The following is a 288,358-nucleotide window of genomic DNA, read 5'->3' on the forward strand; positions in this document are numbered from 1 at the left end:
TCAAATATTAATTCACTTCAAACAATCCAACATAATGTCATGTGCTAAAAAAGCACAATTGGTTCAAATATCATAGATAATAATGCAGTCCAAATTAATTTGCTATAGTATCCAGTGCTCCAAAACGAAATCCACAGTGACTTGTGACAGTACTTCACAGATGGAAATTTTCTGTGACTTTCAGTGATTCCACACATGTGCTCCCCCCTCCCCTGTGTGTCTGCGCACATCTCAAAGATTTTGACCGCACACCTAAGTTTGGTCAAAATATGAAGTAGAACCTACACTGGGTTCAGGGTTAGTGGATTCTGTGCAACATCAATCCCTTCACTGTGGTTGTCCTCGGCGAGTATATGCAAAGAAAGGCTCAATAGTGTGATAACGTTTTAAACTCAAGTTTATTAAAATAATATATATATTGTACTCACATCTTAGAGGTGCTACCAGCGCACCACTCTATACATAGCATGGAAAAACCAAGCAATCCCAATCTGATAGCTATTGGACGGCTGAAATTACAAGAATATATAGTGGCCTGGCGGCCCTTTTCTTGTAATTCAATATGTGCCGATACGCGCCATTTTGTTTTGGGTCTGTAATTCACCTATACTTAATCTCCACCAGTAATTACGCTGCACTGAATAGTGTTATAATACAAGTAGATATTATTTCCAGGACAGGGAGAGACATAAATGATACCCATCGGGTATGGGGTCATGGTTTTGCACATCTTAATTCATCCATCTAAAAAAACCACTTAAATAGTTTAATACAAACAATTTACATGCTAATTAGTTGTTACAAAGGTTAATTAAAAAACTTTCCTTATCCCAAATGCATATGGCATCCCAACCAAAAATGTAGGACCATAATAAATATGGGATTGGAGCCACGAAAATTAAAAAATTCCACCCCTGCAAGTAATACCCCAGACAGGGATGGTCCTAACACAGGGGATAGAAATGTAGGTTTTAAGACTCCTAATGCATCCACACCCCGACAATATGCACATCCACAACAGGATCTCCCACCTAGTAGGAACAATAGGAACCCATCTCAATATCAGAATAAAGAAATGGAAGCCCAGTATGGACAACCACTTAACGATAGGAGACCAAATCAATATTATCAATATGATAATAGAGGAAATTACAATAATGGGGGAAGAACCATCTTTCATCAAGGACACCCACAGAACAGAGGGTATTAGAATAGGGGCAACCAATATCAGACAAGGGGTAATCCCCAAGGGGCACCCCCGCATATAAGGGACACTCGCAAAATAACTATCACCAACAAGGATATCAGTATAGAACCCCCCCATCGGGGAGAACCCCCTCCATATAGTGGCCATCCATATGGTCCCTACAGAGGCCCCCCCGCATTGGTGACTATGACACATGGGGGGACCACCTTATCGAGGTCCACCACAGGGCGAGTATTTCTCATCCAAACCCCAAAGACCTAGGTCCAATAAACCACCACCTGAGGCATATGAAGTACCAACACATAATAGATACCAACCATTGTATGAAGAAAATCAGGAGAATATGTATGGAACCCCCTCTTTTTTTAGAGAAACGATGGGAGGACCCTAGACAGGAAGGAACCATCTGAGAAAGAGAGAAGGTAGAGGAGGGAGAAGGGTACAACAAAAAGTGAAGGCGAGAAAATTAGGTGATGGGATATATCATTTAAGCAGAAAACATCTAACTAGGGAAGAATTACTCACACTGGATAAAGGTATTAAATGCGCACCCATAAAGGGTTTGAATTAGTTTGAAACCTATATAGGTATTTAAAAATTCATATGTAAATTAAATGTTAAAAAATACTATGAGAAAAATCCAGTGGAAAGAGTGGCAACAGAAGGCAACCACACTGGATTAAAAAATAACTCAGTATTCAACCCCAAAATAGTTAACAACAAATATGTGGACATGTTTAAGAGATTAGTCACAGTTGATTTGGAAAAACTACCGATAAAAAAAGTGTTTGAGCACAAGAATATCAAAAAGAGTATTGAATTATTAGAAAAAATAAAAAATATTGTTATTAGGCCAGCTGACAAAAGTGGGGGGCTTGTCATATTATCTACAGAACAGTACAAGCATGAAATGAACAATATTCTTGATGATAGGAAGACATATAAATTATTAAACTCAAATCCCATTAAACAATATATGCAGGAATTAGAGTCATTAATACAGTATGGGATAAGAAAGGGTATTCTTAATATACATGAGGAAAAGTATCTAGTTCTCACATTCTGTAGAACCCCTGTCATATACTATATTCCAAAGATCCACAAGGATAAAATCAATCCCCCAGGCAGGCCCATAGTTACTGGGATCAAATCTCTAACGGCCAGATTGGGGGAGTATATAGATATCCAGTTGCAACTTTAGTACGTGATACGGCAGCATTCCTCGAAGATACAAAACACATTTTACAACTGCTGAGCACCTATGAATTGGGTGCCAATATGGTGTTAGCTACGGTAGATGTCTCTTTGCTTTACAACAACATTGACCACCGGGGGCTATCAAGGCAGTAAGATGGGCTATTAAAAAGAGCCACAATTTTGAACGTATACACCGTAGATTTGTTTTAAAATGTTTGATTTCTGTTTACATTGCAATTATTTTTGGTACAATAATTAATATTATTTACAGATAAAAGGCGTCGCAATGGGTCAAAAGTTTAAGCATAAGGGTTATCAGGATGAGTTTTTGGAAAAAGAAAGAACAAAGATTCGGATATGGACAGAGAAAGTTTATTAGATAATACTAGGAATCGAGAGAATAATGTGGATACAGCTACATGCATAGTATTGGATTATAATTTACAGACCATAGATGTGGAAAAAAATATTTCCTAATACTGGCAGGCAGGGCCGGACTAGCCTACTGGGGACAGGACTGTGTTACAGCCAGCTCTGTGATCTGGAGGAGGAGATGCCGCCCGTACAGCCCCGTGTGCCTGGATAGGAGGATCAGCGGGGGGAGGGGGGGGGGCGCATATAGAGGAAATGATCTTTCTATATTCCTCCATGCAGCCACTGAATCCTTGCAGGAGCGAGAGGAGGAGAATCAAGCATTCAGCGGCTGCATGGAGGAATATAGAAAGCCCTTTTCCCCTATATTCAACCCTCCTGCTGATCACCTTGTGTTCCCTGCCCCCCTTCCAGTTCACCTTGTGCTCCCTGCCCCCCCTCCAGTTCACCTTGTGCTCCCTGCCCCCCCAGTTCACCTTGTGTTTCCTGCCCCCCCTTCAGTTCACCTTGTGCTCCCTGCCCCCCCTCAGTTCACCTTGTCCTCCCTGCCCCTCCAGTTCACCTTGTGCTCCCTGCCCCCCTAGTGCTCTCCTCCCCCACCACACTCTCCAGCGCCCCCCCCCCACAGTTATCTCCACCCCTGTTCTTTCTCCCCCCAGTGTTCTCCAGCTCTCCCCATCACTCTCCAGCCCCTCCCCAGTTCTCTCCAGCCCCCATTCTCCCCACCTCTGTTCTTTCTGGCCCCCCAGTGCTTTCAAGCTCTACCCATCACTCTCCATCCCCCCACATGCTTTCTACCCCTGTTCTCTCCACCCCTGTTCTTTTTGGCTCCCCCCAAGCACTCTCCACTCCCCCCTCCATTTTGCCCCCACCCATGTGCTCTCCAACCCCGCCAGTGCTCTCCGCCCCCCATAGTGCGCTCCAGTCCCCCGTGCTTTCCACCCCTGTTTTTCTGCCCCCCCCCCCCCCCAGTGCTCTTCATCACACCACACTCTTCACCACCCCACACTCTTAGCCCCCCCGGTGCTCTCAGCCTGCCGTGCTCTCCACCACTGTTCTTTTTTGCCCCCCCCCCCCAGTGCTCTCAAACCCCCCCAGCGCTCTCCACTCCCCACCCCTGTGATCTCCACTCCACCCTGCTCTTTTCCCCCACCTATGTGTTCTCCAACCCCACCGGTACTCTTTGCTCCCCCTTCTCTCCAGCTCCCACCCAGTGCTCTCCACTTTGCCAGGACCAGAGGACAGGCTGACTGGGGCTGGAAAATGAGGATGGCTGAAGGTACAGGTGGCCACGGACCACTTCATCTCACAGCAAACAGATCCTCTGGAAGGAGCACCGTCCCCATCCAAAACGAGAACAGACCCTGCCTGCTGCTGGCCATCATGGATATCCTGCTGGCATGCAAGGTACCGTACCGAGCATCAACAACACACCCTCCCACAGACAGGGACTGCAGACTGGGACATGGGGCACAAGAGGGGCTGCAATGATGGGCACAGTGAGGCTGCATTCACCACACAGTAAAGCTGCATTTGATGGGCACTGTGAGGCTGTATTGATGGGCACAGTGAGGCTGCAATGGTGGGCACAGTGAGGCCGCATTTGTGGGCACAGTGAGACTGCATTCACGGGCAGAGTAAAGCTGCATTTGGTGGGCACAATGAGGCTGCATTGAGCTCTTGCATCAAGTCTGCAGTCTCTGACCATCTCCTGTTTAATGTCTGTAGTCTCCGACCATCTCCTGTATCATGTATGTAGTCTCTGTCCATGTAGTCTCTGAGGGAGTCTGGAGACGAGTCAAGAGTGGGAGCGCCGCCGGGGATGGTGGTCATGGGAGGAGTCAGACATGTGTGCACTGTGGAGAGGAGACTATAGATTAAAACCAGAGCCACCAAGCTGGAGCCAACTGACTGAGCCCTGCACGGTGCACCTGAGAGGAGGTCAATGACAGCACCGCCAGGCCAGTCTGAAGAGGGAGGGAGGTCAGGGGGGAGTGAATACGATAATGTAAGGGGGTACTGATATAAAGGGATTCCCCCTTATATTAGTAACCCACCCCCCTTACCTTAGTGTATTCTTTCTGCTAAAGGTGGATAAACCACAAATAATTAGCAAAAGAGCTCCCAATATAAGGGATAAACTAGTAAATAATGTGGTAGAACCATCGGAACCCAGACCACGGATGTTTTGGGACATCAAGGGTTTCCATGGATGTGGGTGATGCTACAGTTGTGTAAGAATTCCAAAAAACACCAGGAAGTTAAAATCTTTCACCAATCCCAAAAATGCCCATGTATACATCTCTTGTGACACTATAGGGGTTGTCTACGCCATGTTCATGTAATTTAATTTATATAAGAAGAACAAAGAGAGCGCTTAAGGTGAGGATGGAGGAACATGTAAGAAATATTAGGAAAGGCTTTGACAAACATCATTTATCCATCCATTTTAGGGACAAACATAATAAAAACCCAGAAAGTTTACAATTATGGGGAATAGAGGCACTTAAGCATCACTGGAGAGGATCCAGTTTATGGTATTAATTTATGTCTATTTTTTAATTTTCATGGCTCCAATCCCATATTTATTATGGTCCTACATTTTGGTTGGGATTCCATATGCATTTGGGATAAGGAAAGTTTTTTAATTAACATTTGTATGTAAATTGTTTGTATTAAAGCGGGAGTCCACCGGGACTCCGCGTTTTTTTTTTTTTTAAAAGCCAGCAGCTACAAATACTGCAGCTGCTGACTTTTAAAATAGTGACACTTACCTGTCCAGCGCGCCCGCGATGTCGGCACCCGAAGCCGATCTCTAGATCGTCTCTCGGGTGCTGCCGCCGCCATCTTGGGTATGGGAAGCAGGAAATGGAGCCTTTCGGCTTCATTTCCCGGTTCCCTACTGCGCATGCGCGAGTCGCGCTGCGCAATAAGGACGGTCCCCGCTGCCTCTGGGATCTGTGTGTTTCCCAGCAGGCAGCGGGGCACTTGCGGAAAGGGGCGGGCACTTGCAGAAAGGGGCGTAATCTACACCCCTTTCCGCAGAGAGCTATCCCGGAAGTGGGTGCAGATACCTGTACTGGAGGGTTCCGATGAGAGGAAGGTCCACTTTAGGGTGGACCTCCGCTTTAAATTGTTTAAATAGTGTTCTTTAGATAGATTAATTAAAATGTGTAAAACCATGACCCCATCCCTGATGGGTAGCATTTATGTCTCTCCCCATTCTGGAAATAATATCTACTTATATTATAACTCTATTCAGTACAGCGTAATTGCCGGTGGAGAGGAAGGATAGGATGTAATTACATCAAGGAGATTAGCAAAAGGGAATAGTGGTGGATTCATCAGATGGGGTCACTTGCCCTGGGAGGGTTGAATAAGGCATTTGACTTCCAATGTTTTTTAAGTAACCGCTAAGGGATTTATGTTACTCCCCATTGGGGTATTCATTTATTGTTCTCTTGGTTATGTAGGGGTGCAGTATGCATACTGATGTTACATTGATTAGTTATTTGCATTCAATACACCCTATCATGTACAATTTTTTATTTAAGTTGGATTATATATTTCAGCTAGTAGAATTTATTCAGGAGGTTGCCAATAGGGATGAGCCGAACACCCCCCGGTTTGGTTCGCATCAGAACCTGCGAACAGACCTAAACTTCGCATGAACTTTAGAACCCTATTAAAGTCTATGGGACTCGAACGTTCATAATCAAAACTGCTAATGTTAAAGGCTAATATGCAAGTTATTGTCCTAAAAAGGGTTTGGGGACCTGGGTCCTGCCCCAGGGGACATGTATCAATGCAAAAAACTTTTAAAAATGGCAATTTTTTCAGGAACGGTGATTTTAATAATGCTTAAAGTAAAACAATAAAAGTGTAATATTCCTTTAAATTTTGTACATGGGGGGTGTTTATAGTATGCCTGTAAAGGGGCGCGTGTTTCCTGTGCTTAGAACTGTCCCTGCACAAAGTGTCATTTCTGCAGGAAAAAAAGTAATTTAAAAGCACTTCGCAGCTATAATGAATTGTTGGCTCCTCGTAATACAGAGAACAGTTATTGAAAGTCATTGATAAAAAATAAAAAAATACATGGGGTTCCCCCAAATTCAATTGCCAGGCCCTTCAGGTTTAGTATGGATATTAAGGAGAACCCCACATCAAATTTAAAAAAATGACGTGGGGTTCCCCTCAAATATCCATACCAGACCCTTCAGGTCTGGTATGGATTTTAAGGGGAACTCCACGTCAATTATTTTTTTTAAATGGCGTGGAGTTCCCCCCAAAAATCCATACCAGACCCTTTATCCGAGCACGCAACCCTTGAAGGCCGTAGGAAAAGAAGGGGGATGAGAGAGTGCCCCCCCTGAACTGTACCAGGCCACATGCCCTCAACATTGGGAGGATGCTTTGGGGGTGTGTGACCCCTCAAACCACCATGTCCCCATGTTGATGGGGACAAGGGCCTCATCCCCACAACCATGGCCGGTGGTTGTGGGGGTCTGCGGGCAGGGGGCTTATCAGAATCTGGAAGCCCCCTTTGACAAGGGGACCCCCAGATCCCGCCCCCCCTGTTTGAAATGGTAACGGGTACATTGTATAAACAATATTGTGTAAACATTTTTTAAAAAACACACAGACAACATTGGGAAAAGTCCTTTATTAAAAATATATATTTTTCTAAAAACAGTGGTAATCCACTCTTGGTATCCAGCGATGGGGGATCATCTCTCCGGGGTCCAGCGATGGGTGATTTCTTCTCCGGGGTCCAGCGATGGGTGATCTCTCCCGATGACGTCCAGCGCAGCGCATCCTGTCTCCACTGGAGACACCGTGGGAATCCCGGCAGCCTGACAGGTCTTAGCTGAGGAGGACGGGGCCACCCGTCACCTGACCCTGCTGACACAAGGGGATACCCGGGCTTCCCCAGTGATGCACGGGTGACCCTGTCCCCCTCTGATGTAACGGAAACCTACGTTACATCTGAGGGGGCGGGGTCACCGTACGTCACTGGGGATGGCTTTACGAATTTGCAGCGAACACCCCAAATTGTTCGCTGTTCGGTGGACAGGCGAACAGGCAATGTTTGAGTCGAACATGAGTTTGACTCGAACTCGAAGCTCATCCCTGGTTGCCAACATATGTATGACATTCAGGATGGGAGTCCTTGATGTCAATACTGTGGTGTCATATACATCCAGTGGGTGTATATCCATGTATATGGATGACTAATAGGAGGCAGCAATAGGAACCTCTCCGATACATAAATATCCAGCATACCCACTGTGCGGGAGGATGCGGTTCGTCCGGAATTAAGATATATAAGTGGAGTTTTTGGAAAGGACCGGCAGAATGTATATATCCCCGATAGAGGAATGTATGAGGCCAGTATAGTGTCTATCCAAAGAGGAGGGTTCAGATACTTTTTATAGGTGTTGGTTATATCTGATTCTAGATCTATTTAATTTATTGAAATTAAAGCTGTGTACTTTGTGCTTATCGCAAATTTAGGTTATATGATTTATTGTGTTTACCAGTTTATCCCTCATTAAAGATTGATATATGGGATTAAAGATGGTTTATTAGGTTTTTGGTATTAATTTATATCTACTGTTTAATTTACGTGGCTCCAATCCCATATTTATTATGGTCCTACTTTTTGGTTGGGATGCCATACGCATTTGGTATAAGGAAAGTTTTTTAATTAACATTTGTATGTAAATTATTTGTATTAAGTTGTTTAAGTAGTGTTAAGTATCATTTATGTCTCTCTCCCCATCCTGGAAATAATATCTACTTATATTATAACACTAATCAGTACAGTGTAATTGCCGGTGGAGAGGAAGGATAGGTGAATTATAGGTCCACAACAAAATGATGCGCATCGGCACATATTGAACTACAGGAAAATGGCCACGGGCCACTATATATTCTAGTAATTTCAGCCAATATAGTAAATAATGAACTCCACACCAAAAAGTATATATAACTAAAGTGAAAATTACATATACAGTGGTGTGAAAAAGTGTTTGCCCCCTTCCTCATTTCCTGTTCCTTTGCATGTTTGTCACACTTAAGTGTTTCGGAACATCAAAGCAATTTAAACAATAGTCAAGGACAACACAAGTAAACACAAAATGCAATTTGTAAATGAAGGTGTTTATTATTAAAGGTGAAAAAAAATCCAAACCATCATGGCCCTGTGTGAAAAAGTGATTGCCCGCTAAACCTAATAACTGGTTGGGCCACCCTTAGCAGCAACAACTGCAACCAAGCGTTTGCGATAACGCGCAATGAGGCTTTTACAGCGTCCTGGAGGAATTTTGGCCCACCCATCTTTGCAGAATTGTCCTAATTCAGTTACATTAGAGGGTTTTCGAGCATGAACGGCCTTTTTAAGGTCATACCACAACATCTCAATAGGATTCAGGTCAGGACTTTGGCTAGACCACTCCAACGTCTTAATTTTGTTTTTCTTCAGCCATTCGGTGGTGGACTTGCTGGTGTGTTTAGGATCATTGTCCTGCTGCAGAACCCAAGTTCGTTTCAGCTTGAGTACACGAACAGATGGTCGGACATTCTCCTTCAGGATCTCTTGGTAGACAGCAGAATTCATAGTTCCTTTTATCACGGCAAGTCTTCCAGGTCCTGAAGCAGCAAAACAGCCCCAGACCATCACACTACCACCACCATATTTTACTGTTGGTATAATGTTCTTTTTATGAAATGCAGTGTTCCTTCTACGCCAGATATACTTGGACACACACCTTCCAAAGAGTTCCACTTTTGTCTCATCGGTCCACAGAATGTTGTCCCAAAAGTCTTGGGGATCATCAAGATGTGTTGTGGAGAAATTGAGACGAGCTTTGATGTTCTTTTTGCTCAGCAGTGGTTTTCTCCTTGGAACTCTGCCATGCAGGCCATTTTTGCCCAGTCTTTTCCTGATGGTGGAGGCATGAACGCTGACCTTAACTGAGGCAAGTGAGGCCTGCAGTTCCTTGGACGTTGTTGTGGGGTCTTTTGTGACCTCTTGGATGAGTCGTTGCTGCGCTCTTGGGGTAATTTTGGGCGGCCGGCCACTCCTGGGAAGGTTCACCACTGTTCCATGTCTTCGCCATTTGTGGATAATGGCTCTCACTGTGGTTCGCTGGATTCCCAAAGCTTTGGAAATGGCTTTATAACCCTTTCCAGACTGATAGATCTCAATTACTTTCTTTCTCAATTGTTCCTGAATTTCTTTGGGTCTCGGCATGATGTGTAGCTTTTAAGGATCTTCTGGTGGACCTTACTGTGTCAAGCAGCTCCTATTTAAGTGATGCCTTGATTGTGAACAGGTGTGGCAATAATCAGGCCTGGGTGTGGCTAGAGAAATTGAACTCAGGTGTGGACAACCACAGTTATAGTATGTTTTAACAAGGGGGGCAATCACTTTTTCACACAGGGCCATGATGGTTTGGATTTTTTTTTCACCTTTAATAATAAACACCTTCATTTACAAATTGCATTTTGTGTTTACTTGTGTTGTCCTTGACTATTGTTTAAATTGGTTTGATGTTCCGAAACACTTAAGTGTGACAAACATGCAAAGGAACAGGAAATGAGGAAGGGGGCAAACACTTTTTCACACCACTGTATAAATAAGTGAAAACAATTCAATATACTAGATCAAAAACTACTAGAACCAGCTGCTCACCTGATTGAACACAATGATCAATAAATATGGAAATAGATATAGAGGGTGCTAGATATAAAAAAAAACTAGTGAATACATTTAAATTGATATCATCATAACATAAGTGCACACACATGCATGTGATAAAATAAATTATTACACCAAAATAACGTGGAGTAATAGTGGTGACAAGAAAAATCCACACAAAAACAAAAAACTAATATATAAAACAAGTCCCAATTAAGTAGCCACAACAGTGGTAAATGCCTTCAAATCTTCCACTTAAACTGTGCAATCCTTCTATGTAAAAGAAGTCCTTCACCAGAAAGAAGAACCCAAACCCTACCGTGATGAATAATATATCTGCTTACCAGAGATATATGACTTCTTTAATGAAAAAGAAAGTCATAAGCGCTTGTACAGGAATGTGCCTGTTCACATAGGATAGCTGGATCAGACTGGCAAAAAAACGTCCTCCCCGTTTTGTCAGATGTAGAATATATAAAAAACAATAGATGCTTCCATAGCGCATTAAAGTTTATTAAAAATAGTATAAAATCAAAAGGAAAAAGCCAAATGGCCCCTTACATGTGTTGGTGCCCACCCGGCACTGAGGCTGCTCGCATGTCTGGGGTTCGCTGAAGCCTGAAGCTGTGTATCACCGACCAGCAATAGCGGCAACCAGAGATACTGGAAATCCGGAAGTTCCGAAGGGATCACGTGACCGAGGTGACGCTCCTACATACGTTTCGTAAACAACGTCTTCAGGGATGCGCTTTTCTCTCTATGGAGTCATTCGTGGTCATGGCAATCCCCTCTCCCCCCCAGTGGGGTGTGGGGAAACGGGGGAGGGACCGGGCGATAATTATAATTATTTCCCAGACCACGGAATTGTTAATTGGTAATTTTAGTGTTTAGTCTTTTCCGGAAATGCACAATACAATGACAGATGTGCTGGCCGGTAGTTAATAAGACGCTTTTCCGTGAAGAATTTGTTGTAAACTTATAATGAGATATAGCAAAGAGTTTATGTTAAAATGTCAAACATGTTTTGCAACTTTCAATAAAAACCATTGAAATACAAATTCATTTGGACTGCATTATTATCTTTGATATTTGCACCAATTGTGTTTTTTAGCACATGGCATTATATTGGATTGTTTGAAGTGAATTAATATTTGAAATATTTGCAATATATTTAATATACCGTTTTGATTCAGCGTTTGCACTTTGGTATCACATTGGCTGTTTAAGATCTCCAATAGAGATATTTATACATACTGGTCACACACTATTCAGTACATACAGGGCCAGACTTACCATTGGGCTTGACTGGGCCCCCCGACGGCCCCGCCTGCTTACGTTTTAAACACTAGGCGTCCACGCTATAGACAAAAGATGGTTGCATTGCGGACTACAATTGTCGGGAGGACGTCCCTGGACATCGTCTTGTTTACTTCCCCAATGCACACAGCCAATCAAAGATTGTACTAAATGGCCAATCACAGTGGCCATTTAGCACTCGATTGCAGTGTCCAATGGGAGATGATTTCATATGTAAACATATGAGATCCACTCTCATCACTGACTCTCCCTCCTCACACAGAGACAGCGTGTGAGGAGGGAGAGCGAACGGCTGCAGCGTCAAGTTAAAAAAAAGGGGGAAATAAAGTGCTCACAGTGCCATCTGTCAGTGCCATCTGTCCCCAGTGCCACCTCTCAATGCCATCTGTCCCCAGTGCCACCTGTCAGTGCCATCTGTCCCCAGTGCCACGTATAAGTGCCATCTGTCATCAGTGCCACGTATAAGTGCCAACTGTCATCAGTGTCATGTGTCATCAGTGCCACCTATTAGTGTCATCTGTCAGTGTCATGTATTAGTGCCATCTGTCATCAGTGCCATGTATTAGTGCCACGTGTCATTAGTGCCACATATCAGTGTCATCTGTCATCAGTTTCACGTGTCAACAGCGCCACGTATTAGTGCCATCTGTCATCCGTGCCACGTATTAGTGCCACGTGTCATCAGTGCCACATATAAGTGTCATCTGTCATCAGTGTCACATGTCATCAGTGCCACGTATTAGTGCCATCTGTCATCAGTGCCACATCAGTGTCACATGTCATTGTCCTGGTTCTCCAGGGCCTTCAAAAGTGTAATAGGTAGTCAACAAGTTAGATGTGTAATTTATGATCCAAGAATGCCCGATGGCGCTCCCTGCATGTTGGGCCTCTCTATGTGGCTAGGCTGTGAAAAAGTCCCACATATGTGGTATCATATTACTCAGGAGGAGTAGCAGAATGTATTTTGTAAGGGGGAAATAAAGTGCTCACAGTGCCTTCTGTCAGTGCCATCTGTCCCCAGTGCCATCTGTCCCCAGTGCCATCTGTCCCCAGTGCCACCTGTCAGTGCCATCTGTCCCCAGTGCCACCTGTCAATGCCATCTGTCCCCAGTGGCATCTGTCAGTGCCATCTGTCCCCAGTGCCACGTATAAGTGCCAACTGTCATCAGTGTCATGTGTCATCAGTCCCACCTATTCGTGTCATCTGTCAGTGTCACGTATTAGTGCCATCTGTCATCAGTGTCAGGTATTAGTGCCATCTGTCATCAGTGCCACGTATTAGTGCCACGTGTCATCAGTGTCACATATCAGTGTCATCTGTCATCAGTTTCACATGTCATCAGTGCCACGTATTAGTGCATCTGCCATCAGTGCCACGTCAGTGTCACATATCATTGTCCTGGTGCTCCAGGGCCTTATACTCCAAGAATGCCGGATGGAGCTCCCTGCATGTTGGGCCTCTCTATGTGGCTAGGCTGTGAAAAAGTCCCACATATGTGGTATCATAATACTCATGTGTGTTCAGTGTCAGGTATTAGTGAATCTGTCATCAGTGCCACGTATTAGTGCCATGTGTCATCAGTGCCACATATTAGTGTCATCTGTCATCAGTGTCACATGTCATCAGTGCCACGTATTAGTGCCATCTGTTATCAGTGCCATCTGTCATCAGTGCCGCGCCAGTGTCACATGTCATTGTCCTGGTGCTCCAGGGCCTTCAAAAGTGTAATAGGTAGTCAACAAGTTAGACATGTACAGTAATTTATGCTCCAAGAATGCCTGATGGCGCTCCCTGCATTTTGGGCCTCTCTATGTGGCTAGGCTGTGAAAAAGTCCCACATATGTGGTATCGTCATACTCAGGAGGAGTAGAAGAATGTATTTTGGGGTGTCATTTGTGGTATACACATGCCACGTGAGAAAAATAACCTATTACAATTACAATTTTGTGAAAAAAAATCTTCATTTTCAGTTTAATTTAATTTTTTTTAATAGACTTCAGCAATTAACATAAATTATGTAATTTTGTTTAGTTGTTTGTTCATAATCATGATCTCTATTTTTATTCTCAGTTTATCCTGAATTGTGTATCTCTAACACATAGCTCGTGTATGTATAATTTTTTCTATTTAAAGTAATGTATAGAAGGTAGGGCCCAAAAGTGACTCAAGCCCATGGGCCCCCACCACACTAAGGCTGGATTCACACCTATGCATTTTGCATGTTGCAGATTTGCACTACAGATCATGTTCCATAGGAATCAATGTTAAATTGACTCTAGTGCAAATCTGCAAAATGCAAAAAGCACTAAAACTGCATAGGTGTGAATCCAGCCTTGTCACTTTATTTTTTATCACTGGCATTAGCAGTACATTTATTGTCACGTTATTATTTATTTATTTTTTATCATTACCATTTGCACTTTACAAATTGGCACATCTGCGAATAATATTTACACAGAGGTAGACACAGCCCGCCACAAGTTTATTAATTTTTATTTAGTTTAACACAGTGTGTTGCACGCCCGCGCAATTGTCAGTTAAAGTAACGCAGTGCCGTATCGTGAAAAATGGCCTGGTCATTAAGTGGGTAAAACCTTCTGGGGCTGAAGTGGTTAAAGTTTATCTCAGCCATATTGGAGGATAGTGAAGAGACTTGAGCCAGATGTAATATTTTATCACATTGGGCACCTGTAAGCAATTGTTGTAGGTCAGTCTCCCACGAGAATAGATAAGTGGGATATTCAGTGTACTCCATATCTTGAAGGGCCAGATAGAACTGTGATATTCATCTTGGTATACCCTTTAAATAAGATTAAAACGGTGTTCCAACCGTGATTTTGTTTTTTTTAAAGTCAGCACAGCAGCTACAAACACCGTAGCTGCTGACATTTTAATAAGGATACTTACCTGTCCAGGGAGCCCGCGATGTCGACCCCCCCCCCCCCCCAGGCCGATCTGCCCAGCCCATCGGATTAGGTGCCGGCGCTGCCACATTAACGAAGTTGCGCAGCGCTTTGTCAATGGGCGGCTGACACACACAGGTCCCAGAAGACAGCGCTTCCCATGAGCCCAGGTGAGTCAGGAAGAGAACTAGGAAGTAGGCAGATTACCACGACTGCCTAGCAACAGGGTCTTTCAAGTAAGTATTTTATTTATTTTTTTATCAAAATGATTTTTATTACATTTAACCACTTGAGACCCGCGCTATAGTCAATTGACGGCTACAGCGCGGATCTCCTTTTCCGGGACTACGTCTATTGACCTCGTCCCGTGTACGAGCGGCCTGCGCGCGCCCTGAGGGGCGCGCGCGGCACGCTCTGTGATCGGCGAGTCCATGAGACTCGCCTGATCACCGATCCGTGCAAGGGGTCGATCCCGACCCCTTATCACGTGATCAGCTGTCAGCCAATGACAGCTGATCAGGTGACATAACGGAGCCGGTAATCGGCTAGTATTCCTCCTCGCGCTGACAGCTAAAAGCCGATCACCGGCGGCCGTGATCGGGACATCAGTCCCGATCACGGCCAGCAATGCAAGCGCCCACCTGCCCCCTGCCAGTGCCCACCTGCCCCCTGCAGTGCCACCCTAATAAAAAGTAAGTGCCCCCCGTCAGTGCCACCCAGCAGTGCCCATAGTGCCACCCAGCAGTGCCCACAGTGCCACCCAGCAGTGCCCACAGTGCCACCCAGCAGTGCCACCCACAGTGCCACCCACAGTGCCACCCACAGTGCCACCCACAGTGCCCACAATCTGCCTCAAAGATGCTGCACCCCAGTGCCGCCCATCAGTGCCCAGCAGTGCCGCCCATCAGTGCCCAGCAGTGCTACCTATCAGAGCCACCTATCAGTGCCACCTATCAGTGCCCATCAGTCCCATCTATCAGTGGTACCTATCAGTGCCCATCCGTGCCACCCATCCGTGTCACCCATCCGTGCCACCCATCCGTGCCATCTTATCTGTGCCCATCTTTGCCCATCAGTGCCGCCTTATCTATGCCCATCGGTGCCGCCTTATCTGTGCCTATTAGTGCCGCCTTAACTATGCCTATCAGTGCCCACCAGTGCAGCCTATCAGTGCCCACCAATGCAGCCTATCAGTGCCCACCAATGCAGCCCATCAGTGCCCACCAATGCAGCCTATCAGTGCCGCCTAATCAGCGCACTTCAATGAAGGAGAAAAATGACCCGTTTGCAAAATTTTATAACAAACTATTAAAACATGATTTTTTTTTTTTTCCATCTTTTTTTGTTTGTTTAGCAAAAAATAAAACTCCGAGGTGTAACTAAATACCACCAAAAGAAAGCTCTATTTGTGGGAAAAAAATGATAAAAATTTCATTTGGGTACATGTTGTATGCCCACGCAATTGTCATTCAAAGTGCATCAGCGCTGAAAGCTGAAAATTGGTCTGGGACTGAGGGGGGTTTAAGTGCCCAGTAAGCAAGTGGTTAAAGGAGACTACTAATGTAACATTTTTTTTTATTTTTTTTTGGGTGGACATCTGCTTTAACAGGAAATACATTTCAATAAATGAAAGAGCTGGAGGCAGAGGCTGAAATGAAACTATCAAACAATGTACTTTTTGCCTTGGGTGCCCAATCCAGATGCCTACTACTGCAGTAACATCTGTGTTACATAGGTAGCAAGAAATCAGCAGCCACACCTATGAGGGAAACTACTCATATGGGACTGCTAATTGCTGGAATGGTTAAAAAGCAACATTCCTGACAAATCTCTTCTCATATATACATTTCCTTTAAATAGCATAATAATGATTGGCCACAAACGAATGTATTTAAGATCTATCAAGTCACTAAAAGAGACTTTACCATTAGCCTGAAGGCATTTGACCAACACATAAAAAGTTTGTAAAGGTGTAAAGGCAATATATATATATATATATATATATATATATATATATATATATATATATACACACATATACATATATATATATATATATATATATATATATACGGATATATATATATATATATATATATATATATATATATATATATATATATATATGTGTGTGTATATATATATATATATATATATATATATATATATATGTGTATATATATATATGTATATACAGTGGTGTGAAAAAGTGTTTGCCCCCTTCCTCATTTCCTGTTCCTTTGCATGTTTGTCACACTTAAGTGTTTTGGAACATCAAACCAATTTAAACAATAGTCAAGGACAACACAAGAAAACACAAAATGCAATTTGTAAATGAAGGTGTTTATTATTAAAGGTGAAAAAAAATCCAAACCATCATGGCCCTGTGTGAAAAAGTGATTGCCCCCTAAACCTAATAACTGGTTGGGCCACCCTTAGCAGCAACAACTGCAACCAAGCGTTTGCGATAACGTGCAATGAGGCTTTTACAGCGTCCTGGAGGAATTTTGGCCCACTCATCTTTGCAGAATTGTCCTAATTCAGTTACATTAGAGGGTTTTCGAGCATGAACGGCCTTTTTAAGGTCATACCACAACATCTCAATAGGATTCAGGTCAGAACTTTAGCTAGGCCACTCCAAAGTCTTCATTTTGTTTTTCTTCAGCCATTCGGTGGTGGACTTGCTGGTGTGTTTAGGATCATTGTCCTGCTGCAGAACCCAAGTTCGTTTCAGCTTGAGTACACGAACAGATGGTCGGACATTCTCCTTCAGGATCTCTTGGTAGACAGCAGAATTCATAGTTCCTTTTATCACGGCAAGTCTTCCAGGTCCTGAAGCAGCAAAACAGCCCCAGACCGTCACACTACCACCACCATATTTTACTGTTGGTATAATGTTCTTTTTCTGAAATGCAGTGTTCCTTCTATGCCAGATATACTTGGACACACACCTTCCAAAGAGTTCCACTTTTGTCTCATCGGTCCACAGAATGTTGTCCCAAAAGTCTTGGGGATCATCAAGATGTGTTGTGGAGAAATTGAGACGAGCTTTGATGTTCTTTTTGCTCAGCAGTGGTTTTCTCCTTGGAACTCTGCCATGCAGGCCATTTTTGCCCAGTCTTTTCCTGATGGTGGAGGCATGAACGCTGACCTTAACTGAGGCAAGTGAGGCCTGCAGTTCCTTGGACGTTGTTGTGGGGTCTTTTGTGACCTCTTGGATGAGTCGTCGCTGCGCTCTTGGGGTAATTTTGGGCGGCCGGCCACTCCTGGGAAGGTTCACCACTGTTCCATGTCTTCGCCATTTGTGGATAATGGCTCTCACTGTGGTTCGCTGGATTCCCAAAGCTTTGGAAATGGCTTTATAACCCTTTCCAGACTGATAGATCTCAATTACTTTCTTTCTCAATTGTTCCTGAATTTCTTTGGGTCTCGGCATGATGTGTAGCTTTTAAGGATCTTCTGGTGGACCTTACTGTGTCAGGCAGCTCCTATTTAAGTGATGCCTTGATTGTGAACAGGTGTGGCAATAATCAGGCCTGGGTGTGGCTAGAGAAATTGAACTCAGGTGTGGACAACCACAGTTATAGTATGTTTTAACAAGGGGGGCAATCACTTTTTCACACAGGGCCATGATGGTTTGGATTTTTTTTCACCTTTAATAATAAACACCTTCATTTACAAATTGCATTTTGTGCTTACTTGTGTTGTCCTTGACTATTGTTTAAATTGGTTTGATGTTCCGAAAAAACTTAAGTGTGACAAACATGCAAAGGAACAGGAAATGAGGAAGGGGGCAAACACTTTTTCACACCACTGTATATATGTATATATATATATATATATATATATAAAATCTGTGCAATACATGCAATTTTCCCAGTGTTTTATCTCCTTAACCGCTTGCCGACACGCAGATATACTGCGGCAGAAGGGCACGTACCGGCAGAATCACATACCTAATCAAATACCTAATGTAAACAAGCATCTCACCATTCTGCCTAGTGACAGTGTTACTGATCTCTGCTCCCTGTGATCGGGAGTAGAGATCAGTGACGTGTCACACGTAGCCACACACCCCACAGTTAGAAACACTCCCCAGGACACACTTAACCCCTACACTGCCCCCTAGTGGTTAACCCCTTCATGCCAGTGTCATTTACACAGGAATCAGTGCATTTGTATAGCACTGATTGCTGTATAAATGACAATGGTCCCCAAAATTTGTCAAAAATGTATGAAGTGTCCGCCATAATGTCGCAGTCATGTTACAAATCGCTGATCGCCGCCATTACTAGTAGAATAAAAAAATTATTAATAAAAATGCTATAAAACTATCCCCTATATTGTAAACACTATAACTTTTGCGCAAACCAATTAATAATCGCTTATTGTGATTTTTTTTACCGAAAATCTGTAGAAGAATATGTATCGGCCTAAACTGAGGAAAAAAAAGTTTTTTTATATATTTTTGGGGAATATTTATTATAGCAAAATGTAAAAAAGAATGCGTTTTTTCAAAATTGTCACTCTTTTTTTGTTTATAGCGCAAAAAGTAAAAACCGCAGAGGTGATCAAATACCACCAAAAGAAAGCTCTATTTGTGGAAAAAAAAGGACGTCAATTTTGTTTGGGAGACACGTCGCACAACCGCGCAATTGTCAGTTAAAGCGTCGCAGTGCCGAATCGCAAAAAGGTGCTGCAAATTGGCCCAGGGCTTAAGTGGTAAAGATAAGCATCATTAGTAAAAAATATAGAAAAATATGGTATATGGTATGGTGTAGACCAGGGATATGCAATTAGCGGACCTCCAGCTGTTGCAAAACTACAAGTCCAATCATGCCTCTGCCTTTGGGTGTCATGCTTGTGGCTGTCAGAGTCTTGCTATGCCCCATGGGAAAATTGTCAGTTAAAGCGACGCTGTGCCGAATCGCAAAAAGTGCTCTGGTCAGGAAGGGGGTAAATTCTTCTGGGGCTGAAGTGGTTAAAGAACGTCCAAGTACAGAAGAATACCTATTGATCTGCCAGAAATGCACTTAACTATTGCAGTGTTAAATCCAAAAGCAAACGTTTTCATATTGCAGCTTACCAATTCTTATATGTGGTGGCTATGATCATTTTTTTTTTTTCAGAATTTCTATCTCTTATTTTCACCTGGTGATCTGGCCAGTAAGTCTGTTATTTTTCAAAAGAACAGGCTGTCCTGCAGATGAAGTAGTTAGAGGGATGAGACAAACCATTTATCACTGACAGGGGTGCTTACAGTGATCAGCTTTTATTTATGTAAAACCTTTATCCCAAAAGGAAAAAAAAATACTGTGTTAGCTGTTTCTAAGGTTTTAGCTGGAGTTTGGCTGCAATTTGTTAGTGTATTTAAATCTGCTTGTATATCTAGTGAAGTGGAAGCCCATCCCGCCCCTAAGATTAACAGTGCTCCAAAGGTACCCCCTTTGCTCTTTCATCATAGAAAATGCAACCACTACATCTAATGATGTCTATGCTGCAATATATTACCTTTTTATTTTGGGTTCAATTCTGTTTTAACTACTTCCTGACCTTTGCACGCCGATATACATGGGCACAATGGCAGCGGTGGGCAAATGGGTGTACCTATTAATTGGTGTTGCATACAGGTACTGTTGTGTACCTTTAATTGGCGGGGCTAGCGGGTGCGCGCTGCGTACAGAGTGACCGTGCCTACGGGACTGCCAGACTCTATTTCCGCCGGTCTCCCGGCGATCGTGTCACGGAGCCACAGAACGGGGAAGTGCTTATGTAAACAAGGCATTTCCCCATTCTACCTTGAGACATGACAGATAGCTGTCATGTGAGTGGAAGCCTATCCCCCCCCTACAGTTAGAATCACTCCCTAGGACACACTTAACCCCTTGATTGCCCCCTAGTGTTTAATCCCCTTCCCTGCCAGTGTCATTTCCACAGTAATCAGTGCATTTTTATAGCACTGATTGCTGTATAAATAACAATGGTCCCAAAATAGTGTCAAAAGTGTCTGATGTGTCCGCTATAATGTTGCAGTCACGATAAAAAGCGCAGATCGCTGCCATTACTAAAAAAAAAAAAAAAAAATGCCATAAAACGATCCCCTATTTTGTAGATGCTATAACTTTTGTGCAAACCAATCAATATACGCTTATTGCGATTTTTTACCAAAAATATGTAGAAGAATACATATCGCCTAAACTGAGAAAAAAACATTTTTTTAATATATTTTTGTGGGATATTTATTATAACAAAAAGTAAAAAATATTGCTTTTCTTTCAAAATTGTTGCTCTTTTTTTGTTTATAGCCGAAAAAATTAAAACCGCAGAGGTGATAAAATACCAGTTAAAGTGACGCAGTGCCGAATCGCAAAAAGTGCGCTGGTCAAGCAGGGGGTAAAATCTTCTGGGCCTGAAGCAGTTAAAGGAGTTTTTTTTTTTTTGGGATAAAGGTTTTACATAAATAAATAAAAGCTGATCATTGTACGCACCCCTGCCAGTGGTAAATTATTTGGCTCAACACACTAACTGATACATTTTGCAGCAGAAATTGTTCTGTGGACAGACATACTGGCTGGATCACCAGATGAAAATAGAAGAAAGAAAGCCTAAAAAAAATAAATTCAGTCATCACATCTAAGAGGGAGCTCTAATCAGCTCTCATTGAGCTCTGCAAAGTGTAACTTCAGCTCTCACCCCCTGTTTCCTAAAAGCCCCGAAAAGCTGTATGACTACAGGCATACCCCACTTTTAAGTACACAGTGGGGCTTATTTACCAAAGCTGCAAAGTGCACAATCAGGCTCATTTCTGCATAGAAACCAATGAGCTTCCAGGTTTTATAACCAAAGCTTAATTGAACAAGCTGGGGTTAGAAGCTCATTGGTTTTCATGCAGAAGGGAGCCTGATTTTGCACTTTCCAGCTTTAGTAAATAAACCCCATTGTGTATTTAAAAGTGGGGTATGCCTGTACTGTACTTTGAATTGACATAGAAGAGAGAAGACTGCAGATAAACAGGTGCATCTTATGTAGGAGGATTTATTACATCTCTGTGCATCACATGAGGCTAGACCCTTCGCTGGGTATATGTAAGGGTTTACAACTAATTTAATTACTCAGCCACACCCACTCTTAAAATCAGTACAACACAAAGAGTAATCATTCTGTAGCCCAAGAAAATACCTGGGTGTTCTTTAACCACTTTGTACCCCAGCCATTTCTGACACTTTGCTCCTACAGACAACATTTTTTGCTAGAAAATTACTTAGAACCCCCAAATATTATACAGGAATACCCCACTTTTAAGTACACAATGGGATTTATTTACTAAAGCTGGAAAGTGCAAAATCAGGCTCACTTCTGCATAGAAACCAACAAGCTTCTAACCCCAGCTTGTTTAATTAAGTTTTGGTAATAAAACCTGGAAGCTCATTGGTTTCTATGCAGTAGTGAGCCTGATTTTGCACTTTCCAGCTTTCGTAAATGAACCCCATTGTGTACTTAAAAGCAGGGTATGCCTGTATATATATATTTTTTTTAAGCAGAGACTCTGTAGAATAAAATGGTGGGTGTTGCAATTTTGTATGTCACACGGTATTTGCTTAGTGGTTTTTCAAATGCAATTGTTTGGGGAAAAAAACACTTTCATGAATAAAAAAATAAAAAACATTAAAGTTAGCTCAATTTTTTGTACAATGTGAAAGATGATGTTATGCTGCGTAAATAGACATCGAACATGTCACGCTTTAAAATTGCGTCTGCCTGTGGAATGGCAGCAAACTGCGGTGCTTAAAATTTGTGAAAAATTAGTGGTGCAGGCGACGGCGGTAAAGCGGCGCTATGTTTAGCACCATTTTACCATCGTTCTAGCGGTGCTATTCAGCCTCTAGCGGGGTGGCTTTAACCCCTGCTAGCGCCTGAAAAAGGGTTAAACCCGCCCGCAAAGCGCCGTTGCAGCAGCGCTATGCCGGTGATACAGTCGCGTTGGCCCATTGATTTCAATGGGCAGGAGCGGTGTAGGAGAGGTGTATACACCGCTCCTTCACCGCTCCAAAGATGCTGCTAGCGGGACTTTTTTTGGAATCCTGCCAGCGCACCGCTGCAGTGTGAAAGCTGTAGCGCCTGCAAAGCCCCCCTGTGTAAAAGGGGTCTTAAGGTTTTCATACACATTAACAAAGATTTTAGGGCAATACATTTAAAATACCTATTTAATTTTATTTTTTGGGATGACAGATTTCACAGATTATACATTTGAAAAGGATACACAAATTCTACCTTGCTCTTTGCTAAATTCAATCACAACAGTCTCACAGTGTGCTATTTAACCATTTTTAACCAGTTTTCTTACTTGTGTGTCACTGATAGATAACACTGCTGCCCATCTGCACATGTCTTCATTGTGTATACGAAACCAGAGGCGTAATCTTCACAGCCATAAATGAGTAAAAGAGTAACAAGGATGGAATCAAAGGTTAATTGTAACTATTAGCAGGAATAACGTCCATGCTCAGTCACTTACCAGGAAGGATCTAGCTCAGTCCAACATTCCAAACACAGAGGGACCTGGGCTATCTTGTATGACATGGGGCCCACCTTGGCCCTGATATTCCTGTTCTTGATGCCAATAGGATGTTCATCTCAAGGTACGTGTAACAGAAAATAAGAAGTACTGCTTCTGGCTAAGCAAATACTCTTCATATTAAAATGGCAGTGCTTCGTTTTCTAAATGTAATGTACAGTATACTGAGTGGTAAGAGGAAATGTTAGATTAAAAGGATTAGACTACAAATATAGATTACTACTTGGGCACAAAACAAGCTAATACATGTAATCAGATTTGGCTCCATAATTAATTTCTTTTTTTTTTTTTAAACAAAATGACTTTATTGAATGAAAAATGAAGACAGATAAAGTACGGGGAAACAGGCACCATCATCAGAATGAAAGTACGAGAGTATGAGAATACATACAAAGTGCGAGTATTAAAGTCCATAATACATAAACTGTTAGCACTAGTTGCAGATACGTATACAATGCAAATTGGTATGAAAATGTACATGAAGTATACTTTAGTTAGGTTAATTAACCCAGAGAGTAGACATTTGCAGACTGATTTATTAATCCACATCACAAGTGGAGGCAGTTTCCGTCCATCTATCCCAAATTTTGTGGTATTTTTTTGGTCAACCCCTGGGAATATAAAATTTGGTTGGAGGCGACTCTCTTAGCCAAACCCGCGCTATTAATAATCTGGCCACAAAAAGTGATTCTTTTAAAAAAATATGGAGATAGTTATGCTCTTCAGAGGTGGGTAGAAGGTCAATCAAACACTCTTTGGGGCATAGAGTTAAGCTGGCTTTCCTACTCAATTTCCTTTAGATTTACCTTCAACTGTGTAGTACAAGGGCCTGCCTGATTGCAAACAAACTGAAAGTGTTCAGATTTGACCTCATATTATATGGTTTTGGTAAATCTAAAGGAAATCTATAGAACAAAATTGCATAATGTATGGCCAGCCTTAGTGGAGATCCCATGTTGTTGTGCAAGAATCTTACCACCTGAGACCAGTATCCCTGGATAACTGGACAGGACCACAGGAGGTGGTAGAAGATGCTACCAAGGTTTCCACATCTAGAGTATGTCGAGTCATAGTTAGGATTATATTTGGATAATCTAATAGGGGTCAGATAAGACCGATGCAGAATGTACAAATGAGTGAGATGATCGGAAATTTTGGGGGACACTAATTTGCAGGACTCTAACACTTTGTCCCATTCCCCATCCTCCAATGCTCCAACATCCGGTATCCACTGTGACTTTAACAGGTAGGCCAAAGTAATGGCGGCCTAAAGTGGGGAGATGATTATACAATACAGATATCTATTTCTTGGGGTTCAGGCCAACAGCCACTTCTACCAAGTACAGGGACTCAAGATTGCGAATGGAGGCCCCAAATTGAGTTTAAAGGGCATGACAGAGTTTGAGATGCCAGAAAAAAATTTGGTTATGTATACCAAATCCCATCTTAAGTTCCTGAAATTATTCCACCCTGCCACTGACGAGAACATGTGAGAGGTATATAACCCCCGAAGCAACCCATATCTTGTAATCAGGTAGCAACAGCAACTAAGGTAAACATACATGTATAATCAATCACATTTGACATATTAATAAGTTCTAAACAAAAGTCCAATCATGAAAAGTTCATATGTGAATCTGGATAAACGTTAGTGACACCACAGTGATTCAACACGATCCAAAAGCGCATAAAAGTGCCCGTCACCGTATATTAGATGCGCTTACCAGAAAATAGGCAAGTTAGGGCGTTTATATATACTCAATGGGTCCCATCAGAAGATATCCTCCTCTTTAGTGGGTCAACTCTTCATCTCATAATAGTGCCCTCCAGATAATAATGATACTTCGTGATCCCAAATGGGGAGCTCAGTAATGCCCAAAAAAGAAAGGAGCTGTCTCCAATCACTCCAGCAGCTCATTCCTGCCTGCAAGCCTCTTCTGATCCCTTCTCTGTCACGCCCAGCACATCACCGTGACAGAGAAGGGATCAGAAGAGGCTTGCAGGCAGGAATGAGCTGCTGGAGTGATTGGAGACAGCTCCTTTCTTTTTTGGGCATTACTGAGCTCCCCATTTGGGATCACGAAGTATCATTATTATCTGGAGGGCACTATTATGAGATGAAGAGTTGACCCACTAAAGAGGAGGATATCTTCTGATGGGACCCATTGAGTATATATAAACGCCCTAACTTGCCTATTTTCTGGTAAGCGCATCTAATATACGGTGACGGGCACTTTTATGCGCTTTTGGATCGTGTTGAATCACTGTGGTGTCACTAACGTTTATCCAGATTCACATATGAACTTTTCATGATTGGACTTTTGTTTATGACATTATTTCTTGATGCATTTCTGTGTTTTATTTTGCACTTAAGGTGTTCTTATTGTTATAATCATTTGTGATAATCACCTACATATTTTGATAATATATTTCATATTTTTTATTTTTATTTTTATTTATAATTTTTTATTATAAATTTTTTATTATATATTTTTTTCATTATTATTATTTTCATTAGTATAGGGTTGGCGCAGTTTTCTATTTTTGCATATCTGTTGGGTGTTATATCACATCTATTGCTGCAGCCTGTTTCACATATAGTTTATTTGTATTTATGTTTTTTTCTTAGCGCGGTATATTTTTTCCATATTAATAAGTTGAGTCCAAGTAAATCGGATGGAACAGAGATGTGTTCTTTACCAGCATACTTAGTACTAAAAGGAATCCCTCTTTCTCATCTAAGAACAGATGAGAACTCAGAACATCAGAACAGAGAGAAGGAAAAGGAGTATGGTATTAGGATTAGTACATTCTGAGGCTCAGTGCAGCCTCCTCTGCCATTTCAGTAAAAATAAGTCTGCCATTGCCATATGTTATGACAGTGCTGTAGATACTGATCTATGAGTGCCTTTTGTTAAATATGGCTCGGCTCCTTAGGTAGACCTCTTTCGGCATTTGAGGTCTGTCTAGATATTTTAGAGTTAGAAGGGTACTGTCATAGACATCATGATGAATAACAATGATTGATTAAATGTGTCTTATTTTTTTAAATACATTATTGTTTGTATAAGTGGACTTCCTGGTGGATCTGTCTGCCTGCTGTATCTGATCCCTTATGTAACTCCACATGCTTCTCCAAAAAAGGAGGAAAAAGAGCTTCTTAATTCTGGATGCTGGCCCTACACTGTGTATCTTAAATATTGAACCATCTTTGTGAAGGGTCACACCTGCTAAACAACAGGTTAAGAGGAAAGAATGCCAGGAAGTCGACTGTTACTTTCAACAATGTAGATGTTTATAGATACAAAGTCACTATACAGTGGGTGGGATGCAGCATGGATGCACGTAGAGGTGTCTTCTCTTTATAATAAGTCAGGCTTTAAACAAGTTTCCAGTAAATTTGCTTTAACCTTTCATTGCTACACAACATGACTGACTGTCCCTCCATTTAGTAAGCAAAGAAGGCAATAAAAAGGTTTTAAAAAAAATTGCACAATCATTTATATGCACAAATATTTGGGCCCTCCCCTCCACTGACGTATTTAGCTCCTTACATTGTAGGTGAGGTTGAAAAAAGACACAAGTCCATCAAGTCCAACCTATATGTGTGATTATATGTCAGTATTACATTATATATCCATGTATGTTGCGGTCGTTCAGGTGCTTATCTAATAGTTTTATTGAAACTGTCGATGCCCCCCACTGAGACCACCGCATGTGGAAGGGAATTCCACATCTTTGACGCTCTTACAGTAAAGAACCCTCTATGTAGTTTAATGTAGTTTAAGGTTAAACCTCTTTTCTTCTAGTTTTAATTAGTGGCCACGATTCTTGTTAAACTCCCTTCTGCGAAAAAGTTTTATCCCTATTGTGGGATCACCAGTACGGTATTTATAAATTGAAATCATATCCCCTCTCAAGCGTCTCTTCTCCAGAGAAAATAAGTTCAGTGCTCACAACCTTTCCTCTAACTAATATCCTTCTGTTCTTCTGACTGCGAGGCTGGTTCCAATCTTCTTCTAATGCCGCGTGCACACGACTGTTTTTTTCACGTTGGAATAAACGCTGAAGATCTTTCCGATGGAGTTCCGCTGAAACTGTCTTGCGTACACATGATCACACCAAAGTCCACCACCAAAGGCGGTTTTCCCGATAGGAATTGGTTCCGTTGGAAATATTTCAAAAATTTTCTATTTCTAGGTCTGTCAGAAATTTCGAGAAAAAAAAAAGTCAGATGGGGCATACACACGATTGGAATATACATTGAAAAGCTTCCTTCTGACTTTTTCTGTCGGAAATTCCGCTCGTGTGTACACGGCATTAGAGATTCTTCAGGATGGTGAATGAGAAATCAGTGATCATGGATCTAATTTTTACTGATTTCCTTTCAGCTATGAATTACTCCACTAGTGTTCAGTCCTGGTCACTTGCAGATTCACTGTCAGAGCTGCATCAGATGTTAGAGACTCCAAATCCTCAGTATCCCTTTGCAGGACACTGGTCTGTTTAAATCCTTGATCTATAAAGCTGTCACATAGGAGCCTATCAGCACCCTTGTAATAATAAAGTTACATTGGAAAAACGTTTTAAAAAATATGAACTTTAAGGACCTTGTTGCATTACACATATTAGGTATCCCTTCATGGATGGATAAAGTACTAAAGTTCTTTTTATGCAAATTGTTTTGAAGATTTGTTTTGCACTGGGTACACATTTCTTTAGCACAAGCTGTGCTTTAAGTGTTCGTGTTAATAATGATTTTTATCATCTAAAATATTAATTTGATAAACATTTGCCCTATTGTCACAGAGCATACAAAGTCAGCAACACTGCCTTTCAGTTCTGTAGGTCCTGTGCTGCAATTTGCATATGAAATATATTCAAACTGATTATTATTATAATATAGGATTTATATAGCGCCGACAGTTTACGCAGCGTTTACAACATTGGGGCAGACAAAACAATTAAAATACAATTCAATACAGGGGGGAATCAGAGAGCCCTGCTGGTGAGAGCTTACAATCTAGGAGGGAGGGTCAGGTTATACAAAAGGGTAATAGCTGTGGGGGATGAGCTAATGGAGAAATTAGTGCAGTTGTTAGACGGAGGCAGGATAGGCTTCTCTGAAGAGGAACGTTTTCAGAGATCGCCTAAAAGTGGATACATTTGGAGACAGTCTGACAGATTGGGGTAGGGAATTCCAGAGGATGGGCGAGGTTCGGGAGAAGTCCTGGAGGCAGATATGGGAGGAGGTGATGAGGGAGCTAGAGAGCAGGAGGTCTTGGGAGGAACGAAGAGGGCAATTAGGTTGGTATTTTGAGACTAGGCTAGTGATGTAGCTGGGGGCAGAGTTGTGGATGGCTTTGTAACTTATTGTTAGTATTTTGAATTTAATTCGTTGAGCGAGTGGTAGCTAATGGAGGGATTGGCAGAGAGGAGTAGCAGACACTGTGCGGTTTGTAAGGTGGATGATGGGTCGATGGTTGTGCCATTGCTCTTAACAGATAAGTCAGGGCAAAAGGCACGTGGGGGAGGAAATATTATAAGCTCGGTTTTGGACAAGTTGAGTTTGAGGAAGTGGTGTGACATCCATACAGATATGTCTGTTAGTAAGTTAGTGATGTGTGAGGAGACTGATGGAGTGAGTTGAGGGGTGGAGCAATAGATTTGTGTGTCGTCAGCGTAGAAATTATATTGAAACCCGTGAGAGGCTATCAGCTGACCCAGGAAAGAGGTGTGGATTGAAAATAAAAGCGGTCCAAGAACAGAACCTTGGGGGACCCCAATAGAGAAAGGAAGAGGAGTGGAGGAAGTAGAATTGTAAGTGACACTGAAAGTGCGTTGGGATAGGTAGCATGAGAGCCACAGTCACAGAGATACATGATTTAGCCATTTGAAAGGTAAAATGGGAAGCATAGAATTATTTAAATGTAAAACTCCAGGCAGGTTTAAAAAATACAATTTATTCAGGTTATGGAATCATTAAATTAGAAAAATGTTGCTTTCCCTATTACAGGCAAAGGGACAAAAGTCTCATATGCTCACTCATCCCATGAACTATTTATACTCATCTTAATGGGATCTGCAATTGCTCCATTCCCATTCCTCTGGGAGTCAGGCCATGTGTGAGCTCACCCCTCTCCTTTATATGACAGTGTTTATACTTGGTGATGCTAAGCATGCTGGGAAAGGGTCACCTGCTTCCCCATACCTGTAAGTACCGGAGTTTTCTGCCAGTGCCAACAGAGCAAAGGAACACTGAGGAACATGGGAAAGGTGGCGGAATCTCATTTAATGTAGTGCCTTTATTTAAACAGCTGCTAAAAGTATCAGTCTGTCTTGATATCAGCTTCCAGTAATTTCCTGCTCAATACTGTCAGAGCATGTTATTAGTGTGCATCTGCTAAGCCATTGTCCATTTACAAGCTGGGGATAGGCCCAGGCCCGGGTTGTGTTGCTCAACTGCCATACTGTCTGCAGGGAGAACACGGTAAAATGCGGGGCTTCTGTCAGGCGTGCCTGGCTTATGGGACCAGTTAAAAAAATATTTTGCAGGTACAACAGTTAACATATATGTATTCAATTGTGTGTTTTAATGTATATTGAAATTTGTCCGGTTCAGCAGGGACCATGTCCATGTATGCACAGGCCGATTGTACCCAAGTCAATCCATGGATCAGCCGCTAGCAGTAATCACTGTGCTCCCTACACCCCCCCCCCCCCCCCCACCAGCAGAATACAATAGCGCTGTGAGGAGGACACTGACTGTTGTTGGGGAAATCAAGCAATTTTCATTCCTTCCACTCCAGGTGGAAGGAAAGAAAATCAAATCATCTATGGGCTGCCTAAAGATGCAAGGTAACTTATCAGGTTATAGTAAGAGTGCTAAAAGGAACCAAAATCCACTAGATTACTAAAGTAAAACATTCCCTTCTCAAAATAGGAGGCACTTTCATGTAAAAAAAAAGTTGAGAATTGCACTCCATCTTACATTCTTTTTATTGTTTTATTCCATGAAAACCAAAGAGAATGCATGCATTCTGTCTCTATCCAACATACCGCACTCTCCAGATGTGTTTTACCCCTAAGGACTTGCTCACAGGGATTACAGTAGAATGTATGCATTAACTTCGGTTTTCATGGACTAAAACAATACAAAGAATTTAAGATGGAGAGCGACTCTCAACTTTTCTTAACACTTTTGTGGGAGTGGAGGTGGGCTTTATTAGCAGTAGCCGGCTACATAACAGCTCTTGAACAATGAATGGAAGTGGTTTGGAACAGTGTTGCAGGTTTAGGTATGTGTCTATTTAGGAGTTACTTACATGTTATCTGGTAATAACAAGTCCGGAAAAACAAGTTGATAGAACAGTGCAAAGGTCGTGAAACTAATTAGATCATATTTCAAATGGGAAATAGGATGGATACCACTCATGTTGACATCGTCAGATCAGCAATCACTATAAATGAAGAGGTATAGTTTGTGTAGCCCTGTTATGGGGGGGGGGTTCATATGAAGATGCTCTCTCCACAAAGGCTATGGCTCTAACCTTCAGGTAACCAATAATAAATAACACATTATCTTCTCCGGTTCTGCAACATGTCTGGTTGACAATCAGCCATTCAGAAATGAACTGTAAAAGCACAAAATGAAAAGCGCAAACTAAAAAGCGCTAAATAAAAAGCACAAAATGAAAATCGCGAATCAACACTCACCAAACTTCTACTAACACGAAATTAGCAAAAGGAATCCAAAGGGTGGCACTAAAGACCTGAAAAAAACACGTAGGAGATCACTACATTCGTGTTTGTTTGTATGTAAGACAAAATCCAGGCACACGCCTTCGGACAAAAGTCAGAGGTTTTGTCTGCGGAAAAGCCGATCGTGTGTACGAGGCTTTAGAAACATTTGTCTTGTGAATCTTTTGACTCAATCATAAATGGATTATTCCATTTAGGTGACCTCTACCTCTGAGGGACCCCTGTTTTGTGGAAAGCTGCCAGGCATTTGGGTGAGTTAAGGACTTCTATTTAGAGATTCTAGTTGAAGATTTATATCCAGTGCCTAGCCCAGTGATGGCGAACCTTGGCACCCCAGATGTTTTGGAACTACATTTCCCATGATGCTCTGGCACTCTGCAGTGTAGTGTAGCATCATGGGAAATGTAGTTCCAAAACATCTGGAGTGCCAAGGTTCGCCATCACTGGCCTAGCCCCTCTCTTCTTGGATAACTAGCCAGTGTGAAATTGACAAATAGAGGGGCAAGAAAAATAGTTAAAGCAGCTACTTTTACTAGCTTATTTTTAACCACTTCAGCCCTGGAAGATTTTACCCCCTTAATGACCAGAGCATTTTTTGCGATACAGCGCTTTGTTGCTTTAACTGACAATTGCACGGTTATGCAACGTTGTACCAAACAAAATTGATGTCCTTTTTTCCCACAAATAGAGCTTTCTTTTGGTGGTATTTGATCACCTCTGCGGTTTTTATTTTTTGCGCTATAAACAAAAAAAGGGCGTAAATTTTTTTTTTAAAAATAATATTTTTTACTTTTTGCTATAATAAATATCCCCAAAAAATATATTTAAAAAAATGTCGTTCTCAGTTTAGGCCGATATGTATTCTTCTACATATATTTGGTAAAAAAAAAAATCACAATAAGTGTATATTGATTGGTTTGCGCAAAACTTATAGCGTCTACAAAATATTGTATAGATTTATGGCATTTTTATTATTTTTTTATTAGTAGTAATGGTGGTGATCTGCAATTTTTATTGGGACTGCGTTATTGCGGCGGACAGATTAGATACTTTTGACACTATTTTGGGAACATTAACATTTATACAGCAATCAGATCCTGAAATAGCCACTGATTGCTGTGTAAATGTCACTGGCAGGGAATGGGGTTAAACATTAGGGGGCGATCAAGGGGTTAACTGTGTTCCCTCAGCGTATACTAACTGTAGGGGGGGTGGGCTACAACTGACATGATAGAGATCACTGCTCCCGATGACAGGGAGCAGTAGAGCCCTGTCATGTCATTAGGCAGAACGGGGAAATGCCTTTTTTTACATAGGCATATCCCTGTTCTGCCTCTCTTCATTGCGATCGCGGGCCATCGGCGGACATCGAGTCCACGGGACCCGCTGGCACGCCGGAGGTGGCATGCCTGCGCCCGCTAGCCTGGGATTACGAACGGACGCATGGGTATGCCCTTTTGCTCACCCGTGCCATTCTGCCACCGTACATTGGAGTGTGGAGGTCAGGAATCGGTTAATAACCCAATTGATGCTCACTCTTAAGAGCTCTATTAAAGCTGGATTGATCTTATTGGCTTTTTCTGGATATTAAGCATTTTTCCTTTCTGCCAGAATTTATGCTTGTTCACAGTTAGAAAGCAAATGTTTTTACAAAGGCAGCTGCATAAGGAGAATTTGCAAAAAGTAGCTAATTTTCAAAGGCATTCACTCCACACAAGGATTTACACTTTTTTCAGGGTGCTCTTTGATGGTCAGCAGCTTGCTAGGGATCTTTATGGCACCCCTCTTATGTCTAGCAAGTCCTCAGAGCTACTACAGGCCACACAAACACTCTGCTCACAGCTGCTCTGCAGGTCATTTTCAAATTTTGTGATATAAATTACTGTAAGTAACACAAGTAAATGTGTTCAGTTGGTATTACGTTTCTACAGTTTCAGTGGCAATCTTAAAGCCAGCTAGTTAAAATAACTTTTTTTTATTATTTTCTAACTTGCACTAGAAAATGATAATGGCAGCTTTCTTTTTCTTTCCTCCTGCATATTTATGGAAAAAAAGGATAATTAACTATAATGAGGGATGTAATAAAATAAAGCCAAGGACTAATTAAACTGATAAGAATGTCATCGGCAGTAGCTGTCTCATTCTGTGTTATCAGCCACTGCTTGTCTCTTTTTCTGATATATACACCACAGAAGATTCTCAACCTGCCCCCAGGTTCTAAGTCTTGTTTTAAAAGCTGAATGGCAGTTACTAAAAGATGGTGCTACCATGCAAGAAAGTAGATAATTAAAAATATACATTCTAATCAGTCTAGACTTACTGTTAAATCTCCTAACTACAACTAGAAATGTCCAAGTTGAGCTTAGTTTTGGTCAAAGCTTTGAATATATAAGTACTGTAGGTAAGTTAGACTCTACTTTGAGATCTGACATTCTCAATGCACAGTGCCCATCAAAGAGCATCTACTGCTGGTGGCACACTTAGTCTGGGCCACACATGGCAGCCCTTAAAAAATCTAAGTCTAAAAAATAAATTTAGGATGGGTTCACGCTAAAATCAGGTGTCGCTCCCAGCAGGGGTCCGATGCGTCTCTTTCTCCATTTCAGGGACGAATCTGTCCAAAATATTTTCCTGAATTCGGACCTGAAATGGAGCCGAAAAGATGCACAGGATCCTTGTGCAATCCACTCCGCATCCTCCCCGGAGATGTGTGAACAGGCTCCAATGAAAGCCAGTCATAGTCTTCTGTGATGCAGGGAAACCTGCATCCAATTTGCATAAGTATGAACCCAACCTTAAGGGATTTAATGCAAAGATCTGAAAAAGTAAGATTCACTGTGTTTTCTAGTAATTGTTTAAAAAAGTTGAGCCACTTGACTGGATCACTATTATTATTATTATACTATACAGAATTTATATAATGCCAACAGTTTGCGCAGTGCTTTGCCATTGTTAGGTGTGACCTCAACAAGTCACCTATTTGTCAGGTTATGTTACCGTTTCCCAATTGTTAGTTAGAGTTCTTATCTAAGCAAAGAGACACGGAGGTACCGTATATACTCGAGTATAGGCCGACCCGAATATAAGCCGAGGCCCCCAATTTACCCCCAAAAAAACTGGCAAACTTATTGACTCGTGTATAAGCCGAGGGTGAGACATGCCTGTCCATCCCTGTGTGTGTGTCCGTCCATCCCTGTGTGTCCGTCCATCCCTGTGTGTCCGTCCATCCATCCCTGTGTGTGTGTGTGTCCATCCATCCATCCATCCCTGTGTGTGTGTGTCTCCATCCATCCATCCATCCATCCCTGTGTGTGTGTGTCTCCATCCATCCATCCCTGTGTGTGTGTGTCTCCATCCATCCATCCATCCCTGTGTGTGTGTGTATCCATCCATCCCTGTGTGTGTGTGTGTCTCCATCCATCCGTGTGTGTGTGTGTGTGTGTGTGTGTGTGTGTGTGTGTGTGTCCAGCCTACCTGTGTCCCGAGCCTTTGTCCCGAGCCTCCGTCCCGTGCCTTGCCTCCGTCCCGTGCCGTGCCTTGCCTCCGTCCCGTGTCGTGCCTTGCCTTGCCTCCGTCCCGTCCCGTGCCGTGCCTTGCCTTGCCTCCGTCCCGTGCCCTCTTCGTCGGCGCCTCGGCGGCCATTGTAAAATTCAAAAGCCGCGCCTCCGCCTTCGCCTGTGATAGGCGGAACACTGAATTTCCCAGCAGCCTGTGTTCCGCCTATCACGGACATCGTATCATCCTCGTCCGTAGTACGAGGATGATACGATGTCCGTGATAGGCGGAACACAGGCTGCTGGGAAATTCAGTGTTCCGCCTATCACAGGCGAAGGCGGAGCCGGAGGCGCGGCTTTTGAATTATAGAATGGCCGCTGTCTGTCTGCTCGACACGCTGATCGAGCGGGCAGACAGCAATGACTCGAGTATAAGCCGAGGGGGGCACTTTCAGCCTCAAAAAAGAGGCTGAAAATCTCGGCTTATACTCGAGTATATACGGTATTCAGTATTTCTGCTCAGAAGTCCGTCGTAACTCTGACTCTCTCTGACTGACTGACTCTGAGCTCTTTATTACTTCTCTTTTATAGACAGAAAAGGGCAAACATCAGCAAATGTAAAAAAAACAACATTTTGCAAAGAAAAGACAATTCTCCGGGTGTTATCAGCTGATAAGACAATCTTCTGGGCGTAGACCTGCTTTTTAGGGCTGATGCGGCCTCTTATGCGTACGTGACTAAAGATGACGAGTCCTTATTTTACTGAGAAGGATAGAGAAAGACAAGTATTTAGTAAGACATATTGTCAACCATTTTGTTTAGACACCCCTTAATCCTTACATTTCCCCCTTTGACATCACCCCTCCCTCTTGCCCTGGGTCCACCTGAACAAGTTCTAGTCGGCCTATATCCAGAGTACTCTCCCTGACCGCGAGTTGTCAGAGGGGTATACACCCATCCCCCTGGACAGTACCAACATCTAAAATTCAGGAAGAGTGGCTTTTCTGCAAGATGGGTGATGTCAAGAAACTAAATCCACCTATCTTCACAAAAGTTCCATCTTTTCCGCATCATTTACCTTGGCTTTCTTGCAAAAGCACATGAGCAGTTTAAAGCATGCATAAAAGAAAAATACGAATAAGAGCACCACTATAATCGTCATTGCTGCCTTCTTAACCCAAGAGAATAACCCTGAGAAACTAAAAGTTCCACCAAACGGATCCCAGTCGCGACCAATATTTCGGGCCTTCTCTTGTAAATTCTTTACTTCCGTACGGTGTTGTGCAATGATGTCATAATAGTCAGGTACCTCAATGCTGGTGTTATGTATCCAAGTACAGCACTCATAGTCCTCAGTAGTTTCACAGAGTCCTGTCAGTGCTGCACTCATACTTTCAATTGCTAATTCATGTAATTCTAATTGTTGTCTGATGGCTCTGGTCTCCAGATTTAACTTAGTAATGTCATCAGAGTTTTTCTCCAAAACATCATTAATAATTCCTGTATAGTTATTTAGTCTTTTCATTAAGTCTATACCCCATCCTGTCCAGGACGGGAACCAAGCCCATGCCATGTCCTTCTTCAGGAATATTTCTCTTTTACTACGATACCTGAGGGGATATCTAGGGTGCATGCTAGCTTCTAATAGGTGATCACCTCGTTCATCACCTACTACTCCCATTACTGGTACTAAACTTGCGAGGTAGCACCATCCCTGAGCCCTTCTAGGTATCCAAGTATAACATTTATCCTCACAACAGATGTATATATTGTTTCCTAGAGCTACTGATCTTGAACTGATATCATTTCTATAACGAGAGGTGTATCCATAGAGGGATAAGTTGGATACTAACCACCTAACATTATTATCCACAATGTTAGTGAGGAAGTCAGATAATGTCTGGTGTGTGCTGGAATTACTGGGATAGAAGCTTCCATTTAATACGACAATGGACAAATTAAACTTGCTGTCTTGGCATTCTCCATTTCCTCCCGTTGTGTTCCCTAAGTTGAAACACCAGGCAGGGGAAAAGGCGAGACCATTTGACTTAAACATTACTGTCTCGCTGGTATTTGTTCTAATTATGTTAATGCTACTGTTAGCAAGGTCAGTATAGTTTATAGGAACTGCCATCAGTGGTATACTTGCTGTGCTGGGGTGTAATTTGCTACAAATCCAACATTTCTCATATCCTGACTTCTGGGCATAAGCATATTTAAACTTCAGTAATAAATTTTTTTTAGAAAATCCTTCATCCTTGTGTATTTTTTTCTGTGAGGTAACCAAACTATTAGCCAGAATTACTGAAACAATAAAAAGATACATGTTGTCATTTGCCAACTGGCTCCTTTTTACAGTGAGAAGCGTGGATCCAGGTAGGTTTCCCTTCCAATTTCACTGAGGTTGCTGTAATCAATAGCACCTGGAAAGGACCTTCAAACCTTGGTTCCAGTGTCTTTCTGGTATGTTTCTTTACATACACATAGTCTCCTGGTTGTAGATCGTGAGTACCTGTGACAGAATTAGGGTCTGGAAGAGAAGAATACACACTCTTGTGGATTTTAGTCAGACGCTGTTGCAACTGTATTACATACGTAGTTAACCTATCACATTGCAATTGCATACTTTGAGGAAAATATAAACCTAATCTAGGTGCACTTCCAAACAGTATTTCATATGGGGATAACCCGGTTTTTCCTGTTGGGGTGTACCTAATAGAGAACAAAGCTAAGGGTAGGCACTCAGGCCATGGTTTGTTCAACTCCTGCATAGCCTTTTGTATTTTCAGCTTGATTGTACCATTTACTCTTTCTACTGATCCTGAACTCTGTGGGTGGTAAGGAGTATGAAAACTTTGTTGAACCCCTAACATTGCCATCACATTTTGCATTATTTCTCCCGTGAAATGTGTCCCCCTATCTGATTCTATTGTTTCTGGGAGACCAAACCTAGGTATCAGCTCAGTAATCAGTTTCTTGGCGGTGGCTTTTGCCGTAGCTGATTTCACAGGATAACTTTCGGCCAGCCTGAAAATAGGCAGATGCACACGAGAACAAATTCAAAGGGGCCGCTCTTAGGCATTTGTATGTAGTCAATCTGCAGTCTCTGAAAGGGATATTGGGCCCGGACCTGATGTTTACGTGGGGTTTTCACTCTCTGTCCTGGGTTATTAATCAGACAGATTTGGCATGCAGCACAGTAGTTCCTTGCAGTACTACTGAATCCAGGGGCTAGCCATCCTTGGCTTACAATCCTATACATAGAATTGGAGCTGACATGAGTGGGTAAGTGGACAGCCGCTGCCATTGCGGGGTATAGAGAAGCGGGTAGACATATTTTGTCTCCTTCTCTCCATACATTGTCAAGGCCTGGTGCAGCTCCCTCCTTAACCCAACGGTCCTTCTCAATAGCCCCTGCTTGTTCCTGTAGTTCCATTAGCTGCTGCCATGTGGTTTCGGGCATACTCACCTGTACCGTGGCTAAGGTCTCAGGGCTTACTTCCCCTAGAGCTGCCTTCTTTGCAGTTAAATCTGCAAATGCGTTTCCTTTTGCCTCAGTTGTTTTTGCGCTCGTGTGTGCCGCTATCTTCATGATGGCTACTCTTTTAACCTTTTGAAGATTGTTCAGGACTCTTTTGATTCCTTCACCATGTTTAACAGGTGTGCCTGCTGCTGTAAGGTAACCTCTAGCTTTCCATATGTGGCCATAATCATGTGCCACACCGTAGGCGTATGCGGAATCAGTGTAAATGTTCCCTTCTTGTCCCTCCAAGTGTTCTAGGGCTTTCTCTAGAGCGGTTAGTTCCGCTTCTTGTGCCGACATGTGTGCTGGTAGTGACTTTGCCTCAATTACCTGTGTGTCCGTTACCACAGCATAACCTGTGTGATATTTACCTTTGTCATCGGCAAATCTACTACCATCTATGTACAGTGTGTGTTCTGCATTTGCAATGGGTATGTCTGTGACATGTGGGAACCCCGTGGTTTCTTGTTCCATAAGTTGAAAACAATCGTGTTCATCAGATGTTATGTCCTGAAACGAAAGTGTGTCAGAATCCTGAGTATCTTGTGCTGTGTCTACACCATTATCATCATTACTCCCCCCTGTCAAATCTGTCTGTAATGGTAAAAGCTGTGCTAAGTTAAAAGAAGTGCATCGCTGAAAGGTAACATTGGGGGGTAGGAGCAAGGTGCATTGTAGACGCAGCTGCCTTGCCATTGATATGTGTTTTGGCTGGACCTGTGACAAGATGGCGTGTATGTCATGTGTGGTATGTACCACTACAGGATTGTCTAAGACAATTTCTGAGGATTTGTCAATGATAATTGACACTGCTGCAACTGCTCGTACACAGGACGGTGATCCTCTAGAGACAGGATCGAGAGCCGCCGAGAAGTATGCTACCGGCCTTTGTTTGATGTGTTGTTGTGTCAACACCCCTGTTGCGTGTCCCGTGATTTCAGCAATGTACAAATGAAATGTTTTGGTATAATCAGGGATCCCGATCGCAGGTGCCGAAATTAGTAACCTTTTTAAGGTGCTAAAAGATTCATGACCTGCTTCTGTGAGTACATAGGGTACTATTTTCAAGCAATCATATAATGGCTGCATCAGAGAACTGGCATGTGGTATCCATTGTCTACAATATGACACCATTCCCAGAAACATACGAAGTTGCTTAAAGTTGCGTGGGACATTCATTTGTCTTATGGCCTGGACTCGGTCTTCAGTGAGGTGTCGAGTACCCTGGGATATACAGTGGCCCAAAAAGACAACCTTTTTCTGACATACCTGTAACTTAGTTCTATTCACTTTGCACCCTTTTTCAGCCAGGAATTGTAACAATGATAGAGTGGCTTTTAAACAAGTCTACATATTGCAACAATACACAAGTGTCAGGCGGTAGCCATTCCCCCTATTTTTACTTTTTAAGGTTTAGTCAGTGGGGCATCGGACAAAAGACCGTCATAACCACTTATGGGTATGGTGTCACGGGATGTCATGTGTGGAGGGACTACTGAATCAGACAACAGACTGCGTGACGCTCCTGTGTCAACCAAACAAGGAATATGTTTACCTTCCACCTTCATCAACATGTGGAGCATTTTGTTCTCTGATTCAGCTAGGACTGGGGCAAGTCATGCGGTCGGATCGTCCCTATCATTGGTACGCCTCTGTCTGTAGTCCCTCGTGTCTCTGTCCGTGTTTCCTTCCTGTTCGTCTTTTATCCTTTTCCTACAGTCTCTTTTTATATGTCCCACCTTGTTGCAGTAATAACAGGTAAGAGGTTTACGGGAGGAATTCCCTCCTTCATTGACCCGGGCAACAGTGTTAACTCCCGGTGTCCTTCTGGGTTTAGTTTCTGCTAAATCAGCCTCTATGCCTTGTGCTTTCTGCAACAATGTTCCTCTGTCCCGTATGGCTCTCCATTCGGGAGTACATGCCTTCAGTTTGTCACCTATTTGGGGTACTAGTCCTTCCATAAACTGTCGATTGAAAGCCCTAATGGTGACGGGTAAGGCTAAATCTAGACCTTCGTCAGCCATCATGCTTTCCATGTTGAGGTAAAATTCTGTAACAGTCTGACCTGGGGCCTGTTTTATGGGCGCTGTCGAACCCCTTTCCATTGTAATTATGTCTTTAACAGCATAACATTTCTGAGATTCCTCCTGGGGTTTACCCTGTGTCTGGCCCATTTTGACAGTCCTGCCTAGGTGGCGTTTGGATCACTTACTAAGTGTCTCGTTGCCTTCTCCTCCTAGGGTGCCAAAATATTAAAAACCTCTCCTGGATGAGATTTCTGAAATCGAATTACCTTATATGCTAGCCAACTGACAAATATTATGACCAGACTGACAGCTACAACATATACAAGCATTCCCTTTTGGTGGCCAAACACATATGACTAGGTCTCCGGGACTTTGTGGAGACCTTTATTCCCTTCCCATTACCATGGAATCTCTCAGCAATCGTTTCTTATTCCTGCTTTATTGAGGCAGTCAGGACTTATACTTTCAACCCGTTTTTAGGCTCATGAATCAAAAAGCGTATATCAAACTTAAGTGTCGGACCCCCAAGTACTCTTACGAGTTAAGGGCGCATTCCGTTACCCATTGGGATGATATATGTTTCAATTCACACCATACAAACAGGGCTTATCTCAGTCACAACAGACAGATGACAAGTAGACAGACAAAAAACAACGGTAACATAAGCCAAAATATTAAGTTCAAGACCCGCTTACTACAGAGGTTGGTGTTTACCTGAAGAACAATTCAGACAGATCAGGTGGGCACAAATCTAAGAAGCACAGAGTTTATAAGAAAATAAAGCTTTTCTTACCTGCGCAGGATTTGTCTGTGGTTCTTGATGTGCCCAGCCTCTTTGTTCCGTCCTTATGTTCGTTCGCCTCTTGTAGTTTCTTTCTGCAGGTCCCTTGTTCGCGGCGCCAGAAATGTTAGGTGTGACCTCAACAAGTCACCTATTTGTCAGGTTATGTTACCGTTTCCCAATTGTTAGTTAGAGTTCTTATCTAAGCAAAGAGACACGGAGGTATTCAGTATTTCTGCTCAGAAGTCCGTCGTAACTCTGACTCTCTCTGACTGACTGACTCTGAGCTCTTTATTACTTCTCTTTTATAGACAGAAAAGGGCAAACATCAGCAAATGTAAAAAAAACAACATTTTGCAAAGAAAAGACAATTCTCCGGGTGTTATCAGCTGATAAGACAATCTTCTGGGCGTAGACCTGCTTTTTAGGGCTGATGCGGCCTCTTATGCGTACGTGACTAAAGATGACGAGTCCTTATTTTACTGAGAAGGATAGAGAAAGACAAGTATTTAGTAAGACATATTGTCAACCATTTTGTTTAGACACCCCTTAATCCTTACACCATATAAAGGGAGACAGTACGCCAACAGTTCAATTCAGAACAAGAGGGCTAGAAGGGCCCTGCTCCTGCTTGCTTACAATCTAAGTGGGAAGGGCTGGTGAAACAAAAGGTAGTGACTGTGAGGGATGAACTGATGAGGGAAGTAGAAGATTTGGTTGTTAGTTAAAGGCAGCATAGGCTTCCCTGAAGAGATGAGTTTTCAGGGATCGCCTAAAAGTGGACAGACTAGGTGATAACCGGACAGGTTGTGGTAGTGAGTTCCAGAGGATGGGAGAAGCACTGGAGAAGTCCTGGAGAAGAGCATGGGAGGAGGAGACAAGGGAGCTAGAGAGCAGAACATTTTTGGAGGAGCGGAGATGACGGTTTTGGTAAAATTTGGAGATGAGATTGGTGATTGGTGAAGGACTGAGGTGAGGAGTATATAAATAGATGTGTGTGTGTCGTCAGCATAGAGCATCATGTTCCCATGTACAGGGTAAATTAAGTTAAAGGTAAAACCCCTACACTACTCCTAGTCCTAGTCATTATTTTGTTCTTTTGGCACCCTATTCTCTCAAAACAGTACTCAAGTACAAGCACCAGATATTGAATAAAATGTAAAGCCGGCCGGTTTACCACGTGATCGCTATGTCAAATGACGGAGCGATCACTTGTAAAGAAATCAGCGTCATGTTATGTCATGTTATACCCTGCCAATCCCTGCCAATACTCTGCCATACCCTGCCAATACTCTGCCATACCCTGCCAATACTCTGCATTACCCAATACTCTGCCATACCCTGCCAATACTCTGCCATACCCTGCCAATACTCTGCATTACCCAATACTCTGCAGTACCCTGCCAATACTCTGGATTACCCAATACTCTGCAATACCCTGCCAATACTCTGCCATACCCTGCCAATACTCTGCATTACCCAATAGGCTGCATTACCCAATACTCTGCAATACACGCCAATACTCTGCAATACCCAATACCCTGCCAATACTCTGCAATACCCGCCAATACTCTGCAATACACAACAATAATCGGCAATACACGCCAATACTCTGCAATACCCAATAACCTGCCAATACTCTGCAATACCCGCCAATACTCTGCAATACCCTGCCAATACTCTGCAATACTCTGCCATACCCTGCCAATACTCTGCAATACTCTGCCATACCCTGCCAGTACCCTGCCAATACCCGCCAATACTCTGCAATACCCGCCAATACCCGCCAATACTCGCCAATACTCTGCAATACCCCGCCAATACTCTACAATACTCTGCCATACCCTGCCAATACTATGCAATACTCTGCCATACCCTGCCAGTACCCTGCCAATACCCTGCCAATACTCTGCAATACCCTGCCAATACTCTGCAATACTCTGCAATACTCTGCCAATACTCTGCCATACCCTGCCAATACTCTGCCATACCCAATACCCTGCCAATACTCTGCCATACCCTGGCATTTTTTTTATTTTTTATTTCAGGCTTCCCAGCCTAGAGGTGAGATGTGGCCCCATATTGACCCCATATCTCACTGTAAAGAGGACCTGTCATGCCTATTCCTATTACAAGGGATGTTTACATTCCTTGTAATAGGAATAAAAGTGATCAAAACATTTATTTTTGGGGAAAAAAATGTCAAACTAAAATAAATAAAGTAAAATGAACAATAAAAAAGAAAAAAAAATGTGCTCGCATGCAGAAGCGAACACATACGTAAGTCTCGCCCACATATGAAAATGATGTTCAAACCACACATGTGAGGTATCGCTGCGAACGTTAGAGCGAGAGCAATAATTTTGGCCCTAGACCTCCTCTGTAACTCAAAACATGTAACCAGTAAAAAAAATTGAAAGCGTCGCCTATGGAGATTTTTAAGTAGCGACGCTTGGCGCCATTCCACGAGCGTGTGCAATTTTGAAGGGTGACATGTTAGGTATCTATTTACTCAGCGTAACTTCATCTTTCACATTATGCAAAAACATTTTAAGCACAAAACAGTTTTTTGTTTTTTTTAAAACGCGTGCGTGATAAAATACACCATTGTATTTTCTAGGGTCTTTGCTAAAAAAACATATATAATGTTTGGGGTTCTATATAATTTTCTAGCAAATAAATTATGATCTTTACATGTAGGAGAGAAATGTCAGAATTGGCCTGGGTGCTCCAGAACGCCTGATGGCGCTCCCTGCATGCTGGGCCTCTGTATGTTGCCACGCTGTGTAAAAGTCTCACACATGTGGTATCGCCATACTTAGGAGTAATAGCAGAATGTGTTTTGGGGTGTAATTTGTGGTACGCATATGCTGTGTGTGAGAAATAACCTGATAATATGACAATTTTTAAAAAAAAAAAAAAGGAAAAAAAATCTTGATTTTGCAAAGAATTGTAGGAAAAAAGGACAACCTCAAAAACCTCCCCATGCCTTTTACTAAAAACCTTGGAATGTCTTCTTTCCAAAAAGGTGTCATGTGGGGGGTATTTGTACTTTTCTGGCATGTTAGGGTCTCAAGAAATGAGATAAGCCGTCAGTCCTTCGGGTGTGATCAATTTTCAGATATTGGCACCATAGCTTGTGGACTCTATAACTTTCACAAAAAACAAATAATATCCACCAATTTGTACTTATTTTTACCAAAGATATGTAGTAGTATAAATTTTGGCCAAAATTTATGAAGAAAAATGACTAATCTGCTAAATTTTATAACAGAAACGAAGAAAAATTCTTTTTTTTTACAGAATTTTCGGTCTTTTTTCTTTTATAGCACAAAAAAAGAAAAAAACAAGCGGAGATTAAATACCACCAAAAGAAAGCTCTATTTGTGTGAAAAAAATGACAAAAATTTCATATGGGTACAGTGTTGCATGACTGAGAAATTGTCATTCAAAATGTGAGAGCACCGAAAGCTGAAAATTGGTCTGGTTATTAAGGGTGTTTAAGTGCCCAGTGGTCAAGTGGTTAAACGACTCAGATCATCAAGCAAATATTTTTATTACACAAAGATAACCCAAGTAAATACAAAATGCAGTTTTTAAATGATGGTTTAATTTATTAAGGCAAAAAAGCTGTCCAAACCTGCCTGCCTTTATGTGAAAAAGTGGTTGCTCCCTAAACCTAATAATTGGTTGAGCCACCCTTGCCGGCAACAACTGCAATTAAGCATTTGCGATAACTGGCAATGAGTCTTTCACAATTTTTTTAATTCAGCTACATTGGAGGGTTTTCTAGCATGAATAGCCTGTGTAAGGTCATGATACAGCATCTCAATTGGATTTAAGTCCGGGCTTTGATTGGCCACTCCAAAACTTAAATTTTGCTTTGTTTGAACCATTTGGAGGTGGACTTGCTGTTGTGTTTCAGGTCTTTGTCCTGCTGCATAACCCAAGTGCACTTGAGCTTGAGGTTACAAACTGATGGCTGGACATTCTCCTTTAAGATTTTCTGATAGAGCTCAGAATTCATGGTTCCATCAGTTATGGTAAGTCATCTATGTCCTGAAGCTGCAAAGCAGCCCCAGACCATCACACTACCACCGCCATGTCTGACTGTTGGTATGATGTTCTATTTATGAAATGTTGTATTCGTTTTATGCCAGATGTAACGAGACGTACACCTTCCAGAAAGTAAAAATTTTGTCTCATTAGTCCACAGAATATTTGCCTAAAGGTCTTGGGGATAATCAAGATGTTTTTGGTAAATGTGAGATGAGCCTTTGTGTTCTTTATGGTCAGCAGTGGCTTTGGCCTTGGCACTATCCCATGGATGCCAGTCTCTTTCTTCATTTACAAAAGTTTTATTTGGAAGATTAATGAAAAGGTTACAAAACAGTGAGGACAATATCCTTTAAAATACAGTAATGTGCATTAGAAATAATGAACAGATTCTGATTGATGCTCTGCATGTGTAAAAAATGTATAGCCGGTTATGAGCAAGAGAATACAACAAAATCAAAAATTATAGACACCTAGAAATGGGATAAGAAAGAATGTGAATAAATTTGGCGATAGTAGAAGATTAGCGAGTCATGATAGTATAAAGTTTAATTGTCTGTCCAGTGCATCCATTTGTTTTAAAAGTGTGCATGCTATCATGTAGAGTAGAGATGAGCCAAACACCCCCCGGTTCGGTATGCGCCAGAACTTTCGAATGGACCAAAAATTTGTGCGAACTTTAGAACCCCATTGAAGTCTATGGGAATCGAACGTTCGAAATAAAAAGTGCTAATTTTAATGGCTAACATGCAAGATATTGTCCTAAAAGGGTTTGGGGACCTGGCTCCTGCCCTAGGGGACATGGGTCAATGCCAAAATTGTTTTTAAAAACGGAAGTTTTTTCGGGAGCACTGATTTTAATGACGATTAAAGTGAAAAAAATTAAATATGCCTTTAAATATCATGCCTGGAGGGTGTCTATTGTATGCCTGTGAAGTGGCATGGGTTTCCCGTGTTTAGAACAGTCCCTACACAAATTGACCTTTAACGGAAAAAACTGCTTGTGGTTTTAATGTAATATCTGGTTCTGGCAATATGGAGGAAAATCATTGAGAAAAATGGCATGGGTAGCCCACCCTGCCCATTACCAGCCCCTTTGGGTCTTGTACGGATATTAAGGGGAACGCCGTACCCAAATTAAGAAAAGGAAAGGCGTGGGGCCCCCAGGCCCTATATACCCAGAACAGCAGTATACAGGCGGTGCAAACAAGTCAGGGACTGTGTAGGTTTGTTGTGTTAAGTAGAATCTGTTTGTAATTTTGAACTGGTACATTTTAAAAGTGTAGCTTCAGTCAAAAAATCTATTTTTAACTGGAAACATAGGGAAGGGTTATCATCCCTGTACAATTTTTTTGGCCGTCCGTCTTTTTTCATCTCACTTCCTCTTGTCTCCTTCCGTTTGCAAGTAGGAGATGTTTGTAAGTTGGACGTTTGAAAGTAAGGGCCTGCCCTATATGCTCTGCAGAAATGGCGGAACAAGGTGTTGGTGTTGCCACAACATTGTAAGCCCTCGAAGTGACTCTTGGTGGGCGCTGGAGCCCCCTGCTGTGAACGATTATATCAAGAATTGTAATTACATGCCATTGTTGAACAGTGGTAGAAAAATTGGGCCTTTGGTGGTTGTGGTGCTGGTGCCACAACACTATAAGTCCTCACAGTTACTCTTGGTGGGCACAGGAACGGACCCTGCTGTGAAATATTATATCAAGAATTGTAATTACATGCCCCTGTTAAACGGGCTAAAAAATTGGGCCTAAGGCCGCGTACACACGCGGGGACTGTTCGCCCAACTTTGTCCGCTGAACAGTGTTTCGGCGGACAGTCCGCCCGTGTGTGGGCTTTCAGCGGACAGTTTCAGCGAACAGTCCGCTGAACAAGGTTTTTCGGAAATTCCGAAAAACTGTCCGCTGAAACTTTGTTTCAGCGAACAGTCCCCTCGTGTGTAGGCTTGTTCCTCAAACTAAGTTCCGCGCATGCTCAGAAAGGATTTACACGCCGAAAGTTATAATGCAGTGTATAGGACGTCGTATTTTTCGTCCCGTCGTACGTGCCGTTCACGTCATCGCGCACAGTTTCAGCAAACTGTTTCGTTCGTCGTGTGTGGCCATGTCCGTCCATGCTAATTTTGAGCGGACTGTTTGCTGAAACTGTTTGACGGACAAAGTTGGGCGAACAGTCCCCGCGTGTGTACGCGGCCTTAGGCACTGCTTGCTGGTGCCACAACACTGCATGCTCTCTCAGATGCTCTAGTTGGAGTGCAGGAATGAGCCCTGCTGCAAAGCATTGCATCAGAAATTGTATTACATGCCCCTGTTAAACAGGGCCTGAAAAATTGGGCCTATACACTGCAACTTCTACCATATACTCTAGTTGTAGTGCAGGAATGAGCCCTGCTGCAAAGCATTGCATCAAAAATTGTAATTACACGCCCCTGTTAAACAGGGGCTGAAAAATTGGGCCTTAGGCACTGGTGCTGGTGCCACGGCACCCTAACCTCTCCCGTATACTCTAGTTGTAGTGCAGGAATGAGCCCTGCTGCAAAGCATTGCATCAAAAATTGTAATTAAACGCCCCTGTTAAACAGGGGCTGAAAAATTGGGCCTTAGGCACTGGTGCTGGTGCCACGACACTGCAACCTCTCCCATATACTCTATTTGGAGTGCAGGAATGAGCCCTGCTGCAAAGCATTGCATCAAAAACTTTAATTACACGCCCCTGATAAACAGGGGCTGAAAAATTGGGCTGGTGGCATCACCCAGAACCAAAAATGTTCTTCCAAGATATCAGCGGGATCATTTAGGAGGAAGAGGAAAGTCAGTCAACATAACAGGACAGTCACTCAGCATTAGCATAGGCAGTCTTGAAGGAATGTGACATTTCCCAAAAAATTATTCGGTTACATCAGCTTCACGGGCTTGGTAGCTGGTGGTGATCCAAGACTGGTTCATCTTTATGAAAGTCAGTCGATCGACTGAGTCGGTGGACAGGAGCACCCTGTGATCGATTACAAAGCCACCAGCAGCACTGAAGGTGCGTTCCGAAAGAACGCTGGATGCAGGACAGGCCAGTAGCTCAATTGCATACTGTGCAAGCACTGGCCAGTGATCCATCCTCAAGACCCAGTAAGCCAGAGGATTTTCGGTGGGAAAGGTGTCCAAGTCTGACCTTGCCCCTAGGTATTCCTGCACCCTGTAAATCAGACGCTGGCAATGGTTGCTGGAACTGATCATACCTTGGGGCTGCGGACTAAAAAATTGTCTGAACGCATCAGTCAGATGGCCACCTTCTCCAGCGCTCCTCCTGTGACTGACCAAAGCCTCAGCAACACGTTGTCCAGGACCAGGAGTTTGTAACCTCCCAGTCTCTGGGAACGCATTGCACAGACCTTTCTGCAAGGCCTCCCGGAGATGTCTCATCCTCTGCTCCCTTTGTGATGGCAAGATAAGGTCCGCAATCTTACCCTTGTACCGTGGATCAAGGAGAGTGGCCAGCCAGTAATGGTCCCTCTCCTTGATCCGAAGAATACGTGGATCCTTCCGCAGGCTTTGCAGGATCAGGGAGGCCATGCAGCGTAGGTTAGCTGAGGCATTCGGTCACTAAGGACAACATGGTCCGCAGCCACCTCCTCCCAGCCATGTAGAAGTCCATCGGTTTCTTGGGACTGTAAATCATCCCTACAAGATTGCTGCTGCTGATGCTGAGTGCCAAGCTCCACCTCCATGCTGACACAATCCTCCTCCTCTTTGTCCTCTTCCTGTGTGATGGGTGGGACAGCAGGAACACTGTCTGGATATAGGGGGCCTTGAGAGGCAAGGAAGTCCTCCTCTTCCAGCCTCTGTTCTGCCTCAAGTGCCCTGTCCATTTTTCCATGCAGCGTATGCTCCAACAGGTGGACAAGAGGTACAGTGTCACTGATGCATGCACTGTCACTGCTCACCATCCTTGTGGCCTGCTCAAATGGTGAAAGGAAAGTGCATGCATCCCTGATCATGCCCCACTGGCGTGGTGAGAAAAAAACAAGCTCCCCTGACCCTGTCCTGGTGCCGTAGTCACACAGGTACTCATTGATGGCCCTCTGCTGCGTGTGCAGCTGCTGCAGCATGGCCACCGTTGAGTTCCACCTGGTGGGTATGTCACATATAAGGTGGTTCTTGGGCAGGTTCAACTCCTTTTGGAGCTCAGCCAGTCGAGTACTGGCATTAAATGATCATCGGAAATGCACACAGACTTTCCTGGCCTGCCTTAGGATATCCTGTAAGCCTGAGTACCTGCCCAAGAACCGCTGCACCACCAGGTTAAGGATGTGAGCCACACAGGGCACATGGGTCAGTTGTCCCTGTCAGAGGACGGAGAAGAGGTTGGTGCCATTGTGGCAAACCACCATTCCTGGTTTAAGCTGGCGTGGCGTCAACCATTTCTCGGCCTGCCCCTGCAGAGCTGACAAAATATCTGGCTCCTGTCCCCCAAAAAAAACAGCGCAAGCACAGCATGGCATCTTTTTGCCTGCGTACTTGCGTAGTCCCTTGAACTCCTACGGAGCACCGCTGGTTCCGAGGATAGAGCACTCGAAGAGGCCATGGAGGAAGAAGAAGAGGAGGGGGTGGAGGAGAGAGGTGTGCCACAACCAGTAATAGCATGTTGGAGGCGTGGTGGCGGAACAACCTCCAACACTACTGCACCTTGTCCTGCATCCTTCCCAGCTGCCAGAAGAGTGACCCAATGGGCCGTGAAAGATAGGTAATGTCCCTGTCCATACCTGCTGGACCATGAGTCAGTGGTAATATGCACCTTACCGCTGACTGCCCTGTCCAGCGAGGCAAAGACATTGCCTTCCACATGCCGGTAGAGAACCAGAATCGCCTTCCGTGAGAAAAAGTGGCCTGCCACTGAGGAACCACACATTGCACAAACTCACGGAAGGGGACCGAATCTACCAACAGAAAAGGCAGCAGTTGAAGTGCTAGCAATTTAGCCAAGCTAGCTTTAAACCTGGGCAAGTGGATGTCTGGGAGTGAACTTCTTTCGATGGTCCAGCAGCTGGGGCAATGAAATTTGTCTGCTACAATCAGACGTGGGTGTACTACTAGCAGATTGCTCGCAAGCATTTGGCTGTGACACACCTAATTCTACACCTTCATTCCTCTCAGTGCAGGTTTCAGAGAGGACTGAAGGTCTAGTGGGGTTAGAGATCCCAGCTGCTGAGGAGCAAGGAGAGGTCCGCTTTGTTCTTTGGTGTGGGTCTTTAAGGTACGCTTGCCAACGAGCTGCATGGCAGGTCAACATATGTCAGGTCAAGCATGTGGTGCCCAAGCGGCTAATGTTTTGGCCACGCAAGATACGCTTGAGACATATGTTGCAGATAGCAGCGGTGCGATCTGATGCACTTGTCTCAAAAAAGGCCCACACCAAAGAACTTTTGGAATAGAGCGCAGAAGCAGCCCCCTGCACAGGCGGAGCTCTGCAGTGTGATTCAGTCGGTGTGCCATTGGAGATGTGCCTCCTCCTCCTCCTCTCTCCTATCAGGCACCCATGTGGAGTCAGTGACCTCATCATCCCCTACCTCTTCATCACTGGAGCAAACCTGGCAGTATGCTGCAGCTTGTGGAGCATGACTGCCAGATTGCTGTCCTTCTTGAGCATCCCCTCTGTCTGTGCTCACACTACTGCCTTCCTCTAGCTGAGTATCGTCATCATCAGAGCCTTCAAAACACTGGGCATCCTCCTGGAGCATGTACCCAACACTGTGCTCAAACAGTTTGGGGCACTCCTCAGGAGGACATGGTGGGTCTAGGGAAGGAGTGGCTGATGATGACATTGAGACTAGGGAAGAGGATGCGTTGGCAGCTGCTTTGCTAGTACACTGAGCCTGGGTGAGAGAGGATGAGGAGGATGAAGAGGGCTTGGTCATCCACTCTACCAAGTCTTCGGCATAATGCGGCTCAACGCGTCCAGCTGCTGAAAATAAGGACAAGCGTGTCCCATGGCCACGTGCTGATGACGATGCACCACGTCCACGACCAGCACTGTTGTCTCTAGACACAGAGCCTGCTTGCCCTCTTTTATTGGCTCATGACTGTCTGCCTCTCCTTGTTGGCCTTCCAGACATAGTAATGGCCTGCAGGGAGATGGGAAAACCATCAATTGGGTAGTGTATATTGTGCTGGAGGCACAAAACATCCACTAACTCCCGCAGATTCCTGTATGATAGAACACCAGCAATAAAGGGTAGATACAGGTGTATACTCTGCTGGAGGCACACAACACCCACTAACTACTGCAGATGCCTGTATGAGAGAACACCAGCAATAAAGGGTAGATACAGGTGTATACTGTGCTGTGCTGGAGGCACACAACACCCACTAATTCCTGAAGATGGCTGTATTAGAGAACAACAGCAATAAAGGGTAGATACAGGTGTATACTGCACTGGAGGTACACAAAACCCACTAACTCCGGCAGATGGCTATATTAGAGAACACCAGCAATAAAGGGTAGATACAGGTGTATACTTCGCTGGAGGCACACAACACCCACTAATTCCTGCAGATGGCTCTATTAGAAAACAACAGCAATAAAGGGTAGATACAGGTGTATACTGTGCTGTGCTGGAGGTACACAACACCCACTAACTCCTGCAGATGCCTTTATTATAGAACACCAGCAATAAAGGGTAGATGCAGGTGTATACTGTGCTGTGCCGGAGGCACAAAACACCCACTAACTCCTGCAGATGCCTTTATTATAGAACACCAGCAATAAAGGGTAGATACAGGTGTATATTGTGCTGTGCTGGAGCCACACAACACCCACTAACTCCTGCAGATGGCTGTATTAGAGAACAACAGCAATAAAGGGTAGATACAGGTGTATATTGTGCTGTGCTGGAGGCACACAACACCCACTAATTCCTGCAGATGGCTGTATTAGAGAACACCAGCAATAACAGGTAGATACAGGTGTATACTGCGCTGGAGGTACACAACACCCACTAACTCCGGCAGATGGCTGTATTAGAGAACACCAGCAATAAAGGGTAGATACAGGTGTATATTGTGCTGTGCTGGAGGCACACAACACCCACTAACTCCTGCAGATGGCTGTATTAGAGAGCAACAGCAATAAAGGGTAGATACAGGTGTATATTGTGCTGTGCTGGAGGCACACAACACCCACTAATTCCTGCAGATGGCTGTATTAGAGAACACCAGCAATAAAGGGTAGATACAGGTGTATACTGCACTGGAGGTACACAACACCCACTAACTCCGGCAGATGGCTGTATTAGAGAACACCAGCAATAAAGGGTAGATACAGGTGTATACTTCGCTGGAGGCACACAACACCCACTAACTCCTGCAGATGGCTCTATTAGAAAACAACAGCAATAAAGGGTAGATACAGGTGTATACTGTGCTGTGCTGGAGGTACACAACACCCACTAACTCCTGCAGATGCCTTTATTATAGAACACCAGCAATAAAGGGTAGATGCAGGTGTATACTGTGCTGTGCCGGAGGCACAAAACACCCACTAACTCCTGCAGATGCCTTTATTATAGAACACCAGCAATAAAGGGTAGATACAGGTGTATATTGTGCTGTGCTGGAGGCACACAACACCCACTAACTCCTGCAGATGGCTGTATTAGAGAACAACAGTAATAAAGGGTAGATACAGGTGTATATTGTGCTGTGCTGGAGGCACACAACACCCACTAATTCCTGCAGATGGCTGTATTAGAGAACAACAGCAATAACGGGTAGATACAGGTGTATACTGCGCTGGAGGCACACAACACACACTAACTCCTGCAGACGCCGGAACACACTACACAAGGCCACCGCGCTGGTGGCCTCATATAGTGTGGGGCGTGTACTAAACCCCCTGAGCTATAATTGGACACAGGCATCTTGCCTGTGGCCAATTATGGCTCTCCTCGCTGCCGGCGCAGTGATTGGCCATGCATGCGGGGTTACAGTGCATACTTGGCCAATCATGAGCCAGCAATGCACTGAGATGGCGCAGTGCATTGTGGGCCATGAGCACCACACGAATTTGGCGCGAACGGCCCATAATGTTCGGTATTCAACAGCCGATGTTCGAGTCGAACATACGTTCGAATCGAACACCAAGCTCATCCCTAATGTAGAGTGTGGTGAATTCTCTCAGACATTTTAAGGCTTTCCATCCTAGATAATACCTGAGGCCAGGGTAAATTATTAGATTTCCAATTTAGAGCAATCATCCATTGGATAGAACTGAGTAAGGAGTGAATCAAACTAACACAGGGAGGTGGTATGTCTGGGATATTTGCATATAATATGCAAATTTGTGGTGAGAGGATGATGCTTTTTTTTGCAACAGATTCTAGTTTCATAGCGGCAGCCCGTCACACTGGTTCTAGGTGCTTACAGCTTCAAAAGATATGAAGGAATGTGCAGCTTCTGAAACAGCATGGAGAAGTTGCCGGGTAAAAGGAGTGTATTTTTTTTTTTTAATTCTTTATTTAATTTTATAATTTTCCATCATACAAAAATATATATCAAAATTAAATTACCGCTGGGATTATTTCATTAGTGATTAGCTTTATAAGATCTAAGATCTCCAACCAATATTTTTAAATAATGGTGCAGTCCCACCAAGTGTGGAACATTGTTTTGTTTTTACACCCTCTCCAACACTCGGAGGACCATTCTTGTTGGAAGTGACTAATTCTATCAGGCGTGGATTTTTATAGAAAAGGAGGGGATTTTTGACTGGGTCAAATACAATCTGGAAAATAGATTCATTGGTGATTCTCTAAAAGAGGTTTCTAGATTTCATTTGCGGCAATTATCTATCATAGTGTTCCAGGTTTCTATGGGGATAGTACTATGCAAATCAGATTCCAATTGTAGCATTGGGTTGGATTTTTCAGGCATCGTAGTGTTGTTTATATATCTATAAAGCAAGGAGATCAAGACTTTATTTCTCGAGAAATGTATACAGATGTGTTCGAATACAGTCGTTGGGAGTTGGATGACTAACGAATAATGTTCTGTATAGAAGTTTTTGATTTGGAGGTAGTTTGTGAGTTCGGAGGAAGAGAGATTGTATTTGGATTGAAGTGCAGGAAAAGTAGGGAACACCTTGTTTGAGATCAGGGACCTCAAAGTGGTCAGATTATTGTTACGACAGTGGGGGAATGAGTTGTTATTGTTATGGTTTTGTGATAGTCTGGAGTCATCTAAAAAGGATGCTAGAGGGGGGATGTCTGAGGATAATTTAAAGGTTTTGTTCATTTTGAGCCAAACTTGGAGAGAGTGGGCTACTATGTTGTTCAATTTAAGGGTTTTGTGGTGGTGGTTTAGGTTAGACCATAATAAGCCTTGTAAGTGGTATGGGGAAATAGAGGATGATTTGAAGTTTAGCCATGGAATGTATGGGGTAGGGGCAAACCATTGGGCCATTTGTGTAAGTTTGGTTGCTATGACATTATGCCAGATATTAGAGAGGACAAGTTCTCCTGTGTTTTGGGGCCTAAACATAAGGCAGTAACCACATCTTGGTCTCTTTTTTGACCAGATAAATCTGTTAATCTCTCTTTGAAGAGCTTCTATTCTAGTTTTGGGGACGTTGATGGGTAGAGCACGGAAGTAGTATAATAGTTTGGGAAGAATAGTCATCTTGAAGATGCAGATCCTACCAAGGAGGGAGATAAGATATGTGGACCATACTTTAAGTAAAGAACTGCGAGAAAAGAGGGGTGTAATTGGTTTTATATAATGATTTATAATGGGTTGTAATTTGGACACCAAGATATCTGAATGACTTGGCACACCATATAAAGTTGAAATTTTGCTGTAAACTGGTGGTCAAGTTGGGGGAGAGATTGATAGGGCCGAACATTTATTAATGTTAATGCCTAGACCTGATAAGGTGCGAAAGGAGTTGAGTTCAGAAATTAGGTTGGGTATAGATGTGAGGGGGTTCGTGAGAAATAATAAGGCATCATTAGCACAGAGGCTCAGCTTGAATTAATTTGAGCCTTTGTTGTAACCATTGATGTTTGAGTTGTTTCTTATGGCTTGTGCTAAGGATTCTATTGCTAGAGCAAATAGAAGTGGGGAGAAGGGGCAGCCCTTTCTAGTGCCTCTGCTTAAGGAAAAGAAGTCTGAGTTGTGGCCTGGTATTTTAATTCTGGTTTGGGGGAGGTGGTAGAGGGCATTAAATCCATGGATAAATTTATCTGTGATGTCAAATTAAGGGAGTAAATGGTTAAGGTATGACCAGTTTATACTGTGGAATGCCTTGTGTATATCAAGGCTGAGAAGGCAGACCGTGCAGGAGGAGAGATTAGTGTTTTTGGACTATGTTAGTAACAAGTCTGATGTTATCAGTAATTTGTTGACCGTGTATGAATCCTGATTGATCATTGTGAATAAGGGACCTGATAACTGATGCCAATCTGTCTTCAAGAAGTTTGCCGAAGATTTTCAAGTCATTATTAAGGACTGACATAGAGCGAAAGTTTTGAGTGAGGGTATGGTCTTTGAGAGGTTTGGGGATAGGGGATAGGTTTGGTAAGAGCATATCTTCAGGGAATCGGCTGTTCCTAAGGAAATGGTTGAAGAGCTTGGTCAGTCTGGGTACTAGTAAAGGTGCAAAATTTTTATAATATGATGTGGTAAAACCATCTGGGCCAGGAGCAGTCGATGTTTTAAGTGATTTTAATATAGTGATTTCTTGATCTGTGCAGGGATCATTGAGAGTGGAGGTTTGTTGGTCATTGAGGGTAGGGAGGTGTATGTTATCAAGCCAATTGATTGCGGTTTGATGGGGTTGAGTTTGGGGGCCAGAGAAAAGATCTTTGTAAAAAGAAGAGAAAATGTCTAGGACTTCTCGAGGGTGAGTGACCAGGTTACCAGTTTGGTTACGCAGCTTGTACATATGATGGGGTTTGTGTTCTTGATTATGTTTTTTTGCAAACATGGTAGAAGTACAATTGCCATGTAGCAAAAATCTGGCCTTAGAAAATCGAAGGGATTTTTCAGTGTCTGCTGAAAGGATCGTATCTAAAGCTAGACGCTTAGGTTGAATTTGTTTCATGATTTCAGGGGAGGGTGATTGGCCTAGCTTGATGTAGAACAAGTCTAGGTCCTTGATAAGGGACTTAATTTCTATAAGTTATTTTTGGCTGCTGCAATACTAATCAGGTGTCCTCTAAAAAACGCCTTATGCGCCGACCAGAGTGAAGTAGGGTAGATGTCATCCGTTGAGTTATTAATGAAGTAATCTTCAATGTGTGTGTTTATGTTTAGGCGTGTGGACGGATGAGATAAGAGGGAGTCATTCAGACGCCAATTAAATGGGGTAGGAGCAAGACCTATGTGAGAGGTTTCAAATGCAACCATGTCATGGTCAGACGATGGACAGGGGTGGATCCGAGCTCTCGAGGAGTTTGCCAGAAGGATGGGAGTACTGAAAATATAATCAAGTCTGGCATAACAATCATATGGGTGAGAGTAGTGGGTATAGGCTTTCACGCCAATGATGAGCTCTCCATGAGTCAATCAATTGAAATTTGCTGAATGATTAATTGACTTGGAGAAGGCCTTCGAGGTAAGAGTAACATTGCTTCTATCTAAGAAGGGGTGTGCGGCTAAGTTAAAGTCTCCTCCTAGTACTATATGGCGGGAGCTAAAGTGGTCTAGAGTTTCAAAAAATGTATCGAAAAATGAGGTTTGAGCTTCGTTAGGGGAGTATATGGAGGAGATTGTAAGTGAGTGCTTATTCATTGTGCCTTTCAGAATAATGTAATGACTATCTGCATCTTTATAAATGTTTTGTATTTCAAAGATGGTAGAGTTGCGAATAAATATTGCTACCCTTCTTGATTCATTAGAGAATGTAGTGTAGTAATGTTGGTTGTAAGTTTTGTCAAAGTAGTGTGGGTGATTCTCTGAGGAGAAGTGGGTTTCCTGGAGGAGGATAATGTCAGCACCCAGTTTTTTATAGTGTCTGAATGCTTTTTTGCATTTGTGTGGGGAGTTAAGCCATTGGATGTTGCGTGAAAATTTTTTAAGACCCATTCTTAAAGGAGATATTTGGGAAAATTATATTGGCTAGGTTAGAGAAAAACCTATGTGAGGAGTAAGCTATGAGTATATATATAGTAGGCTATAACAGGCTATAACTGTTGTCAACACAACATATAAAGGTAAGCAGTGTGTAATATAGATTAAGGTTGTGGCTTGTGACAAGAGAACATCTGTAGTTCAATAGTTTGAATTTCCTCTTGAATAGACCTATAAAAATATAAGGATGGAATTTTCCAGAAAATATTCCAGTTAGAAAAAGTGCCATAAGGGTAAAAAAGGGTAATTTGTAATGTACCATAAGGCGCCAGAGGACTCAATGTCATCTGACCTTACAGATTTTAAATGAGGACAAAAAAGTCCTAAACTCACAGACCAGGCCCGGCATGGTTCCCAAACCAGAGGGAGTGCCGCACTAGGCCGCGGATGAGAGTATGGGGTCAAACCAGCGGCGGCTGATGTGCCAGGTAAAGTTATTTGACAAAGTCAACTATGTGCATCGTAAGAGTAACAATCTAAGCATAACCACAAAAAATTGCCAAAAATGTAACGGGTAATATAGAGTGCAAACATGAAGCATTAGCCCTTGTACACACGGTCGGACATTCCGACAACAAAATCCGTTGGATTTTGTCTGACGGATTTTTTCCGAAACTTGTGTTGCATACACACGGTCGGACAAAGTTGTCGTAAAATCCGATCGTACGGAACCCGATGACCTTATTTTGTTACGACGGGACTACGTTCAGGCTAGTAGCCAATAGCTTTGGTCTAGGAATTTGATCTGAGCATGCGTGGCACTTTGTCCGATCAGAATTCTCTACACACAATCGGACAAAGTCCGATCGGATCATGTTGTCGGAAAGTTTTATAGCCCAGCTCTAAATCTTTGTCCGTCGGATATTCCGACGGCAACAGTCCGATGGAGCCCACACACAGTCGGATTATCCGACAACGCGGTCCGATCGGACATTTTCCATCGGAATGTCCGACCGTGTGTACAAGGGCATAGAGCTAAAATAACCTTTAAGCCAATAATATTTTCTTAAGAGAAAAGAGAACAAAAGGCAAAAAAAAGGGGGGGAACAAACCCCAACACTCCTTCCTCCTATTTTCCCCCTTAAATACAGGGGTGATCTAATGCACTGTCTCAAATATTGGGGAGGTTTGAAATACCATCTGTCAGGGAAAATCAAGATTTGCATGGTGTTAAGCTTTGGAGGAGGAGTGGTGGAGCCCCCCATATTGTAAGTTAGATTTGCAGCAGGTTTTTATTTGGTGGGATCTAGAGGCTCCTAGTTTCTAAACTGCCGTAAGGGCATTAGCATAAACATAAAAAGGTCTGTAAGACTATAGTGTCCATTTCCTTTCCAACTGCTGCTCTTTAACCACTTTCAGACTGGACCAATTTGCTGGTCAAAGACCAGACCACTTTTTGCGATTCGGCACTGCGTCGCTTTAACTGACAATTGCGCGGTCGTGCGACGTGGCTCCCAAACAAAATTGACATCCTTTTTTTCCCACAAATAGAGCTTTCTTTTGGTGGTATTTGATCACCCCTGCGGTTTTTATTTTTTGCACTATAAACAAAAATAGAGCGACAATTTTGAAAAAAACGCATTATTTTTTACTTTTTGTTATAATAAATATCCCCCAAAAATATATATAAAAACATTTTTTTCCCTCAGTTTAAGCCGATACATATTCTGCTACATATTTTTGGTAAAAAAAATCGCAATAAGCGATTATTGATTGGTTTGCGCAAAAGTTATAGCGTTTACAAAATAGGGATAGTTTTATAGCATTTTTATTAATAATTTTTTATTATTTTTTTTTACTAGTAATGGCGGCCATCAGCGATTTTTATTGTGACTGCGACATTGTGGGGGACCCATCGGACATTTTTGACACATTTTTGGGACCATTGTCATTTATACAGTAATCACTGCTATATAAATGCAGTGATTCCTGTGTAAATGACACTGGCAGTGAAGGGGTTAACCAGTGGGTGGCAGTGTAGGGGTTGAGTGTTCCTAGGGATGTGTTACTAACTGTGGGGGGGTTGGGCTTTCATTTAGTGAACACTGATCTCTGCTGCAATCACATGGAGCAGAGATCAGCGTCACTAGTTGCTAGGCAGAATGGAGAAATGTTGTTTACAATGGCACTTCTCCATTCGGCCGCTCCGTGAGACGATCGCGGGGATGCCCGCGGCGTTCGACTCCGCGGGTCCTGCGACCGGACTCACGGGGGTCCCAACCAGCGTGGGAGCGCACCGCCGGCGGTGCGCTCCCGATGGCAGGGCGGCTAATTTAAAGGGACGTACATGTACGCCCATTTGCCTGCCCGTGCCATTCTGTCGATGTACATCGTCGTGCGCTGGTCGGCAAGTGGTTAAAAAGAAAAAAACATATACTCCGATTTGGAGCACTTGGCAGTAGAGCTGGAGCAAAAAAGCAAAAAAAAAAAGGGAAAACAAAAATTCCTTTTAGCTTGGTCCTGGAGGGATTGGCGTCATCTCCTCTGGTCCCTTGGATTACGACGAGAAGAGGCAGTAGTCCAGATAGGTGAAGAACGAGATGTTACAGGAAGATGGTTAAGGGGTTCAGGTTCTAGCAGGCCCAGCTTGACGAGTAGTTCTTTCCCTTCTATGATGTTGTAGACTGTGTGTTTGGTGCCATTGTGCATCACTGACAGTTTAAAAGGGAAACCCCATCGATATTTGATCCTGGCTGTCTGCAGAATTGTAGTACTTCTTTCATCCTGCGTCTAAGGTCTAGGGTGGGTGGAGAGATGTCAGGGTAAATTTGTAAATTGAAGTCTTCCAGCTCAATATTTGGTGTGTTTCTGGATGCCCTCCTGATATCTTCTTAAATGAGAAAACTTCATGCACATTATTATATCGCTTAGGAGTTTATCAGGAGGTGGTTTGGGGCGAAGTTCTCTGTGGATTCTGTCCCATGCAAAGGCTGACATGGGTTTGTTTGGCAAGAGCATGTGGAATACCTTTGACACTGCAGGGAAGAGCTCTATGGTGGACTCTGGGATACCACGCACTCTAATATTGTTTCTGCGAGTTCGATTGTCCAAATCTTCCACGTGTGCTTGCATATAGGTAAAGCTGTCTGCAAGTGTTTTCTAATCTCTCCTGAGGTCACTGTGTGCAAGGAAGAGTTCATCGTGCTTAGTCTCTAGTACATCTGTACGGCTTCCTATGTTAGCAATCTCCAGTGTTAATGCATTTGTTGATTTGTGGAGTTCAAGCTGTATTTTATCAGCTAATTTCTCATATATGGCCGAGAGACTTGCATCTAGGTCTGCTTTAGACAGAGGGGAGTTTTACTCACATTCTTTTGTAGGCAGTGGTTGTCTCGGTGTGGAGCTGTTTGAGGCAGCCCGTGCACCGGCGCCATTTTGGGACATCTTACCCTGCTGTTGTTCCAGGCTGAGCAGGTAGTTGGTAAGTGAGTGTCCGGAGAGGCATTTACCTCTCTTTTTGCTGGAATTCATGCACTGCAATGTCCCCCAGGGATGCTGATATATTTTTAGTTTTTGTTGAGAATTGGCCCTGGGGATCAGGCCTAGCGATTCTGGTCAGACAGAGCTCTCAGCACACACGTCTGTCCTGCATTGCGCCGCGCATGCGCCCCCCTCGCCCAGTCACTTTCATATTGTTGAATCATGAACACTGATCTTACCTGAGGCAAGTGAGGCCTGCAGTTCTTTAGATGTTGTTCTGGGTTCTTTTATGACCTCCTGAAATGAGTCGTCATCATGGTCTTGGAGTCATTTTTATAGGCTGGCCTCTCCTGGGAAGGTTCACCACTGTTCCAAGTTATCTCCATTTGTTGATAATGGCTCTCCCTGTGGTTCACTGGAGTTCCAATTCAAAAGCCTTAGCAATGGTTTTGAAACCCTTCCAAGATTGATACATGTTTGTTTCTAATCTGTTCTTGATTTCTTTTTTATATTGTGGCATGATGTGTGGCTTTTTGTGATCTCACTTTGTCAGAAAGCTTTTATTTATGTGATTTCTTGATTCAACAGGTCTGGCGGTAATCAGGCCTGGGTGTGGCAAGTGAAATTTAACTCAGCTTTCCAAAAAGTTGTGGTTAATCACCGTTCATTCATGATTCAGCATGGGAGGGGGCAATTACTTTTTCACATAGGGCCGGTTTGAACAGCTTTTTTCCCTTAATAAATGAAATAACAATTTAAAAACTGCATCCTGGATTTGCTCGGGTTATCTTTGTGTAATATTACAATTTGTTTGATGAACGCGTTGACGTACAACACGTACAACGGGACTACAAAGAGGGCAGTAGCCAATAGCTTTCGTCTCGTAATTTATCCTGAGCGTGATCGGAATTTAAACGATTGGATTTTGTTGTCGGAAAATTTTACTCTCAAACTTTGTGTGTTGGAAATTCCAACGGAAAAAGTCAGATGAAGCCCACACACGGTCGGATTTTGCGACAACGTTATCCGATTGCACATTTTCCATCGGAGAGTCTGACCATATTTACAGGGCATAACTCTATAGCAAATAATTAAACAAAGAGCTTGTAGTCCTGTACATGGTAAATAAAAAAAATAGGGAAAAACATCATAAATTCCCTATAAAATGTTCCAACAATTAGGAATATAAAAGTTAACATATCATAGAATAAAACTATGAAGACTGGCTTTGTTCTGTAGATAAAACGAGTACACATTTTATTAAATATAACATAAATTTATCATGAGCTTAAATTAATTTACTGGTGGTCAGTCATAATCAGAGGACTGGAAATACTGTTATCATTAGCATGCCAGTTTGGTATATCACAATTTTCAGCTAAAAAGGATTCTAGGCAGATTAGCTTTCTGAGCCCTGTCTACTTGCATTGACGTAAGTAGATGTACACCAGCTGGCCATGTCCATCACTCAGCCAAGTCACAGAATTCCTGAATATACTTAGATCCAGCAGGGCCTGTTGCACAAACAGTCATTCGTTTGGAGGACTTGAGCAAACCAGGGCTTAAAGCGGTAGTAAACCCGCAATTTATTTTTTTATTTTTTTAAACCTGCAAAGCAAAAGGCATAATGAGTTAGTATGCACCGCATACTAGCTCATTATGAAATACTTACCTTAGAACGAGGCCCCGACATCTCGCCCGATCCACGCCGAGGGAGCCGACATGCTCCCTCGGCGTCTCTTCCGGGTATCGCGGCTACGGCGCTGTGAGTGGCCGGAGCCGCGATATCGTCACTCCCGCGCATGCGCGCGGGAGATTTCAATCCGGCCGGGCGAGCGCTGCCGGATTTTCACGGAGAGAACCCCCTTGTGCGCATGCGCCGCTGCAGTCAGCGGCGCATACCGAGGGGAATATCTCCTAAACCGTACAGGTTTAGGAGATATTTTTTTTACCTACAGGTAAGCCTTATTATAGGCTTTCCTGTAGGTAAAAGTTAAAAAAGTGGGTATACAACCACTTTAAAAGAAAACAAACTTGGAATTTTTCCTAAAGAAGTCAGCTTTTTTGTGAATTAATCATGAAAGATTTACCACACATTCCACTTCTCTCTATCTTCACTGTGGCTGCTTTTGGCTTTGCGGAGAGACTCCCCAAAGGTTTGTTTCAACTGCTTCATTCTGTCACTTGGTACAATATATCATACATATACACACACCAGCACACATGCACAAATATATACAGTGCTGTGAAGAAGTGTTTGCACCCCTTCCTGATTTAAATTTTTTTTGCATATTTGTCAGAATGGCTGATGGTGGCAGAATGGCTCCCCTGCACAAATCACTCCTGACAAAGCCAGGACGAGGATCTGTGTGCGTAAACACACAAATCCAAGTTCTGCCAGGGTAGAGGAGACAGATCGTTTTCTCCTAGTATATAGGAACAAAGATTGGTCTCCTTCCCCAGGGAGTCCCATCCCCCCTACAATAAGAACATGCTGAGGGAACTCATTTAACCCTTTGATCGTCCCCTAGTGTTAACCCCTTCCCTACCAGTGAAATGTATACAGTAATCATGCTATTTTTAGATCGGATCACTGTATAAATGTCAGTGGTCCCAAAAGTCTCAGATTTGTATGCCGTAATGTCGCAGTCCTGATAAAATATCACTGATCGTCGCCATTACTAGTAAAAAAAAAAATAATAAAAATGCCATAAATCTATCCCTTATTTTGTGGACTCTATAACTTTTGCGCAAACCAATAAATATATGCTTATTGCGTTTTTTTTTAACCAAAAATATGTAGAAGAATATATATCCGCCTAAACTGAGGAAGAAATGTATTTCTTTTTTATTAGAGGATATTTATTATCGCAAAAAGTAAAAAGTATTGTGTTTTCAAAATTTTTGCTCTTTTTTTGTTTATAGCACAAAAAATAAAAAACGCACAAGTGATCAAATACCACCAAAAGAAAGCTCTATTTGTGTGGGGAAAAAAAGGACGTTAATTGTGTTTGGGTACAGTGTCGCACGACCGCACAATTGTCAGTTAAAGCGACGCAGTGCCGAATCGCTAAAATTGCCCGGTCAGGAAGGGGGTAAATCCTTTGAGGCTGAAATGGTTAAGGTCATCCCACAGCATCTCAATCAGATTTTAGTCCAGACTTGGCCACCCCAAAACCTTAATTTTGTTTTGTTTTTTAAAACCATTCAGATGTGGACTTGCTAGTGTATTTCGGATCATTGTCCTGCTGCATAACCCCGACTGAGCTTGAGGTCACAAGCTGATGGACAGACATTCTCCTTCAGGATTTTTTGGTAGAGCTCATATTTCATGGCTCCATCAATTATGGCAAGTCGTTCAGGTCCTGAAGTTGCAAAGCAGCCCAGACCATCACACTACGACCACCATGTTTGACTGTTGGTATCATGTTCTTTTATGAAATGCTGTGTTAGATTTACACCAGATGTAATGGGGCACACACCTTCGTTTTTCTCATCAGTCCACAGAATATTTGCCTAAAAGGCCTAGGGATAATCAAAATGTTTTTTGGCAAATGTGAGATACGAGTCTTTGTGTTATTTTTGGCCAGCAGTGTCTTTCACCTTGGAACTCTCCCGTGGATGCTATTTTTGCCCAGTCTCTTTCTTATTGTTAAATCATGAGCACTGGCCTTAACTAAGGCAAGTGAGGCCTGCAGTTCTTTAGATGTTCTTCTGGGTTTTTGTTTTTTTGACCTCCTGGATAAGTGGTTGTTGTGCTCTTCAAGTAATTTTGGTAGGCCGGCCACTCCAGGGAAGGTTCACCACTGTTCCATGTTTTCTCCATTTGTGGATAATGGCTCTCCCCGTGGTTCGCTGGTGCCCCAAAGCCTTAGAAATGGCTTTGTAACCTTTTCCAGACGAATACATGTCGATTACTTTGTTTCTTATCTGTTCTTGAATTTCTTTAGATCACAGCAGGATGTGTTGCTTGCTTCACTTTGTGAGACAGCTTCTGTTTAAGTGATTTCTTGATTCAACAGGTCTCGCAGTAATCAGGCCTAGGTGGGGCAAGTGAAATTTAACTCTGCTTTCCAAAAAGTTGTGGTTAATCACCGTTCATTCATGATTCAGCATGGGAGGGGGCAATTACTTTTTCACATAGGGCCAGGCAGGTTTAAACAGATTATCGCATGTTGCAGATGGAAATTTCGCTGAATGTTTGGTGTTGAATGTTGGCAGGGATGACATCTAAAGGTTAAAATAGGAATTACAGCATCGTAGGCCTATTTAAATGTGTCACTGCTAACTCCTCCTTGCTCTGAAGAAACCAACAGCAATTGGTTGGTGAAATGTGTCAGCAGTGACGTCAGCGCGCTACAGCTGGACCGCGTGCTGCTTGAACTGAGCTCTTTGAATGCAGCGGCGTTGGTGTGATCAATCAGAGACACCACGGGGTAGAGGAATTAGTCGGATGGACGGAAGCTTAACACGGCGGATGTGGTGAGAGTATCATAAGCTGTGAATGTTACTTTTGAAAGAGGAAAGATATCACTGACTTCTAGTACTCCCCCGCTGATATCTATTGGTGATTCTCTTGAGATCTTGCATGACATTATCAGTAGAAGATTACCTATTTTACAAGTCACCAACATAAACTGCACTGTGAGATTATATTCAAACAGAAACCTCACAAGGAAGTGGACAACAATTTTGCTCATTTATCCAGCACAACTGATATGCTATTAGTTATTAACTGAACTCATTAGTAGAAATTCTCATGGATGTGAGAGGAGTTAAGCGTAACTTTGTTTGGCTTGGTGACTGTGGTATGAAAGTGATGTAGGCAGCCGTGGCCCCGCTTGTATGTTTTTAATATTATTGACAATGTTGTCAATGGTTTTTTAATGAGTTTGTGATATTTGTAAAAATCCTTTTTTATATGGTGTTGTATAAATTAGTAGTGGGAAATTCTGTAATAAAAATATATTTTTTTGCACTAAACTTAGTGTTCGCTAGTGATCTACTTTTGGAGATATCCTTTCTTTATTCTCCAAATCTTTTGTTTATGCGGTTTGGATCACACAGACTGCATTCACAAAATAATATGAATGAGTGAAAGTTAAAAATAAGAAACAGTTTAAATTTATTTTGTGGTTGATCCTGGCATCCCTCTGTTTTTTAAGTGGAATTTAACTCAGCTTTCCAAAAAATGTGGTTCATTCATGATTTAGCAAGGAGGGGAGGCAACTATTTTTTCACATAGGGCCAGGCAGATTTGGACTGCTTTTTTCCCTCATAAATTAAATCATCATATAAAAACTAAACTATATAAAGATGTCATAATTATGTATTTTTTCTCTCTAGCACAACATGCATATAGGTATATCCACCAATCAAAACTTAAAGTGGTTGTAAACCCTTTTTAAAAAAACCTGAAAAAAAAATCCTGCAAGACAAAGACATAATGAGCTAGTATGCATAGCATACTAGCTCATTATGAATAACTTACCTGAGAACGAAGCCCCCGAAGCGGTCCTCCGTCTTCCTCTTCGCCGCTGCCATGGAACCCGGAGCGACGCTTGCGGCATATCGCCGCGATCTGCGGCCTGCCCCAGTGCGCCTGCGCGCCGCTGTCTACGGCGCATGCGCCCTAGACAGCGGTGGCTGTCTTCGGGCAAATATCTCCTAAACCGTATAGGTTTAGGAGATATTTCTTGGACCTACAGGTAAGCCTTAATCTAGGCTTACCTGTAGGTCAAAGTTGGTTGTAAGGGTTTACAACCACTTTAAAATGACCCAGTATCTCAGGAAAAGTCTGTGTTTTTGTTGGTGTTATGACTCTGTGCGAAGGAACCTTAAGGCTCGGTTCACACAGGGGGCGATGCGAGGCGACACGACTTGCCTCGCCGCGACCTGCCGCGACCTCAGCGGCGACTTGCAAATGACTTCTGTATAGAAGTCAATGCAAGTCGCCCCGAGGTCGCCCAAAAGTAGTACAGGAACCTTTTTTCTGAGTCGGAGCGACTCGAGTCGCTCCTCTTAGAACGGTTCCATTGTACAGAACGGGGGCGACTTGTCAGGTCGCGGCACGGCAAGTCGTGTCGCCTCGTGTCTCCCCCTGTGTGAACCGGCCCTTACTCACTCTTCTGAACCACACTCACCTTTTTCGTTGGACCTTGAGGCCTCATGCACACTGGACGTTAAAATAACGTTACAAAAACGTCAGTAGCTTTGCAGTAAGCTTTTCAACTTTTTTGCAATAGCGTTTTTTAGTGTTTATTAGCATTTTGCATTTTTCTGTGTTAGAGTTTTTAGTGTTTTTTTTTTTTTACAATGGATCAAAAACATTAAAAAAAGCTGGTGTGTGATGTTTTTGAGCGTTTATCGATGTTTATCAGTGTTTATCAGCGTTAGAGCGTTTTTACAGCTGAAAAACTTCTCTCAGAACCCACTAATTTTGGTTTTTTTTAACTGCTCAAAAAAGTTACTGCCCAAAACTGCTGATTACAGCCTATGTGTGCATTGACACATAGGATAACATGATGGAGAGTTTAATGAAAAAAAAAGGTCTACTGCCAAAAACAGCTGCTGTAAAAACGTCCAAAAATATCCAACGTGCATGAGGCCTTAAGGTAAAATCAAACACTCTTTTTTCCAAGACAATAGGGGGGAAACCTCTGATACTCTCCACAGTCAGAAATCCGCAGATAGTGATTCCGGAAAACATATTTCAACAGATAGGAAAAACTGAATCCGCATACTGTAAGCCAGCTTGATATTATTAATTAGCCAAAAATTGTAGCCAGTTTACTTACATTAAAATGTACACTACAACCTGTGCACATAGAAAGACAGCTTTCTGAACAGCCAGTACTCTCCTGGCTAGTTGGACCATCTTACTTGTGTGTTTATGTCAATAGGCTCCACCCTACGTGTTACATAGTGCACCTTTAACCACTTGCTCTCTGAATGATTCACACCCCTTCATGATCAGACCATTTTTTGTGATACAGCACTGCGTTGTTCTAATTGACAATTGTGCACTCATGTAATGCTGTACACAAATAAAATGTATGTCCTTTTTTTCTCACAAGTAGAGCTTTCTTTTGGTGTTATTTGAGCACCACTGCGTTTCAAATTTTTTGCCGCTATAAACAAAAAAATACCAACAATTTTGAAAAAAAAAATCTATATTTTTTTTGCTTTCTGCTATGAAACACATCCAATAAAATTTAAAAGATCAAATTTCTTCACAAATTTAGGCTAGTGTGTATTATGCTACATATTTTTGGTTACAAAAAAAACCCCAATAAGCGTATATTGATTTGTTTGTGCAAAAATTATAGCGTCAGCAATCTATGGGATATATTGGAATTTTTTCATTCATTTATTTATTTTTACTAGTAATGGGGGCGCGACTGCGATATTGTGGTGGACACTTGGACACTAACTGACACTTTTGACACTTTTTGGGAATCAGTGACACTAATACAGTGATCAGTGCTAAAAATATGCACTGTCACTCTACTAATGATACTGGCTGGGAAGGGGTTAAACATCTAGGGCAAGCAAAGTGTTAAATGTGTGTCTAGCCAGTGTTTGTGTGTACTAGGTGTGCTGCTTTTACTAAGAGAAGTAATGGATTTTATTCCTTGCTTTGCGGGGAAAGAAAATCCATTACTTCCTTGCCCCCTACTCAGAAGTACCTAATACATGATCTGGCACAGAGAGCTGCCTTAACGCTGTATATCTAAGCCCTTGTACACACGGTTGGACATTCCGACAACATAATCCGTCGGATTTTGTCCGAAACTACAAATCCGATCGTACGTAACGTGATGACGTTATTTCGTTACGATGGGACTACATTCAGGCTAGTAGCCAATAGCTTTAATCTAGGAATTTGATCTGAGCATGCGTGGCACTTTGTCCGATCGGAATTCTCTACACACAGTCGGACAAAGTCCGATTGGATCATATTGTCGGAAAGTTTTATAGCCCAGCTCTAAAACTTTGCCCGTCGGATATTCTGATGGAAACAGTCCGATGGAGCCCACACACAGTCGGATTATCCGACAACACGGTCCGATTGGACATTTTCCGTCGGAATCTCTGACCGCGTGTACAAGGGCAAAGTTATACGGTCGGCAAGTGGTTAATGTAAGCAAGCAGGTTTTAAAAGGCAAAAGGTTCCTTTCACCTTTTCTAAAAACATGAAACCCATTGGAAAATTGATTTAATCATAATAAGACAATAACAAAAAGGAGTAAAATACCACTAAAACAAATCTATTTGAATTTATATGAATATGGTGAAATGGCTAAAATTGAATAAAATGACAGAAAAGATCACTGAAATGTCTTCAACGTTTCTTCAACTAACTCCACAAATGTAAATAAATATGTTTGTTCTATATGCTTCAAACTGAAACTAACGAGTACAGAGTTAGTAGGGTAAGGCTTACCATACATTCTTGTTCAATTTCCTTTAGATTTACCTTAACCACTTGCTTACTGGGCACTTAAACCCCCCTCAGTCCCAGACCAATTTTCAGCTTTCAGCGCTGATGCATTTTGAATGACAATTGCGCGGGCATACAACACTGTACCCAAATGAAATTTTTATCATTTTTTTCCCACAAATAGAGCTTTCTTTTGGTGGTATTTAGTTACAGCTCAGAGTTTTATTTTTTGCTAAACAAACAAAAAAAGATGCAAAAAAAAAAATCATGTTTTAATAGTTTGTTATAAAATTTTGCAAACGGGTCATTTTTCTCCTTCATTGAAGTGCGCTGATAAGGCGGCACTGATAGGCTGCATTGGTGGGCACTGATAGGCTGCATTGGTGGGCACTGATAGGCTGCACTGGTGGGCACTGATAGGCATAGTTAAGGCGGCACTAATAGGCACAGATAAGGCGGCACCGATGGGCACAGATAAGGCGGCACTGATGGGCAAAGATGGGCACAGATAAGATGGCACGGATGGGTGGCACGGATAAGTGGCACGGATGGGTGGCACGGATGGGCACTGATAGGTACCACAGATAGATGGGACTGATGGGCACTGATAGGTGGCACTGATAGGTGGCTCTGATAGGTGGCACTGCTGGGCACTGATGGGCGGCACTGCTGGGCACTGATGGGCGGCACTGGGGTGCAGCACCTTTGAGGCAGATTGGGTGGCACTGTGGGTGGCACTGTGGGTGGCACTGTGGGGTGGCACTGTGGGGTGGCACTGTGGGTGGCACTGTGGGTGGCACTGTGGGCATTATGGGCACAGACGGGGGGCACTGGCAGGTGGGCACTGGCAGGTGGCATGTGGTGACTTTCATTGCTGGCCGTGATCGGGACTGATGTCCCGATCACGGCCGCCGGTGATCGCCTTTTTTTTTTTTCTCCTCGCGCTGTCAGCGCGAGGAGGAATAATAGCCGATTACCGGCTCCGTTCTATCACATGATCAGCTGTCATTGGCTGACAGCTGATCACGTGATAAGGGGTCGGGATCGACCCCTTACACGGATCGGTGATCAGGCGAGTCTCACGGACTCGCCGATCACAGAGCGCGCCTCGCCGCAGGCCGCTCGTAACCGGGACGACGTCAATAGACGTAGTCCCGGAAATCTAGGTCCGCGCTAATGCCGTCATTCGGCAATAGCGCGGTACCCAAGTGGTTAAAATATGTAGTGCACGGGCCTGCCTTATTGCATACAAATTGAAAGTGCTTAGGTTTGACCTCATATTATATGGATTTGGTAAATCTAAAGGAAAATTTGACAAGAAAATTGTATACTGTAGGGTCAGCCTACTACTTGAAACTTTGCACTTAAAAATCCTTTAAATCATATGCCAGTCAGGTTTGTAAACACTTCCGTTTAAAGCGGAGTTACACCCAAAAATTGAACTTCCGCTTTAAGGGAAGGTGACCCCCTGACATGCCACATTTGGCATGTAATTTTTTTTGGGGGGGGGGGGGGGGTGTGCGAAAACCCTCTTTTTAGAGGGTTCTAGCTCCCACATCCTCCTGGCGCACCCGCAGCGCTGGAAGAAAGATCACCTCTGCCACTTCCTGGGCAATCATTTTTCACGTCACACGTCCCAGATGGTTGCCGGGCCAGTCACATGCGCAGTGCATGCCCAGCTGTGAAGCCACAGCCGGGCACCCACAGTGACAATGCCGGCGCCGCAAAGAGGAGGAGGAGATGAGCGGGGCTTCTTCCCCCCACATCGCTGGACCCTGGGACAGGTAATTGTCCGATTATTAAAAGTCAGCAGCTGCAGTGTTTTTAGCAGCAGACTTAAAAAATGTTTTTTTTTTTAACTGGAACTCCGCTTTAACTACTGATTGATGCAGAAGTCTGCAGAGACCTGGGATTATCAATGAGTAGCGAGTAACATTCTACAACTACGGGCACTAGCATGTCTTAACACACATCTCTAGTCAACTAATCTTTGGGGAACTAGCCACATTGGATTTTATTTAGGCTAATTAGTATTATTTCCCTAAGAGGTTAACTCCACTTTCGTGGGGAAAAAAATAGCAAATAAAGAAAAAATAATATAGCGTATACAATTGTGACACAAGTCATATTGTAATTGAATGTTATTAAAAATGACCTTTGCTTTTCAATCTGCAGCCGCTGTAATTTTCTATAAATGCAATATGGCTACCTGGAGTTGTTCTGTACACAGAATGTGTAGAAAACGCCTCCCCAGAAACATAATTTCCTGCTTGTGTGATTGGCTCACCAAACTTCCTAGAAGTCTGCCTAAAATACAAGTCAGATTTCAGGCATCCCCTGCAACAAAAATGTAATTTTTGGTGAGATACTCCCAATAGGAACATGTCTAAAGGGATGCCGGGCCAGCAGCTTTCCTGATTAGTGCTCTGCAGGTGCACACCTGATTGATAATAATGAAACCCCTCACATTAGACCCACTAAGCACAGGGGCACAGAGGAACAAACAGTGATTTATTAAGAATAACAAAAGTCAGGAATCTGCAACAAAGTTTGTTATAATCCTTGCAATGTACATAGATCACCCAGGGGGGATGGTTTTTTCTCAACAAAAGTGGAGTCATGCTTTAAAATAATCTAGCTCTGGGAATGTCTTTCTAATTCTTGTGCCCCTTCTACATAGCCATAAACATGCATGCTTGGTTGATCCAAACATGAAAAAGCTTTCTCAAGAAAGATCTTTTAATGTTTTGAATATGCCTGCTCTATATTGAAATCCCTGCACCACAGTGCTCGGATTAAGTGAGGAAAAACAATCAGATGTGCTGCGTTGCTCATGTGCTAACAAGAAGCATGCTGATAGGAGGAGAGAGTACAGTGACAGAAAAATATGCTCATCAGTCTGCCTCTTCTCCATGCACTGTCAAGTCTCAGGCTTGGAAAGATAGGTGTTGGAACCCTATTAGTATTATAATTATGGTGGTATCTGGAAGAAATATTCAGATTCTCGGCTGGCATCTTTTCCACACCAAAGGACATGTTCATTACCAGGTAAGTCTGCAAAGCATATGGTGAAACAAACAGATGTTTTATTTTAGTGCAGAAAAAGCTCTGATAAAAGGGTGTGTCTGAGGCCCCCAAAACACATTGGCTCCATATGTTATTCTAATTCAATTAGGAATAAAAATATACACAGACAATCAATTCCTGGTGTGGTGCTTTAATCTACAGTAAGAACAAAGTCACGGACTTGGGGAGGGACGAGGCTTGTATGTATTATTTAACTGCAGCAAAGGTAAATCAGGTCTTCTGCTTCTCCAGTAATAGCTGTGCTATGTGTCAGAGCAGTGTAAATCTCAGGATTGGATGGACAGAAATATAAGGCTTTAGGCAGGTAAAATAGATGTATTTCATTGTTGTATTTACCTGTTTGTCAGGAGGAATTTAGGTCAGCTTCACATCTATGTGTTTCATTAACCCATGTCCTGTTACACATATCAATGCAGGTTATGCACTGTGTGTTGTGTGCCCTGCATTGGCAAAAAGAGTGCATTACAATTTTAGGTCCATTGTGTTGTGTTGACAGTCCATTCAAATGAAGACTGCCTTAACACAATGTATTACCATGTGGCATAATTTGTGTTATTACAAGTATGTTAATGTACCGCACAGGTGTAAAGAGGCCCTTAGGCTGGATTCACACCTATGCATTTTTGGCGCTTTTTGCATTTTGCAGATTTGCACTACAGTCCATTTAAAGTGGTTTCCTATGGAACACGTTCTGTAGTGAAAATCAGCAAAATGCAAAAATCACTAAAAATGCATAGGTGAGAATCCAGCCTTAATCAGCTAGTACAGTTGAGGAAAATATATGTGTCACTACCTAAGGCTGGATTCACACCTATGCAGTTTTAGTGCTTTTTGCATTTTGCAGATTTGCACTAGAGTCCATTTAACATTGATTCCTACGGAACACGATCTGTAGTGCAAATTTGCAAAATGCAAAAAGCACAAAATATGCATAGGTGTGAATCCAGCCTAAAGGTTCTCAACCCTGGAGTCAGTTTACTCTGTGTTTGAGTACCTTTGTCTTTATAATCAACTGTAATTTTTTAAACTAACATTCCAAAGCTGATATAACAGTTATATATATATTTTTTTTTATCAGCCTGTGTTACTCTTAACAAAGCTCCAAAAATTGAAGAAAACAGTCCTGTGGGGACTCTGGTAACAGAGATATCCCTTGGACCGGGCTACACAGTGGAAGTGGAAGGGGATACATTTGTAATAAATGGATCACGTTTGCAAATGAATCGAGAAGTGGACTTTGAGGTAAGCCGCTTCCTTGGAAGAAATTCTGGTGTTTTAAAAAAGTTCTTTTAACCTTTTCTCCTTTATCCAAAACTATGGAATAATGTTTACAGACTGAAGGAAGATAATCCGCTAAATGTATGTGTGGCCAGAAGCTGGCTAGTCAACATATAGACTTTATCCTGTGGCCTTATGTATATGGATTGTCGTCTTACATCAAAGATACCCCTGATTTTGTCAACAAATTGGAAGAGGTAGTATTGATTGATGATGTATGGCTGGCAAGTTTAGACATAGAAGCTCTCTATAGCGACGTCGAACATAACCTGGTTATGAGTACTTTCTAAAGGCCCGAGGTACAGGGTTTCAAGCACACACATTGTTCACTTTAGAGAAAATTATATGTTTATTGATTTCCATACAGATATGAAAATAGAGCCACTGAAGACATCTCAGACATATGTAAATAAAATATGCACGTTATAGACCAAACCAATGATCAACCAAGCAGAGTCCATCAGGATGTCCTCATGACTTAATAACATAGAATTATAACTGTGGTGGCTGTGACGGAATCCGGACTCCCTGACTGGTTATCTCCAACAAGAAGCTGCTTCCCAAACTCTGTTACACAAGATCAGTTGCAGGGTTTCCGGGTGAGGCTATAGTTACACCAAGAACTCTGGTAACACCAGTTTTAGAGTAAACCCGAATAAGAACTGTTTATTTGAACAAGAATACAGGCTTTTATACACTTAAGAAGGTCACTCACCACATTAACAATGACCCAAATATACCCAAAACATCACACAGTGGTTTAGCTAACAAGGTACAGCTGACTCATGGCTAATCCCAAGGGATCCTTAATTAACCACTTGGATGACTCAGATGTCTGATTGCAGTCCGACTGAAAGATCAGAAGGTACAATACACATTATCATAAGTATAAACGCAGAACACCTTCAGACAATAGCTGAGTTAATTAGCACAAATAACAATGGGTGAAAGACTCACTAGACCTAATTGCAATAAACACATTATAGCAGACAACCCCAGACAGATGGCTTGGTAATGACATCAGCATCTGCTATTGGTCCCACAGTGTGAAGCAGTCCTTGCTGGAAATGTGGCATATAGGCCCTTAACACGGATCCCAGAGTCTGTGTTTCTTGGGGAGACATGGACATGAATCCAAAGTAACATTATTTCACCTCACATACACCTCACAAAGAGTAAAGCCCATAGTCTGTAGGCAAGAGGCTAGCATTCAGTCCCCTCCAAAAGCCTCTGTCCTAGGAGAGTCTATCACAGTGGCCAAAAATGGTATATAGGTATATGGAGTAAGGAAAGAAAGAGAGAGAGGTGACCCAGAAAGGGGCTTTTGGAGGGGACTGAATGCTAGCCTCTTGCCTACTGAGTATGGGCTCAGAAAAGGTGAAATAGAAATAAGGAAGAAGTGATGAGAAAAAGGAAAAAGGGCGTGATCTTGAGCGAAAGATATTGCTATGGGCGTATTTCATAGACAATATATTCATCCCATGGCAAGGATCGAGGGAGCATTTCTATGATTTCATGAAACGACTCAACACTAATGATATTGAGATGTTTTTTTACCAGTGAAATCCAAAAAGATAGTATTAATTTTTTTATTTTTTTTTGGCTTATGATTTTTGGGGGACTGGCAGGGGTTTGAAATCATTGCTACTATCTTTAAACCCATTGATTTTTATGGTTACATCTACTTTGCAGTATTTGAATTTGTTTGGGCTGACTACTTTGGTGGGGAAAGTGGTATATAATCACCATCACAGATATCATACAGCCTGGTCTGTGAAGAGTAGATGCGATATTGATACATATAATCATTATAAGAGGTATTTCTGTGGTGCCCCATTTTTAGTACTGGGGAAAGATTTTCACTTACTGTATCTTAGTATGATGACATCATTTTTTGGTGACACCTTATAGATTTATATTGAGTTTGCTCGTACAGAGCCACAATTTTTAGCGGAAGTAACTGACATATTATTTCCCATTTTGTTTGTAGACTTTTTGGGGTTCACCCTCCTATAAGTAGTAACAACACACACATTTAAGTCCTTATTTAATGTTAGGTTACTTTTCCTCCCTTTGGCTTTTGTGTAGGGGCATGCGCACCCCCATTCTGTCTTTACCATTATTATATATAAATATACAGACCTATTGACTTGACAGACCTGCAAGTCAATACCCTTCACACCGCATTTTTAACTTTGCCATGTGTTTTATATTTACTGAATCCTTTTCAATCAATTATTACGTTTTTATTTTTTTGTATAACACAATGCCTTTTTAGTTTTCCTCTTTTTCTAGCTGCAACTTTCAAACATTTACCAAATAAATACGTCCACTGCAAGTTTTTATTTTAGGCCATACTATTCCACATCCTGTGGTTTTTATCCACCACCGACCGAGCACTCAACAAGGTTCACACACACATTGGTCCTGTGCATTTTGTGTGGTCAACAGGAAAAAAATAAAGTTTTGTCTTCAGTTAACGTGATACATTTTTAACAGCTTTTTCTACTGCCATTACTTCTCGGGACATAAGAGACTTTGATAGGTTGTTTTGATAAATAAGCAGGCAATTTTTTGCAAAAAAACACAGTTAACGGTTGTTTTACAGATGAGGTTTTAATACATTGGAATTCTTCCAGCTATTTACTACAAAATTTGTTCTGCTACTTTTTTGTGCTGAAGGAACCACAAATATGTGTAGATTACTTCTATAATCATCACTGGTATAAAGAGTTCTATTTTAGTTTTTAAATAAATTAATAAAAATTTTCCATACCAAGGCTCTAAGGTAGTAAGAATTTCTTTTTAAATCCCAATAAAAAGTAACGGCCGAAACTTTTCACGTATAGGTGTCGTGGAACTAAAAATATATTTTTATTTTAGTTTTCCTTTATCTTTGCATGGAAAACATAGCAGAAATAATTTTTCCACTAATGTAACATTTGTTAGTTAAAATGTTTTTTTACCTTGGATTATAAAAAGTGTCAAATAAAATGTAAGATGGTGGGGGGGTGGGGGAATAAAGAGGAACTGCATTCTACTCGAAAAATTTGTAATAAAAACATCTTTGCCATTCTGAAGCTTCCCCCCAACCACCTTGCATATTATTTTATGTATACTGTGATTCTGTACTTGCCAAATATGCTACAGAAATCTCCCTCTACTGAGTCTGGCAGTAGCCTTTTTAACTGCAGGCAGCTGAAGCTGCTGCCTGTTCACTTCCTTAATTTACAACGGCACACAGAGGCACACCTCCAGCTCTGTAGCTTTCATTGGTCCTCTTATGACTCATTCCCCCTCCCTTCCTGACAAACTCTTACAAGAGTGAGAGAGAGAGCTGTGTATGATGTCATAAGCCTAGGCTTTTTATCAGACAAGAAACAGGAAGTGGGCTGTATAAGGTCTAAAAAAAAATGTTTTACTATCCAAAGTTAAAACAGCAAGGGCAGAGGATTTAATAGATAGGAAGTTGAAAAAATAACTGAAGGGCTGCTTTAACCACTTTCAGACCGGACCATTTTGCTGGCTTAAGACCAGACCACTTTTTGCGATTCGGCACTGCGTCGTTTTAACTGACAATTGCGCGGTCATGCGACTTGGCTCCCAAACAAAATAGACACCCTTTTTTCCCCACAAATAGTGCTTTCTTTTGGTGGTATTTGATCCCCCCTGCGGTTTTTATTTTTTGCGCTATAAACAAAAAAAGAGCAACAATTTTGAAAAAAAGCATTATTTTTTACTTTTTGCTATAATAAGTACCCCCCAAAAATATATAAAAAAACATTTTTTTTCCTCAGTTTAGGCCGATACATATTCTTCTACATATTTTTGGTAAAAAAAAAACGCAATAAGTGATTATTGATTGGTTTGCGCAAAATTTATAGCGTTTACAAAATAGTGGATAGTTTTATGGCATTTTTATTAATATTTTTTTTTTTTACTAGTAATGGCGGCGATCAGCGATTTTTATTGTGACTGCGACATTATGGCGGACACATCAGACATTTTTGACACATTTTTGGGACCATTGTCATTTATACAGCAATCAGTGCTATACAAATGCACTGATTTCTGTTTAAATAACACTGGCAGTGAAGGGGTTAACCAGGTGGTGGCAGTGTAGGGGTTAAGTGTGTCCTGGGGCGTGTTACTAACTGTGGAGGGCTGGGCTGTGTGTTAGTGAACACTGATCTCGGCTCCAATCACAGGGAGCAGAGATCAGTGTCACTTGTTGCTAGGCAGAACGGGGAGATGCTGTTTACATCGGCATCTCCCCGTTCAGCCTCCCCGTGCGATGATCGCGAGTATGCACGCGGCGATCGAGTCCATGCGACCCGTGACCGGACTCACTGGGGTCCCGACTGGCGTGCGCCACTGGCTGCGCGCACACGATGGCATGGTGGAAATTTCAACTGAACGTACTTGTACGCCAGTTTGCCTGCCCGTGCCATTCTGCCAACGTACATCGTCGTATGCCAGTCGGAAAGTGGTTAAGCAGGGAAAAAAATGGAGAAAAAGTATATTTGATGTCAGTGACACTTTTATTGGTTGTAGGAGGGTAATTGTTTTACCTTATTATTTTAGCCAAACCTTTGTGTTTTATTAATAAGTATACTGCATATCAGAGATACCAATAAAAATCTCACATACTCTGGGGTCGCAGAATGTGTTTTGGGTGTAATTCTAAGTATGATCATGCTTTGTGTTAGAAATATCTTATTAGTTGACAGCTGTGTGTAAAAAAAAAAAAATACAATTAAAATTTCTTTCTTCATTTTCCAATAACTTGTTGGAAAAAACATGATCTTCCAAAGACTCACAATGCCTCTAATAAAATACATTGGAGGGCCAACTTTGCAAAATGTGGTCATTTTGTTTGGTTTTCTACTGTCTGGGCACTTCACGGCCTCAAGAAATGTGATAGGCTGGCCATAAAATGGTGCAAATTTCTTTCCTGCAACCATAGGTTGCAGGTAAGAAATTCACATGATTCCCTATCAACACAGACAGTTTTGACTTTGGATTTAGTAATTAAAAAACAAGAGGAACCAGTTGGGACTTTGTATGAGAACACAGGACTGACACCGCCAATAGTGATGGACGAACTTCCGACGGGACGTTTCGCGAACGCGAAACGCGAACGGACACAAACGTTCGCGAAAACGACCGTTCGCCGCGGGCTCCATTGACTTCAATGGGAGGCGAATTTCGCAAACCTTTAGGTCGAATTTGCGGCCACGGGGTAATTATTAGGGGGTAGCACGTAGTCCCACCACCTGGACAATAGCATAATACATGTATGAGGTGAATTTGGGATCGATAACTACAAGCATTTTTTTTTTATTTGGGAAATTGTTCTGACAATTCAGGACTATGGAGCTAATGAAGGCAATGGAGGAGAGGGAAGGTCAGGGACCAGGGTAGGCAAACAAGAGGGTGCAGGAGATACAGAGCACTGACAGCAGCACCGTAATACAGAGCACTGACATCAGCACCGTGACATACAGCGCTGACAGCAGCTCCGTGACATACAGCGCTGACAGCAGCTCCGTGACATACAGCGCTGACAGCAGCTCCGTGACATACAGCGCTGACAGCAGCTCCGTGACATACAGCGCTGACAGCAGCTCCGTGACATACAGCGCTGACAGCAGCACCGTGACATACAGCGCTGACAGCAGCTCCGTGACATACAGCGCTGACAGCAGCTCCGTGACATACAGCGCTGACAGCAGCTCCGTGACATACAGCACTGACAGCAGCTCCGTGACATACAGCGCTGACAGCAGCTCCGTGACATACAGCGCTGACAGCAGCACCGTGACATACAGCGCTGACAGCAGCTCCGTGACATACAGCGCTGACAGCAGCTCCGTGACATACAGCGCTGACAGCAGCTCCGTGACATACAGCGCTGACAGCAGCTCCGTGACATACAGCGCTGACAGCAGCTCCGTGACATACAGCGCTGACAGCAGCACCGTGACATACAGCGCTGACAGCAGCTCCGTGACATACAGCGCTGACAGCAGCTCCGTGACATACAGCGCTGACAGCAGCTCCGTGACATACAGCACTGACAGCAGCTCCGTGACATACAGCGCTGACAGCAGCTCCGTGACATACAGCGCTGACAGCAGCACCGTGACATACAGCGCTGACAGCAGCTCCGTGACATACAGCGCTGACAGCAGCTCCGTGACATACAGCGCTGACAGCAGCTCCGTGACATACAGCGCTGACAGCAGCTCCGTGACATACAGCGCTGACAGCAGCTCCGTGACATACAGCGCTGACAGCAGCTCCGTGACATACAGCGCTGACAGCAGCACCGTGACATACAGCGCTGACAGCAGCTCCGTGACATACAGCGCTGACAGCAGCTCCGTGACATACAGCGCTGACAGCAGCTCCGTGACATACAGCGCTGACAGCAGCTCCGTGACATACAGCGCTGACAGCAGCTCCGTGACATACAGCGCTGACAGCAGCTCCGTGACATACAGCGCTGACAGCAGCTCCGTGACATACAGCGCTGACAGCAGCTCCGTGACATACAGCGCTGACAGCAGCTCCGTGACATACAGCGCTGACAGCAGCTCCGTGACATACAGCGCTGACAGCAGCTCCGTGACATACAGCGCTGACAGCAGCTCCGTGACATACAGCGCTGACAGCAGCTCCGTGACATACAGCGCTGACAGCAGCACCGTAAGCAGCCCCAGGAGGAAGTCAGCACAGCACAGGGATGGTGTGATCCCCTCATAATAAGAACCCCCAGGAGGAAGTCAGCACAGCACAGGGATGGTGGGAGCCCCTCATAATAAGAACACCCAGGAGGAAGTCAGCACAGCACAGGGATGGTGGGAACCCCTCATAATAAGCAGCCCCAGTAGAAATATGACACCGCTCAACCTCTTCAAAGAGGAGGGTAGGGGCATATAGTACGGTGTGCTTTTTTGGGTCAGGGAAGTGAGCCAAATGAATTAAGAAGGTCTGTGTGCTTGATTCCAAAAATTGTTTATAGACATATACATGGTCTACTGATCACATGTGTTGAATTCCTCCGAGATCCATGCCTCATTCATTTTTAGAAATGTGAGGTAGTTAACACTGTGGTGAGCTAGGCGAGTACGCTTATCGGTCACAATCCCCCCTGCTGCGCTGAACGTCCTTTCGGACAGGACACTGGATGAGGGGCAAGCCAACAGTTCGATTGCAAATTGGGCAAGCTCTGGCCAGAGGTCAAGCCTGCCCACCCAGTAGTCTAGGGGTTCATCACTCCTCAGAGCGTCCACATCGGCCGTTAACCCAATGTAGTCGGACACCTGACGGTCTAGGCGTTCCCTGATGCTGGATCCGGATGACACCTGTCGATGGGTCGGCTGAAAGAATGACCTCATATCCGAAGTCACCAACACATCTTCAAACCGGCCTCTTCTTGCAGGCGCTGTTGGATTGGTACCCGCAAATCCTTCTCTGGGAGTGGGAATTGCTCCTCTGCCAGCGCACGCAAAAGCAGAATGCAGCATTTCTCGAAGCAAGGCCTGGAAGTGCTGCATTCTGACAGCCCTCTGCGACGGCGGTAACATTTCCGCCATTTTGTGTTTGTACCGGGGGTCTAAGTACGTTGCCACCCAGTACTGGTCCTTGACCCTCATGCTTTTTATACGGGGGTCCCTATTAAAACACTGGAGCATGAAGGCCCCCATTTGCACTAAAGTGGAAGCGGTGTGGTGGCCTGGCTCCTGCTCATCATCCAGGATAATGTCGTCCTCTTCATTCTCCTCTCCCCATCCTCGCACAACAGGGATCCCAGAAAGGTTTAAAGCATGCTCTTCTTGCTCCTGCTCATCCGCCCCGGCACCATCCTCCTCTGACTCCTCATCAGACTCCTGTTGTTGACTTGTCTCAGATAGAGTAGCCCCCCCTGGGAATTCATCCAGCATTGCGACTTCCTCATCTTCCCGCTCCTGCTCCTCCACAGCCTGATCAATGACACGACGCAATGCACGCTCCAGAAAGAAGGCATAAGGTACCATGTCACTGATGGCGCCATGGCTGCGACTGACCAGTTTGGTGATCTCCTCAAATGGCCGCAGAAGTCTGCATGTGTCGCGCATGAGCAGCCACTGGCGCGGTGAAAAAAAACCCAGCTCCCCAGAACCGTTTCTTTCGCAGAGTTCATACAGGTAGACGTTAACTGCACGTTTCTGCTGGAGCAGCCTATCAAGCATATAGAAGGTTGAGTTCCATCGCGTCGGGCAATCGCAAATAAGACGTCTGACCGGCAGATGGTGTCGCCGCTGAATGTCAGCAAGGCGAGCCATGGCCGTGTAAGATCTTCTGAAATGGGCCGAGATTTTCCTTGCCTGCCGCAAGATGTCCTGGACCCCAGGGTATTTGACAAGGAATCGCTGCACGACCAAGTTTAAGACGTGTGCCATGCACGGCACGTGCGTGATTTTGCCCTGTTTCAATGCGCTAAGCAGATTGGCACCGTTGTCACACACCACTTTACCAACTGTCAAATTGAGCGGTGTTAGCCACTCATCTGCCTGTGAACGCAAAGCTGAAAGGAGTGCCGGGCCAGTGTGGCTCTTTGCTTCCAGGCACAACAGACGCAGCACGGCATGGCAACGTCTCACCTGGCATGTGGAATAGGTTCTGGGGAGCTTGGGCGGTGCAGTGGAAGAGACGCTAGCAGCGGAAAAGGAGGAGGCAGCTGAGGAGGAGAGGGAGGAGGATGGAGTAGGAGGAGGAGAAGAAGAGTCAGGCCTGCATGCAATCCGTGGCGGTAAAACCAAATCTACACGGGTGCCACGGGTTACATGCTTGACGGCCGTCAGAAGGTTCACCCAGTGGGCAGTAAAACTGATATACCTTCCCTGCCCGTGTTTGCTAGACCACGTGTCTGTGGTCAGATGTATCTTGGCACCGACACTGTGTGCCAGAGATACATTCACTTGCCGCTGAACATGGCCATATAGCTCTGGGATGCCCTTCTCTGAGAAATACTTCCTTCCTGGGACCTTCCATTGTGGTGTTCCAATGGCCACAAATTTGCGAAAGGCCTCCGAGTCCACCAGTTTATATGGCAGTAGTTGGCGGGCTATGAGTTCTGACAAGCCAGCCGCCAACCGTTGGGCAAGAGGGTTATCCGGCGTCATCATTTTTTTACGCTCAAACATTAGGCCCACGGAAGCCTGCCTTTTTGCAGAAAAATGTGAGCTTGGCGTGATGGAAGGTGGAGTGGAGGACAATTGTGAGGAGAGAGGAGAAGGAGAAGTAGAAGACGAGGCTGGACGGTGAGAGCCTGCAGTGTGGCTTTGTGTGTTCCGTTGCTCCCACTGGGCTCGGTGATGGCTGCTCATGTGCCTTCTTAAGGCGGTCGTCCCTAGGTGAGTATTGGGCTTACCGCGACTAACGCGTTGACTGCAAAGATTGCAGATGGCAACGCTATTGTCAGCAGCGGACACGTTAAAAAAAGCCCACACTGCGGAGCCATGTGCCGGTGTCCTGGGAGCGCCAGATGTGACCGTACATGGTCGATGACTCGCTCCTGATACATTTGCAGTCTGCTTTGTCCCTGCTGTGCAATGTAAGTCATTGCTGCTTCTCCTCCCTATCTGCTGGTCCATATCTCCCTCTGAACTCCCCTCCTCTTCCTCTCTTGTGGGCACCCACGTGACATCACTAGACACGTCATCATCAACGTCACCTTCCCCACCGCTATAAGTAGAGTAGGCAGCAACACCGGGGACCAACCTCCTCCTTGGGCTGATCTGGGTACTGGCGTCAGACTGCTGAGTAGCGCTTGTTGCTACCTCCTCTTCCTGATCCAATACCAAGAGTGGCTGCGCATCAGAAATGTCCTCTTGATATGGATCGGAAAATAATTCCAGTGACTCAAGCGGAAGGTATGTGGTGGTGGTGGTGGTGGTCGTGTTGTTGGTGGTAGTGTCTTTGGGGGTGCACATAGCAGAGAGTGAAGAAGAGGGTGCAGATCGAGAGGATGAGGAGGGTGCAGAAGAGTAAGGCTGAGCGAGCCACTCAACCAAGTCTGGTGCATCCTTTAAAGTAATTGAACGCACCTTCTGCAACTTCCCACTTTGGCTCAAGCCTGTTGCTCCTGCCCTACCCCTACCACCCCTGCGGAAGGGCCTGCCTCTTCCTCTGCATGTCATTTTTTAAATGACCCTGTGACAAAACTCTTAGTCCCTATACCGCTGAAGGACTGCTGCAGTATAGGTGAGCGGTCAGCAGTGGTGCACGTCAACCCTATCTATTGTGGACCTATAGCGGTCCTTACAGAACAGCAGACTGTACCGCACTCAAGCCTATGTACCGTAGCACCCTATACCAAGTTACCAGTCCTTATAAGAACTTTTGTGGACCAAGCAGGTTGTGTATTAGTGTTTAGCAGACTGTACGTCAGTCCCTATACCGCTGAAGGACTGCTGCAGTATAGGGCAGCGGTCAGCAGTGGTGCACGTCAACCCTATCTATTGTGGACCGATAGCGGTCCTTACAGAACAGCAGACTGTACCGCACTCAAGCCTATGTACCGTAGCACCCTATACCAAGTTACCAGTCCTTATAAGAACTTTTGTGGACCAAGCAGGTTGTGTATTAGTGTTTAGCAGACTGTACGTCAGTCCCTATACCGCTGAAGGACTGCTGCAGTATAGGGCAGCGGTCAGCAGTGGTGCACGTCAACCCTATCTATTGTGGACCGATAGCGGTCCTTACAGAACAGCAGACTGTACCGCACTCAAGCCTATGTACCGTAGCACCCTATACCAAGTTACCAGTCCTTATAAGAACTTTTGTGGAACAAGCAGGTTGTGTGTTAGTGATTAGCAGACTGTACGTCAGTCCCTATACCAATGAAGGACTGCTGCAGTATAGGGCAGCGGTCAGCAGTAGTGCACGGCAACCCTATGTATTGTGGACCGATAGCGGTCCTTACAGAACAGCAGACTGTACCGCACTCAAGCCTATGTACCGTAGCACCCTATACCAAGTTACCAGTCCTTATAAGAACTTTTGTGGACCAAGCAGGTTGTGTATTAGTGTTTAGCAGACTGTACGTCAGTCCCTATACCGCTGAAGGACTGCTGCAGTATAGGGCAGCGGTCAGCAGTGGTGCACGTCAACCCTATGTATTGTGGACCGATAGCGGTCCTTACAGAACAGCAGACTGTAACGCACTCAGGCCTATGTACCGTAGCACCCTATACCAAGTTACCAGTCCTTATAAGAACTTTTGTGGACCAAGCAGGTTGTGTGTTAGTGATTAGCAGACTGTACGTCAGTCCCTATACCAATGAAGGACTGCTGCAGTATAGGGCAGCGGTCAGCAGTAGTGCACGGCAACCCTATGTATTGTGGACCGATAGCGGTCCTTACAGAACAGCAGACTGTAACGCACTCAGGCCTATGTACCGTAGCACCCTATACCAAGTTACCAGTCCTTATAAAAACTTTTGTGGACCAAGCAGGTTGTGTGTTAGTGTTTAGCAGACTGTGCGTCAGTCCCTATACCGCTGAAGGACTGCTGCAGTATAGGGCAGCGGTCAGCAGTGGTGCACGTCAACCCTATCTATTGTGGACCGATAGCGGTCCTTACAGAACAGCAGACTGTACCGCACTCAAGCCTATGTACCGTAGCACCCTATACCAAGTTACCAGTCCTTATAAGAACTTTTGTGGACCAAGCAGGTTGTGTATTAGTGTTTAGCAGACTGTACGTCAGTCCCTATACCGCTGAAGGACTGCTGCAGTATAGGGCAGCGGTCAGCAGTGGTGCACGTCAACCCTATGTATTGTGGACCGATAGCGGTCCTTACAGAACAGCAGACTGTAACGCACTCAGGCCTATGTACCGTAGCACCCTATACCAAGTTACCAGTCCTTATAAGAACTTTTGTGGACCAAGCAGGTTGTGTGTTAGTGATTAGCAGACTGTACGTCAGTCCCTATACCAATGAAGGACTGCTGCAGTATAGGGCAGCGGTCAGCAGTAGTGCACGGCAACCCTATGTATTGTGGACCGATAGCGGTCCTTACAGAACAGCAGACTGTACTGCACTCAGGCCTATGTACCGTAGCACCCTATACCAAGTTACCAGTCCTTATAAAAACTTTTGTGGACCAAGCAGGTTGTGTGTTAGTGTTTAGCAGACTGTGCGTCAGTCCCTATACCGCTGAAGGACTGCTGCAGTATAGGGCAGCGGTCAGCAGTAGTGCACGGCAACCCTATGTATTGTGGACCGATAGCGGTCCTTACAGAACAGCAGACTGTAACGCACTCAGGCCTATGTACCGTAGCACCCTATACCAAGTTACCAGTCCTTATAAGAACTTTTGTGGACCAAGCAGGTTGTGTGTTAGTGATTAGCAGACTGTACGTCAGTCCCTATACCAATGAAGGACTGCTGCAGTATAGGGCAGCGGTCAGCAGTAGTGCACGGCAACCCTATGTATTGTGGACCGATAGCGGTCCTTACAGAACAGCAGACTGTACCGCACCCAAGCCTATGTACCGTAGCACCCTAGACAGACCAAGTTACCAGTCCTGATAAAGAGCTTTGTGGAACAAGTGAGTTGTGAATGATTAGCAGACTGCAGCAGAAGGGCAGCAGTCAAGTATAATATTCTTTCTATATTTGGAAGAAAGAATATTATACGTGTACAAGCCTATTACCGTACCACTGATACCAGTCCTGAAAAGAACCTTTGTGGAACTAATAGTAACAGCAAGTCTTTAAAATTATCCTCACTGCCTGACACACTGCTTCCTGCCTGTCCCTATACAAATTGGCAAAAAAGAGTAGGCTGGAACGATTAGCTGGAACAGCTCTTTTGTGGACCTGATAGTAACAGCTAATGATGATGATGATGATGATGATGAAGAAAGACTAATCTGGCTGAGCTGTCCCTAAAATAGCAGCATACAGCGCTCTGTCCCTTTATCTAAACTGACAAAAGAAACTCAGGCTGCTGACCTAACACCTATACCAGTCCTGAAAAGAACTTTTGTGTACCAAATAGCTAGCGTTTTCTCTGTCCCTACTCCACACAGGATCCTTTCCCTACAGTGACAGAAGAAAGAATGTAAAATGGCCACCGGATCGGGTGTATTTATAGGTTAGGGGGAATGTCCAAGTGTCCATGAGCTGTCATGTCTCAATTGGTTGTCCTGTAACACATGATAAACGTGTCACGAAAGGTTAAAGTTCTTGTATACATTAAACACGTAAGTCCGCCGGGGCGAACGACGGAAAAAGGCGTTCGAACCCGCGGACGGCGAAAGTCGGAAATTCGCCGCGAAACGACCGCCGGGCGAACCGTTCGGCCATCACTAACCGCCAATCGCCTCCATCCCTATTAATTGATAAAAAGGAAGAAAGGTGGGACTTTATATGAAGCATACACCCCTGGAGATATCACGATATACATGAAGATGGGCGGTACTAAGTATATTAGAACTATGGACATTCCATGACAGCATTGCAAAACAATTGGCATTGGTTTATTGATATAAAAATAACAATAATAGTAATACCATGATAAAATATTGACATAGTAAGTTCATAATGTAACCATTAAATAGAACAAAGTTCATTGGCATATATAAATTATGACAGTGATAATAATGACATAATATACTAGTAACAAAATGAGTTCATATTGTACACATTGTAAAGAACCATTTTCATGAAAGCGTGTCTCCCTGGTAAGAAATTATATCTCAAATTCATTGGTACAATCCAATTGGTAAGTATGGTCATTGATGGTGTTGCAAATTATGAGCGAAAAAAGACATCTGTTGGCTTGACGCGTTTCGTGGTGACTGCCACTCTTCAGGAGCAAGTCTGGGGTAGATGTCTATAAGTATTGAAACACATAAATAATTTGTAAAAATAAAATAAAGTAATGGGTATTTTATGTAGGAAAAAGAGAGTGGATATAACCCCATTTACCAAGAATACTTACAGGAATGGCAATGAAACTGGATGCAGGCATGGAGGGCCAGAAGGCCTTCCAGAAACAGCATCAGTCCCGGGAGCTGAGGTGGACAAACCCGACCGTGGATGGATAGCCAAGGGGAGACAATATTCCCCAGGAGTAGGGCCCCATGGATGGAAAAAGACGCACACTAGTGACATTGGCGTGACGAAGCTGGATATGTCCATCTAACGTCCCCCACGAGGTGGTTGGCGCCGTACGGGGGTTGACGAATGCCACTCTTTGTTTTGGCGCCCATTCCTCTTATTGGCCGTTAGCGTGGCGTTGGTGGACACCCATGATCCTATTGGAGTATTTATATACTCCTCCCAGTCGATTCATACCCCCTCCAGGGTTACTACCCCCATGGTTATGGTGCACTACTGGACTTCATCAGCTTCACTGTATCCCAGGTATTCAATTGGTTTCCGCTACCCTTCCTTTCCACTATTTACTATTAGGTTTTGCCCCAATCCCTCCCCGTCCTTGGTATCAATATCGTAGCTTCAGGGTTATTTGGCATTTCCCATTTTTTCAAATTACTTTTGTTACCACAATGGGGGTTATTATGTTACCCCTCATACCCTGCACTACAGGTACTCCCTTGACATGTCTATACTATGGATGTCCTTACACCATAATTTTTTTTTTTCATCAATATTTTACATTTTTAGTAACCTTTGTAATTAATTAATCCACTGCTATATCCCATATAGGGATGAGCCTAACACCCCCCGGGTTCGGTTCGCACCAGATCTTTCAAACATACCAAAAATTTGTGCGAACTTTAGAACCCCATTGAAGTCTATGGGACTCGAACGTTAGAAATAAAAAGTGCTAATTTTAATGGCTAATATGCAAGATAGTGTCCTAAAAAGGGTTTGGGAACCAGGCTCCTTCCGGCAGTGAAATATTCCTTTAAATATCATGCCTGGAAAGTGTCTATAGTATGCCTGTGAAGTGCCACATGTTTCCCGTGTTTAGAACAGTTCCTGCACAAAATTAAATTTAACGGAAAAAAAGTCATTTAAAACTGCTTGCAGTTTTAATGTAATATCTGGTTCCGGCAATACGGATGAAAATCATTGAGAAAAATGGCATGGGTAGCCCCTTCTGCCCATTACCAGCCCCTTTGGGTCTTGTACGGATATTAAGGGGAACCCCGTACCCCAAAAAATCTATTTTTAAGCTTTTTGGAAAACATAGGGAAGGGTTATCACCCCTGTATATTTTTTTTTCAACTTCCTGTTGTCTCCTTCCATTTGCAAGTAGGAGACATTTGTAAGTTGGATGTTTGAAAGTAGGGGCCTGCCCTATATGCTCTTCAGAAATGGGGGCCTAAGATGTTGGTGTTGCCACAACACTGTAAGCCCTCAAAGTGACTCTGGAGCGCCCTGCTGTGAACGATTATATCAAGAATCGTAATTACATACCATTGTTGAACAGTGGTAGAAAAATGGGGCCTTTGGTGGTTGTGGTGGTGGTGCTGGTGCCACAACACTATAAGTCCTCACAGTTACTCTCAGTGGGCGCAGGAACGGGCCCTGCTATGAAATATTATATCAAGAATTGTACCTTAGGCACTGCTTGCTGGAGCCACAACACTGCAACCTCTCCCAGATACTCTAGTTGGAGTGCAGGAATGAGCCCTGCTGCAAAGCATTGCATCAAAAATTGTATTACATGCCCCTGTTAAACAGGGGCTGAAAAATTGGGCCTATACACTGCAACCTCTCCCAGATACTCTAGTTTCAGTGCAGGAATTAGCCCTGCTGCAAAGCATTGCATCAAAAATTGTATTACATGCCCCTGTTAAACATCCAGAGCCTTAGGCACTGAAAAATTGGGCCTTAGGCACTGGTGCTGGTGCCACGACACTGCGACCTCTACCATATACTCTAGTTTGAATGCAGGAATGAGCCCTGCTGCAAGGCATTGCATTAAAAATTGTATTACATGCCCTGTTAAACAGGGGCTGAAAAATTGGGCCTTAGGCACTGGTGCTGGTGCCACGACACTGCAACCTCTCCCATATACTCTATTTGGAGTGCAGGAATGAGCCCTGCTGCAAAGCATTGCATCAAAAATTGTAATTACATGCCCCTGTTAAACAGGGGCTGAAAAATTGGGCTGGTGGCATCACCCAGAACCAAAAATGTTCTTCCAAGATATCAGCGGGATCATTGAGGAGGAAGAGGATAGTCAGTCAACATAACAGGAGAGTCACTCAGCATCAGCATAGGCAGTCTTGAAGGGATGTGACATTTAAAAAAAAATTATTTGGTTACATCAGCTTCAGGTGCTTGGTAGCTGGTGGTGATCCAAGACTGATTCATCTTTATGAAGCTCAGTCGATCAACCGAGTCGGTGGACAGGCGCATCCTGTGATCGGTTACAAAGCCACCAGCAGCACTGAAGGTGCGTTCCAAAAGAACGATGGATGCAGGACAGGCCAGTAGCTCAATTGCATACTGTGCAAGCTCTGGCCAGTGATCCATTCTCAAGTCCCAGTAAGCCAGAGGATTTTCGGTGGGAAAGGTGTCCAAGTTTAGATTGCGAGCTGGCTGCACACGCCCTATGATTCTACAGAAAATGAAAAATGGATTCCCCTTGTGTTTTTTTGGCAGCGATGAGAAACAAAGATAAATGTATGAAAAAATTATTTTATTAATCCAAAAAACATGATAGCCATCATAGGTTAAAATACAAGCTCTGGTACATATTGTTTCAACACATCAATGGATGGAAATACATACATCGCTTAGTACAAAAATTATTATGAAGACAATTACAACAATTTTTAAATTATTGATCCATTAGGTTAAACCCTTGAATAAGAAACACCCCTGCTACCCCGATGCATTTCGATCTTCTAGGGATTATGGTCTTCTTCAGGGGAGAACAGTGTAAAAACAAGGGGGCGACTTAATCCTATTTCTGCAAATAATCAAAAGAAAAAAGGAAAAAAAAAAGAATTTCAAAATTGATCAAAGAATTGTGTAGTTGTTATTGTTTCTCTTAGGCCACGTACACACGGGCGGACTGTTCGCCCAACTTTGTTCGTCAAACAGTTTGAGCGGACAGTCCGCTCAAAATTAGCATGGACGGACTTGACCACACACGACGAACGAACAGTCCGCTGAAACTTGCGCGATGACGTGAACGGCACGTACGACGGGACGAAAAATACAACGTCCAATACACTGCAATGCAACCTTCGCCGTGTAAATCCTTTCTGAGCATGCGCGGAACTTAGTTTGACGAACAAGCCTACACACGGGCGGACTGTCCGCTCAAACCAAGTTTCAGCGGACAGTTTTACGGAAATTCCGAAAAACTTTGTTCGTCAGACTGTCCGCTGAAACTGTCCGCTGAAGCCCACACACGAGCGGACTGTCCGCCGAAACACTGTTCAGCGGACAAAGTTGGGCGAACAGTCCGCCCGTGTGTACGCGGCCTAAATGTTCTCATGTAATATTTACCAATTCCAACGAATCGCTACAATTCAACCAGAGGCTTTCATTTGGATATGTGAGAAAGGTCTACACCTTCTCTCTAAGGCTAATCCTGGGTCTGCTGGCTTGATGTTCTTACCCACTCAAGTCTGTCCAAGTCTGACCTTGCCCCTAGGTATTCCTGCACCATGTAAATCAGATGCTGGCGGTGGTTGTTGGAACCGATCATACCTTGGGTCTGCGGACAAAAAAATTGTCTGAACGCATCGGTCAGGCGGCCACCTTCTCCACCGCTCCTTCCGTGACTGACCAAATCCTCAGCAACACATTGTCCAGGACCAGGAGTTTGTAACCTCCCAGTCTCTGGGAACGCGTTGCACAGACCTTTCTGTAAGGCCTCCCGGAGATGTCTCATCCTCTGCGCCCTCTGCAATGGCAAGATAAGGTCCGCAACCTTACCCTTGTACCGTGGATCAAGGACAGTGGCCAGCCAGTAATGGTCCCTCTCCTTGATCCGAAAAATATGAGGATCCTTCTGCAGGCTTTGCAGGATCAGGGAGGCCATGCAGCGTAGGTTAGCTGAGGCATTCGGTCCGGAGTCCTCTGGGTCATTAAGGACAACATGATCCACAGCCACCCCCTCCCAGCCAAGTAGAAGTCCACGGTTTTCTTGGGACTGTAAATCATCCCTAAAAGACTGCTGCTGCTGCTGATGCTGAGTGCCAGGCTCCACCTCCATGCTGACACAATCCTCCTCCTCCTCCTCGTCCTCTTTCTGTGTGATGGGTGGGACAGCAGGAACACTGTCTGGATAAAGGGGGCCTTGAGAGGCAAGGAAGTCCTCCTCTTCTTGCCTCTGTTCTGCCTCAAGTGCCCTGTCCATTATTCCATGCAGCGTATGCTCCAACAGGTGGACAAGAGGTACAGTGTCACTGATGCATGCACTGTCACTGCTCACCATCCTTGTGGCCTCCTCAAACAGTGACAGGTAGTGATGGACGAACTTCCGACGGGACGTTTCGCGAACGCGAAACGCGAACGGGCACAAACGTTCGCGAAAACGACCGTTCGCCGCGGGCTCCATTGACTTCAATGGGAGGCGAATTTCGCAAACCTTTAGGTCGAATTTGCGGCCACGGGGTAATTATTAGGGGGTAGCACGTAGTCCCACCACCTGGACAATAGCATAATACATGTATGAGGTGAATTTGGGATCGATAACTACAAGCATTTTTTTTTTATTTGGGAAATTGTTCTGACAATTCAGGACTATGGAGCTAATGAAGGCAATGGAGGAGAGGGAAGGTCAGGGACCAGGGTAGGCAAACAAGAGGGTGCAGGAGATACAGAGCACTGACAGCAGCACCGTAATACAGAGCACTGACATCAGCACCGTGACATACAGCGCTGACAGCAGCTCCGTGACATACAGCGCTGACAGCAGCTCCGTGACATACAGCGCTGACAGCAGCTCCGTGACATACAGCGCTGACAGCAGCTCCGTGACATACAGCGCTGACAGCAGCTCCGTGACATACAGCGCTGACAGCAGCACCGTGACATACAGCGCTGACAGCAGCTCCGTGACATACAGCGCTGACAGCAGCTCCGTGACATACAGCGCTGACAGCAGCTCCGTGACATACAGCACTGACAGCAGCTCCGTGACATACAGCGCTGACAGCAGCTCCGTGACATACAGCGCTGACAGCAGCACCGTGACATACAGCGCTGACAGCAGCTCCGTGACATACAGCGCTGACAGCAGCTCCGTGACATACAGCGCTGACAGCAGCTCCGTGACATACAGCACTGACAGCAGCTCCGTGACATACAGCGCTGACAGCAGCTCCGTGACATACAGCGCTGACAGCAGCACCGTGACATACAGCGCTGACAGCAGCTCCGTGACATACAGCGCTGACAGCAGCTCCGTGACATACAGCGCTGACAGCAGCTCCGTGACATACAGCGCTGACAGCAGCTCCGTGACATACAGCGCTGACAGCAGCTCCGTGACATACAGCGCTGACAGCAGCTCCGTGACATACAGCGCTGACAGCAGCTCCGTGACATACAGCGCTGACAGCAGCACCGTAAGCAGCCCCAGGAGGAAGTCAGCACAGCACAGGGATGGTGTGATCCCCTCATAATAAGAACCCCCAGGAGGAAGTCAGCACAGCACAGGGATGGTGGGAGCCCCTCATAATAAGAACACCCAGGAGGAAGTCAGCACAGCACAGGGATGGTGGGAACCCCTCATAATAAGCAGCCCCAGTAGAAATATGACACCGCTCAACCTCTTCAAAGAGGAGGGTAGGGGCATATAGTACGGTGTGCTTTTTTGGGTCAGGGAAGTGAGCCAAATGAATTAAGAAGGTCTGTGTGCTTGATTCCAAAAATTGTTTATAGACATATACATGGTCTACTGATCACATGTGTTGAATTCCTCCGAGATCCATGCCTCATTCATTTTTAGAAATGTGAGGTAGTTAACACTGTGGTGAGCTAGGCGAGTACGCTTATCGGTCACAATCCCCCCTGCTGCGCTGAACGTCCTTTCGGACAGGACACTGGATGAGGGGCAAGCCAACAGTTCGATTGCAAATTGGGCAAGCTCTGGCCAGAGGTCAAGCCTGCCCACCCAGTAGTCTAGGGGTTCATCACTCCTCAGAGCGTCCACATCGGCCGTTAACCCAATGTAGTCGGACACCTGACGGTCTAGGCGTTCCCTGATGCTGGATCCGGATGACACCTGTCGATGGGTCGGCTGAAAGAATGACCTCATATCCGAAGTCACCAACACATCTTCAAACCGGCCTCTTCTTGCAGGCGCTGTTGGATTGGTACCCGCAAATCCTTCTCTGGGAGTGGGAATTGCTCCTCTGCCAGCGCACGCAAAAGCAGAATGCAGCATTTCTCGAAGCAAGGCCTGGAAGTGCTGCATTCTGACAGCCCTCTGCGACGGCGGTAACATTTCCGCCATTTTGTGTTTGTACCGGGGGTCTAAGTACGTTGCCACCCAGTACTGGTCCTTGACCCTCATGCTTTTTATACGGGGGTCCCTATTAAAACACTGGAGCATGAAGGCCCCCATTTGCACTAAAGTGGAAGCGGTGTGGTGGCCTGGCTCCTGCTCATCATCCAGGATAATGTCGTCCTCTTCATTCTCCTCTCCCCATCCTCGCACAACAGGGATCCCAGAAAGGTTTAAAGCATGCTCTTCTTGCTCCTGCTCATCCGCCCCGGCACCATCCTCCTCTGACTCCTCATCAGACTCCTGTTGTTGACTTGTCTCAGATAGAGTAGCCCCCCCTGGGAATTCATCCAGCATTGCGACTTCCTCATCTTCCCGCTCCTGCTCCTCCACAGCCTGATCAATGACACGACGCAATGCACGCTCCAGAAAGAAGGCATAAGGTACCATGTCACTGATGGCGCCATGGCTGCGACTGACCAGTTTGGTGATCTCCTCAAATGGCCGCAGAAGTCTGCATGTGTCGCGCATGAGCAGCCACTGGCGCGGTGAAAAAAAACCCAGCTCCCCAGAACCGTTTCTTTCGCAGAGTTCATACAGGTAGACGTTAACTGCACGTTTCTGCTGGAGCAGCCTATCAAGCATATAGAAGGTTGAGTTCCATCGCGTCGGGCAATCGCAAATAAGACGTCTGACCGGCAGATGGTGTCGCCGCTGAATGTCAGCAAGGCGAGCCATGGCCGTGTAAGATCTTCTGAAATGGGCCGAGATTTTCCTTGCCTGCCGCAAGATGTCCTGGACCCCAGGGTATTTGACAAGGAATCGCTGCACGACCAAGTTTAAGACGTGTGCCATGCACGGCACGTGCGTGATTTTGCCCTGTTTCAATGCGCTAAGCAGATTGGCACCGTTGTCACACACCACTTTACCAACTGTCAAATTGAGCGGTGTTAGCCACTCATCTGCCTGTGAACGCAAAGCTGAAAGGAGTGCCGGGCCAGTGTGGCTCTTTGCTTCCAGGCACAACAGACGCAGCACGGCATGGCAACGTCTCACCTGGCATGTGGAATAGGTTCTGGGGAGCTTGGGCGGTGCAGTGGAAGAGACGCTAGCAGCGGAAAAGGAGGAGGCAGCTGAGGAGGAGAGGGAGGAGGATGGAGTAGGAGGAGGAGAAGAAGAGTCAGGCCTGCATGCAATCCGTGGCGGTAAAACCAAATCTACACGGGTGCCACGGGTTACATGCTTGACGGCCGTCAGAAGGTTCACCCAGTGGGCAGTAAAACTGATATACCTTCCCTGCCCGTGTTTGCTAGACCACGTGTCTGTGGTCAGATGTATCTTGGCACCGACACTGTGTGCCAGAGATACATTCACTTGCCGCTGAACATGGCCATATAGCTCTGGGATGCCCTTCTCTGAGAAATACTTCCTTCCTGGGACCTTCCATTGTGGTGTTCCAATGGCCACAAATTTGCGAAAGGCCTCCGAGTCCACCAGTTTATATGGCAGTAGTTGGCGGGCTATGAGTTCTGACAAGCCAGCCGCCAACCGTTGGGCAAGAGGGTTATCCGGCGTCATCATTTTTTTACGCTCAAACATTAGGCCCACGGAAGCCTGCCTTTTTGCAGAAAAATGTGAGCTTGGCGTGATGGAAGGTGGAGTGGAGGACAATTGTGAGGAGAGAGGAGAAGGAGAAGTAGAAGACGAGGCTGGACGGTGAGAGCCTGCAGTGTGGCTTTGTGTGTTCCGTTGCTCCCACTGGGCTCGGTGATGGCTGCTCATGTGCCTTCTTAAGGCGGTCGTCCCTAGGTGAGTATTGGGCTTACCGCGACTAACGCGTTGACTGCAAAGATTGCAGATGGCAACGCTATTGTCAGCAGCGGACACGTTAAAAAAAGCCCACACTGCGGAGCCATGTGCCGGTGTCCTGGGAGCGCCAGATGTGACCGTACATGGTCGATGACTCGCTCCTGATACATTTGCAGTCTGCTTTGTCCCTGCTGTGCAATGTAAGTCATTGCTGCTTCTCCTCCCTATCTGCTGGTCCATATCTCCCTCTGAACTCCCCTCCTCTTCCTCTCTTGTGGGCACCCACGTGACATCACTAGACACGTCATCATCAACGTCACCTTCCCCACCGCTATAAGTAGAGTAGGCAGCAACACCGGGGACCAACCTCCTCCTTGGGCTGATCTGGGTACTGGCGTCAGACTGCTGAGTAGCGCTTGTTGCTACCTCCTCTTCCTGATCCAATACCAAGAGTGGCTGCGCATCAGAAATGTCCTCTTGATATGGATCGGAAAATAATTCCAGTGACTCAAGCGGAAGGTATGTGGTGGTGGTGGTGGTGGTCGTGTTGTTGGTGGTAGTGTCTTTGGGGGTGCACATAGCAGAGAGTGAAGAAGAGGGTGCAGATCGAGAGGATGAGGAGGGTGCAGAAGAGTAAGGCTGAGCGAGCCACTCAACCAAGTCTGGTGCATCCTTTAAAGTAATTGAACGCACCTTCTGCAACTTCCCACTTTGGCTCAAGCCTGTTGCTCCTGCCCTACCCCTACCACCCCTGCGGAAGGGCCTGCCTCTTCCTCTGCATGTCATTTTTTAAATGACCCTGTGACAAAACTCTTAGTCCCTATACCGCTGAAGGACTGCTGCAGTATAGGTGAGCGGTCAGCAGTGGTGCACGTCAACCCTATCTATTGTGGACCTATAGCGGTCCTTACAGAACAGCAGACTGTACCGCACTCAAGCCTATGTACCGTAGCACCCTATACCAAGTTACCAGTCCTTATAAGAACTTTTGTGGACCAAGCAGGTTGTGTATTAGTGTTTAGCAGACTGTACGTCAGTCCCTATACCGCTGAAGGACTGCTGCAGTATAGGGCAGCGGTCAGCAGTGGTGCACGTCAACCCTATCTATTGTGGACCTATAGCGGTCCTTACAGAACAGCAGACTGTACCGCACTCAAGCCTATGTACCGTAGCACCCTATACCAAGTTACCAGTCCTTATAAGAACTTTTGTGGACCAAGCAGGTTGTGTATTAGTGTTTAGCAGACTGTACGTCAGTCCCTATACCGCTGAAGGACTGCTGCAGTATAGGGCAGCGGTCAGCAGTGGTGCACGTCAACCCTATCTATTGTGGACCGATAGCGGTCCTTACAGAACAGCAGACTGTACCGCACTCAAGCCTATGTACCGTAGCACCCTATACCAAGTTACCAGTCCTTATAAAAACTTTTGTGGACCAAGCAGGTTGTGTGTTAGTGATTAGCAGACTGTACGTCAGTCCCTATACCAATGAAGGACTGCTGCAGTATAGGGCAGCGGTCAGCAGTAGTGCACGGCAACCCTATGTATTGTGGACCGATAGCGGTCCTTACAGAACAGCAGACTGTAACGCACTCAGGCCTATGTACCGTAGCACCCTATACCAAGTTACCAGTCCTTATAAGAACTTTTGTGGACCAAGCAGGTTGTGTGTTAGTGATTAGCAGACTGTACGTCAGTCCCTATACCAATGAAGGACTGCTGCAGTATAGGGCAGCGGTCAGCAGTAGTGCACGTCAACCCTATGTATTGTGGACCGATAGCGGTCCTTACAGAACAGCAGACTGTACTGCACTCAGGCCTATGTACCGTAGCACCCTATACCAAGTTACCAGTCCTTATAAAAACTTTTGTGGACCAAGCAGGTTGTGTGTTAGTGATTAGCAGACTGTACGTCAGTCCCTATACCAATGAAGGACTGCTGCAGTATAGGGCAGCGGTCAGCAGTAGTGCACGGCAACCCTATGTATTGTGGACCGATAGCGGTCCTTACAGAACAGCAGACTGTACTGCACTCAGGCCTATGTACCGTAGCACCCTATACCAAGTTACCAGTCCTTATAAGAACTTTTGTGGACCAAGCAGGTTGTGTGTTAGTGATTAGCAGACTGTACGTCAGTCCCTATACCAATGAAGGACTGCTGCAGTATAGGGCAGCGGTCAGCAGTGGTGCACGTCAACCCTATCTATTGTGGACCTATAGCGGTCCTTACAGAACAGCAGACTGTACCGCACTCAAGCCTATGTACCGTAGCACCCTATACCAAGTTACCAGTCCTTATAAGAACTTTTGTGGACCAAGCAGGTTGTGTATTAGTGTTTAGCAGACTGTACGTCAGTCCCTATACCGCTGAAGGACTGCTGCAGTATAGGGCAGCGGTCAGCAGTGGTGCACGTCAACCCTATCTATTGTGGACCTATAGCGGTCCTTACAGAACAGCAGACTGTACCGCACTCAAGCCTATGTACCGTAGCACCCTATACCAAGTTACCAGTCCTTATAAGAACTTTTGTGGACCAAGCAGGTTGTGTATTAGTGTTTAGCAGACTGTACGTCAGTCCCTATACCGCTGAAGGACTGCTGCAGTATAGGGCAGCGGTCAGCAGTGGTGCACGTCAACCCTATCTATTGTGGACCGATAGCGGTCCTTACAGAACAGCAGACTGTACCGCACTCAAGCCTATGTACCGTAGCACCCTATACCAAGTTACCAGTCCTTATAAAAACTTTTGTGGACCAAGCAGGTTGTGTGTTAGTGATTAGCAGACTGTACGTCAGTCCCTATACCAATGAAGGACTGCTGCAGTATAGGGCAGCGGTCAGCAGTAGTGCACGGCAACCCTATGTATTGTGGACCGATAGCGGTCCTTACAGAACAGCAGACTGTAACGCACTCAGGCCTATGTACCGTAGCACCCTATACCAAGTTACCAGTCCTTATAAGAACTTTTGTGGACCAAGCAGGTTGTGTGTTAGTGATTAGCAGACTGTACGTCAGTCCCTATACCAATGAAGGACTGCTGCAGTATAGGGCAGCGGTCAGCAGTAGTGCACGTCAACCCTATGTATTGTGGACCGATAGCGGTCCTTACAGAACAGCAGACTGTACTGCACTCAGGCCTATGTACCGTAGCACCCTATACCAAGTTACCAGTCCTTATAAAAACTTTTGTGGACCAAGCAGGTTGTGTGTTAGTGATTAGCAGACTGTACGTCAGTCCCTATACCAATGAAGGACTGCTGCAGTATAGGGCAGCGGTCAGCAGTAGTGCACGGCAACCCTATGTATTGTGGACCGATAGCGGTCCTTACAGAACAGCAGACTGTACTGCACTCAGGCCTATGTACCGTAGCACCCTATACCAAGTTACCAGTCCTTATAAGAACTTTTGTGGACCAAGCAGGTTGTGTGTTAGTGATTAGCAGACTGTACGTCAGTCCCTATACCAATGAAGGACTGCTGCAGTATAGGGCAGCGGTCAGCAGTGGTGCACGTCAACCCTATCTATTGTGGACCGATAGCGGTCCTTACAGAACAGCAGACTGTACCGCACTCAAGCCTATGTACCGTAGCACCCTATACCAAGTTACCAGTCCTTATAAAAACTTTTGTGGACCAAGCAGGTTGTGTGTTAGTGATTAGCAGACTGTACGTCAGTCCCTATACCAATGAAGGACTGCTGCAGTATAGGGCAGCGGTCAGCAGTAGTGCACGGCAACCCTATGTATTGTGGACCGATAGCGGTCCTTACAGAACAGCAGACTGTAACGCACTCAGGCCTATGTACCGTAGCACCCTATACCAAGTTACCAGTCCTTATAAGAACTTTTGTGGACCAAGCAGGTTGTGTGTTAGTGATTAGCAGACTGTACGTCAGTCCCTATACCAATGAAGGACTGCTGCAGTATAGGGCAGCGGTCAGCAGTAGTGCACGTCAACCCTATGTATTGTGGACCGATAGCGGTCCTTACAGAACAGCAGACTGTACTGCACTCAGGCCTATGTACCGTAGCACCCTATACCAAGTTACCAGTCCTTATAAAAACTTTTGTGGACCAAGCAGGTTGTGTGTTAGTGATTAGCAGACTGTACGTCAGTCCCTATACCAATGAAGGACTGCTGCAGTATAGGGCAGCGGTCAGCAGTAGTGCACGGCAACCCTATGTATTGTGGACCGATAGCGGTCCTTACAGAACAGCAGACTGTACTGCACTCAGGCCTATGTACCGTAGCACCCTATACCAAGTTACCAGTCCTTATAAGAACTTTTGTGGACCAAGCAGGTTGTGTGTTAGTGATTAGCAGACTGTACGTCAGTCCCTATACCAATGAAGGACTGCTGCAGTATAGGGCAGCGGTCAGCAGTAGTGCACGGCAACCCTATGTATTGTGGACCGATAGCGGTCCTTACAGAACAGCAGACTGTAACGCACTCAGGCCTATGTACCGTAGCACCCTATACCAAGTTACCAGTCCTTATAAGAACTTTTGTGGACCAAGCAGGTTGTGTGTTAGTGATTAGCAGACTGTACGTCAGTCCCTATACCAATGAAGGACTGCTGCAGTATAGGGCAGCGGTCAGCAGTAGTGCACGGCAACCCTATGTATTGTGGACCGATAGCGGTCCTTACAGAACAGCAGACTGTAACGCACTCAGGCCTATGTACCGTAGCACCCTATACCAAGTTACCAGTCCTTATAAGAACTTTTGTGGACCAAGCAGGTTGTGTGTTAGTGATTAGCAGACTGTACGTCAGTCCCTATACCAATGAAGGACTGCTGCAGTATAGGGCAGCGGTCAGCAGTAGTGCACGTCAACCCTATGTATTGTGGACCGATAGCGGTCCTTACAGAACAGCAGACTGTACTGCACTCAGGCCTATGTACCGTAGCACCCTATACCAAGTTACCAGTCCTTATAAAAACTTTTGTGGACCAAGCAGGTTGTGTGTTAGTGATTAGCAGACTGTACGTCAGTCCCTATACCGCTGAAGGACTGCTGCAGTATAGGGCAGCGGTCAGCAGTAGTGCACGGCAACCCTATGTATTGTGGACCGATAGCGGTCCTTACAGAACAGCAGACTGTAACGCACTCAGGCCTATGTACCGTAGCACCCTATACCAAGTTACCAGTCCTTATAAGAACTTTTGTGGACCAAGCAGGTTGTGTGTTAGTGATTAGCAGACTGTACGTCAGTCCCTATACCAATGAAGGACTGCTGCAGTATAGGGCAGCGGTCAGCAGTAGTGCACGGCAACCCTATGTATTGTGGACCGATAGCGGTCCTTACAGAACAGCAGACTGTAACGCACTCAGGCCTATGTACCGTAGCACCCTATACCAAGTTACCAGTCCTTATAAGAACTTTTGTGGACCAAGCAGGTTGTGTGTTAGTGATTAGCAGACTGTACGTCAGTCCCTATACCAATGAAGGACTGCTGCAGTATAGGGCAGCGGTCAGCAGTAGTGCACGGCAACCCTATGTATTGTGGACCGATAGCGGTCCTTACAGAACAGCAGACTGTAACGCACTCAGGCCTATGTACCGTAGCACCCTATACCAAGTTACCAGTCCTTATAAGAACTTTTGTGGACCAAGCAGGTTGTGTGTTAGTGATTAGCAGACTGTACGTCAGTCCCTATACCAATGAAGGACTGCTGCAGTATAGGGCAGCGGTCAGCAGTAGTGCACGGCAACCCTATGTATTGTGGACCGATAGCGGTCCTTACAGAACAGCAGACTGTACTGCACTCAGGCCTATGTACCGTAGCACCCTATACCAAGTTACCAGTCCTTATAAGAACTTTTGTGGACCAAGCAGGTTGTGTGTTAGTGTTTAGCAGACTGTGCGTCAGTCCCTATACCGCTGAAGGACTGCTGCAGTATAGGGCAGCGGTCAGCAGTAGTGCACGTCAACCCTATGTATTGTGGACCGATAGCGGTCCTTACAGAACAGCAGACTGTAACGCACTCAGGCCTATGTACCGTAGCACCCTATACCAAGTTACCAGTCCTTATAAGAACTTTTGTGGACCAAGCAGGTTGTGTGTTAGTGATTAGCAGACTGTACGTCAGTCCCTATACCAATGAAGGACTGCTGCAGTATAGGGCAGCGGTCAGCAGTAGTGCACGGCAACCCTATGTATTGTGGACCGATAGCGGTCCTTACAGAACAGCAGACTGTAACGCACTCAGGCCTATGTACCGTAGCACCCTATACCAAGTTACCAGTCCTTATAAGAACTTTTGTGGACCAAGCAGGTTGTGTGTTAGTGATTAGCAGACTGTACGTCAGTCCCTATACCAATGAAGGACTGCTGCAGTATAGGGCAGCGGTCAGCAGTAGTGCACGGCAACCCTATGTATTGTGGACCGATAGCGGTCCTTACAGAACAGCAGACTGTAACGCACTCAGGCCTATGTACCGTAGCACCCTATACCAAGTTACCAGTCCTTATAAGAACTTTTGTGGACCAAGCAGGTTGTGTGTTAGTGTTTAGCAGACTGTGCGTCAGTCCCTATACCGCTGAAGGACTGCTGCAGTATAGGGCAGCGGTCAGCAGTAGTGCACGTCAACCCTATGTATTGTGGACCGATAGCGGTCCTTACAGAACAGCAGACTGTAACGCACTCAGGCCTATGTACCGTAGCACCCTATACCAAGTTACCAGTCCTTATAAGAACTTTTGTGGACCAAGCAGGTTGTGTATTAGTGTTTAGCAGACTGTGCGTCAGTCCCTATACCGCTGAAGGACTGCTGCAGTATAGGGCAGCGGTCAGCAGTAGTGCACGGCAACCCTATCTATTGTGGACCGATAGCGGTCCTTACAGAACAGCAGACTGTACCGCACCCAAGCCTATGTACCGTAGCACCCTAGACAGACCAAGTTACCAGTCCTTATAAGAACTTTTGTGGAACAAGTGAGTTGTGAATGATTAGCAGACTGCAGCAGAAGGGCAGCAGTCAAGTATAATATTCTTTCTATATTTGGAAGAAAGAATATTATACGTGTACAAGCCTATTACCGTACCACTGATACCAGTCCTGAAAAGAACCTTTGTGGAACTAATAGTAACAGCAAGTCTTTAAAATTATCCTCACTGCCTGACACACTGCTTCCTGCCTGTCCCTATACAAATTGGCAAAAAAGAGTAGGCTGGAACGATTAGCTGGAACAGCTCTTTTGTGGACCTGATAGTAACAGCTAATGATGATGATGATGATGATGATGAAGAAAGACTAATCTGGCTGAGCTGTCCCTAAAATAGCAGCATACAGCGCTCTGTCCCTTTATCTAAACTGACAAAAGAAACTCAGGCTGCTGACCTAACACCTATACCAGTCCTGAAAAGAACTTTTGTGTACCAAATAGCTAGCGTTTTCTCTGTCCCTACTCCACACAGGATCCTTTCCCTACAGTGACAGAAGAAAGAATGTAAAATGGCCACCGGATCGGGTGTATTTATAGGTTAGGGGGAATGTCCAAGTGTCCATGAGCTGTCATGTCTCAATTGGTTGTCCTGTAACACATGATAAACGTGTCACGAAAGGTTAAAGTTCTTGTATACATTAAACACGTAAGTCCGCCGGGGCGAACGACGGAAAAAGGCGTTCGAACCCGCGGACGGCGAAAGTCGGAAATTCGCCGCGAAACGACCGCCGGGCGAACCGTTCGGCCATCACTAGTGACAGGACAGTGCATGCATCCCTGATCATGCCCCACTGGCGTGGTGAGAAAAAAACCGAGAACCCTTGACCCTGTGCTGGTGCCGTTGTTGCACAGGTACTCATTGATGGCCCTCTGCTGTGTGTGCAGCCGCTGCAGCATGGCCAACGTTGAGCATGGCATGGCATCTTTTTGCCTGCGTACTTGCATAGCCCCTTGAACACCTAAGGAGCACCACTGGTTCCGAGGACAGAGCACTGGAAGAGGCCATGGAGGAAGAAGAAGAGGAGGGGGTGGAGGAGAGAGGTGTGTCACAACCAGTAGTAGCATTTTGGAGGCAGGGTGGCGGAACAATCTCTAACACTACTGCACCTTGTCCTGTATCCTTCCCATCTGCCAGAAGAGTGACCCAATGGGCCGTGAAAGATAGGTAATGTCCCTGTCCATGCCTGCTGGACCATGAGTCAGCGGTAATATGCACCTTACTGCTGACCGCCCTGTTCAGCAGGGCAAGGACATTGCCTTTGACATGCCGGTAGAGAGCTCACGGAAGGGGGCCGAGTCTACCAACTGAAAAGGCAGCAGTTGAAATGCTAGCAATTTAGCCAAACTAGCATTCAACCGCTGGGCATGTGGATGGCTGGGAGTGAACTTCTTTCGACAGTCCAGCAGCTGGGGCAGGGAAATTTGCCTGCTACAATTGGACTTCGGTGTACTGCTAGCAGAGTGCCCGCAAGTACTTGGCTTTAACACACCTAATTCTACACCTTCATTCCTCTCAGTGCAGTTTTCAGAGAGGACTGAAGGTCTAGTGGGATTGGAGATCTCAGCTGATGAGGAGCAAGGAAAGGTCCGCTTTGTTCTTTGGTGTGGGTCTTTAAGGAATGCTTGCCAACGAGCTGCATGGCAGGTCAACATATGTCTGGTCAAGCATGCGGTGCCCAAGCTGCTGATGTTTTGGCCACATGAGATACGCTTGAGACATATGTTGCAAATAGCAGCGGTGCGATCTGATGCACTCCTCTCAAAAAAGGCCCACACCAAAGAACTTTTAGAATAATGTGCAGAGGCAACGCCCTGCACAGGCGGAGCTCTGCGGTGTGATTCAGTCGGTGTGCTGCCCCTAAGCTGGCTCCCGGAGGGCATCCTGCCTCGTTGGAGATTTCCTCCTCCTCCTCTCTCCTATCAGGCACCCACGTGGAGTCAGTGACCTCATCATCTCCTCCCTCTTCATCACTGGAGCAAACCTGGCAGTATGCTGCAGCTGGTGGAACATGACTGCCAGATTGCTGTCCTTCTTGAGCATCCCCTCTCTCTGCGCTCACGCTATTGCCTTCCTTTAGCTGGGTATCATCATCAGAGCCTTCAAAATGCTGGGCATCCTCCTGGAGCAAGTACCCAACACTGTGCTCAAACAGTTTGGCGGGCTCCTCAGGAGGACATGATGGGTCTAGGGAAGGAGTGACTGATGATGACATTGAGACAAGGGAAGAGGAGGCGTTGGCAGCTGCTTTGCTAGTACCCCGAGCCTGGGTGAGAGAGGATGAGGAGGATGAAGAGGGCTTGGTCATCCACTCTACCAAGTCTTCGGCATGATGCGGCTCAACACGTCCAGCTGCCGAAAATAAGGACAAGCGTATCCCATGGCCACGTGCTGATGACGATGCACCGCATCCACGACCAGCACTGTTGTCTCTAGACACAGAGCCTGCTTGCCCTCTTTTATTGGCTCGTGGCGGTCTGCCTCTCCTTGTTGGCCTACCAGACATAGTAATGGCCTGCAGGGAGATGGGAAAACCAGCAATTGGGTAGTGTATATTGTGCTGGAGGCACACAACACCCACTAACTACTGCAGATGCCTGTATGAAAGAACACCAGCAATAAAGGGTAGATACAGGTGTATACTGTGCTGTGCTGGAGGCACACAACACCCACTAACTACTGCAGATGCCTTGATGAGAGAACACCAGCAATAAAGGGTAGATACTAGGGATGCACCGAAATTTCGGCCGCCAAAACATATCGGCCGAAAATGCCTTTTTCGGCAATTTGCCGAAAGGAAAAAACGGCCGATAATTGAGCCGAAAATGGGGCGGGGCCTGGGCGGAACTCCGCCCCCACCCCACCCCTGGTGCCTCCCATGATGGGGGTGAATAGCGCAGGACTGATGCAGACAGCGATGCCCCTCTGCAGTGAAGAGAGCCGTCTGGTTGAATAGAGCGCCGGGAACATCACAGCTTTCATTTCAATAGCTGTGTGTTCCCTGTCGCGCGCCGTCACACACAGCCCCTCCCCCTTGTCCGGGGAACTTTGATAGACAGATCACCCATCCAGATTGGACGGGTGATCTGTCTATCAAAGTGCCTGGACAAGGGGGAGGGGCCGTGTGCGACGGCGCGCGACGGGGAACACACAGCTATTGAAATGAAAGCTGTGATGTTCCCGGCGCTCTATTCAACCAGACGGCTCTCTTCACTGCAGAGGGGCATCGCTGTCTGCATCACAGGGGGCAACACACATTGGCTGCATCACAGGGGGCAATACACATTGGCTGCATCACAGGGGGCAACACACATTGGCTGCATCACAGGGGGCAACACACATTGGCTGCATCACAGGGGGCAACACACATTGGCTGCATCACAGGGGGCAACACACACTGCCTGCATCACAGGGGGCAACACACACTGGCTGCATCACAGGGGGCAACACTGGCTGCATCACAGGGGGCAACACACACTGGCTGCATCACAGGGGGCAACACTGGCTGCATCACAGGGGGCAACACTGGCTGCATCACAGGGGGAACACTGGCTGCATCACAGGGGGCAACACTGGCTGCATCACAGGGGGCAACACTGGCTGCATCACAGGGGGCAACACTGGCTACATCACAGGGGGCAACACTGGCTGCACTTATCTCTTTTATCAGGTCGCCAGTCTCTGACCACCTCCTGTACCGTGTCACCAGTCTCTGACCACCTCCTGTACCGTGTCGCCAGCCTCTGACCACCTCCTGTACCGTGTCGCCAGCCTCTGACCACCTCCTGTACCATGTCGCCAGCCTCTGACCACCTCCTGTACCGTGTCGCCAGCCTCTGACCACCTCCTGTACCGTGTCGCCAGTCTCTGACCACCTCCTGTACCGTGTCGCCAGTCTCTGACCACCTCCTGTACCGTGTCGCCAGTCTCTGACCACCTCCTGTACCGTGTCGCCAGCCTCTGACCACCTCCTGTACCGTGTCCCCAGCCTCTGACCACCTCCTGTACCGTGTCCCCAGCCTCTGACCACCTCCTGTACCATGTCCCCAGCCTCTGACCACCTCCTGTACCATGTCCCCAGTCTCTGACCACCTCCTGTACCATGTCCCCAGCCTCTGACCACCTCCTGTACCATGTCCCCAGCCTCTGACCACCTCCTGTACCATGTCCCCAGCCTCTGACCACCTCCTGTACCATGTCCCCAGTCTCTGACCATCTCCTGTATAAAAATATTTTTTGAAAACAGTCATTTTCGGTATCGGTGCTGTTTCGGTATCGGTTTCGGTTTTCGGCCTAGTGTATTTTTCATTTTCGGTATCGGTTTCGGGCACACAAAAAACCCATTCGGTGCATCCCTAGTAGATACAGGTGTATACTGTGCTGTGCTGGAGGCACACAACACCCACTAACTAATGGCAATGCCTGTATGATAGAACACCAGCAATAAAGGGTAGATACAGGTGTATACTGTGCTGTGCTGGAGGCACACAACACCCACTAACTACTGCAGATGCCTGTATGAGAGAACACCAGCAATAAAGGGTAGATACAGGTGTATACTGTGCTGTGCTGGAGGCACACAACACCCACTAACTATTGCAGATGCCTGTATGAGAGAACACCAGCAATAAAGGGTAGATACAGGTGTATACTGTGCTGTGCTGGAGGCACACAACACCCACTAACTACTGCAGATGTCTGTATGAGAGAACCCCAGCAATAAAGGGTAGATAGAGGTGTATACTGTGCTGTGCTGGAGGCACACAACACCCACTAACTACTGCAGATGCCTGTATGAGAGAACACCAGCAATGAAGGGTAGATACAGGTGTATACTGTGCTGTGCTGGAAGCACACAACACCCACTAACTACTGCAGATGCCTGTATGAGAGAACACCAGCAATAAAGGGTAGATACAGGTGTATACTGTGCTGGAGGCACACAACACCCACTAACTCCTGTAGATGCCTGATAAAAGAACACACTGTCCCTGCCTATGCTGCTCTTTCCCTGCAGGCCAGAACACACTACACAAGGCCACTGCGCTGGCAGCCTTTTATAGTGTGGGGCGTGTACTAAACCGCTCTGAGCTATAATTGGCCACAGGCATCTTGCCTGTGGCCAATTATTGATCTCCTTGCTGCCGGCGCTGTGATTGGCCAAGCATGTGTGGTCACAGTGCATGCTTGGCCAATCATGAGCCAGCAATGCACTGCGATTTTGGCACGAACAGCCCATAACGTTCGGTATTCGCCAAACGTGCGAACAGCCGATGTTTGAGTCGAACATAAGTTCGACTCGAACATCAAGCACATCCCTAATCCCATATATCTTATCATGATGGGGGCCTACACCTGGGGAATATTGTCTCCCCTTGGCTATCCATCCACGGTCGGGTTTGTCCACCTCAGCACCCGGGACTGATGCTGTTTCTGGGCGGCCTTCTGGCCCTCCATGCCTGCATCCAGTTTCATTGCCATTCCTGTAAGTAGTCTTGGTAAATTGGGGTTATATCCCCTCTCTTTTTCCTACATAAAATACCCATTACTTTATTTTATTTTTACAAATTAATTATGTGTTTTAATACTTATAGACATCTACCCCAGACTTGCTCCTAAAGAGTGGCAGTCGCCACGAAACACGTTGAGCCAATAGATGCCTTTTTTCGCTCATACTTTGCAACACCATCAATGACCATACTTACCAATTGGATTGTACCAATGAATTTGAGATATTGTTTCTTACCAGGGAGACACGCTTTCATGAAAATGGTTCTATGCAATGTGTACAATATGAACTCATTATGTTACTAGTATATTATGTCATTATTATCACTGTCATAATTTATATATGCCAATGGACTTTGTTCTATTTAATGGTTACATTATGAACTTACTATGTCAATATTTTATCATAGTATTACTATCATTGTTATTTTTATATCAATAAACCAATGACTGCCAATTGTTTTGAAAGGCTGTCATTGAATGTCCATATTTCTAATATACTTTGAACCACCCATCTTCATGTATATCGTGATATCTCCAGGGGTGTATGCTTCATATAAAGTCTCACCTTTCTTCCTTTTTATGGATTTAGTAATTGTTTTCCCTGGGCGGGGGAAGCCATTCCCACTGGGGAAGACAGTGATTATTGCTAGCGGCTATAGCAGTTGCTAATGATAATCGCAAGAGAATCCGGCAGGCTGGTTGTACCCAATTTGATCGATCAATCAACTTAGTACATTCAGCCTGCCCATTAATGGTTCGAATCTCGGACGGTTCCTGCTGACCCCATACGTCAACAAGACACATCAGCCCGACCCAAAGCCTCAAAAAGGATCGTTCCAACTTGGTTTCTGAGCCACAGACCATAATGAATGAATTTATTGACTTCTTTTTAGCTCTATACTCCCCAATAGCACCCTATGAGGTCTCAGCTCTAGTTTCCTTATTGGAAAGCCTATCGCTCCCAAGGTTGTCAGAGAAAGAAAGCAATGCTTTAGATGCCAAAATTACCACTAAAGAAATTGAAGCTGCAATTTTTGCTTCCCCCCCCCCCACATAAAGTTCCTGGCCTGGGCGACTTTCTGGCTGATTTTTATAAATCATATGCTGCACAGATAGCCCCCAGACTAGGATTACTACTAGATTATTGCCTTGCTAATGACACTCTACTGGGCTCCATGCTGGATGCATATATGATCCACCTAATAAAGCCAGTGAAGGACCCGTTAGAGTGCGCATCATACCGGCCTATTGCTCTTTTAAACATGGACCTGAAAATTTTAACCAAAGTATTGGTGACCAGGTTGGCAAATGTTATTATGAACTGAGTTCATGCCGGGTAAATCCACGGACACAAATCTTAGGAGACTTTGTACCCACTTGCAACTTCCAAGTCTGAAATTCCAAACTGGGATAGTGGTATCAATAGTCATAGAAAAATCATTTGATTCGGGTTGATTGGTGTTATATGCACAAAGTCCTTGAATGCATGGGCTTCAGCCCTATTTACAGGAAGTGGATCCCTGCTTTATAAAAACCCCAGGGTAGCAATAAGATTGGGGCTGTCAGTGTCAATTTTTGAGGTTGGTAGAGGCACGAGGCAGGGGTGTCCACTATCCCCTTTCCTCTTTGCTATTGCCATGGAATCCATAGCAGTTGCCCTTCGGTTGACAGGGTAGGTCAGGCCGTTAGGATGAGCACAATTAATGAGTCCCTTGTGCTGTATGCTGATGACTTTCTCCTGTTTCTTAAGGACCCAGGCGCCTCACTACAGGCCACACTAGCTATTCTTGATTGATTTGCTTAATTCTCAGGGTTGAAAGTAAACTGGAGCAAATCATCTATTTTACCTGTAGATGTGGGAGATAAAGTTGGGGCAAACCCAGACTTTCCGCTACAATGGGTATCCTCTTTTAAATAACTGGGGGTGAAAATCACAGCAAATGCTCAGGATTATTTGCCCCTTAATTTACTTCCTCTTTTTCCACACAAATAGAGCTTTCTTTTAGTGGTATTTAATCACTAGTGAGTTTTTTATTTTTTGTGCTATAAATAAAATAAAAAGGTACATTTTGTGAAAAAAATGCCTTTTTCTTTGTTTCTGTCATAAATTTTTGCTAATTAGTAATTTTTCTTCATACATTTTGGCCAAAATTTATACTGCTACATATCTTTGGTAAAAATAACCCTCATTAGTGTATATTATTTGGTCTTTGTGAAAGTTATAGAGTCTACAAACTATGGTGCCAATCGCTGAAAACTGATCACATCTGATCAGGCCTTCAGTACATCAGGTGTATCTCATTTCTTGAGACACTAACAAGTCAGGAAAGTACAAATACCCCCCAAATGACCCCTTTTTACAAAGTAGACACTCCAATGTATTATGTAAGTAGCATGGTGAGTTTTTTTAAGTTGTCATTTTTTCCCACAATTCTTTGCAAAATGAAGATTTTTTTTAATTATTATTTTTTTTTTTTTACAAAATTGTCATATTATCAGGTTATTTCTCACACACAGCATATGCATACAACAAATTACACCCCAAAATACATTCTGCTACTCTTCCCGAGTACGGCGACATGTGTGAGACTTTTACACAGCATGGCCACATACAGAGCACCAACATTGATGTAGTACCTTCAGACGTTCCACGACAAAAATGACTCATTTCTTAACCACCTAGTATACTTTTGAAGGCCCTGGAGTACCGGGACAATGGAATTTCCCATAAAATGACCCCATTTTGGAAAGCAAACACCCCAACGTATAATCTGTGAGGCATAATGAGTCTTTTGAACAGTTCTTTTTTTTCCAGAAGTTTTTGGAATATGTGGAAAAAAATTAAAACGCATTTTTTTTTTTACACAAAGTTGTCAATTTATAAGATATTTCTAATACATAGCATGTATATAGCAAAAATGACACCCCAAAACACATTCTGCTACTCCTCCCGAGTATGGCAATACCACATGTGTAGGACTTTTACACAGCCTGGCCACAGAGAGGCCGAACATTGAAGTAGTGCGTTCAGACGTTCTAGGATCATAAATGACTCATCTCATTTCATTCCTACCTATCACACTTTTGAAGGTCCTGGACCACCAGGACAGTGAAATTACCCACAAAATGACCCCATTTTGGAAAGCAAACACCCCAACGTATATTCTATGAGACGTGGGCTGCAAATAGGTACTCAGGTACTCTGATGGGCTGGAGATAGGTACTCTGGTACTCTGATGGCCTGGTGACAGGTACTCGGGTACTCTGATGGCCTAGTGACAGGTACTCGGGTACTCTGATGGCCTGGTGACAGGTACTCAGGTACTCTGATGGCCTGGTGACAGGTACTCTGAGGGCGGTGATAGGTACTCAGGTACTCATATGGACTGTGACAGGTACTCGGGTACTAAGATGAACTGTGACAGGTACTCAGGTACTCAGATGAACTGTGACAGGTACTCAGATACTCAGATGAACTGTGACGGGTACTCAGATGGACTGGGACAGGTACTCAGGTACTCAGATGAACTGTGACAGGTACTCGGGTACTCAGATGGACTAGGACAGGTACTCGGGTACTCAGAGGGGCTGTGACAGGTACTCGGGTACTCTGATGGGCTGTGACAGGTATCCCGGTACTTGGATGAACCGTGACAGGTACTTGGGTACTTTGATGGGCTGTGACAGCTACTCGGTTACTTTGATGGGCTGTGACAGGTACTCGGGTACTCTGATGGACCGTGACAGATACTCAGGTACCATGATAGACCGTGACAGGTACTCTGGTATCCTGATGGACCATGATAGATACTGGGGTACTCTGATGGACCGTGACAGGTACTCGGGTACTCTGATGGACCGTGATAGGTACTCGGGTTCCCTGATGGACCCTGACAGGTTATTTGGGTACTCTGATGGACCGTGGCAGGTACTCGGGTACTCTGATGGACCGTGACAGGTACTCGGGTACTCTGATGGACCGTGACAGATACTCGGGTACTCTGATGGGCAGTGACAGGTACTCGGGTACTCTGATGTGACGTGACAGGTACTCGGGTACTCTGATGGACTGTGACAGGTACTCGGGTCCTCTGATGGGCTGTGACAGATACTCGGGTACTCTGATGGACTGTGACAGCTACTCGGGTCTTCTGATGGACTGTGACAGGTACTCGGGTACTCTGATGGGCCGTAACAGGTACTCGGGTACTCTGATGTGCTGTGACAGGTACTCGGGTCCTCTGATGGGCTGTGACAGATACTCGGGTACTCTGATGGACTGTGACAGCTACTCGGGTCTTCTGATGGACTGTGACAGGTACTCGGGTACTCTGATGGGCCGTAACAGGTACTCGGGTACTCTGATGTGCTGTGACAGGTACTCGGGTACTCTGATGGGCTGGGACAGGTACTCAGATGAACTGTGACAGGTACTCGGGTACTCAGATGGACTGGGACAGGTACTCGGGTACTCTGATGGGCTGTGGCAGGTACTCAAATACTCTGATGGACTGTGACAGGTACTCTGATGGACTGTGATTGACAGGTACTATGAGGGGTGATGACAGGTCCTCTTTATTGGGGGGGGGAATCAGTGTGATTGGTGTACACTGTAGGCGGTAACGAGATGTTACCGCAATCTCCTCCTCACACACGATCGGTGTGTGAGGAGGAGAACCCAGTAACATCTCGTTGCCGTGATTTGTTTACATTTTAGTGATCGGCTGTGAAAGGATCACAGCCGATCACGTGGGTAAACAGCCGGCCAATGGCTGTTTACCAGCGTTGGTGATGAGCAGTGTTCCCAGGGAACACGCCGCCACCGACGTGCACGCACAGCTCGCTCGCGATCGCGCGCATGCGCCGTTTGATGGGCTGTGACAGCTACTCGGTTACTTTGATGGGCTGTGACAGGTACTCGGGTACTCTGATGGACCGTGACAGATACTCAGGTACCATGATAGACCGTGACAGGTACTCTGGTATCCTGATGGACCATGATAGATACTGGGGTACTCTGATGGACCGTAACAGGTACTCGGGTACTCTGATGGACCGTGATAGGTACTCGGGTTCCCTGATGGACCCTGACAGGTTATTTGGGTACTCTGATGGACCGTGGCAGGTACTCGGGTACTCTGATGGACCGTGACAGGTACTCGGGTACTCTGATGGACCGTGACAGATACTCGGGTACTCTGATGGGCAGTGACAGGTACTCGGGTACTCTGATGTGACGTGACAGGTACTCGGGTACTCTGATGGACTGTGACAGGTACTCGGGTCCTCTGATGGGCTGTGACAGATACTCGGGTACTCTGATGGACTGTGACAGCTACTCGGGTCTTCTGATGGACTGTGACAGGTACTCGGGTACTCTGATGGGCCGTAACAGGTACTCGGGTACTCTGATGTGCTGTGACAGGTACTCGGGTCCTCTGATGGGCTGTGACAGATACTCGGGTACTCTGATGGACTGTGACAGCTACTCGGGTCTTCTGATGGACTGTGACAGGTACTCGGGTACTCTGATGGGCCGTAACAGGTACTCGGGTACTCTGATGTGCTGTGACAGGTACTCGGGTACTCTGATGGGCTGGGACAGGTACTCAGATGAACTGTGACAGGTACTCGGGTACTCAGATGGACTGGGACAGGTACTCGGGTACTCTGATGGGCTGTGGCAGGTACTCAAATACTCTGATGGACTGTGACAGGTACTCTGATGGACTGTGATTGACAGGTACTATGAGGGGTGATGACAGGTCCTCTTTATTGGGGGGGGAATCAGTGTGATTGGTGTACACTGTAGGCGGTAACGAGATGTTACCGCAATCTCCTCCTCACACACGATCGGTGTGTGAGGAGGAGAACCCAGTAACATCTCGTTGCCGTGATTTGTTTACATTTTAGTGATCGGCTGTGAAAGGATCACAGCCGATCACGTGGGTAAACAGCCGGCCAATGGCTGTTTACCAGCGTTGGTGATGAGCAGTGTTCCCAGGGAACACGCCGCCACCGGCGTGCACGCACAGCTCGCTCGCGATCGCGCGCATGCGCCGTGCACAGTGGGGTGTGACCATCTGTGATCGGCCGTGACTTCATCACGGCCGATCCCGTGATAAACAGCCATAACCAATGGCTGTTCACCCCCTTCGGTGGCGAGCGGTGTCTCTGTGACACACCACCACTGAAGAAACAGGGATGCGCGCGCACGATCGCACACATTCCCTGTTTAAACGGGAGGCCGTCATATGACGGCCTCCCGTCACAATAGGTGCGCCGCCTGCCCGTCATTTGACTGCCGGCGGTCAGAAAGTGGTTAAAGGAGAACTGTACAAAAAAATAAAATTTGTTAAACTCACAAGTGCTTTTTTTACCACTACTATTCCTTTATATAGGCTTTTGGAATTTACAATTGCAGCAATTTAGAAATTGGATGAAAGGTTTAGCACTGGGAAACACTTTTGATAGCTAAAAAGTGCATTTTATATACAGCTATATAGATCAGACCAAAATGAGGAGGAATGAGGGACAGAGGGACATTGTTCCAAATCAGGGACAGTTGGGAGCTATGGGAGGGGGGGGGGGGGGGGCTGGGCGGTGCAGCAATGTTGCTTACCATAACAGGTAGCTGCATTAGGTGGATGTAACTGGCAGGATAAACAAGAATTTGTTTTAATAAATTTTTTTAATAAAGTGATATTCATTTCACAACAATATATTCTCCCGCTGTCACAGTACTGTAAGAAAAACAATGTGCTATATGTATGGTATACTAAGAAGTATAGGCTAGTGACTTAGCAAAGCATATTTTCATTTTGGAAGGGAATGTTTCCATTAGTTTAGTGAATTAGGCGAAGGTCTGCTGATTGTAATCATCCAATCACATACAAACAAAAATAAATAATTTTTGTAAAATTTTCCTTGCATGTGATTGGGTATTCTTTGCAAAGTGAGTTTTTACCCCATTTACAAAGCTAATTGAAAATGTTTTAGCAGAGTTATCAGGCTCTACTCTTTTAGTAAATTAACCCCCGTCAAATTTACGAGTTTACAAAAATTTAGTTCTTTTTTGTAAGACTGTGTTTTTTTATTTTAGGTTGAACAAGTGGTAAGAGCTACCTTGACATGCAATTTGAATGGAGCTTTTGTAAGTATAAAAATATTTACTACTCTCTCAAAACATACACTATAATAGCTTGTATACTGACTAAACACTTTGATGGAAATGCATTACGGTGCTCCCGGACCAGTGATATTATTGTTATTGTATATTAACATTTAATTATAAAGCTTATGGTTTCTGGCATTGCTGCGTGGGCTTACTTTTCTCCTTCTCAGGGGTGTACCTAGAGCAGGGATATTAGTGGACCTCCAGCTGTTGCAGAACTACTAGTCACATGAGGCATCGCAAGACTCTGATAGCCATAATCATGACATCCAGAGGCATGATGGGACTTGTAGTTTTGCAACAGCTGGAGGTCCGCTAATTGCATATCCTTGACCTAGAGCATTTGGTACCTGGGGCAGATCCTATGTATGGCACCCCCCAACGTTGAAATGTAAAAACACCCCTGTGCCCTCTCCATCCTTCAATATCTCTTTGTCACTACTGTGTACCCCCTCTCCACAACTGCACCCCTAGATCCCTTTACATTACACAGCCCCCCGCAGCTCTGGGCCCCTTTACAATACACAGCCCCCCACAGCTCTGGACCTCTTTACATTACACAGCCCCCCCGCAGCTCTGGGCCCCTTTACAATACACAGCACCCTGCACCTCTGGACCCCTTTACAAAACACAGCACCCTGCACCTCTGGACCCCTTTACATTACACAGCACCCTGCACCTCTGGACCCCTTTATAATACACAGCACCCTTCACCTCTGGACCCCTTTACATTACACAGCACCCTGCACCTCTGGACTCCTTTACATTACACAGACACCCCCCCAGCTTTGTACCTTTCTACCTTAATCATGCAGATGGAGAGACAGTGAGCAGCGCTGAACAGAGGGTGGGAACTGCTGGAGGTAATTTTTCATATTAACAAGTTATTGATTGGTTGCTAGGATCGCCTAGCAACCAATCACTTACTGGTTTACCTAAAAAGTTAACTCCAGCAGTTCTCTACTCAGCACTGCTCACTGTCTCTCTCTCCCCTGTGGTACAGGAGGAGAGAGTGTTTTGCTTACCCTGCTTCGGATGCTCCAGATGGAGAAAACCAAACTTGGCACCAACACGCTGTAAACAGAGCAATGCGCATGCATGATCACCGCATCATGGGCAAAGGGGCACATTGTGGTCCCTACATCATATTCCATAGGGCCAATCAGCGCACCACAGAGGAAGAGCACCTCCCACTCTACTGCCCATCAATCCCACACCAGCCGGCATAGAAAAGCGTCATATGCCCTGCTCACCCCCACATCCAGGGAGACAGACAGCTCTGCCAGCCAACCAGACGGAAGGCCTGAAAAACAAAGACAACGACATAGGAAAGGGCAAGAGCCCAAGCATAGGAACACACAAACGTGCCCCCCTGACACCCCCCCCCCCAGTGTGTGGCACCCGGGGCGGCCTGCCCCCACTTGGTACGCCACTGCTCCTTGAAATTGTATACTGTTCTAAATTATATCTTGACCCTCCATGTCAGGGGTGCCCAGCCTTTTAAAGAGTGACTTGGTAACTCGTCATGGGCCACAATGAACGGAGTGGGCGGATGACAGGTCAGTGTCCACTCTGCATATGCAGACATGGACACAGCCCGTTCTACTCTATGGGTCCTCCAGTCCTATCCCCCCAGACTGATCCCCTTCTGTTTTTTTAAGCCGATCAGATTGGAGGGTGGCGGATGTAAACAGACACAGGTCCGTTTATATCTGGCACTCTAAAGAGGTGAATGGAGAGTCCGTTTGGGTCCGCCTGAAAAACAGACAGGCGGACCCAATTGGACCCAAGGGGCCTAAGGCTGTTCTCACACTGTTGCCCTGCATCTCAACTGACCTCAAACTTCAACTTCTTCCCCAGCATTCCTGTAGGTATGGCTGGCTGCTGCTGTTCCGCAGGGTGGGTATGGGTGGTGGCTGATGCTGTTCCCCAGGTGGGTATGGCTGGCGGCTGCTGCTGTTCCCCAGGTGGGTATGGCTGGCAGCTGCTGCTGTCCCTAGGGCAGGTATGGCTGGCGGCTGCTGCTGTCCCCCAGGCAGCTTTGGCTGGTGGCTGCTGCTGTTCCTCAGGCAGCTATGGCTGGTGACTGCTGCTGTCCCTAGGTCAGGTATAGCTGGCGGCTGCTGTTGGCTTTCCTCAGGTACGACTGACAGGTACTCCTGGCAGGTACTACTGGCAGCGGGTTCTGCTGGCGAGTACTGCTGGTTGGTACTGCTGGTGGGTACTGCTGGTTGGTACTGCTGGCTGGTACTGCTGGTGGGTACTGCTGGTGGGTACTGCTGGTGGTTACTGCTGACAGGTACTGCTGGCTGGTACTGGGTACTACTGGCAGGTATCCCTGGTTTGTATTACTGATGGGTATCCTTGGTGACTGCTGTCCCAGATCACGGGTTCCCGACCCACCATCCCTGAGCATCAGTGTGACAGGTGCCTGCGCTGGAGGAAGCATGTGGCTGCAGTAGAGAGCAGAGCTGATGCTTCCTGTATTGCGCAGGGCCCTGTCACAGGAAGAGTACATTTGGTATCTCTCCACCTGTGACAGGAGCTGGCGCTATACAGGAAGCATCAGCTCTGCTTCCTCTAGTGCCAGCTCCGTTCTTCACACTGATGCTAGGGGATGGCAGGTCGGAAACACGCATTTTGGGCTTGTTGACCCACCATCCCAGAGCAGGAGAGGGTGCCACTGGCCACATGTGGCCAACGGGCCAGCAGTTGAGCGCCCCTGCTCTATGTCCTCTACTATTCAGGCCCAGTCGCTCCTCCTCCCTGATAGTGTTATTTCATGTTTATACACTCAGTGTATTACCTCTGGACCTACAGACCCCAAGGTTCACTATTCTTTAATGCCCTTAGTCTTGCTGCACCCTTATTAACTGGATTAACATATTTCTCTACCTACTTTATTCTCATCTTTATGAAAGTGATGTATATCTTTTTTTTTCAAGCCCATGGGAAGTGCATAGTGTGCATTTGGTCCCCCCCCCCCCCCCCGACGAGGAAGAATCCTTCCCTGGCCCCATGGGGTGCAAGACTCCTGACTGGGGCAAGGCACACCTAGGTCTACCTAGTCAAAGGCCTGGTGGCCCCCCTCCTCATGGTCAACTGAAGTTGACCAATGAGTACAAGATGAGGTGCTCTGCCAAAGAGAGACTCCTAGAGAGGCTCCTCAATTCGTGTGACCCATGTAAAAATTGTGGGAGAGTTTGTAGCACTCCACTGCCGTAAGATACATGATATAGCAGTGTTAATAAGATGGTGCAAAATTAATTTACTATGTTTTCCCCAGTATGTTTGAGACATGTAACAAAAATAGGGCTGGATTTTCTGGGAGGTTATACTGTATATATAGTCCCTTCTCATCCTCTCCAAGAGTTTACATACTATTGATGTTATGCTAACTGGTCTGTAATTCCCAGGGATGAATTTTGGGCCCTTTTTAAATATTAGTGCAACATTGGTTTTTCTCCATCTTGCCTGAATGATATCCAAGAAGATAACCAGGCATAACAGGAAGTGCTAAAATCCATGCACACACCTATTATAGATATAGAAGGTCTAAATGATGCCTTGACTACAGATAGATTTCACATACATTGGCAACGGAATCCATAATATACAGCAAAAATATAGCCACACCATTTTTACAATAAGGATGACCATACACGCTACAATCTGATTGTACAATCCCTGTACAATCTAATTAAAATTTAACAAAACTATGTATTATGAGACAAACCTATGCAACCAATTTCTATTCAATAGCACAGGCCCTTACATTATATAGTTGTTGGTAAATCTAAGCCCTTGTACACACGGTCGGAGAATCCGTCGGAATGTGTCCTATCGGACCGTGTTGTCGGATAATCTGACTGTGTGTAGTATGCATCGGATTGATTCCGTCGGAATATCCGTCGGACCCAATTTTCCAACTTGTTGGAAATATTTTCCGACCAACTCCGATCATGTGTAGAGAATTTTGATCGGACCAAGTGCCCGCATGCTCAGATCAAATTCCTACATCAAAGCTATTGGCTACTAGCCTGAACGTAGTCCCATTGTAACGAAATTACGTCATCACGTTCTGAATGATCGGATTTTTCGACAACTTAGTCCGACCGTGTGTATGCAACAGTTTTGGACAAGATCCAACGGGCAAAATCCGACAAACAAAAGCCGACGGATTTGGTTGTCGAACTCTCCGACCGTGTGTACAGGGGCTAAGGGAGATTGTACTGTACAATCAAGCTGCATAATGCTTTCACGTCCTACTGCCCACACTCCAGTGGTGATGTCATAAAGGGGCCAGTATGATTGGGGTGAAGGACACCTGCAGCTCATCTGCTGCCAAGCCAGGCTTGTTTGCAGTGGTTTCAATGCTGCTCATCATCCCTCCTTTTCTTGTGGTTGTGGAGTTTGGAGGTTCCAGCATCTTCTGTCCCAATTCTATTCATTGCTCTCCACTCATGATATTTACACTTGTGAGTATTACTATTTGGCATTAAATAAAGGTTTGATGGTGATACTAAAATCTGGTATTAGTCTCTTAACCCACACTTTTATTGTTGTACAGTTGGAGTTTTCCCTTTCATGGCAATCAGCAGCATACTTACCAGTGACAGACGTTTATTTACAGTTCTAACCTACCCATACCCAGTGTGTATACACTTTTATTTGTGGCTGTATCTTATAATACTCTTATATACTCTTGTATATTCATAGACCCTTTGGGTCAATTGTCTTCTAGGCTGGTGACAGCATTGGAGACAAGCATTGACTTTGAGTTTGAGTGCCGTGTGCAGTGTGCCTCCTAGGCGCCTGGCTGGTCTTTTGTTATCTGTGTATGTGTGGACCCACTATAGACAACGGCAATGTGAAAGAAATTGGATATAGCCTGACAACAGAAAATCAACTGAATGTTATTTGCAGCAGCATTTTCATTGTACATTTTAATAATTAACTCTGCACTTGCATTGTTTATCAATCTACAATGTTTTACTATTATAGAAGTTGTAGAACTCATGTTAACACCTCTTAAATTTGTTGGAATTTTAGGCGGGCAGAGAAGTCCTAATTGTGGAGATACTTAATATAAATGATAATGAACCAAAATTCAAGCAGGAGAATTACAGTTTTACCATCTCAGAGGTATGTAATTAAAAATTAAAAAATTGTTTTATTAATAGCTTAAATTACAAAAAAAAACTTTAGTAGTCTAATCTCACATATAAATGGGTGTTCATGTCTAAATGTAGTGTTATAGAATAGAATAGGAAATGAATACATCGTTTTATAAAAAATGAGTACTTAGTGTTATGATTATATAATAATATAATAATAATGATTACATCATGGTAGAAAGTGTTAAATTGGTTCTAAAGGCTCGGGGTATTTTACCTTCATGCGCTTTATACATTCAGCAAATATTGTACTGACTCCATACAGAGTGCTTAAACACTTTTAATTGGCCACAGTTTCACAAGGAGAGATCAGAAAAGTTTTATTCAAGAAATCAGTTTAAGTGAACTATTTTGGAGAGACCTATTGTGGAGATTTCAATTCACTTCTTGTCTGGAAAGATTTCTAGGCTTAAAAGTATAAGTGAACGCAATGACTAAGATAATATATGCGTTTTAATATGGTAATGTACTGTTAATAATAATTTTCAATATTTTTAAATCTGCAGCTTTCATTAAAATATTACCTGCTGGGGTAATATAAGCCTCAGCCTCTTCCACTGTTAATTATTTTGGAAAAGTTTTATGATATTTTTATAAAAACTAAGCAACCTGCCCTTTTTTACTTTTAATTAATGTTAATGTTGTATCTATGGTATGTCTTGAATGTATTCTCCTATATAAATCCCATTGCCAGTACACAATACCTAATAAGCAACCCTCATTGTAACACAATTTATAAAGGATGTTATCAGGAATGCCTTTTCAGGGCTTGTTTTCACCAGATGCTCTCAGGTGCATTTTTTTAATGCATCCTGAACACACACAGTAAAATCAGTGTTTTCCATTCACTGTAGTTCACATTCAGTTGCGGTGTGAGAGGATCCCTCCTGCACCCAAGCCCCAGGTCCAAGGTCACCCCCCCCCCCCCCAGGCTAGGGGTTTACCCGCAAGGGCCCACCAACAGCCTCCTTAGCATGCCATCTCCAACTTCCATCCAAAATCCACTGACCCTGCTGGCCTAACCGAGAGTATTTAAGAGGTCCCCTCCCCTGCCAGTCCATTTGTACAAGGATTGGTTGAGGTCCTCAATAATATTTCAGGTAGCTGCTCCTAACCTCTCTCCCATTCTTCTGGAAGCCTCTGCAAAGTTTCAGCAAGTAGGGGGGTCCTAATCCTTCTAGTGTGGGTCTGCTTACTCCTGATGTGTGACTAGCTCGTGTAACAGTCCATCCCACCAATACAGCCCAATCTTTCAGTTGCTTTTCACCCTGTGACCAGCCAGTATAAAAATCCATGAAAGTTTCATAAAGATTAGCCCTCTTACCTTTTGCCTTCTATCCTGCCGGAACAGAAAAAAATGCACTGAACAGAGTGTTTACTCTGTAACTCAGTACTCTGTACTCTTACTCAGACAAAAGCCTGGAAAAATGCTTCCTCTGGTCTGCAGCAGACTGATGACATCATCTTGCCAGTATGTTCCTCTTAGGCCCCTTTCACACATGCGGACAGCAATGTCAAGAATGTATTCATCTCTCTCAACTGAGAGATAAATTGCAAGCTTATTCCAGATCAGGTATTACTGGAGGTCCTGGTAATATTATTACATAACATTGTTAAATACTGATTTCATGAGCTGTAGGTATTTAGAATTATTGTCATCAGGTTTATTACTGCGATACAAAGTAGATATACCATTGGCAATATTTTTGTTTATCTCTTTCAAGTTCAAATATATAACACATGTAATATTTCTTAAGGCTCTGCAAGTTAACAGTTCAATAGGTAATGCGATTGAAGCTGAAGATGCTGACCAGGATACCCTCTACTATACACTAAGTGGCAATGTGGTGAGTAGCATATAATAATTGAAAGATCTGTCTATATACACAAATGTCAAAGTTTAATTTGAAATTGCGTCCTTTATGATGGTGATATTATCTCTGTTACCAATATTTAAAGAAACATATTGCAGAATGTTCAGAAACAGTTTTGAGTGTTAGTGATTGTTCTTTGTATTTGCAGCCTAGCAGTTTTTGGTTCCTTCCCCACCTGATAAATTCAAGGAGCATGACTGGCATTCCCCAGGTCAAATCTAGTGGCCTGCACCATTTGACAGGATATTGTGATATCTGGACTTTGGTTCAAAATAAATATTTTGTCTGTAAACAAGAGATGAGCATATTGAATAGTTGTTGGGCCAAAGACAATGCATGCTTGGGGCATGGGTTCTCAGGTCATAAAAGAGGAGTCCCGCCTAATTTTTTATTTTTTTTAAAGTCAGCAGCTACAAATACTGCAGCTGAAAGAAAAAACCTTTTTCCTTTCATCTGTTTTCTATTAGAGATTGCTCCCCTCTTTGAGTGCAGCCCTAAGTGTTTGAAGACCACTTCATCCGTCCAATAAAGACACTATCTGCCTGGTCCTGACATTCTGAGCACCCTTGACATACGTTTTATCTACAAATACTGCAGCTGCTGACTTTTAAAATAAGGACACTTACCTGTCCAGGGCGCCCATGATGTAGGCACCTGAAGCCGACCCGTCCCTCTCAGGTGGAGGCGCCGCCATCGTCGGTAAGGGAATCAGGAAGTGGTTTCCTGGTTCCCTACTGCGCATGCGCAATTCGTGCTGCGCGATCCCAGTGGTCTCTGCTGTCTTCTGGGACCTGTGTGTCTCCCAGAAGACAGCGGGGGGGGGGGGGGGGGTGGAGGAGGCACCAGAAGTGATGTAGATACCCGCGAGTGGCTCAGTAATCTATACCCGAAAGTAGGAGCAAAATACCTGCTCCCCCTTATTGAAATAAAAATGTTGGTTTTGTTAATTTTTTTAGTGTAGATTCATTCTTGTTTTGCAGTTTTAAAATTGTTACATTTTTTCAACAGCCACCATGTGAGGCCTAATAATATATCAACAGACCTTCTTACATTCATAGTTATTACTGTATCCCTTTTTTTTATGTAAAAGTTTTTTTTAAACATATGATTATGATACTGCCCTCTTTTTATGGTCTGTCTAGGAGGGACTTAAAGAGGAAGTAAACCCTGATGAGTTTACTTCCTCTTTCATTCCCTGCAAAGGCAAAGCATAATGGACTACTATGCATTGCATAGTAGCCCATTATGTGTCACCGCTGTCCCCTGTAGTCCGGCGCATCCATCTTCTCGATGGGGTCTCGCAGCTCCGCCGCTGTCATTCGGCGAAGCCGCGATGACGTCATTCCCGCGCATGCGCACGGGAGCTGAGACGCGCGGCATTGCGCGCCATCTTCGTCATCGAGGATGCCACGCTCAGTGCGCCTGCGCGCCGCTGTCTACGGCGCATGCGCCGTAGACAGCGGTGCCTGTCTTCGGGCAAATATCTCCTAAATCGTATAGGTTTGGGAGATATTTCTTGGACCTACAGGTAAGCCTTAATCTAGGCTTACCTGTAGTTCAAAGTGGTTTGTAAGGGTTTATAACCACTTAAACACTTTAGATTGTCAGTTGTATCATCTCTGGACATAAAATGGTTTTCTTTTCCAGAAGCACTGCCTTTTGGATTGTAAAACTATTCAGGTTTAGGCACCCATTTACATTCATACAGTGTAGTATTGCACATTAATGCATGTCTGTGGGCTGCGTTATGGTGCCATATTAATTGCCATCCAATGCACCTTGCCAGCACACCTCAATGCTTGTGTGTTTCAGCACACTACAACACACAGATGTGAACTATATGTGCATCGTAGAGTGATGCCCTGTAAAAAAAAAAAAAAGATGAAAATATGAAAATGAATCACTTCCTTAACGTGGTGCATATTAAAGTGGATGTAAACCCGACATTTTTTTTTTTTGTCTGGCACAATATAGAGTATGGGATTTCAGATCAGCTGTGCCCAGTCTTGCCACAAAGAGTTAATCCAGCTCTGAGCAATCCTCATATCTTTTTTCAGTGAAATAAAACAGACAAACTGTGAAATCTTTGTGCATTCTTCCCCCTTGCTGTGATTGACAAGTGATTTACATATCTCGTGCACTAGCCTAAGACATGCATTATTTATTATTAATTCCCACCCGCACTCCTTTCTTCTGCAGCTCTGCAAGGATTGGCTGTTCCATTACTTCAGCATGATTTGGCATGCTGAAGTCGTGTGGGGACTTTTCTGGGTTTTGACTGGATGTTAGTGATCATAGCAGTGTAAGAAATACACAGGAGAAAATGTATGTTGATAAGGGGAGTGTAGAGGTGGGCGGGAGTCTACTGACATCACGACTCCACCCACTGAGCCCTGGAAAACAGACCCACCCACAAAATCTGCAGCTTTTCTGGTCTCATAGCAGACAGAGGGGAGACATTTGACAGATAAGTATACATGCAGGAGGCATTTATATCCTACTAGATAACCAATATTGAAGTAGTTTAGAAAGGATGAGAGTGGGTTTACATCCACTTTAAGTCAGTGCAGCACATAGTGTAAATGTGCCCTAAGGGATAGAGGTTTACATTCTCTCTCTCTCATTTTCAGACTTCAAAGCCTAAAGCCTCGTACACACGATCGGATTGTTGGCCAACAAAACCGTGGACTTTTGTCTGAAGGGCATTGGCCCAAACTTGTCTTGCATGCAAACAGTAGGAATTGTTGGCCAACAAATACAAATCTAGTGACATACTATGTTGTTTTTCAGCTCTTTAGCGCCACCCTTTGGGCTCCTTCTACTAATTTTGTGTTATTAGAAGTCTGGTGAGTGTTGATTTGCGCTTTTCATTTTGCGCTTTTCATTTCGTTCCTGAACGGACGTTCGTCAACCAGCCATGTTGCGGAATCGGAGGAGATAACGTATTATTTATTATTGGCCTTGGAGTTATTGCTTTGACCCAAGTCCAGTCCGGGAACAGGAGGAGGAGGATTTCTTGGACCAAAAATTGCTTGCTTTATTAATCGTGGCCAATTATGTCATATGCCTTTGCTGCGGGAGCTCCAGGATAATAATCCAGATGTTTTCCGGATGATGGACCTCTGCTTTCACCAACTCTTGGCATTGTTGACCCCCTATATTAAGAAGCAGGACACATGCATAAGGCTTTTATTTTTTGGTTGAATAATAATGATTTGATTTGGTATATTTTCTATATTTTTGGATGCATAGAATGTACTTTTTGGTTAAGTTCTATTGGCAGATAGCATGTCTAATTTTATTTGTTTTATTTTTAATGCACAGTAAAAAAATTGCGAAGAATAATACTTGCTCATGTGTTTTACTTCAAATGACAGTTTGGGAGTAGGCAGTTACATTAAAAAAATACAATGTAAAATTGACAAGGGACACCAACATAGTTGTATCTTTGATCTTAAAACCTTCAGGATAATGGTGTTGTGGTAACTTGCCCAAATAAACAAAACAAAAAAAAAAACCATAATAATATTATTCTTGATATCAAAAAGATAGAAAGAAAGAAACAAAAATCCTTTGAAAATTAGTTTGCAATAACTCCATCAGTATCACCAGCAAAGCACCTTCATTATTATCCTATTAAAGAAGAAGAGAATGTGCGCTGCATTTTTAGATTTCAGAATTTGTCACGTCACGTATGTTAATTCTCCATTATGAACTAGTTTATAAGATCGACCGCTTCTGGCTCGTCCTTGCTTCCGAGTTTGTTTGTTTGTACTTTGGACTTTTGTCCGACGGACTTGTGTACACATGCTCAGAAAATCCTACAACAGACATCTGTCCGCGTAAAATTTTAAAACCTGCTATCCAACATTTGTCTGCAGAAGATACGACAACAATTGTCCGATGGAGCATACAAACGGGCGGATTTTCTGCCAACAGCCTGTCATCACACATTTCCCGCCAGAAAATCCGATAGTGTTTACAAAAAAAAGCAGCACAAGTGACATGGGAATGTAGGCCGCACACTTAGTGCTCATGCACATGGACGTTTTAAAAAACTGGCTGCAAAGCTAGCTCCGACGCCTGGAAAAATCTTCGTTAAAAACGCAATTTTTACCACGTTTTGCATTGGCGTTTTTGCTTGTTTTTGCGCGTTTTTTAGCGTTAGCGTTAAGTAGCATTTTTTAAGAATTTTTTAAGAAACACATCTCTTGGCTATAGCACTCCGAAAACAAAGAAAATATGTTGCGCGTTTATGCGCGTTTTTGCGCGTTTTTGCGCGATTCGCGTTTTTTTTTTTTTCAAAATTGTTTATTGTGGTTTTGAAATATAACAAACAGAGCATACATAGGCAAAAAGATAAGCATCAATGTATCATCTCAGAGACATACAATGCAAATACATATTCAATGTAACACTTAAGCCTAGAGATTTGGTGAGGAAGCATACCTGAATCAACTATTGTTTATAAAAGGGGAGAGAGCAAATAATTGAACAAGATAAGTGGGGTAATGAATCACATGAGGTCCACTACTGTCTATCACGTTGCTTAGAAGACGAGGACATAAGAGTAGTGGGCGTAATAGTGAAGGATATGAATACCCCAAACATCAGTAGCTACTAAAACCCAGTGTAGGTCAAAAGAGATAAAATGTAAACCTAGAAACGTGCATCAAGTCTCTGGTAACATCATCCACCCCATATGGGAACTAACTGTGGATGAGAGTAACACACCCGGTAGAACAACCGAGGAGTTTGTGTGGAGACTTGATGGAAAACATTGTAACTGAACAAACCATTTTTGTTTTTAAAAGAAAGATTTAAAGGATAATAAAAGTTAGAGCTCAGTCGAATAGAGAACATATGGGGGGGGATGAGGAGGAATGAATGGGGAGGAAAAGTGAAGTAAAGCTGACTAGAGCAAAAAACACCAAGATCATGTAAGCATCCCAATGTTTATTCAGGACGATTAAGAGGGTGGTAGGTGAGTATCGGTATAAGTAGGGGATAGCTTGAAATGTATCCAGCATGCCCAGGTGTGATTGAATCGTGAGTGTGTGTCATGAGCTTGATGTATAAGTCTTTCCATTTCCTCAGTATGATTGATTTGTCTAAACCAATCAGTCAAGGTAGGAATCTTAGCGGTTTTCCAATGTCTGGGGATGCACATCGTGGCGGCATTGATCATGTGTAAGGCAAGAGACTTCCTATAGCTGTTCTGTGGAATCTGCGTGTGATGAAGGAGATATTGGGCTGGTGAATAGTTCGGAGAGTATGTCGTGATCTTTACTACATTGTCATGAACTGCTCTCCAGAACGGTTGAAGTACTGGGCAGTCCCACCAAATATGTAAAAAGGAACCAATATCAGAGTCACATCTCCAACAAGTCGGGGGGATGTCTGGAAATAATCTATGTATTTTTTCAGGGGTGCGATACCATCTAGAGTATATCTTATATCGGTTCTCTTGCGCCGATACGTTTAAAGTACCCTTATGTGTATGTTCATATGTTCGCAGCCAATCGTCAGTGGTCAAGGGAGTTAACAGGTCATTATCCCATTGCAGTTTAACATTATCCTGTGCTTTGGTGTCCGAGTGAAGTAAAGCAGTGATGGTGGAAATCAAGTGTTTTTGGGGTTCGGAGCTATTGCATAAAGTTTCAAAGGGGGTAAGCTCCCTATTCCAGAGTGTCAGCGGTTGTGAAGTAAGGAAGTGCCTGATTTGGAGATATTTAAAAAATGGTAAATGAAGTTCTGGAAATTTAGAAACCATATGTGGGAATGAGAGAATCTCCCCGTGTTCTATGAACTGAGAAGTTCTGTAAGTCCCTGTCTGGTGAGGAGGTCTATGTCCTGAGATACCGGGGGGAAAGTCCGGGTTAGAGGATAAAGGAGTCATAGGCCCTAGTAGTCCGTCAACGCAGAGAGTGGCACTCGTACGGTGTAGAGCCTGTATAGTTGGGCCTATAAAGGGGTGAGTCCGGATCGGCATGGGGAGTGCTGAGTTAGCTATCCATGGGAGATTGGTCAAAGGAAGTGGAATCATGTCTTGTTCTAGGTGAATCCAAGCTTTATTGTGGTGATGAACATGCCAATCCACAATTCTAGTGAGCAGACAAGCGTGATAATAGTTGTGTATATCTGGTATACCCAGGCCACCATCATGTTTGGGGAGAATTAGTTTGGCCCAGCTTAGTCTTGGGGCACGGTATCCCCAGATAAATTGTCTGCACATATGTTTATATGCACGGAAAAAAAGTTTGGGAAGAAGAATAGGGATTGTTTGTAGGAGGTATAATAGTCTAGGAAGGATATTCATTTTGAGGATTGCAATCCTTCCAAACCATGAAAATGGGCCTTTGTGCCAGGTAACAAGGTCTTCTTGAATTTTAAGAAGCATCGAGCCAAAATTTAGATCATATAATTTGGATAAATCAGAGGGGATGTTTATACCTAGATATGTTAAGGCCTGACGCTCCCAACTGAAGGGGAAGTTGCGTTTGCAGTGAGCTAAATCAGAATCCGATAAAGTGATATTCAACGCTTTCGATTTTTCGAAGTTTATTTTTAAATTAGAGAGGGTTTGGAAGGATTGCAGGTTCCTCAACAAGTTTGGGATCGTGATTATCGGGTCTGTAAGAAAAAGCAGTATATCGTCTGCGTACGCAGCAATTTTATATGATTTACCCTTTATGTCTATCCCACGTACATCAGGATTATCTCTCAACATTCGAAGAAGGGGTTCAAGGGTCAGAACATAAATGAGTGGGGATAGTGGACATCCCTGACGGGTACCATTGGCGACGGAGAAGGCATTCGACAGACGACCATTAACTCTTATTTTAGCCGTGGGAGTAGAGTAGAGGACCGCAATCATGGACAGAAGTCGCGGAGGAAGGCCAAGATGCTGGAGCACAAGATGCATGTAATCCCACGCCACTCTGTCGAATGCCTTCTCCGCATCCAACGAAAGAAAAAAGCCTTTCTTTTTTGTGTTAGTCAGCCAATGGTGAATGTTCAGAGCTTTTGTTGTGTTATCCCTGGCTTCTCTACCAGGGATAAAGCCCACTTGGTCAGTCGAAACTATGTCAGAAAGTAGGGGGGAAATCCTATTAGCTAAAATCTTAGCATACCATTTAATGTCCACATTAAGCAAGGAAATCGGGCGATAGTTGGGGATCAGTGTGGCGTCTTTACCTGGTTTGGGGATCAGTGTGATGTGTGCTTCGAGTAAATCCGTAAGTGGTCTAGTGGATGTTGAGAGGTCATTAAATGATGCAAGAAAGTGGGGAATCAATACCTCAGACAAGGACTTATAATAAGCTGCAGACAGGCCATCCGGGCCTGGGCTTTTGCCCGCTTTCAGTTGTTTGAGGGCAAGGGTGGCTTCGGACAAGGAAAGGGGGGCATCTAGTGTTGTCGTAGTAATGGGGTCTAGAGAAGGAGGCGCGTATTTAGAAAGAAAATCAGATATAATGTCTGTTCTAGAGTGTGTCATATCTGTATGTGGTTGGTGTGGTAGATTATACAGTGAGTGAAAGTAAGTCACAAAATTTTTTGCAATAGCATCAGAGTCAACAATGGATTCTCCAGCTGGAGTAACAATCTTATGGATAGTATAGGACGCTTTCCGCTTCTGAAGGGCTCTGGCTAACAATTTACCAGCTTTATTGCCCGATTCGTAAAACAATTTGTGGGTAAGAGCAAATTTGCGCTTCAAGGTTTTTTGTAGTTCGTCTAGTAGCTCAGCTCTAACTGCCGTAAGTTCAGCCAGATGCGATTCAGCCAGTGTGCGCTTATGAGCCCTTTCCAACAAGTGAATACGTTTGTATAGTTCATCTAAATGTGCTTTCTTCAGTTTACGTCTCCGTGCAGCCATAGATATAAGTAAGCCGCGGACAACACATTTATGCGCCGCCCAAATGGCTGCACGGGGCACATCGTCTGTCGCGTTTTCTGTAAAATAATTAGAAAGGCAGTCTTTAAGTGCGGCAATATTGGCTGTGTCTAGTAATAGAGAATCGTCAAGTCTCCATATAGTGGATCGAGGAGGATCTTGTGATAATAAAAGGGAGATTGTTATAGGGTTGTGGTCAGAGAGGAGTAACGGTTCAATCGTGGCCTTTTCCAAACTGGCAATGTCTGCTTGTGAAAGAAAGAAATGATCTATCCGGGAATATTTGTCATGCGGAGGCGAGTAGAAAGTGAAGTCTTTAACCGTCGGATGAAGTGTGCGCCAAGTATCATGCAAGGATAGTAATTGGAGTTGTGATTTGATATCTCTTAATGCCCGGAAAGTAATGCAAGAGGAGCCATTAGAGGTATCAAGGGATGGATTTAGGGGAACATTAAAATCTCCACCTACAATGAGGAGTCCAGTCTGGAATGTCGTAAGTAGGGAGAGAGTTTCTCTGAAAAAGGAAACTTGGTGAGAGTTAGGGGCATAAATGTTAGCTATAGTCACCTGTCTGTTGTAGATGCTGCCTTTGAGGAAGAGATATCGTCCTTTTTTATCACAGAGCACGTCAGACACGATTAAAGGGCAGGATTTTGAAATTAGTATAGATACCCCTTTCGATTTAGCGTCATCATTAGTTGCATGATATACTAGGGGATAATTGGCGTTTTGGAGTTTGGGGATTGTGTCAGTACGAAAATGTGTCTCTTGGATAAGGGCAATATGTGCTTTAGCTTTGTGCAGTGTATATAACAATTGTGATCTTTTTTCGGGGGTATTTAGACCTTTAATGTTTAAGGAATAGCAGATAGTAGGGGAGGCAGTCTGTGATAAAGCCCTAGGCGTGTTTGTGGAGGAAACTGGGGCCTCCATATTGCAAGGGTATCGGGTAAAATTGGGGTTGTGGAAAAGGAAAGATACGGGGGGGAAAGACACACACAAAAAAAAAAAAAAAAAAAATGTAAAATACCACTGTTTCAGGTGGTAAAATGTAGGTGACGGTGTAAGGAGAATCAGGGAACCCCACACCGGAGAGATGTGTGACCCCTTATCCACCCCACAGCGGGGTTAACCAGGACAAAGCCCAATGGAGGACTGGCAGAAAAAATTGCGAAGTAACAAATATGTATTATACAGTATATAATATATAATATATAGAGAAACGGTGGTACGGCCCTCGGGACTAAGGAGACGGGCACAATGTTTATGAGATATAATGGGTAACATGGAGATTTGATAAGTAAACAGCGATTATCACATTAGTGTATCCATGGATATAGCACAGATATAATAGATAGTATAAGTACTCGGAAAGGTGAACAGGTGAGTTACAATCTGTATAATGGGCAATGGACAGATGGATTACTGGAAGAGTGTAGGTTGATCTAAGCTAGCACATTAGAGGAGGAGAGGCATAACAGCGAATTAAGGAGGGTTACCGTTAAGGTCTGTGCAACATGTAATGCTGCATCTCTTCGATAAGGGCGTGTAAGCAAAAAAGAAAATGAGGTGATACCAGAGCAATTAAGGTCTAGAAGATATTTTGAGTCATACGGAAACAAAAATTAAAGCATATCAAATATAGGGGATGTTAAATTAGGATTAGGCTCATGGGAATACCTAAAGAGTGGAATAAAATCACAAAGCAACAAATATTATTAGCCATTGTTAACAAACTTAGTAGATGGAAACCTGCAGGCTGTAGATATAATGCAGAAACAGAGTAGGCAGGGTAGTGGCACGCTTGCTGCCTGAGATGTAGAAAGGGTTCTCGGACCAAGTAAGTGTCATAGATATTATTGCAGCCTGTATATACTTAGCCCGCCGTAAAAAGAAACCTAGCAGGAGAGTAAACTTAATAAACAAGTCAGAAAACTGTAGCTGAACAAAAAATAATCGTACCAAACGATTCTTCAACACGGTACGAACGACAAATTTAGTATCGTAAGGCCGCAGCAACAATCCGGACGAAGATCCGTGTAGATAAATTGTAGAAATAATATACATCTAGTGGAAAGTAGAAAGTATAACCTTTGAAATCCGCTATGTGTTCCAGTTGTCGTAACGTGGAAGAATTTTGTCAGATGCGAAAGCTTCATAGAGGACAAGTAGGGTGGGTAGCGAAATCCGTCCGCCTATGTAATCCGCCGGCATCCATCACATTGCCAGGTTTTCAGATGGAGGAGGCAATATAGGTAAGACGTATCGTCAATCAGGACAAACGAACAAGTAGTAGAGGACATGTCCAGAAGAACGAAGGTAGCAGTATAAACAACAGCCGTCAAAGCTCAGGTACTGCATGAAGTGAGGGATGTAGACATCTGAGACATCAATAGTCCCTTCGTGCTCTACGTGAGCGTGGAGAGGAAATTGGGCTGTAATCTCTGGTAATGGTACCAGAGTGACGGGTCCCCCTGGATCGAGATGTAGATCGTCTCCTACGATACGGGGTAGCTTGAGTGTCCATCAGGTCTTCAGGAGGAAGCATAGGTTTAGGTATCAGCGGACGAAAGTTAGCATACCAATTCGGGATTGCGATCGGAGGCAAGTCCAGTATAGCGCAAAAGTTGGGCAGGTCTTCTGGTACCTTAAGATGAGCCGTACGTCCGAGATGAGAGGCGGTAAGACAGAACGGAAATTTCCATTTGTATAAAATACCTCTAGATTTCAGCACATCCAAAAGCGGCTTCAAATCTCTGCGGTGTTGTAGGGTGATACCAGAAAGATCTTGGAATATCTGTATATTGGCGGATTCATATGAGATTTGCTGTTGAAGTCTAGCAGCCTTCAATATGTCTTCTTTAAGTCGGTAGTCGGTTAAGCAGCATACTACATCTCGTGGGGGATCAGTGTCCCTGCCTTTGGGTCTGAGCGCTCGGTTTATCCGATCCATGCTAATGGCAGTGTGTGAAGGCCTATCCAGCACGGAGTTAAAGATGGCCGAAATCGCGGGAGTTAAACGGTCACCTTCAACGACTTCAGGGAGGCCTCGGACTCGAAGGTTATGGCGTCTCCCCCTGTTGTCCAAATCCTCCATGTGCCTTTGCATATCCCTGAGTTGTAGGGTATGGCTGTCGATTTTCCTAGTGGAGCGACGAATGTCCAATTCGTGTGATTCCGTCACCTTTTCCACAGTATGCATGCGGTCCGATAGCATTTTAAGATCAAGGCGTAGTTCAGCAATGGCCGCCGATAATGTATCCTTGATGTCTGAGGCAATCGTGCGGAGGTCGTTCATATTAATAGCTGCGGAAGAGGTTTCCGAGTGTGGACCGTCTGGAGAACTGGCATTAGCCGGTGTCACGTCCGAGGAAGTCTCTGAGAGCACGATATTAGTGCGGGAGCGAGAGCGCGTGTTTGAGGCCTGTGAGGAATCATGGCGCGACGGCGCCATGTTTCCCCTCTGTGATCGGAACATCTCCGGGATATTATGCTCTCGTCCGGTCGCGTTTCCCCTCGGGGAGCGGGAACGTGAAGCTGAAGATGTCCGAGAAGCCGTTCCCATGATACGTGCCTATGTAGCAACGGATGTACCTCAAATCTGCGGTAGTGTTCGTCCCGAGGTGCCGGAGCTCACCTATTACACGTCCGCCATTGAGCTCAGCTAGGCCACGCCCCGCGATTCGCGTTTTTACAGCTCTAGCTCCACGCCACGGAACGCACTGGTCCTGGTTTTTTTTTACAGCTTAAAAACGCCTATGCCATTTGCAGCTCAAAAACGCCTAGGTGGGCATGAAGCCATAGACTAACATGGACAGCCGTTTTTAAGCTGCAAAAAAAGCTCAAAAAAGCGGCTGTAAAAACGTCCGTGTGCATGAGGCCTTATAACCAACAATACCAATATTTAATAATACTAATAATAAACAAACACACAGCAATATGGTATTAATATGTCTGTGGCACCTTTATTAGTATTAAATAGAATGCATTCAACTTAATTAAAACATAAATAAATATATATAAAAAAAATGTAAGTATCACCCAGTCATAGAACACAAGCAAAATATTAATTATGCAAAGTCCCCATCAGCCGGGGTTTGTTGAAAACAAAAACCCGGCCTACCCCAAAACCGAGGCCATTTCAATTATATTCTGCAGGCCTAGGTTAAAAATGTCTATGCCAAACTTTCTGTTAATACATAAAAAAAAAGTCTATGTTGACATCAGACAAATGAACACCATATTATCTGTACAAGCCAGGAAAGCCTCCTTCCAAATCTACATGATGGAAGGAAAAAGCAGCGGCATGAACTCCTCAACGGATCGACTGACTCTTCTTTTAATCTTCTCAAAAGGTTTACCCTCAGGGGAAGATAACCAGATAAGACGAGACACGATCTCCGAGAATACAATATAAGTATTGGGAAAAGAGAGCTTGAGACGCTGCAAATCCCATCTGATCAGAAAAATTAAGTCTAGTGTTTTTGATTTACCAACGTCATTTCCACCTAGATGAATTATCAAGATGGATAGAGATGGCCATAACTGAGATAAACTAAAAAGGTAAAAGAAAAGATTAGTCCATTGTAAACCCCGTATACCTTTCCAAAGGACTTGAAAATTATCTGAAGGAAAGGATAGATTGGAAGTGTAATAACGCTGGGATGCTCGTTTATGAGCCCATTAGACATAGGATTGTCCAACTATCCATAGGTAAGACTTGACACCTACAAAATCTAAGAAAAAAGTTATAACGAATATAAAGATCATATCTCTGCGACTTCCATTACCTAACTTCATAATAACAGCATTATCGAGGCCCAATCTAGCAGCTTCTGTGGTGGCTCCAATTTGAAACGAATGAGGGGAAAATTTGAAATGAGAAAGCCTTAAATGAGAAAGGCGGCGTTTAAAAACTGCCGAAAATTGAAATTTTGCAAGAGGGGGAAAAATCCAAATGTACTAATAAATTACCTGAGTATGAAGGCCTAAAAGAGAGATATTTTTAAACACACTAAGATGGCAAATAATGGAGTCTCCACAAGCATATAAAGTGAACAGCGACATTTGCCAGCTTGATCGGTTTTTGATCTACTAATAAAAATAAGAACCTTACTATCAAAAACAGAAACCTCATTGAACCAGACAAGCTCTTTTTGTTATTTGGCAACATTTCGGAAATACTGAGTGCAGCAAAGAAAATCAGAACAAAGGCTGAATGAAATAACAACGCTTCTTATTCTGAATCACAAACGCTTTTATCTGGCATTACATGTTTTTTCCATATCCCTTAAGAGCTTGCCAAACAGAGAAAAAACAATTACAGACAGGTAAATTATGAAGTTTTAGGAAAAAGGAAACCCCCTCTAAAAGTCTGATTATATGATTGAAAGAGAATTTTAGTTGCATGAGGGAATGAGGAAAAGCTAAAGCCAATTGCTCGTTAGAGGAGTATCCTGAAAGACCCAAGTCTTTATTAAATAAGAGCCACCTTTGCCATGCAACTGAATTATCAGTCCATGTTCCAGGAGCAACTGAATTTTTAATAGCAGATATAGCTGGTGTTAAATCAAGTCCCACAGATGACTTGGACAGGCCTAACCGTCTATGTTCGCATCTGTCAGAATTTGTCTGAAACAAGCCATCCAGAAGCGAGAACGCGTCAGCAATAACACTCTGCTTACTGATACAAATTTGGCTTTTACCCAAATATTTAATCGTAAACATAACAAAACCAGATGATATATAAATTTGGAAGTTAGGCAATTTATGCCAAAAATCACACCCTTTTTGTCTGAATCAATAATGAATCTTTTATTGGCAAAATAATACCCCCAGATTTCAATCGCCACAACGATTGGAAAAAGCTCTAATAAGACTATGTTCTTTGTAGCTTTGTTTGCTACTCAAGATGGAGGCCATGAACCACAACACCAGTGAGTGCGAAAGATAGCTGCAAAGCCCAGAGAACCGGCAGCATCTGTGTATAAATCAAGGTCCGCAGAAAAAACTAAATCCTGAAAAAATGGCAGACTGTTGTAATCAGCTAAAAATTCTGCTTTAATGAGCAGGGCCCTCTGATTCCTCCAGTATTGAATTGTATTGCTGTTCTGTCTCTCCAATCTAAGCATTGAAAGTGTGATCTCTGTAATATACAGTTAGTTGTGTTGAGATGTCGATAACCCCAATCTTATTTGGATAAACAGACAGTGACTCAATCCAGACGACACCTTGTTGACCTTGTGAAGTTTAATCCAAAAAACTGTGAGGATCTTACAACAATGAACATCGGATAGGTCAAAAGATCATAATGTGATCCAGTCCACATGTGTGCAGAAATGGATTACTGGGAGAAGGGTGGGGCTAACTATACAGAATAAGTTGAGATACAGGAAGGGGAGGAACCAGGAACAGAAAAATACATATAACATCTAAAGACATATCACAAGGCATGTGAAACATGACACTCCCCATCGAAATGTATGATTTCTATTATTAACAAACTTTAGTCCAAGTCCAAATATAAGTACTGAAGTTCTTTCCAAGAACACCTGCAAAACAAGAGGGTAGGGATGAACAAGGGAAACAATGCAAACATTAACACATACTTGCAGATGTTGGTCTTGAATGTCCAGGCTGTGACAAGGAAATATCCATCTTCAGAGGGGAAGGCAACAACATGCATCAATCCTTCGTACCTCCCTTTGAATCAAGATGATGACTTTTCTTCTTTGGGCAAAAGAAGTACTAGTTCCTTTATAGGCCTGAAGTAAAAGTGTGCAGAACCTTCTTTCATTATTTTAACTTCTACTTTCCGTACTTTTCTGTCAATGCTTGGCATAGTCTTTGTAATAAGACCCATAGGCCAATGGTTGCGATGAGAGTCTGTAGAACTTGAGATGAGTTTATCATTCAAGAGTACTGGTGGCGATAGCCATGATGTGTCCATAAATGCAGTAAGAGGTACTGCATGACTGCCGAGATCAGCAGGGTTGAGGTTAGTGGGAACATAGTGCCATTGTTCAGGCTTGGAGAACTTCCTAATGCGTTCCACTCTGTTATTTGGTAGTCTCTTTCTTGGGGTACAAAATGGTAGAGGTGCTGCCCAACTGTTGGAATCATCTTGGTAGAACTCTTTACTCATGGTTTTCAATAATTCGTTGTCTTCCATGGTAGCTGCCAACTCATTGTCTTTAGTGGTTACCTCAAACACTGTGTTGCCGTTGTCGTCATCCCAGACATTAAGGGCTTTCTTATCATCTTGTATGATGTGCCCTTATACAACTTTTTCAAACAGTCTATCTTTCACATTATATTGATGTGGTCATTGTGCAGAACAAGTAGTCCGTCTGTTTGACAGGATGTGTGTTTTAAAGGAAGAGACCTTTTGCCTTTGTCGCGATAGACATTGCCTATGATGACCCAGCCTAGATCCAGAAACTGAGTGTATAGTGCATCATGTGGACCATTGATTTGCTGACGAACCTTGTTCACTCTTAAGATGTTGCGGCCAAGTAACAGCAGGATATCAGCACTTTTGTCGAGGGCTGGTATTTGGTCAGCTATGTTCTTCAAGTGAGAATGATGAAAGGCAGCTTCAGGAGTAGGGATCTCCTCTTTGTTGGTTGGGATTTGGTTGCACTCAGTGATAGAGGGCAAGAATATTTCCACATTGTCATTAAGGGGAGCAACTACAAGACCGCTGGCTCTCCAACCTAAGACTTCTGTAGTGCGGGCACAAGTGCTCAGGGTATAAGTTAGAGCATCTCCTGTTATGTTCAACAATTCAAACAATGGTGTTCTTGCAAGAGATCTGTTGCTCTGCTCATCCAGAATAGTATACAGTCTTATGGCCTTTTCAGGTTGACCTTTGGGGTATACACGAGGCAAGCAAATCTTTGCACAGGATTTATCATAGTCCTTCTCCACAGACTTCTGTACATGTAATGAACACTGAGGTGGAAGGTGCTGTTTGGTCTGTGTGTTCCCCGCCTTGCTTTGCCTCAGGAAGATTGTTTGTGACTGTAGTAGGGTTGTGCGGATATTGATGAAGAGCTTGCACATGGTCATCACTGTCACACTCTATACATTTGATGATAGCTTTACAGTCCTTTGCAAGGTGTTCTGTGGAGGCACAGCATTTGTAGCAAACTCCAAATTTCTTTAAAAGTTACTTACATTCTTGTAGAGTTTTCTTTCTGAAGCCAATACATTTCTTAAGTGGATGTGGTTTGTCATGTATCGGACATTGGCGATTTGGGTTCTTAATTTTCTTGACTTGATCAGTCTTTTTGAGAACTGTAGCTGGTGCAGGTAGAACATTAGTCCTTTTCACGAACACTGGACCTCTATGGTTTCTGTGTGTCATCCGTGTGTTCATAGGTCTTGGAGAGGGTGAACTGAGAGATTTACAGTCACCATAGGATACATTTGGGTCATTCTTAGTGTCTGCAATTCTTTTGATGAACTTGCAGAAGTAGGAAACAGGAGGAAAGGCAACTTTATGAGTTTCCTTATACTTTGATCCAAGCACTGCCCATTTTTCTTGAATACCATATGGTAGCTTGAAAACAATAGGGTCGATGCCACGAGCGGTGTCACCGTAACTGAGACTAGGTAAGTTGATGTCCGCCTTAGCAAGTTGAAGCTCTAATAGAACATCGCTGAGTTTTTGAAACTTAAAGAGGGATTCCACCAAAAAAAAATATTAAAAGCCAGCAGCTATAAATACTACAGCTGCTGACTTTTAATAAATGGACACTCACCTGTCCCGGGTTCCAGCGATGCCGGCAGCCGAAGCCGATCGATCGCTCGGCTCTCGGCTGCTGCAGTCACCATTCTAGGTGAGGGAATCAGGAAGTGAAGCGAATCGGCTTCACTTCCCGGTTCCCTACTGCGCATGCACGAGCCGCGCCGCACAATAGGAAATCTCCGCGCTGTCACTGGGACCCGTGTGTGTCCCAGCAGACAGCGCGGCAGGGCAGGAAATGGCGTAGACTCCCACGGGAGTCTATGCCCGGAAGTGGGTGAAAATACCTGTCTTTGACAGGTATCTCCACCCCCCTCCCCCCTGAAAGGTGTCAATTGTGACACCGGAGGGGGGGAGGGATCCGAACAGCGGAGGTTCCACTTTAGGGTGGAATCCCGCTTTAAGATTGTCTCTAGAAGAAATATTTGGGAAGCTTTGCAACCTTTTGAATAAGGCTTCTTCAATGGCCTCTGGGCTGCCAAAGGTACGTTAAAGTCTGTCCCAAGCCCCATTAAGGCCCGCAGTGGGGATGTCGATGTGAACTGCTTTGAGCCCCTTGATGCGTTCAGTATACTCGGGACCTAGCTATAAGATGAGCATATCTAATTCCTATGTGGCATTGATGTCAGGGTCACTCATATTGGCCTTAAAGGTGGGTTTTCAGCCTCTGCAATTTTCAGGCTTGTCATCAAACTTGGTGAGGCCTGTCTTAGTGAGCTCTCTGCAGAGCATGTATTTAGCAAACTGTTACATGTTCGTGTTCTCAGACTTTAGATGCATGACTGCAGGTGGAACAGAGCTAGTTGTGATGGCTGATTCATTGACATTAAGTGACTTGGGAACATATGTTGGTGCAAAGGCATTCAATGCTAGAACTGGCTTAAAGTTCATTGACATGTTGGTTGGTAGCTGTAGATTAATGTGCTTACCAGGAGGTACTTTGTTAATGCCAAAGTAGGGTCTGTTATATGCATACCAGTGTCTGCTGCTTGCTGAGATGCTGCAGTCTGATGTACTGGAAGATATAAAGGCAAATTGTCTTGAGGTACAGATAAGAGACTTTGAGTGCGTTGGTTGCTGTGACAGGGAGTTGATGTTCTGGAGAGGTATGTGAAGAATCAAAGGCATAAGATACAACTGAGTGCCTGCAACTGTTGTCTCTTTCGCTTTCACTAGCGGCTTGTTCTAAGACCCTTAACCTTGCCATGGCTGTGGCATGCTCACATTGTTTTTCCAAAACATCCATTTCTGCTTTCTGGTGTGCAGCTTCAGCTTCGTTCTCTGCTTTCTGTTGTGCTGCTTCAGCTTCGTTCTTAGCTTTCTGGCGTGCGGCTTCAGCTTCTTTCTCTGCTTTCTGGCGTGCAGCTTCAGTTTCTTTCTCTGCTTTCATTTGGGGCGAAAGCTGCCTGAATTTTAGAAGCTTCAGCATCTGCACGGGCCTTTATGAGTTGTTGACTGAGTGCAGAAGATCTTTATTGTAGGGATTTGGAAGATCTTGTGGAGTGCCTAGTAGATGCAGAGTGATAAGATCTGGATTCATGAAGCTGTGTTATTCTCACTTCTGCCTTTGTCTTTGTTTGCACCATTAAATTGTCTCTTTCAAGATTGAGCTCCTCAAATCCCTTTAATTCTTCCAATGACCCTTGGGTGTTGTACCGCTTTAAGAGATCAGTATATTTAACACACAGTCTTTGATAACTCTCATAAGCAACATTCAATTGTTTGATAGGGTGCTCTAGTTGTAATGGCTCATGAGATTGTTGGGAGAGAGCAGACATGCATTTAACAGCATTAGACTATAAGTCATTTATATTAAACAGCAGTTCTTCTTTGTCAGTTTTAAGATTCTCTTGCACTTTCCAGATTGGTTTTGTTAAGCGTTTTTCCCTTTGGTTTGATTCAGGGTTTAATTCCTCATCTGGAAGGAATACTAAACCTGGCTGTGCATCCCCAGATTGCATATTGTCTTGCTGAAACATCTTGTTAACAAGGAGGGGTTTATAGTACAGTTTTCCAGCAGCAGATAAATGTATCAATTTGCTGTGTCTGAGATCAGGCTTCTTAGGCTGCAGTTTAAGAAAGGTTTACTCTGACTTTCTTATAAGATTACACAGACAAAAAGCCATGTACTGATGCATACAAAGGCAGTGTATAGGCCAGGGGTGGCCAACTCGCGGCTCTCGAGCCGCATGCGGCTCTTTGATCGGTTTCCTGCGGCTCTTCGGGCTGGTTCGGGCTGTTTCATTGCGGTGACAGGCAGCCCGAGTCTCTGCACTCCTCCGCTCCTCCCACACATCAACAGCCAATCAGCGTGTAGTGTTCCCCAGCCCGCCACATCTGAATACATAGGCGCTGGAGTGAGGCTGAAGGGGGGCAGAGGAAGGAGAAACACGCTGTATCTGAAGCCGATGAGATACAAAAAGGTATGGCCACAAGTGTGCAGGTTACTGATCTGTCCTCCCTTCTCCCTCTGTCTTGCTCTGGACTTTTTTTTTTTTTTAATAATGTTTCACCTGAACACTGATAAGATCTGCTCAGCACATTCTCTGTCTGTTGATAGTGTGACACACTGCTGGCTGTTAACCATTTCAGCTTTTCACTTATTTATCCAGAGCTCTGTGTGTGCTGCATGCTTTCTGTGATGTTTTTTGGAAGAATTTACTGCTAGTTCAGGCTAGAAGACCCATTAACTGTTTATTGTTATCCTGACCAGTTCACTGTTTGTAAGACAATTTGTATTTTGGAAATTAGATGAGCTGCTGTCTTCTGTCACATGGATGTACTTTCAAAGGAAGATTACTGACCTGTGGTCTTTGTAGTGTTAAAACAGTGTGTGACATTTACAATAAATCCAGCTGAGCAAAAGTATGTGTATGAGGAAGGGATGGGGTGATGTTCATGTGTGCCCATGCGTATGATGTGGTTGCGGTAACTCGGTAAAAAATGTGGCTCTTGGTCTTCGTCTGGTTGGCCACCCCTTGTATAGGCTGTTTGTATGAACGTTCACAGCAGTAATATTGTCCTGTGGCTGATGAGTACTATGCTGAGACTTGCTTGCAGACACATACAGGCTTGTGTAATAATGGCTGCACTGTCTGATAGCTGATATATCCAGTGTCCATATAATATCTCACAGTGGTCCGAGCTAGCAAGGATGAGATCTTTTGATTGATTTTCCTAAGGATGTATTGACTGATCTTTTCTAACAATGTTTTGACTGTTCTGTCTCTCCAATCTAAGCATTGAAAGTGTGATCTCTGTAACTTACAGTTAATTGTGTTGAGATGTCGATAACCCCAATCTTATTTGGATAAACAGACAGTGACTCAATCCAGACGATACCTTGTTGACCTTGTGAAGTTTAATCCAAAACACTGTGAGGATCTTACAACAATGAACATCGGATAGGTCAAAAGATCATAATGTGATCCAGTCCACATGTGTGCAGAAATGGATTACTGGGAAAAGGGTGGGGCTAACTAAACAGAATAAGCTGAGATATAGGAAGGGGAGGAACCAGGAACAGAATAATACATATAATATTTAAAGGCATATCACAAGGCATGTGAAACATGATAATTGTAATTGTATTGTCTGCCTTAACATTGTGTAGCGCCGGCTCCTGAAGAGCATGCGCTATATGTTTTGACATTTAAAGTTACACCTAAACTGCAGTTTGGTTTGGGTATAATTGTTCCAAATTTTGACCTAAGCATCAGTCTGACTGGACTATAGGGTGTTCAGCCTGGCCATAGGGTGCACTGTCTCTTCTGGCAGGCATGGAACCACATGGAAAACAGAGGAACGCCGCGCTTGACAAAAGAAATTAAACAAAAAACTAAAGAAAGGAGCAGCAACCCAAATGTTATACTACATTTGGCATAAGAGAAAAAAGGAGTGGGTTGCGCTACAAAAAATAACTGAACTAAAAAAATTTAAAAAATATACCCATGTGAAACAGCTCACAAAAAAGTTTGAACTTAGTGGTGTATTTGTCGCATGCCAGAAAGGGATTAGAATGCGACAAAAAAGGACTATCTAATAAAGATAGAAAATACTAAATCAGTGAAAATAGCAGATACTTCTTAGTGTGGTTATACAAAGAATACCCTTAATAGGAGTGAATAATCAAATAAATGTGGAATAATGCAAGCAAAACTCTGCTAACAAAACCCAAACGTATAAAAAGAATATATTACACCAATGATACCTAAAGATTGAAATCGTATTGGGTATCAGAAAGTATATGTGGTGAAAATAAAAAATACCTTAAGTAATATTCATATAAGGTGAACCTGCAAAAAAACAATATAACATCCAAAAATCTGTTGTCTTAAAACAATAGTGAAACAATGTGACATCCAATGGTCCGTTATCTCATAACATTAGTGAAACATGAATATGGAAATTGTTTGAGAACATAATGAGAATGGAACAATGTTCAAAAAGTCCATATACAGTCTCTATTTGCAAGGTTTCCCACAGTGAAGTAGTGACAGTAGAAATATCCAACACGAACGTGACTTGTGCTCAGCCTCCACCAATGATATTATTGCCGCTTACCAGAAACGAATGGTTCCTTATTACAGAGAACCATATAAAGCAGTTGACTGATTCCCCAGTCCAGGGCCTACACGGATGAAATGTAAGGGACTTCAGAGCCCGCTCGTCTCTCGATACACTCCCGTTCGTGGATTTACATAAAAGGCAATGAGACTCACAATAGTGTAAAACCCAAAAATAACTTTAATCGAACGTAAGAGACAAATGCGCACTTACAGAAATGAAGATTAAAACGATCGTTACAGCAAAAACCGAGCCGGCCGGTCTCGGTTAGCGCCCGTTACACCGAAAACATACAACACGAGATGGTGGCGTCAGGACGTCGCTCCTCCTCCCTACGCGTTTCGTCACGATAGGACGTGGTCAAGGGGTACGGGCGGCGTCCTGATGCACCGCTTATATAATACAAACATTAAACCATGCCTCGGTTTGACCCCGAGGCCGAGACAGAAAACGCCATATTGGTTTAGGGAAATTAACAATGGCTAGTGCTGCCAGAAGCGGCCACCACATGAATTACATGGATTTAGCACGCAAAGGTTAGAGAAAAATAAAATATAAGTTGAGACTCCATAATTCCACTGAGGAGAATGTAACCCAAAATATACATTTAATAAAAGATATAAAAATATAAAGATAATTTTTGCCCATAGATATGTGGCAAAAACAAAATTACTATAATGTAAATGTGGCCGCCCCGGGAAGGATTTCATAAGGAAAAACCCAAAAGGGGCAACATTTAAACTAAATAAAACAAGTGAGCAGATAATTTAACCACATGTGTATTCTGCTCAATTCCAAGGGCCAAACCATACCTGTACAGCTCTTATAAAACAGTTTTGAGCTACAAACAGCTCTGATGCCCATGTAGCAAAAATAATAAATAAAAAATATAAAATAAAATATAAAAAAGAGAAAAATTATTTGTATGTATTACATCCATAAATACGTCCTAGTCACGGAACCATAAATATATGTATAGACAATACTAACATACATAACATCAGGATATAAAGACCTGAAAAGACCCCTTAAATAAATTTGGCCACATAAAAATATCCAACCTGAAAATCAGACTGTAAATATATCTTATATTAAATAAGTGGCCATAACAAAATTAAAATTAAGTTGCACTATGTCAGTAATTACAACAAGGTAAACTGGACAATAAACCAAATTCCGCCCAAGGGCTAAGAACTATATGCAACATAGAGCCATACATGACTCCCAAAATTGATACCTAAGTTCAAAAATTCAAAAAACAAAAATATAAAAATTAGATTGGAATGACGGAATCATCTTTAATAAACAGGGGGGGTAAAAAGGTACACAATATTTAAGAGTTGTCAATAAAACAATTGACGTCGACATCAATATTTAACCCAAAAGGGGTGTAGCTCTTTAATTTGTGTACCCAGGCCATCTCCAACCTGGAGATACTACGGACCAAGCAACTACCTCTCCAGTTAGGCCTGTATTTGTCTATGCCAAGAAAAAGAGTATCTGAAGGATCCCTATTATGAACAGATAGATAATGCTTGGAGACTGAATGTTTAGTAAACCCTTTCCTGATGTTGCTTATGTGCTCATTAATCCGGACCTGAAGAGGTCTTTTGGTCCGGCCCACATATTGTAGGCCGCACGGACATTGGAGCAAACAAACAACACCTGTAGTGGAACAGGTGATAAAGGAATCTATAGAGAAAGTTTTGGAGGTACAGGTAGACGAAAAACTAGTAGTTCTTCTCATAGTACATTTGTTAAGCTGGCACACCTGACATCTTCTACATTGATAGTACCCCTTTAGCTCCGAGAACAGATTTGTTCTCTCCCTCGGGGGGTTTACAACGTTAGGGGCCAGTTTGTCTCTAAGGTTAGGTACACCTTTAACCACTTGGGTACCGCGCTATTGCCGAATGACGGCATTAGCGCGGACCTAGATTTCCGGGACTACGTCTATTGGCGTCGTCCCGGTTACGAGCGGCCTGCGCGCCCCCTTAGGGGCGCGCGCGGCGCGCTCTGTGATCGGCGAGTCCGTGAGACTCGCCTGATCACCGATCCGTGTAAGGGGTCGATCCCCTTATCACGTGATCAGCTGTCAGCCAATGACAGCTGATCATGTGATAGAACGGAGCCGGTAATCGGCTATTATTCCTCCTCGCGCTGTCAGAAAAAAAAAAAGCCGATCACCGGCAATGCAAGGCACCACATGCCACCTGCCAGTGCCCACCTGCCTCCCGCAGTGCCATCCTGAAGAATAACTAAAAGTAAAAGTAAGTGCCCCCCGTCTGTGCCCATAGTGCCCACAGTGCCACCCACAGTGCCACCCACAGTGCCACCCCACAGTGCCACCCACAGTGCCACCCACAGTGCCACCCAATCTGCCTCAAAGGTGCTGCACCCCAGTGCCGCCCATCAGTGCCCAGCAGTGCCGCCCATCAGTGCCCAGCAGTGCCGCCCATCAGTGCCCAGCAGTGCCACCTATCAGAGCCACCTATCAGTGCCACCTATCAGTGCCCATCAGTCCCATCTATCTGTGGTACCTATCAGTGCCCATCCGTGCCACCCATCCGTGCCACTTATCCGTGCCACCCATCCGTGCCATCTTATCTGTGCCCATCTTTGCCCATCAGTGCCGCCTTATCTGTGCCCATCGGTGCCGCCTTATCTGTGCCTATTAGTGCCGCCTTAACTATGCCTATCAGTGCCCACCAGTGCAGCCTATCAGTGCCCACCAATGCAGCCTATCAGTGCCCACCAATGCAGCCCATCAGTGCCCACCAATGCAGCCTATCAGTGCCGCCTTATCAGCGCACTTCAATGAAGGAGAAAAATGACCCGTTTGCAAAATTTTATAACAAACTATTAAAACATGATTTTTTTTTTTTTGCATCTTTTTTTGTTTGTTTAGCAAAAAATAAAACTCCGAGCTGTAACTAAATACCACCAAAAGAAAGCTCTATTTGTGGGAAAAAAATGATAAAAATTTCATTTGGGTACAGTGTTGTATGCCCGCGCAATTGTCATTCAAAGTGCATCAGCGCTGAAAGCTGAAAATTGGTCTGGGACTGAGGGGGGTTTAAGTGCCCAGTAAGCAAGTGGTTAAAGACAACCTTTGGTTTGTCAGGTAAGATGGCACCTAAAACCCTATCATTCTTTAAGATGTGCCAATATTTATTCATAATGTTCTTTACGCTAAAATGTTGGCGCGAGAAGGTAGTAATAAAAGGACATCTGTAAGAACCAACATCCCCCTGATTGTTCTTTCTGGCCTCCAATAAGTCTCCACGGTTGGTGCCAATAACCTGGCCTAAAGCGTCCTTAAGGAATTCAGGACTATACCCCTTATCCAGAAACCTCTTAGTGAGGACATCCGCTTGTGTCAAAAAGGTACTATCCTCTGAACAATTGCGTTTAATTCTGAGGTATTGGCTTTTTGGAACTGAGTTAAGCCATGATTTGTGATGGCAGCTGTCTCGGGGTATGTAAGCATTTCTGTCTGTAGGTTTAAAGTAGGTGGAGGTGATAAACCTATCTTCTTTAGCAGAAATGACCAGATCCAAAAAATGAATTTGTTCTAAACTCGCTTCATAACTGAAATGTATCCCTCTGTCATTAGTATTCAAGAAGTCCATATACTCAGAGAGGGCAGGTAGGTCACCATCCCAAAGGAGGAGGACGTCATCTATATATCGAACCCAGAGGATAACCTCTGACCTGGGTTCAGCATAGATGACGTCCTCCTCCCACTTGGCCATGAAGAGATTAGCCAAGCTGGGGGCATATTTAGCCCCCATTGCAACTCCCTTATCCTGACGATAAAAATGTCCGTCAAACCAAAAAAAATTATGTGTTGCTGCATAATTTAGAAGAACCATAATAAAATCAATCTGCTCCTGTGGGAGATTAGACCCCCTTTCAAGGAAACAACGAACAGCCTCTAGACCCAGATTATGAGGTATCACGGTGTAAAGTGAGGTGACGTCGGCTGTTACCAGCCACATCCCTACTTTTGGTTTATACTGAGACAAAAGATTAATGACATCCCTTGTATCCTTCAAATAGGAAGGAATAGAGCGTACTAGGGGTTGGAGATAAAAATCAATGTACTTGCCCACCCGGGACGTAACTGAGTCAATTCCACTCACGATAGGGCGACCCGGGGGGCAAGAAACATTTTTATGTATCTTTGGTAAGTAATACATAATCGGTACTCTAGGAGCACGAGGCACCAAAAAAGCTTTTTCCTTCCTATTTAAAATCGAATTGGCAAAACCCATACTAACAATATATTCCAACTCCTTCCTGTACTTTTCGTTGGGATTATAATGTAGTGGAGTATAAGTGGTGGTGTCCCCTAAAATGCGACGCATCTCTATCAAATAGTCATCCTTATTTAAAACGACAATCCCCCTCCCTTGTCAGCTGGACGGATGACTAAGTTATGATTGGTACAGAGGGATTCAATGCCCTTGTCTATGCTCTCCTTATTTTTCACCTGTCGAACCCGCATAGCCTCTAGATCTCTAAGAGCAAGATCCCTGAACACCTTTAGAGATGGAGCTAATTGTCCTGGCGGGTTGAATGTAGAAGCATTCGCGAGGCCAGAATGAGTAAAGGTAGATAATAGGGCTCTAGGTGGATTATATGAATTAGAGGCCATGTACCGCTGTACATTGAGTTTGCGTACATATTTTTGCAAATCCATGTAAGTTTGAAATTTGTTAATGTTATGAACAGGGGCAAATTTTAAGCCCCTATCCAAAACATCCACTTCCAAACTTGTTAATACATGGGAACTTAGATTAAAAATACCTGTGCCCGCTATGTCCTTGCTCTTTTTGGACTTCCTGCGCCTCCCCCCTCTAGTTCCTCTCGGAGCTCGACTATTCTTTTTACTCCTTGACCGGTTTTGGGAAAACCCCAATTTTGTTGTGGGTATACCATGGTATTTCTGGGATCCTGATGACCCACCTGTTCAAAACCGGAATGCCCACTATTAATGTGGGCATTGTTTTGTGGTCCCAAAGGAGGGTCGCAGAAACCCTCGTTAGAATCCACATGATCTCTCAATGGAAAATACTGATTATATACTGGAATGTTGTAATCCGGTACCAAATTACTATCATAATGTATTACCCGTTGGTCACCAAAGTGACCGGATGGGCCATAGTTATAAACAGAAGACTGTGTTGGACCATAACCCTGATCAGAAGGATAGTTATGCCCTGATACAAAGTTATCCGCATACCTCAAATTGGGGTTGGAGACTTGTCCCCTAGGGGTACCTTGACTCCGCCCCCGACCTCGATTGCGTTGGGGACCCCTCGGTTGACCTTGTCCGGAAGGTCTACCCATCGGAGCCCCATTATAGGGACCTGTTGGCCCCCTATTTTGATTGTAGTAAAAAGGGGGACCTCCTCCTCCTCTACCAGTATTAGAAGAAGAAGAAGGGCGAGCCCCTCTTCCCCTCTGATTGGATGGTCGTGTAACACCATTTGGGGAGCTATTTTGGCCCCCCCCTGGAACAATTGGAAGATAAGGTGGACCCAAATATTGGTTGGCCCCAAGGTTGGAACCAGATGGTGCTACTTCCATAGCGACATTGGTACCGTCCCCCTTTTCCGCCAATAGTTTCTTTTGCCATTCGAAAACCAATAACGACTCGTAGTCGCCCAAATCTCTATTATATTTCTGTTTCTTTTTAATTTTTTGATCCACAGTCTGGTTGGGTGCTTTAAGGTTACTTTCTCTCCAACCCAGTAGGAGGGTCACTCTTGCTGTGCTTTCTGGGAGAGGGTACTTAAGATGTGGATGTCACGTGGTTCGGGGTTCCGGTCCAGAAGTATGTTCCGACTCCATGGTCCTGGTCCTCCTGACCAGCCCCCAGGAAGGCTATGGCCTGGGGTGCGGATCCAGCCGACTTTATGTCTCGAGGCTGGCTAGCCCGAGGCAGGGAAACGAAGGAAAGGATTCGGAGGTGGTCCGGTGCCGCCTCCGATCGTGAAGGGGCCCAGCAACTTCATAGCTATCCAGGGGAGGACTCTTCAGAAGAAGGCCATGCACGGTAGGGCTGAAGTACCTAAGTGAATCCAGTTTCATGGGTATCGCCAAACCGGCTGAAAGATCCAGGTATCACACGAGTGTTCTACAAGTCCTAGTTTCCTACATGTTCTACAATAACATCTGTGGCAGAGACTTATTCCTACGCGTTCTACAACAAAGTCTGTGGCAGAGACTTATTCCTGATTTAAGCACCTTGTTGGCTGCTAGGCCTTGTGAGAGAGGGACTATCCAACTTGAGTGAACATCCAGTTGTGAATGGCTATTCTCTGGATTTAGTCAAAGTAAGCAAGTTCTTTATTATTGACTTTGACACTAAGAGTACCTGAACTTTCTTCCTAACCCTCTGATCCTATACTAAGAGACTGTTTGGTAACTAAGTTTTTTGCAAATAAAAATCCCTTTAAGTGGATCTGTCGTCAGTCTCTAATGTTTCTGGGCCATGTACCACGGGAAACCCCTAGACGTAAATCGAGGTGAAGAAGGTAACGGTAAGCCCAATGAAACCAGCAGCTCCTTCGGGGGTTAGTACTACAATTGGAAAGCACTGCGTGAACTGTTGACGCTATATAAATCCTGTATAATAATAATAATAATGGATTCATAAACAAGGACCCACAGAAGAAAAGTGGCAAAGACTTCACAATGATGGCAAAACAGTGAGCACCGAATTGGAAGGCAAATATCATAGAAAAAACAACCCTCAGAAACAAAAATTTCAAGAATTAAAAGATTCTGGAGAGATAGGTAGCGATCTAAAAGCTGATTGTATATCTGCTTTTCTTCATAGTGCACCATGACCAAATCGCCTTATGAGCTGAATAGCATGATAAAAAGTCACATATATAGCTACATAGTTACATAGTTAGTCAGGTTGAAAAAAGACACAAGTCCATTCAGTTCAACCACAAAAAAAAAATATATATGTATATATAATAAATATCATACCAGTCCATATACCCAATTCTATACCCACAGTTGATCCAGAGGAAGGCAAAAAAACCCCAGCAGAGCATGATCCAATTTGCTAAAGCAGGGGAAAAAATTCCTTCCTGATCCCCCGAGAGGCAATCGGATTTTCCCCGGATCAACCTTACCTATAAATTTTAGTACCCAGTTATATTATGTACACTTAGGAAATAATCCAGGCCTTTCTTAAAGCAATCCACTGAGCTGGCCATAACCACCTCTGCAGGGAGTCTATTCCACATTTTCACAGCTCTTACTGTGAAGAAACCTTTCCGTATTTGGAGATGAAATTTCTTTTCCTCTAGACGTAAAGAGTGCCCCCTTGTCCTCTTTGTTGACTGTAAAGTGAATAACTCGACACCAAGTTCCCTATATGGACCCCTTATATATTTGTACATGTTGATCATATCCCCCCTTAATATCCTCTTATCAAGAGTGAACAAATTCAGTTCCTCTAATCTTTCCTCATAGCTGAGTTCCTCCCTGCCTCTTATCAGTTTGGTTGCCCTTCTCTGCACTTTCTCCAGTTCACCGATATGCTTTTTGAGAACTGGTGCCCAAAACTGAACTGCATATGTAATGGAAGATGTGACAGTGGGGTCACTTTGGACACAGGGTGAATAAAAGAAACCCCCGATATGGTCTGTGATAGCCATATTCAAGGCTGTATAATTCATTGTGTATAAATTGGATATATACTGTATGTGGGGGTTAAGTGTCATTGCTGTTAGGAATTAAGTTGTTTTGCATTTCTATTGTTCATTTAAGTCTATCCTTGTGTGTATTGTAAAGTGCCAAACAGACTGGCTGCTAACCCTTTGTGAAAAGATGTGTATTGGGTGGGATCGTTTGAAGCCTAGCAGACGTCTTGGGATGTGTGGGTGGAGCTGGGCTCTTGTTCATGTTAAAGCATGTGCCTTGAATTGTGTATAAAAATACAATGTTGGTTTTTAATAAAGTCATTCCTACTACAGCAGAGACAGAGTGCGTCTCGTCTTTTTGCCAGAGGGATCGGCTCCTATAGGAAAGGGTCGTTTAGCTGTGGATATTGGTACCGAGTGGATGTGTGTCTCGGAGAGGGAACATCGTAAACGGCGTTAACCCCCTTTATATTAGGGGAGCCGTTACAGAAGATAAAGAAGCATACATTTTGTCATTCAAACAATGTCCCTTGGGGAAAGAAAGTTGATGGATGAGGCGATAAGAGTGGGGCTCCTACTTAGTTACCAAGCCTAAAGGAGATACGCAAAAGTTCTCAAAAGGAGGGAAAGAAAAAGGGCCTGCAACCCTGCCTGCTGAAATTTCTTTAATTCATTTTTCCCTCACCACCTCACTATGGAATTACAACTGACTTTAAATTGTTAACGACGTGTCAACCAGAACCATAAAAACAGGATGCTTGAAACCTGTGGAAAACCTGTCAATTAAAAGCTGGGCCTTCTCCCTGTCTGGGTATAGCAGTAGCCAGGGTTACATTTTTCCAAGCCTCACTGGTGTGCAGGCTTTTGGAATTGTCCTTTGAGGCTTGATTTTGTGAGGTCATTTTAAAACACTTGGCTACAGGGTGAGTGCCAAAACAAAAAGAACATTCATGCCTATAACGGCATGAAGTTGACCATTTGCACTGGGTTTCATTGTAAGCGTAACATACACCCTTTTTATATACCAATGCAATATTAGGATTTGTTGTTGGCTGTTTTGAAAAAACAGGCTTCTGTGGCTAGATGAGGTTCAACCGTAAACCCACATCCTTCATCCCCCATTTAAGATCAGGATAAATTGCAATTTTTTGGCAGAAGGATTCATGGTAATTGAATCAGTTATGACAAAATTCTCGTAAGCCTCAAGCATGTGCTCCAAATACTGCAATAAACCGCTGTATTTTTCAGGATGTTTTCAGGATGTTATAAAAAGATCTAGTGACCAGACGCCGCCTATTCTCCTCAGCACCATCATCAGATCTTTTATCATTTTGTTTGAAAAATCCTTTGAATTAGAGAGTAAAGATAACAAATCTATAAAACCACCCTTCCAAATATTTTCTTTAATAGAGGGAGACAAGTGAAATCCCAACGGAGACATTTCACAAGGCAAAACCTCTTTGTAACAGAGTTCAGGGACAGAGGAAGCAGAAGCATTGACAACAGGAGTGTTAATTGATTCAACATAAGGTTTAACATTAGTAACATGAGCAAAGATAGAAGGTGCAGAACATACATTAGCAGAGGAAGCCGGCCAACTCACTGGGACATCACATTCATCCTCCTCCTCCAGTCGGCGGGACATCTCCCTTTGACCCAGCGCAGCCAAGGACCCCAGCCGTTGTAACAGGAGGCTCTGCTGAAGCCTGCTGGCTGGAGAAAGCTGGACCGTGGCAGGGCTTGATAGCTGACTCGGCTCATCTCGGGAGAACCAGACGATCCACTACATTCATCTCCGACACCGGCTCTTCTTCTGTCAATGCCAGGCACAGCCGCAGCCACTCCTCCCCTCCTTCCGTCGCCACCTTCTCCAGGACCTTGCTCACAGGTGTCTTTATGACCTGTCAAGGCTGGTGAGCTCCCGTATTATAGCTCTAGTATTACAGCAGATAGAGCTTGTCAAGCTGATCCAGATCAACTGCCAAGAGAGTCTTATATAGCCCCAAATCCACGTGCAGGAAAATTCTAGAAGAAAACATGTTTCCTGTTTAAAGTCCATGTGACAAGTTTGGTAAAATTTATAGAGATACTAACCTAAAAAAAAATTCTCTCTTTTTTTTTGAGTTGTGCCCACTTATTACAAATGTCATATCGGTAGACTTTAAAGCCTAAGTTTACGAACAAAAAAACTGAATCAGCACAAGCGACATTATAACCGTTGCCATATTTCTCTTGTGCTGCTGTCTCCTCTTTTGGTACAAATCCTCCCCCTCCCCAATGCCATAATCTTCCGATGCAGTGTGGGTCAATAGAGCCAGTAGAGCTGTAACAGGCACTCATCAAGAGTGGCGGACTATGCCTGCCTTTTCCACCCAGCTTCTCCTTTCATAGAAGCTGTACTATAGCATCTATGAATGAAATAGGATCTAATAATGGAGGGGGCAGACCTTTTAATCATCCACCCACCCATAGTGTTTTTATCTTTATATATACTTTTTTGCATCTATCCCCTTTCACCATATTCTGTCTACATACTGTATGTTCATGCCTGCATCAGCTGCACTTCAGTGTTCAGGGCCGCCTTTCTAAAGGCGACATTAGTGGACCATGCCTGCACAATGTATGTTGGCATGACTGCAATCAGGGGTGCACATGGAGGCTTGACAACGAAGGAGCACCATTAGGTGAATGATTTTCCATTCAATGTGTCTGAAGGACACAAAGCTGTACATTTGCATAAGTATATGTAAACTAAATAAATACATTTAGATATCTAAAGTACAGTGTGTCCCAAACAATCACCCTGTTTTATTTTAAATAAAGTACTATTTTGACATTCATTGACATTTATTTTTAACCATTTTTGTATACCAGCACTGCTATTTTCACAGTGAATATGACCCTAAATTTATGCAAGATTTGTTGTGTTGTCTTTTTCAGAATTCTCTTGCATACTTTCGCCTCTCCTCTGAAACCAACCCGGTTATCCTAGTGAATAAACGTCTGGATTTTGATGATGCTCCTAAAGTAAATCTGAATCTTACTGTACGGGTAAGGTATTATGATAAATTATTATAACAAATGAAAAAAACTATTATTTTATGCAAATTACTGGAACACCTGGCCAATGAACTTCCTCCCTTTGCATACAGTTATACATTATTGTAGCTGTGGTCATTCTTAATAGTGAGTCTCAAATAAAAACAGTTCTACTGTTTAGATAGGAGAACCCGCCCATTCTTCTCATAATGGAGGAAGGGGAAGGAGGAGAATTTATTTAATGAACCAAGGCCACAGATTTGTTTTGGGAATTTTTTGAATTAAATGACCATGAATGATAGGGGCGGAAGTAAGTTTTTTTTTTTTTTTTTTAAATGTCACTAACCACCAGTGCTTGTAGTAATAATAGAGGGCTTGTACTTGCCTTCAATGGGTGACTTTTAAAAGCTAAGTGAATGTTATCCAGGCCATACACAGAGAGAATTTCTTTCCTGCAACCCGTAAATTCACTCGACTCTGGGACACATGTGCAGAAAAAAAGCCACGCGGCATAGAACCTGGAAGATCGTGGCTATTACTGTAGTAGCGTCAACTACTACAGCGATTGTCAACTTCTCCGGCAAGCCTCTCAGGTATGAGATATGCTTACTTACGTTGGTCCAAGCTGGACCAACATAAGTATGCAATAAAGATCATACAAGAAAAAGAACCGCTGCCCCAGGTGTATAAAGATAAGGCTGATTGGAGTATCTTGCAGATTGCTAGCCCCGGCCCGTCTCCGTGGGAAACTTGGAAAGAAGAAAGAAATGGCTACACATCCAGAACTTCCAATTGCCTTTTATTTTGCTTTACAAAGATAACACCAGAGACACCAAAATGTGGTCATGTAGATGCATTTCACACATACATCTTGTGCTTAATCATTACGAATTGTTATTTTTTAATGTGCAGCCATTTCTTTCTTCTTTCCATGCAATAACATACCTGAAATTCAGCTTTAAAGTATATGTCAATCCTCACCTGGTAAAACAACCCATTCGGTTTAAAATAGAAATTGAAGGCAAAACATTAGTGTATAGATATAAAAAATACATTATAAACACTGTTTTCACATACTCTCTGTTCTCAGCTGGATACGGAGCTCAGAGAGCTAGGGGAGAAGAAACAGCAGAACACTGGTCTTCCCAGTGAATGGCTGTGCAGAGGGAGGGGTGTCAGCACAAGTCTGATTATTGGAGGAGAGCATGTTGAGTTCCCAGCACAGCCAGAACACTGACCACTCGGCGCTCTCATGCCTGTCTGTTTTTTTTAGTATTGCTTAATGCTTCCCCAGTCTGGGGGGAGCTGCAAGGCTATGGATATTCAGTAATTTATGAGAACCATATGGACTGAAGTAACCCAACCACATTTGTAACCCTTTAAAAGAGAAGTATAGATTTAGGTTAAGAAAAAAATTACACTTACCTAAGATTTGATGCATCTGTTCCCCGCCAGCTCTAAGACCGAGAACTGAGTGATCAAACACCATTGATCACTCAGCTCTCTGTCTTCAGGCTGCAGAGAGCTGGGACTGTCAGTCACCAGCTATTTGCTCTGTCCCTCCAGTGCTCACTGGAGCACTGAGCTGTGGAGGGGGTGGGAGAAGCTGGCACAGGCTCTTAGTGGCTCGCTGACAGACTGAGCAAGCTGCCGATCCAGGCTTCTGGGTGGATCCCAGCCATATGGTTGGGATCTTTTCAGAGCCTGAGCCGGCTCTGTGATGTCAGCCAACAGTGGGCTTTAGTCCTCTGTTAGCTGAAAATGGCCATAGGAGTGCAGAACGAACTGCACTCTTGTAAACCATAGGATAAGTACAGCCAAAAAAGCTTTGCCTATATTTCTCCTGTAACACTGAGTGCTGATGGCTGTGTTCCCACTTTAGTTTAATCACTGAACCTGAGTTCTGTAGATTTCCTTCAGGGGGATTTGGTGAAGTGGGGGAAGCTAAGGCACAAATATCCTGCCTTTTCGTGTCCAATACTTTTTAAAGTCCAACCAGTACTCCAATCATCCACCTGTTTTTTATAACAGCAGCTGGTTTTGTGTGTCTGTCAGTAAAAAGACTATGGGGAATTGTTGACACACAGACCAGAATGCTGTCAGTAGATGATTCAGTAGTCACACAACAATGACCATCATGGAAACTTCAAAATAATTGCTAAAACAAGTAAAATTCCCACCTCCCACCATCCTCATCCACGTTATTGCCATACCTGTATGTGTTTTAATCATCAGTAAATAAAATACATTTCACATGCTAAACTCCAAACACTGAAAACTCACAGCTTTTAACTTTGAATGTACCATTTCAGGACACACGGGATCCTACAGCACGTCCTAGCCACAACGTTACAACCAGCATACTGATTGACATCATTGACGCAGATGATAAACCTCCGTTCTTCATGCCATGTACAGCGATCTCAACAAAAATATGTCTCAATTACGGCTACACCGGGAGCGTGACCAGGACTGAACAAGCAGTGAGTGTTATGCCCAGTACACACGATCGGATTTTCCAACAACAAATTTGGATTTTTGTCCGAAGGATGTTGGCTCAAACTTGTCTTGCATACACACGGTCACACAAATGTTGTCGGGAATTCCGAACGTCAAGAACGCGGTGAAGTACAACACGTGTGACAAGTCGAGAAAAAAGGAAGTTCAATAGCCAGTTCAATAGCCTTCTCCATGATTCAGAGCATGCGTGAAGTTTTGTGTGACTGACATGTGTACACACGATCAGACTTTCCTTTGTTGTCGGAAAATTTGAGAACCTGCTCTCAAACAAATTCCGACAGCAAATGTTCGATGGACATGAATACGGTCAGCGTTTCCGACAACAAGCTCACATTGAACATTTCCTGTCGGAAATTCCAGTCGTGTGTATGCAGCATTAGAATTGATGGCACAGTGATTGTATGATTTTATAGAAAGCAGGACTAGTACTGAAGCTTTTTGTCTCGGGATATCCAAAACTGAGGGAGACCTCATTATAACTGAACAAATTCCCTCAGCTTTCCAGCTGTCCTGTTTAGAAAGACGCCTCATGTGATGAGAAGCAGTGCCGGTTGGTTACAGTAAATCTAAACACTATGCCCCTTTCACACAGGATGTGTCCAGTCTGATCAGCAGGGGGTCTGTGAACAGAATAATTGCTGAATCAGAGAATAATGAAATGGATGTCACTTTTCGTGTTAATGTTTTGCTGCATTTAAAAAAACTGAGTTTTCCGACCCCATATTAGATCTTAACCAGGGGTCAAGTCCTGGGAAAAAAAGTGTGGGAACTCCCACCCAAGATCCATTCCCCCACCAAAAAAAAAAAAAAAGGTACGCTCATATGCATATATACTTCACAGAAAATACAGTACAACATTTATTGTAAAGTGCCAGTTTACAAAAACAAAATAACGTGTCAAACAAAACAATCAACACAATGGGTGATGATCTTTCCCTCGCAGGGAATTTCTACCACAAATACACCCTGTTCCAGCCCATTAGAAAATATCCCACAAACAGGAATAAGTATTGGCAGAGTATTGAAGAGTATTGGCAGGGTATGTATTGAAGAGTATTGGCAGGGTATGTATTGAAGAGTATTGGCAGAGTATTGCAGAGCATCGGCAGGGTATGTATTGGCAGGGTATTGCAGAGTATTGGCAGGGTATTGCAGAGTATTGATAGGGTATTGCAGAGTATTGGCAGGGTATGTATTGTAGAGTATTGATAGGGTATTGCAGAGTATTGGCAGGGTATTGCAGACTATTGGCAGGGTATTGCAGAGTATTGATGAGTATTGGCAGGGTATTGCAGAGTATTGATGAGTATTGGCAGGGTATTGCAGAGTGCAACTTACACAATAGTGACTAACCTGGTAGAGAAGGAGAAGTAAACTGGAAAAGTGCAGCGTGTGGCCCCAGGAGGTCAGGACTGACTGGCACTGGGTAGAGGGGAGGAGGGGGGGGACAGTCTGGAACTCCGGATCCAAGCAGGCGCGCAGCGTGTGTCAGCCTGCCCACTGACTCGCGCCAGTGCGTGCCCACGTGCACGGCCGAAGTCATGTGACCGGTTGCTAGATGCGGAGCGGCCCCTGCCTAGCAACCAGTCACTCGGCGGCTGAGGAGCGGCGGTGAACTACGCGCTGCATAGCCTCAGCCCTCAGGCAGCTAATGGGAACGGCGTTCCCGCTGTGGGAATAGTACGGGAACGCCGTTCCCATGCGTTCCCGCAGGACTCGAGCAGTGATCTTAACAAACTTGTGTCCACTTACATCTGCAAGTCCAGAAAAACAGAAAAGGACATGGACATTTTCCATTTTTTTTCTAATCTAGATGGCCTTGGAGGTAATCAAATGTAAGAGCACACAAGTCTGTTTATATCTTACTGACCATAGACTTAAAGTGGAGCTCCTGTTCCCCCCCCCCCCCCTCCAAAAAATTAAAAGTCAGCAGCTACAAATATTGTAGCTGCGGACTTTTAATATTAGGACACTTACCTATCCAGGGGTCCCACGATGTCAGCACCCCAGCCGATTTTTCAATCAGCTTTTAGGTGCTGCCGCCGCCTTTTGTTATAAGGGAACCCGACAGTGAAGCCTTGCAGCTTTACAGCTGGTTCCCTATTGCACATGCACCAAGCACGCTGCACTTTCTGAATGGCCCGGTGGCAGGGGAAGGAGGAGGCGGGCCGCTTTAAGCCGTGTACACATGGGCTGAATGTCGGGAGACATTTGCTGGTTAAAAAAACAAAAACAAAAAACAACCAGCATTCAGCCTCTGTGCATGTTGGTCTGTTGGACAAGCATGCTGGAAAACTATCAGCCGACGAACTTCCGATCCCACACTGGTTGGAGTGTTCTGCCAGGGAGGGAGAATAGCTCCCAACTGTCTCTGATTTGGAGGGACTGTCCCTGATTTGGAGCAAAGTCCCTCTGTCCCTCTTTCCAACTAATTTGTCCCTCATTTTTGTCTGATCTATATAGCTGTATATAAAATGCACTATTTATCTATCAAAAAGTGTTTAATAGTGCTAAACCTTTTATCCAGTTTCTAATTTGTTGAATTTGTATATTTCAAAAGCCAATATAAAGGAATAGTAGTGGTAAAAAAAGAAGCACTTGTGGGTTTAATTAATAATTTATTTAGTATAATTCTTCTTTAAGTGGGCATGGCAGGGATGTGTTCTACTAATACTGTATATGTCCCTTGTTCCCATCTCAAAAAGTTGGGAGGTAGGAATTCCCTAATAGCCATATTTACACATGCGTGGGAAACCCCACAGCTGCGCAAATGGTTGGGAAAAACCCACGTGTACTTTGATGTGTTAAAGGTCTTGCTTAAAGGCCATGTGGCACATCTGCACAGGGGGGCTGAAAAAAGGGGGGATTGTCATTCTTGCCTAGATGAAAATGGTTATAGTGCTGCTTTTCAGAACCAATAAATGGTACCAGTTAAACAAACAAAAAACAAAAAAAACACAAACAAAAACATTAATGTCAGGATAATATCACTTAGATTTTAAAGTTAAGGTACACTTTAACTGATCAAGCTGAAGATGGAAGCTGATTGGTTGCCACGCACAGCTGCACCAGATTCTTTCTGCTTTGATAAATTCCCCCCGTATATATATTTTTTTTTGCATAAAACACAGTTTTTACATTTTTTCTTTAATTTTTAGCATCTCACTGCTGACCTCCTCCAGCCACTTCCTATCTACATCCATGTACTCCAGGAATGACTGCATGGCATTTTTCATTGAGGGTTTACTATAGTGATAAAGGGGCACAATGTGTGTCAGCACAGTCACTTTTAGTCTCTACCAGGGGGACAAATGACAGGATGACAATGCAGGAGATACAGTATATGTTATACCTCACATTAGATTTTAGTGATCAGGTTTAGATCTAACCCAATTGGATGGGGGAATCAATTAATTTTCTCTGATTCAGCCCACTGTATAAATAAGAAAAAAAATGAAATGTCTATGTTTAGTTTAAACCGCAACTAAATGACTAACACCTCTTAGCCCTTGTACACACGGTCGGACATTCCGACGGAAAATGTCCGATCGGACCGTGTTGTCGGATAATCCGACTGTGTGTGGGCTCCATCGGACTGTTTCCGTCGGAATATCCGACGGACAAAGTTTTAGAGCTGGGCTATAAAACTTTCCGACAACATGATCCAATCGGACTATGTCCGATTGTGTGTAGAGAATTCCGATCGGACAAAGTGCTACGCATGCTCAGATCAAATTACTAGACCAAAGCTATTCGCTAATAGCCTGAATGTAGTCCCGTCGTAACGAAATAACGTCATCACGTTACGTACAATCGGATTTTCCGACAACTTAGTCCGACTGCGTGTATGCAACACAAGTTTCGGACAAAATCCGTCGGAAAAAATCAGACGGATTTTGTTGTCGGAATGTCCAACCGTGTGTACAAGGGCTAAGATATTGCTGAGCCCATTGAGTCATTCTGAACTTATTACATCTGTTCTGATTTGATTTGGGTGGCCTTAATCAATCAGTTGGCTTCTTATAATTTTAGAGCTCTAGTGGTTTGTAAAGCAGACTTCCTAGCTGTACCCATCCATAGTGAACATTACAAGAAAGTTTCACTCTGCCTCTTGAAGGTTTCATTCATAATAAGATTTGGGAGTATAACACTAGCACAAAGTATTATCTTGCTGCAGCAGGAAGGGTGAGACTCCTGGATGAGGTTGGACAGAACAAGGATTTCTCACTACTGAACTCTATAAGTATAACTAAAGGCCTTTTTTTTTACATTTTGGATAGAGTGCTTAGAGATTAGAATGCCTGTCAGTGTCCCAGTTAAGGAGATCCCCCCTCTCTATTTGTCCTGTTTAGCATTATCATTGAAAGTGAAAGTATAGAAAATCACAAATGTTGGGTTGTCCCCAGAAATGTAATAGAGGGGAAATCTTCCAATATTGGTTACCTGGGGGTCCAAGGATTTCCCTTAATTTGTAGGCATTTTGTCTCACTTCCTGTTTGGCAGCTGGACAGGAAGTAAAGGGAAATCTCTCAGTGGGACACAAATGGCAAAAAAAATAAAAAATCAGGTTATAACCCTTTCTTACTCTATCCAACATGGAAACAAGTTTTGCCTAAAGTTCTACTTTAAAGAGAATACAGTTGATGTTTGGACCATGGACCAATGGGAAATATCACTTTTAGGAGGAGCCTGACTAATGAAGGATTAGAATCACTGGAAGTTTTTTGTATTACTTATTTTTGCTGTAAAGATAATAACAAGGAAATATTAAATGCATTATTATGCACTTTAGTTCCTTGATAAGAGTAGAGATTCCTGTTACCTGTGTGCCATCTGATGTACTTTAGACTCCCCTTCTATAGCTAACCAGTCTTCATGGAAACATTCGTCATTGTGCTATAAAATTCACAGCTTTGATGTCAGGCATGGTATATCAGGCATGTCTGGTTAAACTTTAATCTATATTTATCTCCATCTGACGTCTGTTAGATTAAATGCCAAAGGATGAACTGCAATATGGAATGTCATCTGTTACAACAGTATTTCAATAAAAAAATTGTGTACAAGTGTACAGTGCTGGTTAGCGATTTAGTGCAATGTAGAACCCCCCCCCCCCCCCCAAAAAAAACAGCATATTGAAATGTTATATTTTGGAATGTTTCTCTACTTCGAAAAAAAACAAAACGTATCAAGCCAAATAATTTTTCCTAGTTTTGAAGAGAGGATGGGAGGATTAGAACTCATGCTGGGAACCAATCCAGGACTTTGTTGGGGAAATTGACCCTCATTTCCTGTTCTGCCGATAGCAATTCACCCCACAGGAAGTAAGAGAAACTCTTTTACATAGACAAAAATAAAAATGCTTTTCTTAAGTAGGGTAGAGGAAGGCTAGCACCTTGCAGATTTTCTGTGTTTCTGTTGCAGATTTTCAAGCCCTATGTGATGAAACTGTTGTCAGCAGGGCAGGAAGTGATAAAACAATCTCTGTTTAATGGGACCCTAGATAGTAATAAAAACCCAACAGGAGCTCTAATCCCTCCCTACGCCATCCAAATCCTAAAACAAAAGGTTCTGACTACACTTTAATAGGAAAAGATCACTCCTTCTTCCTCAGAACTTAGAATTTAAATGCCAGGACACATAGGGGTCTATTTAAAAAAAGAAATCTATGTAACTACCGCAAGCATTCTCACAGCTGTCCTAAATAATGCATTGCTTCTAATATGCTTTTTGCCTCTGATTGTCAAACTCTATATATTATTATATATGTCTTGTGCACATGCACTGACATATATAAATGTGTCGAGCTATGTATCGCAGAGTAACTAACTGCGATGCAACCTTCTAATATTATAAACTTATTATGAAAATATTCCTATCCCCATAAGGTGCTAATCAATAAGGTTACAAATCCATATATGAATATACATATAAATACATAAAAATAAAATAAATATAAAAATAAATAAATAAAAATCTAAAATAGTTAAATCTAATAATATATAATCACGAGAAATGCATATATATTCAGTGCCTGATGATATAAAGTCTATATATATCTCTAATATCCAATTTTCAATAATAAAGTGCTCGTGCTCAGTGAATATAACGTGAATAAAATCAATAAATACCATCAAGTCCATAAAAATATTTTTTTCAATATTTTAAAATTAAAAAAACAAAATTGGAATGAACATAAAAGCAAACTTTATTTATTTATATATTTATTTAAATGTGAGTTTGATGGATTATATGTTTTAAAGTAAATAAATATTACTTAAGCGGTATTACACTATTGTGTGCCTTTATTACTCTTCCCTATGGGATATGTGAGGAGGCTTGGAGGAGATTTCTTGGAGGAAGGTGTACAGCCAGAGTGTGGAGGAGGCTTGCAGTGAGAGGTGTCTATAGCAGCCACTACAGGAATAAAAGAAAGCATCAAGATCCTCCTGCTGATACTAATCCTTTCAGCCTTAGGCTGGGTTCACACTGAAGCGATGCGGGAACGCCGCAAATTCGCTGCGTTTTCCCGCATCGCATGCCTCCCGCCGGCAGTTCACACTGCCCTATGCGGACTGCTGGGAGTGTCAGTGAAATGTTAATGACACCCCCAGATCAGTTTGCATATCGCAGTGCGATCTGCAAACTTGGACAGGAATCGGATCGCATGGTGTGAACACCCATGCGATCCGATTCTGCTGCGGACCAAAAAAAGGGTCCCGTGCGAGTTTGGGGCATGTGCGATGCAAATTCAGCCATACTATCTGTATGGCTGAACTCGCATCGCACAGAGATCGGATGTGATTTGCACTGCAGTGCGGTGCGAATCACATCCGGTTCTCGCTGCCGCAGCGGTGTGAACCCAGCCTCAAGGTGAGGGCACACCTGACGGGGGAGGAGAGCACAATTTTGCACTGAGGCTGGATTCACACCTATGCATTTTTAGCACTTTTTGCATTTTGCAGATTTGCACTACAGAATGTGTTCCATAGGAAACCATGGTAAGTGGACTGTAGTACAAATCTGCAAAATGCAAAAAGCGCTAAAAATGCATAGGTGTGAATCCAGCCTAAGTCACTGGGCACTTTAAAGAAGGACTGTTTGCTTTTATGTTCATTACAATTTAGTTTTTTTAATTTTAAAATATTTTTAAAAAAAAATGTATGGACTTGATGGCATCTTATTGATTTTATTCACATTATATTCACTGAGCATGAGCACTTTATTATTGGAAATTGGATATTAGAGATATATATATAGACTTTATATCATCAGGCACTGGATATATATGCATTTCACGTGATTATATATTATTACATTTTTTATTTTTATTTATTTTTTATTTTTATGTATTCATATGTATATTCATATATGGATTTGTAACCTTATTGATTAGCACCTTATGGGGATAGCAATATTTTCATAATAAGTTTATAATATTAGAAGGTTGCATCGCAGTTAGTTACTCTGCGAAACATAGTACAAAACATTTATAAATGTCAGTGCATGTGCACAAGACATATATAATAATATATAGAGTTTTTCATTTGATCACATTGTGGGAAGGTGTGGGAAGTGTCAGCAGCTGTCACCATCTATAGAATTTAGGTGTTTAGTTTTAGTCTTTAGCAGCGCACAAGGTTCCACCTATCTTTTGCCTCTGATTGTCAGCTCCATCCAGTGGCCATAATACAGTATTTTTCATGAAATACCTCATTAACAAAAATGCCGCATTATGGCCACTAGATGGAGCTGAAAATCGTAGGCAATAAGCATATTAGTCACAACATTTAAAAACAAAAAATGAACCCCATAATTTGCTAATCCTAATTTATTATTATGAAGGGATGAGATTTGTTGAAAGTAGGTAGAGCTTTAAGTGTAAGTGTAAACCCTATCAATAAACGTATCTTAATTGCTCCTGTATTGTCTGTTAATTATACCATTAAAAGCACTTTGCTATACATTTTCAATAAGTGGTACCTGTCAATCTGCCAAACACCCTGTAAGCTGGACAGTCTGTGCTTTCTAAATATATATAATGGTGCAGCGCTAGTATCATTCAAAATAAAAAAAAAGAAAATATAGGTAATTTAAATTTAATTAAAACCCATAATGATAAGTCCAATTATTCCCAAATTTCAAATATACCAAATATGAAACTGTAAGGATACAAAAATTGAAAAGTGCAAATGCGGTGAAGTTAATAACATAAAAAAAAAAGTCCACTTTCTGACAAGTAGTGTTGATAGATGAATATATCTTAAAGTGCATACATAAATCTTGCTGGTCGAAGCATTGATTATTGAACCATCACTAAAAGTTCATGAAGAGTGAAAACAGATCACCACCACCGATAACCTGAGGCTTACCGGAGTAACGAAACACTGATCAAACAATTGGTTAGATTTTTTAGCTTATTTGCTTCACTGCATTTGCACTTTTCAATTTTTGTATCTTTACAGTTTCATATTTGGTATATTTGAAATTTGGTAATATTTACACTTGGACTTTGTCACTGTGTTTTCATTTTTTTTTTTTTTTATTTGTTATCATTATTTTTTTTATTTAGTTTAGATTACCTATATTTTCATTTTATTTATTTTTGAATGATACTAGCGCTGCACCATTATATATTTTTACATACACTATTTTGCAACTGTCATTTGCGGTGCTCGCAGCTGCCTTTTGACAGCGCGATATTATTATATACTTTTTAGCCTGTGCTTTCTGACTCAGCTACACTGTTATCAGTTTCACTTCCTATCCTAGAGCAACAACTCTGCTCCCTACAAATACAATACAGGGAGCTGCCTCCCAAGAACAGAAATTATATTGAAAGATTTTTAAAAAGTCAGAAAAATAAGAAAAATAATGCATCTACTACACCCTGTAAACTGCAATATATACACTTTTTGTTTTTGGATTAGGATACACTTTAATGTTATTTTTTATTCTTAAACTAAGGAAAGAAAAAAACAACAACACGATAATAAATATATTTCGATTTTATTCACTGATGTAAATGAATTAGCAATATGATTGTTAAGTTGGGAGACATTTTTGAAAGGTTAAATTAATAAATAAAGTTTGCACTCCTGAATACACAAGTAATTATGTTGTATGTTTATTTTAGCCGGGACCTCTGACCCTATTGCCAGGACCTTTATATGCAGTGGATGGAGACTGGGGAATTCGTGCTCCAGTTGAATATAGCATCTTCAGTGGTAAGCACAAAATGTCTATGATGTTTATCTTCAATGACGGTCACAAAAATAGATTACCAATGGATCTTCCATATATCCAGCAGTTTTTTGTCTCTCAGTACCTAAACCATCTCACCCTGTGAGATATTTTCTTTCGTTTTTTTTTTCAACTGTACATAGGTATGTTTGCAGTGTGTTTAAGGTGTGCTAGGGGCTCATTTTAATACAAGTGAATGTAGGCGAATGCAAAGTGCCAACATCTGCCGAACTCTACAACCAATGAGAAACTCTAATACTGTACTTACTAAAGTTGAATAATGTCCTTGCTATATATGTAGGTCTTTTACATACCTCCCACAGCCTGACTGGAATACTACCAGGATGTTGCCAGTTGAGGCCTAGTCATTACTGCTCAGCTCTAGCATTATGCCCTGTATACATGGTCGGACTTTCCGACGGAAAATGTGAGATTGGATCGTGTTGTCAGAAAATCTGATCGTGTGTGGGCTTCATCTGACTTTTTCCATTGGAATTTCTGACACACAAAGTTTGAGAGCTGGATCTAAAATTTTCCGACAAAAAATTCAGATCGTTTAAATTCCGATCGCGTGTAAACAATTCCGACGGACAAAGTGTCACGCATGCTCAGAATAAATTACGAGACGAAAGCTATTGGCTACTGGCCCATTTATAGTCCCGTCGTACGTGATTTACGTCACCTCGTTCTGAACGATCGGATTTTCCGATAACTTCGTGTGATCGTGTGTATGCAAGACAAGTTTGGGCCAAAATCCGTCGGAAAAAATCTGACAGATTTTGTCATCGGAGTGTCCGACCGTGTGTACAGAGCACTACAGGAGTGAGATTTTTCGCTAATTCAAACTTTCCCACATGCTCTTTCTCTACTCTGATGCAGTAGCTCTGAGCTCAGCATTTAAGAGCTCACTCCTGTGATGAAGAAAGTGAGTAATGACTAGGCCTCAACGTCCTCCCAGTCCTGGGAATATTCCAGTCAGGCTTCAGGAGATACATAAATGGCCTACAGCTATAACAATGGCATTATTCAACAATGTTTGTATTTACAGACACCCCTTATCTACATAGACAGTTTTTGGTAAAGGTAAACTAACCCCTTAAACAATTTGGCCTTAAAATAGGTGGCTGGGAAGCGATAAAAACACGAGTCAATTGCATATTTTCAATGCCTGTGTGAAAGTGCCCTATGGCTAATGTCACATGAGATTGCTAAAGAAGATGCAGCAGGGAGGTGAAACACCTTGCATGTGTTGTCTCCTCCCTGAAGAAATTTCGGCAGTGAGTGAGCAAGGCTTTGATCCTGAATTTAAGAAGTTATGCATAGGAAGCATACATGTGTTCTCTCACCATGTTTTAGCAAACCTGTTCCTGGCAAATTCTTGCTTGCATCATGCTTGCAAGAGTGACAGAAGCCTAAGAAATACTACCAACATATTTTGCTTACCTTTACCACCTGCAGGTGTGTTGGGATGTTATGGCACATTTATTGACTTATAACATTGTTCTACAAGCACCGTTATATGACCACACAAAATATAAAGGGAATGGAGATACTACAGTGTAAGCCAAAGAGGTCAGGATGATGCCTCTCCCTTCCAGTGCCCTGCACATCACTGTCTTGATCGAGTTCCCGCTGTGCTGATGTAAAGTTCGGCACAACAGTGGGAGCTTGATCACAGATTCTCAACCAGGATTCTGCGCCACCCAGACAAACTCGGACAGCACCCCAGGGACCCCAGTTGAGAAAGGCTGCTCTATTGTACAATAAAGGGCCCATAACCCTAAAATACAAGGTAACATTTATAAATAAGGCATTGAGAAAATTAATCGTTTCAGTGTCTTGGTAGAAGTTATAAGACTCCCAGGGTAAGAAACTAGAGTTCTTCATAGAAACAACATTATTATCCGTTTTCAAACTTTTCAAAATGTTACATATATTTCTATATCTGCTATTAGGTGTTTCTTTTTATATTACAGTTATAATTTTATGTTTAAAGCCCAACTCCAGACATTTTTTTTTTTTAGTTGTGGGTAGAGTGGGGAACATTTAAATTTGTTCGTCATTTGTGATGAAGCACTTAGGGCGGAGCGATGCGCTGATGTCAAAATCATCCTCGTGTCCCATAGGACGGGTTGTTTTGGTTGTTTACATCTGAAATACCAAACTTTAGGCTTCTTATTAATGTTTACATGTTGTGAATGCTACAAATTTTATACAATTAACCCAAAAAGGATTTTATGCTTTGTGGAGCCTTTTGATCTCTTTTTTGGATTCAAACTTAATTCCTGCACGCCGAGTGACACCAGAGGTGTGGAGCAGCCCTGAGACGTGGAGAAAGGCCCCGGCTGGAAGTTAAGTCACAGGAAGTACTTCGACCCCCTATAAAAAGGGGTCCACAGGAGCTGGTAAGCAGTTTCTACAGCTGGTGGTGGATTCACAGCGGTTTTGGTGATGGATAATGGACTATTCCATTAATAAGATCATTTTTATTTTTCAATACATCACTTTCATTGTGGACATTTTTGCACCATTTGCACATTTATTTATTTGATTAATATGAACTTTATTATCATTATTCATCAATTAGTGTGATTCTCACTATTTCCCATTTTTCTCATTTTATTTATATCTATGATCCCATTGGGTAGTTTTTTCCTCACTTTCCTTGTCTCTGTGACACCAGAAAAAGAAAGAGGAGGCGATGACTGACACCAAAACAAGAAAAAGCACAGACACCAATACATACGCTGTCAGGTGTTTGAGAAATTTTTTATCCTGACAGCAAATGATGGAAATTTTATCAGCAAAAAACTGTCTGGGACTATAACTCTTCTACACTTTCCAAAACAAAATAAAACATTTTGGTTGGAGTTGGGCTTTAATAGTACACAAGTTACTAGTTGTTAACCTTCAGTCTTGTTTGCATATCAAATCTAACAGATATTCCTTATTTTTTACCTTTAGGAAACAATGACAATGTGTTTAATGTGCACACAACATCTGGAAACATAACCATGAACAAAGCAGTGAATACCTTGGGAAGTTTTGTATTGCAGGTTAGGGTACGTATTGATGATAGGATCTTGGAAGGTATCCAACTACTGGTAACCAGGGCCAGGTTAAAACCTTCTAGAAATACAATTAGAGTGCAAGGATACGGGTGCTGTTTCTTAGTAGCTCATAAACATTCCTTGTGTTATAGCCTTAAAATGGGTAATTAATATGGGTTTCTGCAAATGAGCCTATTTGTTAAGACCCATAAGTTGTAAGGCTGGCCGCAGGCCAGCCTGGATTTGTAGGAGGAGCCTGAGAGGGCTATTTAAACCTCCTCCTCTGTCAGGGCCAGTGTCGGTGGGATTTCTGGATGGAGGCAGCTGGCGCTCAGGGGGGGAGGTTGATCAATCTATCCTCTACTCTCCTCGTCCACGCCGGCTTCCAGGGTGGGGGGGGGGTGATCCCGCTTGTCGTTATTCCGATTTGGGAGGAGGGGAGGGTGTGATCGGCCCCCCAGCTCCTCTCTCTCTCCCCATGTGTATCGCTTTGTGGGCGGTATTGTTTTTTGCTCCTTTCTCTCCCTGCCCGCCCTCTCCCCATGTACATGGTCGCCTGGTGAGGGGAGGTGGTGGTAGGCGGCGCCGCCGGCTCCCCTCCTCTCCACACAGGTACTGAGCGCCCGCTGTTTCTCCTTGTTGGGGGGGGGGGTGTTCGGCCGCGCCGGCTCCCCCTCCCCCCTCACGTATGCAGGGCGGCCGCCGATTCTCCAGGTGAGGGGAGGTGGAGGTAGTCGGCTGCCGCCGGCCCCCCCTCTCCCCTCGGGGGTACGAAGCGCCCGCCGTTTCTGCTCGTGGGGGGGAGGGGGAGGCTCCCCCTCCCCCCTCACATACAGGGTGCCCGCCGGTTCCCCTGGCGGGGGGAGGGGGAGGTATTCGGCCGCGCCGGCTCCCCCTCCCCCCCCCCCCCCATCACATATCTGTCAGCGATGGAAGAGGAGCAAATCCAGTCAAATGTCATTGCATAAGACATAAGAAGTTGGGGCACATCGCTGAGAACATGTGCCTCCTTGTACACAGGACACCTCACACCCAGCGTCCCCCCTGCCTGCACTCTGCTCCAAGCTTCCAGAGAGGGGAGGGGGGTAACCCCCCTTTTACTGCTTATCAGCGATCATTCCGGGGGGAGGGTTAGCTCCTTCCCTGCTACCAAATCATTGCAGGGAGGTTAACCCCTTACCTATTATAAATAATGATTGGGGGGGGTGGGGGGTTAAGGAATGAAGGTGTTAACTCCTTGTCTGCTGGGAGTAAGGCTCATGTGGGGGGGTTTGACCTCTTTCATGGTAAACTAACACTTTCTATAGTCTATACTCATACACTTTAGGCTGTGTATGCGGGCCCTTCAATACTATGTATGATGCATACATTTCATGTGTCATATATATACTGTGTCCATGAGTTGTATGTTATATAGTCTGTTTGAAAATTCTGATGTGTATTTGGCTCATGTCCTTGGGTACATTTTGTGCTATGTATCCTAAATGCATTCTCTGTACACAGTATCTCCTGTGTGCACCGTGAATGCTATGTGCTCATCTGAGTTCTGTGCGGGGTGTCCTTTGGGTTGTATGCACTGTGTGCTGAGATACGACTTATTCCCATTCCTTTCGCTTTCTGGGAGTGGGCTCCAGTAGGGAACAGGAAGGTACATCATATATTTAAATATAAAAATGGGAGGACAGTATTTGATCATAATAACTGTTCTGCAGGCTTAAACTTCAAGTGTAACCATATCATCTATTGTTGGCTAAAGTCATTCAAAGGGCACTCAGAGCAATTTCACACATCTAACAACACTCCTGAGTTCCACGTGGTGGGCCTCCTGAGCTCCACGTGATGGGTCTCTCTTCCCCCCCCCCCCTGAGCTCCACGTGGTGGGCCTCCTGAGCTCCACGTGATGGGTCTCTCCCCCCCTGAGCTCCACGTGGTGGGCCTCCTGAGCTCCACGTAATGGGTCTCCCCCCCCCCCTGAGCTCCACGTGGTGGGCCTCCTGAGCTCCACGTAATGGGTCCCCCCCCCTCCGCCTGTGCTCCACGTGGTGGGTTTCCTCCTCCCCACCCGCTTGAGCTCCACGCGGCCGGTCTCCTCACCCGCCTGAGCTCCTCGTGGCGGGTCTCCTCACCCGCCTGAGCTCCACATGGCGGGTCTCCCCACCCACCTGAGCTCCACGTGGCGGGTCTTCCCCCCCCCCCCGTCTGAGCTCCACGTGACATTCATGTCACAGCGCTCAGTCTAGCATTTCCGTCACGGCGTTATGTCCAGCTTTTCTGTCGCAGCGTTCTGTCCAGCTTTTCCGTCACAGCGTTCTGTGCGGCATTTCCGTCGCAGCGTTCTGTGCGGCATTTCCGTCACGGTTTCTGTGCGGCATTTCCGTCACATCGTTCTGTGCGGCATTTCCGTCACAGCGTTCTGTGCGACATTTCCGTCACAGCGTGCTGTGCGGCATTTCCGTCACAGCGTTCTGTGCGGCATTTCCGTTACGGCGTTCTGTGAGGCATTTCCGTCACGGCGTTCTGTGAGGCATTTCCGTCACGGCGTTGTGCTGCATTTCCGTCACGGCGTTGTGCTGCATTTCCGTCACGGCGTTGTGCTGCATTTCCGTCACGGCGTTGTGCTGCATTTCCGTCACGGCGTTGTGCTGCATTTCCGTCACGGCGTTGTGCTGCATTTCCGTCACGGCGTTGTGCTGCATTTCCGTCACGGCGTTGTGCTGCATTTCCGTCACGGCGTTGTGCTGCTTTTCCGTCACGGCGTTGTGCTGCATTTCCGTCACGGCGTTGTGCTGCATTTCCGTCACGGCGTTGTGCTGCATTTCCGTCACGGCGTTGTGCTGCATTTCCGTCACGGCGTTGTGCTGCATTTCCGTCACAGCGTTGTGCTGCATTTCCGTCACAGCGCTCTGTGCGGCATTTCTGTCACAGCGTTCTGTGCAGCATCTCCTGTTAGTTTTTCAGTCATAGCATTCTGTCCAACATGCCTGGCATAGCGTTTTTGCCCCTGGATGCCTGTCATAGCATTCTGCCCCGGCATGTCTCTTGTGGCTTTCTGCCCCAGGACTTCTGTTTTCTATTGCATTGACTGCTATGTATGAGTGGAGCCAGTGACGTTATCCGCTTGGAGCCTTTGTGAACACAGCTGGCAGGGAAGCCGGTGTGGGGAAAGCCTCCTTAAAGCTGATTATTTGAATGCGCTACTTGGCAGTCATGGTTATGTGAGTGAATTGTCGTGTGTGTGTGTGTAGCACGCAGGTGGTGTTCTGAACCAGGATTTCTGTCATGGCGTTTCTGAACCAGTTTTTCTGTCATGGCGTTTCTGAACCAGTTTTTCTGTCATGGCGTTTCTGAACCAGGATTTCTGTCATGGCGTTTCTGAACCAGGATTTCTGTCATGGCGTTCTGAACCAGGATTTCTGTCATGGCGTTTCTGAACCAGGATTTCTGTCATGGGGTTTCTGAACCAGGATTTCTGTCATGGCGTTTCTGAACCAGGATTTCTGTCATGGCGTTCTGAACCAGGATTTCTGTCTTTGCATTTCTGTCTCTGCATTCAGTCTCAGCGTGTTTTCGGGCTTTGCATTACTGGCCAGGATTCTGCTGTTGCTTCGCTGTCTCAGTTATTCTGTTATAGCATTTCTGCCCCAGGATTTCTGGCATTTCATTTATGCCTCAGCGTTTCAGTCTTGGTTATTGCTGTCATTGCGTTCTGCCACTACGTTTCTGCTTCAGCATTAAGTTTCAGCGTTTTCTGGCATGGTGTTTTTCATCATGGCATGCTGTGTTTCTGTTTTTCTGTCTCAGCGTTTTCTGTCTCAGCGTTTTCTGTCTCAGCGTTTTCTGTCTCAGCGTTGTCTGTCTCAGCGTTGTCTGTCTCAGCGTTGTCTGTCTCAGCGCTGTCTGTCTCAGCGCTGTCTGTCTTTGTGTTGCTGCCGGCATGCCTGTCATGGTATTTCAGACTTGGTGTTCAAGTCTCAGAGTTTCTCAGAGGGGCGTTGTTCACTCATGGCATACTCTGGTAGTCATTTGTCTTGTTGATTGTCATGTCCCATCGTGTCTGTGTCATGTTTTGTTCCTGGGTCAGGTAGCTAGGGCTCACACTTCAGGATCTGTCATGTCTATAGATCCATACGGGCTGAGGTTTCGTTTATTAATTGGTTGTTGTCCACAATCTTCTCGCCCGTATACCATACGTCATACGTTGCATGTTCATTCACCACATCTATACGACTACCCACCATTGCCTATGGGTACACTAGCCCTGAGTTTTCAGTAATTACCTGTCTCTGCACTGCAGGTTACTCGGGCTCACTTACCACTTACATGTGGGTGGGGGGGTCCGTCCATCAGGTTCTTTTACGCACAGTGGTCTGGACTTTTCTGCTCGTTTCATTCTTAGTTAGGCAGGGGGTATTATTGTTCTCATGTCTGGTTGTCTGTCATTTCTCGAGTTTGTGTTTCAGGTTGGGCCGTCTTGGCATCCGATATCATCCATGCTTGCTATCACTTCCTTCAGCCCGGCCGTTGTTGGGGGGCTAGTTGATTGGTGCTGATGTCTTTTCACCACTGGGCTCACCCTTGGGTCAGAAGCAGTCGAAAATGTTTCCGTCAGTTGATGTCTTGTTGTGTTGAGGCCCTGGTTACTGCCCAGGGATGTATAGTCTCTCTCAGGGTGTTTGTTAAGCCACGTCCCCGTGACGGTCCTTGGGGGGGTAGGTTGGGCAGATGTCACAATGGTTTTGGATTCCACTCTTGGCTCTGATCTTGTTTGAACTTATTGCCTGGAGTTCCACTTAGGGACATCAGTCCAGTCGTCTTTTCCGATCCCCAGCTTGTTCCAAGCAGGGGGGGCTTGGGTATGTCTGTATCATGCCATGGGGACTATTTCCCCGGGAGGGAGTCTGGCCCTCCTTGGTTCAGGATTCTGTCCCAGCTGTTGGGTTCAGGCTGTAGCATGACCCGATCGTATCCAGTGGGACCTGGGTCCTGCGTCCGGTGTGGTTTCTCCTGGTTGACAGTATTATTGCCATGGTGCATGGGCCTTATCCGCTTACTCCGTCACATCCATCAGGTTTCCAGCTTTTCGCACTCCTGCTAGTGGTCTTTTTTTTTTTGCCACTCACCCTCTTGGGGGGGTATGACTCTGGGCTATTTCACTGGAGTTCATTGGGGTATTTCGCCATCTTTTGCAGGGGTTTCATCGGGCCAGGCCTTGTTCCTTTCCCCTCTCGTATTCTCTCATTTCACAAGCAGTTCATTCTCGGGTCTGGGTGTCACGGGCATCCGGCTCAATTCAATCTTTCAGGGGATGTTCAGTTGGGTTCAGGGTAGTGTCACAGGTTCGATAGGGGGTTCCTTCTCATCGCCAAGTCAGGAGTCGGTGTGTTCTTTGCCATTGCGAACACTTTCCGGGTACTTGCGGGATACGTACTGCTGCCGTCCGGGAGCACCTTTATCCGTGATTGTTCATTACCTTCCCTTCTTCACCTAAATTTTGTGTCTTTTTGCCCTCTTCTCAGGCATACTGACCAGCTAGACCAAGGCACACCTCAGGCCTTGGTTCTTAGGAGTATCACTTTTCCCGCTTGAAGACTCTGACTACAAGTTGTAAGGCTGGCCGCAGGCCAGCCTGGATTTGTAGGAGGAGCCTGAGAGGGCTATTTAAACCTCCTCCTCTGTCAGGGCCAGTGTCGGTGGGATTTCTGGATTCCCACCCACCCGTTCCCCAGTTTCATACATTCTCATAGTATTTTGTTCTTATTCTTACATTCAGGGTATGCCCTCTTCTCAGGCATACTGACCAGCTAGGCCAAGGCACACCTCAGGCCTTGGTTCTTAGGAGTATCACTTTTCCCGCTTGAAGACTCTGACTACAAATAAAAATATATAAAAAAAAGTTTTGATGTCCATTCAAGTTTATGTGTAGTGTTAACATGGGTACCACAGTGCAGTGCACTGCAGTGCTAATCATTTAGAATGGCATTTAGAGTGGCATACCAGTGCACTATAACAATGTATATCCTCAATAACAATGTATACACACTCACTTTGAAGTACACCACAACAAAATGGTACATGTCTGATTTTTAGGCTTTGTGGTGCATTGGCAATCCTTTCAAATGCTGTTTAAATAATGCGCAATAAGGTGCTAGATTACACCTAGATTACACTTAGATTACACCTGCTAAATAAAGTGCTAGATTACACCTGCTAAATAATGCACAGCAGCCCAAGGATCTGAATGGGCCCTGAATGGACAAAGCACAGGTTTCCTGTAATATTAGTACATATAACCGAACGCTCCACAATGAAGGAGGTTTACTAAAACTGGAGCACTCAGAATCTGGTGCAGTTGTGCATCGTAGCCAAACAGCTTCTAACATCAGCTTGTTCAATTGAGCTTTGACAATAAAACCTGATTGGTTTCTATGCAGAGCTTGGGGAACAGAGATGTGCTTAGGGGCATGGAGGTGTTCTGTGGAGTATGAAGATATGCTAGGGGATACAGAGTTGTGCTGAGTGGTACGGATGTGTTCTGTGGAGTACGGAGGTGTTCTGGGAGTACAGAGATGTGCTGGGTGGTAAGGAGGTCTTCTGTTGTGTATGGAGATGTTTTGGGGGATATGGAGATGTGCTGAGCGGGATGGAAGTGTTCTGTGGAGCATGGAGGTATTCTGGGGGTACGGAGATGTGCTGGGCGGTAAGGAGGTGTGTTGCGTATGGAGGTGTTCTGGGGTACGGAGATGTGCTGAATGGTAAAGGGGTGTTCTGTGGAGTATGGAGGTGTTCTGGGGGTACGAAGATGTGCTGAGGGGTATGGAAGTGTTCTGCGGAGTATGAAGAGGTTATAGGGGGTACAGATTTTTGACCAACCAAACTGGATCCTTTCCTATGCTTCTTTTCTTTTCAACTTGACATTGTTCCTTCTCTCCCTAGGCTTACCAAACTGACGATCAAGCAAAATATTCAACAACCTCAGTTATAATTGAAGTAAAAGAAAAAAACAACTTCCCACCAACTTTTGAAAAGTCTGTATACTATGGAATGATCCCATCAGATACTGCAATTGAAACTTTTGTTTTGGATTTAAATAACCCAACTAGAAAACTTGTAGTGTTTGCAGCTGATGATGACTTCCCAGATGTAAGTAACTTAAAACAGGATATATATATATATATATATATATATATATATATATATATATATATATATTGACATAGATTATAATTTTTAGAGAGAAGTAGATTGCACAGATAAAAGAAATATATACATTGGCCTAATTAACCAGTTTTATTAGGTCATCTTATGTCCTATCATATTTTGAATTGGATAAATCATTCATTCAATGCTTTAGCACTTTTCCATTGCAGTTCTGGGTCCTTGTTTGATTTTCACCGTGATTGCATGGTTTTCTCTATTTTTTTTGGTTTCTTCCCAGTTCCAACATATAGATAGGTTAATTGGCTTTCTTCCGAACTGGCCCCACTATAAAATGAATGTGCTAGGATAGCTCATTGTAAACTCATTTGAGGGAATGGTTCTAAAATAGACTACCTGTAGGTGATCTTATCAATTCCCCATTACTGACTTAATGTGCATTCTTGCACACTATGGGGTTGATTTACTAAAGACAAATAGGCTGTTCTTTTTGCAAAGGAATTATCCCCACAGTTTGGTAAATGCGGTGAGATTTCACTTTTACTATAATATAGCAAATCATCCCTTTTTTAGTTCAGGGTCACTTTAAAAGTAATGTAAAGGAAACAGAGTTACTGAAGACATAGCCTGAACCCTTTGGCCCTTGTCCAGAAGGACACGTCAGTCATTATAAATAACATTTCACTCATAAGGTCTGTCATGTGTGATTGTAGCTATTCATATAGAGATGGTGTTAAAGCGGTAGTAAATGCGCGGGGGGGGGGACCCTTGGCTCTGGCACAAAGCTCTGAAGCTCTGGCATGGTATGCTGGCCCTTCAGAATGCATGCACCTGTGACGTCGCCTGCTGCATCTGGTGTGAACATCTCCTAAACAGCACAAGTTTAGGAGATACAGGCATACCTCACTTTTAAGTACACAATGGGGTTTATTTACTAAAGCTGGAAAGTGAAAAATCAGGCTCACTTCTACATAGAAACCAGTGAGTTTCCAGGTTTTATTACCAAAGCTTAATTGAATAAGCTGGGGTTAGAAGCTCATTGGTTTCTATGCAGAAGTGAGCCTGATTTTGCACTTTCCAGCTTTAGTAAAGAAACCCCATTGTGTACTTAAAAGTGGGATATGCCTGTAGTCACTTGTTCTTTTTACAGTGTACTGGACACCACCGTTCATGTAAACCATGTGTTATTTTTTTTGACAGTTTTCGAAAAATGATATCTGTCTGCATATTGCACTAGAAAGGTTATTTTATTAACACTTAGTGCCCAAGTTATAAAGCAGAAGTACATTACAAAGTGATATGAGGAAAGGAAATGAGCCAGGCAGATGCCATTATTCTTTATCCCTGACAATGTCTAGAGTAGACAAAATGCGTTAGATGGGGCTTTGTGCCAGTGACATCACTTCTGCCAAGTGAAGCGCACTCTTGCATCCAGGAAGATGTGATTGGAGTGACACTCTGTGTTCTACATAGCTTGATGTGACTTCTTAGTGCCAGGGAGGGCACTTTTTAATGTAAGTGTGCTCTTTGTTTTAAGTTCTTTGCTATTTTAATAAAGGGTAATACACTGTTACTGGATTCTTCCTGTCTTCATTTATGAATCTCAGTGATGGGACTGGAGGCAGATAGTGAGGTTCTGGATTGTTTAATAAACAAGGGGCTAAGTGCAAAAGATGGCTAATGTGGAAGTTGAAGCAGAGGAGCAGAGTGACCCTATTTGATACGGCATAAAAGTGAAGGCAGAAAGGAGCCAGAAGGTCTGGTGAGTGTTCTGCACTCTGGGGTTAGGACAGCATGAAGGAGGAGCTGCACTATAGTACCAACACATGAGAAGGGTGGAATAGACACTTTATCAAAGGATAATCTGATTTAATTTTAACACAAAAATTAGTTTGCACTGGTTTAGGGATTTAAATAAGATTTCATTTTGGGCATATATTACTATTTATTGAGTAACATGCACAAATCAGGAATATTGCTGCACTCCTTGGTATCTTTATTGAACCATTGAAATGACATCACAGGTATAACAGGAACAATAAAATGTGACGCGTTTCACATTAAATTCAGCAGCACTTAATCAAACCTCATTAGTATATATTGATTTGAGGGACTCATCAGTTGGATTGCAAGGCGAGCCCAAGCTTAGAAAATCTGAACATAAAAAAACTTGCTCTGGCCCAGGCTGGCCTGCCAGTTTATTTTCTTCACAGATTATGGTATATTTCTAGATGTACTTTTTTTCTGCAAAAAAGAAGTGGGGGATTCTGTTTTCTTTCTTTTGTTTGTTATTATTTCTTTCTTAATGAACATTCACCAATGTTATATATTTCATCATTTCATAGCCATCTATATAAAATGATAGCAGGTGAGAATGATTTTCATGTATACAGTTTGTTGATAACTTTTCACAAAAAATGTTTTTTCTTTCTTTTTATCACAGAAACAGAATCCATCTTTGGTGTATAAGATAGAGAACAGCACTGCTTTTAGAATTCTCCGGGATGGTTACACTTTGACCGATGCTGTAATCACTACTCCAGGCACCATTGTATTACAAGTAAGTTCTGAGAAAGTTCAGTTTTTTGGACATGATTATGGTGAAAACGTTTTTAATGTCAATACTTCTGTTCAAAACGTGTGATAAATAGGATAATAATTATAAACAATATGCCACTATAATGTTTGGTACAATATATTAATGGTTTAATTTTAGAAGTTGTCTTTATAAAAGGTCCCAGTAAGGTTGATTTACTAAAAATGGACGGTGAAAAATTTGGGCCAGCTGTGCATGGTAACCAATCAGCTTCTAACTTCAGCTTGTTCAATTAAGCTTTGACAAAAAAAAAAAAATGGAATCGGATTGGTTTCTATGGAAAACATCCTGCAGACCCCAGTGTGACTTTCCTAGTTGTTGTGGGTTCAGTTTACAAAAGAACAGGATAACAGTTATGCCGATAGCTAACAATTTGAAATACCATAAACATATTACAGGGCACAATAGAATATTATATTGGGTTCAAGAAATAGCTTAGATATCTGAATAAGCTTGCAAAAAAAAGCTTGCCTTTCTTGTTGAGTTGCTGGTTTGTTGCTCAATTTACAAAGCTTTAATGCAAGCCATGTGACTATAATTATCAAATCTAATTGTACTCAACTAAAAATAACTGTCACTTTTTGAAAATAAGTATCCATACCCTGCTGCTTTGTGAATTGTCAAAGAATTCTTTTGATTTGTCACAGGTGTCTGCAACTGACAGTTCAACAAATGAGAAGGCCACAACCTTGGTCTCAGTGGAAGTTATTGCAGGTGAGGTTTTCTTACTGGACATTAGTCTGTTCACACAGAATAAAAAATACTGTTTTTAAACCAATATTATTCTTCAGCACAGACTTATAGGTTAAAATAGTTAAAACTCAGAGCATGTTGTGTCTAGTCCATGATGATCTATAATAAAGTTCCCAGTCATTGACAGAGTTCTCTGCTACACTTACATATATGTATAACTTATGTAATGGCAGTGAAATGAAACTTTGGAAATCATAATTATTTGGAGAAGAATGATCATGAGTTCTGTGGACAGCGAAGGATTCTAATGCACTGAAAGAGCCTGAAAGTGTTCTGGATGGAGGTTTTCCAGTTTCAGAGTGCTGTCAGAGTTGTATATTCAATACCGTGGATTCTTTCTCCACATACGCTATATAGGGGAATCTTAAGAGTCTATTTAATGTAGGTTCCTAATGCCCCCTTTTGTCAGTAATAGATAAAAAAAATAATAAACTCTTATTTCCTTCAGAAACACAGATACAGATATAACTTACACCTGCACGTATAACATATAATCTGAGCTCACAGAAATACGAATCCCTAGAAGTATCAGGATACATTCAGAAGCCTTATTTAGGCTAATGGCAAGCAAGTTAACAAATTTAATTAATAGTTATTTATTTATAATTTTACATATCTTGGTTTTCTTTTAGTAAATATTTTGTAAATCATGTCGGATTATGTTCTCTAATAACAATTTACTGTAATTTTCTAAAGGTCATTTTCATAACTATCTGTAGGATTATTGTGGTCCATACAATACAATGGTGATACTATCTTTTGATTTGATGGTGTGAGGGTTCTGCTTCGCGCAAGCAGCAAATGTAAGAAACCATGCAGCAAAATTGCAAACAGAAGACTGTTCATCTGAATTTTCAAAATATAGTTGTCTGATTAAAACACAGGCTACCTAAAGTGGTGTTAAACCCTCGTTCTTTTTTCCAATAAAATAACAAACATGCCTATACTTACCTGTTCTGTGCAATGCTTTTGCACAGAGCAGCCAGGTCCTCTTCTTCTGGTGTCTCTTGCCGGGTCTCTAGGCCCCTCCTCTTTGGCCGCTTTCCCTGGGGCAACCCATGCATGTCCCCTCCCAAGTCCTGCTGCTGAGTCTATTGACACAGACAGTGAGACCCAGCCCTGCCCCCCCTGCTCCTGTGTCACAGCTTTTAAATGACAGGTGTGGGAGCCAATGGCTCCCGCTGCTATTAATCAGTTCTATGAGGAGGGAGACAGTGGCAGGAGCCTGTGAGCTTGTGAACATCCCTGGATCGGATCAGGCTCAGGTAAGTATTAGGGGGGCTGCAGGACAGAAGGTTTTTTCACCTTAATGCATAGAATAAGGTGAAAAAACATAGGCCTTTAGAACCACTTTAAGTTTAGAAGCTAATTGAGGTTGATTTTTTAAAATAAACCCATCCATAAAAGTTTATTTTCCGGCACTTGCCGGAAATGTAACATTCCCATTGGTTGTGCTCTCAACCAAACTGTCAAACCATCCAATGGCTGGTGTCATAACTTATCACATGTGCAGCATCATGGCAGTTGTAGATTAAACAGAGGCAAAGATGGCAGCTTCCTTGGCTGAAACGATAAGGGGATTTACTTACATTTTAAAGGTTTTGAGAATGTTTACTATCAAAAGTGAATATTCATCATGGTGGCTTGTTTTGTAGATGAGCCTTTTTACCCTTGAAGTCCCCTTGAAATATTCTGAGTAGGGATGAGCCGAACACCCCTTAGTTCGGTTCCCACCAGAACTTTCGAACGGACCGAAAATTTGCGCAAACTTTAGAACCCCATTGAAATCTATGGGACTCGAACGTTCGAAATAAAAAGTGCTAATTTTAATAGCTAATATGCAAGCTATTGTCCTAAAAAGGGTTTGGGGACCAGGCTCCTTCCCCAGGGAACATGGGACAATGCCTAAAATGTTTTTAAAAACTGCAATTTTTTCGGCAGCACTGATTTTAATGACGGTTAAAGTGAAAAAAAAGTTAAATATCCCTTTAAATATTGTGCCTGGGGGGTGTCTATAATATGCCTGTGAAGTGTCACGTGTTTCCCATGTTTAGAACAGTCCCTGCACAAAATGACATTTAACGGAAAAAAAGTAATTTAAAACTGCTTGCAGTACTCTATTTGGAGTGCAGGAATGAGCCCTGCTGCAAAGCATTGCATCAAAAATTTTAATTACACGCCCCTGTTAAACAGGGGATGAAAAATTGGGCTGGTGGCACTGGTTCTGGTGCCACGACACTCCAACCTCTCCCATATACTCTATTTGGAGTGCAGGAATGAGCCCTGCTGCAAAGCATTGCATCAAAAATTGTAATTACACGCCCCTGTTAAACAGGGGCTGAAAAATTGGGCTGGTGGCATCACCCAGAACCAAAAATGTGCTTCCAAGATATCGCCGGGATCATTGAGGAGGAAGAGGATAGTCAGTCAACATAACATGACAGTCACTCAGCATCAGCATAGGCAGTCTTGAAGGGATGTGACATTTTAAAAAAAATCTTCAGTTATATCAGCTTCATGTGCTTGGTAGATGGTGGTGATCCAAGACTGATTCATCATTATGAAGGTCAGTCGATCAACCGAGTCAGTGGACAGGCGCACCCCCTGATTGGTTACAAAACCACCAGCAGCACTGAAGGTGCGTTCTGAAAGAAAGCTGGATGCAGGACAGGCCAGTAGCTCAATTGCATAGTGTGCAATCTCTGGCCAGTGATCCATCCTCAAGACCCAGTAAGCCAGAAGATTTTCGGTGGGAAAGGTGTCCAAGTCTGACCTTGCCCCTAGGTATTCTTGCACCATGTAAATCAGACGCTGGCGATGGTTGCTGGAACCGATCATACCTTGGGGCTGCGGACTAAAAAATTGTCTGAACGCATTGGTCAGATGGCCACCTTCTCCACCACTCCTTCTGTGACTGACCAAAGCCTCAGCAACACGTTGTCCAGGACCAGGTGTTTGTAACCTCCCAGTCTCTGGGAACACGTTGCACAGACCTTTCTGCAAGGCCTCCCGGAGATGTCTTATCCTCTTCTCCCTCTGCGATGGCAAGATAAGGTCCGCAACCTTACCCTTGTATCGCGGATCAAGGAGAGTGGCCAGCCTGTAATGGTCCCTCTCCTTGATCCGAAGAATATGAGGATCCTTCTGCAGGCTTTGCAGGATCAGGGAGGCAATGCAGCGTAGGTTAGCTGAGGCATTCAGGCCGGAGTCTTCTGGGTCACTAAGGACAACATGATCCGCAGCCACCTCCTCCCAGCCACAAAGAAGTCCACGGGTTTCTTGGGACTGTAAATCATCCCTAAAAGACTGCTGCTGCTGCTGCTGCTAATGCTGAGTGCCAGACTCCACCTCCATGCTGACACAATCCTCCTCCTCCTCCATCCTCTTCCTGTGTGATGGGTGGGACAGCAGGAACACTGTCTAGATAAAGCGGGTGTTGAGAGGCAAGGAAGTCCTCCTCTTCCTGCCTCTGTTCTGCCTCAAGTGCCCTGTCCATTATTCCGCGCAGCGTATGCTCCAACAGGTGGACAAGAGGTACAGTGTCACTGATGCATGCACTGTCACTGCTCACCATCCTTGTGGCCTCCTCAAACGGTGACAGGACAGTGCATGCATCCCTGATCATGCCCCACTGGCATGGTGAGAAAAAAACGAGAACCCCTGACCCTGTCCTGATGCCGTAGTCGCACAGGTACTCATTTATGACCCTCTGATGTGCGTGCAGCCGCTGCAGCATGGCCAACGTTGAGTTCCACCTGGTGGGCATGTCACATATAAGGCGGTTCTTGGGCAGGTTCAACCCCTTTTGGAGCTCAGCCAGCCGAGCACTGGCATTAAATGATTGACAGAAATGCACACAGACTTTCTTGGCCTGCCTCAGGACATCTTGTAAGCCCGGGTACCTGCCCAAGAACCGCTGCACCAGCAAGTTAAGGCCGTGAGCCACACAGGGCACATGGTCAGTTGTCCCTGTCGGAGGGCGGAGAGGAGGTTGGTACCATTGTCACCAACCACCATTCCTGGCTTAAAGCGGAAGTAAACCCATCAATTTAATAGTTTAAAAAAACAGTTACATTCCTGGCATGCCAGAAATGCTAACTGCCACATTGGTTGTCCTCTCAACCAAACTGTCAAACCATCCAATGGCTGGTGTCATAACTGATCACATGTGCAGCATCATGTCAGTTGAAGATCAAACAAAGGCCAAGATGGCAGCTTCCTTGGCTGAAAGCAATAGGAGGGTTTACTTCCACTTTAAGCTGGCATGGCATCAACCACCTCTCGGTCTGCCCCTGCAGAGCTGACAAAATATCTGCCCCAGTGTGGCTTCCTTCCCAGCTCCCAGAAGAGTGACCCAACGGGCCGTCAAAGATAGGTAACGTCCCTGTCCATGCCTGCTGGACCATGAGTCAGCGGTAATATACACCTTACCGCTGACTGCCCTTAGACAGGTAATTGGAATAAGCACTACACTTCTACTATTGGAACACCACTACAAGTAAAACTCCTGATACTGGCACAACCATAGCTACTAGCAAGGGTGCAGGAACAACTACAACTTCAACTCCTGCTACTGGTACAAACAACCACCACTGATGCCCTGTACACACGTTCGGACATTCCGACTACAAAATCCGTCTGATTTTTTCAGACGGATTTTGGCCCAAACTTGTCTTGCATATACAAAGTCGCACAAAGTTGTTGGAAAATCCGATCGTTCAGAACACGGTGACATAGAACACCTACAACGGAGCTATAAAGAGGGCAGTAGCCAATAGCTCTCGTCTCGTAATTTATTCTGAGAATGTGTGGCACTTTGTCTGTTGGAATTGTCTACACACGATCGGAATTTAAACGATCGGATTTTATTGATGGAAAATTTTAGATCCTGCTCTCAAGCTTTGTGTGTCGGAAATTCCGATGGAAACAGTCCGATAGGGAGCCCACACACAATCGGATTTTCCGACAACAAGATCCGATCCCACATTTTCCGTCAGAAAGTCCGACCGTGTGTACAGGGCATTAGAGTACAGGCACACAGTAATATGTATAGGTGGAAGAGCACAGCAATAAAAGCAACACTATCACCAAAATAAGAAAAACAAACTGAAACTTCATTTTGTAACATAAAATTTTCTCACATTTGCACACCTGGTAATGGCGAACTTTATTATGTCAGTAGCTACAAGTACTCTAGCTGCTGATTAAAAAAAACACAGACTTACCAACCTATTAAATCCAACACTGTCTTTCTGGCCCTCAAAATATTCACAGCTTCTCTTCCTGTGCCACCATCTTGGATTTGGTACCCGGCTAAGACTTACTGATCACTTATAGCCTCCACCCTACTGCGCATGTGTGAGATCTGAGATCTGCCACATGGGGAACATTGTCCTGAAGCCTCCATGGCTGTGTGACAAGTGAGTAAAGGTCCGCTTCAAAAAGATCTTTATTTGGTGATTAATTACATAAATCCTAACATGTAATAGCTCCATATACCTACTTAGCTCTCACTGGTCCTATAAAGTTGTATTTTGAGACTTTTCCTTTTCAAGTAATTATGGTTAAAGAATACACATTGTCATATTTTTTTTTACAGTGATACAATATATAGAGAGATGTTTATATCTTCAGAGGCCACTGCCTGATCTGAGATTTATATACATAATAATATACATTTGTAATTCCTTTTTTTATGCAGCTACCACCACAGTTCCTACTACTACTACTACTACTACTACTACTGCTACTACAAGATCTCCTACAACAACTTATATAGGTACCACTGCCACTAAAACACCTGGTACTGGTACAACAACAACAACTACAAAAGGTACCGGCACAACTACAACATCAACTCCTGGAACTGGCACAACAACAACAACTACCAAGGGTACAGGCACCACCACAACTTCAACTCCTGGAACTGGCACAACAACAACAACTACCAAGGGTACAGGCAGCACCACAACTTCAACTCCTGGAACTGGCACAACAACAACTACTACCAAGGGTACAGGCACCACCACAACTTCAACTCCTGGAACTGGCACAACAACAACTACTACCAAGGGTACAGGCACTACCACAACTTCAACTCCTGGAACTGGCACAACAACTACTACTACTAAGGGTACAGGCACCACCACAACTTCAACTCCTGGAACTGGAACAACAACTACTACCAAGGATACAGGCACCACCACAACTTCAACTCCTGGAACTGGTACAACAACAACTACTACCAAGGGTACAGGCAGCACAACAACTTCAAATCCTGGAATTGGCACAACAATAACTACTACCAAGGGTACAGGCACCACTACAACTACAACTCCTGGAACTGGCACAACAACTACGATTACAAAGGGTACAGGCACCACCACAACTTCAACTCCTGGAACTGGCACAGCAACTACTACCAAGGGTACAGGCACCACCACAACTTCAACTCCTGGAACTGGCACAACAACAACTACTACCAGGAGTACAGGCACCACCACAACTTCAACTCCTGGAACTGGCACAACAACAATTACTACCAAGGGTACAGGTACCACCACAACTTCAACTCCTGGAACTGGCACAACAACTACTACTACCAAGGATACAGGCACCACCACAACTTCAACTCCTGGTACAGGCACAAAAACCACTACCAAGGATACAGGCAGAACTGTAACTTCAGTTCCTGCTACTGGTATAATATCAACTACAACTAGAACTCCCAGTACTGGCACATCGACAACAGCATCTCCTGGTGCTGGCACAACACAATCCACCGCTACCAGAACAGGTACCACTATGAGTACAATTCCAAATAGTCAAACAGCAAGTACAGCCACTAGAAGTTTTACATCCAAAAGTGTAACTTCAGGTGCTGTTCTACTGGGACACCAATACTGCTATACCTAGGACAGACACTAGTGCAACAAGCAGACCTGTTGCAAGTGTAACCACAACTCTAAGCCCCTGTACACACGGTCGGACATTCTGCCAACCAAATCCGTTGGATTTTGTCCGACGGATTTTGTCCGACGGATTGTGTCCGAAACTGTTGCATACACATGGTTGGACCAAGTTGTCGGAAAATCCGATTGTACATAACGTGATGACGTTATTTCGTTACGACGGGACTACGTTCAGGCTAGTAGCCAATAGCTTTGGTGTAGGAATTTGATTGAGCATGCGTGGCACTTTGTCCGATCGGGATTCTCTACACATGATCGGAGTATGTCCGATTGGACCAGTTTGTCGGAAAATATTTCCAACAAGTTGGAAAATTGGGTCCGACGGATATTCCGACGGAAACAGTCCGATGGATACCACACACAGTCGGATTATCCTACAACACGGTCCGATAGGACACATTCCGACGGATTCTCTGACCGTGTGTACAAGGGCTTACACATGTTACAATAGCTATTACTAATGGGACAGGCACACACACTGCTGCCACAAATGCCATAAAGACAAGTTTGTCTATGTCAAGACTGCAGCATTAAAAGGGACACCATCACCAAAATATGAAAAAAAAAGCCTTCATAGATACAACTAAACTCCAGCCCTATGTTCAGTCTTGTGTAATTTTACATACTCCTCCTTCTCCTGTACTGAGGTTGTTTACTCTGATTTCTCTGCACACTTTGAGCTTTTATCAGCGCTTATTGGATGCTGCAGAAAGTCAGATAGAGCTTGTCTCATTTTATGGCTAGAAGATGTCCACCACAATCTCTTGCTCTTTCCTCCCCTGCCTTACTGTACATTCCCTAGTCCTTTCATTCATTTATCTTGGGGTCAGCATTACACATGGGTGTTACCTAGGATAGGATGCATGTAAATGCAGCCTGCCTAGGAATGCCCACTTCTCCAGACTGACATCCACCCTGCATTTTGATATCTGTATAATTCTTAACAAGAGCCAGCCAATTGCTTGCATCAGGGCTGAGGGATTTTGAAAGGTGTACCGAGACAGGGTGCTCTGATGTTTTTTAGACACACACCATGTATATGTATACAGCACCATACTGGCTCCTCACACCAGCCATGATCTGCCTACATTGAATAGAGAAACACAAAGACCCAGTGATAACATCATTGGATCTTAAAAAATTATGTTTTTATTTAGAAGTATAATTAGCTTGTTGATGAGGTTGAAAAGGAGGAACCGGGGTAGACAAAATATGAACTGCTTAAACTTTAGATGTGTAGTAATACATTAATCATACAGATCTTATACTGTTATAGCATCCAGTAGCTACTTAGCTCTCCATCCACTTTTCATTTTAATTTACATCTTCAAAACAGAGTCCTATGGGGGCTGTGATAAAATACAATAACACCAACCTGCTGTTAGCTTATTTAGATTATGAGTGTAGCTAAATAAACCATATAAATCATGGGAGCTGAAATTGCTAAGCTTACTATGAAAATGGTAAGTTGCCCAGTCATCTTCTCATTTATCATAGTATCCCCATAACATATACAATTCAGCCCCCAACATACAATCAGCTATCACTGCAATTACCATAGAAGGTATCACTGAATCATGGCACTTCTGCATTGCCCTACACAATAACACTGCTAGCTGGAAGGAACTATCTGGAATCTCCCAAAAAAATACTCCTAGAGTGCACAGCTATCTCAGGTGAACTAACTAGTAAGGCTGGCCATAGAACAGTCAGTTTTATTTGTTCAACCAGTAATTTGATTTAAAAAAATACTGATCCGACTCCCCCATCCACACATTCAAGTTGAATGGGGGAATCCTCCCCACTGTATCTTTGTATTCTGACAGCAGGGAGACTTCCCTGCTTTCAGAATATACTGATCAGCACTGCAGTCTATAGTCTGCCCTATGGCACTAATCGAGCAAAAATGTTCCAAAAGAGTGGCTAAGCAAAAGTCAATCGGTGGATCGACTTCTGTTCAACCACAGTGGTCATCCATGGATTGAACCAGCCATATTTCGATCCATTAAGACTTAAGACTTGATCACTTGATAGACTTTAGAGTTAAAGCTGATCTTTGCCCTAAACTAATTCTCATATTGCCCTGCCTCCTCCCCCCCCTCTCCCACAATTGGGTATGTACAGTATTTTTTCTCGCCTAGGTGAAAATGACATTTGTGCCCCCAACCCATATTCTGCATGTGTGTAGATGTACTTCAGAGCTTTGGGTCCCAACTGAGCCATGCATCACTGCATCACTGCTTTACTGCACAAGTGATGGGCTACAAACAAAAGGCTGCTTGGCCACTGTCAGAAACAAGTATATACCCAGGAATAAAAAAAGGCAAAATAGAATATACCTTCTGAAAAAAAAAAATCCTGATGTGGGTAAGAGCGAGTAGCGTATGGCTGTAGGGTTTCACTTCAATTTTGCTGCCTGCTCTTCCCTCTGCATTCTGAAGGGTGGGCAGTCTAAAGTCAAAGTCAAAGTGGCATCACTAGGTTTGGTAGCACATCCTACTTGATGGCGTCATCCGGGTGCGGTTCGTACCCCTATAGCGATGCCACTGTATAGTCATAAGCTTTCCTCTGCAGATGTGCCTCTAGTGTTCTACTGTGATGATATAAAAAATAATAAAAAGGCCTGTGCCATTTCCTTCTATGACCACCAGTCAGTAATCATGTTGTTCAGGAGCTACCTGTAAGTGCTGGATGTACTTTTTTCTTTTAGAATTAAGGACACCTGCACACCCATGATGTGTGTTTAGAAAGGCTCACCCATTTCCTGGGGGAGACAGATACATAGGAAAAATTAAGATGGAGTGCCCAAATGTAGTAGTTGTGGTTTCTGTTCAAGTATGATATGGGAACCATCCCTTCCCCTGTCCATGGGAAGGCTCCTTAGGGGCAGGGAATGCATTGCAGTAAGGAGAGAGTAGCTCACACGTTGACCTTAATTTGCAGGTCCTTCTATGTGGGGAAAACTATCAGAGACCCATTCAAAGATATTTATTTGATCTACTTCTTATACTACCACATTTAATCTCAGATCTCCTACAGCTAGACTTTTGGCCCTGGTACAGAATAGGGATACTAGCATGTTGAAATGATAGGTGGTTAAAGGAGTGTATAGGAACCTGAGAGGAGGAAATTTCAATCAACTGGTGTTAGAAAAAAAATAGATTTCTGAACTGGAAGCTCCTGGGTTAATATAGTTTGATATTTAGTTCCTTTTTTTTAAATCAGTGGGTTTTTTGTATTTTACATTCATTGATTTTTTTTTTTCATATGGATTTGGAGAAGATGTGGTGACATGTGACCCCCCAAAAGAGGCCAAACATTTGATGCCACACTGCAAGTCTATGTGAAAAATTTGATGGATTGGTTGTATTGTATTCTTTAATTACATATCAATATTATAGTGCTTACAGTCCAAAATATATGTGTATGTATATAAGTGACAAACATCATGTCCTTAATGATTCCCTGTGGGGTGAAATGCTCTGATGTAATTTCTGGCCTTGCAAAGACGTCACTTCCACCCTCTGTGGAACGCATGCCGAGTTGGGGTGTACCCGGAAGAGCCTCGTTATTGTTCCAATGCCCGTTTTATTCAGAGATTTTGTAAGTGGATTTTTTTTATTGCGCACAAAAATCTTTCTTACTGTGCTTCACTAGGAGTACCTTTTTCTTTTATTGAGCCTGGTGGATATTCCAGCTGCCCCAAAAATTTACATTTTAGAGACCTCAATAAAGAGGCCAAAGAGGCCTTGGTATTCCTTATACCGCGAACACACAGTCAAAATTTCCGTCAGGAAAAGTCAGACGGAAGCTTTTCATCATATATTCAGACCGTGTGTATGCCCCATCTGACTTTTTACATCGAATTCTGACGGACCTAGAAAGAGAACATGTTCTATATTTTTCCGACGGAACTAATTCCTCTTGGGAAAACTGCTCGTCTGTATGCTGTTCTGATGTAACATAAACGACGCATGCTCTGAAGCAAGTACGAGACTGAAGCTATTGGCTACTGGCTATTGAACTTCCTTTTTCTAGTCCCGTCGTACATGTTGTATGTCATCGCGTTCTTGACGGTCGGAAATTGGTGTGATCGTGTGTACGCAAGACAGCTTCAGCGGAATTCCGTCGGAAAAACCTTCAGAGTTTATTCCGATGGGAAAACTGGTCATGTGTACAGGGCATAAAACCAAACACGTGTGTGTTTAACCCCCAGACTGAAAAGCTGAAGGTCCATTTTCTCGGGTGAGTGGGGATACGAGAAGGGAGTGTGGCACATGGCACAGCATGTTTACTTGAAGAACTTCAGCATTTTGTCTATGGAGTTTGGAGCACTGAGCACTTTATATGTAATTTTTTGAAAAGACTTTGGACTGTTTTCAAGTGTTTTCTCTGTTTGTCACTGTTATACATACACATACATTTTGTACTGTAAGCGCTGTAATATTGATATTTGATTTATGAAGTTGATTTAGCACTTAGTGGACAGCAGCTGCAGGGTTTTGAACGTAATTTTTTTTCAAATAGTACAAGTATTTATTCGTTTTTTACTGTATTCTTTATCGGCAACCTTAGGCCTGAAATGGATTGGAAAACTTTTACATACCTAATGAGTGCACCACTCGCAGAAATGAGACATAATCCGGTAGATGCTGGGCTTTTGAGTCTTGTATTTGAGAGATCAAATCCTACTTACCACCATAGTAATAACCAGCATGCCTGCCATGCCTCATATAAAGTATGCTTGATTATATAGTGTATAGTGTGTAGTGGTAGACCCCCCCTCTCAAAAAAAATAAAATAAATTAGAGTGGACACATGGATATTAATCCACAATATATGATCAATGGCTGCTATTAATACCCAGCATGTCTGCCATGCCTCATATAAAGTATGCTTGATTGCGTAGTTCGTTGTGGTGGACCCCTCTAATATGAGTGGACAATTAGATATTTACCCACTATACGAGGTGTGTCTATTAACCACTTGCCGACCTGCTCATGTCGGTATAGTTTCATAGTAAGGTTGAATAAAGACACCAGTCCATCCAGTTCAACCTGAGTAAGTGTCTACAATTGTCCCTATCCCTGTGCATTGCACACTCACATTGGTCCCTACCCTCAAGGAGCCCACAATCCAAGGTCCCCATTCATATACTAGGGCCATTTTTTTTTTTAGACAGAAGCCAATTAACCTACCTGCATGTCTTTGGATTGTGGGAGGAAACCCACGCAGGCACAGGGAGAACATGCAAACTCCAGGCAGGTAGTGTCATGGTTGGGATACGAACCAGCAACCCTACTTACTGCTAGGTGAGAGTGCTAACCACTACACCACTGTGCCACCCGATATACGTCAGCAGAATGGCACTCCTGCGCAAACTGATATACCTGTACGTCAATCCGCAAGAGCAGGATAGCAGCTGTGTGAGCACCGCCGTGGGCCCAGGAGCATGCCAGCGGGTCCTGCAAACTTGATGTCCGCCAGCAGCCCACGATCTCTGAGAGGAGAGTCCTATGTATACAAAGCATTTCCCTGTTCTGCCTAGTGACATGACAGGGATCTACTGCTCCCAGTGATCGGGAGCAGTGATCTCTGTCATGTCAGTGGTAGGCCATGACCCCTACAGTTAGAACACGCTGAGGGAACACACTTAACTTCTTGATCCCCCATAGTGTTTAACCCCTTCCCTGCCAGTGATATTTATACAGTAATCAGTGGCTATTTGTAGCTCTGCCCACTGCAATGTCGCAGTCCCGATAAAAAAATGCAGATCACTGCCATTACTAATAAAAAAAGAATTATAATAAAAATGACATAAATCTATCTCCTATTTTGTAGACGCTATAACATTTGTGCAAACTAATCAATATACACTTATTGCGATTTTTTTTTTTTTACCAAAAATATGATGAAGAATACATATCGGCCTAAACTGAGGAAGAAATTAGTTTTTTTATATATTTTTGGGGGATATTTATTATAGCCAAAACGTAAAAATGATTGCTTTTTTTTCTCAAAATTGTCTGCTTTTTTTTGTTTATAGCGCAAAACATAAAAACTGCAGAGGTGATCAAATACCACCAAAAGAAAGCTGAATTTGTGGGAAAAAAGGACGTAAATTTTGTTTGGGTATAGTGTTGCATGACCGCGCAATTGTCAGTTAAAGCGACACAGTAGTGCCGTATCTCAAAAAATGCTCTGGTCATTAATGGAGTAAAATCTTCCGGGGCTGAAGTGATTATATAATGAGATTTATTAAATAACTCTCCTTTATTTATATGCATTACAAAAGTAATGCTTGTCACCTTCAATATATTCTCAATTTGCACTAATACATTGCTGCAGTCTTGTTTTCCACTTTGTTGAAGACATGGAGAAAATCTATTTTTGTCAGCTGTTTCAAAACATCCGCTGTTTTCTTCTTTACAGCATTAACTGACTCAAAAGGTGTCACTTTATGCACTGATTTAACTATTGGGAATTCATTCTCATGTCCCTCGCTGAATCTTTTGTGCCACTTAGGATGTAGGGGCCAATGTGTAGGGTGTAGGGACCAATGTGAGTGTGCAATGTACAGGGATAGGGACAATTGTAGACACTCACTCAGGTTGAACTGGATGGACTTGTGTCTTTATTCAACCTTACTAACTATGTAACTTAAACACTCAAACACAAGTGTACAAGACAGGCCGTCATCCCCATAAGCTGTAGTAAGCATTTGAAAACATTCTGTTGATGTTTTGTGTAATGGTACTAAAAATTTCAAATTGACACGTTGTTCCACTTATTAGCTTAGCATTTTTTTAGCACACTACAGAAAACACAACCAAACTAAATGGCAACTCACAATCTACGTCATAGAGTGTTGCTGCTTGTCATGCAGGTTCAAACATGTTCAAGGTCACCACGCATGCAGTTATAGCTGGTTCTGACTGCTTTGTTTACTAGGTGGGATCACAGTCTCGTTATTTAATAGACACACCTCATATACCGTACGACCAATGGCTACTTTGAGCATATGATTACCTATGTACACACCTGTTATGCTTCACCATGATCACTTTACATTTATATTCAGTTCTCATTTTTGAATGGCACAATGGATAGTGTTGTATTTATTTATAAGAGAGTTGCCTGTAAACAAGACATACCAGCATAGCCCTGCATGGAAATGTAGATACTTATTTAGAGATCCGTTAAATTTATCCCACAACCCTTATTGTGTTTATCATATAACTGATAATTGTATTTACTTTATGACAGTTTGTAGGAGAGCAGAATATGTGGACATATTTTAAAGTGCCTTGACCAAGTTTTTTATATATACTATATTATAAAAAGTATTGGGACGCCTTTACACGCACAAGAACTTTAACCATTTGCTTACTGGGTATCTAAACCCCCCTCCTGCCCAGACCAATTTTCAGCTTTCAGCGCTGTTCCCCCACAAATAGAGCTTTCTTTTGGTGGTATTTGATCCCATCTGGGTTTTTTACTTTTTGTTAAAAAAAAATTTAAAAGACAGAAATACAAAAAAAATACAAAACCGGTACTTTTTCTCCTTCATTGATGTACGTTGATGAGGCTACACTGATGGGCACTGATAGGCTGCACTGATGGGCACCGATAGGCTGCATTTACGGGCACTGATAAGGTGGCACTGGTGGACACTGATATGGCAGCACTGATGGGCACTAATAGGCAGCACTGGTGGGCACTGATGAGGTGGCACTGGTGGGCACTGAGAGATAGCATTGATGGGTGGCACTGATGGGCAGCATTTAAGGGCATTGATAGGTGGCACTGAAGGGCACTAATAGGTGGCACTGATAGCTGGCACTGATGAGCACTGATAGGTGGCACTGATGGGCACTGATGGGTGGCAGTGATGGGCACTGATCGGCACTGGTAGGTGACACTGATAGGCAGCACTGTTAGGTGGCACTGATTGGCAACACTGGTGGGCATTGATAGGTAGCACTGATTGCTGGCACTTATGTACTGGGGGGCACTGATTCGTGACACTGTGGGCACTGATTCGTGGCACTGGCAGGTGGCACTGGCAGACGGGACTGGTAGGCACATATGAGGCGGCTTCCCCTCTTCCTCTTCAGGACCGATGTCCCTTCAACAGAAGCTGGTGATCAAATTTTTCTTCTCCTCCCGCTGTCAGCATGCGAAGAAAAAAAAGACTATTACCAATCTTCTGTTTACATCAGGTGATCAGCTGTCATTGGCTGACATCTGATTACGTGGTAAGGGGCCGGAATCGACCCCTTACTCCAATCTGTGACCACCCGTGTCTCACTGACTCAGTTATCACAACGCGGGGGAGCGTGCAAAGGGGAGGATGTCTATTGACGGCCTCCCGGCAAAGCAGATCCGTGCTGTAGCCATCATTAGACTATAGCGCAGATCTGAAGGGGTTAATGGCATCCCAGTCTTAGGCCGTAGGGTTCAATATTGAGTTTTGACACCCTTTGCAGCTATAACAGCTTCAACTCTTCTGGGAGGCTGTCCACAAGGTTTAGGAGTGTGTCTATGGGAATGTTTGACCATTCTTCCAGAAGCACATTTGTGACATCAGGCACTGATGTGGACGAGAAGGCGTGGCTCTCAGTCTCCGCTCAAATTCATCCTAAAGGTGTTCAATCGGGTTGAGGTCAGGGCTCTGTGCAGGCCAGTCAAGTTCCTCCACCCCACACTCGCTCATCCATATCTTTATGGATCCTGCTTTGCCACTAGCAGCCACTGCGATTCTTCTTCCAAGATGTACTGTGGATCCAGAATACTTCCTTCCTTTTTAACAACTTTCAAACACCTCCTCGTTTTAATTTTGGTACCGATTAATTTAAGTAGTGAATCAATGAAATCCGGCAAGCATAAATATGCTATTAAAATAACAGGTTAGAACAGCCACTAGGGAGTGGTTTTATTGAAAGATTGTAGCTTAAATCTATTATCATTGATTCATGGATAACTAAATTAAAAGGGGGAGATTATACAAAGTGGTTGTTAAAAAAGGAGGTATTTTTTTCCCCCAGTAGTCACAATGCTTTTAGGAGTTCCAAATTTGGTAGCCTTGAAAATTATACAGTATAAGTGTATGGCTGACCGCAGGTCAGCCTGTATTTGTAGGAGGAGTCAGGCTGCCCTCGTGGTCGTAGGCTCTCGTGTGAGTCGCACGTCATGTCCGGGTTAGGGCAGGTCAACACTCGTCACTTCCGGTTTGCGGATAGCAGAGCGGCAGCGCGGTAGGCTGCGAGGATCTCATCAGCTTCTCTCTTCCGGTGGTTGCGGTTTCCGGTAGGTGTGGGCGGGTGGCATCATCGGAGGATCCGCGTGGTCTCTAGGGCATGGTGAATGGATGGAGTTATGCAAATCGCCTGAAATGTAACCCCTTTGTTGCATTGGTCACTGTGTATGTTCCCTTTGTTGTTAGGATGAGCGTGAGTCTTTACTATCTCTTCTGACAGCTGTCTCTTGGATGCATATGCTTGTATTACTGTCACTGTGCCACATGGTGCATTCATTATTTGTCCACAGAAGGTCTGCCAGCCATCTTTGTTTTACTCTGTTAGGTGTCCAAACAAGATGCCCGGAGCGTTAATTCACAAGAATCATGCAGTCATGGCAAAGAACTGTTCATGCCTGATTGTAACAGTCTGCCTGATCCTACCTTTCTCTCACTACTTTTACGTAACTTACCCATGCAACGTACTGACCTATATACATTTCTTAGGCAATTCATGTTTTCTCATGCAATTCAGGTTTTCTCATGCAATTCAGGTTTTCTCATGCAATTCAGGTTTTCTCACACAATTCAGGTTTTCTCATGCAGTTCACCTTTTCTCATGCAATTCACGTTCTTCTCATGCAATTTCAATTTTTCTCATGCAATTTACGTTCTCATGCAAGTCTATGGTTCGCTTGCAAATTTACAGTTCTCATGCAATTTAGGTTTCTCATTCTATTTACGTTTCTCATGCGATTTATGTTTCTCATGCAATTTACGGTTTCTTATGCAGTTATGGTTTCTCATGCAGTTAGTTTCTCATGCAGGTTACGGTTTCTCATGCAATTTTTCGCTTCTCATGCCAATTCATGTTTGTTTGACTTTTTCATGTTCCTTCGTGTCCCGTATTTCGTACGTGTCCCGTATTTCGTACGTGTCCCGTATTTCGTACGTGTCCCGCGTTTCTCACGTGTCCCGCGTTTCTCACGTGTCCCGCGTTTCTCACATTTCATGTCATATGCCTTTAGTTCGCTGCATTTCTGTTAGCTAGTGCTCACATCCAGAATCTGTCACGTCTACAGATCCATACGGGCTGAGGTTTCATTTTAAAATTCATTGGTGTCCCACTATTTTCTTGCCTGTATTCCATACCTCATACATGCAATTTACTGTTCTCATGCGATTTTTGGTTTCTCATGCAATTTTTGGTTTTCTCATGCAATTTACGGTTTCTCATGCAATTTTTTTCGCTTCCCATGCCAGTTCACTTTTTTTTACGTTTCTCATGTTTCTTACACTTCTCATGTTCTTACTAGTGCCGTCTTTCATATGTGTCCTGTCTTTCATATGTGTCCTGTCTTTCATATGTGTCCAGTGTTTCATATGTGTCCAGTGTTTCTTACGGTTCCAGTGTTTCTTACGGTTCCAGTGTTTCTCACGTTTCATGTCACATGCCTTTTCATGTCATTGCTTTTAGTATCGCTGCATTTTCATTATGCTAGTGCTCACATCCAGGATCTGTCACATCTACAGATCTATACGGGCTGAGGTTTTGTTTTTAATTGATTGTTGTCCCACAATCTTCTCGCCTGTTTTTTTTCCATACATCATACGTGCACGTTCACCATTACACCTTTACTACTACCCACCAAGGTCTGTGGGTACCTTAGCCCTGAGTGTTAGTTTTCAATTTCCTGTCTTGGCGCGGCAGGTTGCTCGGGTTCGCTTACTGCATATAGTAGGGGATGTTGTCATTAGGTTCACATTCATGCTCTGTTCTTGTCATTTCTGCACCCACATCCTCATACTTGTCAGGTACCACGGGTGTTATGTCATGAGCTGCTTTTTCTGTTATGTTCTCTGGTCGTTTTCACACAGCTGAATTGTCTATGTTCTTCCACTGCAGGTTACCCATCACGTCTATGGGTTTAACAGATTGAGGTGATTGTTTTTAATTAGTTTGTTCGGTGGCAATTCTCCTCATCTGTTCTTACGCTGCTTACATATTTCGTACAAATCTCACGTTTCTCATGCAATTTATGTTTCTCATGCATCTTGTTGTTTCTATGCCATCTCACGTTTTCATGTTTCTCTAATTTTCCCAGGTTTCTCTAGTTTTCCCAGGTTTCTCTCGTTTTCCCATGTTTCTCATGTTTTCCCATGTTAATCTCATTTCTCATGTCTCAAGCGGTGCATATTGGGGACTTCGCTTCTTTCACTCCTTTGCCAGCTGGAGGGGTTGGAGCACAGTAGCTCACCCTCTCTCAGAACCCAGACCATCGCAAGGCTTCATTTTTCTCACATAGCTAGCTTCAACTCTTTGCTCTGTTGGCAGTATTTCAATGCGAGGGGGGGTTTTGGTGGATTCCAGAAACCCTCTCAGTGCCTAGGCCAGTACCAGTAATCCCAGGTTTCGGATGCAGATGCCGGCGTCATGCCTTCTCTTCAGTTTGCAGCATTTGTGATGGATTGGATTTCCATTTGGCTGACGCAGCAGCCTTGATCATTTAGTCTTTATTTTAAATACCAGGTAGGCTCATGACACTGCTTGGTATGTTTTCCAGGCTTTCTGGTCAAGGTTTCCTAGTCCTGACGGTTTTCATCCAGTTCCTATTTTCTTTCTGTTTTTTGCCCCTCAGCATTTCATGTTGTAGGAAGACCCTGTCAGGCTTTTCTTTATTTTCTGTGCACTCTATTTAAACCATCCTCAGGTCTTCCAGAAGAGTAGCCCTCCTGCTGTGCTCAGCAGTCTTCCCGTTGTGGGTCATATTTTTCGTGACATATCTTACATGCTCTCAGGTCTCCTTTTGCGTTGGTCACCAGCTTGGTGCTCAAGGCAGCGCTATAGCTGGCCTTTTGTGGTTCCTGAGGCCAGGGGAGTTGCGCTTCTGGCCCAGGGCCTCACTTACTTTTGGCCAATCAACTGGTTTGGCACCCTGCCTTTTCTATTACATCTGCATGCTTGCAAGACGCAGCAATCGGGGGTCAGCACTGTTATTAGGTTCTTGGAGCCTGGCAAGGCGTGGTGGCCGGTGTTGGTTTTAAACCAGCTTGTCAGTATTACATTTGTCAAACCCTGGGATTGTCCTCTGTTGCCTTTCCTAGAGCTCCCCTCTCTGCAGCCAAATGCATACTTCATTGCCACCCCCTTGTTTTGCCAAACGGGGTCTGGACCCTTAAGCATATTTTGGCTATTCTTTCAGGATAGGAGTAGCTTTTGCGCCAGGGGGCCCCATCCTTTATTATTTGGTAGTTGGGTAGGTGGAGGTCGTCTTGTTTCTCTGGGTATGTCCCAGTGCCACTTTTGGGATACCACAAGTGTATGGCAGGTCATACGTTAATTCAATGTGTAATAAATCCGGTTGTTAAGCTTTCATCCTACTGTGGTTATTTTTGCCCCCTTTTAGGCATACTGACCACGTGGCCCTGACACAGTTCAGGTCTATGTTCTCTGTTGGTCTTTGTTCCTTTCCATACTATCCACAAATTGACTCCGAGTAGAAGTGTAAGGCTGACCTAAGGTCAGCCGGTATTTGTAGGAGGAGTTAGGCTGCATAAAGCTTGCCCTCATTTGCCTCCTCCCCTCGTGGTCATAGGCTCTTGTGTCCCACCCACCCATTCCCTTTTATTTTTATTTCATTTCATACTTGGGTATGCCCCCTTTTAGGCATACTGACCACATGACCCCGGAACACTTCGGGTCTATGTTCTCTGTTGGTCTTTGTTCCTTTCTATACTATCCACAGATTGACTCCAAATACAATGACTAGCAAGGAAATCCTAGCCAGGCCAAGGGGTTTGGATACACCTAGTGCTGGAGTAAGGGACACGGCTGGCAGAAATATTGTTAGTAACCAGTGGTATTGCCTAAGAAGACAGCTGAAGATCAGAAGCTAAAAGAACAATCAGCAATCAAACAAGGAAGACACACCAGCTAGGAGGCCACATAACTGGAATGGACTGATGAACAAAAGACAAGACACTAGAATTATAAAAAGCTTAGACTCAAGGTCTTGAACTAGCAGGGGGCTAAACAAAAGTGCTGAAGCCTGACTAAGATGTAGCAAGAAATAACAAAATAAAGTGAACTGAAATAACAAGGAAATCGAAAAAGGAATTAAAGACAACACCATACAGAAGACAACAGCAAAGACAAGGCTATAGCTCAGGATAATGCCTTAATTCAAGAGGACTATATGGTAGCAAAATTCGGATGTAGATTCCTAACAAACAGAAATTGTAGCTTCATTAATGTCCAACAGATGCTCATGGGAAATGACAGACTAAAACACACATTAGAGTGAGAAACAGAACACGTGTTCATGGATGGAGCAAGGTAGACATACAGGATGGAGCAGGGCAGAGAGACGGACTAAGAGGCAAGAGAAAGCCAGCAAAGTCAAAATCCAGGAAATATATGACCTGGAAGGAACGCATCAGTAATAAATTAAAGCAATGAGAGGAAGCAGGAGTGATCCCAGACAGAGCCAGATCTTTCTTACAGGCTGTTGTGAAAAAATACTCAAACATATAAAGCATTTGCTGAACCAAGTGGTGCCTGTCCTTTTGGTAGTATAAGTTGTGTGTCTCTATCAGGTGGCTTTTTGTGGAAGGCAATAACTGACATTATTACCTTTTAGGCCATTTTCACATGGGCATTTTGTCTGTGATTTTTTTTTATCTGTCTATTGACAAATGAAAAATGGATAGCAATTCATTTCTATCAACAAACAGATGATCATCCGTTTACATCCATCTCCGTTCAGTTCTGACTAGGGATGAGCTTCGAGTTCGAGTCGAACTCATGTTCGACTCAGACATTGCCTGTTCGCCTGTTCAGTGAACAGTGAACAATTTGGGCTGTTCGCGGCAAATTCGAAAAGCCGGAACACCCTGTACAAGTCTATGGGAGAAATCTAAAGTGCTAATTTTAAAGGCTAATATGCAAGTTACTGTCCTAAAAAGTGTTTGGGGACCTGGGTCATGCCCCAGGGGACATGGATCAATGCAAAAAAAAGTTTTAAAAACTGCCGTTTTTTCAGGAGCAGTGATTTTAATAATGATTAAAGTGAAACAATAAAAGTGTAATATTCCTTCAAATTTCGTACCTGGGGGTGTCTATAGTATGCCTGTGAAGGGGCGCATGTTTCCCATGCTTAGAGATGTCCCTGCACAAAGTGTCATTTGTGCAGGAAAAAAAGTCTTTTAAAATCACTTGCGGCTATATTGTCGGCTCCCGTAATACAGAGAACACTCAATGAGTGTTCCCTGTATTAGCCGACAATTCATTCATTAATTGATTTTTTTAAAAAAGCGTGGGGGTTCCCCCTAAATTCAGTGTAAAAATGGTTAAATAAGACAAACACACTTTTGAAAAATTCCTTTATTAAAAATAAAAAAAAGATTCCAGCGGTGCTAATCCACTCTTGCTATCCAGCGATGGATGATCATGTCCAGCGACGGGGGATCTCTCAGCCCAGCGCTGTCCATACATCCGTCTTCTGTCTCCACTGCGGAGACACTGCGGAGATCCCAGCGCTGACGTTTCTTATATTAGGAGGGCGGGGCCACCCGTCAAGTGACTCCGCCCCCTCTGAAGCTGGTGAGGGAGCCAGGGATTCCTTAATGAAGTATGGGTGACCCCGCCCCCTCTGATGTAAAGGAAACCTGCCGTAATGGACCCTCCTAATATAAGAAACGTCAGCGCTGGGATCCCCGCAGTGTCTCCGCAGCGGAGACAGAAGACGGATGTATGGACAGCGCTGGACTGAGAGATCCCCCGTCGCTGGATATGATCATCCATCGCTGGACCTCGGAGATCCGTTGCTGGATAGCAAGAGTGGATTAGCACTGCTGCAATCTTTTTTTTTTTTTTGTTTTTTTTTTTTTTTTAATAAAGGAATTTTTCAAAAGTGTGTTTGTCTTATTTAACAATTTTTACACTTTCTTTGTGAAATGGTAGGGGTGCCCCCTTACCATTTCAAACAGGGGGGGCGGGATTTGGGGGTCCCCTTGTTAAAGGGGGCTTCCAGATTCTGATAAGCCCCCCGCCCGCAGACCCCCAAAACCACCGCTCAGGGTTGTGGGGATGAGGCCCTTCTCCACATCAACATGGGGACATGGTGCTTTGAGGGGTCACAGACCCCCAAAGCATCCTCCCAATGTTGAGGACAGGTGGTCTGGTACGGTTCAGGAGGGGGGGCGCTCTCTTGTCCCCCCTCTTTTCCTGCGGCCTGCCAGGTTGCGTGCTCGGATAAAGGGTCTGGTATGAATTTTTAGGGGGACCCCCACGTCAATTTTTTTTTAAATTTGACACGGGGTTCCCCTTAATATCCATACCAGACCTGAAGGGCCTGGTAATTGAATTTAGGGGAACCCCCATGCTTTTTTTTTTTTTTTTTTAAATCAATGAATGAATGAATTGTCGGCTAATACAGAGAACACTCATTGAGTCTGTATCTGTATTACGGGAGCCGACAATATAGCTGCAAGTGATTTTAAAACACTTTTTTTCCTGCACAAATGAAACTTTGTGCAGGGACAGTTCTAAGCACAGGAAACATGCGCCCCTTCACAGGCATACTATAGACACCCCCCAGGTACGAAATTTAAAGGAATATTACACTTTTATTGTTTCACTTTAATCATTATTAAAATCACTGCTCCTGAAAAAACTGCAGTTTTTAAAACTTTTTTTGCATTGATCCATGTCCCCTGGGGCAGGACCCAGGTCCCCAAACACTTTTTAGGACAGTAACTTGCATATTAGCCTTTAAAATTAGCACTTTAGATTGTGAACGTTTGCGTCCCATAGACTTTAATAGGGTTCTAAAGTTCACACGAAGTTTAGGTCTGTTCGCAAGTTCTGGTGCGAACCGAACAGGGGGGTGTTCAGCTCATCCTTAGTTCTGACATTTTAAATAGAACAGCCAACCTCCAGATCCGTTGAAACATAACGGATGCCATCCATTTACAACCGGTCCGTTAATGTTTGTTTTTAGACAAGAAACATGTTTTTGTTTAAACAATTGTCACCTCGGATTGATTTCTGCAACAACAAAGGGTCCTTTCACATGAGGTAGACACTGGCTGTGATCTGTGAATCCCTGCTGAGCAGGCAGATGACAGGTCCATGTCCAGTCTGTTTATGCAGAGTGAACACAGACACAGCCACTCTCCTCTATGGGTGGTCAGATGCAAATGGACCGCCTGTCTGTTTACAACCGACTGCCATCCAATCCACTGGACATATGTTTTTAGCAGATCACATCGGCTTGGATGTAGGTGGGTGTCAATGAATGCATGTCTGTTTACACCTGCCACTCCATAGAGGAGAATGGAAGTTCTGATCAGGTCCACCTGAAAAACGGCCAGGCGGATACGATCGGAAAGTTTCTGTTAAAAAAAGGATTTTTAAATGTATGTAGATTGATGTAAACTAATATAAATTGATGTAAACTGAAGTGAACTGAAGACAGATGTGCAAACTGATGTTAACTGATATAATCTGAATCTGTTTTCATCAGTTTTTTTTCTTAACAAAAAGTGACTGAATGGATGACGCCCATGTGAAAGGGGCCTTAATTAGAACAAGGTAGCAAACTAAAGATGATGACAATGGTTGTGTGAGCTTTAGGCCTCAGGCCGCGTACACACGCGGGGACTGTTCGCCCAACTTTGTCCGCTGAACAGTGTTTCGGCAAACAGTCCGCTCGTGTGTGGGCTTTCAGCGGACAGTTTCAGCGAACAGTCCGCTGAACAAGGTTTTTCGGAAATTCCGAAAAACTGTCCCCTGAAACCTTGTTTCAGCGAACAGTCCCCTCGTGTGTAGGCTTGTTCGTCAAACTAAGTTCCGCGCATGCTCAGAAAGGATTTACACGCCGAAAGTTATAATGCAGTGTATAGGACGTCGTATTTTTCGTCCCGTCGTACGTGCCGTTCACGTCATCGCGCACGGTTTCAGCAAACTGTTCGTCCGTCGTGTGTGGCCATGTCCGTCCATGCTAATTTTGAGCGGACTGTTTGCCGAAACTGTTTGACGGACAAAGTTGGGCGAACAGTCCCCGCGTGTGTACGCGGCCTTAGATATTTTTCAGCTGCTCCTAGGGGCATCCGGTGGTTTTTTTTTAATCCCACAATACCAAATGTCCAAACTTAGTGTGAAATACCTGTACCTTCACTATATACTGCACTTTAATGAAAACAGCGGTAAAAGAGAAGTATAGAATAGGATGAATAATGAACAAATATTACCGTAAATCATGAATCAGCTGTTATTTCTTTCCTCCTTCCTTTTGTTTTCCAGCAGGGGTACTTCATTTGTCATGTAAGTCCAAGTAATGATCCATTTGCTGTTTGAAAGTTTAGAAGAGGTGATTACAATTTCAGCAATCCACTCCCTTTTTTTGTCCCTCATCCACTAGAAAATGTGACCACACCTATTTAACAGACACACACCTGAGCAATATACAAGTTCAGGCAGTGTGCTATTCCTCTGCATAAAAGTGGAAAATACCTCCAGGAATGTTTATAAACAAAGCAGCCTCATAGTTCAGTAACTGGTAAACCACGTTATTTAAATAAATTAGCTCCCACTTAAGCAGAAAGGTAAAATTGACATATAGGTATTTCTCAGGACAAAGTCTTGATGACGAAACATATCGAGGAAGTGGTGTCAGAAACGGAAACTGGAAGTAGTGGGTATTTGTTTTACCTATATGTGAAGTTTATCTTTCTGCTTATGTAAGTGCAATTTTATTTTAATAAAGTGATTTGCTGGTTGCTGCACTATGAATACAGATGGGCTGAACACCCCCCTGTTCGGTACGCAGCAGAACTCCCGAACAGGGGTAAAGTTCTACCCTGAATAGCAAACTCCATTGAAGTCTATGGGAGCCGAAGATGAGAAATCAAAAGTGGCCATTTTGAAGGCTTATATGCAAGTAATTGGCAATAAAAGGTGATATGGGGGTCCAGGTACTGCCCAGGGGTTTCAATGCAAAAATATTTTTTTTAAACAATCGTTTTTTCAGGAGCAGTGATTTAATGATGTTTAAAGTGCAACAATAAAAATGAAAATGTTCTTTAACTACAGTTCTTATGGGGTCCCCTTTGTCTGTAAAGTGGGGTATCTGTAGCATGTATAGAACATGCTGCAGCAAAAATTACATTTCTAAAGAAAAAAAGACAAGTGAAATGACATTTGAATTGACTTGCGGTTGCTATTGCCGGGACCCGGCTATTTAAAAGGAAAACTAAGCACCGGTTAGTGACCTCACAATGGCGGAGCGGTGTCACCAGGTGTTGTCACCAGGTGTTGTCACCAAGTGGCCCTGCTCTTACCTATATAAGAACTGTCAAATGGCAAGCCAGCCATTCGGCAGTATGCCTTCATGGCTAGCAGAACATTTTCTTTTTTTTCTTTTTCGGGATGGCACTCACCCCCCCCCCCCTTCCTGGCTTTTTTTTTTAAATGGCGTGGGGTTCCCCTTAAAATCCAACTTCGGGTCTGGTATGGACTGGGGGGGGGGGGGCGCCACACCATTTTTTTTTTTACTATTTTTACTGATACAAATACAAATGTTTTATTTATTTTTTTATTCAGCTATCAACAGGGCAGCCCATTGACAGCTGAAATGTTATCGGTTGCTAAGGATGCTACAGCCGGTTTCCCAGCCACGCTCCTTCATAACCAGCTTTTACTGCACCCTGCAGAATGCACTGTGCAGCAAGCAGGGCGTTTCGCTCAGCACTAACTATTAGGCTTCTTTGGTTATATGCTTCCCTGGAGGTATTTCAACACTACCCGGCTGACTGGAAGATGGGTCCAAAAAGACAAAATTCTGAATGCTTGCCAAGACCCTATGCAGTATATGGGTCGCTACATTTAGTGAGAATCCATTCCTGTGGGAGGGGGACACAGCAGGGGATTTTTGATATTGATGGTATATATGCACCAGTGGCATTTTAAGTGGATTGGGTGCCACACTTTTATATATATGTGAGCACAATTCTACATTGTTTGTCTTTATGGTGTTTGAGATTATTACACTGTGGTTGTTTATATTGTTTTTGGCTCGCTATTCTCTCTGGGAGGATACTGTATATAGAACAGTAGATTTTGATGAGTTTTTGATGAGAAGAGTGAAAAAGGGGGAGTGTGACATCTGGTGGCCAATAATATATATACAGGTGATACTCAAAAAATGTGAATATCGTGCAAAAGTTCATTTATTTTACTAATGCAACTTAAAAGGTGAAACTAATATACGAGATAGACTCATTACATGCAAAGCAAGATAGTTCAAGCTGTGATTTGTCATAATTGTGATGATTATGCCTTACAGTTCATGAAAACCCCAAAAGCAGTTGTGGGCCACAATGAGCAGAGTGGGCAGATGACAGCTCCATGTCCACTCTGCCTATGCAAAGGGGACACAGACACAGCCCACTCTTCTCTATGGGCCCTCTGATCTGAACAAATGGAATGGACCGGATCCCCTTCTGCTTTTTTTAGTAGATCTGATTAGAGGTAGGCAGGTATAATGGACACAAGTTTGTTTACATCTGCCGCTCCAGAGAGGTGAATGGAGGGTGCGATTGGATCAGATTGATCATGTTAAAGAGGCCTAAGGCTGCTTTTACACTGATGGTCTGCGGTCTACCGACACCGTGGGTGCAGCGTAGTGCACCTGTGGCTTTCCTGCGGGTTAGCTGTACTTTGCCATAGAATTCTATTCTATCCTGCAGGTGTGGTGCACTTTCTGAGTCTATGGCTCAGTGCAGTTAAGCCACAGGTGCTCTGCACTACACCTGCAGATCAGTTTGAAATCAGCCCAGAAACCACTGCAGAACAGATATGTCCAAATATACACTGTCATTTTAGTAATAAACTTGCTGTCCCAGGCAGAGTGCATTTGGTATCACTCCACCTATGACAGGAGCTGGTGCTATACAGGGAGTATTGGCTTATGCAGCTTTGTTCCGCAGCTGCTTGCTTTCTCTACTGCTGGCTTTATTCACAACACTGATGCTCTGGCATGGCAGGTAGGCAACCTGTAATCTGGGCTTGCCAACTCGTCATCCCAGAGCAGGAGGTCACGGGCCACATCTGATGGCTCTGGGGGCCACTGGTTGGGCACCCCTGCAAATAACATCGGAAGCGTCTTACCTGGGCTAAAGAAAAACAGACCTGGTCTGTTGCTCAGTGGTTCTCTTTTCTAATGAGAGCAAATTTTGCATCTCATTTAGAAACCAAGGACCCACAGTATGGATTAAGAATGGTGAGGCACACTGCAAGGTGCTGGAAGTCCCATGTGAAGTTTCCACACTGTGTTGATTTGGGGAGCCATGTAATTTGCTGGTGTTGGTCCACAGTGCTTCATTAAGTCCAGGGTCAACACAGACGTCTACCAGGAGATTTTGTAGCACTTCATGCTTCCTTCCACAGGCGAGCTCTATGGGGATGCTGACTACAGCAGGACTTGGCACCTGCCCACACTGCCAAAAGCACCAAAACCTGATTTAATGACCGTGGTATTACTGTGCTTGATTGGCCGGCAAACTTGCCTGACCTGAACCCCATAGAGAATCTATGGGGCATTGCCAAGAGAAAGATGAGAGAAATGAGACCGAACAATGCAGAAGAGCTGAAAGCCACTATGGAAGCATTCTGGTCTTCCATAACACCTCAGCAGTGATAGATTCCATGCCACACCACATTGAGGCAGTAATTGCTGCAAAAGGGGCCCAAACCAAGTACTGAGTACATATGCATGCTTATACTTTTCAGAGGTATGATATTGTTCTATGTAAAATCTTTGTTTTATTGATTGCATGTAATATTCAAATTTTCTGAGATTGTGGATTTGGGGTTTTCATGAGTTGCAAGCCATAATCATCACAATTATAACATATCATGGCTTGAACTATCTTGTTTTACATTTAATGAGTCTATCTCATATATTAGTTACACCTTTTAAGTTGCATTAGTGAAATAAACAAACTTTTGCACAATATTCAAATTTTTCGAGTATCACCTGTATATGCCTTTTTAAGATCCATTTACACTGGAGGGTCTAAACATTGGATGAGAGTTCAATTTTACCATTGTTTTCACTAAAGTGTAGTATATAGTGAAGATACAAGTATTTCACACTAGGTTTGGACATTTTGGAATTTTTTATTTTTTGTAATACTCTTAAGCGCTAGGAGTAGAATGTGATTTGGATTTTTGCTTGTCTAGGGGGATAAGTTGACTCCAGCTGCTGGGGGGGTTTTGATATAGGGTGCATTATTGATAATATTGTTATTATCACTATTATTATCATTATTATTATCACTGTGTAATAATTTTATTGCAAGGCTTTCCTGGGTGCTGAATATTTTTGTATTGTTATACATCCAATCATATCTAATCCTGGAAGTCCAGGAACTAGTTTAGCTTCAGCTTTTCTTCATCTTTTCTTATGTATCAATTGTGCAGGTATATTGAGTTAACTTTGGATATATTATTTAATTGTGTCACTAAGAAAGCTTGTTTTCATTTCATTATGTAACAATGAACTGTACATAGATTCACATCTTAATATTATTTTTTCACCTCTTCAGATTTTTCCACTTCTTTAGATTTTCCAGAGAAAGTCTTGTCCTACACTTCCACCGACATGGCAGCACTCGGTGCCACCCTGGGAGCCATCCTTGCTCTGTGTCTGGTTGTACTGGGCTTCCTTATTCACAAACAATATGGGAACTCAATAAAAAGGAAGCTCGGAAGAGGTTTAGGAGATGTAAGTAATACACAGATCTTAAAATTAAAAAACAAGGGGAATCATATAATTCATATACATTTTAATATTATTAAGAATATACTATCTCTAACCATTCTAATAAACAAAATGAAAATATACTGCAAATATAGACAACAAAGAGGAAACCGCTTTTGGTAGCGCAGGTTGAGTCATTGAGCTTCATCTACCTTCCTGGGTTCTGGTCCAGCACCTCTTATGAACTTTATTCTTGAACACTGAAATCCAAAGCAGTGCTGTCAGGCTGCCCAGTTCTCCCCTGCAGACTACAGAACACCTTATTCTCTGCTTGCATAAAAATAAGAGAAGCTTTTCTCCAGCAGGGGATAACTCAGGCAGCCTGAAAACACTGCTTGGGATTTAAAGCGGAGGTCCACCCTAAAGTGGACCTTCCGCTCATCGGAACCCTCCCCCCCTCCGGTGCCACAATCGGCACCTTTCAGGGGGGAGGGGGGTGCAGTTACCTGGATAATCCAGGTAACTGCACCCACTTCCGGGATAGCTCTCTGCGGAAAGGGGCGTAACTTACGCCCCTTTCCGCAAGTGCCCGCCCCTTCCCGCAAGTGCCCCGCTGCCTGCTGGGAAACACACAGATCCCAGAGGCAGCGGGGACCATCCTCATTGCGCAGCGCGGCTCGCGCATGCGCAGTAGGGAACCGGGAAATGAAGCCGAAAGGCTCCATTTCCTGATTCCCATACCCAAGATGGCGGCGGCAGCACTCGAGTGTCGATCTAGAGATCGGCTTCGGGTGCCGACATCGCGGGCGCGCTGGACAGGTAAGTGTCACTATTTTAAAAGTCAGCAGCTGCAGTATTTGTAGCTGCTGGCTTTTAAAAAAAAAAAAAAAACGCGGAGTCCCGGTGGACTCCCACTTTAAGCCATGATTAAGGCCTGACGACTGAAACGCTTTGGCTTTTCCACTTGCCATTGAGGCTCCTAAAAAAAGACCTCTACAGCCTGCCCATGTGACTCATGAGACTGTATCATTATCCATGGCTGTAGGAGCTCTTCATCATCCTTGGTTACAGAGGCACAACCCGTCTTTTGATTGGCTCCATGCTGAGGTTCTCTCCTGGTCACCACAATGCATTAAGACATGCTTCCAGAAGGTAGCCAAGGTCCTGTGCACCTCTTCATTCCACAATTTTAGCAATGTCTTTGACAAAGATCAAGCCGGTAGTTTTCCTCCACACCGGTCGTATGATTGCGCAATTGACCTTCAACCTGGTGCCATACCCCCTCGTGGCTGGGTTTACCCTTTGCCAGTCATGGAGTATAAGGGCATGGAGAAGTATGTTGCAGATGCACCTTCTGGAGGTTTCATGTGAAAATCCTCATCTCCTGCTGGTGCTGGTTTCTTCTTTTTGAAGAAGAAGAGTGGTGAACTGAGACCTTGTATTTATTATAGTGGTCTCAATTGTTTCATGATTAAGAATGCCTATCTGATTCCTTTGATTATGGAGTTATTTGACCACCTTAAGGGAGCAAAAGTTTTCACAAAGCTTGATTTTAGAGGGGCATACAATCTCATGAGGATTAAGGAGGGCGATGAGTGGAAAACTGTGTTTAATACCAGAACAGGCCATTATGAGTACCTTGTAATGTATTTTGGCCTTTGTAACACCCTGGCATTTTTCCAGGAATTTATTAACTGACAATGTCCTCCAAGATTTGTTGCAGTTATGTGTGGTGGTTTATATTGACGATATCCTCATATTTTCCAAGTCCCTGGAGAGCCACCACACAGATGTCTGCCATGTGCTTCAGGAACTAAGAGAGAACACTCTCTATTGTAAATTGGAGAAGTGCAAATTCCATATTGAACATGTTAAATTCCTAGGTTGTGTCATTTCCGCTGCTGGTTTTTCGATGGACCCAGAGAAACTTTTAGAAGTCCTACAGTGGCCCGACCCATGGGTTTACGTCCTCTGCTGCGTTTTCTTGGCTTTGCCAACTACTATCTGAAGTTTATTCGTAGCTTCTCATCTCTGGTCAAGCCCCTGACTGATATGACCAGAAAGGATGGTAACCCACACAGTTGGTCTCCGGAGTCCATTAAGGCCTTTGAGAGTCTCAAGGCTGCCTTTGTTTCTGCTCCGGTGTTGGCACATCCTGATCCTATGCTACCTTTTATCCTTGAAGTTGATGCTTCTGAGACTGGAGTTAATGCCCTTCTGTCTCAACATCCTACCTCTGAGAGCACTATGCATCCTTGTGGCTACTTTTCCAACAAATTGTCACCTGCAGAGTGCATTCTTACTGACCATAAGAATCTCACATTCTTGTCTGAGGCTAAACACCTCTCTCCCAGAAAGGCGCAATGGGCTCTTTTCTTGTCTAGTTTAAATTACATTGTCTCATTCTTACCTGGTACCAAGAATGTAAGGGCTGACGCATTGTCACGACAATTTTCCTCCACTTCCAATATGGAGTCGGTTCCTGTGATTCCTCCTGATCGTATTCTGGCTATGGTTCGCACCAGTCTCACTTCTCCTTTGGGTGACAAAATTCTTGCCACTCAGGTCCATGCTCCTCCTGAGAAACCTTGTGACCACTGTTTTGACCCTCTGTATTACCGTGCTCCGGACTTGCTATTCTCCCAAGGCTGCTGGACACCCTAGGAAGAATCAACTCTTGAGCCATTTCCCAACATTTCTGGTAGCCTAGTCTATGTGCTGATGTAACTGCCTTCATAGCTGCCTGTTCTGTGTGTGCTCAGAGTATGACTCCACCACACCTTCCAGTGGGCCTCCTACAACCCATACACAATGGAGAGACGCCCTGAACCCACCTGTCTATGGATTTCATTGTGGAGTTACCTGACTCCCAGGGCAACACAGTTATCCTTATAGTGGTTGACCGGTTCTCGAAAATGTCCCATTGTATTCCACTTAAGAAGTTGCCCACTTCTAAGCCCCTGTACACACGGTCGGGGATTTCCACAACCAAATCCGTCGTATTTTTTTCCGTCGGATCTTGTCTGAAACTGTTGCATACACACGGTCGGACTAAGTTGTCGAAAAATCCGATCATTCAGAACGTGATGACGTAATTTCGTTACGATGGGACTACGTTCAGGCTAGTAGCCAATAGCTTTGATGTAGGAATTTGATCTGAGCATGCGTGGCGCTTGGTCCGATCAAAATTCTCTACACATGATCGGAGTATGTCCGATCGAACCAGTTGGTCGGGAAATATTTCCAACATGTTGGAAAATTGGGTCCGACGGATATTCCGACGGAATTAGTCCAATGCATACCACACACAGTCGGATTATCCGACAACACGGTCCGATAGGACACATTCCGACGGATTCTCCGACCGTGTGTACAAGGGCTAAGGAACCCTCTTCCATTTTTGATTGGGAGATCCTTCGCTTACATGGGCTACCCAAGGTGATTGTCTCGAACAGGGTTGGTCAGTTTCTGTCCCAGTTCTGGTGAGCCTTTTGTGCACAGTTGGGAATTCAGCTTGCTTTCTCCTCTGTGTATCACCCGCAATCAGTCTTTGGAGCAATTCCTACTTTGCTATATTTCTGACCATCATAACGGGTCAGACCTCTTACCATGGGCAGAGCTTGCTCACAATAGTGCCTTGAATTCTGCTTCCCGATTGTCCACGTTTATGGTGAACTATGGTTTCCAACCTTCCATGTTGCCTGACTCATTTGTTCCGCAGAGTATCCCTGCATTAGAGGAGCATCTCCATGGTCTTCGATCCACTTGGGCACAAATCTAGGAGGCTTTGCAACATGCTAATGATAGGTATCTCGCAACCTCCCACTTCATGTTCCCTCTCTGAAGGTCGCACCTCAGTTTATTGGGCCTTTCCATATTCTTCACAGGATTAACCCAGTGGCCTATGCATTAGACCTTCTTTCTAACATGCGTATTTCAAATGTATTTCATGTCTCCTTATTAAAACCTTTGGTCTGCAACCACTTTACCACCTCTGTGCCTCATCCTCACCCTATACAGGTTGAGAACCATGAGGAGTATGAAGTACGGTCCATTGTTGACTCCCGTAGGTTCCGTGAGAGCATACAGTACCTGGTGCATTGGAAAAAGTAAGGTCTGGAGGAAAGCTCTTGGGTCTCATCCTCGGGCGTACATGCCCCTGTCCTCCGTGATTTCCATAGATGTTTTTCCCTCAAGTCTGGTGGTCCTCCCAGGGGGAGGGGGTCATTGAGGAGGGGGTACTGTTAGGGCTGGGCTCAGCCCTTCCTTCTCAAAGCTGGCTGCTCAGCTGTGGGCTAATTGCCAGCTCCTATCTCTTCACAGTGACTCACCTGTTGATGATATCCTGCTTGTCAGTCCTGCCTAATTAAGCCATCCAGTATAGATGATCTCTGCCTTTCACCTTGGTCACATCTCTAGAGACCCTCTCCTGTGTTCCTGTTAAAGACTTGCTTGGCTGACATTCCTTATGGCTCCAGATCCTGCTTGCTGTTCTAAAACGCTTATCTCTTGCTCCCTGATGTTTTGGCTTGTCTGACTATCCATTCCGATTCCTGAACTCTGGCTATGTTTTTACTACGTTTTCTCTGTTTACCTTTTTTTTTTTTTTTTTTTTTTATTAAACAAGTGTGATTTAACTGTACTTCTGTCTCAGTCTGATTCATGGTTTCTGACAACTACATATATTTTTTTGCCCAGACAAACCCGTGTTTATTCTTTTCTTGCATGGGCAAAGCACATATTCACTTCAATGTGTACACAGCCAGGAAGGAATAATCTTAGATTGTTATAAAGTTGTGCTTCACCCATCTCAGGATCTGAATTACTAGATTAGGAGAATAGATTTGAACTTTAATTATTTTTTATTAAACCTGGGGTAATTATGATGGAAAAGACAATAGATCATACGCTGAAATAAGCAACATAATTCCCAGGTTCCTATGCCTTCTTTCTTGAAAATTTGTGTGCCCGTGCCTTATTGGCATATATTGGCTAAATTTATATTAAACCAGAAACATTTTAGCTTCTAAACTGCAGTATGATCTATCACATCAGCAAGAAGTAGCAGAAGAATGGTCATAAATGAATACTGGTATATTCATTAGAAACCATTGAGGATGGGCGTCTAAAATTTGAAAAGTGCTGTAAAGAAAAGAAACCAATAAAGAGTCATACCTTAATTGATCTGAATAGCCAGCTAAAATATGAACAGTATCTCAGAGTTTATGAAAACACCATATAATTATTGTCCTTTGTATTGCGTTACTGAATATGCCCTGAAGTATATAAAGCATCAGGTAATATGGATTTGCATATTGGCTATGCTATTATTGCAAGCGATATAGAAAGTGTTAACCTGTTGTGAAGTATTTAATATTTTTAAGTGCTACTGTTTACAGCAATATTCCTGTATTACTGATATCATTTGTGACATCTGCTCTCTCATTTTAGAATTCTGGAAACACCCAAAACAGCACTGAGCAACTTATAAATGAGGCTGATGATCCAACCAATGATTTTTCAGATTATGGTGGTTTTGCCACGACAGAACCTGCATCTACCAGCGTGACCATAGCTACTGATGCTGCAGTAGGCAGTGCTCTTTCACAAAGTGCTCCAACTGATAATCAGCCTTCTGAAACAGCAGAGGCTGATGATTCAGATGACAAGAAGGTGAAGTCTATCTTAACTAAGGAGCTTAAGGAAGATGCTGGTTACAAAGCAGTGTGGTTTAGGGAGGATGCTGCTCCAGAGGTGGTGGTGATAGAGGGTGTCGAAGATGGTGAAGCAGATGACTATGACAATGAAGATAATTTTAACAACCAACAAGGAGATGATGATGATGACGATGATGAAGAGGATTTGGACCCGACATTCAATGTTGCAGATAACCAGCCTGAGAATAGTATATTATGAGCCATCAGTTCTAATTTTAGAACACCTAGGAGTATTTGGCAATATGATATAATATATCTGTGCTGTCTAATGTCCATAATATCTCTTATATGAACTGATCAATAATACTGGGCAATAATATAGAACTCAATTTATGTTTTTAAAAATGGAGCTCAAAATTGTGTTTCTGTATGTATGCTTTTAATGTGTTTATATATTTGCTTGTTCTCAAGCCAGATGGGGTGTACAACTAATTGTTTACAGTGGTGTAACTAAGTATGTTTTTGCCAGAGAGGGTAACCACAATGAAAATCTTCTAATATCTCCAGGTATACATACATACACTATATTGTGAAAAGTATTGGGACGCCTGCCTATACATGCACATGAATGTTAATGGAATCCCGGTCTTGTTCCATAGGGTTCAATATTGAGTTGGCCCACCCTTCGCAGCTATAACAGCTTCAACTCTTCTGGAAAGGCTGCCACAAGGTTTAGGAGTGTGTCTATGGGAATGTTTGACCATTCTTCCAAAAGTGCATTTCTGAGGTCAGGCACTGATGTTGGGCGGGAAGGCCTGGCTTGCAGTCTCCATTTTAATTTATTCCAAAGGTGTTCTTACAAATGCACTTCTGTAAGCGCATTTGTAAGCCTACAGACACTATTGAACCCTACAGACTAAGACTGGGATGCCATCAAAGTTCATGTGCGTGTAAAGGGAGGCATCCCAATACTTTTGACAATATATTGTATATATTATCTGCTCAGAACTTCAAGAATCAACAGAATTGGACTATGATCAGCCAGAGTATTTAACAGGAATTACCACTTTTGGTTGCCTCGGAATACTACCATCAGATAAAATTTTAATTGGCCAGGTTGAAACTGTCCATCAGCTTCACTACTATTCTCAATGCAGACACTATTGGTAGCATGTAGATTATAGACATTTTAATGTAATAACAAGTTAGGTAATAAGGATAATTTTATGTTTAAATCCTTTCTTAAAGGGGACTTTGCAGTAAAAATGCCAGGTTGGCTTAACTTAACAGGGCCCTTCTCCATTAAGAGCAGCTGCATTGATAACATTTAGGGATAAAAGTAATTCAATTAACTTATTTATCCCCAAATGCCCGTGGCACCTAGGCGATGATGTCACACTTCTTCCTGCATAATTCCACAGAATGCTGAATATCTGAATCCCACAAGACAATGTTGTCACGTTGTGCTGGAGTGACTTTTTGCAAGATTTCAATACTTACAGGTCTTTCAGAGATCCTCTTCAGCCATTGGGTGGCCACTGATGAAGTAACTCGTGCATATGTGCACTGAAGTTATATTGTCTCCAGCACCCAGGTCTATTCCCACCATGTCAAGAATAAAGCTGGACTGTACACTGCAACACAAGGTGGGTGACAGGTGGGGAGTTAAATGCCCAGAGTTCCACTTTAAGCACCATAATATGTAGATAGCTGTGTGAAAAAATGGTCTGTTTAGCCTACGTAGAATAATGTCTAATTTCCACTGTGCGTATCGGTTCCGGCCGGTACAGTTTTTGAAGGGTTAGAATGGTCCGGCCTATTCAGGTGAGAGTTTCCACTGCAAGTTGGACCACCAGAGGCCATAGGGGGTTTCGACAAAAAGCCTAGCGTGGCGTCGCACCGATTAGCAGATGTTTTTCTGTCTGACAATCAGTGGAATGTATCGTAGCTCCGCCCTAACTGCACCGTACCATTTTCTATGGCCCCACATCTGAAGCAGGACCCTGAATGATGTGGTATGGTTCGGTTGTATGGGCCGCTTTCATAATGGAAACACTCAAAATAGCGTACCGTACCAAACCATACCAAACCGATCCCCTCAGTGGAAACAAGGCATAACTGTCTAATTTACTATGTGAAAGATGTAATGTGTACTCACAATTGAGCACAAAACCTTGGACAAGAGTCAGGCAAAAGTAAAGCTGACCATACATTGATCAAAATGCTGGACCGAATGAATTTAATTCCATGAATGGGGACAGTGGTTCCTACTGATCGACATCTGTACAAACCACTCTTTTAGGTATTTCCTGATCGATCAGTACTGCTGGATATAGCCGGCAGCACTGATCGGTGTATTCTGATGGCGGGAAAGTCTCTTCGGTGTCAGAATACAAAGCCTCAGCAGGAGTGATTTCCTCATCCATATCAAGTGTGTGGATGGGAGAATCAAATAATTTTTTATATGGGCTGCCTAGGTGAATTAAAACATCTTCAGGACAAACATAGATCTATACTCAGTCAAAGAGGTTAAACAAGGGGGGGGGGGGGGATGGGGACGACTATACTTGTTCTTTTTCTGCCATTACTCTTCTATGTTTTTCTATATTACACTATTATATATAACTGTAAGTACTGTAATCAATGGTATTGCACAGAGTAGCCCCAAACCTCCTCTTCTGGGGTCACCCACCAGCGCTTGGCTCCTCCTCTTTGTGTGCCCCATGTGAAGATTGCTATGGGGGCACACAGTGCATGAGCGCTGTGTGTGTCTATAGACAGCAGGGCTTAGCCCTGCTCCAAGCTCCCTCCTTACTGCATTTGAATAACAGCCTCAGGAGCCAATGGCTCCTGCTGCTGCCCGAGTCCCGGTGTGAAGAGGAAGAGAGAGAAGAGATGCAGCCATGCACAGCATTGGATCTCTTCTCCCCTCTCTACCTCTTCACACAGGGAAGGGGGGGATAGAAAAATATAAAACATTTTTTTACCTTAAGGCAGGGAATGCATTAAGGTAAAACATGTTTTGGTTTAAGAATCACTTTAAAGATAATTTGCACTTTATAACACAATCTGCCATCTTTCATCCTCCTTGTCAAATCCCATATACAGACATTACCATATTCTTCTGTGACCTTCTCAGGACTGGTCATTGTACATAACATGGGATATTTCTGTAGTGCTTCAACATGCTGTGCATGTGCTAAACCTGGCCAGTAAAAATAAAGGACTTCTTCTTACCAAGCTCAATGTGCACATCACAGACAGACATTTTTTTCAATGGCCACGCCAGGTGCATGCGCAGCATAGCAGAGCATAGCAGGAACACCACAGCCTGTAATCAATGCCTACCTCTGGGTTTGGCTATGGCGATGAGAACACATGAATGTCTTAATCTGACCTGTGTAGTTCTATTGGCAATAGGGGAGAGCAAGTTAATGGAAGGTATGGAGCTTGTTTCTGTACAATTACCCTTTAAGCCGATTGTTTTTACAAATCTCAGGATTTTAAATATTTATTGCTACAAATGTCTCAACTGCTTTTTCATATTGATTGTGTACTATATGACTGATAAATGCTATAAAGTCTCCTGCACAAATGAAATGTTTTTTCTTCTTTCATTCTTTTATTACAAGTCTACATTTTCTGGACAATACTGAACTCAGGTAGAATATAGTGCTGTGTAACTTATCTGTTTATCAGTATTTTCACCCACGATTCACAAAACGTCTACTCAAGATTGACACATTTTTAACAAAGATCCAATTGTGGAAATTGTTGGGGACGATTGTGTGAGCCTTGGGTGAAAATAATAATAAAAAGTCTCCTAAGGGACAAATCCAAAATAATTTTTATTTAGATTTATGCTACTAATTGTGGGATCTTATTGCTTTGCACGTCAACGTCCAACGCTATGAAACGTGCATGCAGTCAGGCACTCATTAGTCTGTGCCTGGTCACTAAAGATAACTAGTTGAAATAGCGACATGCAATTCCACAAAAAAGCCGAATGCTGACAGGCTAAGCCCTTGTACACACGGTCGGACATTCCGAAACTGGTGTTGCATACACACGGTCAGACAAAGTTGTTGGAAAATCCAATGGTTCGGAACATGATGACATTCGTTCGTTGCGACGGGACTACGTTGCGGCTAGTAGCCAATAGCTTTGGTCTCGTAATTTGATCTGAGCATGCGTGGCACTTTGTCCGATCGGAATTCTCTACAAACGATCGGACAAAGTCTGATCGGATCATGTTGTTGGGAAATATTATATCCAGCTCTCAAACTTTGTCGGTCGGATATTCCGACGGAAAAAGTCCGATGTAGCCCAGACACGGTCGGATTATCCAACAACACGGTCCGATCGAACCTTTTCCGTCGGAATTTCCGACCATGTGTGCAGGGGCTAAGAGGTAGCATGTAGCTATATCATTTGGGGAGGACTGGTTTCTGGTTGATAGATTTTGAGTTATTGCACACCATTATAGGTGGCTGCATCAGATCATCATTAGGCCCCATGCACATTGGCCATAGCCTCATGCATTGGAGCTAAATGCCAAGTGTGCATGGAGCCTTACTTTTTCTACTATGTTGGCAATTGGTACCTTGTGATATGGCCTTTCATAGATTTCAGATCCTGGAGTTTTGGGGGATTATCTATAATTTATAACAGCTATTCTATTTATAAAGCTTCCTTCTACAAACAAAAAAGGAATTGCACACTTTAATTTTGGAAGACACATTCCAACAAACTAAAATCTGATTAGTTGCAGTGTGTTTGTGAACTCTGAACATCACTATTGTTTTTTGTAATAATGATGTCAATGTGTTGAGGTGCACTGTACTTCTGACTATATATTTATGGGTATGGAGAAGATGGCATTTTTCTATATTTATAAAGCAGTGATTGTGACTTTACAATACAGTAGGTATTTATATAGTGCTGGCAATTTACACAGCTCTTTACAAACTGTACATTCACATACTGTAAGTCCCTGCCCTAAAAGAACTTGTAATCTATGCTCCCTACCTCCAATGCATGTACCTATTAGGTCCAGTTCAGACAGGAGCCAATTAACTTACCAGTAGGTCTTTGGAGTGTGGGAGGAAACCCACCAAAGAACAGGGGGAACAGACAAACTCCAATCAGGTAGTGTTCCAGGTGGGGTTTAAACCATTGACCCAAGTGCTGCAAGGCAGCTGCGCCAACCACTAAGCCAATGCACTGCATTACTTCACACTGCATGTTTTTTAATGTCACACTACATTATAAATACTCCCCTAAGGCTCTGTTCACATATGCAAATTGGATGAACTTTGAACCACATCTGAATCGCATGACATGTGAACCAGCAGCTTCCTCTATGGAGCCGGTTCACATATATGCAGTGCAGCAGCAGTGTAATTTCACTGTAAATTGAAAAAGAATCCTGTGCATTTTATGAGCACTGCAGTGCAGTTCAGATGCATTCCCATAGGAATTTGCATCTGAACTGCACCTGTCCTGAGTTCTGAACACAAATTTAATCTGAAATAAATAGGGGGGGATGAGTGAGTGCCCCCCTCCTGAACCATACCAGGCCACATGCCCTCAACATGAGGGAGGTGGTACTTTGGGGCGGGGGGCGGAGCCCCCCCGCCCCAAAGCGCCTTGTGCCCATGTTGAAGGGGACAAAGGCCTCTTCCCCACAAACCTGGTTAGTGGTTGTGGGGGTCTGCCAGCAAGGGGCAATGGCAGTGGGCATCGTGATTGATGATGGATCTACACCAGGGGGCATCATTTTTTTTTTTTTTAAGAAACTTGTCAAAAACTCATGTTGTGTCTTTACTCACTTTTAACACTTTTTTGGTGAATGGGTAGGGGTACTATGTACCCCATACTCATGCACATAGGGGAGGCAGGATCTGGGGGCCACCGTTGTCAAAGGGGGCTTCCAGATTCCGATAAGCTCCCTGTCCACAGACACCCCCTCTGAGGGCCCCCTGCCTTTAAGCACCCCTCCATGTTGAGGGCATGTGACTTGGTATGGTTCAGGGGGGGGGGGGCGCTCACTCGTCCCCCCCTTTCTCGGACTGCCAAGCTGCATGCTCATTTTGGGGGGACCTTATGCCACTTTTTTGTTTTGTTGGTGAAAGAAAGTGATGGAGAGTAGTAAATGTGGTAGAAACTCTACATGCGCTACACTTCCCAGTAAAATACATATTACTCTAGTATTCTACTATCCTCACAGGAGCGTTTCTTAATGAATAGCAAAGTCTTTGTGTAATATGTGAATCAGTATCCCTTCTCCTAACGGGTGTGTAGCGGAGATATGTATGTCTTCATCCAAGGCATTTCGAACGTACTTTCAGGAGTAGAAATTGAAGAATCCTTTGTTCGTTCAATAGTTGGTTTATTGTTCAAAAAGATAAGCAAAGACAAGATTGACATCTGGTAACATATGGCATGGTTTTGGCTTCTAAGGTGGTAGGTACTTCTGGTGTTACATTTTCAAAGTATAGAGTTCCTTCTCTTCCCACCGAACTCCCCACTCTCATAATCTTACTCCATTCTTATACTGTTTCATGATGTTATGTCAGCATATTCTAATAACACCCATATTTGCATATATACCTAATATGGTTCAGTCTATAGATAAGTAACATAACTCCACCCATTGTCCTGACATAGTAACTCAAAAATAGAAATACCTACTCAGCAAAACCACTCCTCCCTATACTCTCTGTTGTTCTGTGACCTTCAGAAACCATACTTACTACCTTACATATAACTTACATATATTTTCAGAAACTTTTATCACTTAAAATATTAATTAACTCAAAAACTTCTAACAATTCCCCCTCAATGCACTATATTCAACAAATAAAAAGTGCATTCATCTTAAATAATAAATGTCTCTGATTCTCTTTTTTTTCCAATACAAACAATACAATAAACATTAATACAATACACATTAATACATTTTAGTGTGTCAGATATTGTACATAAACATTTTCCAAAATTCTGAGATATTTCTATGAAAAATATTTAAATATTTCATTCCATTGAGAGTATAAATTATTATATTTATTAATTTTAATAAATTCTCCATCTAAATCATATAATATTAAAGATTTTCTTCTTTCAAGTATATTGTTCCATTATATGACACATTCTCTGTGTATTCTTATCTGTGAAACAACTGACCTACTGACCTTTAGTCATAAACTCTGGACATGGAGAACAACTGGTACCAAAATGACATTCACACAACTTAGTTATTACCTAAATCACTCACACTTCATTTATAGCCCTTTCATACACATTTTGAATCAGTTTCTCCAGATGTACCACAGCTAATCACTGCATCAGATAAACCAGAAGTAATTTTCTGACTAAAAATACTTGTCATAATTTTTTCACCTTTTTTCGTTTCTCCTTAATCAATTTATAAAATGGTTTCATTTTAACCATAATGCAGATTTGAAACAAAATACATAAAAACTTTCCCATTATTCGATTGTCATATTTTATATATTCTATCATTCTATTTATTTTTCAATTTATTTATCCATCTATCCATGACCAGCAAGCAACTTTTTCTATTTCTTTTTTTTTTTTTTAAACATTCCAAAATTATTTAATTCAACAATAACTTTGTTTAGACACATTGAAATGCTTTTCTTCATATACTCTAATTATAACTTTTTGTCTTTCCTATTATCTCATCACTATCATCATTATTCATAATTCATAAAAAAATTCTTCTGAGAATCACATCCTAACTCCCCCTCACTTAATGATCGACCGATCAATATGCCGTTTTTGATGCAAGTTCACAAAAAAATGATAGTCCTTGATAACATAATCAAAAAAATAATAACTTTTGAAAAAACAAGAAATAGTAACAAATAGAAATTTAGTTGTGCTTGTTGCATTGTCATGGAAGAAATTGTTTTCTTTAAACTTAGAAACAAAAGACATATCTATAAAAGAAAATTAAAACAAGTATCAAATTCTTTAAAAAAATTATGTTTTCCTAAATAATTTTCATTAATCAATTTAAATCATTTTAGAATGATAATCCTTTCTGTGTTTACCAATTTTATTCTTATTTTTACCAATTATTTTTATTTTTACCAATTATTTTTATTTTTACCAATACTTTTGAAACAAAAAACTATAATCCCAATGTACCTTAAAAATAACAAAATAATCTTCCCAACTGATATCCCAGTTGACATATCTGTTGACATCCCTGATACCTTCAGATCTATAATTTATTAACCATAACTTTAGCTACTGGAATACATTTCTAAACATACTCATTAGAAGTAGAAATCTCATTCAAGACATCATTTCTTTTTAAATTTAGCAAAGGCCTAGCCATATTTTGTGAACAAACTTCTGAAATACCTATACCTGTTGTTTGCAAAATTTGAAACCACACTACTTTCTATACAACAGATTATATAAAAAAAACTAAGTATGCTAATCTCAAAAGACTGTCATTAACTCAAAAAGTTAACAAACCCTATGTTTAGAAAATAATAAAGTTTTTAAACTATAGCAGGTAAATAAGTCACCCAATATTTACCTTTATCATCTTAACCAATACTATTCATATGTTCTACAATACCTGAGTACTTAACCACTTGCCGACCGCCGCACGACGATGTACGTCGACAGAATGGCACGGGCAGGCATATGGGCGTACGTGTACGTCCCTGCCTTCCCGCGGGTGGGGGGCCCGATCGGGCCCCCCCCGGTGCCTGCGGCGGTCGGTATTCGTTCGGGAGCGATCCGGGATGAGGGGGCGGCCATTCATTCATGGCCACCCCCTCGCGATCGCTCCCGACGAATGAAAATGCTCCGTGACATCACTTCCTCTCCTGTAATGTAAACACAGGAGAGGAAGTGATGTAATCTCTCCTCCGTGTCGGTATTTTTCATTCCGACACCGAGGAGAGAGGATCGGTGAGTTGCACCAACACGACACTACACAGTAGAACATGCCAGGCACACTCACACCCCCCCGATCACCCCCCCAATTACCCCTGCCCCCCAGTCACAGTGACACCAATGTCATTTTTATTTTTTTATTTTTTTTGCATTGGTGTCATTTGTGACTGTAATAACTGTTAGGGCAGTTAGGGTTAGCCCCCTTTAGTTCTAATGTACCCCCCTTACCCCCCCAATAAAGGTTTAACCCCGTGATCACCCCCCGTCGCCAGTGTCACTAAGGCTGGGTTCACATTGCAGCGGTTTATGAGAACGAATTTGATTCGCACCGCACTGCAGTGCAAATCACATCCGATCTCTGTGCGATTCGAGTTCAGCCATACAGATAGTATGGCTGAATTCGCGCCGCACCCGCCACAAATTCGCACGGGACCCTTTTTTTGGTCCGCAGCAGAATCGGATCGCATGGGTGTTCACACCATGCGATCCGAGTTTGCAGATCGCACTGCGATATGCGAACTGATCTGGGGGTGTCATTAACATTTCACTGACACTCCCAGCAGTTCGCATAGGGCAGTGTGAACTGCCGCTGGGAGGCATGCGATGCGGGAACCCGCCGCGGATTCGCTGCATTCCCGCAACGCTCCAGTGTGAACCCAGCCTAATAAGCGATCATTTTTCTGATCGCTGTATTAGTGTCACAGGTGACGCTAGTTAGGCAGGTAGGTATTTAGGTTCGCCGCAGCTTTTTATAGCGCCAGGGACCCCCATATACTACCGCATAAAGCCCCCTGATTGCCCCCTAGTTAACCCTTTCACCAGTGATCACCATATAACTGTTACAGGTGACGCTGGTTGGTTAGTTATTTTTTTATAGTTTCAGGGCACCCCTAAATTTAGTGTACCCCTAAATTTAGGGGTGTCTACTTTCCAAAATGGGGTCATTTGGGGGGGGTTTGTGCCATCTTGGCATTTTATGGCCTTCAAAACTGTAACGCCCTTAGAAAGCCTGAAGGCGGTGCTTGGTTTTCGGGCCCCGTACGCGGCTAGGCTCCCAAAAAGTCCCACATATGTGGTATCCCCATACTCAGGAGAAGCAGCAGAATTTATTTTGGGGTGTCATTTCACATATGCCCATGGCATGCGTGAGCAATATATCATTTAGTGACAACTTTGTGAAAAAAAAAAAAAAAAAAAGTTTGTCATTTTCCCGCAACTTGTGGCAAAATATAAAATATTCCATGGACTCAACATGCCTCTCAGCAAATAGCTTGGGGTGTCTACTTTCTAAAATGGGGTCATTTGTGGGGGTTTTGTGCCATCTTGGCATTTTATGGCCTTCAAAACTGTAATAGGTAGTGAGGAGTGAAGTCAAATATTTACGCCCTTATAAAACCTGAAGGCGGTTCTTGGCTTTCGGGGCCCCGTACGCGGCTAGGCTCCCAAAAAATCCCACACATGTGGTATCCCCATACTCAGGAGAAGCAGCAGAATTTATTTTGGGGTGTCATTTCACATATGCCCATGGCATGTGTGAGCAATATATCATTTAGTGACAACTTTGTGAAAAAAAAATGTAAAAAAATTAAAGTTTGTAATTTTCCCGCAACTTGTGGCAAAATATAAAATATTCCATGGACTCAACATGCCTCTCAGCAAATAGCTTGGGGTGTCTACTTTCTAAAATGGGGTCATTTGTGGGGGTTTTGTGCCATCTTGGCATTTTATGGCCTTCAAAACTGTAATAGGTAATGAGAAGTGAAATCAAAAATTTACGCCCTTAGAAAGCCTGAAGGCGGTGCTTGGTTTTCGGGGCCCCGTACGCGGCTAGGCTCCCAAAAAGTCCCACATATGTGGTATCCCCGTACTCAGGAGAAGCAGCAGAATTTATTTTGGGGTGTCATTTCACATATGCCCATAGCATGTGTGAGCAATATATCATTTAGTGACAACTTTGTGTAAAAAAAAATAATAATTTTTTTTTTGTCATTATTCAATCGCTTGAGGCAAAAAAATAAAATATTCAATGGGCTCAACATGCCACTTATCAATTTCCTTAGGGGGTCTACTTTCCAAAATGGGGTCATTTGGGGGGGTTTTGTACTGCCCTGCCATTTTAGCACCTCAAGAAATGAGATAGGCAGTCGTAAACTAAAAGCTGCGTAAATTCCAGAAAACGTACCTTAGTTTGTAGATGTGACAACTTTTGCGCAAACCAATAAATATACAGTTATTGACTTTTTTTTTACCAAAGACATGTGGCTGAATACATTTTGGCCTAAATGTATGACTAAAATTGAGTTTATTGGATTTTTCTAATAACAAAAAGTAGAAAATATCATTTTTTTTCAAAATTTGCGGTCTTTTTACGTTTATATCGCAAAAAATAAAAATCACAGAGGCAATCAAATACCATCAAAAGAAAGCTCTATTTGTGGGAAGAAAAGGACGCAAATTTTGTTTGGGTACAACATTGCATGACCGCGCAATTACCAGTTAAAGCAGCGCAGTGCCAATTTGTAAAAAGACCTCTGGTCATTTACCAGCAAAATGGTCCGGTCTGAAAGTGGTTAAGATGATAAGAAACAAAAACTTTACTAAACCTAAAATAGCATACATGTCCTTCACTACCTGTCCTATAAAATTTTAACTCATTAACACTCCATGGTTTGAAATCCAACCCCAATGGAATATGACATAAGTTCACAACAACTTTGCTTATATTAAAAATATTATTTTTTCTAGAATTATCTCAATTAATTTATCAAAAAGGAACATTAACTAAAAAAACAATATTGTATCCTGCTTTAGCAGGTGAAAAAAACTAATATAATCAATCTATATAGATATGCCAAATCCCTTGATACTTTGTAGTATCAGGTTAGGCCTCTTTCACTTTAGATAATTCTATAAACAAATAAAACAATATTCAGAAGTTTGATGACAAAGTGTTCTAAAATGAGTAGTTCAGAATTTTTTCATTAGCTAAAACAAAAAATCAATCAGTCAGTCAGGTACCTGGATATGCAAAAATAAATATTTTCATTTAAAAATAACTATCCATTATTGTTGGAATCCAATTATTTTTACAATAAATGTTCTTCTTTATCAGTCTGTACTGATTCTAAGACAACATGTCATAGTCCCCCTCTTTATCCTGTGACTAATATTAAATCTTGTAAAAGAATAATCTTGCCAGATTACTGTTTTTTCTCTACACTGACAATTTATTGTAATTTTGTAAAAGAACATTAATTTAGGTTGGGCTTTCCTAAATATTCTGTTTCTGAAAGAAATTTGATCATGTTGAAGTTTCTTTTCAGAACCAAGCATTCCCCTCATACAGTATGATTGAATGAACCACACCTGCTCTGTCACTGACTGCTAAACCAATACATGGCAGTCTTAAGATCGGCTTTTAATGTAGACACATACAGAAAATGTATATTGTCATTCCATTGTGCCAATATTTGGATCCATCTGTAGAAGCACAAGAAACAATTTTCCCAATAAATGTCCACTAAAAGTTGAAAAGGAGACATTCTCATGATTAATTTACAGAACTTTGGCTCTATCCCTCACACTACAACTGATCTTTTGAACATCCAATTGCCATTAGACAAAGCTGTGTATATTGACACCTCCTGTTTTCCTTGAAATAACACCTTTAGTGTAACATAAGATGTTTTTCAAAACAAATGGTACTAAACCCACAATGTCTCAGATCTGTAGCATTGGACAATGCACCCCTAACACATTTATTTATAAATACCAATGAAATTGTCTCATCATCCACATACACTTGAATGTACAATGGCTGAGAGAGATCTCTATATAAAAAAAAAAATATTTGCCCTACAATAAGCCTATATAATTCATTAAAATTTACTCAGACAGATACTTTGTCTGCAAAAATCTCAATGAACACTCGAAAAAAGTTAATAAGGCCCATAAAATCTTATTTTTAAAAACAATTACTTTTAGTAAGTAATAATACCTTTTAAATATATATTTTCCTCATCAGTGAACCCTCTTCCAAGTATCTGGAAAATATAACACAAAAATGTATTGTACTTTGATCCATAAAAGTTAAAAAAAGCATTGGTATGGCTGCCCGGTCTGTAACTTGATCTGCATCTCTCTGTTGGTAATACACTCCTCACATGTCACATACTCTTCAGAGAATGATCTGTTACTGACAGTCTTGGCTACCATGGTTTGTACACTCTGCACTGTACAATTCGGTAACAATCTTGTTTCTAGTTTTTTTTAAATGTTTAACCTTTTTATCACTTTTTAAACATATTTTGTTTGTACATCTGCGAGAAATCATGTACACGATGTTATATGACTTCCCTGATTATAATAATGACAAAAAATTGTTTAGAAGACAATCTCGTGAAACTCACAGATTGGATCCTACCCATGACCTGCGATTGACCATTTCCCCAAGAAAACTCCTCCCACAACAAAAGTCCTTACTTTTACCAGAAATACTAACTTTTAACAATAGTTATTTTTACAATTTTTTTTAGATTGAACAAAACTTTCATATTTTAATATTTTCTCTGGGTCACCTTAAATAAATTAGAACAATTTACTACTTTTCATTTAATAACCAAATCCAAGTTTGTAATTTTTTGTAAAAATTGCTCAATCCTTAACTTATTATTTCCTGCAACCAAATCTTTAGAATTTTTGTAAAACGCTAAACATCATGTTTTTTCATTATCTCAATTTCATACAGTTCTTTCCACAATCTTAATCAATAGTTTTTCTCTGAAAACTTTGTTCAGGGCTTAAATATTCATAAACATATACATGCAGCATTAAACTTAATTTTCTTATTAAAGAACTTCTTTACACTCTGGCATAAATTAATTACCTTACTACTGCATTTATTCCTATATTCCATACATATGAAATATATAAATTTCCCGATCGTACTGAGACTTGCTTCTGAGCCTAGAGATGTTAACCATTCCCATGTTACTCTTTTAAACAAACACACTCACCCCTTATTAGTATGGTAGTCCTGTGTGCACTTAAAATAAAACAAGAGAAGAATAATGTCCTTTTAACTTGTTCGTTGCTTTATCTTTCTTTTTCTTCTTTTCTTGTAGCTTTTTGACTTGTTCCTTGAATTGTGTGCTGTAGTGTGCTGTAGTGTCTTGCCTGTTGATCTATTCTTTGCCTTTGTGCTTGGACCTTCCATCTTCAAACATCAAAATCCGACTTCCATATTAGCTCACCCAAAGTGTACATTTGCCTTTGTACCTACAATGGTGACTTTTTCAAATAACGTGAAGTCTTTGTTCCTATTTCGACACTTTTTTCTTCTTGGGTAACAACCCAATATTTTCTTATGTGAGACTCTCTCACCTACTTAGGAGCTAACCTTGGCAGATATCTTCACGTACGTAACTAAATTACATCTTCACAAAGTCCTGGATTTTCCAAAAATAACTTGAAGTATACCGTCCAACTGGCCTTGTCAATCAACTTTGTAGGCTGTATCTTTTTTTTTTTTCTGTGTACAGAGAGGTGAGAAAACAAAGAGAGAAAAAAACTCACCCTCGCCTTATTACTGGACCGTTGTCCACATCTGACGCAAACGCCTCCTTCTAGGTTCTTTGATCATTTTTTCCCGAGACTTGACCAATCATAAAATTTGTGTTCATCTCCCCCCTTTGTCAAGGAGTAGGGAAAAAAATTGACCATATCGACTGGCTAGCCATTGAAAGAAAGTGATGGAGAGTAGTAAATGTGGTAGAAACTCTACATACTCTACACTTCCCAGTAAAATACATATTACTCTAGTATTCTACTATACTCACATGGGGCGTTTCTTAATGAATAGCAAAGTCTTTGTGTAATATGTGAATCAGTATCCCTTCTCCTAACGGGTGTGTAGCGGAGATATGTATGTCTTCATCCAAGGCATTTTGAACGTACTTTCAGGAGTAGAAATTGAAGAATCCTTTGTTCGTTCAATAGTTGGTTTATTGTTCAGAAAGATAAGCAAAGACAAGATTGACATCTGGTAACATATGGCATGGTTTTGGCTTCTAAGGTGGTAGGTACTTCTAGTGTTACATTTTCAAAGTATAGAGTTCCTTCTCTTCCCACCGATCTCCCCACTCTCATAATCTTACTCCATTCTTACTGTTTCATGATGTTATGTCAGCATATTCTAATAACACCCATATTTGCATATATACCTAATATGGTTCAGTCTATAGATAAGTAACATAACTCCACCCATTGTCCTGACATAGTAACTCAAAAATAGAAATACCTACTCAGCAAAACCACTCCTCCCTATACTCTCTGTTGTTCTGTGACCTTCAGAAACCATACTTATTACCGTACATATAACTTACATATATTTTCAGAAACTTTTATCACTTAAAATATTAATTAACTCAAAAACTTCTAACAGTTGGCATGGGGTTTCCCCTTAAAATCTGTACCAGATCTGAAAGGGCCTGGTATGGACTGGGGGGACCCCCATGATATTTTATTGCCGGCAATATTTTTTTTACATTCAGCTGTCAGTGTGGAGACCCGCTGACAGCTGATGAGTCATGCATTGTTAAGCTTAACAACTAGCTACATTCACTTTCACATTCATTTTCCTAATTATCTTATTTTTTGTTTGTTTGTTGTTGTTTGTTTACCCTCTCTCCAAAACTGCTGAGCCTTTTAGTCCTACGGCCACCGTGACCTTCCCATCATGGCGGCCGTGATCGTTTTCCGGAAGTGGCACGGACGTTTGCATATATTGCCAGCTTCAAAGATGGAGTCGGGTGCCGCAGATCGCAACGGCGCATGCGCTTCTGACACTTCCACCTCAACGGCGGTCTATTTAAAAACAGTCATGGTGATGTTTGGCCGCACAGAGGGTCATCCATGCTCGCACTCTGCTTTTTTTCTGCATACCATATTGCTGCCACCACTCTCTATCAGCCCTTCTGACCTGGTAATATCATACCTTTTCCCTTATGATTGATTTTTTTTATTCTTATATGCCTGCATTGTATTGCGCTTACGAGGTTAACCCTCTCACTCCCAGATACACTGTTTCTTATGGAGGCCGCTGCAGCAGTAGACCATCCACAGCCAGTAAGGTAAGAAGCTACATGTTTTGGTAAGTAGTAAAGAGGAGAAAAAGAGAGCCCTGCTACTAATATCACTTTATCCTGATAGCCCTGGCAGGTTGTCAAGATCATCTCACTCCAAACCGAGAGAAAGATCCCCTTCGAAACATACACACTCTAGAAAAAGCCGGTCAAGGACTTCCTCCCACCGTCACAATAAAGCATCTTCCTCCCACCCAATACAACACGTCCACTGTACCCAACCCGCAGCTAACGCTTGCTGGATATGCAGAGCACAAGCTCTTCCTAACAAGTTAGCTTGCCAGACATGTGCCAAAGAGGCAACCAGGGAAAAGGAATCAGACACATTGGAAGTATGAAATATAATCAGGGAATCTGTAAAGGAATCTTTACTGCAGGTGGCAGCCACGGATCTAGTTAGACCAGTTCAAAATACACCCGCAACAATCCCCCGCGCACCGCAAGAATCAGACGACTCATCAGCTGAAGAAGAGTTTTCAGTCAGTTTCCATTCTGATTTAGTAGAATCTTTCATAAGGTCAGTAAAGGAGGCAATTGGTTGGCAGTAACCAAAGGAAACACCCCGCAAGCTCAGGAAATATTTCACTAACCTCAAAAGGGACCCAGAGATCTTCCCTTTTATCGATGAACTGGAAGAGTTAAAGATGAGTGACAAAAACCCGACAAAGAGTCCAGCCTACAACAACAGCATAGCAAAACTATACCCCCTGAAAGAACCAGCTGTAAACCCTCTCATCATGGCTCCTGTAGTAGACACTTCACTAATGCATCTGGCTAGACAAGTAACATTGCCAATAGAGGATGCAGTGACTTTCAGGGATGTCTTGGACCAGATCTTGACCTCAAGAAAGTCTATTCAGCAGCAGGAGGCGCATGCAGACCAACTATCACATTATAGCAGCAGTTGGCAGGGCAATTAATAGCTGGACCTCCAACATTGAAAAACTACTATCAGAAGCAGCTGACCAGGAAAGAATCGTCTCTGCCCTGCAGGAGCTTAACCTAGCAGGAGATTTCGTAGCCGAAGCATCAGTAGTTATATTAAGATCAGCAGCAAGAGCAATGCTATCCTCAGTTATGTCCAGAAGAGCCTTATGGTTGAAACCGTGGGTGGCGGGTAAAAAAAAATGATAAAATTATCTCTGATAATTTCTTGTGTTAAACCAACCATCTCTGATCATTTCTTGTATCCTGTTTGTGGTCTCTGATTATTTTTTATATCATGTATGTAATCTTTTGCCATCTCTTGTATCATGTCTGCAGTCTCTGATATACTCATATGCAATGTCTGCAGGCTCTGATCATCTCTTGTTTTAAACGGACTGTCTCTGACCATTTCTTGTATCCTGTATGCAGTCTATGACCTGTATTATGTTTACAGTCTCTCATCATCTCTTTTATCATGTCCGTAATTTTGACTATATATTCTGTTGCGTGTCTGCTGTCTCTGACACTGATTGAGCCCCCAGTACAAAGGGCTCCTGTCCTCTCCAGTTCTCTCCTCCCCTCCCCTCTTGTCATTAGGTTGCTCTGGGAGACGGCAGATTGTGAAGCTGCGTGCAACACTGTCCCGATTGGTAAAAGTGGGCGGGCTGGAGCCACACAGGGCATAAAAGTAATCCCCTGTGAATCATCTCCTCTTGGCTATCATTTATCTACCACTGTTAAAGAAAATATATGGCGCCCCGAGCCCACCCTTTTTTTGAAGCCTATTAGAGCCACTGGCTCTAATCAGGTGCTAAACCCCCCCCCCCCATTGGAATCCATGTGTCCGGCGCCCTGCATGTAGATCAGGGGACGGATGCATGAATAGAGGGGTGGCACCCGTGTGCCCCTAATGGATGGGCCACCACTGGAGAAACTATCCAATCTTAAAAAAAAAAAGTTTATGGAAACATACATTATAAAAACAAACACATGACAGTGCACATAGTAATCAGCAGGGGTGCCATGGGACACTACACGGGGCACTCTGCTCCCTCTCCCCAGGTTTCCATTGGCAACAGCAGAGGAGAATCTGCACAGCAACAGCGCTCCTATTGGTGCAGTTAGGCGGGCTGCGTCAGTGGCTGCGAGAGGGTATAAATAGCACTACTCTTCTGAGGCAGCAATGATGTGAACTTCAAGCTGCAAGGAGCGTCAGTTCCACCTCACCAACATGAGGATTTGCTGCAGCGTCTTATTTTTTTTATTTTTTTATTATTATTCTTTATTTTCAAGATTATCAAATATTATAACTCGTTTACAAAATATTCCATCTATACATCATAATTTCTAAGTTAAATACTTCCTTTAACCCCAAACTCTCCCTCCCTCCCTCCCTTCCTCCCATCCCATCCACCCACTCGATCCTTCCAATATCATTTCTCACTAACATTCAAGCAACTTCAAATGGTTTTCAGTTTTTCTAAATTGCAGCCATTGTCGCCACTTATTCTGGTACCTCTCCTCTAAATGCTCTAACTTATATATTGTCTCTTCAATATTTCTTATCCTTTCTAATCTTTCTACCCACTCTTCATTGTGGGAGGTTCCTGTGCTTTCCATCTTCGCGGTATCAATGCCTTAGCAGAGTTCAATAGGCAAGGGGTCAGGGAGTGCCCATACTCTCTCTCCCCTTTTTCAGAGTCATGAAATAGGCACACCCCAGGATCCCTCCTAATCCTTTCTCCTGTTACTTTAAAACTAGCTTCTATTGTTTTCCCCCAAAATGTCTGTATCTTGGGGCACTCCCACCACAAATGTGCAAAGGTTCCCACTACCGAACAGCCTCTCCAACACGTGACGGGGTTCTCTCTGCTAATTTTATTTCCTTGCTGTGGGGTTATATACCACCTTGCTAAGAGTTTATATGACATCTCTCTTGTTTGTAAATCTTTAGCTAACGAATGGGTTCGTCTCATTATCCTATTTCTCTGTTGATCATTACTTAAGGGGCCTATTTCTCTTTCCCATTTCTCTAAATAACCATGGTATTTATGATCTACTGCGTCTAACAGAATTTTATATATTTTTGACGTCCTTTTTTCGAGGCATTGACGGCTAACTAGTAACTTCTCCAGGGGTCTAAGTTGCTCCTTGCCCCTTAATGGCTGTGGTAAGGACTGGGTGAAATAGTGTAATTTAGCATATCTCCATTTATCTAATGTCTTGTGTCCCCACTTCTCTATGATTGTGCATAATCTACCGTATTTATCGGGGTATAACACGCACCGGCGTATAACACGCACCCCAAGTTTAGGAGGGCATTTTAAGGAAAAAAGTTTTAGGAGGGAAGTTTAAGGAAAAAAAACTTACATTTAAATGCCAGTCAATGCACCCTTATCAGTGTGTATCTGCAGCCTTGTCCATCATTGCAGAATGATCAGTGTCATTTGCAGCTTGCCCAGTGCTGTTTGCAGCTTTGTAGTGTCATTTGCAGCTTGGCCAGCACCGTTTGCAGCCTTGCCCATGTTTAAATTTCCCGCCGCCGAGACAGACCGCGCGAGCACTGTCAAAAAAGACCGAGCTGACTTGCTCGGCTCTGCTCGTAGTCCCGCCTCCCTGCTGTTTGGGCGGGACTGCAAGCCGAGCCGAGCCAAGTACACAGTACAGTCGGCTCGGTCTTTTTCGGCAGCGCTCGCTAGAGAAACAGCAGGGAGGCGGGACTACGAGCGGAGCCGAGCAATCGACTCAGTATTTTTCGGCGGCGCTCGGTATTTTTCGGCCGCGCTCGGTATTTTTGACTCGCAGACAGTGGGGATCGGCGTATAACACGCACCCACGACTTTCCCCCGATTTTAAGGGGGAAAAAATGCGTGTTATACGCCGATAAATACAGTATTTCCTTCCATAACCTCATGTAATCTAATATTATCTTTCTTAGCCCACCTATTAAAATATATATGTTCGTCTTGCCCTGGTCTGAAAAATTTAGTATCCAGTAACGGGATTAGTGGTGAGTTGTGTTCCCAATTATGTCTCTTATTTATTGTGTCCCAATCCCGAAGTGAATTTTTTGTCAATATACTTGTGTTGAACCCTAGTTCTCTACATCTTGCCGGTTTGCCATATTAACTCTCCTAGTGTCTTTTTACTTAACTTAAATTCTAGTTCCACCCAGTCCTTACCCTTTTCATCATGGATCCAATCCGTAATTCATGATATCGCTATCGCCTCATAATACTTTTTAAAATCGGGTACTGCCAAACCTCCTCTGTCCTTACCTCTGGTCATAATATTAAAAGCAACCCTCGCCGCTTTATTTCTCCATATAAATCTTATGATCATGGTTTTTAATTTATTTAAATATGCTTGTGGTAATGAAATTGGGACCATTTGACATGTATATGTAAATATTGGTAAAATAAACATCAATAATTACATTTATTCTCCCTATCCATGAGAAAGCTTTATATTGGGTCCTACCTAGCTGCTGTCTAATTTTGTTCAGGAGAGGGATATAGTTGACCTCGAACAGGTCTCCCATTTTTGCTGTCAATTTTATTCCCAGATAACCTAGTTCTTTCGGGCACCACCTAAAAGGTAATTTAATTTGGAGTGCGCTCTGTTCTTCTACCGGTATATTTAAATTTAATATTTCAGATTTGGTCATGTTCACTTAAAAATTGGAGAGTTTTAACAGTTCCTTCATTATCCCCGGAATCGAGGTCCTGGGGTTAGAGATATAGAGCAGAAGATCGTCTGCGAAAGCAGCCGTTTTATATTCCCTCCCCTCCACCCGTATTCCCTGAATATTTTGGTTTTTCCTAATAGCCGCCAAGAGGGGTTCTAACGACATTATAAATAGTAGTGGGGACAGCGGGCAACCCTGTCTTGTCCCATTGAAGAGTTCCAGGGGACAGGACAGGGTCCCGTTAATTTTTATTCTGGCTTTGGGGTGGCAATACAGGGCTTCTATCCATCCCCTCATCCTCTCTCCTAATCCACAGTATTTCAATGTCTCATAAAGGAACCCCCAACTGACCCTGTAGATTGCTTTTTCCACATCTATGGACATGAGTACAGTAGGGGCACCCTGCCTGAGAGCTTCCTGTATTAGCATGGTGGCCTTCAATACATTATCCCTCCCCTCTCTCCCTTGGATGAATCCCACCTGATCTTTCTGTATCCAATCTGGCACATAAGGCCCTAATCGCTCCGCAATAATTTTTGCGAACAGTTTAATATCTGAATTCAATAGAGAGATTGGCCTATAGCTTTCAACTGCCATAGGGTCCTTTGCTTCTTTCAGGATCAAGGCCACGTACGCCAGGAGTGTCTCTTCTCAAAATTTTTCTCCCCTCCCCACTACATTAAAATAGTCGCATAATTTTGAGGCTATCTGTTTTTGGGAAATTTCTTATAATATGAAATCGGGAACCCGTCGGGGCCAGGGCATCCTCCCATAGCTGTGTTTTTAATTGCTCTCTCAACTTCCTCATTTGAGATTGGAGCTTCTAATACTTCCATTTCTTCTTTCCCAGCTCTTTATAGATCTAACCCCTTCAGGTAATCCTTTATTTCATCTCGAACTCTACTCTCCCTACTGTCTAGATGTCCTATGTTATAAAGGGTGCTATAACATGCGTGAAACGTGTTCACAATATCCTCCGGCATGTTTTGTACTTCCCCTTCCCTATCTCTCACTTTTGGGATAAAAGTTCTGCTCTTCCTTTCCTTCACCCTCCTGGCCAGCCAATTACTTTAAAAAGCGTCTTATCTTTAAGGCAGAGAATCATGGCGGCTCAGAAAATGCTTTGAAGAGGAGTTCCCTCAGCTTCTGCTTATGTAGTTCCTGAGCATGCTCAGTCAAATCTTGTGTCTGTGGAAACTGAGCCTATGGTAGGTAATGGTGTTCCGGCTCCACCTAGTGTCCGAAGCAGCACTCGGAAGAATAACAGGAGGGAAACGTTGAGAAGAGAAGATTCTCCCTCTTCTGCTGTCTGAAATACAAAAAATAGGGCAGTCACGCTAATGCAAGAAAGCCAGGAGAAATGCACCTCAGCCAGCTGGAGCGGGAAATTCTCAACATGTAAGTGAGGTGGCCTCACTGGGCAGAATAGCAGCATGGACAACACTCCTGGTGAGATTGTAAGTATTAACTAACTGTCTGAATTGGGTAAAGCAGTTGGTTATTTGGCCAACGTGCTTGCAAATTTGCAAAATGCAAACAGTATTGGTTCAGTATGGAATGATGGTGTTTCAGACAATATAGTTAACCCTTCAGTTACCACTGATCATGATATGAACAGTTCTCCTGTTTATTTTAATACTAAAGTTAACTCTGATGTTCCTACTAATTCAGCTGTTTTTATCAGTTCTACCAAATCTACTTTTATTTCTGAGGTTGGTAATTCAGTACCAGTAATGAAGTCTCATATATCTGAGACTTGCTTTAAAGAGGCTCTCCCTTGTGAAATTTCAAGTTTCAAATTTTAATCAAGCGCTAAAAGCTGTCAGCCAAATATAGAACCCGAATGGAAGGGACAAAAGCCCAGTGCAGCTGCCTAACCACTGGAGGATGGCAAACTAGAGACAAAAAATAAAAAAGCAGCGCTCTATGGGTAAAGTCATGAGTTGCATGAATTACATCTAAACTGGTAAGTAGATAAAAAAAATTGTTTATTGCACTAAGATGAACAATCTCTGCACAGTTCTCTGTGGGATGTTAAAACAAATGCAGCAAACAGTCATGTAGCATAAAAGCATCAAAAAGAGTGAAATGTTTACATTTAAAGCGGTACCACACTGTGAAAATGTATGACAGGGGCGCTCAGTGACTAAAATAGGTGAAATAAACTATTAATATCAAAAAAATTATTTCAAGTGAAATTTTCCACAATAGTGACATAAACACCAGAAAATACAAACTATAAATACTGGATTATACCACGGTGATCACAAACTTGCAAATATGAATAGTACGCGATTGTCAGAGAACTCACCATGCGAAGATCCGTCCCCGTGTAGCAGCAGTTCCTGGAAGGGGCAACACACCCAATATTGATCTTCACAGATCATAAAAATTTGGAGTACCTCAGAACGGCCAAACGTCTCAGGCCCCGGCAGGCAAGCTGGGCTCTTTTCTTTTTTCGTTTTAATTTTCATATAACTTACAGACCAGGATCCAAAAACAGTAAACCTGATGCGTTATCCCATATGTTCACAGAAACTGAAGTCTCATCTCCTCCGGACACTATCCTGCAAGCTGGAAATTTCTTATTAACACAAACTAGTTTCTTATCACGGGTTCGTCAGTCCTCCCAAGGAACATTAATCCCTTCAGATACAAACCTCCAAGAGAAGGATGGTCTCTTCTGGCAGAAAGACAAACTTTTCATCCCTCAAGATCTTCGCACTTCTGTTCTACAGGTTTGCCATGACTATATCCTCTGGCTGGTCACTTTGGGGGTCACAAGACTATGAATCTAGTTCAAAGACGCTTCTGGTGGCCAAATCTTGCAAAGGACTGTAGGGACTATGTCAACTCTTGCCCAACTTGCCTCAGGAATAAAAATAGAAAGAATAAAGCGTGGGGACTGTTGAGACCACTACCCATTCCCGAAAGACCATGGGATAAAATCGCAATGGATTTCATTGTTGAACTTCCTCCATCTGAAGGGTTTTCTTCCATTTTTGTGGTGGTGGATCGTTTTTCTAAAATGTCACACTTCATTCCCATGAGAGGAACTCCATCTGCGACTGAAACAGCCAAAATATTCATTAAAGAAATTGTTAGGCTCCATGGAATTCCCAGTGATATTGTCTCTGACCGTGGAGTTCAGTTCACGTCAAAATTCTGGAAGTCCTTGTGTGAAGCACTAGGCATCAAATTGAATTTTTCTTCAGCCTATCATCCCCAAACCAACGGACAAACGGAATGTACTAATCAGACGTTGGAGCAGTATTTACGTTGTTTCACTTCCTTTTCCCAAGAGGATTGGGCTTCATTATTACCCTTGGCAGAATTTGCATTCAATAATTCTACTCACTCTGCCACAAACCAGTCACCATTCTTTTCTAATTATGGTTTTCATCCTTCTTTTCTGCCAACATTTGTAGTGGATTCTCCTGTACCAGCTGTCCAGGATAGGCTAAATTTCTTTGTTACCAACAATCAGGTACTTAAGGAAACCATTGCCAAAGCACAAGAAGACAATAGAAGATTCTTTGATAAGAAGAAAAGGGGAGAATTGGATTTAAAGGTTGGTGATCGTGCATGGCTTTCAACCGCGAACCTAAAACTGGCATGTCCCTCTAGAAAATTGGGACCCAGATATTTGGGACCTTTTCCAATTAAAAAGAAAATCAATCCAGTGGCATATGAACTTGAACTTCCTGACTCATTCAGGATCCATCCTGTGTTCCATGCTTCTTTACTTAAACCTGATGTACCCAATTCCTTTCCAGGTCGTGAAATAGGCCCTCCAGAAGCTGTGTTGGTAGATGGGGAGGAGGAGTTTGAAATCGAAGCCATTTTGGATCACAGGAAACGCCAAGGACAAAACCAATATTTAATTAAATGGAAAGGCTTTCGTCCTGAGGAGAATTCCTGGGAACCCGAAACAAACCTCCATACCCAGAGGCTCATACGGGCTTTTCATCACTCTCAAAGTGTGGTTCGAAGAGGCATCCAGAGGCTGCCCTTAAGGGGGGGGGCACTGTCAGAGAACTCACCATGCGAAGATCCATCCCTGTGTAGCAGCAGTTCACTTTCGTCCCAAGGATCATGCGCGGTGTCCCCGTCGGAGGCGTGCGAGTTCCGGTACGAACGGACGCATGCCAATACGAACACGTGGACGCACTCGCACCAACCGAACGTGTGTACTTAATTACGCACGCACGGCCACGTCCACCAATCTGGGCACATCTCGCCCCATGTATAAACAGGACCCTGACTTGGTACCAGTGCTGGATCGTCTTCAGCTACTCCTGAGACACCTGACCGTTGTTTCTGTGATCTTGTTCCTGCGACCTTGTTCCTGATACCCATTCCTTTGGATACTCCTTGTTTCGATCTCCTGGACTACCACTGACCTCGGCTTGGACTTACGACTTTGGCTTGCTTCCTGATTTTGTACCTCATTGCTAGCACGTTACCAGACCCTTACTTGTCCTTGACTACGCACCTGCCTCTCGTTCCTGTACCGCATTGCCTGCCAGTTGACGACCTTGCTTGTTCCAGACACGCAGTGTTTCCTGTATACCTGTTGAGCCTCCGCTGTCTACCTCCGTAATCAACCTACACCTCTTCCTCCGCGAGGACCCAGCGTCTCCAGGCTTTCAACTTCCACCTGCGGGCACCTGCACCCTTTCGCTGTCTTCATGCTCCCTGCTACCACCTCCAGGGGTGTGGAGACCGGAACCGTGCAAGAGGCCACCCTCAACAGTCTGACTCCGCTGTAAGGTACGTGACAGCGATTACTTAAAATAACCATACATGCATGTGAATACAAAGATGATTGCAAAAAACAAAACAAAAAAAGTCCCATTTAGATAATCATATCAAGATATATGTAAAGTCCATTGGGTGATTTAACCCCTCAGAATAGTAATTGTGACAGAACACTCCTGCTTGTGGGACTTCCAAGATACAGTACAATCTTCTCAAAAAGATAGACAACCCTTTACCACAGGTATCAGCACTCAAGCACCCAATAGTGTTGTATAAGTTGTCTGCTTACTTTTTGACAACTTTAGTTAAAAAGATAGTCAACTGCGCTTTTGCAGGTTTGTGCCTGCTCACATGTAAGATGGCATGGGATCATAGAGGTATCGCCTCCTCCTTAGTGGCTCAGGCAGGGTATATGAAAAGAGCAAACATAGCCATAGCATAATACTGTTTATTTAAAAAGATAAAAAAGAAGATAGCCAAATGGCTACTTACATAGCACATCGCTTTTAGATTTTAATTGTCCGGATGGAGAAATCTTGTGGCTAGCCTTGTGATAAACGCGTTCCAACCTGGATGGCCGACAACAAAGAGACTGGAAGTTGAGTAAAAAACGTGACCAGGTACTGCTTCGACGTAAGTTTCGTTTACACATCTTCAGGGGGCTTACCTGGTCACTAATGTCAGACGTTTTTATAGTGTCAAACATCGGTGTCAGCCAATAGTGAAATTTGTTGTGCGCAGCCTCAGTCCCGTTAGGGAATTGAGAACGGAACGACGTTTACAACATAACACTATCATTTCTTCATATTAAAAACAAAAAATAAAAAGATAAAAAATCACATTTGAATGAGTAAGTTAGGAAAAACAAATAAAATACCATCGTTTAACATTAGGGCTTTTTTCTTACAACAGAACTGGTATATTTTAATGTCGGAAAAGAGATTGTCTTACTTGTCAATTTATTAGCCATGGTAGTTCCAAAATTGTAACCAACAAAGGCACCTCTTTTCAGATCAAACAGTTCATAACGTGCTCGACTGAGTTCATAATCTACATCCGGTGGTGACCCTGTAATCTTTTATATGTGGGTCGCACGATGCGTAATCTCTTCGTACGAGAGTGGGTAAGCACCATAGGTTCATTAAAAAGGGATTTGATGAACACAGTGTCCCACGCCATTTTCTCCAGGCTCACAACCAAGATTTTAGAGGCTTGGAGGTAATGGTGATTGAGGCCATCCATAACGGGACGCTGACTGATGAGAGGTTTTCCCTCCTTTGTAAAAGAGAGACCTTTTGGATTTACTTGCTGGGTTCCCTTTCGCCTGATGGCCTCAGTAAGGAACTTGACATTCACAGTATCATGTGACTATACCACGTGGGACATTTGTTGCTCTATGTCCTGTCATATGAATTATTATACTTATATACATGACTATAATTACATACAAGTTGCTGTTGTTGCTTTTTAGGGTTCTCACCATGTATGTTATTACCTAATAGTGGCCTCATTTTGTTATTTTGTCTGTTTGATGTTCAATTTTCTATGACATTTACTCTTATCTCTCAAGCTTCATTGATTCCTCTCACTGCTAGTGATATGATATGATATATGATATCACCATGCATTACTGCAGCACTACCATCTTTCATCAGTAATGCTTTTCACCCGTCTTGCGCTTTTATATGCGCGTTTCCAATATTTTATGCATATATGTGCATGGATACAAGCATACACATTTAATTGTATGCACACACTTCTGTACATGTGTATATATGTTAAATTTTTTGTGTGTACATTATTCATTATTCTCTTTTTTTTTTTCTAATATTTATATATTTACATATCATTCTTATCCTTTTTTTTCATTATTGTTATCATTATTATTATTTTTATTTTATCTTATTTTATTTTATTCCTCATTTTCTATATAAATATATAAATATATATATATATATATATATATATATATATATATATATATATATATATATATTTATCCATAATTTTTGTAACAATTTCTACACACATGTGTGAGCATAGAGTATATGCAAATGACATGTGTTTCCTAGTGAATCAATTACTTGTTGCATTAAAGAGGATTTAAAGATTTAGGACCAATTTCTGATCAGTTTCAATGGTTGTGCTCTATGGAAAAATGATTTAATTGAAGACTAATGCTCTGTACACACGGTCGGAAATTCCAATGGAAAAGGTCCGATCAGATTACAGTATGTTGTCGGAAAATCCGATCATGTGTGGGCTCTATCGGACTTTTTCCGTCGGAAATTCCGACAGAAAAAGTTTGAGAGCTGGATCTAAAATTTTACGACAACAAAATCCAATCTGACTTTTCCGATCGTTTGTAGAGAATTCCAACGGACAAAGTGCCACGCATGCTCAGATTAAATTACGAGACCAAAGCTAATTCATATTATATATTTCATACCATTTTAGGTGCATCTGGCAATCAATGTCTGATTCTTTCCTAACCTTATTGCCTGGGATGTCTATTACTAGTCTGAAAATCCTCAGCTATCTGCCTATAGCGGTACCAGCCTAATCTTTTACCGATTCAACTTCACTGATTAGTCAGGTAATTAGGCTCCCTGCAAATTTATTGATCAACGAACTAGATTTCTCGATTCCTCTTTTTAGCTACCCTAATATTTTTACCATATTTATATTTAGAAATATTATCAATATAGCTCCTCTCTGCAAGCATCCAAGGTGGCTTAGCTGGTCAAATGGTTTGCCATATACATCGATCGAATCACTTGTTTTAATTACATCCCCCCTTTTGGAATTAAAGCAATTTTGGTGAGGCATGGTTCTCTGTTGTGACCACTTGTCCTATTGTCTTGATACAATTTTTTTCTCCTTAAAACAAACCTTGTATAGTTTCCTCTATATACTATGCCAATTTGCATGTTTATTCATGTTATTGTATATCTCTTTAATACGCTCATGAGATATTCATTCAATTGTTTTATTATTTTTGTATAAAAAGAGGCACACCATCAATCTCCTGAAGAAACTCTTTCGATAGAAACATGTCGAGAGTGGTAGTGCCTTGTTTGTATATGCTTTAATAATTAAGTTTCTTTTTTGTTATGGATGTATTTTCCTTTCTCATGTCTTTAATCTTTTTCTAATAAAACTTTCACATTTTATGCTACTCTTTGAGTCTTGATCTCACTCCAAAGACATGCAGGTAGGTTAATTGTCTTCTGTCCAAAATTGGCCCTAGTATATGAATGGGGACCTGGGATTGTGGGCTTCTTGAGGGTAGGGACCAATGTGAGTATGCAATGTACAGGGATGGGGCAATTGTAGACACTCACTCAGGTTGAACTGGATGGACTGGTGTCTTTATTCAACCTTACTAACTATGAAACTATGAAACTATGAATAAAAAACATATGGAGTGAATTTTTTTTTTAAATGTACCAGAAGTGCCCTGTTGCTAGGTGGTGGCTCCTAATCTGCCACTTTTGCCTCTGCGGCACTCCACATGACTACATCCCTCGTCTGTGCTCCTGGGAAATGTGAGTAATCATTTCCCAGAGGTCAGTGGCCAGGACTGCGTGAAAAAAATCGTGTTATTTCACGACAGGAAATTATGCGATTTAAGGCGGATCGATCTATGTTGCCATGACAACGGGGTGGGACCTTCCTCCGTTGCCACCTGTTATGGCAATTTTCTAAACAATCGGTGCTACGGCCGCTGGAGTATCGCGCATGCACGAGAATGAGAGGTGCATGCTGGTTATCCAGGAAGAGGTTGCAATCGGGCTTCATATGCCCAGACTCATTGTGGCAATGGCCAGAAGAGGATCAGCCAAGTTATTAGATTAAAAAAAATATGATTACTATCCACTAGCATATACACATAGTTTATGTGTGTTATTAATGCAGTGTGAGGGGATGCCTGGAAAAAAAAAAATATTTCCCTTAAATAGGTTTAATTTATATGTTCATCATGATCTTGTTATTGTTTGATCTATCAGGAGTGTAATTTGGATAGTTGGCCATTCATTTATATTTTGGGCCAAAAGAAGAGCTTCAATCAGGAATTTTAAAACGAATCTTGGTTCTGATAAAAGACTACTTCAGATTTTATGGTGGGGAATAAAGAGTTTGAGATGGAGAAACCTTAGGGACCATTAAATTTATCTGCTAGGACAATGGCCTTCCCCAGATGTACTTATTATTCATGCCGGGGCTAATGACCTGGGCAGGTTTAAGACTTGGGATTTGATCTGCGAGATGAAGAGGGATCTATCTTGCTTTAAGTTGTTATTTCCTTTCACTGTTATGGTATTTTCGGAGATGGTACCAAGACTCTTTTGGACAGGTTCAAACAATCTTCATTATTTAGATAAGATTGGGAAACTTTTAAATAGGACTATAGGCAATTCTTTAATTTCCCTAGGCGTTCTTTCTTACCAACACTTAGACCTTGAGGGTTTCCTTTCTGGCCTTTATAGGGCTGATTTAGTGAACCCGTCAGATGTCCGGTTAGACATTTTTATTTTATGGTTATTTAGGGTATTTTGTGTTACCGCTTAATAAACGCTGTGGCCATTATAGCCCATGAAATAAAGATTGTGTTTGTCTCTTTATTTTAATTATTGTTAAGTCCTTTGTTCTGTCCGATGATTGAGCTCCTGGCACTCAAGCGGACAGTACAAAGAGCTAATGTTCTCTCCAGTTCTCCTTTCCTCTCTTCTCTTTATAGGTTGCTCTGGGAGATGGCAGATTGTGAAACTGCGTGGCAACACTGTTCCAATTGGTCAAATTTAGCGTGTTGGAGCTGTACACAGGGTATAAAAGCCCATGGCTTTCTCACCTTGTCTGATGGGAGACCCCTTCTAAGGACAGAGTGCCGCCCTGCTCCCACCCATGCAAAATTTCTGTCATGGCGTTTGTTAGTGGGGTTTGTCTTCCAGTTCAGTTCTGGATTGGCTAGGTGATAGTATTAATAAATAAATTATTTAAGGTTATGTAACTTTAAGGTTAAAATATATTTCTGGCTATAAATTATTATTATTTCATTTTGGTTTACCCCTTAATAAACACTGTGGCCATTATAGCCCATGAAATAAAGATTGTGTTTGTGTCTTTATTTTAATTATAGTTAAATCCTTTGTGCTGTCCCATGAATATTCTCAAAATTTTGTAATGCCAAGGGTCACACCGGAGGCCTCCATATCAAGAAAGTGGACCACCAGTACTTTAACTGAAGTAAGCACTCATAGACCAGAAGGTCACTAGGAGGTATTTCACACATAGTACATGTGAAGTGAGCACCAAATTGACGGTTCAAAGTCCAAGCATGTTTAATGATAAGAATGTCTGTAAACAAGCCTTTTATATATCATACCAATCAAAATTGTTTGCTGCTCTCTTTTTTTCCCACATTACCAATTTCTTGCACAGTCTCTATTACTTCAGTAAATTAGCAAATTGAATATTCAAAAGGTGAATGTAATTTCCCATCTGTAATTCCTGACTCTTTGTTGGTTGTAGCTCCTCCTGTTGCATTTTCAATAATTAATGACTCTAACAGGAAAATTAGAATTCCTTCATATTGGCCATAGCAGCGATATAAACCCATGAATTCAAGCTCAGACATCTTAATAGGAACAAGAGTTCCAAAAGATATAAGAAATTGTCAGGTGGTTTAACTTACCAGTATCTATCACAAAAATGTAAATCCAATTAAATTTGAGAAACCCCATTACATGTTTATGTGTTTCCATTCAAACAGCATACCTAAAAAATATTTAATAAATATTTCTTACCTTTCTAGCTGCTTCTCTGGACTTCTGAAAATGTCAGTGGGATAAAGCGGGGGCAGAGCTAGTTTCCCCTCATTACATACAATGTAGAATCCAGACCTTGAGATTTCTAACCAGGGCCGGATAAAGAGCTTCATGGGCCTGGTACCAATGATTTTGGTGAGCCTTTTTATGTAAATAAATAAAATGAAAATGCAAAACAAGTTTTTGGTAAAATAATTTTTTTTAATTGCCATTAAAGCTGGTAGAGAAGTAAAAGGAGGCGTATGTTATGTAAATCATAAGGCAAGTGAAAGGAAAGAAAGGACGCCAGATCACCATTGGTTAATGGCAACAAAAGGTTAATGCAGAATCACAGCATTAAGCAAGGCAGGCTGACAGCAATCTGGATGGACTGGTGGAGCTGCAAAGCACAGAGCTGGGAGATGTAAACCAGTGGGGTCTCTGGAATACCTACACGCCACTGTCAAATGAACCAAAACCACATTGAGGGGGACGGGCCTTTCACTGCCAGAGCCACTTCTGCGTTTTTTTGCACACATGTTTACAAACAAATTTACGCCTGAAGATTAGTTAAAACCCTCAAACATTATATATTTTCTGAAAGCAGACACCCTGGAGAATAAAATGGTAATAGATTCAACTATTTATGCCTTGAAATATTTGTTCAATCCTACAAAAATACACAAAAGTTAATTTTAGGGCATACACATATATAATATAATACCAATTTTTGTTTGCAAAATAAAAAAAAAGGTGAGGTTGTGCCGAGTAAATCGATACCCAACATGTTTAGCTTAAAATTTTTGTGTGCTCACAAAATGATGACACACATCAGTACCCTGTATTTTTCATAGGCGACACCTTAACAGCCCCTACAAATCATCAGTTTAAAGTTAACTATGAACAATTAGCCTAGAATTATTTCCCTCACTCTGGCGTGTGTGGCAATATGTAATATGTATTGCAAATAAAATTTCCTAAATGGGTGCCCCCGACGGGTGCAATTACATTTGTATGTCTGCGGGTACGAGGGGGCGGGGCAGGTTAAACTTTTTTTTTTTAAGTGATTCGGTGTAACTTTATTTTTTTGACGTTTACTTTCACTAAAACTTAATTTATATGATTTAAACAATGTTGCCTCAGAGAGTCAGTCACATACATGGGGTAGGTACCATTGTCCCGTAATTGTATAGGAAGAACCTGGGAAAGCTAAGTCAGGGGCTACTCCAAATTATACCCTTGAGCATCAATGATGATAGGGACTATTGCGGTACCCGAATATAACAACAAAGGTAGTAAAAAAATATCTAACATTTATTTAACACATATTTTAGACAATACAAAATACACAACAAAACATTGCAGTAATTGTTAAGTAAATCTATAAAAAATACTGGGGGTTTGTAGATTTACAATGGGTCCCACAGGTACGTGGAGACACGTTGATGTGGGGTTGGACGTATTCCTTGACCGGTTTAGCGGCTTGTGCCACTGCCTCAAAAGGCGTCACCCATAACATTTATAGAGGAATATCATTTTAAAATGACATCATCATGTATTTATTCAATAGTATTATTATTATTATACAGGTTTTATATAGCACCAACAGTTTGCTCAGCGCTTTACAACATGAGGGCAGACATTATAGTTACATTACAATTTGTTACAAGAGGAATCAGAGGGCCCTGCTCATTAGAGCCTACAATCTAAAAAGGAAGGGGCAATTGATACAAAAGGTAATAGCTGTGGGGGGATGAGCTGATGGAGGAAGTAAAAGTTAGAAGCGGGATAAGCTTCTTTGAAGAGAAGGGTTTTCAGGGATCGTCTAAAGATGGATAGATTAGGGGACAGTCGGACAGATTGGGCTAGGGAGTTCCAAAGGATGGGAGAAGCTTTGGAGAAATCCTGGAGGCGAGCATGAGAGGGGTTGACAAGGGAGCTAGAGAGCAGGAGGTCTTGGGATGACCGAAGAGATCAGCTTGGTTGGTATTTTGGGACTAGGTTAGTGATATAACTAGGGGCAGAGTTATGGATGGCTTTGTAAATTATTGGTAGTACTTTGATTTTTATTCGTTCGGTGAGTGGGAGCCAGTGCAGGGATTGGCAGAGAGGTGTGGAGGTCACTGAATGGCTGATAAGGTGGATGAGTCTGGCAGCGGCATTTATTATGGACTGAAGGGGGGATAGTCTATGTAAAGGTAATCCAATGAGGAGGGAGTTGCAGTAGTCGAGGCGAGAGATGACCAGGGAGTGAATTAGAAGCTTGGTGGTGTCATTAGTTAAAAAGGGGCATAATCTGGAAATGTTGCGGAGGCTAAGGCAGCATGATTTGGACAAGGCTTGTATGTGGGTCTGAAAGGACAGTTCAATAGTAACAGAGACAATTGATAATACATCAAACTTGGAGTATTTATATAAGGACCTGCATGACTCACCAGAAAAAAAGACCCTTTGTGGCAAACGGCAGCAGCAATTGAGACACCCTGTAATAGGGTGACCCCCTAGGGGTGGACACGGGGCAAAAAGAAGCCGGCTAAAGATAGAACATTAACAGATAGATCAGTAAGTAAAGGAAGTTTAATTTATATGACATTTATATGACATGGGGACAAAAATGCCCTTATGAAAAATAATATTTTTAAGAAAGGTTCTCTTTAATGAGAAATCAGGGGTCTTTTAGACAGTCTTGTCTGCCTTCCAGGGAATCTGGAATTAATCTGGGCTCTATTAGCTTCTTCACTGGCAGCAAGGGCCAGAAAAAACTAACTCTAGAAAAGGAAGTGATGTTTTACCTGTCACTTTCAAGTCTAACTAGGGGAGATCAGTGAACAGATATATGGCACCTTGCGAACTTACCCCCTTTATTTACTATTCACATTTTTACTATGCATTGGGAGTGCATCTACATCTATCTCTATATTTCTTGAGCTCTGAAAGGAGAGATGCACTCTGCTGCAGAAAGCCTGACTCTTCTGCACTGCCCATTAACCACTTCAGCTCTGGAAGGTTTACCCCCTTTATGGCCAGGCCAATTTTGGCGATACGGCACTGCATTACTTTAACTGACATTTGTGCGGTCTGTGACGATGTACCCAAATAAAAAAGGGACATAAATTTTCCCACAAATAGAGCTTTCTTTTGGTGGTATTTGATGGTGGTAATGGCGACGAGAAGCGATTTTTAGTAGGACTGTGACATTGCGACGGACAAATCTGACACTAAGTGACACTTTTTGGGAACCAGTGACACCAATTCAGTGATTAGTGTTACAAATATGCACTGTCACTGTATTAATGACACTGGAAGGGAAGGGGTTAACATCAGGGACGATCAAAGAGTTGGTAATGGGTCCCGACAGAAAACAGGTCCGCCGGACCAGCCAACCCGCTGATTGGCTCCCGTTGTGTCCAATCACAGCAAGAGCTGGTCGCTGGCAGCGCGTGTGTGCGCTCCAGACAGGGAAGAGGCGATCAAGTACCTTTATATGATTTCGCCTGTAGAAGCCGCTGCCCCGCCGTCTTCACTAGGGAATCGAGGGGCTTCAGTAAACAAAACTGCAGTGTATCCTCATGACACATCACAGGAAGCACCTCCATGGTTAACAGGGGACAGAATTAAAATTAGACTTGGGAAGCTTAACATTAATAAATCACAGGGACCAGATGGCTTGCACCCGAAGGTACTTAGGGAACTCAGTCAAGTAATTGCCAGATCATTGTTTCTAATTTTTACTGACAGTTTACTGACTGGAATGGTACCAGCTAATTGGAGAAAAGCCAATGTAGCACCAATATTTAAAAAGAGCCCAAAATACATCCCTGGGAATTACAGACCAGTTAGCCTAACATCAATAGTATGCAAGCTCTTGGAGGGGATGATAAGGGACTATATAAAAGATTTAAGTAATGAGAACAATATCAATAGCAGTAATCAGCATGGATTCAATAAGAATTGTTCTTGCCAAACCAATCTATTAGCCTTTTATGAGGAGGGGAGTTGCCATCTAGATAAAGGAAGGCCCGTAGGCGTGGTGTATCTGGATTTTGCAAAAGCATTTGACACAGTTCCCCATAAACGTTTACAGTACAAAATAAGGTCCGTTGGCATGGACCATAGGGTGAGTACATGGATTGAAACCTGGCTACAAGGGCAAGTTTAGAGGGTGGTCATAAATGAGGAGAACTCGGAATGGTCAGAGGTGAGTAGTGGGGGCAAGGATGTGGAATTCCCTTCCACAGGTGGTGGTATCAGCGGGGGAGCATCAATAGTTTCAAAAAACTATTGGATACGCACCTGAACGACCACAACATACAGGGATATACAATGTAATACTGACATATAATCACACACATAGGTTGGACTTGATGGACTTGTGTCTTTTTTCAACCTCACCTACAATGTAACTATATGTAACTATGTAGGTGGGGCAGTCAGCAAGCGGTTAACAGAATACTTTGAAGGTTCACATAATACAAAGTTTTCTGTGATTGGGTAAGAGGAGGGGCAGGCAGAGCAGCTGTAAACAACTCTGCACCTGCAGGACAAGAGACTCTAACTTCCAGAGTTGGACAGCCAAAACTATAGTTTTACTTCTGGCGCTCATTAGAAATGTAAATAGCAAGTAAATATAATAAGTCCCTGAAGTGGCAATTACCTTATTGGACTTAGGTATTTTTAAGCCAGGACATTGTTAACCACTTCTTCACCACGTTATAGCTGAAAGACAGCTACAGCATGGTTGTCCAGTTCTGATAGGGCGTCCATGGACACTCTCCCAAAACCATGCCCCCCCCCCCCCCATGGCATGCATTCAACGTGCTCTGTGATCAACCAATTACAGCTGATCACAAAACAAACTTGCCAATTATTAGCATTCTTTTCCTCACCCGCTGTCACAGTGTGAAGAGAGAAGATCGGTAATCGGCAAGTGTGACGGGACATTTACACCGATAATCAGGGCATTAATCATCAATATCCTGATGATTACGCGTTTTGTCACTGGACCCCATCTGAGACATCCAGTGACAAAACACATAAGGCAGGACTTGGTACACGTCGACGTCAACGCCATTTCCAGCAACTTCCGTTTCTCCGTGCTGGTCTGTGGAACGAACTAAAAAATAATTTTTTACCTGATTTACACTATGGATGCCTGTTTTTGATTGCATGTGGATGCCGTTTTGTACACATTCTGCTCCGGAGTAGGAGTGCTTATTGTTCCCTGGGAATCTCCGGATTGGAGATACAGTTTACTACACGCTCTTTATCCCTGCAGGGGTGGGGGCTTATGGTGAGTGCATATACCTAAGGGGGAGCACAAGAAGTTACCTTATTTTGATGCATGTGGTCACTTTATTTGATGCACAAGAAGTCACTTTATTTGATGCATAGAAGATGGTGTAAAGTCATAACATCTGGACATTAGCCCAAGTCACTTTTTTGGAAATATGAATATGTGTCAGAAACCATGAAATCAGACCGAGACAGAAGTACAGTTAAATCCCACTTGTTTAATAATAAAAGTAAAAAGAACAAACGTAGTCAAAACATAGCCAAAGTTCAGTAACCGGAACGGGTAGTCAGACAAGCAGAAGTCAGGGATCAAAGTATTGGGAACAGCAAGCAGAATCTGGAACCAGAAGGGATGTCAGCAAAGCCAGTCTTTAAACAGGAAAGTTTCTTCTGATGTGACCAAGGGGAAGGCAGAGCTCCTCTGTTCTGGACGGCTTAAGTAGGCAGGACTGACGAGCAGGATCATCAACAGCTGGGTAAGGATGAGCTCTGGCGTGTTCGCACAAACCACGTGCAGAGCCCACCAGGAAGTTGGCACTGCTCTGCGCTAATCACAGGCAGTGAGCCATTCCACAGATTCATGTCAAAGGGAAGCGATGAAAACGCCCCCCCCCCCCCCCCCATGCTTGTGCAATGCATGTGGTTGCGGTGTATTTTTTGGTAAAATGGGGTTAAAACTGGTGGTATGGCCACAACTTTAAACCAAGATATGGCCATCAACCTAAACTGACAGGACAGGCAAGGAGAGCATTAATTAGAGAAGCAGCCAAGAGGCCCATGGTAACTCTGGAGGAGCTGCAGAGATCCACAGCTCAGGTGGAAGAATCTGTCCACAGGACAACTATTAGTCATGTACTCTACAAATCTGACCTTTATAGAAGAGTGGCAAGAAGAAAGCCAGTGTTGACAGAAAGCCATAAGAAGTTCCAGAACTTCCAGAAGCCATGTGTGAGAAGGTGCATGTGGAAGAAGGTGCTTTGGTCAGATGAGACCAAAATTGAACTTTTGGATTAAAAGAAAAAATGCTATGTGTAGCAGAAAACTAATGCCGCGTACACATGACAGCAGACTAGGTCCGACGGTCTTCCCGACTGAATTTTCGGCGGAGTTTCGATGGAATTTCCGAACGAATGGACTACGACCACACATGAACGGATGAAGTCCGTTCAAAAGTCAGTTCGTTTTGAACATGATGATGTAAGACGTGACTAAAAAAGTTCAGTAGCCAATAGCTTCCCTTGCATCATACTTGGTCCGTCGGACCAGCATACAGACGAACGGTTTTCCTGATAGGAATTGAGTGCGTTGGACAGATTTGAAACATGATCTATTTCTAGGTCAGTCTGATTTTTTTTTATGAAAAACGATCGGATTAGCCCACACACGATCAGATTGTCCGACAGACTGATTCCGTCGGACCTAGTCTGCCAGAAAGTGCGGTTGTGTACGTGGCATAACACGGCACATCACCCTGAACACACCATCTGTACCGTGAAACATGGCGGTGGCAGCATAATGTTGTGGGGATTCTTTTCTTCAGCAGGGACAGGGAAGCTGGTCAGAGTTAATGGGAGAAGGATGGAGCCAAATGCAGGGAAATCTTAGAAGAAAACCTGTTAAGAGTCTAAAAAAGACTTAAGACTGGGGCAGAGATTCACCTTCCAGCAGGACAACAACCCTAAGCATACAGCCAGAGCTACAATGGAATGGTTTAGATCAAAGCATATTCATGTGTTAGACTAGCCCAGTCAAAGTCCAGACTTAAATACAGTTGGGGGGGGGGGCAGTGCGGCATGTGAACGGACTCATCTTTACAGAGCTCCCGGCTTGATCCTGTACCGATCCAGTTTCCAGCACCCTAAAACGACCACTGTTCACTGTATCGCACTGGGAATGTCTGCTCCACACCCCGCTGCCATCCCGACTTCAAAAGAGGGCATGATGACCGATGGACATCGTGGAGATGGCCAGCGAATAGATCCTCAAAATGGCGCCACTCCGTCCTCCACACAGAAGGCGCGTGGCGAGGAGAAAGGAAAGGACGCAGTGAGTAAACACTGGATGGCAACGTAGATCATCCTAAAGATATGAGGTACTACGCCCAAAAAATTACTGAGAAATCAGGCATGGCAGAAGCACAGTCCCTGTGTGACTATGCTGCACATAGTGACAATGACATGGAGGAGGGGGAGAGAGCACAGGAAGCAGGTGCCATATTGGACCAGGCTGAGGATCGTAATAATATGACAGAGTACTCAGGTGACCCCGATGAGGAGGGGGGTGAACAGACGACATTAGCTGCCATTCTGAGAGCAGTAAATAAATGCACAGCCTCAGTCAATAATCTCCAAGTGTGCTTTGGGGGTCTGAAAGAGGAGGTCAGCCTGATCAGGCAGGACATACAAAAAATAAGAGAACGGACCACTGCCACGGAGGGCAGAATAAGTGAACTTGAAGATAAACTAACCCTGATGAAAAGAGAATCCCAGTCCACATCACACCTGGCTAGGGCCACTGACATGCGAGCAGAAGATTTTGAGAACCGTCTCATGTGCAATAACATGCGCATAATGGGACTGCCTGAGAAGGCGGAGGGCCGCGACCCCACACAATTTGTGGAACAGTGGATGGCTGATGTCTTTGGCTAGGATGCTTTTACCCACGTATATGCAGTAGAGAGGGCCCACAGAATACCGTCAAGACCTCTACCACCGGGACAACCCCCTTGTCCAATACTGGCACGCCTGTTGAATTACTGGGACAGAGATATTATCCTAAGGCTGGCCAGGGAAAAGAGGAACATCCAGTACAATGGCTCACGAGTCTCCTTCTACCCTGACTTCTCAGCCGCAGTACAGAAGAGTCATTCGCGCTTCTCTGAAATTAAAAAACGTCTGCAGAAACTGCAGGCCTCATATGCCATGCTATATCCTGCAAAACTTAGAATCACCTCACGGGGACAGGCCCATTTCTTTGAACATCCAGCTGAGGCCTCAGACTGGCTAGATGCTAATGAAAATGCACTCCGCCAAGCCCAGGGACCTGCAGACTGACCAGTGGAACGAATGATGAACCGCCCTATTTTACCCTTGGCCGAGGGCAATGCAGGAAACTCACAATGATTCCTTCTATACAATGCAAGTTCGGAAATCTGATTACTCAAGATAATGCTCCCATCAAGGATTATCTATGCCAGTGTTGCTGCTGTTAGCGGCCTTTATGATGACCTGCGAGACCTGTTGTCCCAGGAAGAGTTAAAGTTCCTAATGGCACATCATTGCTCCGGAGTGCAAGCTGAGTGTGGTCCGGCAGGTGTTGAGCCCATACAGGCGGCTAGCCTGCAACAAAGGGGATGGACACATTGGTTTACCGCACCATTGTGCGCGTTATGGTGTATATTTGCACAAATTTGTTCCAGAGCAGACAGACTAAACTATCAGGACTATGGAGCTATAACTTTCTTAATCGCCACGCTCAGTCAACAATTGCCATTGTCTCTTCAATATAACAGAAGAGCCCCTTTCCCCTGCCCGCCTGGGGGTATGCTGGTCCGGTGGGTTTCTCTCCCTGTAAGTTGCCCTCCCTGATGATGACGGTGACAATTATGTCTTGGAACATTAGGCGGTTGCAGGACCCTCTAAAGCATACCATGGTCTTGTCTTTGATGAGGAAACGCTTGCCAGTGATTTGTGCCCTACAAGAGACCCACCTTACGGCAGAATCTGTGTCATGTTTGACTTATCAGTAGGTGGGGAGCGCATATCACTCTACTCACACCTCGTACTCAACAGGTGTGAGTGTACTGATACATAGCTCCATAGACTACGAGGAGCTAGGCACCGAGATTGATACGGATGGGAAGTATGTTTTTCTATCATGCAGACTGGTCACTCTCAAATGCATCCTAGCTTTTGTGTATATGCCCCCCCCCCCCCGTACAACAATCAGGTGGTGAGGGCATTGGTGGAGTACCAGGTGAGATACCCAGAGGTGCCGTTGTACTCCTTCGGCGATTTCAACTGTTACATGGACCATGTATTTGACAAACACCTGCCGCTGGTTGGGGGAAGGGGGACAAGCCATACAGCCCTTTGAAAATTTATAGAGGAAGTGGGGTGGATGGACCCGTGGAGGGCAAAACAGTTCTCCTGTTTCTCCAAAAGTTACTCTTCACTATCAAGGATAGACTTATGTCTGTGTTCGTATGCTGTCGAATGATACATTTCGGAGGTAACATACGCTCTTAGAAGTGTATCAGATCACTCCCCATTGGAGGTTCGCTCACCTTATATGATGGCCAAGGCTCCGTGGAAGATTAATGCATTTTGGCTGAAGATATTCTCTTCCCATGAGCAGATAGAAACACATATTTTAGACTTTTGGCGCACCCACACCATGGACGAGTCCGAGGCCATAACCTGGGAAGCCTTCAAGGCTGTTCTGAGGGACCTCTTTATTACAGAAATGCAAGCTATTAAGAGGAAGACAAATGCTCAGAGGGAGGGAATAGAACAATTGGCGGAGGACCTCGAGAGTACATTTGTGGCTAATCCAACAGAGGCTAACAGAGAGGCATAGCTCGCAGCGCAGGACGCGCTATACCGAGTCACGACATCTGTAGCGGAGAGGAAAAGATTCTTTCAAAGGGCGACATTCTGTGAGGATGGTGAGCACACGGGACGCCTGTTAGCAACTATTGCCCACTCACAGCAAATGTCCCCCTCTATAGGTGCGCTACACACCCACATGGGTGGGGTGGCCAACTCCCCAGATCAGATTATGGCAGAACTTGTGAGATTTTACTCCTCTTTATATGAATCTAAGCAGGCATACACATTAGAATCCCTGAATAGCTACTTGGACACCGCTCACCTGTCTAGTATGTCGGCCTCCTTAAGGGCAGTACTTGATGCCCCTCTGATTATAGAAGAATTGCAATCGGCAACCAGCTTGTTCCCTAACTCTAAGGCTCTGGGGATGACGAACTCCCCATTGAGATATATATGCAATACGGAGTGCATATACTCCCACATTTATTGAAGGTGTTCAGTGCTGTGAAAGAGACAGGTAGCCTCCCTCAGTCTATGACCAGGGCGAATATAGCATTGATATTAAAGCCTGATAAAGATCCCCTTGACCCGGGATCATACCGACCTATCTCCCTTCTGCAGAACGATGTAAAGATCCCGGCTAAAGCACTAGCTATACGATTGAATAGTGTTATTTCCAGAATAATACACTCAGACCAGTCCGGGTTTAGGCACCAAAAGTGGACTGAAATAAATCTGTGGAAGCTTTTCCTCAACATCCAATCCCGGGCGGATAATTTGGGGATCTAGCTTTCACTAGACGCCCAAAAGGCGTTTGATAGCGTCGAGTGGGGGTATCTATGGGCGGTAATGAGGAAATTTGGATTTGGGACTGGCTTCATTGCCTGGGTGCAACTTTTATATTTAACTCCAGCTGCAGCTATCCGAGAGGGAGGGAGGATTTTGCCAACCTTTAACCTACATAGAGGTACGAGACAAGGCTGTCCCTTGTCTCCCATCTTATTCACTCTGGCCATCGAGCCCCTGGCTGCCCTTATTCATGCTAACCCCTTGATACAGGGGTTTCACTATGGGGACCTCCAGGAGAAGATCATGTTGTACGCTGATGACACCATGTTGCTCCTTGGCGATACAACTACCTCACTGACAGAGGCAATGAAAGTGGTTGGACAGTTTGGAGAGTACTCCAGTCTAGATATTAACTGGACTAAGTCCTCCTTGCTGGTGAAAGCACGGAGAAGATGCCGGACTTCCGGCGGAGAGGAGCGTGTGAGTGAATGAGCGACTGAAGCCGCTCCCCCCTCCCTCGCTAGGAAGCAGTCTCAGCGGGACGTATGACCGACTTCCCTACCCCCTCAGAGAGGGACGACGAAATGGCTAACTAGCGGCAAGCCTGAGGATATCCCCCCGTAAAACCAGAAAGGTCTCACCTCCTTGCTGCCCCCCTCCTCCTTTTCTCCAAAGGCTCCTGTTATCCCCCGCGTCGCCCGGCTACTGGAGCTGGCGGACCGGCGGGGAGCCGAGCGGTGCAGAGCAGGTGACGGAACAGCGGAGCGGTGAGATCGGCGGGAGAAGCCGAGGATCTCGCGAGACTCCGGGACCTTCTGCATTCAAGAGCGGAGCTACGAAGGGATCGACAGATCGTGTTGGCGCTGCTGGAGGAGGTCAGGCGGGACGTTCGAACGGATTTCATCCGGATGGCGGAGCGGGTCTGCGAGCCCCCTGTGAGCCCCCTGCCTGCCTGGACCGAAGATACATAAGAGAACAGCCTGGAGAATAGCTTGGAGAGCATCAGATGGTGAGAGAGAACTCATCTTTATATTCTCTATGGGAAAGTAACTTTGAATACAGACTTGAACTACCTTGAATGCATATATAGGGTTGTATAATTATATGTATAAAGGCGCATGGACTTTAGTGATCTGACTTATAGGAACTGAATAACAGATGAACTCTGGCACATGTCATTGTAAACGCCTATATACGGGAAGTTGCTTTCGGCTATAGAGATAGACTAGCTACAAAAAGAAGCTGGTGAGCTGAATAAAGTTAAAGAGCCCCTCCCCCCCCCCGCATACTCGGGCTTTTTTAAGACCCAACAGAAGTACAAATGCATAATCTGGGGTAGCAAAGAGACTGGACATTAACAAAAAAAAAAAGGAATTAAAGAGATAATAAAGAAAAACAGGAGCGGAGAGGTGTAAGTAGTAGGAATGACAACACGTAGACGTGCGGCATTACAACCAACTGCAGGCGGAAGTAGGAATTCGGCAAGTGTATTGCGGGCCTACCTGACGCCGCCAAAGGGAGAACGATTGGCAACCCGAAATCAAGAAGGGAGACGGGGGAGCTTGGAGATGGCAGGCGGGCATACAAAGGTGGGAACATCAACACTGGATCACAGGGAGCCAATGGGGTATGGTCTGGGGTTACAAACTACAGGCAGAGAAGAGCGGAGAGTAAGCGGAACATGGAGGGAAGGCAAAGAGAAGGAATACAAACCCCAGGAGGTATGAAAGAGGACTGGAGGGGCGGTGGAGCAAGGGGGAAAAAAAAAGACTCTCAATAATGGAAGGTACCCCAATAGACCAGGGCTTGGACTCACAAAGACCCCCCGTTAAAGAAAGAGCAACGGTCAGCGAAAACGAGGGAACCCAAGGTATAACTAATAAGGGAGGTAATATACCCGAGGAAGAGCAAGTAGAAAAAAGGGAGAAAGGCAAAGATCACAAAGGATCTCAGGTCGACACACGAAGGAAAGAAACGGTAAAAGAGAGTTTGGAAAACCCTAGTATGAAAGAGCAAAACAAAAGAGGTTCTGAGGGGGAAGAGACGGAAAGTATAAATATAGAATGGGTCCTAAGAGAGCATATAAAGGCCCTCCCTACGAAGGCGGATATTCAACAGCTAATAGCAACAGTAGAGAAATCATGTAAATTAGCAGTAGAGGAATTAAGGGAAGAGGTGGTGGCAATAGGTAACAGAATGGAAGGAATTGAAAATACCCAAGAAGAGATGGCACAGGCGGTAGCAGAGACCCAAGACACTATTAAATACCATGTGGAAGTAATGAATAACTATAGCGATCAAATGGACGAGTTTGAGAACAGGGATCGGCGACAGAATATACGCATACGAGGTCTACCGGAAAAATATCATAGCAGCAATCTGCCAACGGTAGTTCAAAAGTTATTCTGTCAAATTATGGGAACAGCTGCGCCGGAATTTATTGAAATGGACAGAGTTCATCGTGTCACCTCCTTCGGTATTCAAAACAAAGAGAAGCCCAGGGATGTGATATGCAAACTGCATAAGTATACAATAAAGGAAACAATAATCAGGATTGCACGAGACACCCCCACAATTGAATACGAAGGAGCCCAAATCCTTCTGTTCCCTGACATATCCCGTCGCACACTAATGCAGCGTAGAATGGTCCGACCACTGTTGGAAGCTCTACAGGCAGCAGATATTAGGTACCGATGGGGGTACCCTTTTCGTTTAATAGCATCAAGGAATGGGAAAACAGCAGTACTCCGCACTAGAGACGATTTAAAAGAGTTTTTAGAAATATTAGAACTCCCATTCGCAGATTTCCAGGACTGGAGAACCACTAATGTTAAGACATTAATCCAACGACCGGAGCCATGGTCCCAAGTGGGAGGGAAAGGCTAACGAAAGAAGATAGCACATTTAAGTATAAAAGAATTGAAAGAAGAGAAGAGAGACTTATGAAGAAATAGAAATAAGTAAAGTCAAGAGGGAGGGGGGGAAGTGTGGGTCAGTACTCAAACCCTCACTTAACTTTATCGTAAGTTTTTTTTTTTTTTTTTTTTTTCTTGGGGTTTTTTTTTTTTTTTTCTTTTTTTTTTTTTTTGTTTGTTTGTTTGTTTTCTTTTTCTCCTTTTTTTTTTTTTTTTTTTTTCCCAATTAGGCGGGTCCCGAGGAAAGGGACTGACCAAACCTGCAATATGCAGGAAGGGGGGAGGGCTCGGGAGGAGCAAGGAGCAACCAAACGGGCTCACCCTATCATTAGTTGGTACATTTTACTAAGTAAAGTGTTAAGTTGTGGATGTGGTCGGAACGGAATTTTTTCTTCTTTTTTTTTCCTTTTTTTTTTTTTTTTTTTTTTTTTTGGAGTTTTCTACAGGTGTACATGGAAGTGGGGAAAAGAGACACTCAGCAGCAGATTAAGAATGGTATACAATTACTCAGAGTAAAGAAATGGCAAAAGTATTAAAAATAATGACCTATAATGTAAGGGGACTGTGCTCACCTCAAAAAAGGGGCCGTCTTTGGCAGGAATTAAATCATCAAGCTGTAGATATAGTATTTCTACAGGAAACACATTTCACTTCAGGATCCATACCAAGGCTACCGTTATTCCCATACAACCAATGGTTTCATGCAGTATCGCCAATTGCGAGAGCTAGAGGAGTATCGATAGCCTTTGGGAATACGTGCCCTTTGACATCTATAGTGGTGAACACAGACCCAGAAGGGCGGTTCCTTTTCATTAAAGGAACATTACAGGGACAAGGGTACACATTTGCATCAATATATGCACCAAATACACACACAGTTGATTTTCTGGGAAAAACACTAAGAGCGTTAGAAAAATTTAGGGAAGGGTTTTTGATTCTCGGAGGGGATTTTAATGTTATAGTCGACACTAAACTAGACAAAACAACAGGGAAAACACCTTTATCATTTAGAGCACTTAAACAGGTAAAAAAATTATTTCAATCCTCACACTTGGTAGACAGCTGGAGGGCACTAAATGGAGAAAAAAAAAACTATAGTTACTATTCAAAGAGCCATAACACCTATTCCAGGTTGGACTGGATCCTGGTAGACCAATATTATTTAGAATATGTAAAAGCAGTAAATATAAAGCCAATAACGATCTCAGATCACGCCCCGGTGGTGGCGGTGATCGCCCCTACACACGCAGGTTATAAGGAACGAACATGGAGATTAAACGAGTCACTATTAGACGATAAAAAAATAATAGAGGATCTTCAACATAAATTAGAGGAGTATTTTGAATTAAATACATCAGAGGAGGTATCTGAGCAAACTGTGTGGGAAGCCCACAAAGCTGTAGTTAGAGGAGAATTAATAGCTCATGGGACACGAGTAAAGAGGGAAAAAAGAAAAGAGATAGAAGAGCAGTTAGAAAGAATAAAGGAATTAGAGAACAAACATAAGAGCACTCGCGAACCAGAAGATGCCAGGAAGTTGGGAATTATGAGGGAGGAGCTTTCCAAGTGTCTGGACAGAAGGGTCAGGGATAAATATAGGTTTATAGCACACAGATTCTATGGACATGGGAATAAATGCGGCCGATTACTGGCTAGTCAACTAAAAAAAAAGAGGGAATCATCCCATGTACATGAAATCAGAGTGAATAATAAACAAGTAAAAGATACAAAATTAATAGCAAAGGAATTTCAACAATTCTATAAGAAGCTATATAATATCCAACCCATTCCGGAGCAGGTGGAAGATAGGGGGAGGATAGAAGAGATGAAAGATTACATTAATGGTTCTACAATATCAATGTTCCCTGCTAGGATAATAGAAAAACTAGAAGAACCAATAACTAAAGAGGAAATTAGAAAAGCAATAGAGAACCTGCCGAGGGGGAAAAGCCCAGGACCCGACGGGTTAACTAATGCATATTATAAAAAGTTTGCTCAAATCCTAGAAACACCTTTATGCAGATATTTCAATAAAATCTCCGCCTCTAGTACAATGTCCCCAGAAGCACTGCTAGCATACATAACAGTTTTACCGAAACCGGGGAAAGATCCACAGGAATGTGCCAATTACAGACCCATATCATTGCTCAATTCAGATACTAAACTAATAGCCAAAATCATAGCAACTAGAATACAAGAAGAGGTAACACAACTGGTCCATCGCGACCAAACGGGTTTCATGAAAGGTAGAGAAACCAAAGATAACACCATTCGAGCTCTACATATACTTCATTGGATGCAAAATGGCCCAGACAGATTACCCAGGACAATTCTATCAATGGATGCCGAAAAGGCATTCGATAGAGTTGACTGGGATTTTATGAAAGAAGTGCTGAGAGCAATAGGTATGGGAGACCGAATGATGGGATGGATAGTAGCCCTATATGCAAAACCCAGGGCAAGAGTGAAAGTAAATGGTACTCTATCAGGATGCTTTGAAATACGAAATGGCACAAGACAGGGGTGTCCCCTGTCCCCAATACTGTTTGCCTTAACCCTTGAACCATTTCTGAGCAGGGTGAGAAATAATAAGGGAATAAAAGGAATTAGAATAGGATCTGAAGAGCACAAGGTATCAGCATATGCTGATGACCTACTATTTTATCTTTCAGAACCACAGGGATCAATAATGGCATTGATGGAGGAAGTTCAGAGATATGGAAGAATGTCTAACTTTAAAATAAACATGGAAAAATCCATATTATTACCCTGTCATGTCCCTCTATCAATGTCAATATCAATGAAGAATAACCTGCCATTTAGATGGGAAAAGAAATCACTATATTATTTGGGATTACATATAACGGCAGAGGCTAAATCTTTATATGAATTGAATTATGAAACCTTAATAACAGAAATAACCAAAGATTTAAATAGGTGGAAGGATCATTCATTGACATGGTTCAGTAGGATAAATACCTTGAAAATGAATATATTACCCAGAATAATATATATCATAAACACTGTCCCGATAGCAGTGCCTCAGGTCTTTTTCAAGAGAATACGTAAAATGTTTATATCTTTTATATGGAAGGAGAAAAATCCTAGGATAGCATATGACATCTTGCGCAGAAATAAGAAGGAAGGAGGAATAGGGCTCCCAGATGTTTTTATGTATTATAAAGCAATGGCTATGGTACGTATATTAAATTGGTGCCATGACTCCGTAAATAAAGCATGGGTATCAGTGGAAGAAAGTATGGCGGGTAGAAATCTAGCAGGGGCCCCATGGATACAGGCCACGAATAGAGCATTATCAAAGTGGACTTCACCATTAACACGGAATACGTTAGCAGTGTGGGACAGAATGAATAAAAATGAAAAATACGCCCCACGTACATCACCACTAGCTCCACTACGGGGATACCCATGGTTTCCACCGGGGGAAGAAAAGGGAGCATTAGGCTCTTGGGGGTCAGGGGGGAATACAAGGTGTTTAAGATATGCTCCACGGGGAAGTTTACTCCCATTGACAGAACTAATATCAGCACAAGGAGATATACATATGTCGGGATGGAGATAATATCAAATGAGAGATTTTTTCAATAAGTTAGAACCCCAAGTAAGACCCCTGAGCTCCCTCACGACATACGAGAAGATGTGTCTGAAATTAGAAAAACCAAGTAATTTACTATCTCAGATGTATAAATTAGTTCTAAGTGAACAAAGCAGCACAACCCCTTACTTTATAAGAGAGTGGGAGAAGGAACTAAGATGCACATTTAAACCAACACAAGTAAAAAAAATCATGGAAATGACACATGTGACATCAATAAGTGCAGCAATACAAGAAATGTCATATAAGTTTATAGCCAGATGGTACCGAACCCCAGCTAGAATAGCAGAGATATATCCAACAGCGGATGGGCATTGCTGGAGAGGATGTAAGGATAAGGGGACATATCTTCATTTATGGTGGGAATGCCCAAAAATCAGGAATTTTTGGGAGGGAGTAGCTAAATGGATAGGGAGGACAACAGCAAAACCTATAGAAATGACACCCCTACAATATCTGTTTCATGGGACAGAGGGATCCATCAAATCTTATAAAAAGGGCGTTACACCACATTTATTGAACGCAGCCAAAATATTAATACCTAGATATTGGAAGCAGACAGCATGTCCCACTTTATTGGAATGGAAGGGAGAGGTAGATAAAATAATGGAAGCTGAAAAATGGATATACAATATAAAAGAACAACAGGAAAAACATAAAAATATGTGGGCAGGCTGGAAGCACTACTCCCAAGAAATAGAGTAAGAGTAGGCCATGTCAGATTAAAAACCTAGATAATCCCACCTAAACCCCCCCTAGAGATCTCCGAGAGGAGAGGGGGGAGGGAAGGGAGAGAATAATCAAGAAGTTGCTGAGTAAGCTCGTATCCCCCAAAGGTGCACCGTAGAAAGGGTAAAAGGGAAGGGAGGGGAGAGGGAAAGAAAGAGGGAAATGAAAACCGAACCACAACCGTTAAATTTTGTTGTCTTGTTGTATTGTTATTGTTTGTAGTATGATTTAAGATAAATGGGAAGTAAAAAAGGGTTGGAAAGGGCTAGGGGGGGGGGGGGGGAAGAGCGGAGATGACCATATGTGGAGACATCAAAATAAATATCACAATCACAAAGAAAAAAAAGGAAAGGGAACATTTTTTTTTTTTTTTTTTTTTTTTTTTAGCACAAAGTATAAATAATGCACTAAAGGAAGGTTATAGAAGGAATAAACTCATGTAATAATAAATAAAGGCCGAATGCCAATAAATTAATAAAGAGAAAGGACAAACACAAAAATAATAAAGAGGATTTAAAACAAAAAAAAAAGTCCTCCTTGCTGCCCTCATCCCATAAGACCATACAGGATATCCCGGTATCAACATCTTTCAAGTATCTGGGCATACAGGTTACAGCCAATCTGTTGGACTATGTTAACCTAAACCTAACCCCTCTGATCAATCGCTGCCGCGATCGAGTCAAGGTGTGGAACAGGATGAGGCTGTCCCCAGTAGGCAGAGTTAATTTAATAAAAATGATCCTTATGCCACAACTACTCTACGTACTTCACAACTCCACAATAGTCATTCCACTGGAAAAATTTAGAATCATAAACGCGATTTTCAGATCACTCATATGGTTCGCGAAGTCCCCTAGGATTAAACTGGAGCAGCTACAGCGTGCGAAGGACGCAGGAGGTTTGGCGTCACCCAATCCATGGCTATACTATATAGCCTCACAAGTGCAGCTTATTGCACGGGTTGTACGTCCCACCCAGGAGTCAGAACTGAACTTGTTGGACTCCTCAGTTCAACTGCTCAGTTTCACGACCGGAGAGGAGGTTGCAGATGGGTTGGAGGCCCTTAAATACATAAAATCCAACAAACTCTTCCCCACATTCGTTCTCATGCAGAAGATTTGGAATAAGGTCAGGATGCTCCAGGGTGTGAATGGGTTCACCAAGTATAGTCCTGTTTGGGGTAATTAATACTATCAAGAAATACCACATGGCAAAATACCGAACATTTTGAAAAAATATATATTTTTTTGTTTCAGTTTCAAAACTTTGTAAATAAGTACGTTTTCTCCTTCACTGATGGGCACTGATGGGGCTACACTGATGGGCACTGATAAGGCGGCACTGATGGGCACCGATGAGGTGGCACCAATGAAGTGGCACTGATGAGTTGGCATTGATGGACACAGATATGTGGCACTTATAGGTGGCACTGATGGACACTGATAGGCGGCACTGATGGGCGACACGGATGGGCACGGAAGTTGCTTTCGGCTATAGAGATAGACTAGCTACAAAAAGAAGCTGGTGAGCTGAATAAAGTTAAAGAGCCCCTCCCCCCCCCCGCATACTCGGGCTTTTTTAAGACCCAACAGAAGTACAAATGCATAATCTGGGGTAGCAAAGAGACTGGACATTAACAAAAAAAAAAAGGAATTAAAGAGATAATAAAGAAAAACAGGAGCGGAGAGGTGTAAGTAGTAGGAATGACAACACGTAGACGTGCGGCATTACAACCAACTGCAGGCGGAAGTAGGAATTCGGCAAGTGTATTGCGGGCCTACCTGACGCCGCCAAAGGGAGAACGATTGGCAACCCGAAATCAAGAAGGGAGACGGGGGAGCTTGGAGATGGCAGGCGGGCATACAAAGGTGGGAACATCAACACTGGATCACAGGGAGCCAATGGGGTATGGTCTGGGGTTACAAACTACAGGCAGAGAAGAGCGGAGAGTAAGCGGAACATGGAGGGAAGGCAAAGAGAAGGAATACAAACCCCAGGAGGTATGAAAGAGGACTGGAGGGGCGGTGGAGCAAGGGGGAAAAAAAAAGACTCTCAATAATGGAAGGTACCCCAATAGACCAGGGCTTGGACTCACAAAGACCCCCCGTTAAAGAAAGAGCAACGGTCAGCGAAAACGAGGGAACCCAAGGTATAACTAATAAGGGAGGTAATATACCCGAGGAAGAGCAAGTAGAAAAAAGGGAGAAAGGCAAAGATCACAAAGGATCTCAGGTCGACACACGAAGGAAAGAAACGGTAAAAGAGAGTTTGGAAAACCCTAGTATGAAAGAGCAAAACAAAAGAGGTTCTGAGGGGGAAGAGACGGAAAGTATAAATATAGAATGGGTCCTAAGAGAGCATATAAAGGCCCTCCCTACGAAGGCGGATATTCAACAGCTAATAGCAACAGTAGAGAAATCATGTAAATTAGCAGTAGAGGAATTAAGGGAAGAGGTGGTGGCAATAGGTAACAGAATGGAAGGAATTGAAAATACCCAAGAAGAGATGGCACAGGCGGTAGCAGAGACTCAAGACACTATTAAATACCATGAGGAAGTAATGAATAACTATAGCGATCAAATGGACGAGTTTGAGAACAGGGATCGGCGACAGAATATACGCATACGAGGTCTACCGGAAAAATATCATAGCAGCAATCTGCCAACGGTAGTTCAAAAGTTATTCTGTCAAATTATGGGAACAGCTGCGCCGGAATTTATTGAAATGGACAGAGTTCATCGTGTCACCTCCTTCGGTATTCAAAACAAAGAGAAGCCCAGGGATGTGATATGCAAACTGCATAAGTATACAATAAAGGAAACAATAATCAGGATTGCACGAGACACCCCCACAATTGAATACGAAGGAGCCCAAATCCTTCTGTTCCCTGACATATCCCGTCGCACACTAATGCAGCGTAGAATGGTCCGACCACTGTTGGAAGCTCTACAGGCAGCAGATATTAGGTACCGATGGGGGTACCCTTTTCGTTTAATAGCATCAAGGAATGGGAAAACAGCAGTACTCCGCACTAGAGACGATTTAAAAGAGTTTTTAGAAATATTAGAACTCCCATTCGCAGATTTCCAGGACTGGAGAACCACTAATGTTAAGACATTAATCCAACGACCGGAGCCATGGTCCCAAGTGGGAGGGAAAGGCTAACGAAAGAAGATAGCACATTTAAGTATAAAAGAATTGAAAGAAGAGAAGAGAGACTTATGAAGAAATAGAAATAAGTAAAGTCAAGAGGGAGGGGGGGAAGTGTGGGTCAGTACTCAAACCCTCACTTAACTTTATCGTAAGTTTTTTTTTTTTTTTTTTTTTTCTTGGGGTTTTTTTTTTTTTTTTCTTTTTTTTTTTTTTTGTTTGTTTGTTTGTTTTCTTTTTCTCCTTTTTTTTTTTTTTTTTTTTCCCAATTAGGCGGGTCCCGAGGAAAGGGACTGACCAAACCTGCAATATGCAGGAAGGGGGGAGGGCTCGGGAGGAGCAAGGAGCAACCAAACGGGCTCACCCTATCATTAGTTGGTACATTTTACTAAGTAAAGTGTTAAGTTGTGGATGTGGTCGGAACGGAATTTTTTCTTCTTTTTTTTTCCTTTTTTTTTTTTTTTTTTTTTTTTTTTTGGAGTTTTCTACAGGTGTACATGGAAGTGGGGAAAAGAGACACTCAGCAGCAGATTAAGAATGGTATACAATTACTCAGAGTAAAGAAATGGCAAAAGTATTAAAAATAATGACCTATAATGTAAGGGGACTGTGCTCACCTCAAAAAAGGGGCCGTCTTTGGCAGGAATTAAATCATCAAGCTGTAGATATAGTATTTCTACAGGAAACACATTTCACTTCAGGATCCATACCAAGGCTACCGTTATTCCCATACAACCAATGGTTTCATGCAGTATCGCCAATTGCGAGAGCTAGAGGAGTATCGATAGCCTTTGGGAATACGTGCCCTTTGACATCTATAGTGGTGAACACAGACCCAGAAGGGCGGTTCCTTTTCATTAAAGGAACATTACAGGGACAAGGGTACACATTTGCATCAATATATGCACCAAATACACACACAGTTGATTTTCTGGGAAAAACACTAAGAGCGTTAGAAAAATTTAGGGAAGGGTTTTTGATTCTCGGAGGGGATTTTAATGTTATAGTCGACACTAAACTAGACAAAACAACAGGGAAAACACCTTTATCATTTAGAGCACTTAAACAGGTAAAAAAATTATTTCAATCCTCACACTTGGTAGACAGCTGGAGGGCACTAAATGGAGAAAAAAAAAACTATAGTTACTATTCAAAGAGCCATAACACCTATTCCAGGTTGGACTGGATCCTGGTAGACCAATATTATTTAGAATATGTAAAAGCAGTAAATATAAAGCCAATAACGATCTCAGATCACGCCCCGGTGGTGGCGGTGATCGCCCCTACACACGCAGGTTATAAGGAACGAACATGGAGATTAAACGAGTCACTATTAGACGATAAAAAAATAATAGAGGATCTTCAACATAAATTAGAGGAGTATTTTGAATTAAATACATCAGAGGAGGTATCTGAGCAAACTGTGTGGGAAGCCCACAAAGCTGTAGTTAGAGGAGAATTAATAGCTCATGGGACACGAGTAAAGAGGGAAAAAAGAAAAGAGATAGAAGAGCAGTTAGAAAGAATAAAGGAATTAGAGAACAAACATAAGAGCACTCGCGAACCAGAAGATGCCAGGAAGTTGGGAATTATGAGGGAGGAGCTTTCCAAGTGTCTGGACAGAAGGGTCAGGGATAAATATAGGTTTATAGCACACAGATTCTATGGACATGGGAATAAATGCGGCCGATTACTGGCTAGTCAACTAAAAAAAAAGAGGGAATCATCCCATGTACATGAAATCAGAGTGAATAATAAACAAGTAAAAGATACAAAATTAATAGCAAAGGAATTTCAACAATTCTATAAGAAGCTATATAATATCCAACCCATTCCGGAGCAGGTGGAAGATAGGGGGAGGATAGAAGAGATGAAAGATTACATTAATGGTTCTACAATATCAATGTTCCCTGCTAGGATAATAGAAAAACTAGAAGAACCAATAACTAAAGAGGAAATTAGAAAAGCAATAGAGAACCTGCCGAGGGGGAAAAGCCCAGGACCCGACGGGTTAACTAATGCATATTATAAAAAGTTTGCTCAAATCCTAGAAACACCTTTATGCAGATATTTCAATAAAATCTCCGCCTCTAGTACAATGTCCCCAGAAGCACTGCTAGCATACATAACAGTTTTACCGAAACCGGGGAAAGATCCACAGGAATGTGCCAATTACAGACCCATATCATTGCTCAATTCAGATACTAAACTAATAGCCAAAATCATAGCAACTAGAATACAAGAAGAGGTAACACAACTGGTCCATCGCGACCAAACGGGTTTCATGAAAGGTAGAGAAACCAAAGATAACACCATTCGAGCTCTACATATACTTCATTGGATGCAAAATGGCCCAGACAGATTACCCAGGACAATTCTATCAATGGATGCCGAAAAGGCATTCGATAGAGTTGACTGGGATTTTATGAAAGAAGTGCTGAGAGCAATAGGTATGGGAGACCGAATGATGGGATGGATAGTAGCCCTATATGCAAAACCCAGGGCAAGAGTGAAAGTAAATGGTACTCTATCAGGATGCTTTGAAATACGAAATGGCACAAGACAGGGGTGTCCCCTGTCCCCAATACTGTTTGCCTTAACCCTTGAACCATTTCTGAGCAGGGTGAGAAATAATAAGGGAATAAAAGGAATTAGAATAGGATCTGAAGAGCACAAGGTATCAGCATATGCTGATGACCTACTATTTTATCTTTCAGAACCACAGGGATCAATAATGGCATTGATGGAGGAAGTTCAGAGATATGGAAGAATGTCTAACTTTAAAATAAACATGGAAAAATCCATATTATTACCCTGTCATGTCCCTCTATCAATGTCAATATCAATGAAGAATAACCTGCCATTTAGATGGGAAAAGAAATCACTATATTATTTGGGATTACATATAACGGCAGAGGCTAAATCTTTATATGAATTGAATTATGAAACCTTAATAACAGAAATAACCAAAGATTTAAATAGGTGGAAGGATCATTCATTGACATGGTTCAGTAGGATAAATACCTTGAAAATGAATATATTACCCAGAATAATATATATCATAAACACTGTCCCGATAGCAGTGCCTCAGGTCTTTTTCAAGAGAATACGTAAAATGTTTATATCTTTTATATGGAAGGAGAAAAATCCTAGGATAGCATATGACATCTTGCGCAGAAATAAGAAGGAAGGAGGAATAGGGCTCCCAGATGTTTTTATGTATTATAAAGCAATGGCTATGGTACGTATATTAAATTGGTGCCATGACTCCGTAAATAAAGCATGGGTATCAGTGGAAGAAAGTATGGCGGGTAGAAATCTAGCAGGGGCCCCATGGATACAGGCCACGAATAGAGCATTATCAAAGTGGACTTCACCATTAACACGGAATACGTTAGCAGTGTGGGACAGAATGAATAAAAATGAAAAATACGCCCCACGTACATCACCACTAGCTCCACTACGGGGATACCCATGGTTTCCACCGGGGGAAGAAAAGGGAGCATTAGGCTCTTGGGGGTCAGGGGGGAATACAAGGTGTTTAAGATATGCTCCACGGGGAAGTTTACTCCCATTGACAGAACTAATATCAGCACAAGGAGATATACATATGTCGGGATGGAGATAATATCAAATGAGAGATTTTTTCAATAAGTTAGAACCCCAAGTAAGACCCCTGAGCTCCCTCACGACATACGAGAAGATGTGTCTGAAATTAGAAAAACCAAGTAATTTACTATCTCAGATGTATAAATTAGTTCTAAGTGAACAAAGCAGCACAACCCCTTACTTTATAAGAGAGTGGGAGAAGGAACTAAGATGCACATTTAAACCAACACAAGTAAAAAAAATCATGGAAATGACACATGTGACATCAATAAGTGCAGCAATACAAGAAATGTCATATAAGTTTATAGCCAGATGGTACCGAACCCCAGCTAGAATAGCAGAGATATATCCAACAGCGGATGGGCATTGCTGGAGAGGATGTAAGGATAAGGGGACATATCTTCATTTATGGTGGGAATGCCCAAAAATCAGGAATTTTTGGGAGGGAGTAGCTAAATGGATAGGGAGGACAACAGCAAAACCTATAGAAATGACACCCCTACAATATCTGTTTCATGGGACAGAGGGATCCATCAAATCTTATAAAAAGGGCGTTACACCACATTTATTGAACGCAGCCAAAATATTAATACCTAGATATTGGAAGCAGACAGCATGTCCCACTTTATTGGAATGGAAGGGAGAGGTAGATAAAATAATGGAAGCTGAAAAATGGATATACAATATAAAAGAACAACAGGAAAAACATAAAAATATGTGGGCAGGCTGGAAGCACTACTCCCAAGAAATAGAGTAAGAGTAGGCCATGTCAGATTAAAAACCTAGATAATCCCACCTAAACCCCCCCTAGAGATCTCCGAGAGGAGAGGGGGGAGGGAAGGGAGAGAATAATCAAGAAGTTGCTGAGTAAGCTCGTATCCCCCAAAGGTGCACCGTAGAAAGGGTAAAAGGGAAGGGAGGGGAGAGGGAAAGAAAGAGGGAAATGAAAACCGAACCACAACCGTTAAATTTTGTTGTCTTGTTGTATTGTTATTGTTTGTAGTATGATTTAAGATAAATGGGAAGTAAAAAAGGGTTGGAAAGGGCTAGGGGGGGGGGGGAAGAGCGGAGATGACCATATGTGGAGACATCAAAATAAATATCACAATCACAAAGAAAAAAAAGGAAAGGGAAAATTTTTTTTTTTTTTTTTTTTTTTTTTTAGCACAAAGTATAAATAATGCACTAAAGGAAGGTTATAGAAGGAATAAACTCATGTAATAATAAATAAAGGCCGAATGCCAATAAATTAATAAAGAGAAAGGACAAACACAAAAATATCTCGCTTTTCTTTTTTTTTTTTTTTTCCTTTTAAAAGGAATCACAAGGGAACAATAAGAACACATAAAAAGAGGAAGTGACACAAAAGAAGGGGAAAGGAGAAAAAAAAGAAAAAAAATTATTATTTTTCTTTTAAAAAATTTTTTTTTATTTTTTTTTTCCTCCACAGGATCTCTCCGCTCCAATAACCCCCCTCTAGAGCCACCATATAATATTATTATGGATATGTAAAGGAATGTATGAATGTGAAGACATTGGGGGGATATGTGTAAACCCCAAATGCCTTGAGATTGAAAGTAATGGTTTGATGTATTTATTATAAGAAAAATAATAAAGAGGATTTAAAACAAAAAAAAAAGTCCTCCTTGCTGCCCTCATCCCATAAGACCATACAGGATATCCCGGTATCAACATCTTTCAAGTATCTGGGCATACAGGTTACAGCCAATCTGTTGGACTATGTTAACCTAAACCTAACCCCTCTGATCAATCGCTGCCGCGATCGAGTCAAGGTGTGGAACAGGATGAGGCTGTCCCCAGTAGGCAGAGTTAATTTAATAAAAATGATCCTTATGCCACAACTACTCTACGTACTTCACAACTCCACAATAGTCATTCCACTGGAAAAATTTAGAATCATAAACGCGATTTTCAGATCACTCATATGGTTCGCGAAGTCCCCTAGGATTAAACTGGAGCAGCTACAGCGTGCGAAGGACGCAGGAGGTTTGGCGTCACCCAATCCATGGCTATACTATATAGCCTCACAAGTGCAGCTTATTGCACGGGTTGTACGTCCCACCCAGGAGTCAGAACTGAACTTGTTGGACTCCTCAGTTCAACTGCTCAGTTTCACGACCGGAGAGGAGGTTGCAGATGGGTTGGAGGCCCTTAAATACATAAAATCCAACAAACTCTTCCCCACATTCGTTCTCATGCAGAAGATTTGGAATAAGGTCAGGATGCTCCAGGGTGTGAATGGGTTCACCAAGTATAGTCCTGTTTGGGGTAATTAATACTATCAAGAAATACCACATGGCAAAATACCGAACATTTTGAAAAAATATATATTTTTTTGTTTCAGTTTCAAAACTTTGTAAATAAGTACGTTTTCTCCTTCACTGATGGGCACTGATGGGGCTACACTGATGGGCACTGATAAGGCGGCACTGATGGGCACCGATGAGGTGGCACCAATGAAGTGGCACTGATGAGTTGGCATTGATGGACACAGATATGTGGCACTTATAGGTGGCACTGATGGACACTGATAGGCGGCACTGATGGGCGACACGGATGGGCACTGATAGATAGCAAAAATTGGCACTGATAGCTGGCACGGATTGGCATGGATAGGCGGTACGGATGGGCAAGGATAGGTGGTACAGATGGTCATGGATAGGCGGCACAGATGGACATGGATAGGCAGCACAGATGGGCACAGATAGGCGGTACGGATGGGCACTGATAGGTGGCACGGATGGGCACTGATAGGCGGAATTGTATTGTTTTATACTGTACTAATGGATGCCAATCAGTGCCAAACAATAATGCATGCCAATCAGTGATGTCCATTGTGGGCACTGATTGGCATCCATTGTGGGCACTGACCGGAATCTCTGGTGGTCTAGGGTGGCATACCTTGTGCTGGGCATCCCTGGTGGTCTGGTGGCGTCCCTGGTGGTCCAGTGTGGGCATCCTCGGGGGGCTGCGCTGATAATCGATCAGCACAGACCCCCCTGTCAGAGGAGCAGCCGATCGGCTTTGGACTCTACATCTTTAATCATTACCTGTTACTATTAGGTCCACAAAAGTGCTATTCAAGTTATTGTTCCAGCAGCCTCTGTTTTGTCAGTTTAAATAGGGACAGGCAGGAAGCTGTGTGTGAGGCAGTGAGGGACAGTCAGTTTAATCAGTAGCTGTTACTATTAGGTCCACAAAGGTTATTTTCAGGACTGGTATGGTAATAGGCTTGTACACGTATAATATTCTTTCTTCCAAATATAGAAAGAATATTATACTTGACTGCTGCCTTTCTGCTGCAGTAGTCCTTTATCAGTATAGGGACTGAGGTACAGTCTGCTAATCATTCACAACCTACTTGTTCCACAAAGGTCCTTATAAGGACTGGTAAGGTCTAGGGTACTACAGTACATAGGGTTGAGTGAGGTACAGTCTGCTATTCCTTAAGTACTGGTATAGGTCCACAATACATAGGGTTGAGGTGCACTACTGCTGACTGCTGCCCTACTGCTGCAGTAGTCCTTTATCAGTATAGGGACTGAGGTACAGTGTGCTAATTACTCACAACCTACTTGTTCCACAAAGGTCCTTATAAGGACTGGTAAGGTCTAGGGTACTACAGTACATAGGGTTGAGTAAGGTACAGTCTGCTATTCCTTAAGGACTGGTATAGGTCCACAATACATAGGGTTGAGGTGCACTACTGCTGACTGCTGCCCTACTGCTAGTCCTTTATCAGTATAGGGACTGAGGTACAGTCTGCTAATCATTCACAACCTACTTGTTCCACAAAGGTCCTTATAAGGACTGGTAAGGTCTAGGGTACTACAGTACATAGGGTTGAGTGAGGTACAGTCTGCTATTCCTTAAGGACTGGTATAGGTCCACAATACATAGGGTTGAGGTGCACTACTGCTGAATGCTGCCCTACTGCTGCAGTAGTCCTTTATCAGTATAGAGACTGAGGTACAGTCTGCTAATCATTCACAACCTACTTGTTCCACAAAGGTCCTTATAAGGACTGGTAAGGTCTAGGGTACTACAGTACATAGGGTTGAGTGAGGTACAGTCTGCTATTCCTTAAGGACTGCTATAGGTCCACAATACATAGGGTTGAGGTGCACTACTGCTGACAGCTGCCTTACTGCTGCAGTAGTCCTTTATCAGTATAGGGACTGAGGTACAGTCTGCTAATCATTCACAACCTACTTGTTCCACAAAGGTCCTTATAAGGACTGGTAAGGTCTAGGGTACTACAGTACAAAGGGTTGAGTGAGGTACAGTCTGCTATTCCTTAAGGACTGGTATAGGTCCACAATACATAGGGTTGAGGTGCACTACTGCTGACTGCTGCCCTACTGCTGCAGTAGTCCTTTATCAGTATAGGGACTGAGAGTTTTGTCACAGGGTCATTTAAAAAATGACAGGCAGAGGAAGAGGCAGGCCCTTCCGCAGGGGTGGTAGGGGTAGGGCAGGAGCAACAGGCTTGAGCCAAAATGGGAAGTTGCAGAAGGTGCGTTCAATTACTTTAAAGGACGCACCAGACTTGGTTGAGTGGCTCACTCAGCCTTACTCTTCTGCACCCTCCTCATCCTCTCGATCTGCACCCTCTTCTTCACTCTCTGCTATGTGCACCCCCAAAGACACTACCACCAACAACACCACCACCACCACATACCTTCCGCTTGAGTCACAGGAATTATTTTCCGATCAAAATCAAGACATTTCTGATGCGCAGCCACTCTTGGTATTGGATCAGGAAGAGGAGGTAGCAACAACCGCTACTCAGCAGTCTGACGACAGTACCCAGATCAGCCCAAGGAGGAGGTTGGTCCCTGCTGTTGCTGCCTACTCCGAGATCTCTACTTATAGCGGTGGGGAAGGTGACGTCGATGATGACGTGTCTAGTGATGTCACGTGGGTGCCCACAAGAGAGGAAGAGGAGGGGAGTTCAGAGGGAGATATAGACCAGCAGATAGGGAGGAGAAGCAGGAATAACTTGCATTGCACAGGAGGGACAAAGCAGACTGCAAATGTATAAGGAGCGAGTCATCGACCATGTACGGTCACATCTGGCGCTCCTAGGACACCGGCACATGGCTCCGCAGTGTAGGCTTTTTTTAACGTGCCCACTGCTGACAATAGCGTTGCCATCTGCAATCTTTGCAGTCAACCCATTAGTCGCGGTAAGCCCAACACTCACCTAGGGACGACCGCCTTAAGAAGGCACATGAGCAGCCATCACTGAGCCCAGTGGGAGCAACGGAACACACAAAGCCACACTCCAGGCTCTCACCGTCCAGCCTCATCTTCTACTTCTTCTCCTCTCTCCTCACAATTGTCCTCCACTCCACCTTCCATCACGCCAAGCTCACGTATTTCTGCAAAAAGGCAGGCTTCCGTGAGCCTAATGTTTGAGCGTAAAAAATTTATGACGCCGGATAACCCTCTTGCCCAACGGTTGACGGCTGGCTTGTCAGAACTCATAACCCGCCAACTACTCCCATATAAACTGGTGGACTCGGAGGCCTTTCGAAAATTTGTGGCCATTGGAACACCACAATGGAAGGTCCCAGGAAGGAAATATTTCTCAGAGAAGGGCATCCCAGAGCTATATGGCCATGTTCAGCGGCAAGTGAATATATCTCTGGCACACAGTGTCGGTGCCAAGATACATCTGACCACCGACACGTAGTCTAGCAAACACGGGCAGGGAAGGTATCTCACTTTTACTGCCCACTGGGTGAACCTTCTGACGGCCGTCAAGCATGTAACCCGTGGCACCCGTGTAGATTTGGTTTTACCACCACGGATTGCATGCAGGCCTGGCTCTTCCTCTCCTCCTCCTCCTCCATCCTCCTCCCTCTCCTCCTCGGCTGACTCCTCCTTTTCCGCTGCTAGCGTCTCTTCTGCTGCACCGCCCAAGCTCCCCAGAACCTATTCGACATGCCAGGTGAGACGTTGCCATGCCGTGCTGCGTCTGTTGTGCCTGGAAGCCAAGAGCCACACTGGCCCGGCACTCCTTTCAGCTTTGCGTTCACAGGCAGATCAGTGGCTAACACCACTCAATTTGACAGTTGGTAAAGTGGTGTGTGACAACGGTGCCAATCTGCTTAGCGCATTGAAACAGGGCAAAATTACGCACGTGCCATGCATGGCACACATCTTAAACTTGGTCGTGCAGCGATTCGTTGTCAAATACCCTGGGGTCCAGGACATCTTGCGGCAGGCAAGGAAAATCTCGGCCCATTTCAGAAGATCTTACACGGCCATGGCTCGCCTTGCTGACATTCAGCGGCGACACAATCTGCCGGTCAGACGTCTTATTTGCGATTACCCGACGCGATGGAACTCAACCTTCTATATGCTTGATAGGCTGCTCCAGCAGAAACGTGCAGTTAACGTCTACCTGTATGAACTCTGCGGCAGAACAGGTTCTGGGGAGATGGGGTTTTTTTCACCGCGCCAGTGGCTGCTCATGCGCGACGCATGCAGACTTCTGCGGCCATTTGAGGAGATCACCAAACTGGTCAGTCGCAGCCATGGCGCCATCAGTGACATGGTACCTTATGCCTTCTTTATGGAGCGTGCATTGCGTCGTGTCATTGATCAAGCTGTGGAGGAGCAGGAGCGGGAAGATGAGGAAGTCACAATGCTGGATGAATTCCTAGGGGGGGCTACTCTATCTGAGACAAATGAACAACAGGAGTCTGAAGAGGAGTCAGAGGAGGATGGTGCCGGGGCGGATGAGGAGGAGCAAGAAGAGCATGCTTTAAACCTTTCTGGGATCCCTGTTGTTGTGCGTGGATGGGGAGAGGAGAATGAAGAGGACGACATTATCCTGGATGATGAGCAGGAGCCAGGCCACCACACCGCTTCCAGTTTAGTGCAAATGGGGGCCTTCATGCTCCAGTGTTTTAATAGGGACCCCCGTATAAAAAGCATAAGGGTCAAGGACCAGTACTGGGTGGCAACATACTTAGACCCCCGGTACAAACACAAAATGGCGGAAATGTTACCGCCGTCATAGAGGGCTGTCAGAATGGAGCACTTCCAGGCCTTGCTTCGAGAAATGCTGCATTCTGCTTTTGCGTGCGCTGGCAGAGGAGCAATTCCCACTCCCAGAGAAGGAGTTGCGGGTACCAATCCAACAGCGCCTGCAAGAAGAGGCCGGTTTGAAGATGTGTTGGTGACTTCGGATATGAGGTCATTCTTTCAGCCGACCCATCAACAGGTGTCATCCGGATCCAGCATCAGGGAACGCCTAGACGGTCAGGTGTCCGACTACATCGGGTTAACGGCCGATGTGGACGCTCTGAGGAGTGATGAACCCCTGGACTACTGGGTGGGCAGGCTTGACCTCTGGCCAAAGCTTGCCCAATTTGCAATCGAACTGTTGGCTTGCCCCTCGTCCAGTGTCCTGTCCGAAAGGACTTCAGTGCAGCAGGGGGGATCATGACCGATAAGCGTACTCGCCTAGCTCACGACAGTGTTAACTACCTCACATTTCTAAAAATTAATGAGGCATGGATCTTGGAGGAATTCAACACATGTGACCAGTAGACCATGTATATGTCTATAAACAATTTTTTTAATCGAGCACACAGACCTTCTTTCTTCATTTGGCTCACTTACTTGTCCAAAAAAAGCACACCGTACTATATGCCCGTACCCTCCTGTTTGAAGAGGTTGAGCGGTGTCATATTTCTACTGGGGCTGCTTATTATGAGGGGCTCCCACCATCCCTGTGCTGTGCTGACTTCCTCCAGGGGCTGCTTATTATGAGGGGCTCCCACCATCCCTGTGCTGTGCTGACTTCCTCCTGGGGCTGCTTATTATCAGGGGCTCCCACCATCCCTGTGCTGTGCTGACTTCCTCCTGGGGCTGTACCTCTGCTGTGCATATTATGAGGGGCTCCCACCATCCCTGTGCTATGCTCATTATGAGGGGCTCCCACCATCCCTGTGCTATGCTCATTATGAGGGGCTCCCACCATCCCTGTGCTGTGCTGACTTCCTCCTGGGGCTGCTTATTATGAGGGGCTCCCACCATCCCTGTGCTATGCTGACATCCTCCTGGGGCTGCTTATTATGAGGGGCTCCCACCATCTCTGTGCTGTGCTGACTTCCTCCTGGGGCTGTACCTCTGCTGTGCATTTTATGAGGGGCTCCCACCATCCCTGTGCTATGCTCATTATGAGGGGCTCCCACCATCCCTGTGCTATGCTGACTTCCTCCTTGGGCTGCTTACGGTGAAGGTGTCAGTGCTGTATATCACGGTGCTGGTGTCAGTGCTGTATATCACGGTGCTGGTGTGAGTGCTTTATGTCACGCTGCTGATGTCAGTGCTCTCTATCACGGTGCTGGTGTCAGTGCTGTATATCACGGTGCTGGTGTCAGTGCTTTATGTCACGCTGCTGATGTCAGTGCTCTCTATCACGGTGCAGGTGTCATTGCTGTATGTCATGCTGCTGATGTCAGTGCTCTCTATCACGGTGCTGCTGTCAGTGCTGTATATCATGGTGCTGGTGTTAGTGCTTTATGTCACGCTGCTGATGTCAGTGCTCTCTATCACGCTGCTGATGTCAGTGCTCTCTATCACGGTGCAGGTGTCATTGTTGTATGTCACGCTGCTGATGTCAGTGCTGTATATCACGGTGCTGGTGTCAGTGCTGTATATCACGGTGCTGGTGTCAGTGCTTTATGTCACGCTGCTGATGTCAGTGCTCTCTATCACGGTGCTGGTGTCAGATCACTCTATCACGGTGCAGGTGTCATTGCTGTATGTCACGCTGCTGATGTCAGTGCTCTCTATCACGGTGCTGCTGTCAGTGCTGTATATCACGGTGCTGGTGTTAGTGCTTTATGTCACGCTGCTGATGTCAGTGCTCTCTATCACGGTGCTGGTGTCAGATCACTCTATCACGGTGCAGGTGTCATTGCTGTATGTCACGCTGCTGATGTCAGTGCTCTCTATCACGGTGCTGCTGTCAGTGCTGTATATCACGGTGCTGGTGTTAGTGCTTTATGTCACGCTGCTGATGTCAGTGCTCTCTATCACGGTGCTGGTGTCAGATCACTCTATCACGGTGCAGGTGTCATTGCTGTATGTCATGCTGCTGATGTCAGTGCTCTCTATCACGGTGCTGCTGTCAGTGCTGTATATCATGGTGCTGGTGTTAGTGCTTTATGTCACGCTGCTGATGTCAGTGCTCTCTATCACGCTGCTGATGTCAGTGCTCTATATCACGGTGCAGGTGTCATTGCTGTATGTCACGCTGCTGATGTCAGTGCTGTATATCACGGTGCTGGTGTCAGTGCTGTATATCACGGTGCTGGTGTCAGTGCTTTATGTCACGCTGCTAATGTCAGTGCTCTCTATCACGGTGCTGGTGTCAGATCACTCTATCACGGTGCAGGTGTCATTGCTGTATGTCACGCTGCTGATGTCAGTGCTCTCTATCACGGCGCTGCTGTCAGTGCTGTATATCACGGTGCTGGTGTTAGTGCTTTATGTCACGCTGCTGATGTCAGTGCTCTCTATCACGGTGCTGGTTTCAGATGACTCTATCATGGTGCAGGTGTCATTGCTGTATGTCACGCTGCTGGTGATCATCTCCTGCACCCTCTTCCTTGCCTACCCTGACCTTCCCTCTCCTCCATTGCCTTCATGCGCTCCACAGTCCTGAATTGTCACAACAATTTCACATATAAAAAAATAATGCTTGTAGTTGTCGATCCCAGATTCACCTCATACATGTGTTATGTCATTGGCCATGTGGTGGGACTATGTTTGCACAGCTAGTAATTATTTTGTGGCTGCAAATTTGACCTGTAGGTTTGCAAAGTTCGTCTCCCATTGAAGTCAATGGGGCCCGCCGCGAACGTTACGGTTCGCGAACTATCGGCCGCGTTCGCGGTCCGCGTTCGCGAAACGTCCCGTCGGAAGTTCGTCCATCACTAGTGGTGATGTCCTAAACTACATTTATATTGGAAAAAAAGTCATTGACACTCTTAATAGGGCCTTCCAAGTCCAGATACCTTTAGACCCTAAACCTTGCATGCTGGTGATAATAGATGGCCTCCCAATGGAGGATATCCCTAAGCAGGCTATCGGACGCATGCAGGCACGCATGCTGATACTAAGGCACTGGAAGGCCACGGATCTGCCTACAGTGCAGGAATGGATTACTCAAGTGGGGGTAACTCTCCGGCTGGAAAAACTTATATATCAGAAAAGGGGGTCCTCTACAAAATACAAGAAACTTTGGGCCCCATGCTAGATGTCACTGGGCTAGCCCCTTTGGACTTAGTATATGACCGCCTGTTTTAAATATACTAGACACCTGTGTACACAGACTGTCCTGGACAATTGGCCAATTGTAGTTGCTAACTCCTTAATAAATATACTTGATCAAGGTTGAAAGTGACGATTACTCTGTATAGTATAACTTGAAGTTTGAGTATAAACATTTTGTTTGAGAAAAAAAAATACAGTTGAGAATCTGTGGCAAGACTTGAAAATTGCCGTTCACAGACACTCTCCATCCAATCTGACAGAGTTTGAGCTATTTTGCAAATAAAAATGGGCAAAAGGGTCACTCTCTAGGTGTGCAAAGCTGGTAGAGCCATGCCCCAAATGCTGTAATTGCAGTGAAAGGTGGTTCTTCAAAGTATTGCTGAATACAAATGCAGGCCACACTTTTTACATATTTATTTGTAAAAAACTATTAAAAACCATTTATCATTTTCCTTCCACTTCACAATTTTGTGCCACTTTGTGTTGATCTATCACTTAAAATCCCAATAAAAAACATTGAGGTTTTGTGTTGTAACATGACAAAATGTAGAAATTTTCAATGGGTGTGAATACTTTTTCAAGACACTGTAGTAAAATACATATTTACGTTTTGTGTTGCAACATGACAAAATGTGGAAATTTTCAAGGGGTATGAATACTTTTTCAAGGCACTGTAGTAAACACAGTTTACTTTATGTCAGTGATGAAAGAATACAGGAGCTATCTGTACTGATCGCTAACTGTATTCTTTCAGGAAAGGAAGGGGGCTGGTAAAACACGTTTACCAGGCCCCCCTCCCCACTGAATGCTGACAGTGATCTGTCAGCGGCTCAGGGGGGAAAGGAGGCAGAGCTGACTAGCGGTTGCATGGAGGGGGCATCAGACATCAGGGACATGGAGGGACACTGAAGGGGTGTCAGAGCAGCTCGGGGAGTTTGATTACTAAAAGATAAAAAAACATCGATCTGTGACTGCCCTACAGCATGGAAATCCGGCGAGAGGTTGAGGAGGGAGAGCCGTCATCAGAGAAGTGGGAAGGCACTGGAGGGGGGTCAATACAGGTATATTGTGATATATTATATTGTATTGTCTTGTATTGTATTGCACCACAGCTGTGTCAAGGGGACTGAGGCAAATTAGTGGGGTTTTGTTACTAGAGTGCAGGCCCAAATCAAACTAGCAGCTCCTTCGGGGGTCAGTGCTACATGTCATATAGAAGTCGCCTTGAAGTAGTACAGGAACCTTTTCTAACGTCGGAGCGATTTCAGTAGTGCTAATTAAGACAGCTCTCATTGACTAACATTGAATTTGACATGCCATTCCAAGTTGCGGTAGTATCACCTGAGCCTTAGACGCACTACCAGATTTAGAAGGACTTGACTAACATTAACTCTCTATTTGTCCTGTTTAACATTATCATTTAAAGGGAAAGTAAAAAAATAAATTCTTGGTTGTCCCCAGAAAAGTAATCGAAGGGAAATCTTCCAATGGGGACAATAGTTCTGGTGACCTGGGGTTCCCCCAGAAATTACCTTAATTTGCAGGGATTTCATTCATGTCACTTTCTGTTTGGCTATGGGACAGGAAGTGAAGGCAAATCTCCGGAATGGGACACAGATGGCGAAAACAAAATCTGAACAGGGATTATAATCCTCCATTGCCCTCTCCAAAATGGAAAAAAAAAGTTTTGCCTATAGCTCTACTTTAAATGTGGTAACGTTATAGACAGGGTCATATGCACTTATTTAGATACACTTTGCTAGTTCCGGGTTGGACTCCCTTTTTCCTTCAGAACTTCCCTAATTCTTCATGGCATAGATTCAGCAAAGTGTTGGAAACATTCCTCAGAGATTTTGGTCCATATTGACATGATAGCATCACACAGTTGCAGCAGATTTGTCAGATGCACATCCTTGATGCAATTTTCCTGTTCCACCACCACCCAAAGGTGTGCTATTGGATTGAGATCTGATGACTGTAGAGGCCATTAGAGTACAGTGCACTCATTGTCATGTTTGTAGCAGAACCCCTATAGGGGTTGCTGAAAGTTGTCGTCCACCTGTCACCTTGCCCAGCCCAGCATTCACTTCCCAGTCACTCTTGAGACAATGAACAGTCTGTATATTTTTTTTTTGTATTTTATTGAGGGGGTTTGAACTTGGATAGGGTAAAGGAAATTATGGGATGTCCAGAATTGATAATGAAATCAATAAGATGATTGGTTGGAACCTCTATTTACACTCCTGGAGTTCAAATCTCCTCCAGCACAACATGTATGTGTAGACTGTTTCTCTCCTGTACAATACTTGGTTCCTGGTACAGCTAGCACATGGTAGGCCCAACTCTGTCAGGCCTTAACAACTGCCATTTGCAGACAGGTATCGCGGACCCCTTTAGTTTAGCAATACAAATAGGAAAGTCTTTAGTGCTAGCTGACCTCTGGTGGACTACTGCTCCCAGTCAGTCCTCTTAAGGCCCTGCCAGCCCTCCTGACTGCAGCTGCCAGAGTCCACTGTCCGTGACATAAAAGTCTCTCCTGCTGGCTCTACATCCATTTCAGACTGCACATTACCAGTCCGCTCCGGCATGCCTCCCTAGCTCTCCCAACTGTGCCTGTCACTCACCCAGCCCTCCTGGCTATACTCCAGTGGATCCCTCCTGGAGAATTACCCAGCAACACTAGCTCCCATTGTCTTTCTCAGTTCCTCTCTGTGGCTCCTGTCCAGATCCTTCTTTGTTTCTCAGCAGGGCTCTGACTTGCACCCCAACCCATCAGGCCCAAGGTCACCCCCCCCCCCAGACTGGGGAGTGCCTCAAAGGCCCCTGACAACCTAGTGCTCCATCTCCAGCTTCTTCCACCTGACAACTCCTTCCCATCTGGGCTGACCCTGGGTATATCAAGGAGGCCTGCCGCCACCTGACACTCCTAGTTGGGGATTGGTCAGGGCTCCCTGAGACAACCCAGACAGCTCCACCTCTCTTTCCTTCCTTCCTTCTAGAATCTTCTAGAAGCAGAAGAGAGGTAACCAAAAGATGATGCTATCTGTGAGTCACCAGCCTACCCTAAGCTACTCAAAGCCCACACAAATCAAAACTAACAGGCCTAGCTAACAGCTAGTTCTGATTAAATTTACCTGCACTTACAAAAACCTACTTCTAGCACCTACCTCAAGTAGAGGGTGCTACGTGTTCAAGAAACCAGTGGTGAGAGGATTTGAGCTTTGTGACATGGTGCATTATCCTGAGGAAGTAGCCATCAGAAGATGGGTACACTGTAGTCATAAAGGGATGGACATGGTCAGCAACAATACTCAGGTAGGCTGTGGCATTTAAACAATGCTCAAAAGGGGCCCAAAGTGTTTTGAGAAAATATCCCCTACAGCTTACACCACCACCACCACCAGCCTGAACCATTGATACAAGGATCCATGCATTCATGTTGTTTACACCAAATTCTCACCCTACCATCTGAATGTCGCAGCTGAAATCGAGACTCATCAGACCAGGCAACATTTTTCTAATCTTCTATTGTCCAATTTTGGTGAGCCTGTGCGAATTGTAGCCTCAGTTTCCTGTTACATGTGTACATAATCAGCCCCAGACAATCTTAAAAATTTCAATGAAGAGCAGGGAGAAGTGACTGATAATAACAATTCAACCACTGGTTATTTCAGTTTTTGTACCTCATTTGTCTATTTCTGTAAAGTTGACCATTTAGGATAAAGGAAGATGGCATATGTCTGTGTTTTGCTCATTGCAGGTCAGTTCAGTGCTCACTTTTTTTCATTTGATTTATTTACTCTACTTATTTTAGTGTTTTTGCATAGGTTTGCTGTTGAATACTTAAAGTGACTTGGAACAATATCTTTATTCTCCAAAAATAATCCATGCATATCCACTACTTAATGGTGCTGTAATCTATTCTCAATTTAATTGTGTCTTTATCGTATCTCTCTTGTCAATTTATATATGAAAAATTGCGAAGCTCATTTAAGCCCCACAGCGTATACACTTTGTATTCCATGTTATGGTAACATATTTTCATATTCAGTAGTCATTTGGCTCATTTTGATACATGATTCATGTTGCTTTGCCCTCTTTATGACTGTTTTCATATGTAGTGCCATCCCGATATGTACCTTGGTATGCCATATCATGTATGACTTTGTGAGCCTCCTATCTTATGTTTAATCTGCTAGGTTTCTTATTACTTCAATAAAAATATATCCAACCTTAAAGTGGAAGTAAACCCTTCTATCGTTTTCAGTAAAGGAAGCTGCCATCTTGGCCTCTAATGATTCTTCAACTGCCATAATGCTGCACATGTGATCAGTTATGAAACCAGCCATTGGATAGTTTGAAAGTTTGGTTGAGAGCACAACCAATGTGAAAGTTAGCATTTCCGGCATGCCGGGGAATGTAAGTGTTTTTTGAAACTGGGTATACTCCTGCTTTAATTAAGTTGTTTCTTACTGTGTTTTTTTATCTCCTTATAATTATCCTCAATGAACTCCCAAATCCCTCCTTTTTCCCATCGCTTCCATTTGTTTGTTAATGTCACTTTAAAAAATAGATTTCTTGTGCCTGTATAAAAAATTTAAGCTACATCATGCAATACATAACATTTGTAGATACACATTTTTTATGCAAATAGTCAATATATATCTATTGTAACCGGTATGCTTTTTTTAGCCTGATATGTTTGCCTTGAGTAAGTAAAGATGATGACCCAGAAACCACTAGGTGTCACTATATCCTTCCAAGTCTGTCAATGGAAAGCTGTGCAGGAAAAGTTGGCTTTCCAAAATGCACCTGCTATGATCATTATCACAAATGTTATGTGTGCACCGAGATGTGCCTGCACATATAATATATGGTCAAAGGTTTTGGGACATCTGACTATCACTGCTGTATGAGCTTGGTGAACATTGCGGACATTTTTGCACCTAAAAACCCCTACCACTAGAAACTGAGCGATACAGCTGTTTATAGCCTAATACTGCCTGCAGGCCTCATGTGTGCCAACAATACCATTGGGCCCCATCATTAGACAGCTGAAGAGTCAGGACTAAAGACTGCTCCTTTACAGCTGCTACACATGGACCTTTGCCCCTTTCCTTAGTTTGAGAGGTACCGCTCAGGGAACACTGCACCATACCCTAGGGGCAGTTCATTAGAATGCACTCCAACTCAGTTGCAGCATTATTATGCACATTGCAGTTAAGGTTTATAAGCACTGTTTATTGCTGACTTTGCTGATTCATGTGTGGATTCCAGTCTAGTGGTACAAAATTATATTCTAAGTTACTTTGGCAAAGTTATTACACTGTCTAGCAGACTGTGTCCGAATTTACGTCCTGTGTGCTCATTTATGCTCAAACCACCATTTATTTTAACCTGTACCAAAACATTGAGTAGATTTACCACTAAACGGTCTTATGTCTATTTTCTGGCAGTAATTCACCGCCAAGTTAAAGCTATCTACACCGTGTGCTTAAATGTGCTTGCGATGACTTTCATTCAACCAGGTGTGTAAGAGGGACTGAGGTTGTTCTTGGAGTGGAAGCGCAGAACAGAGAACCCAGCAGTGGCGGCTGGTGTTTTTTTTGGGGGGTGCAGCTAACAACCCCCCCCGGTGGCACTACCCGCCACCCACTGTCTGCTGGTCTGTCCTTACCCCATCTAGGTGGCGGGCTGCAGGTAGCAGCTCCAGTGTCCTCGAGCATGGCGGACCCCATATAGGTGGTGGGCTGCGGGCAGTGGCTACGGTGTTCTTGAGCATGGCAGCTCCATCCGTGAATGCCGCTGCGCGTCTCCTCTCTCCTCCTCCTAGGCGTCCAATAAGATCGCCTGCCGTCTTGGCCAATTGGGAAATGGGTCTCATGACATGCTTCCTGTGTGGCGGGGAGGAGATTTTGTGTGAAAATAGCAAATATTCATTATAGGTGTGGTAAAAATGTGGCTCAACTATGGAGAGGGGGTTTTATCACCCCCAACCACTAGTGTAAACAAGTCTTACTTCTAGAACAGAACAAGGTCTTCCCCAAAGTTTTGCTACAATGTTGGAATGACACGATTGTCTTAAATATCTTTGTACTGTATGCTGTAGCATTAACTGTACCTTTCACTGGAACCACATTTAAACTCAATCATTTGAAGGGTTGTCCGCATACATACGTACAGTATAGGTACAGTATAAATATGGTATAGTCTCAGCACAGATGCAAGGTAGATGTGGTTGAGATGCAGTAAAAGTTTGGTATAATGCTGTTTAGGTGCAGTCTAGGTTTGGAACGGTATGGATTGGTTGCTCGCAGTGGCACAGGCCCTACTAGCAGTATAAGCACTAGGCAAATAGCCCTCTCACTAATCTCCCGAATGCTGTAGTGACCCTTCACTGCAAAAGGCGGGGCCCCATCGGTCTCTCCCCAAAAGCCTCAGGTGATCAGCAGTTGGAAGCAGAGGGTGAGGGTAAACTCCCAACCAAAGGTTCACTGTCTTTTCAGTTGCTGGTTGCTAATTCCTGACTTTTTAAAAGTGGTTCTTCTTTAAAGTAGGCTCAGACTAATGTCTTGTACACATGATCGGATTGTTGGAAAACAAAATTTTGTCCGAAGGGTGGCTCAAACTTGTCTTGCATACACACGGTCAAACAGATGTTTGCTAACAATTACAAAAGTAGTGATGTACTAGACGTACTAGACGTTTTTTAGCACTTTGGGCTCCTTCTGCTAATTTTGGGTTAGTAGAAGTTTGGCTAGTGTTGATTCGCGCTTTTCTTTTCACGTTTTTCATTTAGCGCTTTTCGGTTCGTGCTTCTCAGTTCGGTTCTGAACGGCCGAACTTTCATCCGACGGACTTGTGTACACACGATCAGAAAATCCGACAACACACATTTGTCCACGGAAAATTTGAAAACATGCTAGCCAACATTTGTTGGCGGAAAGTTCGACAACACACGGTCAGATTTTCCGCCAACAGCCTGACATCCAACATTTCCTGTCGGAAAGTCTGATCGTGTGTACAGCTCTTAAGTGTTAGCTCTCTGTCTATTTTCAGTGCGTGCTAAACCATATGTAATGGAAGCTTTTTTTTAATGACTATATTGTGGTTTATGTATGTCTATGAGACTCTTCCTTGTGGCACAGCAATCAAAGTTTTTTTTTATAGATACAAGGAAACCCTGGTTTTATTTAATACAAACACAGCTCAACTTACCAACCAGCCTGCCACCAACCAAATTATCCTGTCTAACAGTGTGCATTGAAAACAGGGGTTTCGTTTGCACAAATTTGCAAATATAGATGCATAATTATACTGTTAGACAGGATAATTCGGTTGGTTGTCCTTCCATGTGCTCCTTTCTGCCAAGGCCAGTTATAGGTGTGGGCAGTGGTCATTTGTTTATACTGTTGGAATACTGGTGAGGGGTTTACTGGACATTTTTGCTGCCATTGTGATATATGCTGTGTGTCAAGTGCACTTCAAGGAGGGATGGGCTCCCTCCGGGCTCACCTGCCCTCTGCCTATGCATTATCATTGAGTTAAAGTAAACGGCGTTACTTAACGCCATTACGTTAGAGGGTAACGAGTAATCTAAGTGATTACTCTTCCCCTCATGGTAATGCCGTTACCATTACTTGGGCGGCGTTACTGCAATTACATCTACCGCCATTGGGGGCGCAACAGATTGTCACGCACTGCGATCCGGAGGGTTCTCGGGGCTCGGCCTTAGCGGCTTCGGCCTAGCTCCGGAGCGGCGGCCATCTTGGTGCATCCGTCGGCTGTTTACAATGTGATTGCTCCGTCAAATGACGGAGCGATCACTTGTAAATAAACCGGCGTCATGGTGATGCTGGTTCCTCTCTCCCCTCTGTGTACAGATCTGTACAGTGGAGGGGAGAAATTGGATGGCAGCAGCGATGTGGGCTGGATCTGTAGTGCCCACAGCGCTGCTCTGTGACAATTGCAGTCACAGATAACCCTCCATACCCTGCCAATACTCTTCAGTACCCTGTCAATACCCTGCCATACCCTGCAATACCCTGCC

The 288,358-nt window shown here is 43.5% G+C and overlaps 1 protein-coding gene across 5 annotated transcripts; it reads left to right on the forward strand.

Moving 5' to 3' along the window:
- Nucleotides 1-23,185: 23,185 nt before the first annotated feature.
- Nucleotides 23,186-217,670, forward strand: CDHR5 (cadherin related family member 5). Of its 5 annotated transcripts, none has more exons than XM_077458846.1 (15): nt 23,186-23,338; nt 73,061-73,224; nt 115,080-115,130; nt 120,204-120,296; nt 122,086-122,175; nt 154,025-154,135; nt 156,436-156,606; nt 165,780-165,870; nt 168,851-168,948; nt 175,870-176,076; nt 178,535-178,651; nt 179,335-179,401; nt 185,142-186,236; nt 208,259-208,437; nt 213,865-217,670. In XM_077458846.1, the coding sequence occupies exons 1-15, from the start codon at nt 23,278-23,280 to the stop codon at nt 214,327-214,329; spliced, it is 3,060 nt and encodes a 1,019-aa protein (XP_077314972.1). In that variant the 5' UTR covers nt 23,186-23,277; the 3' UTR covers nt 214,330-217,670. The 5 variants fall into 5 exon arrangements, with proteins under 5 accessions (XP_077314972.1, XP_077314981.1, XP_077314989.1 ...); XM_077458855.1 differs by having other exon boundaries at nt 208,277-208,437; XM_077458863.1 differs by having other exon boundaries at nt 185,142-185,987.
- The last annotated feature ends 70,688 nt before the right edge of the window (nt 217,671-288,358 follow it).

This window comes from Lithobates pipiens, unplaced genomic scaffold (genome assembly GCF_037356315.1).
Source record: "Lithobates pipiens isolate NorthernLeopardFrog02 unplaced genomic scaffold, aLitPip1_a1.2 Scaffold_10, whole genome shotgun sequence".
NCBI lineage: Eukaryota > Metazoa > Chordata > Amphibia > Anura > Ranidae > Lithobates > Lithobates pipiens.

Excerpts from the sequence above, each read along its gene's own strand:
- CDHR5 (XM_077458846.1), top strand. The coding sequence starts at position 23,278 with ATGGGGCCCACCTTGGCCCTGATATTCCTGTTCTTGATGCCAATAGGA. Across the intron at positions 23,339-73,060 it reads AATAGGATGTTCATCTCAAG|CCTGTGTTACTCTTAACAAA; the intron begins GTACGTGTAACA and ends TTTTTTTATCAG. Across the intron at positions 179,402-185,141 it reads CTCAGTGGAAGTTATTGCAG|CTACCACCACAGTTCCTACT; the intron begins GTGAGGTTTTCT and ends TTTTTTATGCAG.